Source organism: Rhamphochromis sp. 'chilingali', assembly GCF_963969265.1.
Source record: "Rhamphochromis sp. 'chilingali' genome assembly, chromosome: 18".
Lineage (NCBI taxonomy): Eukaryota > Metazoa > Chordata > Actinopteri > Cichliformes > Cichlidae > Rhamphochromis > Rhamphochromis sp. 'chilingali'.
In genome coordinates this window covers 9,689,824-9,978,181 of record NC_137945.1, presented here as the reverse complement: position 1 = coordinate 9,978,181, position 288,358 = coordinate 9,689,824, and the positions used below count along the sequence as shown (strand labels likewise).

General features: G+C 39.4%; 9 protein-coding genes across 15 annotated transcripts; 4 read left to right on the top strand and 5 right to left on the bottom strand.

The window, feature by feature from the left end:
• Positions 1-8,697: 8,697 nt before the first annotated feature.
• tnk2a (tyrosine kinase, non-receptor, 2a) lies at positions 8,698-32,518 on the bottom strand. Of its 6 annotated transcripts, none has more exons than XM_080864398.1 (22): positions 32,436-32,518; positions 30,762-30,831; positions 23,115-23,277; positions 22,890-22,960; positions 22,403-22,603; positions 21,519-21,668; positions 21,006-21,101; positions 20,608-20,789; positions 20,397-20,523; positions 20,153-20,299; positions 19,915-20,009; positions 19,348-19,542; positions 18,590-18,681; positions 18,434-18,478; positions 18,116-18,351; positions 15,576-15,779; positions 14,861-15,480; positions 12,691-12,829; positions 12,001-12,096; positions 11,003-11,130; positions 10,382-10,438; positions 8,698-9,832 (listed from the first exon to the last, which is right to left on the bottom strand). In XM_080864398.1, exons 3-22 carry the CDS (start codon positions 23,275-23,277, stop codon positions 9,826-9,828), a joined length of 3,051 nt encoding a protein of 1,016 aa, XP_080720524.1. In that variant the 5' UTR covers positions 30,762-30,831; positions 32,436-32,518; the 3' UTR covers positions 8,698-9,825. The 6 variants fall into 6 exon arrangements, 5 of the variants coding, with proteins under 5 accessions (XP_080720524.1, XP_080720523.1, XP_080720521.1 ...); XM_080864397.1 differs by having other exon boundaries at positions 32,330-32,512; XR_013969518.1 differs by lacking the exons at positions 30,762-30,831; positions 32,436-32,518 and adding an exon at positions 25,311-26,007 and having other exon boundaries at positions 10,115-10,438.
• Positions 32,519-32,973: 455 nt separating this feature from the next.
• Positions 32,974-44,970, bottom strand: tfr1b (transferrin receptor 1b). Its single transcript, XM_080864155.1, has 19 exons — positions 44,887-44,970; positions 42,868-42,922; positions 42,432-42,639; positions 42,141-42,312; positions 41,893-42,030; positions 41,454-41,538; positions 41,175-41,297; positions 40,749-40,844; positions 40,500-40,639; positions 40,142-40,311; positions 39,928-40,047; positions 39,751-39,836; positions 39,593-39,656; positions 39,287-39,354; positions 39,139-39,206; positions 37,113-37,203; positions 36,765-36,992; positions 36,543-36,677; positions 32,974-35,679 (listed from the first exon to the last, which is right to left on the bottom strand). Exons 2-19 carry the CDS (start codon positions 42,898-42,900, stop codon positions 35,467-35,469), a joined length of 2,238 nt encoding a protein of 745 aa, XP_080720281.1. The 5' UTR covers positions 42,901-42,922; positions 44,887-44,970; the 3' UTR covers positions 32,974-35,466.
• Positions 44,971-52,183: 7,213 nt separating this feature from the next.
• sh3kbp1 (SH3-domain kinase binding protein 1) lies at positions 52,184-100,369 on the top strand. Of its 2 annotated transcripts, XM_080865346.1 has the most exons (19): positions 52,193-52,620; positions 62,747-62,904; positions 72,535-72,649; positions 74,340-74,446; positions 76,866-77,001; positions 77,179-77,255; positions 78,312-78,407; positions 86,331-86,400; positions 87,882-87,976; positions 88,071-88,166; positions 88,266-88,317; positions 88,434-88,505; positions 90,704-90,839; positions 90,940-91,010; positions 91,126-91,232; positions 93,064-93,201; positions 93,736-93,947; positions 94,026-94,089; positions 96,818-100,367. In XM_080865346.1, the coding sequence occupies exons 1-19, from the start codon at positions 52,617-52,619 to the stop codon at positions 96,854-96,856; spliced, it is 1,845 nt and encodes a 614-aa protein (XP_080721472.1). In that variant the 5' UTR covers positions 52,193-52,616; the 3' UTR covers positions 96,857-100,367. The 2 variants fall into 2 exon arrangements, with proteins under 2 accessions (XP_080721473.1, XP_080721472.1); XM_080865347.1 differs by lacking the exon at positions 88,434-88,505 and having other exon boundaries at positions 52,184-52,620; positions 96,818-100,369.
• Positions 100,370-104,525: 4,156 nt separating this feature from the next.
• Positions 104,526-132,564, top strand: map3k15 (mitogen-activated protein kinase kinase kinase 15). The gene is made up of 29 exons (XM_080864620.1): positions 104,526-105,140; positions 109,020-109,159; positions 109,377-109,400; positions 110,697-110,890; positions 112,574-112,742; positions 112,899-113,005; positions 114,300-114,470; positions 114,559-114,671; positions 114,877-115,036; positions 115,355-115,505; positions 115,590-115,697; positions 116,499-116,548; positions 117,242-117,337; positions 117,499-117,586; positions 117,779-117,912; positions 118,414-118,541; positions 118,844-118,974; positions 120,099-120,204; positions 122,107-122,264; positions 122,397-122,580; positions 123,845-124,022; positions 124,539-124,713; positions 125,742-125,927; positions 126,382-126,487; positions 126,670-126,910; positions 128,095-128,207; positions 130,458-130,564; positions 130,668-130,744; positions 131,566-132,564. The coding sequence occupies exons 1-29, from the start codon at positions 104,831-104,833 to the stop codon at positions 131,657-131,659; spliced, it is 3,999 nt and encodes a 1,332-aa protein (XP_080720746.1). The 5' UTR covers positions 104,526-104,830; the 3' UTR covers positions 131,660-132,564.
• Positions 132,565-153,904: 21,340 nt separating this feature from the next.
• On the top strand, positions 153,905-155,555 carry ccl20b (chemokine (C-C motif) ligand 20b). The gene is made up of 4 exons (XM_080865910.1): positions 153,905-154,095; positions 154,201-154,303; positions 154,989-155,063; positions 155,171-155,555. The coding sequence occupies exons 1-4, from the start codon at positions 154,014-154,016 to the stop codon at positions 155,220-155,222; spliced, it is 312 nt and encodes a 103-aa protein (XP_080722036.1). The 5' UTR covers positions 153,905-154,013; the 3' UTR covers positions 155,223-155,555.
• Positions 155,556-155,649: 94 nt separating this feature from the next.
• Positions 155,650-164,574, bottom strand: LOC308386258 (uncharacterized protein). The gene is made up of 4 exons (XM_080865674.1): positions 164,470-164,574; positions 158,949-161,580; positions 158,442-158,559; positions 155,650-157,297 (listed from the first exon to the last, which is right to left on the bottom strand). Exons 1-4 carry the CDS (start codon positions 164,563-164,565, stop codon positions 157,057-157,059), a joined length of 3,087 nt encoding a protein of 1,028 aa, XP_080721800.1. The 5' UTR covers positions 164,566-164,574; the 3' UTR covers positions 155,650-157,056.
• An 8,685-nt stretch (positions 164,575-173,259) lies between these two features.
• Positions 173,260-184,572, bottom strand: LOC308386052 (uncharacterized protein; the record flags this gene model as incomplete). The annotated part of the gene is made up of 3 exons (XM_080865325.1): positions 173,260-173,774; positions 179,729-179,846; positions 182,046-184,572. The coding sequence occupies 3 exons, from the start codon at positions 184,570-184,572 to the stop codon at positions 173,534-173,536; spliced, it is 2,886 nt and encodes a 961-aa protein (XP_080721451.1). The 3' UTR covers positions 173,260-173,533.
• Positions 184,573-190,016: 5,444 nt separating this feature from the next.
• cnksr2a (connector enhancer of kinase suppressor of Ras 2a) lies at positions 190,017-276,171 on the top strand. The gene is made up of 24 exons (XM_080865960.1): positions 190,017-190,333; positions 219,240-219,403; positions 220,787-220,989; positions 233,393-233,480; positions 233,888-233,929; positions 237,558-237,677; positions 240,035-240,094; positions 240,370-240,438; positions 242,272-242,418; positions 244,630-244,742; positions 244,871-245,025; positions 245,466-245,555; positions 249,410-249,624; positions 253,917-253,977; positions 257,601-257,776; positions 260,447-260,520; positions 260,637-260,708; positions 261,276-261,343; positions 265,483-265,580; positions 266,135-266,356; positions 267,080-267,221; positions 268,773-268,991; positions 270,876-271,063; positions 275,875-276,171. Exons 1-24 carry the CDS (start codon positions 190,270-190,272, stop codon positions 276,070-276,072), a joined length of 3,048 nt encoding a protein of 1,015 aa, XP_080722086.1. The 5' UTR covers positions 190,017-190,269; the 3' UTR covers positions 276,073-276,171.
• Positions 276,172-281,479: 5,308 nt separating this feature from the next.
• Positions 281,480-286,881, bottom strand: klhl34 (kelch-like family member 34). The gene has a single exon (XM_080865440.1). The coding sequence runs from the start codon at positions 286,599-286,601 to the stop codon at positions 284,817-284,819; it is 1,785 nt and encodes a 594-aa protein (XP_080721566.1). The 5' UTR covers positions 286,602-286,881; the 3' UTR covers positions 281,480-284,816.
• Between the last annotated feature and the right edge of the window lie 1,477 nt (positions 286,882-288,358).

Sequence of the window (288,358 nt, the reverse complement as noted above, 5' to 3'; positions counted from 1 at the left end):
AAAGGAAGTTGCAGAAAGTAGCACCTAATGTCCTAGAAAAAATAAATAAAAACAACAGCATCCGTGATGGTGTTTACTCTGAGCCTACCACCAAAACACAGATATTCTTGAATCATAGATTTCAGAGGCTCTTGTCATGAGTTTTAATCCCACAGCATAAATGATCCTAAAAGATAACCACCCATCAGCAAAGGTGGAGATAAGCACTCAGTCACACAGCTTTAGAAACGTGTTGGTGAGCTCCTGGCAACCTCCAGGGTTGCTATAGAAAACTGATCTATATAGCACCTAATGTCAGGGTTCATCCATCATGTTACACAAAGTGAAAACTTTGTGCTCTGTCCATGGTCCTGAAATTATAACTGCTTAATTTGAATGTAATAAAACCTTATTAAGGAAAAGTGTGCTTTCAAAGTTCATTAACATGAAGGTATTGATCAAAACAAAAACAAACAGCAAACTATAAACCAATTCAAATTAAATTGTTATTAAGACTTCACTTTTCCGACGTCGATCCAAATCTGAATATTTTTAGGACATTTTTTGGACATTAATTTCAAATTCAGTATCCTCATCCTCATCCTGTGAAATTTCTACCACACAAACCACATTATTTTGGAAGAAGATTTGAAAGTGTTGGAAGACTTCTTGTTGCATGACACCTGTTTTTAGTTGGAGGTTCCAGGTCATTGCTGAGATTATTGAGCAAATTTAACATTATATAGCTTGGTAATCTATACATTTTTATCACATCTTTGTCTGACATTGCAAAGAAACTGACACAAGCGAAGAAAAGTCTCACTCTTTCAGCACGAGCTCTTAAATCTCTGTAATGCCTTCTCCACACAGCAATAACTAATTTTATGTAAAGTTAACACAAAGTGAAAAACTGAGCTTGGTGTTTTACAAATATGTATTATAATATATTGCACTCTTGTAGGATTCTTCATTCTTGTAGTATTCATACACTCAACATGTACTCATGTATCTCTTTGCCATCATATATATGGAAGCTGTTACAGTAGAAACGGCCTTTAAGTGTGGTTTATCTGGTCTTTGTAGAATTCATCTTGTCTTTGGATGTGTCCAAAGCATTAGAAGAGGTCAACTGGAAACATATAAAGGTATTATTTCATTAGACTTTAGTGTGGTGAGATAACCAGCAGGTTGACAGATATTCTCAGTTGAACTTGACATCCTAAAGGTCTTAGCATGTGTGCTAATGGTGGGTTGTGCAGAATTTCAATTATATTTAAAAATCCTCCTCCAGGCATGTTCAACGATAAAAGAATTAATAATCTTCTTAGAACACACATTTTAAATCTGTTTTTTTCTGTTACATGGACAGAAATTCTGCCCTCTACACCTCCTCTCTCAATGAGAAATGCAGAATGTGTCAGTATGCAAATACTATGTTTCCCATTGGTGAATACAAGACCATGCAGTTGGTTGTGGCTCCCAGGAATGACTGATCACAAATCCTATTCGTACTTAAATGCCTTTGATCCTGTTTTTATCAGTTTGGCATCAGCCAATTGCCCCACAAGGTTTCCTTTTGGCATTGGTTCGCCATGATGTTGTGCCAATGGTTAGATCAGTCGCATGCCCAGCACTTCAGGAAGGTTTGGTGTCACATGTTGATGGACTGGGCAGCCATGAGAATCAGAATCAGAGAGTATACTGATGCTGATTTTAAGCAGGTTTAATGTTAATGTTATTTTTAGAGTGGGAAATACTGCAATCTTTTAGTTAACACTTCACCCGTTGCCTACTGGTGGTGGTCAGAGGGCCTGGTGGCGCCAGTGTCCGGCAGCCTCGCCTCTGTCAGTGCGCCCCAGGGTGGCTGTGGCTACAATGTAGCTTGCCATCACCAGTGTGTGAATGTGTGCGTGAATGGGTGGATGACTGGATATGTAAAGCGCTTTGGGGTCCTTAGGGACTAGTAAAGCGCTATATAAATACAGGCCATTTACCATTTACCATTTAATGATCTTGAGATCCCACAGCCACCCATCCAATCTCCTTAAGGGACTTTGTTGCTGTTTCAAACAGGACTGTTTGCTTTCAGCATTTAAAACTGTTAAGGGGCAGATGCCAAAGGACTGTGTTTTTCCTGATGTCTCCTGAGGTCTCTAATAGTAGATAAGATTTTTCTTGAAACCTTCATGAGACTCTGTAGGTGTGTTTAAATCCATCTCTAATAGTGCTTGTGTCACAGTACGGCTGTGTGCAGGCAAGAGTAGGACCCAAACGCAAACTCACAGAGTCAAAAGTTAAACTCAAAAAACACAGCTTTATTGATGGCGTGGAGTGGGACACGAAAAACAATACAAAATAAACTAAACTGGGAAAAACTAAAGCACAAGGAGCCACAGGGAAAAAAAATCACACAGCTATGATGGAGGACGCAACACTGACAAAGAGAAACATGGGGCTTAAATACACTGAGGGATAACGAGGGGGAATGAGCCACAGGAGGAGAGCACAGCTGAGAGTAATTAAGCAGGACGAGGCAAGGGAAGCAAAACTAGAAACATTAACATAGAACAGACTGTGAAAGTAAAACAGGAAACACACTGACGGAACTCAAGACATGTGGACTTAACAGACTGGGGGAGACGGAACATAGGGATCTGAAACATGGAACAGAAAGGCACAGTAGATCAACATGAACATAACAACGCCACAGGGGAAGAGTAAAACTGAACACGATGAACACAGAAACACCAGACCTCTTCACAATAAAACAGGAAACATAATGAGACATAGACATGACAACCCAAACTTCACAATGTAAGACACAGACATGAAACACATGAAAAGCAGGGGAGATTTACCATAGTTGGAAACACGAGGGGGAAATAATAAGAACTAGAAACACTTAAGCATGATAACAAATGAACTTAGGAACCTGAAGGGCTTACATAAACTAAAACATCAAAATGAACTAAAACTCAAAACACTGGGTCATAAGACCCAGGATCGTGACAGCTTGAACTGGAAGCTGAAGCACTAGGGAGGGTCTTTGTTGTAGTAGAGCTTTGCAAACCTGCCAGCATTGCTGGGCCCATCGTCGACAAGACTGTGGCAGGAGGTTTAGAACCTGGAAGGGCTAGAGTTTGGCAGCTTCACTCTTTTGAGACTGTTTCACCAATTTAGGTTTAGAGTGTCCTCCAAAACAAACTGAACATAAGGCAAGGCAACATCTCTGTCTTGCAAAATGCTCCCTTCTAAAAATCTGTGACCCTCCTCCCCCAAATATTTCAGAAACCTTGCCTTTCCTCTCCCTGCCATCTGCAGATTCCAAGAACAGTACAACTTCTGTACAAGTCAAAAGAGCTACAATGGAAATGCATTGTGAGACAGCCTGAAACGCTTTAAAAGTACACTATTTTAGATAAGCTATATTTATCTATGGCTGACTGACTGTAATTAAGTGGGTGGAAGGCACAACAGAATTACATGTTGACATTAATGAAATACAGCAACAGAAATTGTCCAGTGCAGTCCTTACACTTAGAAATCTCCCCACTATCGGCAGCAATGTATAGTCACAGGCACAAGTGAGCAAAGAGGTTTAAATATGTACATAAAGTTTGCATATGGAGAATCCAACATGATAATTACATTATCATGGTAATTACACCCATGTCAGCACTGAAATTTATCTTTAGTTGATAGGCAGGTTGAAGAAAATAAGGAGGAGCTGGCATGTCAGTGCAGCAGGAGCGAAGATGAGTTGTCATACACAAAAAAGTGATATTTTATCTTTCCCCTCCATTTTTCTCCTCTTCCTCCCACATGCAGTCAAATGGTCTGAGTGAAATGTGTTCTTTTAAAAGGATTGAACCGTGTGATTGAAGCTTAAAGGTAATTTTGACAAATAGCTTTTCAGTGGTTGAGGAAATGAGTACATCTCCACTGACAGACTTAAAGTAACAGCTGAAAGGAAGATAAAGTCCTGCTGTATCACGCAAGGTTAAATATGAAGCAATCATGTACGGGACGAGTGAACAAGGAGAGAAGGAAAATCTATTTGTGAAGTAGCCTCAGCATTACCGAACATGACAAAAAGTCTCATCTCTGACCTCTCCATCTTTGTCAGGAGTGTTTGTGAACAGCTTCCACAGTCTGGGAGGCCTGGATGAGGACAGAGAGAGTTATTGGAAGGTCAATTGTCCAGGTAGTCAATCTATACTATTAACTGATGTATTGATCCATCATGTGTTTGATCACTCTGTCAGGTAGAGCAGAGGCAGGTGAGTTCTGAGCAATCAATCTCCAGCAGTCTCACATACAGCCTCCAGCTGGTTGTCGATTGGCTGCAAGAGTCTGCTGATGAGCCAAATGTCTGAAAGGCCCCAAGGGAAATCAATGCACAGCCCCACACAAAGATTTTACACTTCATGTTCTTTAGTTGATCATATGTCTGAAAGGTAAATCACAGGTTCATGTACAGTGCTGTTATAGAGTGAAAAAAAGACAAATCAAAAAGCTGAAATACAGTTTTTTGATTAGTTTTTTTTAGTTCTTCCGGCTGAGTTAATTAATCATCTTGTTTGGTTAAGTAAATATATAGTTCAGCTAATCAATGCCTTTCCTAGTTACTGTTGCTACAGCTGTCAAGTTTTCAGGTTCAGTAAACAGTTGGGAAAAAAATAACAGCAATTGATGTAACAGTCGAAGTTCTGACTCAATTTGACACGGAAACAATGAGGTCATCTTCGATTTATGACAAGAAAAGAAAAACATTTTGGATGCTTGGCTTACAAAAAACAAGTGAGATGATGACTGTGCTTGAATGAGCCTCTAGCAAAGAAGTGTATAGTGCACAGGTGAGCTCCTAGTTTATGGAAACCTCCACAAAACTGCAGTATGGATATGATCAATTGTTTTTGCAGCAAGACTCTGGAAGCATTGGAATGCTCAATATTTGCACAAGCATTTTATGATGTTGTGGGGAAATAAAATATTTATTTTCACATCCACAGATAATGTCTAAAATTATCCAGTGCCTGCAGCTACTTTAGTTGGCAAGATTGCACTGTTAGTCTGATTATTTGCTGATGTGTCAGACTAATGTAAAACCTGTGCCAAAATTGTGTGGAGATGGTTTTGATTGATAGCTATGGACTGCAGACTTCAAGACCCATATACAGGGAGTCAACTAAAAACAGACTCTAACAGCTGGTGATAAGCTTGCAATAAAGAAAATCCCAAATGGATGATCAATAAAACAGTGCTGCACAGTGTATAAGGAGAGGTTACTATATAATGAGTAAAACAAGGTATTTATACACCGAGGGATGACTGGGGAAACGGGAAGAACAAGTGCCAGGTCAGGGTAATTACACACAGGTGAGAGCAATCAAGGGAAGCCAGAGAAATAAAACTATCACAGGATATGGAAGAAAATAAATTTTCAAATTAAAACAGGAAGTAACCAAAAGATAACTAGTAAACAAACAGAGTTAAAGGAGCAAGAATAATAAATAATAAACCAAGAATTCAAACCAATGACAGAACAGTAAAGAAATCTAAATAGGAATCAGAACTCAAAATAATATGAGCTGTAGTGTTTATGAATTTGGCAGACTCAGGTTGTGAATGTGGTCTGACCTCGATCCCACCCGACTATCACCTGTGCGGGTTTGAGCTAAAAAAAAACTTCCCTCATCCAGTATGCTTTGTATTCTGGGATGCTGCAAGGTACTAAAGATGTGCAAAGGTCCGTACAGGCTAACAACTAGCTGTGCAATGAACGGAAATTTTCCAGTAGTGCAGAACACAGCAACTTCTTCCTGTATTTACTGTTGTTGCTCCTGCCCCAGACACATTTGGCCTATAAGTAGACTGAAAGTTCTCACGTAGTAACACATTTTGGTTCATTTGTAGTTCGCTTGGCTTTTCCTCTGTCTGAAAACTAACCAAACCAGAGGGAAAAGATACAAGTTTACAAACTCATGAACTGATTTAGGCCAGAGTAAATGAACTAGTGTCGAGAAAAACTGGCCACCTTCTGAAACTTTCTGAAATATTTTCATGTGTCACAGTGTTCAGGACAGGAGCCTGAGCACAGAGTCAGCCTTTTTCCTCACACACATCAGTGAGCTTTGGACTCCTTGAACCACGTTTGCTAGAAACACCCCACAAAACCTGACATTTTGGTCCAGCCATCTACAGCCATTACAATACATCCCCTGTCAAAGATCCTCCAAACCCATCAGCTACAAGAAGTGAACGATCACAATCTGCCTGATGTATCCCGCCCCTTAAAGGGTGTCATTTCAACAATAAAGCATTTCATATCAACAATGAATCGATCAAGCATCTATCTAATGCTGTAGCTAAGTTTACATAATCATGATAACACTATAAGCAAATATCAAATTAAGTGATTTTGGGTGATATTAAGCAGGAATTTGATGACACCTCCTGATCACCACAGCCCAGTTTCTACTCGCCTCTTTTGTGTGTGCGTGAGGCACAAAGTATGTGCGTGAGTGCAGTATGTATGTGTGTGTCCCATTCATCATCGGTGAAAGTGACAGAGTGCTTACTGCTGTAGCTGAGAAGTGCAGTGTGAGCGTCCGGGTGCTGTCCAGGGATCACACTGGGCAATCAGACCACAATGCACTGCAGCTGCAGTCAATTCAAGGAGAGAGTGTGCGTGAGAGAGAGGGGAAGACAGAGGAGATGGTCCCAGAGGAAGCAGAGTAGACTTCCATTAGATACAGGAAGCGAGCTTGTGACTAAGATAGAATACTTGGACAGGTTTACTTGAACTCTAAAACTGCGATTGCCATATTTCCTGGTGACTAAAGTCTGAAGATATGCCATAAACATGGATAAAGATGGATACTTATTGTATTATACTCATGTATAATAGAGGTCCCGAAGGTGATTTTCTAATAAAACCATATGTAGATTTCTTATATATTATAGCTGAGAATGCAGTGAGGCAAATGAAAAAATACTTCAATGGTCTCCTGAACTGAACTGAGATGTGTTTGGTAGAGGAAGTACAGGAATATGGGAAGAAGAGGACCAACTCGCCCATCATTAGGGCTGAGGTTACAGAGGCTGTTAATAAACTCTTTGAATAAATTCATTGAATGAAATTTGCCCTGAGTCCTTGGATGTTGTAGGGCTAACCTGGGACAGAGTCTCTGGATTAGCTAACCTTTTAAGATACGTGGTCGAAGGATGTGCCCCAGCTTCACAATCCTTTGAAAGGTGACTAGTCGAACCTTGGATTGAAGAGGAAAAATGGGGTTTATGTCCTGGCAACAACTCTTTATACTCTTGAGGATATCTGAGGATTTGCATGCATGTGTTTTTTGCACTTGGAGAAAGCATTCAATCACTTCTTTTGGGGTGCCCTCCTAGAGTGTGGGGTATTGGGCCTGTGACAGCCAGTGAGAAAAGGCTTCACAATGACCAGATCAATTTACAGCGTGTATATACCCACTGACAAGATATGGGGCTAAGGCTCTTCAAGGTGTGGAAGGGTTTCGGCTCTATTCTTGACACATGAATATGCTTCGTCTGGGTTACCTAAAAAAACAACAACACACGACTGGATCCTAACCAAGAACTGAAAGCAACCCCATCTGGAGCTTTCATTCATCATGGAGAAAATATGCACACAACACAGTGACTTTTGAGTGTTCTTTAGGTTGTCAGCCTTCCTGATTCCTAGCATTGGAGGGAGAATTTGGTGGTCCCTCCATCCAACTCCATGCAGGATTTGGAGAACTGCAAGGGAAGCCTTACTCCTGAGAGTCAACCAAAACAAATGCTTGACAGACTGTTCTGACCTCCTACAGCATGAAAGGATATTCCATCAAAGACCAAGTCCAAAAGATTGTCACCCAGGTTCATTGGATGTTTTGAAGTTGGCAGTGTGATACCTTCTGCAGCCCATTTCAAATCACCTACAAACGGTGTTCATAATTCATTGCATGTCTCAGCTTAAACTAGTTGTCTCAGGCCCATTAAATGCTGGCTCATCCACTCACTACTACTGGTATCAAGCTCCCTAGAGAAACCTCTAGGTCTTTGTGTTTCCCCGAGGAAACAATCTCAGGGATTAATTTTGGCTTTCCTGTGTCGAGGCCACACATCAGATACCTTTAATACCTGCCCACTCACTTTTACCACTCGGAGAACGCAGCCTCAGGATCCATGCTCCCATTCCCTTACATCTTCTCTTAGCCTGATTCCAGTGTCACATCGTGCTTCAGGGTCCACTTGCTCTGGTGTAAACAAAATAGTTTTAGGGGGATTTTTTCAGTTAATTTGACATTATTTAATCAAAGGATTAGTTTATCCCATTAAAATCAGACTTCCATATCCTTAACATCTTTGCCAACCACATATGTAGAGTTCCATCTCCGCTTTGTGTCTTCCAGTCTTCCCGCTGTATCCAACTAATGAAATAACCACATGAAAGCTTTCAGAAATGAGATTACAGTTTATTATAAAACAACGAAGGCCATATTTGCATTTTACATTTGTAAGCAACTCAGATTAAACAGTACATTATAGTCAGTGTCACATTAAACAGATTTCATAGTTGAGCTTAACTGAATGCTTCACACATACTGAGTTATGACTGCTATAAACATATTCACCAAGCTGCTACCACCTGTCTGAAGTTTAACTTTCCAGTTTTGTTGTTTGTTTTTTTGTAAAAAAAAAAAAAAAAGAAACTTTTCCATGTAGCTGTTAAAATTTTTAATATCTGCACACGCATTATGAAATTTGGCATCGACAGCACGTAGCAGTAGCCCACTAAATCAAGTGCGTGACAGGTTCTTCAGCATGATGATTATCATACAGCAGAATCACAGTAAGATATAATAACCATGAGTTTAAAGTAGCAGTAGATATCTAATGTGCAGAGATTTGACTAATACCCTGTATCCACGAGGAAAAGGTAGGAATATTCCTATAATAAAAACTAAAGACATCACTCAGAATTCCTGCTGTTGTAAAGCCAGAAATGTTTTGCTTAAAGGCAACCTGTGGAGTTCTTGAACTCTCAAAGCACTATGAAGCAGTTTTTACGATTCACATTGCAATTTGCCAGCGACGGCAGGAAAGACGACGACATGGGATGTGAAGAATGCAGGTTTCAAGACTTTTGAATGCCTTTTTACATGAAAACTCCACGTGGAACCTTTAAGACACAAAAATACAGTAATAATAATAATATCTGATATGCCTTCAGTCATATCAACATTTTCACTTCACTGATAGATTGTTCTTCTGACCAGCAGTTAGCATCTTTGTTGACATGCTCGGTAAAATGTTTTATACAACATTAATTGTATATTTTTCCTAAAAGTGCAACTATACGCCAGCTCATACCTCCCTGATTCTTTTTGACAGCAAAAAGCCATTTGACATTACAGTAAGCTTATGCACACACACGCACGCAGACACACACACACACAGGCCTCTACAACAACCTCACAACCAGAAAACGTCTGCAGCAGCTACCAGCTGAAACAAACTCTGGATTAATGCAATGATAAAAAAAAAAGAACAACCAAAAAAAAAGATAAATAACAACTGTTCAAGTAAATATTGTGAATCATGTAACAGCTGCTCCTTTAGGTTATAGTGAGCATGCGAGTGACACAGGTAGTAGCAGGTATTCACACATGCTGCTTCAGAGACGCTTTTTAATGGTCATTAAAAAGCGTCTCTGGTCTTTGGAGCAATGAGTCATCCTGCCGACTCTGTGTCAGCGCGCTGATCCAGATGAGCTCGGGAGCTTGTCAGAAGGTGACTGCCGCTCAATTTGTCCTCCTGCTCTCACTTCCTAAGAAGCAGAAAAACAATGTACAATATCAGCTTCTTTGTTTAGGATTCTGTACAACAGCAAACAATCGCTGAACGCTGAGTGTTTAAGCTCTAAGCAGGGCTGAAAAATGAAGCCAAAAACTGCACTTCCTGTAGTGGCCACTGGAGGTTGGCTAGAAAAAAAAAGCAGTGAATCGTGTGTTAAAATTCCTAAACTTACAGAACAAATAAACATGTTGCCTCTACATCTACATTTCCTGTTCACAGTTACTCATATTTCTAACTAAGCTCACCTGCTCACATTTTTATTGGGGATGCGTGAATGACAGATGGATTTTTACGAGGCTGCTGGTTTTCTGTTAGCTGTCACCACAGCAGAATATGACTTGCTGACCTCCTCTTGACCACGTTTGTGCTGTTATTTTTTCCTTTTTTCTTTTTTAATTTTTGCAGTGTAGTCAACTGTACAAACAGAAATCCAGATACTTTATCTTACTGCAAACTTAATAGCAGGAGTCTGTGTCTGTATTTTACAAATCAAGCCTGCAAGTCTTAGTGGATAATTTACCTCTGGCTCCAAAAAGCTCCCACATTCAGCGGTTCCACATACTTTTGACACTGCCCCCTAGTGACAGTAGCAGGTGACAAAAGTTTATTACTTTGATGAGACAATGATCGCCGAGTGTCAGCTGTGTCTGAGCTGACATATAATGACGCTTACTGTGGACAACAAATAAATGAATGACAAAAGCAAAATCCATAAAGTTAGATAAAAGTAAAAATGAGAACTTGAGGTTTTATTTTTTTATTTTTTTACAAACACTCTTTCCAATATGACCAACTGAAAATCTAAAATAAGAAAATTACTTGAGAGATTATTTTAGCTCAAGTTCTTTTTCTCACTGTGTCAACAAGTCAGAAATTTGACAGCCACAGGTTAAGAAGTGTATAAAATTTTCCTTAAAAGCAACCGGAGCAGCAGTCTAACAGGAGGATGGAGGAAGCAGATGGATCGTTAGCACATTTGTGCTTGTGCTGTCATGTCATGCTGACAAACTTAGCGGCACATTAAAAGCAGGTTTCAACCTGGGAGAGACATCAGCCACTACAGACAGTAGTAACTCAGAGCTCAGTACTACAAAAAACAAAGTGGGCATCCGCTCTTTTCTGTCCATTTACTGTTGATTACCTGTTGCGATGTGGTCCGTATGTGTCCAGCATGACCGTGCTGGCATGTTCCAGGTCCCACTGGTGATGCTGCAGCAGCTCCTCGCACTCGGCTCTTGAACGCAGCCCTAGCCGAAACAGCTGCTCCACCTACAGCGCAGATGGTGAAAGAAGCATTTTAGACACGTGATTTACCATCATTGTTTTTACTACATTTAACTCTCTTCTTGCTGTTCTGATGCTCTTTTGCAGCATGAACACTGGCTTTCTTTAGCAACAGAAAAGCTCCCACATCCTAACCTTTATGATGACAATAAACTTTAGCTACCTATGTACTTCTCAAAAGCAGAGCCACTGAATCGCTTAAATGTTAAAATTGAAAGAAAACAATTTAATCCAGTTTCATTAATTATAATAAGACCTTTAAAAGCACAGGACAAAAACAATCAGTAACCTCCCTAACTCAATGTGTGTGTTTACAATCCCTGGTATACAACCCTCTTTCAGTTCTATGGTTGAACGTGTCATTATTAGTCTTGTCTTTATGTGACAAGACTAAGCCAAAATGTAGAATCAGCATGTGGAAAGCTAAGTACACCCCATGATTTAATAGCTTGTAGAAACACCTTTAGCAGCAATAATCTGAAGTAATTGCTTTTTGTAGGACTTTATCAGTATCTGACATCACAAGCTTGAATTTTGGCCCGCTCTTCTTTAATAGTTGCTTCATTGAGGTTTAAGTGCATTCATTTATGCACAGCTCTCATACCTTCCCACTGAGGTCTGGACCTTCGGCTATTGCAACACATTGATTCTTTTCTTTTTCAGCAATTCTGTTTTCAATTTTTTACTATGTTGGATCACACAGTTTACAGAGCAGTTCATGGTCCATCAGTAACTGCAAGAGGTAACACACTTAATAGCTGTTAATATGTCACTTTTTTGCGCTCTGATTCATTTATATATTCTTTGTTAACGGCAACAAATAAACTAGGAAAGTGTATAGACAGACAGTTGCACCTTTAAATGGTTTATGGCCTGAGGGATGCTCCACTCGTGGCTCTGCAGAGCAGCCTGACACTCCTCTATCGTGACACCGTGCACAGCTCCTTGGACCTGACAATCAGACAATAAACTTAACGTCATGTTTGCATTTTAAAGAAGTGCAACTGTCATATGGATACACATGAAAAGAAATCTACTTTTATTTCGGAGAGTAACTCTGCGTGGGCACATTTGTTACCATGCTTGTACAAAGAGAAGAAGTGACAAAACGAGCAGGTTTCCTTCTTTTCAAACTCTCTCAGTCACTTATGCAATGAATCAAACTGTTTTTAAATTAGCCACAAGCCCCTTGAAGTTTTTCCCTAATTCGCAGTCCCAATGAAATTAGTAATAAAGTTAATGATTTTCTTTTTTAATATTATTCTTCCTCAGGTAATGTTAAAACCATATGAATATGATTCAAATCTGCAGCTTTTTGAGCATTACATTCTCACAATTAAAAGCTTTGTTGATAAAAGGATGTGAATTCAATAAAAAGGGACAATTTAGCTTTTCATGTGTCATCTAGAAATCAGTGACTCTAATTTGTCTGCCTGTGGAAAACAACAGCATTCGGTGTTTGTCATTTCTGTGACTCTCAACAAATAAAAGTTATGACTTTTTTGTTTTAATAGAAAAAGTGACATTCCTTATGATCTCCCTCACCTGTGTGATGCTCTGTTCCCGTTGAATGCTGGGAGCTGCAGCTCGGCCGTTATTGTTGTTGTAGGAGGTGTTCGGTTTGGCTCCACTAGGGTGCTGCTGCATCATAGGTTTGACTGCCGCCATGTTGGCTGCTCCGTATCTGTTAAGAAACATGAAATATGGCATATGAATTATTTTGAATGGTAAATGGCCTGTATTTGTATAGCGCTTTACTTTGTCCCTATGGACCCCAAAGCGCTTTACACAACATTCAGTCATTCACACACTGGTGATGGCAAGCTACATTGTAGCCACAGCCACCCTGGGGTGCACTGACAGAGGCGAGGCTGCCAGACACTATTGCCACCGGGCCCTCTGACCACCACCAGCAGGCAATGGGTGAAGTGTCTTGCCCAAGGACACAACAACCGAGACTGTCCGAGCCGGGGCTTAAACCGGCAACCTTCTGATTACAAGACAAACTGCCAGCTCTTGAGCCACCATCGCCCCTTAGCTGATGATGTTTCTCTGTGAATGACATCTGAAATTTTACTGTTGCACTGAAGAAATTCTCGTAATAATAAGTCTCTGACGACATTTTCCAACTATAAAACATTTATTTAGCATAAGCTTTTATTTGCTTTCATAACTGTGTTACTTAAAAAGTTGGGATGCTGTGTAAAATGTCAAATTTCTCATTAGTTTCTAATTACGATTCCTCTGTATCTTGTTCCAGTTGTACGTTACTTTTGGTTAATTTCCCGCCGGTGCGACTGTTTGCCCCACTCTTATTGTCTGCTCTTTTCTGGGATTTTTTTGTTCTCTGGGTGAAATTGCATTGTTGATGTCAGAGGTAAGAGGAGAAAGGCCGGACTGCTTTGAGCTGATCAGAAGACGACTGTAACCAATCACAACCAAGGTATGAAGAAGAGCATCTCTGAAGTCACTGCATGTCAAACCTCCTGTCCACTCCTGTCAGCTAAAAACAGGAAACTGACACTACAGTTTGTACAGGCTCACTAAAACTGAATTACTGAAGATTGGAAGACTGGCGCCTTGTCTGAGGAGTATATTTCCGCAGCAACATTCAGATGGTAGGGTCAGAAATCATGGATCCATCCTGCCGTGTATCAACAGTTCAGGCTGGTGGTGGTTGTGTAATGATGTGGATTATATTTTCTTGGCACCAAATGAGTGTCACTTAAACACCACAGCATACATGAGTATATTTTGCAAAATGAAAATGAGTAAAATGTGGCCTCCACAGTCACCACGTCTCAGTCCATTAGAGCACCTTCAGGATGCAGTGAAACAGGAGATTGGCATCACAAATGTGCAGCACCTGTGTGATGCTTTTATGTCGATATGGACCCAAATATCTGAGGAATGTTTCCAGCTCCTCGTTAATCTATGGTATGAAGACTTAAGGATGCTATGAAGGACAAATGAGGTCCAAACTGGCAAGTGGTTGGTGAGCGCAACCACTTGCCAGCTCCTCTTTGTCTTTGGTATCTGGTTTAAAAGCTTGCTTGTTTTCTGTATTGGGGTCCCCCCTGAACTCAGCACACAGATGTGAGCTTTGTTTCAACAGCTTGACGACAAATTCAAACAAGCTGAAAAAATATTCTATTACAACAAATGCTAATAAAATAGCAATGCCTCATGCCAAGTGATTTGATGACTCACTTTAGCTCCTGATCTTCATGAAAATAAATAATAATAAATAAAAATTATGTCACATTTCAACCTAGGTGTTATTCACATAATAGTGGATATTTTTCACTTGTTATTTACCTTGTGGGAAATTTGGAAATAAATATATCCGTGTAAAGTCAGTAAGCGCTGAAGAAGGAGCACACGTGCCATTTAGTTAGTGTCACGCAATGCTGGGGTTAATTGGATGATCCCTCACATGCACAAACACCCCAGGTACGCGTGTACCATTTCACTTGATTGGTCCCATGTTATCAAGTCCTCAAATCCTCTTTTTTTTTGTAGGGTGCAGTGCTGATGTCAGAGCCATAAAAATCTCTAACACTGAGCTGGCAAAAATATAATGTTACCCCAACATTACATTTGAGGACTATTTTTTGTTTATACATATATGCTCTGGAAGAAATATAAATTATCAAGGGAACAAATTCGTTTTTTGCTCTCCACCCATAAAAATCTGCCTCCATGAAAAACTCACCTCTCCAGAAAAGCTGGTCTCTCCGGCAGTGGGACGGGGGCAGAGCTCTGCGAACTGTCAATCAGTGAGGAAAGGCCACGCCCCTCACGAAAGGCGAGTGGATCCAGTAAGGACGTGGAGGAGTACGATGAGCCAGGAAGTCCTAAGCGTGAGGAATGGGATGAAGCTTGAGGCAAAGAGGAAGACGACGATGGAGAGTTGGAGGACAGGAGTGGACCCAGCAGTCCCGATGCCCGACGGGGCGAGACGGCGAGAGGAGGAGGTGGCAATGCTACAGGTGACGAGGAGCGGGAGCCTGGCTGAGAAAAGGCGTGGTCTCTGGGTGGGATCTGAGGGGGTGTGTCATCTTCGTTGCCCAGTGAAATGGAGCTGGTGCGTGCTTCTGGGTTTATGGCACGGGCGGAGAGGTTGTGTTTGGAGGGACGCAGAGGAGGGACGGGACTGCGAGGAGGCAGCACAGGCCTGTCCTCAAAGCAGGAGGCAAAGGAGGAGGCAGACGAGGGAGATGGAGGGGGAAGATGGATCTGTCGGTGCGGGCCCAAAGGAGCCAGAGGCATGGGGAGTGGGGAGGAGGGGAGGGAGCGGCCTGTTGCCATTGGAACCTGCAGCTTCACCATCACCTACATCAACAGAGAAACAGCAGCTTTATGTTAGCTTGGGTGATAATTTAAAAGTAAAAATCGATCCCGAATGGCATTAATACAGCTTTCACTACCTCCCTCTGTAGCTCCTGGAAGAGGTCAGCTGACTGGGATTCGCTCCTTCCTGTCAAGCCACCACCAGCGGATGAAGAAGCTTCTTCAGTCAACCCTTTGTATATGGACCGCACTTCCTGGTCCTCTGATTGATCCTCAGCCTCTGCAGTAACTTCATCGTATGCTGGCTGGGGGAGAGGCCAGTCCAGAATGGAGGGAGTGTCCTGAGAAGACAAATAGATACAAGGAAAAGTTATCCAACGTTATTAAGATTTTTCCTGCATAACAAAAACAAAGTTTGAGCCAGAGCCAAAAGGAAATCATCACTGCTGCAGTAATATTACTTCTTTGTGTTCACTGGGGTTTGAATTACTCACATATGTCGTTATTAATTCTTCAGAAATAACCAGAAAATGCACCGATTTCCATCAAATCATCATTACATTTATATTTATTTATGCATAGTTACCCACTGTTGGTCAATAAAACCTGACTTTCAGCCAGAAAATCCTGAAAAATTGTTTTGCAAAGGTCTGGATATCCTCTTTCTTTCTTTTTTTTAATGTTCAAGCCAAGATATTAAGTTAACCTTGTTTAGCTAACAGTACAGCTCTGTTTAAAGAACTATTACAGAACCCAGAAGTTGGAAGTGGTCATTTCTGGTTGACCTATTAAGGTCCACCTCCTCCAGGGTTAGAGTTTTGTTTTAGTCACAAGTTTCAATTATTCAATATTGTTATATTGTTTGTTTGGTGGTGGTGGTCACCAAAGGTGATGAGATGGCTTACAGGGAGGAGGTCAGCGCCCTGACACACTGGTGCCAAGACAACCATCTCACCCTCAAACTCACAAAGACAAAAGAGTTGATAGTGGGCTTCCGGAGGTGTAGGGAAGCACACACTCCCATCACCATCAACACCGCTGCTGTGGAGAGAGTGAGCAGCTTCCGTTTCCTAGGCGACATCTGGCGAGGGATCTCACATGGTGAGTACACACAAAACAGTGAAGAAGTCGCAGCAGTGCCTCTTCTTTCTCAGGAGTCTGAAGTGATTCAGCATGAGCCCCCACATCCTCAGGACCTTCTACTGCTGTGCCATTAAGAGCATCACCACGTGGTATGGCAACAGCACCGGTTACAACTGCAAAGCTCTCCAGAGAGTGGTGCTGTGTTCTGAAAGGATAATTGGAGGTGGTGGTGTTGCCTGAGGAAAGTGGGTAGGATCATCAAGGCTCCAGTCACCCCAGCCATAAACTGTTCAAACTACTTCGGTCAGGCAGGAGGTACTGCAGTATCCGTCCCGAACCAGCAGACTGAGGGACAGCTTTTTCCCTCGGGCCACCAGACTGCTGAACACTGCATAGACACCTCACTCTCACCTACCGGAACTTCAACACTATGCACTCCATAATGTACATATATGCCATTTTTGTGCACAATATTCACACTGCTGACCTCTGTATATTTTACATATATGTATGTGTACACACACACACACACACACACACACACACACACACACACACACACACACACACACACACACACACACACACACTTTGGCATAGATATTACTAATGTGCATACATCCTTAAAATTGTACATATTTATTCTTATAATTCTCACATTCCTGCTCTTATATTTGGCTTGTTTCTTATGTTTCTTGTATTTTTTGCACACCACTGTTGCCTGTGAAGCTTGCTCACATGTGCTGTACCAGTGTACCAGTAATGTGACGTGACACTAAAAGTGACTTGATTTGTTTGAAATGCTTTTCTATTCCCATGTGAAGCACTTTGTAATAGCTTCCTGTCTTAAAAAGTGCTATATAAATAAATTTTACTTTTACTTCAAAAACTTCAGTATAAATATCATGAAGCTGCAGCTTGGTCAGGATGATTGAAGGCAGACTGAAGGTATGAGGTGGAATTGCTGTGCAACTCCGCTGAAGACCACTAAAGCGTGAACGTGTACATTATCAATCAATAAGTACTGATCATCCATCACATTGCACGCGCCTTGGGTGAATTCAAGTGGAAGGGGTTATTTATGACATTTCTAGGCCAAAGGTTGGACCACTGTCTCTGGGAAACAAGACAGCTCATCATTTGTGAGTACTGGCAAAGATTTCAAGCTGTGTGTGCACCACCTACACTTGATTGAGGATACTGCCATGCATGTGGCCGTGTAAGGTCCCTCGTGTCTTGAAAACCTTTGAACTACATCACAATCATTGTTTAGTTGTAGAGGGTGAACTGAAAAGATCAGATGGCTAATTCTCCAGATGAGCTGGGAATATAAGACCCCTCTGCTGTGATTACAGGATGGTTCCACTCAGGGAGTGGGTGACATTCAAAGAAAGAAAAGAATCATGCCAACCTCAGCTTGATCAACCCTCAACAGTTCATTAAAAGACAGTTCTAGGCCATAATGAAAGGGGAAATGGGACTCATATTGGTCAATGCAGTCTTGAAGTCACATTAGGTGAAGTTAAAAAAAAAAATCTCTTACTAATGAGGGTAAGAGCATCAACTATTACAGTCTGACTCAGGTCTGAGCTACCTTTAGGGTGTCCTCATCCAGCTGCCGAGACTCAGTGAGCGGAGAAGGTGTGGTAGAGCTGAAACTGTCATCGGTGAAGTCAATAAGCGACACCTCGCTCTTGGCTGAACGCACGCCTGTCCCCTCCCACGGCCGAAGCTTCAGACCTAGGGATGCTCCCAGCTTCTTCAACCCAGACGACGTGCTGGCATCTTCCTCGTCATCGTAATCGTCCATCACAGAGTCGTAGAACGGCTCTGGACACACATGAAACTCTAGATTTAGATAATTGCTTCTACTGACATGCATGTGTTTGAAGGATTAAAGAAAAAATCTCACTCTTGAGCAGAACGGCAGGTTGGGGTGGACGAGGGGGAGGTAGCTCTGATAAAAACAGACAAAGGCGTTTAGGTTCGATTTGACATGCATCGGTGTAACAGAAAAGTTAGATCACTATTCAGCAAAAATACAGTCTCACGGCACAAATGAATTTACTCTTGGCACGGTTGGGAAGTTTGGTCGGTCTCGCAATGCCTGAATCCATTCCCAGGACATCAGGAGGGTCCATGGGGTTCCCCAAGTACAGGCTAAGGAAAGAAAATCATTTTTATGTAATAAAAGTTTAAAATTGAAAATAAGTCCAAGTCCTGTCCTTTAACTCATACTGAAGATGGTTGAAGCTAATAAACATACTTGTTAATAACATGTTAATAATCCCGTTGTAGGAACTGGAACATCAGTAAAATTATTTCACTACTCCTCTATTGTTGCAAACAGTGCAGTGATGTGGACGTGTCTTCTAAAATCCTCTAAAGCTCAACAGCAAAACATCTGTTAAACTATGCATGATACACAGCTGCCCTCTAGTGGGGAGCTGCAGTATAGGCAGTCTTAAAATAGTACATGCATGGTTTCAGTTAAAACGCAATTTTAGTGCTTTGGCTTTATGTGATTTTTCTTCTTTCAAACTGATTTTCTTTTTTAGAACTGTTATCTGTTCTCCTGCCTTATCATTGTGGAATCCTAATGTAAATAACACAAATCTATAAATCCTCCTTCCTAACCTGTTTTAAAGAAGAGTCTATTCTGTAATAGATTCATTTTCCAGTCTTCTATTTCTGCGTTCTGGACTTGTGGTGGGACTCTAACATTAGCCCAGCAGCCTAGAGCCATCCATGGACGCAGAAAGCACAGTCACATCTGACGAAGCACACTGTATGACACTACATTACTGTAGGTACTGTATCATTAACCTGTCTATGCGGTCTGCGTGTCCCCAGCTCCTCTGGGGGTCTGTGTCTCCATGTCCAGTGTGTATAAAAGAGTGTTTAAGTGGCCGGCTGATGTCCTGGGCGGAAAGACCGGCGACTGACGTCACTACATGACGGGGAAACTGACCGACACGCAGTGTGCGCCTGTTCTGACCTCGCCACCAGTAGTGCTCTGCCCTGAAAACACACAAACAGGTATGAAAACAACGTGGTGACTGTCCTACAGTAATGTGCATTCTTGTAGCAGTACACGTTCTTAATTGCCAACTTCTGGGTTTTAATTTAGTAGTTAGGTAGTTACAGACATACAATATATACGATGCACACACGCATATTAATGTGATAAGGAAGTCATAAGATTATAATTGCAGTAATTTTCTACAATGTAAGGAATCCAGTTTCAACGGGAGATCCGTTGTGTAGTAGGCACTTACATAAGCACGACTCTCAAACCCACTAACCTGATTAAGAAACTGCTTGCTCTCTCAAAATCAGGCTAAAAGGATGCCTTACAGGCATGTTCTAGCTAACAAAACATCACACACTGACCTTCCTTCAATGATGGTGATAACATCATTCATTGTAATCTGGAGCTTGTCTTCCTCCTCAAAGTCCTGCAGGGCTCTCATATCTGTGGGCATGGTCTGCAGAGCACACACAGTGTCGTTAGTGTCACCAGCAGAGTCAAAGACAGCCTTTAGACATGGAATACATACTTGCAGCCAACAAAGAATCGTTTCCTAAAGCACATTTAGTGATTACGATCGACAGTGTTTTACTGTGCTACCTCGAGCAGGAAGTCTCTGAGGGCAATGAAAGTTGGTCTGTCTTCAGGTTTGGGGCTCCAGCACTGCAGCATCACATTGTAGATATCCTGAGGACAATCGTCTGGTTTACACAGCCTCTCAGCTTCCACGTCCACCTTGTGAAGGATCTGTAAACCGACACATAAATAATGGCGTGATTAGCTGAAGCTAATGAATAATTCATTTATTTTATTTTTTATGTCAGAGGGTTGTTCAAAGATGCACCTGGCTCCCATTCAGACCCAGCCACGGCTCCTGTCCGTGGGTGAACATCTCCCAAAGGGTGACCCCAAACATCCAGGTGTCAGATGCGTGAGAGAAAGTGCGAGACTTCAGAGACTCTGGAGCACACCTGGAGAGATCGGTGAAAAACAACTGAGACGCTGAGATAATGAAACACAGATAGTATGTAGAGACAGAAAAAAGTCACTCTCACCATGGGAAAGGGATTTTGTGGCCTTCCTCCATGACGTATTGGTCGGTGTGTTTAGGCAGTGCCCTCATTAGGCCAAAGTCTCCAATCTTCACAGTTTCATTGGTGGACAGCAGCACATTACGGGCTGCGAGGTCCCTGTGGAGGAAACGCTTCTGCTCCAGGTAAGCCATCCCACAGGCCACCTGTGGAGAAGGTGTGGAGTGACAGATGGGAGCATTTTTGCATTCTTACACATGGGAAATGTCATAAAATAGAGCTGTATCTCCAACAAATAAATATTTAAATTTAAACAAATGTACAAATATTATGGAAACTGTACTCAAGAAAATCTAATAGAGAGAACAGTGTGATAAAACTGAATTTCATTGTGGGGTTTTTTCCTTTCGGCATTAACTGACCTGCACGCCATAGTTACACAGCGAGGAGATGAGGATGTGACCCTGCCGCTTTCTGAGCCGATCCAACAGGGAGCCCAGAGGAGCCAGCTCAGTCACCTACACTCCAACAAACAAAATGTGCTCAGAGCTCATTGTGTTTATGTTTTGTGCACTTCTTTTAAAATATATAATCCCGTCTGTACTGTTTTTCAGTGCTTTTTTAAAAAATATGTTACATCTGGAAGCGGCAAATCTTTAACTTGTAGACTGTGTGAACTCTTTTGTACTTGAATTTCCTCTGTGTGTGGGAAACACTGATCTTATATTCAGGGCTATTCTAAAGTAGCCAGACCTGAGGCAGCAGAAACTCCTGCAGGCTAAACTGAGCTTAACAGCTCTGAAACATTCAGCGTAAAATCACTGAAAACATCTGATAGCTCAGCAGCTACAATGTATCGACTGTTGGAAATAAATCAAGTTCTCAAAAAGAGGACAAACTCCCTCTTATAAGTGTGTGTGTGTCTCATGGATTACCATCTTCATAGGCTGTGTGAGGACGATGCCATACAGGCGGATGAGGTTTTGGTGGCTCAGTGAATGCATGGCATTCACCTCTCTGATGAAATCATCCAGACCGTCTGAGTCCAGTACATTTGATTTCAGGCATTTTACTGCCACTGACAACTACAAAGAAAAGGAGAGCTGATTTTAGAGAAACCTCTGTAAAAAATAAATAAGTAAATCACTTTGTGGAGTTCAAATGGGATGCTCTAACTTAAGAGGAAGTGACAAATACCCAGCAAATGTGTCCTTTTGGGGCATGTGTGGCCTCGCTGCGGGCAGACCCACACAACCCACAGTGGGCCGCAGAACACGCGTGATATTTCAGAAAATGAAAGATTGGACTGATAACATTCACTTCTTTTTCAGTATATCAATAAGATTCATTTTACTAAAATGGTTTGAATCAGTCACCTTCTCTCAGCCTCATATTTCTGACTGTGTACTAAAACATGTTCTGTGTTTTCATCTTCTCCAGAATAGTCACATTTCCTTGTATAATGTTTCTTTTTTATAAATAATATACCAGCCAACATGCCAGTGTGGGCCCTCAGTGGGTAGCTGTGGGTGAACTGTGGGGCTGCAAACCCACATTTATCCTACGTGGGCCCCTAGTTGGTGTGCACACAGAGCCCATGGCATCTTTGCCCTTTCTACCTCCTACGTAGGTTTTCTCATGCAAGGAGACTACGAGTTGCCCACAGATATATTTCTTACAGGCCCAAAAGGGATAAACTGCTATGGGACCCACATGCTTAGCCTAGATGGGACCCAAGTGGCTTGTTTGTGGGCAAACACACCCTGAGCCTCTATGTCATACATTCTCAGCTGCCTCATACTGTGTTTCTTCATCTCACCACTCTGCCGTTGGGTGCAGTCCACTCTCCTCGCCGCACCACCCCGAATGTCCCGTCTCCAAGCCGCTCAAACAGCTGAAGCTCCGACTCTCTAATCAGGCAGGTGAGCGCGGCCCCTGACTCACTACTGGCCGGGGCCGCGGCAGACGATGCCCCGTGGGGCTGCTGTGTGTCAGCGTCCGGTCGTTTCACTGGAAACACCTGCAGGGCCAGAAACTTCTTATGCATGCGAACACGCTTGATTTGAATCTGAATGAATCTAAATTAACCTATTTTGATAAAAGACACACATAGACCATGTGACATAACATGAAAAAATAAAATAAAATTAGAATCAAAGCCACATCAATACAAACTAAAATTCCTTTTCCTAAATATACCTGAGGGTGAAAGCAGACATTTTTACAAATGCAGCTTATACATGAATATCATATTGTGAGATTGCAGCCTTGCTTGAGCAACTTTCAGGACAGGAGAGGTACTGCACCTTGCTCATCCAGGATTTTCTTTTATAAAGGGCTCGTCTCCTCTTGACTGCCTCCCAGAGCCTCCTCTGACCTGGACCAGCAAAAATACAAACACAAATAAACCTGGATTTTATTGTATGTTTATAGTGTATTTTTCTAAAAGATAACACACAGACACATCTGATATTTGTTTAGATTACCTGTTTATCACGTAGGTTTGGGGTGAAAAACACTTAAAGAGGTACCTGGGCGTCCCATGCCGATCTTCTCCAGGTCTTCATTCTTGACGTAGTCAAAGTGTGAGAGTCGTGTGACGTTGAGATCATCACGGATCCGAAGGAAGTACTGCTGCAGCTGCACATCTGTCAGCAGCTCCAGCAGCCACTCTGTGCCCTCCTCACACTGCATCTACACAGCAAACACACATTTCACCTGCATCAGGATGCATACAGTGCTGTTAACAGCCTCCAGTTTTAACATAGCTCTGCTTATGCGATTGAATTGTTCCATTACTGAGCGTGATGTTAATGGACCCCATTAATGGGCACACTGTAATGTGTGCTCTAAGTGCAGGAGCTACTCTCAGCTATGAAAAGCCAAAATGACTGATGGGATGTGACATCTGCAGCACCAATGTAATGATTAGATATCTGGAAAAGCATCAAGAACAGAAAACAATAAGTGCTCATATTTTAAGAAGCTGGAGTAAGAAAATTTGGGGCATTTTTACTCCTGAAAATGACTTTCAAGATTCAACAAACACATTTTCTGACAATTGTTTAGGACGCTACTGTTTCATCTTTTTTTGCAGATTCCCCAGCAAAATGTACTTTCTGCTGCTCCTTTATTTCCCAAGGGGTAGCCAAAGTGGATAGATCTGCATATTTGATTTGGCACCAATTTTACGCTGGATGCTCTTCCTGACGCAGCCCTCCCACTTATCCAGGCTTTGTGCAGACACGAGGAGTACACTAGCTTGAGACCCCTTAAGGCTGGAATTTGTGTCTCGAAGCAGGAGTCATTTTTGCATGTGCAGCAAATGTGCAGATTCACAGATTCACAAGTTGAAAGACCTTTAAAGTTTTTCACAGACTTTAAATTATTAACTAAAACCAGTTTTGCACCATTTCATGATAAGCAAACTACAATTTCCTCTTAACTAATTGCTTTAATTGTATACCGTATACGGTGACAATATACTACAACATTTACTTTGCCTTAATCTAATGTCACTCTTACATACAAACTTCACTTACTGATGTCAAGCCTAAAACCAACAGTGGTTTAATTTAGCCAAGAAAAGAGGAGCTAGCCAGGCTCTATGTGAAAGAGAAAGATCCAAGTAAATCGCATCTAATTAGCAATATTCTGTGTTTGTTGAGGCAGAATAAGTGAAGTGACAATTTTCTTGGATAATTAATAAAGATACAAAATGTTCATTAGATCTTTAGAGTGTTTGTTAGCGTTACCTTTACAGCATTTGTCTGTAACTGTAGTCTACAGTCTTTGTTAAGCTAAGGTAAACAACCACTAGCTCTAGCTTCTTGCTTTTTGTATAGCTTCATCCTAATATTTCAAAACTATTAAAAGATGTAAACGCATTAATACAGCGCTGTCATAGAGCTCTTTGCAAAACTAAACTTTACCCTTGGGAGCAGCACATTAAGCACAGAAACATGTTTGAGTTGGCTGAAATCCCCACTCCATAGACAAACGCATGTTCAAACAGCCCCAATTGTGGAACCATGACTTAAGCATTGGACTAGCATTAGCAGGTTCGCTCTGGATTCAGGACCCCAACACAAAATAGTTAAAATTTAACGGAAGCAACATTAAGTGTGAAGGCTTTTGTCTGCCATTCACAATTAAAAACCAGAACAAACAAAACAAAACAAAAAAATCCAGGCAGAGGTACGTTAAAATTTCAAAATGTTGACCTACTTAATCAAAAGTAACTTTAAATTTTGAGATGCTCAATCAGTAAGTCAAAATTTTGACATGAAATTTTGAGACAATAACCCAAATTAACTTGATATTACCTCTGCAGACTTGCAGAAACAAGCTTCCATAATTAAGTGGCAGGAATACATTTGTTTGCTTGTTTGTTAATTTATTGCTTTATAGTCAATTGCTGTTGGGTAATTTTAGACCCTAAAACTGAATTCAGAATGAAGTTTTTTGGTTTAACTTATAACTGGTGCAGTTACAGGGTTCACAAAGTAGACACTGTTTTTTAAACCATGAGGATACTAAATAATTTAAACAGACATCAAATGAAATCTGGTGTCTGTTGTAAGATTAGACCCAAGATCAATACACCTGCATCCCCACACCCACACTTATATTCATAGAAAAACACTGAACAAAAAGACACAGACATAGTGTAATTACAGCCAGAGAAGAAGAGATGCTGCACATCCACCCACAACTTCAGACTTTACCATTTGTCCACCGACACTCCTGTCTCCCGCCTCTTCATCCTCCCCCTCCCCCTCTCCTCTGGTGTAGGGGAGTCGCTGGTACATATAGCTCTCCCCCATACTGCAACAGCTCCTCTTGTCCTTTTTGTATTGAGCCCTCCTGTTTCTGCGCTATTCAGAGGAGGCGTTAGCTCTGCTGCCGCGCTCCCCCTACTCCGAGTCTAGTTTGCTAATCTCCTCTCAGCTCCATGACCTTCTCCGCTCAATCGATGCGCGCATGCACAAACACGGACACAAACGCACCGGGAGGCATTTGACGCCACTCTCTCCTGTCGTATCACCTAAAGCTATCTATAAACTCCTTCACTCCTCCCTCCCACTGCTCCTTTCTCTCCCTGCTGACTCACGACTTCCCGCAGTATCGGACACCTCCATGCTTCTCCGTCTCTCCAGCTTTTCCTCCTCTCCTCTTCATCTCCTTCTGGCTCAGCAGCCAAGCCCACTGTCTGATGTTAAATAATTCAGCAGCTCTAATGAGAGGGCGAGTGGAAGAGGGAGATCTTAGAGGAAGGAGGGGAAAGACTGCAGATAAAAAATAGGTGGACAGATGGATGGTCAGGCTGAAGAGAAAGGAGATGGAGACAGTTCCCAGCATGCATTTAATAGATTCTGACATGCAGATGGCATAGGCGCTAAGCTCAACCCAAACAAGCAGAACATTTCTAAAAGATGGTAACGTGATGTGGCCATCAATTTCAGGAAGTGTCAGAAACGTTGCTGAAATCTCTCATCAAGTAAAAACTGTGAAACAGTCACTGATTGCAGTTTGGCAGACGAGAGGATTTCTTGCTTTTCTCTGTTCTATATTAACCGAGCACAGTACTGTTTCAGGCAGATCATGAGGTCAATCTCAGTCACAATCCAGGCAGATCAGCTGATCTCAATCCCAGATCACATCAGCTGACGCCTCAGCTGATAAGCTTCCGCACATCCAATTAGCAAATCTCATATAGGGCGCGCTATTTAAGCTGCTTCAGATTGTGTACAGTTCCTGCATATCTGCAAAATTTACATTACAAACCATCTCCACCCCAGCCTCGGGGGGTGGGGGTCTTGCTCCTGCTCTTAGAGATGTGTCCCAGAATAAAGCTATACCACTGAATTTAAATTAGTGCAGATGGAAGTCACAATCCTCCTTTTACTACAGCAGTCTTAAATTATAGTCCTGCTGTGAGTCAAGACAACCGTAATTTGTCTTGACTCACAACAAGCAATTAAGATAGTTCTGTGAGGCATTTAATCACTATTTAATTAGAGTTTAATTGATCAAAAAAACACTGGCAAAGAATGGAAAGGACAATGGCTAAGGAGCCCAAAGTGTGCCTAGAACACATCATTACACCACCACCAACCTTAACTGCTACACCCTATTCAGTACCTGCCATCCGAATGTCACGGCAGAAATCGAGGCCCATCAGAACAGGCAATGTTTTTCCAGTCTTCTGTTGTCTAATTTTGCTCAGCCTGTGCGAATTGAAGCCTCAGTTTGCTGTTGTTCCTGTTCTTAGCTGACAACAGTGAAACCCAGTGTGGTCTTCTGCTACCGTAGCCTATTTATTCAAGGTTCAATATAATATGCATTCACAGATGGTCTTCTGCTTGCTTTGGGTGAATTCTAAATCATTACCCAAATTATCTGGGATATCACTCATTCCCTCTTTTATATATATTCCTAAAGAGTTCACTTGCAATAAATATACAATTGTGCATATAAGCTACATTGCCTGTCATGTCTAGGTGCAATCCTAACATCAGCAGTAAACACTGCATAGCCTTTATGCATTTACTGTGTACACTCATACTGTTTATAGCAAAATATAATTTATTAGTCAGTTTTAATTCATTTGAGCAGACTTAAAACAGATGTTTTAGCTATTTAACTAGATTAAAAAAAACCAAAAACATTTCACGATTATCAACAACATATGGATGCTGGATCAGATATAATATCTGAAAATCAGAATATCAATTACTCCATGAGATAATTTATTTTCTATGCAGCTCTAATTATTGTGGAAAACATTTGATTGTTTTTTCTCTTCTTTTCTTTTTGAATTTATATTATTAACATAAAAGGATCTCAGTGTGGCTTTTTCTTTGTTTGAACTGGTTGAGAAGTGGGTGGGCTGCCATATACAATTTCTGATCTGATTACGTATATCAAAGTACATCTTGTTTGGCAGTTAAAGCCGTTAACAGTGTTGAAGTGCAGTGCTGGAGATCCTGCTGTAATTCAAAAATGAAAGAAAGGCAAATGTGAGAAACTGGGCTGTTACTATTAGCAACATGTGACAGCAAGATGAGCTAACTGGTGCATGAAGTCACTGGTTGGATCATTCATGCTCATGTATGAGTGTGTGGGCGCATCTGCGGCCTAAATGAGGACAGAAGCAGATCTTTCATCTCTGCACGGCATCATGTGTTTTATTGAGGGTGATGGTCCAAAAATAGGAGAGCTAAATTTAGCTTATGTTCAGTGGCAATAGGAGGGAAGTGGCTGCTTAATTTTTCTCTCATCTTAGCATCAGATATCTGAGGTTCAATCGGGACTGTCAACGTGCACAGATGAGGATTTATTCTGCATATTTCATCCCTGGCCCGTCCTGGTTTAGGCAGAGCATGACATGAATTCAACAGCACCTGGTAGAATTTCCTGCCATATTTGTTTGTGTGTTTCAATATTTCTGATATAAGTCACCTTAAAAGAAAAAAAAACACTGCAGGAAAAGAAAGCTTTGAGATTCATTCAGCCTGTGCTTTGGAAAGAAAACAACAGTTTTCTTCTGCAATTTCATAACTAATTCAAATGTTACACCAAATATTTGGTCACTAGAGTTAATGAGATAAAAAGTTTGAGGTTTTGGTTTCTTTCTGTGAAAGAGGCCACAATGCAGCAACTCCAGCAACACTTGAAGGAAGATGAACAACTTTAATAATTGACCAACGCGTTTCGGCTTGTGGCCTTCATCAGGGTCATGAGGTGTCAACATGATTTTTCTCATGATCTTGTGTAATTTAATCGCTTGTTATATGATTTAAAACTGATCCAAATGTTCCAGTCAAAAAGGGAAATGTAAACATGATTGTGATTTAATGCAGGTGAAATATTGCTGGTCTTACTGCAAACAGATGAAAATTAGTAAACTGAAAAGTAGGGCTGGGCCATATCATACAGTTCATAATACTGGTATAACGTTAGGAATGATAAGAAAATGTCGATATTACGTGCTGCACAATAATGTTTAATATTTAGTAGCTACTGTTATATTCCCATATATCATCGTGATGTTGTTTATTCTATTGCTCTCGTTTTCTTCTGCTTGTTTTCTTTTTTCTTTCTCAACAGGTGATCCAGGTGATCGATATATGTATTTTTTTTTTGTCTGCTTATTTAGTTGGTTTGTTTTTTTGCCCTTTATCCCCGTCCCTCTTCTCCACTGTTTTTTTCCCCTCTTCTTTTCTCCCTTTTCTTTTCCTCATTCAAGTCTGTCCCATATCTAGCAAGTGAAAATAAAAAATAAATAAAATAAACAATAAAAGGTGAATCAAATAGACCACTACAGCAAGGCTGGGATGGTCAATTTGGTAAAGTAAATCCGTTGGGCATCTTTCCTCACCTTTAGACAAGAATTCTGATGACAAAAGAACCAAACGGGACAGGCGCAAAAAAAAAAAAGGAATGATAACAAAATGGAATATGGCGATAGAATATGGGTAAAACGCGCATGTGCAGTGCCTTTGTTTTCATACGCACATGGCAGAAAAAGTAAGGCAGCGACGGAGAATGAGAAGGGCGAAAGCGGATCGTTAAATGAAACGGATGAACCAGAATTGGTTTGTAAAAATGCTGCAACTTCAGTGGTGTGGAACTGGTTTGGCTTTCGTCCGTCAGATACACAACAAAGCACATTTTTTGGTAGAGCATGCAAGCGGCCCGTCGTTATTACCGTGTTTTTCGGAATCTAAGTCGCTCTTAAAATTCTTTGATTTTCTGAAAAATCGACAGTGCCTTATGTATGAATTCTGGTTGTGCTTACTGACCTCGAACCCATTTTATGTGGTACACAGCGCTCGAAAATCTGTCAAAAAATGTTTTAGTACAACTTTGAAGCTACGAAGCCGCACCGCTTGATGGATTGTCCGAGCATTATGGCTACCGTAGTCAGGAGCCTCGCTGAGTGATACGTGCTGTGCTTCAACATAATATTACCGTATTGTGTGTGTATAACCTGTATAACCTTAAGTTTTGTGGATATTATACATGGTTCTGCTCAGGATATGTCGGCCAATTTCCACTGGAAATGCCTTTTGGTTAAACTGTCAGCAAGGAATTTGCATTTGCACTGTTACATTTTTATATAACTTTAATGCACATAAAAAAACAGCTGCTTGTTTAAGTAAAAATACATTGATGGGGGTTTTTTGCACTAATAAAGTTGCAGAGTTGTAAAGTTTTTTGTCTCGCGTCAATTATATCGTCAGTTATATCATTATTGCAAATGTTCAAATATATATCGTGATAAATATTTTTGGCCATATTGCCCTACTGAAAAGAGTAAAATATAACTGTCACAGCAAACTCCTTATAGAAACAAATCTTACCACAGACATTTTGGTCATATTCTCTAGGCGACTAAATAGATGAATGAGAGCCATAAGCTCACTTTCAAGGGTCAGCAGGATATAAATATTGCACGAGTTAGTTTTTTTTAGCTTTAGCTTATACCTTTACCACGCATGCTGAAAGTTACACATTACAGCTTCTTTAACAGCTCAGTCCAAAGTTAGGATATGATCAATGACTCATGGCTCATCCCATAGACACAGGAAGCTGAGAGGAATAAGGACACTCAGCTGATTTTTTACTTCCATAACAAATGGATATATGTCAGTGCAACAATATGATTGGCTGTTGGGAGACAGGTGAGGTTGACGGCCATTATTAGAGTTACAAACTTCTCATATTCAGGATTTGTTGAGTCTCGTGTCTCTCTTTTATAAAGTCTCTAGTTTCAATAATGTTACTGGGGAGGCCAAACCATGACTCATAATGTTTAACTGTATGTTTCCAATCCAGGTATGCAGTGTATTTGGAATAATTTCCATGCTAATAAATGAAGCTGAACAATCAGATTCTTTCTAGATGTTACTGCATAGTGAATCGAAATCTGATGGTTCTATGTGTTGAGAGAGATGAGGCATTAGTAATTAGTAGGAACTGAGAATGTACATTAATATTTATTCCTATAACCAACTTCCAAATACACACAGTGCTAGTCCAAACAGCTCCAAACCATAAAGATCTGCACTTCTAAAGGTAACCTGAGGCAGCAGAGACCACCCTCAGTTACTTTGAGGCATTTAGTGGAATTGGTTGTGAACGGTCATAATGTTTTGGCTTATCTGTCGCACCCTGCAGGGGTCCTCTGGTGGAGTCACTGGAGGTCATCTGGCTGCAGCCATGGATGAAGGGACTCCACATCTACACAAAGTTAAAGAGAGACGGAGAGCAAGTCAGTGTCAAAACTATTAACAAGAAAGGAAAAAAACAAAACACTTCAACAAAAATTTCCATCTGCTGCTGTGAAGAGAGCAGCAGAAAAACTCTCAGAAGCAACAGCCGGTAGAAATTGTGCAGGAGGTGAAAACGAGCACGCAGGAACAGGCTGTGCCCATATTGTCACCACGGGGGAGGCTCAGACAGACCTGCTGCCTCATCGCTGAGAAAGAGTGTAAAAAGTCAATTGTTTGAGAATGAACTCTTTTAAAAAAGATTTTAAAGTGTAAAATGATTATTTTAGGGTTTAAAATTGTTAACTGTTTGAATACTAATTCAAGTGATCATAGACAGTCTTTCACACTATTGCATCTCATTAACATATGGCAGGAGGTGTGTTTGAATTCATAGTGTACAGGATTTTCTGCATTTCACAGCTGTTACTTTACTGGCTGATTGACAAATGCTCTCTAGTCCAAAAATGACTAATGAATGTGTTTGGTAGTTGTGTTTGTAATCTCTCTCTACTTATATGGTAGTTTCTAATGCGTCCTCTTAAACAGGGGTGTCAGAACTAAGGCCCAGGTCCAGAATTGGTACGGCAAAGATCAGGCCCCCTGGAAGGCTTTGGAAAATGTGAAGGATACATAAGTTTTGGACTTTTAATAATAGATAAAGACTTAAATTGGATAAAAGTTAGTTTTTTCACTATCGACTGTTGAAATTTCAAAACAAATAATACATTTTGTAACCACAGAACAGTCTGTGCCCAGAACTTTTTCTGTAATTTTGCCCTTTTGCTTATTTCTTACAAATTAAGCTCAAAGTTTAGTGGTAACGGTTACTTTCATTTACTACAGCATTTTGTTATTGTGTAGAAAAACTGTGCCCTACTGCTGAAACTGCACTTCTTTTTTCTTATATTGAGATATCTCAGATTGAACGTGTAGTTTACACTGACAGAAAGAGGTCTGTTCTGATCCAAGTGGGCTGCATGCGGCCCACAGTGTAAAATAACATCCCTGCCCTGCAGAACCACACCAGACATTGCAAGACTATTTAGTGCAGCTGCACACTGATAAACTGACATGTACATATAGTGGGCTGGCCCTTTATTCGTGACTAAAGATAAGATTGCTTTATGTTTTTGTAAAAGTTCCACATAAAGTTAAATCAGTCAGATAAACAGTTGAGAGTAAGCAGATAACATCTCTCTCATGCTGAGAGCAGAAAAGATTTTAATTCATCTTCTCAGTCAGTCAGCCTAAAGCTGATTAGCCCTAAGTGGACACACACTCGTCCCAATACAATGAAGAGCCAAGGCTAATAATATTACACCCCCTTTTTACACTGTTTTATACTTTTTCCACTATTGTTCGCTTGTAATTTTTTTATTTATGAACTTAACGTGTTTGTTTTGGTACAACATGTACAAAAACCATATCCAAGAAAGAGCAACAGAGATGACCCCCATCGTACCGACCTAAAACGACGGGCTTTCCGGAGGGGACTGTCCCTCTCCTCCGGTCACTCCTCACTCTGCCCGCCGTACTCAGCCGTGCCGTTTATCGGGTATCTGTGAAATTCACCTGAACCGTTATCTCCGTCTCTTTCCTCCGTTAATTCCGGGACGCTTCCCAGTGAGCGTGCAGGGATTTCAGAGCGTCACGACACGTCAGAAGACGGAACTCGCCAAAATAACAGCACATCTTGTTTAGAAATTCAACTTTCAAAATAAAAGCACACGTTACAGAAGTTATTTTATTTCCCGCTAATTTTTACGTCCTCTTTTCACACTTTACCATTACTTCATTAAATTGGAGGAAAGTATTTGATTTATATCGGTTGTCCGATGTAGGGTTACTTGCAAAACTCTTGAGGTACACCAAAAGTTTCTCTAAAAACAAATTTGTCTTTTTAAAATTATTTTACACAAGCTACAGTCATGATTGAAATTTAAAATTATTAATGAGAAAATTAGTTCAGTAAATCTTCAATTTACTGAACATCTGAAGAGGGAGAAAAACTTAAAAAAAAAAAAAAAAAACCCTCAAAGCTGAACCTGCCTTTAGCTTTAACATAAACCGTAAGGATTAAGACAATGAAGGAGCGAGACAGTCTTTATGCTAAGCCAAAGGGTTTATTACAATTTTCTACTGAACATGGATGTCACGATAAAGAATGTCAACAACATCTGAAGTACAGAAATCAGTCTCAGTATTTTTCAGCAATACAGTGAGCCAAAACAAATTTTCTAATGATCACATTTCTAGTTCAGGATGTGGAGAAACTTATTCTTGTAATGGATGCAAGATAATACAGGAGTAGCTGAACTAATGAAATCGCTTAAATAATGAAACAGTTTTTCAGTGACTGATCCTTTTGATACGATTAGTAGCTTTTAATATCCTGTACTGATTTATGACATTTTAACTTGACGGTTATAACTCTACTAATTCAGGGATAACAATTCAAAAGGTTGGAATTATGATCAAACAACCACAAATAAATTTAATTTGGACAAGTGAAACTGTAATATTGTTCCACTCTGAGCTATACTTTAGTAACATGCAGTGAGGAGAAAACCCATGCAAGTGAATTCATTTGTGTTTTCAGTCACTAACAAAGAAAAGAGGTTTTGAGGTCACAAGGCTAACAGACCAGGTTTGTTGCTATAACTTTAATGATTATAGTGCACTCATTTCAACATCCTCCAGTGCTTAGAATTATTGTATAAGCAGTAAAAGCCTCATATGGACTGGATTCACTGGGAAGGCAGTAGGTAATTTAAAAAAAAAAAAAAAAAAAAGATAATGAAAGCAGCAGTTTCCCTGTTATGTCAATTAAATGTCGGAATTTTAAAATAGGCTTGCCTATCCTTCAAGGTTAAGTCACATTAAAGTAATAATGTAGTTATAGACATCACAGCTATTAAAAGAGCGAGACCCTGTAAAAGCTTCAATATGCTACTGCAGGGTAGATTTAGGTGTGTAGCCCTTTTCTCCTTTTCCCAACCACTTCTCCTTGAGGATCAGCAAGTTACAATTTGATTAAATTAAGAAAAACTGATTAAACTCAAAGAGCAAAATTGTGAATCTGATGCAGGTACTGACACTGGTATACTTTTATTGGTGCCACAATTTAAACCTAATTGGCTATGAGCCCCTACTGATTATAATAACCCTATAGACACAGAACTATCAATTCATATTGAAAAGTTAGAAATGTGAGTATTGAGTTTTTCCTAGCTGATTTATAACCAATACAAATGACAAATTGCTTTTCCCACCACCTCATCTAGATGACTTTGTTTATGCGCCGTTTGGAATAATGTCCTCATTTTCTACCTCGACCTGTACTGTCAATCCTGCCCAGATGAGGCTCACTATGATTAGAAATAGTATTAAAGAGGAAATGTATGCACAAACAAAAACAGTAGGAACCAGAAGAGTGTACACACTCTATGAAGGACAATACCTATATGCACACAAAACAAAAGCCCAAAACAAATAAATAAAGTATAAAACTCTGGGAAACACTGTTCCCGATAAGTTGTTCCACTTTTCAAGTGAAATATGAGAGACACTGCTCTCGATAAATACACGTATACAAAAAACACACAATGGTAGGCAAAAACTACCGTCACTGTTTATCATTATGGAAGGCACTGCTCCCGATAATGCGGTTTAATTATGGAAGGCACTGCTCCCGATAAAAATATTACAACTCATTAAATGCTCCAAAGTAGACAGTGCAACATAAAGGTCTCTTTGAGCTCGGAGGATTTAGTATTGTGCCTGCATTGCTTTTGTTTTTTTTAAACCTTATTTGACATTCACTTTGTCACCAATTGCAGAATAAACCTCTTTGCTTGTGATAAATAAACAATTTTCCACAAACTGCAGACAATTTTTTTGTTTCCTTGCCAGCTTTAGTCAGGCATTGGAAAAATCTCATTAAATACATTTTTTTTTTAATCTACCAAGATACAATTTTTATACCCTTAATTTCTCCACAGATGCACTTATGTCAGTCTATTTGTGAAAGCCTGCTTTTACAGCAGCTCAACGCTAAAGGAAGAAAAAGAGGGTAGAAAGATTAAACTTTATCTGGGTCTTTTTTTCCCAGCAACATTTGGAGTCATTTCTGTAGCAGATACTGCCGTAGGTTTCGACAGTATAACCGTCATAATTATGGAAGACACTGCTTCCGATAATGTCGTATAAAAAGACAAACAGCTTTATAGTGGACACTGCCACTGATAAATAATTAAAAAAACAAATACATATAAGGTCTTTTAGTGCTTTGATGGCAAGTGGTCGCAGCAAGGGCTTCGAGTCTACTTGAGAGGAGGTGGATTTGTCAGTAGCATTTCATTTCTTCAAGTAATCCTTGTTCACAGTTTTCAGCCCTACACTTTAACACTGTCCTCTTCGAGACTATTTGTGGAATTGATTTGAATTCCCCTGAAATCTGAGCATGAACCTATAACAACGGTTGGGGTTTCTGATTAACGGCTTGTGCTTTTAAGTGCTGATATTGGAGCGCTATGATTTACTTTCCAAAAAATACACATGCAAACACACAACTCCCACCCTCACATCTCTGCGTCCCACCAATTTAAATTTCTTCATCGAGGTCCCAGATGTTTCCCACCATGGCATTGGCACATCCCTGCAAGTTCCAGGTGGCTAAGGCCAGCTGGGTGTGGAGTTCATCCACGTCAGTAGTCTCAGCAATGGACGCCAGAGTGTGGGAGCCTCGGCCAAACAGTAGGTGACGGAAGGGAACCTTAACAGGTGAGACGTATGGGGAGAGGAGGCTGTGCTCAACCTTTAGTTAAAAAACAAAAATTCACATAATTAGTAACTACAGAATAGCTCTTGCTCATTTTTTCCTTGTGGTTCCAGAAAAGAATGCTAGACTAGGTGTAGAAAAAGAGTCCCAGCTTTTTATTCATTTCCATCAGCTGGGATATAAGACACCAGGACGTCACTACACAGTAACTAACAGATAAGGTGCCATAAAACAACGTCGGCCACTTGTGTAGATTGCATGCATTTCCATGCCATGCATGTTTGCACGTTGCAATAAATCGATGCACCCACTTACCATTTCTTCTATCAAAATATAAAGCAAGGAACCTTAGAATATTGTGCTCAAGATTTTTTGCACAATATTTTAAGTTGGGTCAAACCACATCACTAGTTTTTTTTGTAATTAAAATACAAAATCCAGCATCTTGTAGTTTTTTTGTTTTGTTTGTTTGAACTTAAAACTCTTCTGCTAAGTAACAAAATGGCATGTCTGAGCTTTTGGTTAATGACAATCTTGTGTAAACCAACATTTTCTGATGCGAGCACAGCACTGCAACACAGACGCCAAGCTTGGTCTGTCAGCATCTGTGACATCTATAAACTGACTGAGCTTACAATTCCATGTGGCCTTAGTTTTCCTCTTTTAGTAAAAGAGGAAAACTAAGGCCACAGATGTTTTGCATGCTCGTCAAGCTCACAGTTGAGCTTTAGGTATTACAACTTACAAAAATTAGGAATGAGAGGGGAGAGACAAATTAGATTGAGGTTCATCAAACCTGAACAAATGAGGGGTACGGAGCAGAAAAGTATTTTCAAAATGTATAGTTTTTTTAAATTACAACACACGACCCAGCAGAGGTCTTGTAATACATGCATTACCATCATGATCCTGTTGTTGAGGATTCGACAGGCTTCTTTGTCATCCAAGTTGGTGTTGGCAATGTCATTGTAGAGGTTACTGGCAGCACGCTGGAAGGAGCCTCGTGCACGGTTCAACCAGCTGGGACTCAAATCCTTCACCAGACAAAACAAATATTCTTAATCACATGAAATTCATAACATGGATAAAAATGAAACAAAAAGAGTCAGGAAGACGCCAACCTGCGAGAGCAGCCGGATGTGTTTGTAGACGCCCACCACAGCCTTGGTGAGAGTTTTGCTGTACCGGTTCACATCCAAGCTCAGCAGGTGGTCGTGAACCAGGTGCAGGGCCATCTGACCAGCAAACTGCGCTGCTATCGCCGTGATCTCGTTGGTTTGATTGTTGGTTTCATAGTTAAGTTGGTCCATGGTGTCCAATTGAGTGCCATAATAAGTGTAGACCTCAGACTTAAGTGGAGAAACATACAGACAGTTCAATACACATCACTGTTTGCTTAATGTTTAAAACGACAAGCAGACTTTTTTTTTTGTTTTTTTTTTTAAATATATAAATGAACCACCCCTCACATTTGGTTTGATGAAGTGAAAGGAGACTGAGGGAATTCCAGAGAAAGCCAAGAAGGGATAGGCTGGGTCATCTATTGTCATCGGTCTCATTCTGCATGCAGGGAAAGAAGAAGAAGAAGAAAAAGAAAAAAAAAAAAAGTTATTGTAGATGGGTAAAACAGAAAGAAACAAAGTAATCCCTGATTATCTGCTATGAAATAACTGCTTTAGAGTCATTTTTATAAGTGTTTAGACAGTTATTTTAAAGGGGCCAATTATACTTATTTTTGGCTCTAGTAGAACAGCTTTGTAGGACTCACACTTATTAATATTTTTTAATCTTATACAGAGCCTTTGTGTAGTCACTCAGCTCATCCTGTCTGAAACGAGCCATTTTAGCTCCTCTTCCTTACTTCCAATTGGTTCCCCACTTTCGAACAACAGGTGGATTGGGGTTACAACCGGAATACCTGGGATGACCATATTAAGCAATATTCCACTCGTTATGGCATTCAGAGCCGTGTGAAGCTCAAGCTTTTGTCTCAAGAGGGTGGTTATAAAACTGCACCAACATGTGAAAATATCTGGATTCTGATAACTGGCAGAAATTTGCAAGCTTAAAGAACATCAGATTTCACTGATTATTAGAGTCGTTTTACTGTACAAACTATTTAAGATCACTAGGGCTGCCACAAACGATTATTTTGATAGTCGACTAGTCACCGATTATTTTTGCGATTAGTCGACTAATCAGATCATGCATCCATTGGACGTAAAACGTACAGCTTATTGCACTAGCAGCATCTGCTCTTATATAACTATCATTAGCTTACAGCTTTAAGTGTTTAAGGTATGTGCTAACTAAAAATAAAGACAAGATGATAGTTTGTTTCGGTGGTGTTTAATAAACTCCTTGCTATCTAAAATATAACAGGACACCGGAGTATATTCTCGAGCATCTCACACTTCTGATAATCAGTTGTCTGACTTTTATTCAGCTGTGTAAAAACTATAACTTTAATCTCAGCCAAACAGATTTACTCAGGAACAAATAAAATACTAAAAAAAAAAAAAAAAAAAAAAAAAAAAAAAAAAAAAAAAAAAAAAAGCCAAACAATAACATTTTTAAGTTATCTAAATGACTTGTATATCATGTTTAACCTGATTAGTGAAAGATGGCGGTGGGTTTGAAAACGATTTGCCAGGAGTCCAGTGTTCTCACGGGCTCTAGTGAGCCTTGCCCCCGGCTAGCTATCGAGCTAGTGGGTAACAGACGTCTCCGAAAACGTCAGAGCGCTTTTGAAAATATGTGGTGTCTTGATAAACTGAGCAGATATTTGAGATTTACACAGTTACATTCTCGCCTGAAAATATGTTAAACGTTTATTTTGTGACCCAGAAAGAATAATAAGAGTAATATTAAAACTAACTAGCTGCCGCCATTGTTGGAAACTGAGCTGGGCTGTGCTATGAATTCTGGGACAGAGCTTCTTCTTCGGGATTTAACGGCAGCTGGCATCCTTGTACATGCAGTGCTGCCATCTTCTGTTTCAGTCCGTTATTACACTCTTAAATCCTACTACTTATTCCTGCATCTTTTGTGATCTTACAAAGCTTCAAACGACGCGTCGACTATTAAATCAGTCGTCGACGATTTTGATAGTCGACGTAATCGTGACTAGTCGACTAATCACGATTACGTCGACTAATCGTGGCAGCCCTAAAGATCACCTTTGCCAACTTTGAAAATATACATATTCTCACTCACACACACACACACACACACACACTTTAATTTTGCCTACATAAAAGCTTCGACTTGCAAATGTATATTTAATGTTTTAGGACTAGCTCATCAGCCAGATAGTTTAATAAATGAAGGTGTGCAATCTCAGAGTACAATCAATCATCATCAGTCAAATATTGTCCAGGGGCCTGTTTATAGTAAATCCATTTGTACCCTTCATATGCAAGAGTGTTCCTCTCTATTACTTGACTAAAGTTTTATGCACTGTGGTTCATTTCACTACACTGGTTTCCTACTTACACATTAGCCTCCCACATTGTTTCTCCTGCCATGTTGTACACCGTGCCAGCACCAACAGGACTATTAACCTTTAAGAACAAGGCAGATTACAGTCAGCACAAACTATCCATTTGTACGAAACGTGTATCACTATGAATCAGTGTAATACCTCTTTCATCGTGGTCTCAAGGAGGCTGTAGAGCAGTGGACTTGCTGAGGCCATAAAGCCCCCCTTACCTTGTAAAGGAGAGAAAAGAAAAAAAAAAAAGAAAAAAAAAAAAAAAAAAAAAAAACACACACACACACACACACACACACACACACACACACACACACACACACACACACACACACACACACACACACACACACACACACACACACACACACACACACACACACCAAAAGAGGTCAACTGACAAATGCCACCGTTTAAGTGCTGAGATGTCCTGCATGTGTAAATTTGTCTACATACCCATGACAACCCCATCCAGGCTTATGTAGGTGAACACTTTTTTGTCAATAGAGGCCATATAACCCTTAAAAAGGAAACAAAACAAACAAACAGATGAGACATGTTAAAACACTATCAACACAGCAGGCATTTCCTTTCAAAAGGTATTCAGTTCTCACCTCCAGCCACTCTGTAGCGCCAACACTTCCATATTCTCCTGCACTCCAGCTCGCAAACACCAGGCTTCTCTTGGGCCTGAACCCATCTATAGACGACATGATACTTCTTGCACTGCAGTCCAGTGTACACAGTCCCACCAACTGTTGTTTGTATAGCATTTTGTTTTTATTCCTTACCATTCTCAACCATTTCATGGAAAGCTTTGGCCAGCTGCACCAGTACTGAGGTGCCAACAGTGGCTCTGGCGTAGCCGCTACCCCAGGCATCCCTCTGAGCTCCCAGTACAATGTAGCGATCTGCAGATTCATGAACAAATCCATCTTAATGTCACACGTCTTGGCCTAAGACTAAGCAAAAGCTAAGTCACGCCAAATAAAAGTTTAGTCTTACCAGGATCATCAAATCCTTTGATCACCCCAAACACATTATGGATCTCCTTGTTCACCAGCTTATTGTTGACCTCAACAGTGATGTTCTCAACGCCTCCCAGCCTGTAAGACACTTGCTTGAATCCACCTTTAAAACCACTTGTTTCATCTGGTTCAGGACCACCAATTTTCCTAAAAGAACACAAATGAAAAAAGTTTTAACTGTGGCAGATATATACTGAACTGAGGTGTCTGGCAGCTGTCCTGTTTAACTGATGCTGAGCCATGATCATCATGGTCATCACACAGCGGGTAAACATGAATGTTTCTTAATCTGTAGAACACTGTTCATGTCTGCATTGATCTGTGTGTGGCCTTACTGAAGAAGTTTTACAGCAACACTGCGGGTGATAGTCTGGGCTGGGATTTCGGGGAGGCCAGATGACCGAGTTGGGGGAAACTGGGTGTGGTTAAAGGAGGGGAATCCAGGGGTGTAGGGGTCACCTGAGCCCAGATGGACCTGAAGGGGACATGAAAACACAGATTCAGGTAAAGGGGGGGGGGGGGAAATTCCACTATCATAACAAAACAACACTTTACTGCCTACTTGACTTATTTTACAAACTCACATGTCCATAGAGCACAGTGTCAGCTACATAATTGTAATCAGCTTCATCGGGGTAGATCAGAACAGCAGACGCCCCTCTATCTGCAGCATTGGCCACCTGAAAGAAGGGGAGGAAAAAAAAACAAAAAAAAACAAAAAAAACAAAACTAAATTTTGTTCCTGGAACAAAACCTGCTCGTCAGCTTCCTTAATGTAAATGCATCTCAAAGCCTTCCAAGTGAAGGCTGATCAATGTAAAAGATAAAAGTTTAAGCTGAATTAAATTGAAAGTTTTTCAATTTAAAGAAAACTTTGACAACCAGCTGTGAGTAACTGAACCCATTTCCTCAAAGTTGCAGTTAAATTTGAGTTACTCACAAGTAGAATTCATTTTTCTAACGCTTCACTCTGCTGCCCTACCTACACCATCTTCATCATGCACACATACCTGCTCTGCAAAACTGATCTTTCCAGCACGGACGAGCAGCACGCAGCCTTTTAACTCAACCTTATTTTTATTCACAATATCCAGGTCCTCTTTACGCCCATAGTTGCCGTACACAAGTTTGCCCTGTAAATACCAATTAATAGCAGTTAGTTAAATTAACAAGATACACAAGGTTTCTGAACAACAGTCCTAACTACAAATCTTCTGACATTCGTGGTTTGTGTCACAGGTTTCAGAAAGTGAAACTAAGGTGGTTCTTTGCCAAAGCTTTAGGCTCACCTGAACTCTGTCTGTAGCGCTGTAGGCCAGATACCCAGTAAGGCTGAAATCTTCTGAACCAAACTGAACCTTGTTTGGATTCTGGCTGCAAAGGAGAAGGCAAGAACCTGTTAAAAATTATTTTCCTTGGACACACTTTATTTTACAGGTTTGTGACATTTCAATCCATTTCTCGTCACAAACATGCATGTGTGTTCCAGTGTTTATTTAACAAATATACAACTTATAATGAAGCATTAGAAAATGTCAATGGACAAATCCAGGTGTAATTTGTAGAATTTTTTTTTTTTGATTTTGTAACTCCTCCTTTTACACTAAACAGTTTGGCGTGCAAAACTCAAATCAGGAAATCACAGAGATAGAAAGCCTCCCTCTGAATTAATGCCACAATCATTTAATTAAATAAAAAAACTTTTTTTTTTTTTAAAGTTCCAGGTACCTGTCTGGGATCGGCAGCTGAACATCGTGGATGTCTGTCCAGGGATCCATCTCTAGTTTCTTGAATTCATCAAAGATGCTGTTTGCCAAACTCATGTCTTTATCACTTCCTGCTGAACACCCGGGATTTTCAAAGTCCCTGCAGAAAGGACATCTTATTTACTTTTTCTGTTGGCATCTCAGTTTAGTCTTGAAATGATTGACATTAAATGTGTGTTTGGTTTGAAGGTGTGTGCGTATTCAGTGTACCCTAGAGTCTTTTGAAAGGCCTCCCTGGTCATTTTCCTCGCAAGAAGTTGAGAGATGTTCTTGAAGTCCATCTCAACCTCTGCAGGTTGTGCAACCGGAGCTTGTGTCACTGGGCTGCAGTTCAGCAACTCCACTTTAGGTTTACTGTGACTGATATAACCAACCAGATAGCCTGGAAGACACAGCACACACCAAAACCGATTAAAATGTAGTACATACAAAGTACATAAAGAGTCATTTTCCTTTCTGTAGACTTGGATTAGTATAAGAGGTTTTCAGAGCATAACCTACCAACGATCAATATCAGCAGGGTTCCCAGGAGCAGGAAGGCAATGGAACACCGGCTATAATTTTGAGGTGCCGGCCTGAAGCTTGGTGAGCCCTCGGCCTCCACGTCTGTAAACTCCTCAGTGCCATCTTCAGACAGTTTGACCTCCAGATGCCTTTCTCCATTCTCTGTGGGCTGCAGGGGGAACCTGCTGTAACGCACACTTCTAACCTGGAGAAGATCAGAGTGAAAACTATGAGAGCGACACGCTCCAGATTCAGCAGCTCCATAAGTAGTGACAATGCTACAGTTGTTTTTAATAAAAAAAAAAAAAACCAAACAAACAAAAAAGCTAAACAAAGCTTGTCACTTTGCGATTGCTTCCGTTTTATCAGTTTGCTCATGATACAAACAATGATAAAGACGTGACAATGTGCAAAATGTAGGCTGTGAACGTACCACGCCGTTAAACGCCAATCTCATCTGATCCATCGCTCCTGGTTTTGTTGTTGTTCTAAAAACAGAATATAGAACAAAGAGGCGATGAGGCAGTGGGCAGCAAAGAGAGAGGGGCCAGGAGAGCGCACGAGAGAGAAGGGAGGGGGGGGGAAAAAAAGAAAAAGGAGGACGTGCAGCAAGTCAGGTAACAGAGCAGCTATTCATGGAATTGCTGGGTGGAGTGTTTCCTCTACACTAACTGCCTTAAAAACCTTATTTTATATACAGTAAAACCTTGTTTTATATACACGGTATTCTCTATCTGAGCTGTGGATCACACAGGATTTGGCTTTTCTGGTTGTTTTTGGGAATGCAAAGAATGCAAATATGTGCAGGAAAGACTTGGACGATAATGGAGGAGACACAAATCCCTTAGGGGGTCAGGAAGGACATCTGGTATCAAAAAAAAAAAAAAAAAAAAAAAAAAAAAAAAAGCCAGCGCAGAGCTGCAGGGGCTGTCTCCTGTGGTCCCGCACAGACGACAAGTTAACAGAAAATAAGTAATTGAGCCAGTTCTCAAGTAAAATAAGGATAAAGAATAGTATTCAATTGTCTTTACAGTACCATGCAGTTTACAGCTCTGCTTGGCATACAATACTGTGTCACCTTATGAAGGCTGTGCTGTTTGTTGTTGAAATTTGTTTTATTAACACTATGTGGCTCAAAGTGCATATAGAGTGAGAATCTGTTTAACTATATACTCTGTATAAGGGAAGAATGAGATCTGTGCAGTGCAGAATTACAGCATCTCTTTCTGCTATCCAGCCCTCTCATCTACAAGATGTGGGCCTGTAACAAACAGGAGCAGCCTGCTTCTTAATATATTACATCCATCAGTTAACCAGCGCACCCAATGGTTGGCACGAGTGGTTCATACTAGCAATGTTTAGTTTTCTAATCAACTTACAGGGGAGTAATATTACAGCCAGTACTAAAGATGTAATAGTTTATGTCTCTCTGCTGGACAAACTGTACTGAAATGAAACTATGGAACATTATCATACCAGCAAACATCAGAAAAAAAAAAAACTGTAATTGTTGGTCGACTAATATCAGTGACCAAGTTTATCACATAAAGGCACCACACAACAAAAACGTTTCATCATTTTTTTTTTGGCATTTAAAAACACCAAGAACGTAACCAGGAAATATATACTGAAAAAATAAGCTAAAAATATTTGTGCTATCTAAATGATGTCTGCTTCCTTATGAGTTACCGTATTTACTAATCCTTCTATTGAAACATGCCATGTGTGGTTTACTCAAAGGAGGAAGATTTCCCCATGTGTCACGTCCTTTGAAGACATTTCGTCAGCCTGCAGATAATACAAGTACTTCCTGCTGCAGTGCATCTTACAGCCAGCAAGTAACATAGTTTAATTCAATGATCTTCAAATAAATCCTCCCTCCATTAAGGATAAGGCTTACATACATTTATAAAACATTACCAGAGCAAGCAGGAATGAAGCAAGAATTTTAGCCCTGGTTTTGTGTGTTCATGTTCTGTTCTTTTGTATACTTCATCTGTTTGTATGTTGTATACTCTTTGTTTGTCCAATAAAGTTCATTAAATAAATAAATAAATAAAGTTCTAAAACAAGAAGCCGTTGGGGAGTGGTTCCTGAAGGTTACATCATGTACCAGCTCTAAGTGAACTTACACTTGCAGGCCCAATCTTAATAATAACGCAGAATGCGTTGTTATTATTAAGATTGGGCAAAAATAAAAGCATTACATATATGTTTTACGGCTAACTATAACAGTGAAACATGGTGGCAAGAGAGTGCATTGAAAAGTCAGGTGACATTGCACACTATTAAGATCATTAGCAAAACGTTCGTTTAACACATATTCTGAGTCATTGCTTCACAGGAATCGAATGAAACGCACTGCAGCTAAAGAAAAGGCTTTCTTTTCAAAATTAAAATACATTCGCGAATGATTGATTGATTATTATAAGACCAAAGCGAGGACTCTCACCTTCTCGACGTTCTACAACGTCCGCCTCCTTACTGAAAAGATTCCTTTCTTTATAAAGCTGTGCCACTTCCGGGTCGTCTGTTAACACACATGCGCAGAGCCTGTGATTTGATGTGCGGAGAAATGTGTTATACATCTGTACAAGTATAATTTAATGAACAACTTAAAATTATCTCAGGAAAATTTACTGATTTTTTTTAGTTGTTTGGGTTTTGTTTTTTTTGTTACGTATGTTTAATAAGTTTGGATAAAGAAAACATTAAACAGAGCTTTTCTGCCTCCAAAAATTACACCTTTAAACTGTAACTTTGTGATACTAATAAATGTATATGTATTTTTTTCACATGATTTTTTTTTTTTAAATTGCATGACATAATAGTACATGAGCTACACAAAAATGTAACAATTAAATAATTATCCAGGTTTATCTTTTGCAGTGTCTCCATTAGAAATAATGTTATATGCCACTGCTATTATTTTATTTTACAGCCCATTTATGGAGCAACATCTATACTATTTTAATTTTTACGTCTATTGACATTATATTTGTGTTAACCTTACGACAGACTGGCAACCTGTCCAGGGTCATATAACCCTCCACGGTGTCCAGGGACAACCCTCACTAGGGTTTAAATACCTGGGACTCCCCCACCTGCCAAAACCTGGATCAATGATAACCTACACATATATATGTAGCTTTTAGCATGATTAGTTGATCCAGTATGAACTTTTGGTACCATTTACCATAATTAAAGAATTACAATGTATTTATGTATTTCAACAAGTAACAATTGGACCCTTAGAAGACGTTTGTACTTAATAGCTTTCCCACAGTTTTATTTGTCCGTTACTTTTAAAAGGTTGTGGCTATTTTTCTTCTGATCTTGTGCAGTGTAGCACTTGTAGTACATTACAAAACTCGCCATTGTTAGCAGTGCTGAGAAATATGCTTTATTAAGTGGGTGGAGTTTGAAATAATGAACCTGGATTGTTGAGGCCAGGCTTCACATACCACACGACACCAATGCTTCTGTGAATAATGACTGAATTGTTGGCATGCTCTGTTCCTTCATTTTTATTTATTTTTTTAATCAAATGCCTTTTGTAGTCTACTTCCTTTTACCAAAACAAGCAGGACAGGAGGAACAAAATACTGAACAAGCACACATTTATAATTACGCCTCATTACTAACAACCACCCACTATAATACAAATGAATGGGAAATCATGCTGCTGTACACAGCCATCTGTGGAAGACACTTACAGTAACTTTAGCTCATTCTGTGATGTCAATACTGTGATGTATCCATGTGATGTGGTTAATGCTGGCCTGAGAAGACATTTCAGTCATCCACTCATGTGACAATTGTTTCTTCTCACTGAAACAGATCTAATTAGATCTGTAACATCAAAGACCTCCACGGCACCCTCTCTTTTTAAAAAAATAAAATGTACTTTTATTTGTATTTAACAGTTAAAAAAAGCAAACAAATAACCAAACAATGCAGTTTGGTATTCAAACCATCAACAAGGATTTAAACAAATTTCCTAAAAACTAAAAAGACATTTCTAGTCATGTTGTACCAAGAGAATCTTTAAAACCTGTAGAACTCCAAAACAGTGTAAATGAAAAATCCATATACTTCTGCACCTTCTTATTGCTTGAATGCTTCAATTGCTTGACTGGTATTTTCATGAATGTAAAAAAACAAACAAAAAAACAAGGAGGAAAAACTACTTTTTAACAGGAAGAAATGTCAGACAGAGCTAGGTTCAGGAAGGGGCAGCCATTTGTCATTAACAGTTGAGGGTGACAGATTATTTCATTGCTTTATTGTTCTGAAAGTTTTCCCATCAGAATTTTTACAGAATGTTTACATGTGGTGAGGGCTTAAAGAGACAGGAACTTGGTAAACAGCTTCTTTAGGCTGATATCTCTATTTAACACAATGATAAAGGTTTGTATGCTGAGACGTTTTGGAGGTTTTTTATATTAAGCTTAAAAATAAAAAAAAATGAAATTTTATTTCATATTTTAAGTATTTTTATATGATTTGATGCATATTTTATACATGTCGTTTTAGCATCTATTTAAATTAACTTAATTTAGAACATTCTTGAAGATAACTACCCAAGTAAGTGCCAAGAGATATTTCTTAGTTTCCTGATGAGCAACTTGCTTTTCAGCAAACTTTTCTCTCAGTTGCAACCATCAGACATGCTTTAGTGTTATGAAACCAAGATCAAGCTCTTAGGGCAATTTGTTGAGATGCACAAACAGTCTTGTAGAACTCTTAAGATTTAATGCATTCATGAAAAAAAGCTAAGCAAATGGTAGTAAAACTATAATCTAATGCATAATATAGTGCAAGTATTTTAATACTTAATATCAGTAGCCACAAACAAGATGTTGCTTTTGCCATCCCGGTCCCACCTTTAGTCCCCATCCTTGCAGATAAAAGCGATCAAGATTTTCTCAAACGCAGCTTTTTATTTTTTTTCATATGTGATGTACAAAATCCCCCAAAAGGTGCTAGAAATCCTTCCCACAGTATTAGGAACTCTTGTTATGTTTTTCTACATTTACAGTAGAGGGCAAACTATAACTAAGGCTGAATCCATTATGTAATACCAACCCTCCGCCAGATGGGGTCACCTTAGTGCTTTGTGATAAATTATTTTTCTCTGGAGGATAATAACCACCATCTCTGATGATAAAACAATTCTTCATCCTTAAAGCAGCAGCATCAGTGTGTGTGAGAAAACATCCTGTTGACACTGAGACAGTAGAAACTAACAGTGTTGCATTTTGTTGATGTCTGTTATGGCATTAAATTTGTGACATTTCAACTCCCTGTTAGGGTCCCTGGGTCGTTGACCCAGTGTTTTGTGTTTTTGGTTCTTTGATTTTGTTATTTCATTATATTCTAGCTTTGCTTTATGGGTTTTAGGATCATTCTTAGTTTAGGTTCTCTGGGTGGGGTTGGTTAGAGTTTTAGTGTTCTGGTTTTCTGTCTGTGTTCCATAGTTGCTGTCTTCCCTGTCTGCTGTATCCCCACATCCAGTCAGTGTTTGTGTCTGCCCTGGTCCCACGTCTCTGTTCCCTCTGTAGTGCCTGCATGTGAGTCTGTGTTATGTGTTTCCTGTTTTACTTTGAAGGTCTCTGTCTTATCTCAGTGTGTTCAGTTTACGCTTCTTTGGTCTCGTCAGTTCTGATTTGTCCCAGCTGTGTTTCCCTCCTGTTACTCATTCCCTGATTGCTCCCTCTGTGTATTTAAGCCCTGTGTTTCTCTGTGTCTGTGTCGCGATCTACCGTTTTCTTAGCTGTGTGTTCTGTCATTTCGCCAGTTTAAGTTTGTTTTGAGTTTTTTCAGTTATGTTATATTTTTGAGTACCTAATTAAAGCCTTTTTGAGTTCACGTCCGTCTCCGGAGTCTGCACCTTGGGTCCTATTCCTGCCTGCACACAGCCACACCTAACACTCCCACTGTGACTATGGTTCATTAAATGACACCATTAAAAACAAAAAAACATTAACATTGATTTAAATTACTTAAGTGATGTAATAGAATTAAAATAGAAACGTAGGAGACTGAAGACGTAATCAAGTCGTTTGTGAAAATAAAGGTTCTTCTTTTTGATAACGATATTGAATTAGTTACAAATTCTGTATTGCCATTTAGCATAAAAGTAATGAAAAGGTCAAAAGTCAATATCATAGGCAACTTCATTGTCAATTCTGAAATATGTACAAAACATACACAGGACCGAAACATCATTTCCCCCTAACTAGCATGTGCAAGTCGAAGCTTATCATCGAGTTACGAGAGTATGAAATGTAGATGTGAACATAAATATCTGTAAGTATGAGTTATGTCGTTAAAAAGCTACTTAAATTATCAAAATTAAACTACTTAGTATGCAGAATAATCTCTGCCGATGCTATATTTATATATGTAAATGTTATTTTCTCCTGCTCCCTTTTTCACAAGGGGTTGCCAAAGGGCTTAGCTCTGCATATTTGAATTGGCAGATTTTTTTTAACCAGATGCCCTTGCTGAATGAATCATTATTAATGATGTATAAATATGAATGCATTTCAGTCCTACAATCCCACATACCATAGGGCAACGGCATTAGTCAGCATATCAAATGCATTTGAGAAGAGCTTTTGTATTTGATGCTTTTCTTTCATTTCAACTAAACATGTAATATTTAAGAATCCTTACTTGTTTCAAAATGTGTGATTTATTTATAAAGTTTTGGAATAATTAGAAAAATTAGTGGCTTTGAAATTGTAAATATGAATGACATTTTTTGACTTGAAAGATTTGCAGTAACCCTGACAACAATATTGTCAAGTCAATATGGGAAACAGCTAATAACATGTTGTTTAAGTACTACATTCTTTCCACATTATGATTTAATAACACAAGAAGACACAAAAATAAGCAAATCAATCAAAAAACTTGTTAAGCAGCTTGTTTCAGGTTCACACATAGCTAAAAGAAAAGAGCATAAGCGTCTTTTTTCCCCCTCTCTTTGAAGCTAAGCTAATGTTGGCTGGTGCTTCATGGTTGTCATGGTAATCACAGTAAATTTGTAGCATTCTCATCCAACCCTTGGCCAGAAATACTGAATCTGAAGATTAATTTGGTGTCTTACACAAAACAGGAGTGTTGTATTGTTTTCTTTTATACTTAATAATATATCACATGCCACTCTAGTTTACAGCAGATAGAAGCTTGCAGCACTGTATCCACAAAATCCCTCACACATGCAAGTCAAGGTCAGACAACTATCCCTGGCGTCACGAACACCTGAGATGCGTTGACAAATATAGTCTATCTACATTCATGTGAATGCCATTTCTGCGGCGTACTACAATTTATCATATCAGATCTCCTTTGTTGTCAGTAGAGCAGCTTGTTCTGTCAATGTACGCCAACTAAGTCACAGCTGATTGTGAGAAAAAATCCTGGTCTCTTTCTGTCCGATATCTGCTGCATCATTTCATCGCCCTCTTTCTGCTGCTGCCAGCACATTCTCCCCTACGTGTGGTTTGATCCAGAGAGGGCAACAGCACTGCATCAGCATGGTGTGAGAGAGCGTAATTATGTGTTTGATGGTGTATAAAAGTCTGAATACTGTCTCTCACAATCAGAACACTATATTACAGTCAGCATATTGTGTCTTTCACGTTAATTTTAGAACAGCCTTATTCATCAGCAGAGGCCAAAGGCAAGGTGGAGGTCTGGAAACACTCTTATTTCTTAGCAGGATTAAGCAAAAAATAAATAAAAAATGCCAGCCTGAATTTCATAAAAGTTGCTTGACAAGTTGAATATGGGCACAGGGAAAAACCCGTTATTTGCAGATACCAAATATGTCTTTGGCACTCGCATAGGCACAGGATGTGTTTTCCAAGGTTCTTCGCAGTTACAGTTGGTTGTCTAGAAATTTGAGCTTACACAGGTGTGAGACTTTGAGCTCACACCAACTTCAAAGGCTGTTGGAAATATTGACATATTTACTGAAACCCACATAAACTACCCAGATCCGGAGTGTTCTTACTTTTAGAGAAAAGGCATTTCAGAAAATGCTATTTTCCAAGTGAATCCATTTTTCCAAGTATTGAGGGATGAATGTGCAGATTTGGATGAATTGGTTACAGAAAATATTTATTTTATTTGTAAAATGATTGCAAATATAACTGTTATTTAATGTAATACAATGGTATTCTCTTTATGTTATTACATAAATATTTTTTTTCTGCATCCAGATTTCTTAAGCTCAAAATCCTAAAGATTGAGTAGGTTCAAACCTATCTTTCTTATGCTCTGTAGCACTTTTTAAGCATCAATGCAACGATGCAATGGCCAAACAAACAAGCAGAACAAACCAGTTGATAGTATTTGTCCAAGATGGAGCAGTAAATCAGAGGAAGCAGAAGATTACTGGATGGAATAAGGGGACTGTAAGATGTTGGTGGTCATCAACCCGTTTACAATTCCTCTAGAAATTCCCATCACCTACTTGAGGCGAGACTTGCGGCTCTGATCTAAACACAAATGACCTACTTTGTCAAACCCACAGTCCCTTGTGACAGTACATTTGAGAGGAAGATGTTCTGGTATAACGTAGCAAATTGCATGGAAGTAGTGCAGCAAGGCTTGAAAGAGAAAATCTTCCCAGGGGAATTTGCAAGCAGGGGCTTTGCAGGAACGTCCACAATAAAACCACATAAGGACCTGGGGATGAAAGTATAAGTAAACCATCAAGACAACATCAGAGGTGGCAGAAAGCTGCAGTCAGCAGCTGCAGTAGAAAAGAAATGATCAATGTTGGGCAGGAAAGTGAGCAGACTGTGGAAAACCTGGGGTAGATAGTTGTAGGATCCCAGAACTCACAGAACACCGAGGATGTTGGGACACCCACTGACATCCCAAATAACAGGTTTTCATAGCTCCACAACCCTCCAACAGGTGCTGCCAGCTCTGAATGATAGAGGAAGGGCAAGTTAGCACATCTGTAAACAAATAGGCCTCACCTGCTGTCTTTTATTGTTTCATTTCAGATCTAATGTGGTTGAATAAACAGTCGAAATTCTAAAATTTATGTCAAAGGTTTACATAACCTATCAGTAAAAGTAGTTAGAGTGTTCAGCTATATAATACACATAGAGGCAGTCAGAAATCCACCTGCACGCACTGTGCACACAATGATGTGAAAAAGCATTGACAGCATTTCGAAAGTTTTTTTTTGCGTTTTTGTTTCAGATCCAATGAATCTCAATATTAGACAAAGATGACCTGAGTAAATGTTGATTCAGTTTTGATATAACGGGAAACGGCTGTCCTGACCTACCTGGTCCCATGTGAAAAAGTCATTTTCTCCTAAATCTGGTTGTGCCACTCTTGGCACCAAGAACTGTTTGTTTGTTTGTTTTGTTTATTTTAATTTTTTTTTACCATGAGGCGAATGTCGTAAATTTGAGGTATTTAAACAGGATTTTTATTCAAACTGGCTGTATGAGATGAAACTGCTTTAAAAGGTTTCTAACATAAACTTGATCAAATGTGGGAATCCTTCCATAGACCTCAGTTCTTCTCTTAACTTACCTGACTTCCATTCGTCGTTCTGATATTTACTGAAAAGTAGTCACATGTGATGTCAAAACAAAAAAAACAAAAAACAAGCAAAAAAACAAAAAACAAACCCATGTTACACTTTCCATTGCACTGCACAGCGCGTTTTTTGGGTGTTGGGATTTCCTGTCCCATAACACAGAATTTGTCCCTGCGCCATCTGCTCCGAGTACATCACGCGTGGTGCAACACATTGCGTCACAGCGTGTTCATAACGTACCCTCCTGCTGTGGCTAAATACGAATGGGGAAGTCAGAGTTTACACGGTGCAATTGAAGGCAACGCGGGAGAGAGAGGGAGAGAGAGAGATTCGTTCATCAGCTCCTTTTCCGTCTCTGGTCACTCGCTCTGCCTCCTCTGCCGTGTCACCGGAGATAAAAAGAAAAAAAAAGAAAAAAAAGAGGAAGGAATATGGTTTCGTGTGACGCTCCTCCCGTTTCAGCAGCGCTGCTGTAGCGGATCTGTAGCACGAGCAGGAGGCTGGGGCTCGGTCCGGCGCAAACCCCCTTTATACCTGAAACAACCGCCTTCCCCGTTACCGAGCAGGCTGCAGGAGCACTACCAGCACACCGGGACACATAAATGGGTAAGGTGACGCTTTTTTCCTCTCTCTCTCTTTTTATTAGCTTGTTCTTTGTAGAAATTCCCAGAATAGCCTCCAGTGCCTCTGCGCATCTGGATGGGGACAGGAATCAACCTCCGGTCCAGATGCGCGCAGGGTTCAGCCTCTCTCCTTCCTCCCCACCTCACCTCCCCTGACGTCGCTCCATGCATAGCAGGGCTGTTTCGAAGGCGACCGCAGGCTCGGGGTTGTACTCTCGCACATCAGGCTTTATTCACGATTAGAAAGCCCGCGCGTGGGAGTTGCAGCGCGTCCGCACGGGAGCGATTTTAGGAAAGCAGCGCCGGGTAGCATTGATGAGTTGCAGATGTTGACACGTTTACATTCGCTCTCTGTCTGTCTGCCCATTGTGTCCCACGAAGTCTCCCCAGCTCTGTGGATGAAACAGGCCTTACCGTTCTCATCATCGCCATTATTTCCCACGGCACTGCGTTGTTGCAGCAATTCATGACTATTAATTACCCACAGAGTCCGCGGACGAGTAATCAATTACAAGTACAAATGAGCGGATTGTCTCACAGGCGTCATGCAGACTCGGAGGTTCAACTTTGGTTTCCATGCTACTTTCCCCCCTCTTTTTTAAAATCTCTAAAAGAATTCCTTATATTTATTATTTGAACGGCTGACTCACAGATCAGCAGCACTCTCTACAATTCTGAGCAGTAATTAAGATATTTTGCAGATATTTTCCAGTTACATCCTATAGCTTTTAAATACTTTTTTTTTTTTTTTTAAATTGGAGGTCTCTCTCTGCAGGCACGTAAACAAACAATACAAGGCTGACCTCAGGGGAAGCACGCTTATAAACAACTTTCAATGCTGGAATGCCAACTGGGGAAAGCAGTAAATTACCCCAGAGGCCCACAAATCCCTGTAGTCACTATGTTAAGGTGTTCGGCTTTTAAACAGATCATAAATATGGTGTAGGGGAAATGTTTACAGGTTAAGAATTCACCACTAACACGGTGCACAGTCTCTTAGTTCATTCTTTTTATAGGTTAGAGGATGACTCATTCACACAAACTGCTGCTTAAAAGAGAAAAAGACAGTAAAAGAGCACACGGATATGACCTTTTACAGTGCAAATGAGCTTTTTTTAAACCCAGTAAGCCTTATTGGTTAAATATATAACAAACCAATCTGTTGTTGTTGTTAATCCACTCAAGTTAAATTAAATAATTTTTAATCAGCCAGGACATGTTTGACCTTATAGCTGTCATTAAATCACTTTTAATTGTTCAAACATACATGCCAATTAAGTAGCATTTAAGGTGGGTTGGAGTAGGCTTCTTTTCTCTGGAAGAAGACACTGTGCTGGTAATTTTTATACAGTATTGTAGCCCTTCATCCATGGTTGGTTTTTGATTTAGCCATGTGTTAAGAGAAAAAAGCATATTCTCAGAAACTAGACAGTGTTTTTTTTTTTTCAAAGCTTTAATAAAAAAAGGGTATGAACCTAACCTCGCCCTTAACTGAAGATGGATCGGCATCGATTTGCTGCACGTTTACAGGTTAAGAATTATTATTAAGTTAATTGGTTAATTACTCAACTCCAAGGTATTGTCCTGAACTACACCTGGAGTATTGTGTCCAGGTTTTACATTTACTTTGAACAAACACCAGGGTGGTCAAATATGAGAAACACCTCTGAATGTACAACCTGAGTGCCAACTATGGTTTTTGATGATTAACATATCAATAACAGCCTTTATTGAAGAAGTGCTAGAATGATTCAATTAGACCGAAACCTAACTCTCTGTGACCACCTGAAATGTAGCATTTTGCAAATGTTTTCTGGTTAAAAAGATAGTTAGCTGAGCAACCAAGGATATCAAGTTTATGTATATATAGTGCAGTCAACTGAAAATCCTGAGTTATGATAACTTTAGATAGCTCGCCTCTTGTACATTTTGTAGCTCAGGCCACTGGGTGTAGTTCCTAAGTGACACTGTGTGCCAAGGGACTCTAAACATCGTAAGTATTTTTAACTTAAGCACTTGAATTCGTAATGAACTCATTAGTGATGTTTAATTTGACAAACATCTAATCACCCTTGGATTGAGCAGCTTAAACTCAGAGTATGTCATCTCTTAGTTAGGTAAACATAAAAACCTACAATTTTTATAACGTTTCAGCATCAGTAAACAAGTATTTGTATATTTAACTGCGTTTATTTACATTCGTAGTTTCACTTCATATTTTTCTCTGGGCATCTACACCCCCATTCTGCAGTGGCCTTATAGTTTGAGAAAGCTTGCGTGCTTACTTGTTTGCGTGTTCCTGCACACATCGTACAAAATGAAGGCCCAGACATCAGGCTTACAGTGGATTGCAGCTTTGTGTAATGCTTCAGTTATCAGGGAAAAAATAAAAAGTGTCAGACATTCTTCTCTTTAACCTTCAGAGGCTCAAAAGTTTAGTAATAAAAAGGCTTTCTTTCTTCTTTTTTTTAAAGTCTTTACATTTTGTGCATTCAACCATTAAACACAAAGACACGCAATGTGTTAATATATGCAAGTTTCACTACTGCCATTATGATACTGTTTGGCCAAGAGCTGTTTCACTTTTGTCGTCTGAAACTGAAAAGCTTTCTCTCTCTTCCTGCTTTTGTTGCCAGCATTGCTCACCTACGCTAAAACCCCAAGAGGAATGCACTTGGGGGTTATCACTGGGAGTTCTGGGAAATGAGAGCGCTGAGAAAGGGGCAGCTCGAGCTGGGGGTGAGATTAATAGATTTTTATCACAAGATGCGCTCGACAGCAGAACGATGAGCGGAAAAGCGGCTGGAATTTCTCTTTAATGTGGGGGAATTTGCTGAAGCCTGTGATCTGATCCACAGTTGGAGTGGGTGGCTTTGACTCCCAGTGGGCTCCGGTCCAGAGTGAATGTTTTACAGAGAGCAACACACAGCTGCTCTTGACATCATCAGCCACAGCAGCACTGAAACTCACCCACAACTAAACACAAGTCCGCTATTAACCAGTGAAGTGGCTACACAGCTTTGCAAAGTTCACTGTGTCTGCATGTGTTGCTTCCTCTTATCTAAACTGTCTTCAGCTTTTCGGGGTATGCTGCGGGCCCATCTCGCTTCTTGTGCGAGGGTGTATTTCTTGACCGCTTGAGTGGGAGTTTTATTTTGTCTGCAGGCTTTCAAATATTCACTCTTGTCTTCTCAAGGCTTTTTGACAGTCTCCTTTTGCTCTGTACTGACAACGTATTACCAACTGCATGAGTATAGAACAGACAGACTACCACAGTCGATTAATCATTTCTTCTTTAAAACATCTCAAAATCGTTTGAAACTTCGGTTACTGTCACTCATGCAATGAAAATGTGCAGTTAGGAAGAGGAAGAGAATACTTAAACGTAATTATGATTTTGTCTGATATCTGCAGCTGATGTCTAAAGGCTGCAGGAGCATTAATTGTTAAGCTGTCAAAAATAGACTTCCTGTAACCAGAATTGCCTAAATTAACTGTAATTTTCACTGTTTCTCATCAAGAGTTTTATTGCATTTCATGGCACAGTGAACAATGACAGATACCCAACTAAGCCTCATGGTCTGCACTTGCATGGTGATTTATGACTAAAAGATAGACTGTATATAAAAGATAGCCCTTCAGAAGTCTCGGTTTCTTGCCGCTATTGTCGATATGGTCGCTACTGTCTGTTGAATTATGGTGGTTTCACTAAGATGCAGACAGATAAATAGTCACTTGTTGGGTGTTTGTAAATGATTAACCTCTGATAAAAACTGCACTGCATTATCGCCACAGGCTAAAGTGATGCTCGCTGTGTGTTTTCCCCTTATAGCTGACAGGTTATCTGGATAAGAAACATATGTTCTGTTTATTTGCAGTTTATGCTCAGCGCTGTTTTCAGAGACAGACATTGGAAATTTTTGGAAAAAGCAGTGGTTCTTGTGTGTCATTGTCTGACTGCTTTGTGTGGAGGGCTACATCTTTGGCTAGCTTTTCAGTTGCTGTGTCACATTTTTGTATTCGAGAGTGCAGTTCTAAGGTTTAGGTAATGCTGGCATCTTATTTAGTAAGATGTAACTATATACTCTCTACAGAGGTAGCATGTTAGTATTTCTCTTATTGAAAAAACTGGAATGCAGACCTCATCGCTGAGAAGTCCAGTTCTGCAATTCATATTAGGAGAAGTGACTTGTAGTAGATGCCTAGTTGTCAGGTAGAAAGCTAGCTGTCACGCAGAGCTACCATGCAGCTAATACTTTAATGGGTGAGATAAAAAAAGTAGTTCTTGTAGTGGGAAATAACCAATCCAGTCCAAAAGTATTTCTCTAAATGTGCTTTTTAACACTCTTAATGTGGAAGTCTATGGGTATTTACAAACTGGTCTCAAGTGGCTATTAGAGGAACTGCAGTTGTTGTCACTGATAAACATGTGCCACTTAACGCCATGTAACACATTGCTGCAAAAACAGCAGCAGTGTTATCTTTTATCATCGCTCTCATGGGCCATCAGACGAGCTCCCTTCATTGCCCTCTTGGCTCATTAGTTTTCTTTTCCCAGTCAAGCAAAAAACATGTATTGTTTCTAGAAAAGTGACAAAGGAAATCTAGATAAAGCCCTATTTTTTGAAACAATGATTCAAGTTCATATTCTGACTTCCTGCTTTTGAGACATATCAAATTCATCTTTAGAAAAACATACACGTGCATTATAATTCCCAAATTGTATAGCTGCACCAACACAAGCAAAAAAATCTAACAAAGTTAGGTGTAATCTTTGTGCGTGTGGTATTACCAAGGAATTTTTATCTTAATATGTTATCTTTACAAGTCATTGCCGACATTTGAAACATGTCCTTGCTATCTCAATCCTCCTCACATCTCAGCATGCCATCCAGAGGTCAAACAAGGCGACTCCTAATGGGCTCTTTAACTAAAATACCCCCTGCAGCTGCCTGTATTCTTTTGGTTTTGGTGTTTTGGTGTTTACATATCTAAATACCCAAACCAATGATGTGTTACTCTAATGGGAATAAACAGTAGCTTTGCTGGGTCCTTTTAGTGCCACGGATTTAGCACAGAGGGCGGTGCATAAAGAATGTGTTTGTGGTACTGAAGGACTGTGTGATCCAGAGTAGCAGTGTGGTTTTTTGATGGGTTTCTTAATAGAGTTTGCACAATAATAAGGAATAAACATTATTAGACTGTGAGTGACAACTGGAACAATATATTTAATTTAGTGAATTTCCCTATTACACCTTCTTACCTCATCTCTCTTTCCTTTTTCACTGTTTCCTGTCCGAGTCCGTCAACAGGCCCAGTTCAGGATAACGTCTGCAAGTTCCGACTGGGCTAATTGGTGATCAGGACTTAAGCTAGTTCAGACCCTGAAGTTCCTCAACAAAACAACAAACAATTTCACCATTTTGCTTGCATATGCAAGCAAAATGGTGAAATTGTATGAACAAAACAAAAAGGCATAGCCAAAGATAAAAAAAGATGAAATAAAAGACAGAAAAAGGGAGTAAAAGGATGGTGGGTAAGGCACTTCTCTCTGATTGGTATGTGTGTGTGTGTGTGTGTGTGTGTGTGTGTGTGTGTGTGTGTGTGTGTGTGTGTGTGTGTGTGTAAGTTTGTGTACGTGAGAAAAATATCTTCTTCCCCCTTTCTTTTTTATGTGCTAAAAAAATAAAAGACAAGAGCCGAACATGGGATCACGAGGTAGGCCGTAACAGTGGACCGTAATCAAGACACAACCACACAAAGACCTGTAGTAAAAAAAGAAGGAAAGAAGGCAAACCACACACACAAACACACAGAAGAGGGGGATTATAAATGGATAATGTTTAAGGAGTGAGGAGTGGGATAATTAATGTATCGTTAAGCACTCAGCTTTTGTATAAACAAGACAAAGGGAGCCGAAGACAAAACCCGCCACATCCACAGCCACAGCCTGTTTACCCTGCCGCCATCTGGCAAGTGAAACACAAGTATCCGCTGCCGAAACACCAGACTTCGGAGCGGTTTCTATCCCCGTGCTTTGAGACTGCTGAATTCACCTCCCACACTTCAATACGGAAATAGTCTTTTTTTTTTTAAAACAACTTAATTAATAATTCAGTTATCTTTATTTTCATCTGTGTGTAGCAAATCAAAAGTGTCTTATACAATCTATCTTTGTGTAAAGATCATTAAGGAAATCTTGAACTTGAATCTGCTTCCTTTGCTGCTACATCAAGGCTTTTTTGTACTGCATTACATTCAGATTTTTTTTGTTATTCCAAATGTCCCCTCAGATTGCTCAATTATGGAGTGTTTCCACCCTTCAATAATATGCGTACGTATTTAATTTTATCAAGTTAAAGTTGTTTCCCTTTCAACACGGTGGGGACTCAAATCCCAGCAGATAACTTCCTCTAGCTCTGTGTGTACGCAGGGATGTCAGTGTGCAGGTATACAGCTGCCTGAATTGGACTTAACTGAGTTAAGCCCTGTACGCGGGACTGAGTGATCTCCTTTGCACCTCAGCTGCTGTCGTGCAGTTTTCTGTGTGCCACAGATAATCAATCCAGGCTGTTTGCTTTGTAAGCTCATATCTCCACTGGAGGACTCTGCTCTTTCTGCATAGCTTCACATGTGACGGCTCTTCCTCGGAGCCCATTTGGCGTTAACGTTGTGTCACTTTTAACTTGCACCCATCTTTGCACTCGGTGATGTGCAGAGCCACAAGCTGTCGCCCTCTTCAGCGGGGCTTGGTGGGTGTACTGCAGTGCCTTGCCCTGTTCTGCCACTCAGTTCTACTGTAATGCAGTTTGCAAGACAACTGCCATGAGCTATCAACTCACAGAGCGCACTTCTCCTTACTGAACAACCTGCCACTTCCCCACAAACATTACAGCTGAGATTAGTAAAAGAAAAACACGTCCACGTCGCTGTCTCAGCTGCGACTAATCTGTAGAGCTACCTCAAGCCAGAATCATATCCCCCCATCTGAGCAGCAGACCAACTTGGACTACAGTCGTCTGTTGTGTCTCGTGGATGCCTTCCTCCTTCCTCTCAGTCACACCCTGACCTTCCACTCGGCAAAAGAAGTGTCTTAGTTGGTCTGGTGTAAACCTTTTATGCATTTAATGCTATATATATATATATGTGTGTGTGTGTGTGTGAAAGAGGGTGTTGGGGGGGTGCAGTCCTTCTGAGTCATAGCAACCCCCTTATACTCTTGTTCCCATGGTTACCGAACCCCTGAAACTCCCCTATTGCATCCCCTCAGTTTGCTGCCTACACGGTTTAGGCCTCAGCAGCCGGTGCGTGTGTGGGTAAGTGTGTGTAGAGAGCTGGCCTTAATAAGCAAAATGTGATATGACACATAAGTGCATTTTTTACAAGTATTAACAGCTGCACAGGCAGTCACAAGATGCTTCTGAGTGTGTGAAAGTGTGAGGTAGTGTGTTAGATGCTTTGAGGAAACTAACATAGTGTGTGTGTTATATGTTTTTATGTTACTGTTTCAAAGTTAACGATCTCAGAGAATTGGGTAAAAGATATTTTGCCATATTACAGTCTTCAGTATGCCGTGCATTTCGACTTATTTATATCTTGACATCTGAGTGCTTCCTGTCAGTGCACAGCACAGGCGTGTTTTTTTTTTCAAGATTTCTTTAATGGGGTGGTGAGAACAAAAAGCCTCAAAAACCTCAAACAAAACCCTTCAGTGGATATACATTACAAGGATGTAACAGTATGGCACTGAAGTATACGAGTCATCAAGGTTATGTAGCTTATAAGATTCAGTCATGTTTAAATCTGTTGAGTGGTAGAACTTCCTGTGTTGTATCAACTTTACCTTTGGAAACTGTGTAAGGTGGACAGTGGACCAAACAGCTGTGATACATATTAGTTTCCAGAACTGGGTAATATATAGTTTATATAGTTTTTGTCTAATTAGCACATTAAGTGAGTAAAGTAAAGCTTACTTGTAAAGCACTTTTGATGGACACCAAGAGAAAAAAACAAACAATAAAACCAATAATTTTTTAAAATCAGCTTTTAATAACTTATCTGAATCAATGAAACAAAGAGATGAGAATAATTTGTAGTACAGTTTGGAGCTACGGCCCCAAAGGCCCAATCTCTGTGTTTGTTTTAAAATGAGTACGATGCACCAGCAGTAACCTCTGCTCCGAAGACTAAAGGGATCAGCTGGAAGAGTAGACCAATAAAAGCTCTGAGATATACTGAGGTCCTCACCATTCAAAGCTTTAAAGGTTAAAGCAGTAGGTTTAAAAGGAACTCTAAAGCTGACAGGAAGCTCCGATCTTAAAATCTGAAGGATCTTAGGTTTCGTGTTTATTTTATCTTATATGCCGTTGCTTTACATTGTTTTGATATGTTATATTTTAAATTTTTGTGTTTTATTGTGAAGCACTGTTTGATTTTTTGCTGTGCCATATAGGGAAGTTTTACTTACTTACTTTTAGATTTTGTCCAATTAGCACAAGAGGTTTGGTAGGACACAATTTTGTTAGAGGCTGCAGGAATTTTTTTTCTCCACTTCCCTCTTGCTCAAATTAAAACACCCCCACTGACTCAAAGGGAATAATTACTGTCTTCGAGTTACTTTTGAGTCATCTGCAGGAGGGTTCATCTGAAGTGTTTACAGGACACCGAGCAGAACTGTGCGGGAACTTTTTGACCATTTTTATACCCACAAGGAAGAACTTGCAAGCCAAAGTAAAGGTCTAAAAAAAGCGAAGAACACTAACTTAAAGTGTGTGCGTGTTTTTTTTTCGCCTCACTTTTGGCTATTGTGGCTGGATGGGTCATGCTGACTTTTTACTCTCCACTTCTTTTGGGAAATAAGTAGCCTCAGCTTTCGGTCATTTTTACATGACTCATTTTAAACATTTAGTGAGTATAGACATAAAAACAGATATTAGCTGCCTTGAACAGCCAGTGTCCTGATTGCAATGGGGATATCTATTTTGGGGCACTAGACCTAATCAGGCTACATATTCATCTGTGTGGGGGTTTGTTTGTGAGTGTGAAGCTGTAGATTGCTCTCCTTCTGGTGTATGCGTGCTGAAGGAGTCGCAGGAAACAAGATATCGTGATTTGAAATTATTTTATTTAGGAGATTTAACAAGATCTTGTGAAGCAAAACACCAAACTGTTGTCTTGTAAGATGTTTTTCATGTTTGCATCTTGGTTTCCATTCGTCTTAGCTTCTCATGTGCAGACCAGTGATTTTTGGTTATAGTGGCCACTGATTTTTACTGTTTCAACATTGTTTTAGGCCACAAGCTGTCTCTTATAGTAATTTCTATGTGTAAAATCACTCTTTCTATCCAATTCCTGTCCAAGACCTATCCAAAGAAGGAGAGTGGAAAGCTACGTCCAGATAGGTTAAAATTAGCCAAAAGTGTAATTTAAAATGCTTAAATGTGGCGTATTTGCGAAAAGCTATTTCAGCATATGTAAAAACTGAATATGCAACGTTTTCTGCACTTTCTGTAAAATGTATTTACCGAGAAATACTGCTGCGTTTTCAGTTTGTGGTGTCGCTATGTGGTAAGCCACGTACATGCAATGTGTGAGTGAGAGCGCTTTATATTTTTTATTCCGGCTTTTATGTTCCTGACAGTGAGAAGATAGTGACAGATGTGTTCGACATTTCCTGAATAAATTTTGTTTGTTTGTGAGGTATTTGTGGCGAGGACAGGTGGCCCGCACAAACAGTTTGTGTCGGCAGAAAAGCAGCGACTGGCAAAGGAAAGGATGATAAAGGGGATAAACAATGCAGGTTTTTAAAATGCAAAAGCAGCTCGATTTGCATTCGGTGTTTCAGAAGCACACACACACACACTTTGGTTTGTTAACAACTAAATGCTACAGGACACCTTTAATTGGCGAGTCCCTTTTTTCCCCTCCCAGGGAATGAACAAGTGTTTTGGAGTCAAATTCAAAGATTTGTGTTCTGCTTTCACTTTCAATTAATAAAGAAAACCTTGATAATCATCGAAATGACTGGAGCAGAGACAAATTATAGAACAGTGTGGTGTCTCTGCAGTGTGATTTGATCTTCAACTCTCTCTTTTGCCCTCTGCACACAGTGGAAGCCGTGGTGGAGTTTGATTATGAGGCTCAGCAGGACGATGAGTTGAGCCTGACGGCGGGTGACATCATCGTGAACATACGGCGAGATGAAGGAGGATGGTGGGAGGGCGAGCTGGGTGGACGCAGGGGGCTGTTCCCCGATAACTTTGTCAGGGTGAGTAACTGCAAACAGTCCCCGCCACCTAGATGTCTTCTTCCCTCATCCTGAAAGACTTTGGAAACCCACATGAGACCCTCCACCAATAGCAGCGGAGCAGACATGTAGCTGTGGCGGGTTTTGGGTGTTTGTTTGTGTTGCTATTTTTGGGCAGCTGAACACACACTCGACATTTCTGCAACATTATACTCTTTGTAAAGTGAAGTAATCTAAAATTAGACATAAGGTTAGGTCAAGCTAAGAAATAAGATGGAGCGTGTGGTTAGAATTTGCTTCTACCTTATATTTAGAAAACGATAATATTGGTTTCACATACAAAATACTGAGTGATGACAAATGAACAGGAAAGCCAGCAGAAAATGTCTCAACAAAGGATTTTCGGGATGGCGGTGGAGTGCAGATCTGCTTAGCGTATGAGTCACATCATTTTTCATGCTCACCATCAAACCATTCAGCTAACACTCATTCTCACCACTGAAGCGGAAGCAGTGAAATAAATGTAATTCATCCCCAGACTGAATGTCAAAAAATAGCATGCAGGGAGTGTCTGTTGTTTGGATTAAACCAGTAAACTTTTGCAACTGTTCTGTAATCCCAAAGTGTTACTTCACAGATTGCGTTGTTATCTGCAACAGACAATGCAATCAGAAAAGCAGAGGAAGTAATAAAGTAACATAAATCAAGATCTCTTGCAGCTGACACTTTGAATCTATATCATTTCTTCATTCATCTTCATCTAATATATTCACTTCCATTCAGGTGTTTACAAACACACATTTCAGTCTTGTGATATTTGCCTCTGAGCTCAAGTAGCCTCAATAAGCGTTGGCTTCACTCAGTGTTTGGAGAAATTTGAATGGCCTAAAAGTCATCATCCACTCTGGTTTGTAGGATTTCTCTCAAGATGTTCACGATGATATATGGCCTCCTCTGGCTTCTCCGCTTGGATTGCACAAATCCGGATCTGTTGTTAGGAAATTCTCTCCATTCCTTGCAGATGTGCAGTGGTCATTAGTTGTTACTGCCTCAGATGAACCAGCATGTCCCAGGTGTATTCAGTAGGAGGCATATTAGGATTAAATTCTGGCCAGGGAATGACTGTGCTACTCTGGCAGTGTGTGTGTAGGCAGTGTAGGAATGTTTGGGTCTGGGAATGTGCTCTGATGGGCAATCATGCCAGCATCCAACACACTTTAGTCTTCTTCAGTCAGTCGTAGCATGGTGGCAGTGATAACAATGTTGTGCATGCAGTGTTTTCTGGTAATAGTAAATTTAAAGAGAGTTTCTTTGTGTTTGGTTTACAATTACCAATCTCCCCCCATTGATTAAAACTAATTAACTGGAGTTGGGGATTGAAGTGATGTACTGAGAAATGGATTTAAATGGTAAATGGCCTGTATTTGTATAGAGCTTTACTTGGTCCCTAAGGGCCCCAAAGCGCTTTACACGTTCAGTCATTCACCCATTCACACACTGGTGATGGTAAGCTACATTGTAGCCACAGCCACCCTGGGGCGCACTGACAGAGGCGAGGCTGCCAGACACTGGCACCACCGGGCCCTCTGACCACCACCAGTAGGCAACGGGTGAAGTGTCTTGCCCAAGGACACAATGACCGAGACTGTCCGAGCCGGGGCTTGAACCGGCAACCTTCCGATTACAAGACGAACTGCCACTCTTGAGCCACAATCGCCCATTTAAAACAAAGTAACAGTAAAACTGTTTAGTTGTTTACTGTTATTGGGAGTTAAAATGATTAGTTAACGAATGAATTAGACTTTTATTGTAAAAGTTATTTAAAAATAGTTTAAAAAGTTACTGATGTTATTCTGTTCTCTTATTGTCTGATTGATGACAGGCAGCTGATATGTTAGACACAGCTCAGCCACTAGCAGCAGAGCTTCCAGGTCTACCCAACAACCACAATGGGGTCTGAGAGGGTAGTTGAAAGCAAAATGGCAAGCTATGCGTATGATTCAGTGTAGCGTGGCCACAGAGGTCAGGTTTCACGGTTACAAATATCTTCAGACCTCACCAGGTTGAAAGTGAGAAAGTTTATTGGCGATCACAAAGTTCCCCTGGCGCAACAAATCAAATAAATTCAAGTATCTCAAAAATGTGAATGTCAGGTTTTCATTTATGATGGTAAATCTTTCTGTTTTGCAACCACTGCTCGGATGAAACGAGGCAGCTGAAGATATTGCTTTGGACATTCTCACTGTCTGGAACAACAAATATTTGTCAGAAAACTTTTAAAAGACTAGCGTCATCTGCTTTTTCTGTGGTGGAAAATGTGCCTGCGAGCCAGCTTCTGCTCCGAGGTCTTCTACTTTGAGTTTGTTGGCTCGGTGATCGGAATAGATCAAACACAGTTGTAGGTATATGATTCAGGAATGAGGAAATTCTCACAAAAAGTTTCTGGTGTGTAAAATAGTCAGTGTGTGGTGACAATAAGAAGGAAGTACCTTGCTCACAGTCTCATGAGAGGAAGTAGAAAAGTGCTACAAACCAAGGGTAACAGGACTCAGCAAAGAAGTGCATCTATTGTCAGGCTGTTCTCTGTGCAGTCAGGCTTCATTTGTGCTGACTGAACGTCAGCGCTCGCATTCACTGTCAGAGAGCCGGACAATGGGCCTCCAGAGGCTTCGCGTGGATGTTGTGTGTGTGTGTTTGAGAGAGTGTGACAGAGTGAGGCTGTGAGTAATCCAGTAATACCAAACTGGTCTGTCACAAGACTGCAGTTATGGGAATAAGTGACTCTAAGCTTTGCCATGTGGAGGAATGTGTGTGTATGTGAAGATCTGTGTGTAAGGAAGTGGAGGATGTGGACACACAGGTTTAAGAGCGGTGACAGGAAGTAATTGTATGCACGCGTCATTGCGGCTGACAACAACCGGGAAAGATAACTCACTGTAATCCTGATTTTTGCGTTTTTCAGCTTTGGATGTTTTTGTCTGGCTCGGCTCAGGCTAACACACTCTATATTCTGAAACTTGTTAATGAAGTTGAATTCTTTAGATGATATTAATAATAATGACTCAGTTGCATTTTCTTTTTAGATTTATCTTCTTTTTGCTGCAGCCTTTTCCCTCCAAGAAAACAAGTCGTTGATATCCTCATCATCAACATCCTCACAGACTCTTAGCAGAGGTGGAGGACATCCTGTTTATGGGAAATGCTGTAGCCGTGTGACCTCTGTTCATTGGACAGGCACATATTGAAAATCAGTATCACATGCTCTGATCTGACATGAAAGGCTTTGGGAGTGAAAGTGAATGTTTGTCTTTCCAGCATTTACTTTAGACAGAGAAGACATTAACGCCCAGACTTTTATTAATAAAATGAACGTTGCATGTGTTTAAGCATTGTATGACATGATTACTAATTACTCTACTGCTTAGTTACAAAAAACCATGAAAATACCGTCCTGTGAAACACGTGAAACACTAAGAACATCCTTATTGCTTCGATAGGAATTAAAAGCCATGTGCTGCTGTTCAAATGCATTTGAATAAGTGATCATCAACTAGGTGACCACCTATGGAGAACTCAAGTGTGTGTTAACACAATGCTACCAGGGGTGAACATCGCAGAAGTGTCACCCAAAGGTCAGACCTTGGGGTCAGATTAATGTTCAGTGTGTTTGACCAGCTGTCAAGCACAGTGGTGGATGGGTACAGGATATGCAAACCCTCCAGTCATTGAGTCGACCATCAACTCTTCTTTATCTTCTATATAGTCAAATGTGAGGCCATCTGTCCAACAGCTAAGGTGGCATGCTTCAAGTCAAGTCAAAATTTATTTCTATAGCACATTTAAAAGACTAGCGTACATCAAAGTGCTTCACAATAAAACCGCAATGGGGGCAGAACAAGGAACAAATAGTACAGTTACAATTAAAATTACCTTACATGGTGTAGTGCAGGCCGAATGAAAGTCAAACTTCTTTGCTTCAAAAGCTAAGTTGAACAGGTGTGTTTTTAAGCGTGATTTGAACGATAGATTTGATTCCGATGTACGGATATCAACTGTGTGATTATTCCAGAGTCTAGGAGCGGCAATGGCAAAAGCATAGTCACCTCTGGTTTTTAAACAAGACCTTGGTTGCATTAGGAGCAGCTGGCTGGAGGATTTTAGTGCTCTCTTTGTGTTGTACAGATCAAGGAGATCAGTTAGGTAGCTAGGGGCCAGGTTATTTAGAATTTTAAAAGTGAGCAGAAGGATTTTGAAATCAATGCGATATTTGACGGACAGCCAGTGTAAGTTAGTGAGGATAGGGGTGACGTGCTCATGCCTTCTAGTGCCGGTTAAGAGGCGTGCTGCTGCATTTTTGGACTAATTGTAGGCGCTTGACTTTTATCCTTAGCACAATAAAGTGTTCTTAAGCTTAAGGGGGTTTCAGATATTTCTGAAGTGACTATTTCATTCTGACCCCTGGACAGAGTTGTGAAATAAGGACAGAGTGTATAAAGCAAGGGAAAATATAATTTTGCACCACTCTTCTGCTTCTCATTTCACAATAATTTTACAAGCACTAGCTCTGTTTCCCCATTCCTCCCTCCTCTGTACATCAGACTGTTCTGAACACCCACTAAGCAGCGGGTGCTTCAGTGCATTGTTTTGTATTATCTGTGAAGAGAAAAGGTCAGAGGTCTGGTGACAGGGGACACACACAGCAGTGTTGAGCATTCAAGCACTTCAGGGTAAAACACATAGCTGCCGTAAGGCTTTTAAACATTACCAACTAACACACGCAAACACAGTAGTGTACATTGTGCAGGTGTTTCCTGTTCAGATATGATGAATCACGCTCTCTTCCTCTTTTCAGATGGATTTCCTTTTTCTCTGGGTTACCTCCATATCCCCCAGGACAAAATTGCAGTCGCGCATGAATGGAGTCATAAAAAAAGACAAACAGGAGAGTTAGCTTTTTCCAGGATTTCCATCTCCAAACATAATGATTATCTAAACAATGACCCTGAATTAAAAAAAAAAGACATTTTCTATTTTTGTTTAATCCCTTTATAGCATTTCATGAAGCTGCTAGTAGCTGCTAGAAGCTGCTCTCTCTCCTTTCACATATATACCAAATAGAAGCTGTAGGCTAAAGAATGCCTGCTGTGGGTTTTTGCGTAGGTTGGCTTATGCAGTGTCTCCAGCCTAAGTGTTTTATTTTCACCAGTCAGTCTATGGGCACTCGTGTCTGTGTACGCATGTTTCTGAATGAATATGCGTGAGGGTTTTTTTCCCTGCAGGACACATAATCTTTAAAATCAGAGGAGGAGGCTGCAGCGCCTGCCCGCAGAATCAATATCTTTTTAAGTGGGTCTACATTAACACTGCATTAGCCTACTTAACAAATGGCAATGTGTTGGCTGTGACAAACTTTTTTTTATTCCAGTGTCTTTAATTTGGTAGTGAGCCACCATAACTCTCTTATTTCACTTCAAACGTTGTTGCTAACTAGGTTTGCTAGCTCAGTGGCTGACGTTAGGCTAGGTGCGATCATGACTGAATGATCACAGCTGATGAAGCCAGGAATTCTACTTTTCTGTTTCTATCCAAATACATCTACTTCACATGGAATTAAAGCTCCATTTGCAGGGCTAAGCTGAGTGATTTGACAAATTATGCAATGTTAACAACTGAATCTACGATAGAATATCATTGCATATAAATAACACGGTGCTTTCTCCGTTATGATAAAGTCAAATGATTTTAACTGCTGCCATTTCATTCAGTTTCTATGGCTCTTGTGCAATGAGGAAACTTTTTCTTATTTTTATATTGCATAGATTATCCAAATTAAGCTCTGATAAGAATTTACCCAGGAAACCACAGCGTTATCTCCAAGGTCAAATTTGGTTGGAGTATGACAGCAAAAACTGATGTTGATGAAAAGGTTCAGGCGGACAGACCAAGAAATATTGATCTATCGATGATTGATTAACAAGTAATTTGGTCATTAAATTGTCATTAGAAGACAGCCACACTATGTCTTCTCCATATACACGGACTGGTGTTACATTCATCTTTTACTGTTTACTATAAACCACTACAATAATTCCATCTATCCATTTATATTTTATCTACATGGAACTGCTGTCTCATTTGTTTGCTGTTGAACTTAACAGAAAATTCAATACCCTGAGATGGGCATCAAAAAACAAGGCAAGCGCAGGGCTGAAATAAGTTCAGAACTACATTTTTCCATATTTATTGTATCACAAAAGGGTTAAATGTTTAAAGCACTATATTCAGTTCACTTTTACTTATATAGTACTAAAATCACAACAGCAGCCACCTCAAGGCACTTTATATTATAAGGTAAAGACCCAACAATAATACAGAGAAAACCCCACAATAGTCAAATAACCCCCTTTGCAAGCACTTGGGGAAACTTGGGGAAAAACAAAACACTTCTGCTTGTCACCAGACAATAATGCACTTAGTGGAGACATCTTGTATCACATGTTGGTAGTCACATGATTAAATTACATATACAGTAAAAGATGGATGGAGGTAGTGTGATGTCAGTGATTGGTTTTAGAAGTCCCTTTTTGATTAGTGTTTTCATTTCCCCAAAAAAGTGAGGGATGCTGTGAGACCACATACGAACTTGCTTTTAGCCAAGGAGAATTTTTAATGACAATAATTATTCCACATCCATTTATGGCCAAAAATGAGTGATCGAGACTGTAAATTCAGCAGGAAAGTGTTTACAGAGGTCAAAACAAAAAGGCGTTTTCCCATCGTCACCTGGTGGTTTTCAGAAAGCAGGTTTAAGACACTTGTGTGTTTTAGTGTTTTGTTTTGACTATGATCTATGACAAATGGGAAAAAAAATAACCACTCTAATGCTGTAGCATGTGCATTGGTTGTGTATTGTACCACGAAGAACATTTGCAAGTGCTTAGGAAAAGAGAAAGTACAAAAGATAAGTTAAGTGAAAAAGCAAAATGAAAGAAAGATTTAAGAAACACAGGGAAAGAAAATATTTAAGATGTCTTTGAACATTTCTTCTCTGCCATCGGAGGGCATTATTATAAAGCTGTGCTCGCTCTGTAGTTCAGCTGAATAAGAAACAGACAGCAGAGCAGGAAGTCTGAGGTTTAACAGCTGCTCCTGAGTTGAATGTCTTATTTATAAAAGGATAATATGAAACAAGTCGATGGACGTTCAAGGAATATGTTGAGCTGACAGTGCACTTACCATAGACAGTATAAAAGATGGATCTAGCCACCATGATGCTACCCACTAGTTTTGGACTTGACATTTTGAAGCTTTAAAGTTACGTAGATGAAAGATGGCTGTGCTAACGTATCAGCTGAACTGTACTCAAACTACAGGGGTGCCTCACTGAAGCACAAACTCCTTGGATGGTTTGTACAACACAGAAGGACGTGATATTAGTTGATAATCAAGAATTCAAAATAGCACACAGTGAAGAGGTTCAGTTTAATAACTAAAAGTTATTAAAGTTACAGGCATGAAAAATTTAAATTTTTGTGAATATTTGATATGGAAAAAAACTTTATACACCTTGAGTTCCTATAAATATAAATGCATATATATATTTAACTTTTGCTGTCTGGAGAACAGTTTTTGTTCAGTACTTCACTTTTTAATTAGCCACTTCCTGTTTAAAGAGAAGCACACAAGCCGCACGCCACTTTTTAATTGGCCTCTAAGCAATGGGGATCCAGAGTCTTTTCTCTGCTGAGTGCTAGATAGTGTTTTATAGTTGGAAAACCAAGACAGAAATCTTCACCACCATTTTCAGTCCCCATCCTATTTCATTTCAAAAATGTCTCTTTTTTTGCCTCAGATAAGCTTCAGCTGTTGTCGAGGAAACATCTTCTCATGTTGATATTTTTGGATCTCAGAGGCTCATTAAGGCTTTCACGCCAAACCAGGCAACGCACACCCAGATTGTGTCTGAGAGGTTGGACTGAGTCAGTGTACCCGGGCCCGTCTGCTTCGCTGAGCTGCGTTCGCCACAGGCCAAAGCTTATGAAACAGTGTCATGATGAATGTGGTGGGGAGATGTGAACCATTGCGTCTAGTTTCCCAGGATCGCTGTGGTTACTGCATCTCCCCGTTTGCCGTCTCCTTGTCTCCTTGATTTTTTTGTCAGTCGGCGTATTGGTCTGCTCGCCTCTCTTCGGCTTATCTGATTAGTTTTGCGTGCTGTCTTGTGATTTGTTATGAGAGTGAAAGTCACAGGGAAAGAGGGGGGGTAGTGTTCTGTTTGTGTCTGCGCAAGTGCAGGTACACAGTCAGGGTCACCAGGTCGCACCACATATTCGATCTGGCAAACTTTAAGCCCGTCTGCCCTTCTTGATGCTACCACAGTAAGAAAGATGTCTCCTTCACCTTAGTATGAAACTGGTAATATTTCAATGTGTCAGCCTATGGAGCCATCTACGTGACAGGCAAAAAGTGAAAAAGCGTCATAGTATTATATTTAAATGGCTTTTATTTACTTAGGCAGATTCCAGTTTCTTGTGACACTGCATCTGTCAGTACATTACGTTAACCATTCAATGTTCAAAGCAGAATAGTGAAGAGTTGCAAACCTTGTACCACAAATTGCAGGATATAGCACCCAAAATGCATACACTGAAGGTGGATAGATTTAACAAAAGGCAAGGTGTCCGTAAGCAGTTGCCATAAGTCCATAAGCAAAGAGACAGATATCCAAAAGGCAACTTATTAAATCCCAGAGAGCACTGAGGAAACATGGGGAGACACACAGGGAGGATTCACAGCCACTGTGAGAAAGACTGAAGGGAAGAGAGCACTTTATCCACAAGGGTTTGAGTGCAGGAGAGTAACGGTATGCAGCTGAACCTAATTTGGGCAACAGGACAGAGGAGGAAGTAAAACTAAATGCAAGAGGCGAGTGACAAATAACTACTAAAGTAAACCAGGAAATAGATAACAGCTAAAACCAGGAAATGAAGAGACGTGAATGAACTTAAGAGGGGGGAGGACTGAGGCAGTGAACGCATAGAATACTAGTGAACAAATGAAAGTCAACAATAAACAATAAATACAACTTAGCAACTAGAAACCATGAAACATCTACAAGTTGTGTGTAAAAAAAAAAAGAAAGAGTGTTTTTGTTCAGTATTTTTTGTTTCCAAACTTTAAGACTTGTTCAAAAATCTAATATAATTCAAGCACATTTTTCTGTTGAGCACCACAGCGGTAAATCATGTCTCGTGACGATGTTTCATCCCATAATTTATCCCTAGCAAATGCCCAAGTGACTGTACATGACATCACGGTCTGTTTAAGCTGTTTGTCTTTCCGTTTGAGTGAAGCGACAGTCTGGAATACGTAAAAACACAAAGCTATAATAAATTTGATATTTACACTGAATCACAAGCGTTTTTACTTGAGCCAGACTAGGTTGCATCATATTAAGCAAAATTATTGTTGACAAATGGGATTGCTTTTTCTTTTTTGGCTGTTAAAATCTGTAATTATGTTTTTTTTTAAAGCTGGCATTTAGACAAAGATGCTTTAATACTGTCATTTATTAAATCCTGGCTGGTCTTATTTTTATCGTATATGTCTCTGTAACCTACATTTCTCTAACCTGTGCTCCTCTCTCTATAGGAGATAAAGAAGGAGGGGAAGAGGGATGGAGGACAGGCAAGCACAATCAGACCTGACCTCGCCAACGGCAGTGCTAGCCCCGTGCTGGACTCCACCGTACGACCAGGCAGGAAAGGTACTCGACTCTGTCTCCTACATTCATACACTGTGGTCATTCAGTAGCTTTAAGGCTTCAGGCCTAAATATAGATCCTGCTAATGTGAGGAAAGATTTGGGTCAAGCACTGCTGAGCATGTATACACATACTAGACAGTCACTATATGCTCCAGGGTAGTATGTGTGCATCTATATTGGAGTCACTGGATAGGTAATTAGCCTATTAGTGTCATGGATGGATTACTTTGTTTGGCAATCAATTAAATTTTTAGTGACTTGCAAATTAGACTAAAGGAGCAAATTTATGGCAAAGGAAAATTAAAACATGCATTCAGAAATTGTTATGCTCTGGAGTTCCATTCATAAGATAGAGCCAAAAGATGCAGGATAAAGGGAGGCAGGTAAACGTTTTGACAGAATTACATGAACGAATGAACAAAAGGCGCTGGTGTGCACAAGCAGGATTATCCAAACAGAATTCCAAACAAGGCCAGGTGTCAGGGAAAAAAATCCAAATTCAGGCAATTTGTCCAGGCACAAGAAAACTGACAGAGGACACACAGACAGGCAAGGAAGGTGGTGGATAAACTCAACAAACTAACAAACAACAAGGAGATCAGGAGGGCTGTAAATACAGAAAACTAAGTGAACACAGGTGAAGCTAATGAGAGTGAAGCTGGCAATACTGAGTGTAAGAAAATAACAAAGAGGGGAAGTAAGACAGCAGGGATACACAGGGATACTCTTACTTCCCGTCCTATTTTAAAGAATTATATAATTGTTGAAAATAAGACGGGAAGTAAGAGTAAGCATCACACAAAAACCACAGTGATAATGGTGATAACCAAAAACTAAAGGATGCTATTGTAAGAAATGACCACAAGAAAACAGTATGAGCAAAAAAAGAATCTCAAACTCACGCTGAGTCAAAACAGCTTAAAAATGACAAAGTAGAGACAAAGAGATATAAAAGATCTTAAAAAGTTGCCAAACAACTGCAACAAGACAATGAGGGAAGGAGAAGAAGAAGATGTGAAGCATAAACATAATTGCATACACAGCACGACCATACAATTTCAGTCTGGGTGTTTTCGTCCTATTAAGGAGGAGTGTGATACAAATAGCAGCTTTTAAACATTTTTTTTTTCAGGTTAACAATTGGCGTTACTCCAAGAACCAGTATTAAGTTTAATACATGGTTGTACACATTCGATTAATATGCTCCTCTTGTTTTGCTTGGATTCCACATCTCTTCTTTATAATCACTATCTATTGAACCAGCCTCTGTAAATACTACATATGCTACACATCGAAATATAAGGTGAAGAAGACTGACACCTTGTGGACAAAAGAGAAGGCGCAGGGTCATGTCTTAATGCCCCAGCTGCTGTAGGATGAGTCAAGAGTAATGAGCAGGGTAATGAGTGTAAGACAAACAACTGCAAGGCCAGTATGAAGTGCTTGGTGTCAGTAATGGTTAAGCTGCCCTCTAGCTAAAAGGTCAAAGGTCGCCATCAAAGGCTTCAGCCATGATGGCTTTTAATCAGTCTGTAACACCTGCTTAGTCTCTGTAAAGCACTGATTACAGATAAGCGTGTGAGCTCATTATGTTACATGTAAGTCTTAGATATGTCTACATATAAACTGTGTGTGTATGTTCTCTTTCTGTTTATGTGGTTGTGGTGGCTGTGTGTATGTGTGCTGTGCAGGAGAGCAGATCCGTAAACGAAGATGTAAGGCTGCGTTTAGCTACGTTCCTCAACACGAAGATGAGCTGGAGCTGAAAATAGGAGATGTGATTGAGATCATAGCAGAGGTGAGAACTACATCATGAGCCTACAATGTAAAACCAGAAAAAAGGATGCAAAATAGCATAAAAATAACATTTTAGGTTATAGACGACAATCTCACATTAAGGTCCACATAGCAGTTCTGGAGCTTTCGGGCTTTCTCAGAAGAATGAGCTTCCCAGTTATAATAATGGGTAATGAGTGCGGCAACGGACTGGCAACCTTTTTATGCTGTAGCCAAACATTTGCCATAAGACACCAAGGAAAACTCCAGGCTTCCACCCTGAATTAGACATTTATGAGTACTTGGTAGCCATTTCTTCACGGTTTAAAAACTGAAAGAAAGAAATCGTGTGTGTGTCCCTGTCCCTTTTGAAAAAGAGTAAGAAAATTTAGCAAAATATATCTACTCAAGTAAAGTCAAATTTTTAAATTGCCATGTTAAAAAATGAAATGCGGGAAGAAAATACAAGTAACTGAAGTTTTATTTCATCAAATGTGTAACAAGAAAGAAAAATTTGATAAAATAAAATGTTTAAATAGTATGTATTTTTAAAAAATATTTAAATTTTACTTTTAAACGTGTACATTTATATATTTATGTTCTTTTGAATAATTAAGATGTTGAAATTCTCATGTTTTCTTTATATATTAGTTATTTATTCTTTGGTGATCACCACAACGCTGCCCTATATTTCCGAAAAAGCTTTTTTTAGGCTTTATTGTTTGTAAAGAACATTGTTTTTTTCCACTAATTATATTTAAAGGAGTAAATCTATGTACAGTGGGGCAAAAAAGTATTTAGTCAGCCACCGATTGTGCAAGTTCCCCCACCTAAAATGATGACAGAGGTCAGTAATTTGCACCAGAGGTACACTTCAACTGTGAGAGACAGAATGTGAAAATAAAATCCATGAATCCACATGGTAGGATTTGTAAAGAATTTATCCGTAAATCAGGGTGGAAAATAAGTATTTGGTCAATAACAAAAATACAACTCAATACTTTGTAACATAACCTTTGTTGGCAATAACAGAGGTCAAACGTTTACTATAGGTCTTTACCAGGTTTGCACACACAGTAGCTGGTATTTTGGCCCATTCCTCCATGCAGATCTTCTCGAGAGCAGTGATGTTTTGGGGCTGTCGCCGAGCAACACGGACTTTCAACTCCCGCCACAGATTTTCTATGGGGTTGAGGTCTGGAGACTGGCTAGGCCACTCCAGGACTTTCAAATGCTTCTTACGGAGCCACTCCTTTGTTGCCCGGGCGGTGTGTTTTGGATCATTGTCATGTTGGAAGACCCAGCCTCGTTTCATCTTCAAAGTTCTCACTGATGGAAGGAGGTTTTGGCTCAAAATCTCACGATACATGGCCCCATTCATTCTGTCCTTAACACGGATCAGTCGTCCTGTCCCCTTGGCAGAAAAACAGCCCCATAGCATGATGTTTCCACCCCCATGCTTCACAGTAGGTATGGTGTTCTTGGGATGCAACTCAGTATTCTTCTTCCTCCAAACACGACGAGTTGAGTTTATACCAAAAAGTTCTACTTTGGTTTCATCTGACCACATGACATTCTCCCAATCCTCTGCTGTATCATCCATGTGCTCTCTGGCAAACTTCAGACGGGCCTGGACATGCACTGGCTTCAGCAGCGGAACACGTCTGGCACTGCGGGATTTGATTCCCTGCCGTTGTAGTGTGTTACTGATGGTGACCTTTGTTACTTTGGTCCCAGCTCTCTGCAGGTCATTCACCAGGTCCCCCCGTGTGGTTCTGGGATCTTTGCTCACCGTTCTCATGATCATTTTGACCCCAGGGGATGAGATCTTGCGTGGAGCCCCAGATCGAGGGAGATTATCAGTGGTCTTGTATGTCTTCCATTTTCTGATGATTGCTCCCACAGTTGATTTTTTCACACCAAGCTGCTTGCCTATTGTAGATTCACTCTTCCCAGTCTGGTGCAGGTCTACAATACTTTTCCTGGTGTCCTTCGAGAGCTCTTTGGTCTTGGCCATGGCGGAGTTTGGAGTCTGACTGTTTGAGGCTGTGGACAGGTGTCTTTTATACAGATGATGAGTTCAAACAGGTGCCATTCATACAGGTAACGAGTGGGGGACAGAAAAGCGTCTTACAGAAGACGTTACAGGTCTGTGAGAGCCAGAGATTTTCCATGTTTGAGGTGACCAAATACTTATTTGCCACCCTAATTTACGAATAAATTCTTTACAAATCCTACCATGTGAATTCATGGATTTTTTTTCCACATTCTGTCTCTCACAGTTGAAGTGTACCTCTGGTGCAAATTACTGACCTCTGTCGTCATTTTAAGTGGGGGAACTTGCACAATCAGTGGCTGACTAAATACTTTTTTTCCCCACTGTATATCTGAGTGTATAAACGTGTGCATGTTGTCCATGTTGTGTAACTGTGTATGTTCAGGTAGAGGAGGGCTGGTGGGAGGGAGTTCTTAATGGGAAGACTGGAATGTTTCCCTCCAACTTCACCAAAGAGATCCTCACTGATTCAGAGACGCCCTCTTTGGACTCGCAGGAGGAGAACCGCAGTGGACGCACAAGTGAGTTACAGCTAATCAGAGGGTGGGGACATATCTAAATTTAAAAAATCCATCACTGCTTCTGATTACAAGATTTATTTGTTTATTTTCAAATCTTCTAATTATTTCATGAAATCAGCCCTTTTTGCATTGCTGCAACAAACTAAGATGTGTTGTGCATTATTTGTGTGTATGTAGATAAGGACAGCCCAAGCAGTGAAAGCGACGGTGGGGACAGTCGGTCAGAAACAGGGTCAGAAATCCCTCCCAAGAAGGTAAATACAGTCAAATACAGTGCATTGAGTGCTACCTCATCACACTACAAGCTTCCTTGGGGGGGTGACCTCCCCTATAAAGTCAGCCATGAAATTAAAAGTAGGCAGGACGGTCACATTTTTTTTTTCAAAGCCTGCTGTCTTTGGGGGTCAGGGGAATACAAAGTGCAGATTCTGAATCTTTACAAAGACTGCATGACAAAATCTGTACTTCCCATAATCCTATGCGCATCCTCTGACTGCTCAGAGACTGCTGGTCGGCATGAGAGGCATCTAAATAATATAGGATGGTTATAGTGATTTGGTTGGATAGTGCATAAAGCTAATTATTAGCACTCCACAGCTAGTTTGTCCATAAATTTGTAGGTTGAGTTAAAATTAATAGCGACCATTTTAATTAAACATAAATTATATCTCAAGCTAATTTTTAGTGAATGAATTTATCTTCTTCCCATTTTTTTTATTTCAGCATATTAACTATGGCTCAAGGGAAAGATAAAAGAAGGGTAAAGATGGGAATATGTTACAACTTTCTGGTAATTTAAACACTAAAAAAATGGTATCATGTTCAAAGCAAAGTGGTAAACTACTCAACTCAAGTTACAGTCAGAACAATAACCATAAAAAAAGAAAAGGATCCCATGAAAAGCTGGAAACTCTCCTAGGCATTCCAAATGTTGTTTACTCGCTGTGGTTTATACCACACGGAGACACTGCAATTGAATTAATATGAGCTTCATGTAAGGTCATATTAAGGTATAACATCAGTCAGCAGCACAAACCGATCTAGTGTTCCTAGCACCTGGCCTTATTTTGGCAACAGAAATGTCTGGAACAGAGGAAGCATACAGACAGACATAACAGACGAGGATTATGATGCAGGGGTGGTAACTCTGAGTACATTCTGAGTCATAGATGGAGAAATGAAACTTTACAGGGTCAATGGATGAGCACAAAGGAAGCTGTTGTTGTTTTTCTTTCCTATTTATGATTTTGGTTGGACTGCTCCTTTAAAAGATAATGCTGTTTTTCATTATACCTCTTTAAACCCCCTAGGGTCAGCTCAGAGGATTTGGCTTTGGTAATATCTTTAAAGACCAGCCCATCAAGCTCAGGCCTCGCTCAATGGACGTGGACTCGGAGGTGGACAAGGTGAGTCACACACACCCAGCTGTGTTTGTGTCACTTATGTTCACTTCCTGGAGACACACAGTAACAATAAACCAAGTAATCAGTCTAAAATTAAATGACTAGCACTATGGGGTCTGTTTTGTCCCCATAAGGCAATTTAGTAAACAGGTCCCCACAATGGAAGTAATACAAGTATACACATTCTGCTTTATACACTCTATTTTATAGACTTTTTAAAAAATTATCATCAACAGCAATGAGGAAAGGAAGTCACAGCCTTTGGGCCGCCCCTTACTCAGCTTCAGTTTTACAGCACAGGAAGTGGTTTTATGTTAACACACATGCACACACACACATGCACACACACACATCCTGTAGGGAATTGACAAGCAAAGCAGAAGTGAGAGCGCAGCAGGGCAGACAGAGAGAGCAGGAGAGGGGAAGGGAGTTGATACAGCTTTTCACTGACGTCTACATATTCACGTCTATTCTCCTGCTGCGTGAGCTGATGTAGCAAAGCCTCGTGCGAGTTTAACTGGAGACACAGAAAAAGACGGTAGGGACGGGTTTTGTCCGCGTATTTTTGGAGGGTTATTCATTTTGCATATTCTTCTCTTCTTCATTGGAAATTAAACAGCGTAACAACATAAGGCCAGGTGAGGCAGGAGTTTTAAGCAATGTATGTTTTTGCTTTTCACACTGTTGTCAGCGAGTTTTGTAAATATTTCTCAGGGAAACACAGAAAAAGAGATAACGGCCACCAAGAAGACATTTCTGGGGCTTTAAATGCTACAGAATTGATGCTTGACATGTTGGGATGACAGTGGAAGGGTTATGGATATAGACTTAAAGGGCTAGTTCACCAACAAAGCAGCCTAAAAGATGATGGTTTTATGTGTGTTTTATGCTAAAGAAGTGTTTGGGATACCAAAACGGGGGAAATATAAGCAATAAAAATATGATTTTTTATTTTGGCTCCTGTTTTAAACCACAAATATTTAAAACTGGACATAAAATAGTCCAGTTTGTAGACAGCTTTTTGAACTGAAAGCCAAGGTAACGTCACCCAACTTTTTTTGGCTTAATAGTTTCCATTGAAGGATATGGTCTTGGGTTTGTCTGTCAATTTATTGTAAATTTTAAAACATTTTAAAAGTGAGATGTCTAAACGTCAATCTTGGTGAACAGGGCTGGTAATTAAAGTGAACTTTAATGGCAGTATTAGTAAGAAAATGCTGGCAATCAAGAAATGTAAAAGTCTTTATTAAAGAAAAACAGAAAATGTTAACTTGCACGCCAAGAACAGTCAGCAGCTAAAAATTACAGACGCAAACAGCCTGAAAGTGAAATGCTGCTTAAACATTCATTAGGATGAAGGTAGAAATAAAGAACATTAACTATGTCGATGAAGGTGTGTTTAAAGAGCGTAAAACGGTCATTAAAACCAGCACACTGGTCATCAAAGCCTCCTATTTAGTAGCAGACTGTGTGTGTGTGTGTGTGTGTGTGTGTGTGTGTGTGTGTGTGTGTGTGTGTGTGTGTGTGTAAGTGAAGGATGTTTGTCAGCCTGCCCTGTTAGTGGGAGGCCGTTATGCTGCTTTATGGTGAGACTCGTCTCCTCACTCAGTAATGAGGCTCCAGAGGAAGCGTCAGGAGTATCCATCTGGGTGAGTCACACGAGGCCGTGTAACTTTTCAACTGAACGGTCGGTTGTTTGTACATGTGTGTGTGTGTGTGTGTCTGCGACTGAGTGGTGTGGCTTGCTGCACAGACGCAGAGTGACCACATGCGAGTTTAACGCAGGTGTTTATAATTTGGATTATTGCCATTGCAGCAAATGGAAACGCTTTTCTTAGTGTTTGTTCAGCGGTTCCTCTTTTTTTTTTCATTGCGGTGACTCAAAGTCACTCAGGCTTGACATCAACTGTCACCTGAATAAAAAAGTCATTGGATGTGAAATAGAAACCAGCGGGAACCTTCTGATGCGAAAGAGAGACAGCAGAGACTTGGTGCATTTAAGTATGCAGTATGGTCAAGACGAGCTACTGAAGTTCAAACTGACCGTGAGAATGAGGAAGAAAGGTGATTTAAGTGACTTTGAACGTGACATGGTTAAATAACTGGGAATCCCCTGGGTTTTTTCCAAACTAGCATCTCTAGAGTTTACGGAGAATGGTCTGAGAAAACATGCAGTGAGGGTCAGTTCTCTGGGTGAAAATGCCTTGTTGGTGTCAGAGGAGAATGTCCAAACTACTTCAAACTGATGGAAAGGCAGAAGTGCACATTGAATGTTGAAGCAGATAGGCTACAGGAACAGCAGACCACAACGGGTGCCACTCCTGTCAGCCAAGAACTAGAAATTGAAGCCATTTTTTATTCTCCAAATTGGACAATAGAAAATTGGAAAACTGTTGTCTGATGTGACCAGTCTTGATTTCTGCTGCAACATTTGGTTGTTAGGGTCAGAACTAAGCCTAAACAACACGAAAGGATGGATCCATCCTGCTTTGTATCAACAGTTCAGACTGTTGGTGGTGTAATGGTGCGGGGGGGATATTTCCTTACCATAATTTGATCCTCTTAGTACCAGCTAAGCATCATTTAAAACACCACAGCCCCCTTGAGTACTTTTGCTAATCATATCCTTTCTATGACCACAGTGAACTCATTGTCACTGTGGTCATAGGGCCTCCACAGTCACCAGATCTCAGTCCAATAGAGCACCTTTGGGATGTGCTGCCAACAATCTGGAGCAACTATGTGATTCTCTGAGGAGTGTTTCCAGCCACTTGTTGAATCTATGAGATGAAGTATTAAGGCAGTTCTGAAGGCAAAACGGGGTCCAGCCCAGTACTAGTAATGTGTGTTTGACAATGACCTGACAAAGTGGCCAGTGAGTGTATGTATGTGAGTGTAGGATAACATCTTAACATCAAACTTCATCAACTCACACACTGGTTGGAGTCACTGAGCAGCTGAAATATATTTGAATGGGCCAAAGTATCAGTTGGGGGTTTTGGCCAAAAAGTGAATCAGCTGTAGAACAATGGAGGACACAACATAATTAATTTCCAGTTTGTCAGTAACCCCCCCCCCCCCCAAAAAAAAAAACAAAACAGTTCCTGTGCACAGGTTTTCTTAGTGAGATGGTGAGACAGAAAAATAAAGGAGTTTTTGCTGTCCTGTAGCAACACTCCAAATCAAATGTATTTGGCTGGTTTTTGGGTAGATCAATAGTTTGTGGCTCTGAACTCTGAATCTGATATGGATACGATGATGACATGATGATATTTTAAATCCAAGAGTGCAAACATCAGCTTTGGCCAGGTTAACTGCAACTTGACTGGTTGGCTTACAATTTTTGCAGCTGCACAGCTGTAATTGTAAGTGTTTCTCTGCAAGAAAGCAAATAGAATTGCTCCTTATATTAAATAAAAAGTTAACTTAAGTGGCTAGAAGTTTGTTAAAACCACAACCCCAGCTATAAGGTCCACTTCCTCTCCTTGTTGGTGATGTTGACTTTGTTTTCATTGTTGAGTCACTTCAAAAGCCTGTTTCATGTGACACGAAAGGACTTTTAGAAGTAAGTTGTAAATAGACTGGTGCTTATATAGCGTTCTTCTACTCTACTTGATCACTTAAGGCAATTTATGCAGCGCGTCTCATTCACACTCAGATAAAGGCATTAAGAACATCTCACCTAAGGATACTTTAGGATGCAGGCTAGAGCGGCCAGCGATTGAACCACCAACTTTCTAATTAGTAAATGACCTGTTCTACCTCCTGTACCACAGCCATTAAAAAAAATGACAGCAGCTAGTATTCCCAGTACTAACCAGACCCTGCTTGGTGTCTGAGATCAGATAGGACTGACTGTACCCAGCAGTCATCTTGGCATCTTGCTTCTGTACAGTTTATTCCAAAAAAACATACATAATTTGAAGCCAAATGGCTGAATCAATGAAGAGATGAACACCTTCATTTCAGTGGTCACTGTGACATAAACGTTGCATGTTTAGGATCAGTTTTCAAATCTGAAACATTTACATCAGCAGTAAAGTTCCCCTTTTGTTTAAATTAGTTTTAAAAGTCTTCACATCAGCCTAATTTGAAGGTGAATGCATGTTTGAAATTAAGATCATGGAGCAAATTTCTCTAAAACCTGTTCAGACACAACCTGGTAAGGCTAAAATGTAACCTGGGTTTAAATATAAAAGTTTAGTAGCCATCTATGTAACACCTGGACATTGTTTGAGAATTGCAAATAGTGTCTTTGGTTTAACATCTGATTTGTTCGCGCAGCGGCTCTGAGCAGACAGCCACTCAGCATCCGTCTCGTTGTTTGTAAAATAACCTACTGTTTCCATCAGCTAGGGCAGTGTGGTGGTGAGGCCCTGCAGCCTCAGAAAAAAAAGTGACGGGGTTTAAATTTGCAGAGGTGTTGAGGAGAAAGAGTGCACTTTCACTTTTCAAGCAGAGGTAAAGAAGACGTGACCTTGTTTTCCTATAGGCATCTTTTGAATGATCTGAGAAGACGGCGTTTCACCTGATGGGTTTTTTTTTTTAAACAAACCATTACATTGTTTACACCTCTTGCAAAGATCTCTTCAAAGTCTTTTCACACCATACCAAGCCGGTGAAGATCTGCTTTACAGTGATGAGGTGATAAAATAGCACCCTGCACCGTACATGCAGCTTCAAGGGTTATGTGAGGATGAATCAGCATGTATTCATTGTGTGCACACTCTATGTATGAGGTGGTATGGTTTGATATTTGTTGAAGGTCATGATAATATTCTCATGCTGCTACTTCTACAGGACTGTGTGCTTTTGTGTGTTCACAGTTATGTTTTTGCAGTAGGAAACCATATATGGCATAAAGGATTTCAGTTCTGCTTGTTCGAAGAGTAGTATCGCACAAAACCTCTCTGTCATGTTGTAATGGTCTCTCTTTGCTTGTGGCTCCACATGGGTCTCATTAGGGAGGGTAGAAGACAGAAAAGGGGAGGGTTTGGAGAGGAGAGGAGGTGGCACAGCGGTGTTGGTTTCTCCCGACCGAACAGAAGAAAGCAGTGTGTGTGTTTTCTCCCAGACTGAGTGCTGTTTGTGTGTGGGTATGTGTGTGTATTTTTCCTGAGGAAGAGCAACCACTGGTTCCACAAACATGAATGAGGGATCCACTCCAGCTGGGAAACAACGGCTGCTTTAACGGCACCCGCACACTGTAGCTGTAGCGTGTGCGTGTTCAACATGATCAGCAAGTCAGCCTGTTGTGCTGAATCTGAGCTCATCCTCTCTAATTATCTGCTTAGACTGGAAAAGTACCGGCTATGTTAGTCTTGCTTTTTACCCTTACAGTTGATTTTTTTTCCCCCATCATTATGTTTGGCTAGTGTTCCTATTTTCCTGTTATGTGTGGTTCATTTACTACCAATTTGAGTGAAATTCTGTGAAATGTTTCACCAGTGCTGACTGCCACTGCTGTCACGGTGTACTGTTCTCCATTCTCGAGCCTATTTTTGATTGATTTGTCCTCATCATTGAATTCAGTTCAATGACAAGCAAAGATGCTATACTCAAGTGCAATTAGGAAAATCTGAGTGTGTTACTTGAATACTGTGAGGCCCTGAAGAAGATTCAGAAATGTCAAGTCATGTTAAGTTATTTATAAAGAAACTTCACAATGTTTGATTTATAGATTTATGTTTGCATTTAAATAAAGGCACAAACATACAATACTGTGCAAAAGCCTCAAGACAGCCATCATTTCTTTATGTGTTGCTTCCAAAGAGCCAGAGTTTTCTTCTAAACAAATTTCCCACGTGTGGGACTAATAAAGGTTATCTTATCTTATCTTATCTTATCTTATCTTATCTTATCTTAACTCTTCTAATGTGGGCTTACACTGTGCGATTTGTGGCTCATTTTGAGCCGATTTTTCAGTTTCAGAGTTTCGCCTTCATCCTGTGTCGTGCATCGTGTAGTATATGTGGGATAACGAGAAGCGATTAACACCTCACGTCCAGCTCCCGTTCATCAATCGCTTGGTTGTAAGAAAATCAAACCTGTTTGTGTCAACGCAGGGTGTCAACGCAGCCTCTCACACTGTGCACACGCAAACACATAAATGTCGGTGAAAAAGACGGAGCAGCACGGCAGTTCAGCGTGTGATCTAGACACAAGCAATGGAGGCACAACTTGTAGAACTTTGGAAAGCTCATCCGAGCCTTTTCGATGTGGCCTCACAAAATTATCACGACCACAACAACCGTGAAAATAATTGGATGGACAATCCTGCTCAATCACAGCTGCCTGATCAACGTTTTTCATTAGCAATTTAGCAAAGTTGATGGTGGTGGTGTGAGTCTGTGTGAGTGAAAGACAGGGATGGAGAGCGAGCGACAGATTTTCTGTTATAACCTTCATGTTATGGACGCACAGTGTGAGCATTCAGGTGCATCGTGACCTACGAACTTCTAACCCCTGCGAGTCAATCGTGCAGTTTGAGCAGATGCTCGATAACGTGACTGAAAAACTGTATGCTCAGCTTAAAGTGGTGTTTCTTTGGACATTGGCTGCCTCTTAGCGCATTTTCAGTACTTATACCAGGCCATTTTCAGAGCGATCTTTGTTTTGTTTATTAAGACACTTAACACTGATCTATGAATCATTCATGCATAAGCAATTCATGCCAAAGATAAGAGACTGACTGGTTTTTCACCAAAAAGGTGATTCTCAAAGAAATATTAGCAAGAAATGTGGTATGTCTCACAAGCTGTGTCCTTAAAAGCATGTCCTTAAAAGAAACTTAGGAAAGTGGACAAGTGATGACTAAGACCTATCTGCAGCAGATGAACAGTATTTCAAAAGTCATGTCCTTAAGAAACAGAAAAAAATCTTGTAAAGCCAGAGCTAGCACACAGGACTTAATAATACATCCGGCCCTTCAAATGATTCATCTACTGTTCACTGAAAACCCATCAGAAAATGTCTCAGTTGAAGGGTTTCTATCAAGAAGGCTTTCTCAAGGAAGGAAAATAAGGACAAAAGGCTGAGGTATGCCAGATTACACAAGAATTGGGCTGACAATCAGTGGCAACAGGTCCGATGGAGGGATGAATCCAAATTAAATTGTCATCGGTATGTACAGTGGAGGTCAGGGAAAAGGTAAAACACCCATCTCGGAAAAAAAAGTGGAAGCTCTGGTATGGTTTGGTGCCGAACACAGAGAGAACCAGCAGCCTCTCCAGAGCCAGGACATCAACATTAATGAAGCAGTGTGGGATCGACAGAGAACAGAACAAAAAGCAGCCAACAGCCAAAGAGCTTTGAATGTCCTTAACCTCTTAAGACCCGAACTCTTCCACAGCATGCATTTTTAATTTCTCTTTGATGTTTGGGCATATTGGGGCCCGATGAATGCAAAAACAAAGAATTACCAGATTTATTTATTTTTTTACCTTATTTTTGTTTTTAAGAAAAATAAGAACCACATATGAGGATATTCGTTTAAAATTCTGATAGAACAGTAGCAGTATAATGTCCTCGTAAGTGGGTATCAGGCCTTTGTAGAGCAAAATTGAGTATTTTGGTCTATCCACCATCCATCCAGCCATTAGCTTCCGCTTATCCTTTTTGAAGTTGAAGTGCAAAGGTGGTCATACTAAATATTGTCTTTCAAGTTTATTAGAATTGTACAAAATCTGTTTTTTTTCTTAAATCCTGTATTTTTATTAATATTAGCATGTTGCAATAAATATTGTTACACCTATTAAAGAAATGGGAGCTAGCAGGAGGCTTTTGCACAGTACAAATTGATAAATAAAAGATGAAAACATGATGACTCAAACCAGGAAGTGCCTAACAAAAACTATGTTAAAACATAGATGAGAATGTGAAAGAGTCTGAAACTTAAGATGTTCCAACGTCTCTTCCCCCACTCAGGCCAGCGACGGGAAAGCAGCGAGCGTTGCAGTTGAAAGCATGAAGACTGAGCCTGACAGCAAAAGCAAAGGTGAGAAGTTGCATCTTAACTGTCGTGTAGGCGAATCTAGCAAAAACACTGTGCTAATGACAAATCGACGCACATGTCACTTTCAGCTCATCACATTCTGGTGTTTGGTCAGGAATCCTTATTCGTCATATTTTAACAAAGGGAAACCCCTTTAACAACGATTTCAACCATGAAGAAGAACAGAAGCCTGCTAAAGGAGCAGAGTTGCATGTAACATGTTCCAAAGTAGCACATTACAGTAAATCACATGACTCAGAAATGTAGTGGATTACTGTACATGTGTACTCACCTTCATGTTACAGTTGTTACATGTGTAACTTGTCCCTAAGTTACCAGATAGAAAAAAAATCCCCAAATTTGCCCTTTTTCTGCACTCTCGAAATGCAATCATCTGGCCTTATTTCATGTGGCAGGAAGTGAAAAATTGTGGTTTAGTGGTTTACAGGTTTTGAAGATCTTATTTAAAAGAAGAATATTTGCTTAAACACTAACTGCATGCAGGCTAGAAGCAGCAAGCATCACAAAAGACTAAAACAAAGCATACCAAACAGAAGGTTTCCCAACCAAGCAGCCAAATTTTTAACAGGTAACAAAATGACAAGCAGTCCAAAATGTGCCTTACTTAGGCAACATGACATGTAATTTAATCACAAGACCTAAGACAAGGGTTCGAGGTCTGTCTGCGACCGCCTTTTTATATTTACCTTCATATTTGATCCCTTTTCTCTTGCCGTTTGAGTAAGTTTAGATAAATTAGACGGTCAGGACTCAGTACTAAAACCTGTTGGTTACTTTAAAGAGAAAAATCATAGTGTGGGTTTAAGGAAACCGTTCCACAATGGTAAACTGTCTCTCAGCTTTCTCAGCATTCCCCTGGTTCCTGCACATTAAACAATGATGCTGAGAACGGCTCGTAAAATCTCAAATACATGTGCAAACCAAACAGGATCCCTCCATGTGTTCCATTCGGTCAACTAAAACTGTTTGCTATCATTTCCTACACTTTTTGCAGGTTTCCTTTCATTCTAATAAAGCGTTGTTTCTTATTATCATAGTGTCTAATGTTGTTACACTGTTTTGAAAGTGCTTCCTCGTTTGGGCTTTTGTCCAAGCATGTCCGTTTATACAAGAGAACAAACTATTTTTTTCAGAGTGAATACATCTGTCCATTATTAGATCACTGATAGGGATTATTATTGTTTATTGTAAAACCTATGGATAAAAGACTTTAAAAGATCATTAAAAAAAAAAGACAAAACAAATAAAGGGATTATTTGGAACTTTTTTATATTTCCAATTATAAATTACATATTTTGCTCGATGTAAACTGTGTTGATGACGTTCTTGCATAATGAAAACACATTCTTCTATTTATGTAGGTCAAATCCAGTTTGCCTTCTTTGTCTAAACCCACTTGTTTCTGACTTTTTCGGTGGTTTTGTTCTATTAAACTGACTTGACTCTTTTTGACTGGCTGTCAGGGCGGGAGCAGTGTAAAGTCCTCTTTCCATACGAAGCACAAAATGAAGATGAGCTGACGATCAAAGACGGGGACATCATAAATATCATCACTAAGGTGAGCGAAGCATTGTGCGATTTCGTATTCGCATCTGCATTCACTTCCAGGCATCTGCAAATTCAAATAAATACTTAAAAATGATTTTGTCCAGGATTGTGCCGATGCAGGCTGGTGGATGGGGGAGATCGGGGGAAGGCAAGGTGTCTTCCCAGACAACTTTGTCAAGCTGCTAGAAGTTGAGAAAGAGGTGATTTTGTCATGACTCGCAAAACTTTCCAGGTTATAGTGATGTTTGAAATCTGCAGATGTGGTTTTGTGATGCTTCTGCATCTGTATGCGTTTCCAGAGACCAAAGAAACCGCCTCCTCCAAGTGCACCGTCGGCAAAACACACCACAGGTAACAGCTCTCATCTTCCTGCTTGTTTTTGTGGTCTGAGACTATAAAAAAATAATAAAGGGGGGAAAATAGTAAAAATAAAGAAAGACAAAAAAACCTTTGAACTCTGACTGCAGAGAAAAAGTCAGAGGTCAGGAAGGCTCCTCCTGAGCGGCCTGAACATCTTCCCCAGAGAGACCAGGATCGAGGTAAAATCTGACCTGCTTTGACTAGTGCTCGGCTGCACTATCTCACTTATTTGCTCGGCTAATTACTAACATCCTTCATACTAATAATAATCATATAACACCCTGCTGGGCTTCTTTACATAAAAAAGACAGATTCTTTTCTAGGTCAAGTTTCTGCAGATATCACTTACGGGAATTGCCCCGCTATTTTTTTTGAGCAAAATAGCAGAGCTTTGATTGAAGAGGTGCATCAGTATCAGTCTGTGTGCAACAGGAAACTATGGGTTTTTACGTGGTTTTAAGCATAAGAAAGACTGGCATTGACTGTGCTGCTGGTGTGAGACGGATGTCTCCAGATGTCTGCACAGTGGCCGCGATGTCATTGTATCAGAGCAGCACGAAATGATGTCTTTCTTTTATATATATGCGATATACTGAGATTGCAGTGGGGTTAAAAACATACAATCAGAGATAAAAAGTGTCATCAGCCTTATGTGTTACTTTGTACCACTGTCAAACTGATTTCCATAACTCTGTCATACATTTAAATAAAGTAGCAAAGTTTCTATGATTGGAGTTTGCCTTTGCTAAAAAAAAACCCCAAACAATTAAGTACGTAAGTTCTATGATTTTGTGGCTGACAGTTTTTAAGGTGTTGCTTGTTGTTACATCAGTCAAAAGCAATCGTGCTGGTACACTTTTCCGTGTGGCTTCTTTGCACAGCAGTACATGCTGAGTAGGAGGGTGCTACTGCAGCTAAGTGCTTTTAAGAAGTCTCCAAAAGCATGAAAGGTTTTACCATGCACAGCTAAAAGTCAGTTTTTGAGACAGTTTTTGCTTTGTTGTCGTTATTTAAAAGATTAAATCCTTTTATCGGATTAGTAATAGACACACTATTATTAAGACTGATGCAACTGTTGTTTCTGGGCTTTTTTTTAATAGTTACAGACTCTCAGCTTGCCTCCATACACTTGCATTGAGTGCAATTTACACTTCAAATGCAGCTACAGGTTAAGTTCTTTACTTCCACCTGCAGCAACAAACATGAACTGTCCCGCTGAAGCATTCAACAGTTTCTTCCACAACATTTAGAGTCCAAATCTGGTTTATAGACCAGTAGATGAAGTTTGTATTATGTGGAACATGAAATAGTTAGAACTGGTGACTGTTTATTTAAGTCAGTTTTAAAGAATTGGGAAAAGGATGAAAGTTGTACCTGTTTACTTTTACAATCTTTTACTGCATACGCTCTGGATATTGTATTTAGTCCTTTGTCCTTTGTAGACCTGGCATTAACTGCAGGTCACTCTAAAAAATGAGATTTTTAATCTAGACTCATAATAAGGATAGTAAGTATCCTGATTGGTTGTAGGTGTGGCCACCTTTGTAAGGGGAGTAGGGGGAAATAAATACATTCTTGATAAAAAAAAAAGATCCAGAAGCAGGCTGGAGGATAAAGTGACTCTGCTGTAAGGAAAAATGGATGTAGAAAAGAAATGGCAGCAACTTAATACTTCTCTTAATCATACTACCAACATGAGCACTCAGAGAACACAAATCCCCCCAAAGGGCAAGAGCTAAACTTTGGTGTTTTGTGATGATCTTATTACACTGTGCTCGCGTCAGCTTGTTATTAAATAAATAAAAAGTGTGATGTACAGCTCTTTTCACATCTATTTTTATGCTGTATTACTCAAAAGGATTTCTTGAATTGTTTTTTTTTCATGGTCAGCTATGACCTTGGGTCAAGGTCAGATGCATAGCCAATCCAGGTGTTTCACTGTACACACTGGTCTTGGATGAAATCACGCCAGTTATTTTATGCAACAGTGATGGAGGATTTTCTTGAATTGTAACATAATAAATGGTTCTTGTTTGGCTCATTTTTAGTAGAAGCTTAAATACTTGACAAATACCGCTGCCACCACCTCGATGCCTGATCTTTTTTTAATCCTTTCTGTCCTCTGTTGCCCTGTCTGTGTGTTTCCTTTTATTTCCTGCGGCCCTCATCATCCTTTAACCTTTACAGCTGAATTATTCCTCTTCAAAGGTCAAAATTTGTTCATTTTTGCTGAGGCAGCCATGTTTACCTTCCCCTTGTCTAATGATGCACGTGTTTGAGTCATGCTTGTCCCTCTGCATGCATATCCAGCTCTGATCTGCTTGTGTGCTCTCATTATGTTGTATGATTTTTGTGTGTCTGTTTGTTTTGTGCGTAGGTGAAGAGGTGAAACTCGGAGACCTCTCTAAGCCCACCCTCCCATCTCTCCTTCCCAAAAAACCCCTCCTTCCAAAGTCAAGCGCCTCCTCTTCCTCCCAACCCCCGCGGCGTCCCGAGAGACCGCCCACACTAGCGTCAGTACACACACAAACACACTCAGATACAGAAAACGCCCTGATTTGTACATGCCTGAGCATAATGAGCCTAATATTTACGTATGGTTTACTTGCTCAGGTGTGATAGCCCCAAATCTGAGGGCGGGGCTTCGACACCAGATTCTGCCCCTGACAGGTCACGTGACACCGGTGAGTTAGACTGACAGAAGCATCGAGCAGTGATGCAGTGTCAGAGCGGGCTCAGAATTTTTGCTCTGCCGGAGTCTCTAATATGTTTCTGCATTTCTGGTGTGTGTCTGCACAGATATGGATCTGGACGCAATTGTCTCCTCTACAGAGAAGCTGAGTCATCCAACGGCATCGCGACCACGAGTCACGGACCGCCGACCCCGCTCACAGATCATCACACCAGTGAGTCAGTCTGTAGTCGGCCTTTCAGAAATGACTTTATATGAAGAAAGAAAGACAACATATTTCTACAGACCTCAAACCAAAATACAGTCGCCCCCTGCTGGCTGACTGTAGATTAAGCTTTGAACGCTAACCACTCTTTTCTGTTATTACCAATACTTTAGTGTCAATCAGCCTAAAAAAAAATAAATGAAATAAATAAAAATGACAATTATAAAAACCTTTATGTTTGCAGTATGGTCATGTTTTACCAAAAAGTCGAGGCTTACACTGATGTCTTAGAAATTCTGACATCGCTCTATGTAGCATAAGATGGTGCTACTCTTTATTCAAGTTTTTATTTTATTTCTTTTCTTTCCAACCAAGTGTGGTTTCTTTTTGGAAGGTTTTCAGTCAGAAACATCAGCCATTGTTCTGCATTACAGGGGATTTATACTTGCTGTTAAATCCACACTGTAGGTACCTTGTAACCATAAACCCCCCTGAATAAGTCTAAATCAGCACTTAGTAGCTTAAACATTGCTACAGTGCTACATTGACTCACTGCACCATCTTTTGGTATAAATTTGTATTACACATAAATATGGCCTAGCCCTGTTTTAACTTCTGTTGATACGCCTTCAACATAACACACAAACTCAGGAAGTTTTAGCAGATGTTTCTTCACATTCTTCTGATAGCTTTAGGCACTGAAATTAAATTCTTTTTCTTTTCCCACCCTCACAGCTTTTAGTAATAAATGTAATTCAGGGAACTCAATGAAACATAGCTTTGTTTTCATGCAGTCACAAATGTTTTAATCAAATTATTTGCATTTTTATCACTTCTGTTTGCAGCATTTCATCAAGACTTTGTTACTTCAATTTCACCCAAATCAAGGCTTTTGATAGCCAACACCCCTCACCACAGATTTGTTTGTGACCTTTAAAGATGCTGTCAGGCAAATAAGCTTAACTTCAGAATAGACCTAGATGTGTCACGACTGAGCAGCCGGTGCATTTCAGATGCGAACCCAAATTCAGACACAGGAGAACAGAGCTTTAATTCCAACATTTGGCTAATTGCAGGTGGCAAAACCTGAAACTAAGAAAACAAAGAAGACTGTGAACACTGTAACTGAAAGACTATGAAACTCAGTGAAAGAAAACTATGAAAAACCATGAATACTGAGTAACTATGAAACACAGTGAAAACAAAAACCTATGACACTCTATGACTGAGAGATAACAGACGATGCAACGCTGAGCACAGGAAGACTGAGGACTTAAATACACACGAGGTGATCAGGGGACGCGAGGACACATGAGGATACAGCTGACTAGAATTAAACATAATTACAACACAGGGGAGAGAAAAACTAACCACATGAACACAGAACACGCACGATCTATTTCAGAATAAAACAGGAAACTAGACATGACAACACTAAGCCTACAGACCTAAAAACACATGATAAACTCAAGAATCCAAATATGGAAACCAAGGAAACAATAAATAATGGCTGCCTTTAACCTAAACTAAATAGGAATAACACATGATCACAAAGCTAACACGAGAAGAATACCAAAATAAACTCGGAGCGCTGGGTCAGAGGCCCAGGCTGTGACAAGATGTTTCTCCCCATTTCCATTCTTCTCGCTAAACTAGATTGTCCTTGCAAAATATAAATTTCTTGTGATGCTTTTTAAAAATTATTGTCTCAGTTTGTATACAAGGATTTTTTTTTTCTTTCTTCTTGTTGTGGATATTTTGCTATCAGAATATATCTGTAGTCTGAAAAAAGAAGACCAGTGAATGTATACATTTTTAAGCACATTTCTTTCTTTTGCAGTCTTCTCTGTCCTGCACTGACCTGGACTCACCGATAGTGGAGGTCAGGAAGGACAAGGAGCGAGTGAAGGACAATCATGATTCTGTCTCCACCAGATCTGTAGATGCTTCCCTGAGGAAAGGAGTACCCACCATCTCTGTACGGCCATGGCAGTTCCTTGTGCTTCTCATTTAATCCATCAGGGGGCATTACACTACAGAATTTCATGTTTTTTGACTTGTAAAACTGTGTTTTGGTAATTTTACTCAAGGCTTCTGGCAAATGTTAGTGTTGGCAGATAAAAAAAAGATAATGCTTTATTTAATTACATGAAGTACATTAAGTCACTTTTAAGGTTAAATATCACAAAAAAGGTCAAGTTTGACTCTTTCTTTTTAAGTTGAACATCATCAAGTTAGTGAAACAATCTATCAATAAATTCCAGGCCCATCCAGCTTGCAGCTTTGATCATACAGACACACACATACTTTTATTCTGTAAAGTGCTTAAAATCAAGACAGAAATTTCTTTCTTGAACCTAAAATCCTGCACAGTCTCTTATTTTTTTTCATTTTCTGTATATTTTAATCACGAAGGACGTTGTGTACGAGGTTAGATCTTGTATATGAGAGGAAGAAAATATTATAAATGCTAAATTCTTCAATTCTTCTTGTTGATCTGTGTTTGGGATAGGCTCCTGACAGTAAAGTACCACTGCCCGCCAAGCCCTCTATCCTGAACCCGCCAAACTCCAGCCATCGATCCGCCTCTCCGTCTTCCTCCTCGGGTCTGAGTCCCTCACCCGAGCTCCGGCACTCACCACAAACACCCCTATCTCTGGAGGAACTCAGGAACCAGCTGAGAGACCTGAGGGCCTCCATAGACCTGCTGAAGAGCCAACATAGGTGAGTGTGTGCCTTTTAAGCAGCAGGTTGTTTCTTGTATATGTACAATCATGATTTGTTTGTGACGGTTTGTTTCAGGCAGGAGATGAAGCAGCTGGCCACTGCACTAGATGAGGAGAGGACGATTCGTATTAATTTACAGGTGAGTGAAAGGTGGTGAAGAAATGAGAGGAAATGAGATTGCTAAGAAACAATATTGATTATATTAAAACAGGCCCACAAATTAACAGCAACTAGTAAATATGTTATTAATGTAAAAAAAATATGATGAATTCATCTAAAACTTTATTTTTTATGTGTTTTGGAAAATTAAATGTGTTTCCTTCACATATGCTTTACTTGGGCAGGCTGCCAAGGTACAGTGGGGCAAAAAAGTATTTAGTCAGTGCATGTTCCCCCACTTAAAATGATGACAGAGGTCAGTAATTTGCACCAGAGGTACACTTCAACTGTGAGAGACAGAATGTGAAAAAAAAATCCATGAATCCACATGGTAGGATTTGTAAAGAATTTATTCGTAAATTAGGGTGGAAAATAAGTATTTGGTCACCTCAAACAAGGAAAATCTCTGGCTCTCACAGACCTGTAACGTCTTCTGTAAGAAGCTTTTCTGTCCCCCACTCGTTACCTGTATGAATGGCACCTGTTTGAACTCATCATCTGTATAAAAGACACCTGTCCACAGCCTCAAACAGTCAGACTCCAAACTCCGCCATGGCCAAGACCAAAGAGCTTTTGAAGGACACCAGGAAAAGTATTGTAGACCTGCACCAGACTGGGAAGAGTGAATCTACAATAGGCAAGCAGCTTGGTGTGAAAAAATCAACTGTGGGAGCAATCATCAGAAAATGGAAGACATACAAGACCACTGATAGTCTCCCTCGATCTGGGGCTCCACGCAAGATCTCATCCCGTGGGGTCAAAATGATCATGAGAACGGTGAGCAAAGATCCCAGAACCACACGGGGGGACCTGGTGAATGACCTGCAGAGAGCTGGGACCAAAGTAACAAAGGTCACCATCAGTAACACACTACAACGGCAGGGAATCAAATCCCGCAGTGCCAGACGTGTTCCGCTGCTGAAGCCAGTGCATGTCCAGGCCCGTCTGAAGTTTGCCAGAGAGCACATGGATGATACAGCAGAGGATTGGGAGAATGTCATGTGGTCAGATGAAACCAAAGTAGAACTTTTTGGTATAAACTCAACTCGTCGTGTTTGGAGGAAGAAGAATACTGAGTTGCATCCCAAGAACACCATACCTACTGTGAAGCATGGGGGTGGAAACATCATGCTATGGGGCTGTTTTTCTGCCAAGGGGACAGGACGACTGATCCGTGTTAAGGACAGAATGAATGGGGCCATGTATCGTGAGATTGTGAGCCAAAACCTCCTTCCATCAGTGAGAACTTTGAAGATGAAACGGGGATGGGTCTTCCAACATGACAATGATCCAAAACACACCGCCCGGGCAACAAAGGAGTGGCTCCGTAAGAAGCATTTGAAAGTCCTGGAGTGGCCTAGCCAGTCTCCAGACCTCAACCCCATAGAAAATCTGTGGCGGGAGTTGAAAGTCCGTGTTGCTCGGCGACAGCCCCAAAACATCACTGCTCTCGAGAAGATCTGCATGGAGGAATGGGCCAAAATACCAGCTACTGTGTGTGCAAACCTGGTAAAGACCTATAGTAAACGTTTGACCTCTGTTATTGCCAACAAAGGTTATGTTACAAAGTATTGAGTTGTATTTTTGTTATTGACCAAATACTTATTTTCCACCCTGATTTACGAATAAATTCTTTACAAATCCTACCATGTGGATTCATGGATTTTTTTTTTCACATTCTGTCTCTCACAGTTGAAGTGTACCTCTGATGCAAATTACTGACCTCTGTCATCATTTTAGGTGGGGGAACTTGCACAATCGGTGGCTGACTAAATACTTTTTTGCCCCACTGTATATTAACAGTCACACAAGTATATTTATTACCTATCCCCCCATTTTTGATGCTTATCTGGGTCTGTGTATTGGGGGAGGAGATGCCCAGACTTCCCTTTTCCCAACCACCTCCTCCAGCTCTTCTGGGGAAATGCCAAGACATTTCCAAGAATAAGCTGAGAGATATAATCTCTGCAGCATTTTCCACCCTCCCAGTAAGACATGTCCAAAACACCTCCCTAGAAAGAGCTGGATGCATCAGGATCAGATGCCTGAACCACCTTAACTGGCTCCCTTCAATATGGATTCTACTCAGAGTCCTGCTCGAATGACGAGCTCTAGTAATATTTCTCTATTAGTTTTTCATCCGTTGAAGAGCACAGCCTCTTTGCTCATGCTTTGTATTCTGGGATGGAGCCTAGAACTATAGACATGCTGTGAAATGAACATAAATTTTCCATGTTTTCCAATAGTTCAAAACATAGCCCCTTCTTCCTGTATTTACTTCCTGTATTGATACCTTGGTTTGCTTGGACTTCACAGCTATAAGTTTACAAACTCATCAAATGGCCTGTACTTGTATTTGTGTTGTTTGTATTTACCATCAACAGATGAGTTCATCTAGTGTGTATGATGCATGCCACAAATACAATCTGTATCGATGGGCAACACACTATGTAAACTCAAAATAGGAGTACAGGAAGTGTCAAGAATCTCTAATCAGAGATAGAGTATTGGCAGTACCTGTGTGTATAGTTATGTAGTTAACCATCTGTTTTGACATACCAGCATTAATTTTTACTTAACTATAACATTTACACTTTTCATAACCACATTTCTGATACAAATTTTTATATTCATATCTTTGGTTGTAAATATAACTCTTTTTAATTGCTATGAAACTAGCTGAGCTCACGGTTGTGTTTGCTTCACAGATGGAGGTAGAACACATTAAGAAGAGCCTTTCAAAATGAAGACTAAAGCATCCTTATTGTCGCATTCTTATCACCACATTGGAGGCCATCCTTTGAAGACATTCTCACTGCTGGTCTGAGACTCTTCAGCCAAAAGAAGTTTGTGCCAAATGATCATCACAATCAGCAACTGTTCAGCACCATGGAGTCAGCCACCTTCTCTCCCCGACGCCGCCTTATCCTGTGTTTACTTCTTTATTTTTCTTCTAAAGAGGCTTCTCTGTTCAGTTTACTGCTATTTTGTTGGAGCTTGCTGTACCACCGGTACTGACTGACTGCGCTGCAGTCTGTCGTTGCGTGTTGCCACGGTTACAGAACAATGACACAGAGCCGGGGCTGCCGTGGCAACCTCACTGGTACTTCATGTTTCTGTGTGAAAGAAACTTTGACCTCTGTAGCCCGGTCGGTTCAGACGACCCCTGTGCTGTTCTGCGTCCACTCTGCGGCCTTCGCCTCTTATCTGTGTGTGTGTGTGTATGTTTGTGCACTTGTTTTCCTTCCATGTGAGGACTGTAGGCGTACATACTGAAAATGGGGACACTTTTGCAAATGTAAATTAGCCGCATTTGCCCTGCATTAACTTTCCTGAGATGCACTTACCAGGTTTTCAGTGGGTAAACAAAGAGATTCAGGGAGTCAGTCGGGGTCACAAAAAGAAAAGTGAGCTATTTCTGTGAGAAGTGATGTCACTAGTTCAAGACAGCCCTTGACTGGAAACAGATAAATTATCTAATGACTTGCAAAGTTTTTTTTCATTTATTAAAATTATTACGTGCCAGCGATACAATTTCCCAGGACAACATTCAGGTGTGGCAAACCACCTTGAGCATCAGGTGAAATAGGGCATTTTGCAGCTACCAGTTTTTAAAATGGGCCACACTCATTTTTCTTAATTTCTTCATTCACATCTTTAAAGCATCGCCAGTTGCAGAACAAATCCCAAATCAGGGGTGCCAACAGTGATGTCCCTACAGCTAGTTCTCTACCAAGTTTCAACTGGGCTGGGTAACCATGAGACTTTAGTTCCCTTGAACGTTAGTAGTGTTTTTGGTGGAAATGCAGCTATTGTTGCATTTACAGGATCTTTACTTCTGTAAGGATCATATAAAGAAGATATATATCTACTTGTACATCTTTGCATGATTTACTTAAACTGTTTTTAGTCTTGTTCTAGTCATGGCCTCTTTTCCAGTGAGCCCATTCTGCTATGACTGGTCAGCCTCCAGAAGCTGCTAGGGAGCCTGAGACCGTTTTCCTTTTTCTTTGTTTGTTTGGTTTCTCTAAAACGGTTGGTAGCATTGTAAATGGTGAATAAAACACACCATCATAACAATATCTAAATAACAGTAAACCACACTTGTGCCCTTAAAGGTTATCATTTGAATTAAGAAATAAATTACGACAAAAATTAATGCTCAGGTCATCTATGGTAGACTTCAGGTGGGTAAATCTGATGCCTCTGCCATTCTCAGCAGCATTCTCCTTTAACCACAGATGTGACGTCTGTGTTTTCAATCTGCAGTTGAACCTGGAAGCACCTCAGGATACTGAAAAGCTTAATCAAAGTAGCTGGCACGATAAGTGCTGATACTGTAGGTGCTATTTACCGGAGTTTCTTGATTTTTTGGGGGAAACATATAAGCAGATGTCAGCACCAGGTTAGCTTAACTAAGCATAAACACTAGAATTTAGAGGTTATGGAAGCATAGTAAAATTACAAACACTGAAAACTTCCAGAAATTACATCTGTTTTAGCACATACATAAACAACGTATGCCTAATTAGCTGTTAATATGCCTTATTTGCTATGCACCATTTATTTTATCCACAACTATCTATAATTTCCATGCCATCAAACATCATTTCGAAATCAATGCCATATGTGTTTTCACAAAATCGTGAAATAGTTTTTACACAACTATTATAAATACTGTCATCCTTCCTGTGGACAGCTGTTCACACACTTTTGGTGCCAGACTGAAGAATATTGGAAAAGATGATGGCATAGTGTAGCAAATTTTCTGATGTCCTCTTTACAGTGTGTGAATGTGTGTGTGAATAGGTGGATGACTGGATATGTAAAGCGCTATGGTGTCCTTAGGGACTAGTAAAGCGCTATATAAATACAGGCCATTTACCATTTACATCTCTAGCTTGTTGAAAAACTGAAATGGGCTGACTTTGCTTATGATCAAAAACTAGCAAGTAAGCAACTTTTTCAAACTGTGTTTTTGTTACGAATCAGTCCCACTATATGATAAATTATCATCCTGAAGAGTTGCGGCATTTGTTATCTTTGGAAAGAGGCCAGCTTACCCCTTCATTTCCAGTTTTTATGTTAATAGGCTAACTATCTTCTGCCTCCAGCTTTATTTTTACTGTACAGGCATGACAGCGGAATGAATCTTTCCATCTTGCACTCATTCAAAATGCAACAAAAGCACATTAACCCCAGATGGAAAATTATTCCTGCAGTGTTTGGCTGCAAATTGCATTTTTATCTGAAGAGAAAAAACACACTGATCAACTTATTGTGATTTCTTTTCCAGGATGGTTGAGCATGCATCAAGACACATAGAGACACATCTGTGTGACATTTATCAAGTTAAACTCAATGCCTTCTCTACGTAGACCTTACTATTTAATCTTTTTTTTCTTGTTCAGTTTCACTCACATCTCCAGAAAGCTGACAAAACTGTTGCGCCGTTGGCATCTCACTCCTAAAAACCAAACTGAGAGCCACTTGCTTCTCGTGTTTGTGGTGCTCTTTTGGCAGCAGGTTAAGAGTAACTTTAAAGACAGAGTTTGAGGAATGTAGACAATGAAAGGTCCTCACATGTGTGTGCATGTGTATGTATGTGTGATATAGCATGTACGGCTGTTTGCCTCCTTTCCTTTTATGTGCACAGAATCTATGGCAACCCGTCACTGTGGCCTTCATGTTTTTGATTCCAAATCTTTATTTCTTTTTTCTTTCTTTCTGTCTTTCGTATGACAAAGAGAAAACTGCTACAACTGAGGCTACAAGTTGTTTTCTTGACTTGGTCCTTTCTCTCCAGGATAGTGATAAATATATATACTTTTATATTTCAGTGTAATAAAGATGCTATTATGTACTGTGTGTGCACACTCTGTTTATACGTGACTGTCTGTAAAATGTGCATGCTTGTATAGTGTACATTCTGTTTCAAAGGCACATTTTGCCCATTGCACATTTACTGCTTATTCAAGTAGCTGGTGTTTCTGCACAAATGACTTTGATAGACAGCAGACATGCTCTCAGGTTGCCCAAGTTTAGACTGAACAAAAGGAGAAGTCATGGTGCAGTCTTAACGGTCACTGAAATTGCTGCAGGATTTCTGCAGCTGCATGTCAAAAGATATTTGACTATTGCAGAATGTAATGGTGTTTGGATGTTTAGGTTTTTACATTGAGCATCCTTTTTATTGCACAATTTTAGAAAATATTAAAGTCTCCTCTAATAAATGTGATAAAATGGCAGTAGAGCTCAAATGTAGAGCTAAGCATAAGGAAGTTTTTACCATTATAAAAATGCATCATAAGTGGAAAAAGAGGATGTTGTAATCAGATTTGAAAAAAAAGAGCAAAAATGTGTTCAGTGGAAAATGATATGCTGATTTTAGTCAGTAGTGTGGGAGGAAAAGTAAAAACAGTGGTTCCTCTTTTTTCACGGTTATGTTTAATTTTTAAGTTTAAAGTGATAAATCACAACAACAATCACCTCAGTGCACTTTAAACTGCAAGGTAAAGACATTTTACAGAATTAGGGAGACAACCTCAACAATCAGACAGTTCCCAATGAGCAATCACTAGTGTGTTAGGCAGTGTTAGGAAGGAAAACCCAGCAGGACAAAATCTGACAACCTCAGAGAGGAGCAGTAATCTGCCATAACCAGTGGTGAGGTGAGCATAGAAAGACACACCCAAATCTTACAGCTTGAGCTTAATTCACTGTCTTAAGCTTAAATCAGGATGACCTGCATGCATAGCCTGCCAACCAGCAAAGCACAAAACTGCAGATGGCCCACTGAAGTCCCACTTTTAATCTAATTTAATTTTGTTTACAATATGATGGTGGAAATTTATCCGACAAGAGTACTCTTAAACAAGAATATGAACTGTGACAAGACTTGATGAAGTGGAACTATTTGTCAAAATTCAGTTTCAACATTTCCATATATCCATTTTCTCAACCAATTCTGAATAATAATAAGGGGTAGGGTACACCCTAGACAGGTTGGCAGTCTATTGCAGGTCCTTCAATTCTGGAGCTCTTTCTGTACTCCATCCATCTAACCATTTTCTTCCACTTATCCAGTTGAGGGTCGTGGGGAGCTTGAGCATATCCCATCTGCTACTGGGCAAGAGGTGGGGTACACCCTCGACAGTAATTAATCTATCACAAGTAGTGATAGACGGATGCCTATCCTAGCTCCTGTGGCAGCTTGGATAGGCAAGGGGAATAGGACAAGTGGAAGCAATCACAGGCAGTTTATCCCAGGTGGATGGAAAATACTGGCAAATGGAGCATTCTTTCATCATGGGCATACTGTAAAAAGACCAAAACAGAACTAAATACAAAATATGAATTAATGTCAGAGCTCCATAATTTGCTGACCCCATGTGGTGAATAAATCATCTATAACAGCTTTAAAAAGAGACTTAACAGAGATAGCATGTATGCTTTTAGTCCAACTTAATAGAAATGAATACATTTATTACTACACATCGATCATAAGTATAGTTCTTTCTTTTGTTTCACCATGCATGTATCTATAGTCCAAGCCTGCGCTGCTCTACACAGGAGGACTGCACTAGATTCATTTATTACTTGTTTTAAACTTCAGGTTGCTACAACAGTCAAGGAGATCAAATCTTAATATTTACTGATCTCAAAGAGAAAAACAAAAGAAAAAAAAGGCATTGATTGTAACTCAATACTTACACCAAACAGAAGACCACTGCACCCAAGGAATTAAAAAATTAAGATGTGGTGTTCTCCCTCTGACCTAAACAAACATCACTGCCTAACTAAACCTAGCAGAAATAAAATTGTGAAAATAAAACTACCAGACACATTTGAAACAAGAACAAAGAATCCTATTGACACGAACTACCAAGAGATGTCCTCCAGCTCATTAACTCAACCAGAGAAACTTGAAAGAAAAGAGATCTAATTATAAGTCAAACATCATAGAGGAGGCCAGCAGGGAGAGGACAGGAGACAGAACACCAGGACCGTTACTTCCCTCCTTAACCCTCTGATGCATGAATTATGAAAGCCTTGGTCAAGATTTTTTTCTTAAGTGCTTTTATTCTTCTCAGGACATGAAAAAAAAAGTTCAACTCTTTTTTTCCCAAAAATATGTTTTTTTATAAAGTTATAAACTTGTCCACTCCAGTGGACTACATGCGCCTGAGCACTTAGCATGAAATACTGTGAATTTACTATAAAAATTAATTACCTTGTGTTCTATTGTAAATATACAAACACTTGTTTGCTTGTATCCTTTGAAAAACATCTCAGCAATTTTTTTGGAACTTTCAACTCATAAGGCCCCAATGTTTAGACGTAAATAACAAAACCAATCAACAGTCCTAGCTGTGAATCCTACACCTGAATATGGCAAACTATCTCCAACAAGAGAAACATTTTTGAGTCTACACAGTTCTATAACGATGCAGGACAGTATTACCAAGCCCTTAGTAGCATGCTGGAAGAAAACACAAACTGACATCTTAGTCTCTGCATCTCCAAACACTTCTGTGTTCATCACACCTAGGCTGTCCGTAGTTCCTATGTCTCTGTTCTGCTCTGGCAGCCACTCTCATCATCACTGGACTTATCACTGAACTCATCATCACTGCACTCATCAATGAAATCATCATCACTGGAGCCGGATGGAATTTCCTGGACTATTCTGTACGCTGCCTTATTCTTTGCTGCATTTGAAGTCTACAAAATATGATAAAATAATTATTATAGTAACTCAAACTACAGCTGATCTGCACAGAAATATATATTTTAAATGAGTAGCTTATAAATGTAACAATTATATGCTTACTTATAACCAAAACAGTCCCAAAAAACAGTGAGACAATTTATGACTTATGTTAAAAAAATATAGTGGGTAATGCATGATGTCCACTACAGTGGACACATGGTTAATCGTAGTTTTCTACATATTAGACATAACAATTTCTTATTCCAAACAGATAATATCCTTCCCTAGATGTTACTGCATATCATCATATTTTTTTTACCTGTTGGGCTCTTTTAGCATAGAAGGATTGACAGGATATGCCAGCAGTGGTCGGCAGGGGTGACAGTTTGTCTGCCATCTTTGATTCAGAGGAAATTTACTTGCAGTTGCACTAACTGAACACTGAATTGACCTCAATGGAGCATGGCAGCAGAGAGCACTCTAAAGGCTAATATGCAGTTCCACCATAGAAACCAATGCATTAAAGAGATATGTACGTTTTAGTAGCTGTCCACTCCAGTGACCACTATGCATCAGAGGGTTAAGTAAGTAGGTCTGTTGATATTTAGATTATCAAAATGATTAATCTCTGTCTAAACTTTGTTAAATAACCCAAATGTTTGATCTTTGGGCTGAAGGAAGAACAACATTCGGTGTATAAAAATGCTCAATCAACAATCTCTTTATTCCATACAATTCTCATTATTCCATACAACACTTCTGGGTGTCCGCCAGATCTCGAAGTATCTCACCGTTTCTCACATGCTTATAGCTTCAGCACCCCTCCAAAGTCATAAAACCTAAACATCCACGTTCTTTCTCTCTTGGTTAGCCTAAGTTATGACCTTGGCTTCCTGTGCAGTATGTTCTGTTTTTTCTAATCAGACAAATAAGGCCATGATTCTCTGAAAACACTATTTCTTATAAATCAGCAGTATAATGCATCATAAAACAATGTAATTCATTCACAATAAATCAGCAACCTCCTTCTAAGTCAGGAGTAAAATGCAACCTAAAACTACATAATGATTTCACAATCTTTAATTAGAGGTATACGTGGCATAAGATAATATAATAATCTCACAACTTATAAAACACAGTAACTCTAACATTACACTTAATGTTACGGCAATTGGGATCCTTAAAGAAACATTCATACCCATGCAATAGCCAGTTGTTATCTAATGATGCTAATTTGGGAAGACGTGTATCTGTTGCATCTGTCCTCTCCGTCATGTGATGAATGGCCTCTGACAGCCTCTGCGGTTAAACATTAAGACGGCACTAGTCCCTAATGGAGACTAACCAGGAGGCCGTGCACATATAATTCTCACAAAGTGCACAAAGTCCTCTCTAATTGGCCACTACTTAAATCTTGGGCATATATTTGGAAATCAGACAAACTTCTTCTCTGGAGAGAAACTTAGAAGGAGCCAGAAGGATAACTAAAGCTGAAAAAACAGTCACATCACACGATATTCTATGCTGTTTGAAATCATAACTGAGAATAACATAGCTTATTTACGCGGTGGGCAGAGGAGGTGACCAAAAGGACACGCTGTCATATATTTAGACTAACGGGAACACTCTGATAACGTTTCCTAGACTGACAGGACCAGAGTTTATTCGCCAGTGGAAAACTTCATACCAGAGTACAGCTGAGCCAAAAGGGAATATTCCAACTTCTGAGTGTATTTTTCTCACCACATTTCCTCCTCCTCCTTCTCTTTCTCTCTCGGGGATCCAGTCAAATCCAGTCTGGATGAAGCGGACGTCTTGGTGCGAGATAATCGTCAGATGATATGAGTTAATGAGGCGGAGATGCAAGGAGACAGACTCAGACGTGCTCTCATGCCAGGACAGGTGTGCCACCAGTGAGAGCGAGAGGAGGAGAAAACGAAAGGCGCAAAGAGAATAAAGAGGGTGGTAGATATCAAGCGGAGAAGAAGTCACTTTCCAGGTTCTCGATATGGAAACCGGGCAGAGCGCACCGGCGTCGGACATGGGGGGAGACCACACAGCTGGGGTGTGTGTGGTGGAGCGGGACCGAGAGAGGTTCGACGTGTCCAGCCCCAGTCCACCGACTAAGCAGCGCTCTCTGCGGGTCGTCTACGTCCTGAACGATGGGCTTAAGTCGGTGATGGCGAGCAGCCCGGAGTCCGGAGCGCTGCAGTGTTTGCAGAGAGCCTGTGATTCGGAGAGCGCCCTGCTCACCACCGTCACCTTCGGAAGGTTGGACTTTGGAGAAACATCAGTACTGGACAGTTTCTATGATGCAGGTACTTCACAGGAAAGTTACACAAGAGGGAGGGCAGGTTTGCACAAGTCAGACTTCTAACTGCAAGTGTGCGAAAACTTTTTATTATTAAAACTAACTAAGCAGCTCATATAAAACTGTATCTATCTATCATGCAGACTATTCTTCTTTTCCTTATTGGTGTCGGGAAAGCTTTTTTTTGTTCTTACAGTAATTCTGGTTGTGGTGGTCACATGATGAGACACGTACCTGTATTGGTGTTTGGGTAGCATGTAATCTTGATGGTGGAAGAGGTACCAATACACAATGATAAAAATAAAATGGAATATAAACAAATATTCGAAGTAAGTACACAAGTGGTAAATAAAAATGTTACTACATAAGTGTCGAAATAAAAAGTGAAAAAAGAGGTTAAACTGAACTTCTTCAATTTAACTTAAATTGAAATTACTCAAGATATTTTATCTCCACCACAGTGTGAACACACTGTAGAATAAACTATAGACATAAAGCAAGAGCTGAACCTTAACATACACTGCAGCATACTCCAGAAGGTAGGATAAATAAGACTCATGCTTGCAAGACTATGGTATGATCAGAGTACTTTTAGCTAAGTAATCTATGTTAATTCCTCATACACCATATGCTTTGATTCATTAGCACTAATAATATGTTTTTATTAAATCAGGGGTTAAGTTGCGTAATAGCTTGTGAGTGGTTCCTGACTGTTGTGTTACAACAGTTGTAAGTTTATTGTAAGCTATGCAGTGAGATCACTGTTATAGTGCAGCATGACTGTGCAGCATTACTACCCTGGACTGTGATTTCGCAACACTAGTAGGTTTTTTTCAGTAGTCAGTAATTTACTTGTAAACTTGTAGCCTCGTATTACATCATGACTTATCTTTTGCAAATAGGTTCATACAAATGATAGATGTCTCAAAGTTATACTAAAGTACTAAAATTACAGCAGTTGGGTATATATGCTTATATTTTTTAATCCAATACATACCTGACTCTACTTCTGTACTTCAGTAATATTTTGAATGCAGTAACTTTGTGTTTTGTAGAGGTACTTCTTCCTTTTTGCACCCTTTATCCTATGCACATACTATACACATACTCAAGCTCTAATCTTTCCAGCAGTAGGAATGTACTAATAGAAAAAGTTATCACTAAAAAAGGTCTGTCATGGGCTACCAAGTTTGCAGCACAATAGTGAAAGCTTTTCTGTATGTTCACACATATAATTCTGCACAACTTGTTGAGCTGCTTTCTTATTCAGATGAGATCTAATTGTAGTAATAGTGCTACATGTTTGATTTTGGAGGTTTCTGAAACCTCAGATATCCTGTTACAATCCTAAAGAAATGGTACAGATTCTTGTTGGGCAAATATGTAAACCAATGAAATATGGAGCCACTCAGGCTATTAACAAGCAAATGACTGAAAATATGCACTTGAACGCTCTTATATTACTGGCTTTGGATGCTGATGATTACAACATTTAAACTCATTCGTATGAATCCAAGACAGCAGTTGACAATAGTGATCTTAGTGAGCCTTGTGAGTTGACGTTAATTCTTGTTTATTTATTTGCTAACTCAGCTGACACCTGTTGTTGTTAATGGTTAAATATATTAAAATCTCACCATAAATCGATCAATGTTCCCCAAATAATTTTCAGTCACTTATTTCATAATTCTGTCTCCATTATGAAAAGATGATGCCTTTGAAAGCTCCTATTTTTAGGGGAAACGAAACCTGAGCTCTTCTTTAATTGCGAGCTATTTATACTAGGCAGCACCACAACTCAGCTGAGGAAGAGCCAGGCACATGTATAAGTTTTAGTCCCCTCAGATGCCCTGCAAGCATAGTACAGGGAGTGCAGAATTATTAGGCAAATGAGTATTTTGTCCACATCTGGAAAGCCTACTACCAATTAAGCATATTAGGTGATGTGCATCTCTGTAATGAGAAGGGGTGTGGTCTAATGACATCAACACCCTATATCAGGTGTGCATAATTATTAGGCAACGTCCTTTCCGCTGGCAAAATGGGTCAAAAGAAGGACTTGACAGGCTCAGAAAAGTCAAAAATAGTGAGATATCTTGCAGAGGGATGCAGCAGTCTCAAAATTGCAAAGCTTCTGAAGCGTGATCATCGAACAATCAAGCGTTTCATTCAAAATAGTCAACAGGGTCGCAAGAAGCGTGTGGAAAAACCAAGGCGCAAAATAACTGCCCATGAACTGAGAAAAGTCAAGCGTGCAGCTGCCAAGATGCCACTTGCCACCAGTTTGGCCATATTTCAGAGCTGCAACATCACTGGAGTGCCCAAAAGCACAAGGTGTTCAATACTCAGAGACATGGCCAAGGTAAGAAAGGCTGAAAGACGACCACCACTGAACAAGACACACAAGCTGAAACATCAAGACTGGGCCAAGAAATATCTCAAGACTGATTTTTCTAAGGTTTTATGGACTGATGAAATGAGAGTGAGTCTTGATGGGCCAGATGGATGGGCCCGTGGCTGGATTGGTAAAGGGCAGAGAGCTCCAGTCCGACTCAGACGCCAGCAAGGTGGAGGTGGAGTACTGGTTTGGGCTGGTATCATCAAAGATGAGCTTGTGGGGCCTTTTCGGGTTGAGGATGGAGTCAAGCTCAACTCCCAGTCCTACTGCCAGTTTCTGGAAGACACCTTCTTCAAGCAGTGGTACAGGAAGAAGTCTGCATCCTTCAAGAAAAACATGATTTCCATGCAGGACAATGCTCCATCACACGCGTCCAAGTACTCCACAGCGTGGCTGGCAAGAAAGGGTATAAAAGAAGAAAAACTAATGACATGGCCACCTTGTTCACCTGATCTGAACCCCATTGAGAACCTGTGGTCCATCATCAAATGTGAGATTTACAAGGAGGGAAAACAGTACACCTCTCTGAACAGTGTCTGGGAGGCTGTGGTTGCTGCTGCACGCAATGTTGATGGTGAACAGATCAAAACACCGACAGAATCCATGGATGGCAGGCTTTTGAGTGTCCTTGCAAAGAAAGGTGGCTATATTGGTTGCTGATTTGTTTTTGTTTTGTTTTTGAATGTCAGAAATGTATTTTTGTGAATGTGGAGATGTTATATTGGTTTCACTGGTAAAAATAAATAATTGAAATGGGTATATATTTGTTTTTTGTTAAGTTGCCTAATAATTATGCACAGTAATAGTCACCTGCACACACAGATATCCCCCTAAAATAGCTAAAACTAAAAACAAACTAAAAACTACTTCCAAAAACATTCAGCTTTGATATTAATGAGTTTTTTGGGTTCATTGAGAACATGGTTGTTGTTCAATAATAAAATTATTCCTCAAAAATACAACTTGCCTAATAATTCTGCACTCCCTATAGGTAGGCCCGAGAGGATATAAAACTTGGCGGAAGATTGAGGGCATGTTGTTATTACCTCTGAGCTTCAGTAGAAAAAAATGTGGATTTTCAAGTCAGCATAATTGTCTGTACTTGCCTTTAACTGACTCATATACTGAGATTCTTCTATGCAGGAGGCTCTCATGGGTGAGTGGGTGTTGTTTCCTAGAAATAAAAAAAAAAAGATTTCTAGGAAAGGATAACATTCAATGAATACCAATGCCTTCCATCATGTATGTTCTTGTTCATGTTCATATCTTTCAATGGGAGAGCTCCCAACTGTGTCTCTTCTTGTTTCTTTTCAACTCCACTCAAAACATTTCCCACATTTAACGAGGCCAAAGATCACGGGGCAGATGCAGCACAAAACTCAAAGGCAGATGTATTTCAAACTCAGCTCATTTGTCACCTCTGCAAATTGCATCAATGTTAAAGAGCTATGCTCTTATGTTGTCACCTCCATCACCTCCTCCTTACAGACATTGCAGTCGTGGATATGAGCGATGTGTGTCGGCAGCCCTCCTTGTTTTACCACCTGGGTGTGAGGGAGAGCTTTGACATGGCCAACAATGTCATCCTATACCATGACACCGACCCCGACACTGCCCAGTCACTGAAGGTACACATGCACACTCTCCCATCAGTGTAACTAGTGTTCATGGACACCATTCTTTTACGTCTCCTTGGGACAAAATGATCTGCTGTGTTATTTACAGACTAACATGTCGTACAGTCAGTCCTACCAGCTGTTTAAAATAGCAATTCAGGAATAATACACTATGTCACTGTCCGAAAGTCTGGAAACATATTCTCACATGCTCTTTATCTCCGCACAGGACATGGTGGCACAGAAAAACACAGTAAGTTTCTTATGTGTGCATGTTTTATAAAGATTTCTGTGTGCACACCATCTGTTTCTATTTCTAGAGGAATATTCCTGGCAGATACCGTTCACCCCCATGCAGAAATGCAGACAGGAATGCATATATATATACACACTCTCACACACATTGTGTACAAGTACACACATGTTAAATCATGAATGGCCGGCTCGAGAACGAGAGTCATATTACTTGTTAGTTTTCCTAGAAACTGACCTTCACTGTATGTATGCTGTCTTCTTTGTGTATATGTGTGTTTGTGTGTGGAGTAGGCTGCTCGTCCTCCACCGTTAGGTTTTCCCTGGGTTCAGTTGCCTCCAGAATACAGAGGCTCTGGTCTGAGAAATAAAGTAGGTATCAGGCCTGCATCAAGGCAAGCTGGGATATTCCCTAGTTGACTGATAATACTAACAGACAAGGAAGTGAGGATGGAAAACAATGACCTCTCCCTGGGATGTCGTGTGGCTAACAGATTAAAGCCCCTAACAACACAAAGGAAGCAATGGATAATCAGCTATAGCATGCTTTAAGAGTGCTGGATGCATGTGCGTTTTTGCACTAAATTAAATTTGCATCATCTCAGAAAGAATCATGGAATTGCATTTAATCCCACTGTGGGGAATTTACCTAAAAAGTGTTTGTGAAACAATCCTCACTGAATATAACTGAACAGAGTTTAACAGGAGAAACTTACAAGTGTAAATCAGAAGCAGCTAGTTGCTGTGGCCTAAAGTGCTGTCGTTCGATGCATGAAATCATGATGGTGACTGCTTTAAAATGATGTGTGGTGCTGTGACGACCATACTAAATAACTACAAATCTAGTGATATAGTTGTTAAATAAAAGATGTAGAAATATATGTTTTAAGAATGAACACAACAAAAAGACAGTCAGCAGTGCGTGTAAGATTTGTCAGTCCTGAAATGCTTTGCCAAATGCTTTTGTACCTGCAAAGCTTATCATTTCAATTTCAGATTTAAAGGTAATCACATTTGTTCATATGCAAAGCTGGAAGAAGAGGCAGAGGTTAGAGAGTGTTAGGTGGTTCTTAGTACATGAGGCTTATTACTTCTGGAAACCTTCACTGATGTAGTATGATGCTACCAAACAGTCTCAGTGGTGCACTGATCCTCTCATTAATCACTCTAATCCCTACTCTCACCTCCTTATCTCTACACCTGGACTTCTTTTACACCTGGCATTTGCACAAAGCTGTCAAAGTGCTTTTCTTTCTGTAAACAACTTGTAATTAAACCTTCTCTCCTCTCTTTCTAGGCATCCAGTGGTAACTACTACTTCATCCCCTACATAGTCACCCCTAACCACGAGTATATGTGCTGTGAAAGCGATGCCCAACGGAGGGCAAGCGAGTACATGCAGCCCAACTGGGATAACCTGCTGGGCCCACTGTGCGATCCCCTGACCGACCGCTTCACCAGCCTGCTGAAGGACATCCACGTAACATCCTGGTGAGATACAAGTGAAAACAAGGGGCTGCTGTAATCCCACTATCATGGTTTCCCAGTACAGACGCAGATGTAGACTGTAAAGTGCAACTATGTTTATTTTTGCTGTACTCACACAACCAACGTAACAGCTATGTGTGCTTAAAAATCAAACCCTTCTTGTCTTTAGCTCAAAACACAGCCTCTCTCTTTGTGTGTGTGTGTGTGTGTGTGTGTGTGTGTGTGTGTGTGTGTGTGTGTGTGTGTGTGTGTGTGTGTGTGTTGCATCAAGTTTCCATTTCTAAGGAAATCAGAGGTTGATTAGTCAATACTGTGTCAGTCAACCACCTAACAGTGCTTCATGTCCGCCCCACCTTCCCTTCTGGAGCTTGGCAGAAACAGCACCTCACAGTCATTTACAAGAAAAGCACCCCCCCCCCCCCCCCCCCCACCCAAAAAACAAACAAACAAACTACTAAGTAAGGAGTAATATAGGCTTTCAGCTAAATGTGGTGCCATACTTAGTTATGAAATGTAGTAAAACGGAAGTGTAAAGTAATAACGTAAGACAGAATTTACAAAACACCATCTGAATAACATACTTAAGTATAGTATGTTATTACAGTACAATAAAAGTGCTTTATTTGGTGTGTTCTGGAAAGATAAATGTTAAATATATTGCAAAGTGTTGGAACATCAGCTTAATCTCAAATTAACTTAATATTTACTTTTAAAATGAGTCATTTGCTGTGTCAACACTGGTTAAATGAGTTGTCACTGGTAAATGTATCATCTTCATCTTAAAGCATGAACAAAAATAGCCTGTTCACAAGAAATATTAGGTTATAACAGAAATCGGTGTCAAAATTTCCACCTCCAATGTCGTGTGTAAGGGCACTGGTGTTATCTGCACACTCTGCACTGAAAATCAAGCAGATTTCATCCCTTCTGTATTACTGTGATTCATTCTTTGCTTGTTTAAGCAAAACCTGCTATGACGCCTCACACAATGTCTTCCGAGTACTTACGTCACACCCTTGCTGACTCAGCAGCACTGTCTCCCCATTAACTTCAGAGTCCATTTTAAGATTCTGGTTTTAACTTAAGGTGCTTCAAGCACCAGCTTACATCAGTGAACCTTTACATCCTTTTGTCTCCAGCACGTCCCTGAGGTCATCTGAGCAGGGCCTGCTAGCTGTGCATCATACAAGGCTAAAAGCTGATGAGACAGAGCTTTTCCAACAGTAACCCCCAGACTCTGAAAAGCTCCTTCTGAGCTTGTGATAGGTGGACTCTGTGTTTTCTATTACAAAACAGCTAAAAACGAATCTTTTTAGACTTGTGTTTGGCTACCTTTTGTTTTTATCTTCTGGTATTTTGTCGTGAAGCATTTTGTGATGTTAGGTGCTTTAGAAATAAAATTAAAAAGGAGTTGGAGGTAATTATTCTAGGGATGTTCCATGCATTTGTTTTGCACAATGCAGTATTCCGACTGTAGGAGTCTATAGTGAGGATCATTGTTCATAGCTTTTTGTTAGTACTACCAACTGACCATTAGCACTCAATAGTAATCTCATCAAAACAGTAAGTAATGTCTGTTTGCTGCAAAATAAGGGTTGGTCCACTAGAGGTCAAAAATTGTTCTTTAGATCAACATTAAAATGAAAGCTTCTTTTCTTCCTCTGTTCCTTGTCTGTGTACATATAGTGCTTCCTTTAAGGACACCCTGCTCAACGACATCAGGAAGGCTAGGGAGAAGTACCAGGGAGAGGAGCTGGCTAAGGAGCTTTCACGCATTAAACTCCGAATTGATAACACAGAGGTCCTAACACAGGACATTGTCATGAACCTGCTGTTTTCCTACAGAGATATACAGGTACAAACACATCAAACATGACCTTCATTTCTTTCTATCAGCTGGGAACTTCTTAAAAGTTATTACAGACTGAAGTTCAGAATGACATTTATATTCTAAATGCATTATCATTAGGTTTAAATTTAATGCCCCTTTTGTGGCTTCTCTGACAACCAGGACTATGATGCCATGGTGAAACTGGTGCAGACTCTGGAGATGCTGCCAACATGTGATCTGGCTACCCAGCCCATGATCCAGTTTCATTACTCCTTTGCCCTGAACAGGTACGCAGCAGCTCAATGAAACTGAACATTTTGATGCCCAAACCCTGTGGTAAAGCAGATTTATCTTCTTTAATTCTTTTTAGGGATCCCACATTTTTTGTTTTTTGTGCCTTTATTTCACTGAGGACATTCATTCTAACATATCATATAAAATGCACCATAAATATGCAGTGTGGTGATATCAGGAGCTAAAAATGTAGTAACTGCATGTCAAAAATGCAACAGACCACAAGTCTAGCATTCTGTGAAAAATACATTTTTGTTGTTCAGGGAAAATTAAGTATACTGTATGATTTAACAACTTTAGCAGCAATAACTTGAAGTCTTCATTTTCTGTATGACGTTTTAGCCTTTCACAGCATTGTAGAGGGATTTTGGCTCAGCCTTCTTTTACATTTTCTTTAATGTTGCTTTTGTTCATTGAGGTTTACAGGCACTTGTTTATACACAGCTCTCTTAAGGTTCCCCCACAGTATTTCAGTCAGATTGGAGTCTGGACTTTTGCAACACCTCGATTGTTTTCTTTTTCAGCCATGCTGTTGTAAATTTTCTGCTGTGTTCAGGATTATTGCTCTGTTGCATAATCCTGCTTGAGCCAAGCTTTAGCTGTTGGAAGGTTACCTCACACTTACTCTAGAGTGATTTGGTATATAGAGAAGTTCATGGTCAAGTCAATGACTGCAAGGTGTCCAGGTCTTGAGGCTGCAAAGCAAGCCCACATCATCACCCCTCCACAACCATGCTGACAGTTGATATAAAGTCTTTATGCTGATATGCTGTCATTGGTTTTAACCAAACGTGGTGATGTCAAGTATGATCACATATCTACACTTTGCTTTTGTCTGTCCAAAGGATAATGTTCTGGTGGTCTTGCGGTTTGTTCAGATGGAACTTTCCAAACTTAAGCTGTCCTGCAGAGATACCTTCTCCAGGCAGCTTGTTCAGGCTTTCTCTCATTGTACTGTGATTAACTTTAACATGCTAACTGAGGTGTTTAAAGTCTGTAGCTCTTGATTTTTTGTTTGAAGTTTCTCTAAACATTACAAGATCTGATCGTAGGGTGAATTTGCTAGAACAGCCACTCCTGTGTTAACACACACCCGAATACTCCAGGCCAGTAAACTGCCCAAACTGCTTTTGAGCAGGTAGTTAGGCTGATGATCAGTTATCAAGTGCATTTAATTAGCAACACCTGGCTGGTACTTGCACTTTTAATTCCTATGGAAGTAATAAAGGTGTACTTCTCAGTCTCATGAAAACGTTTTCCTTCATGTGCATGTGAATGTACGTGCAGGAGGAATGCTCCTGGAGACAGGGAGCAGGCTCTCAGAGTGATGCTGCAGGTGTTGCAGTCCTGCGAACATCCTGCACCAGACATGTTCTGCCTCTGTGGACGAATCTACAAGGACATTTTTCTCGACTCTGACTGCAAAGACACTAAAAACAGGGACAACGCCATTCAGTGGTGAGAACACACAGAAATAAATGCATCTTATTCACATCTTATTGTTTCCTTGTGTGTATTCATCTGTATTTCCTCTTCCACCTGTCAGGTACAGAAAGGGCTTTGAGCTGCAGCCCACTCTGTACTCGGGTATTAACCTAGCTGTCCTCCTCATAGTTGCTGGCCAGCAATTCGAGAGCTCCATGGAACTCAGAAAAATAGGTAACCTGATTCCCCCTTTGACTTGTTCTCAGCGGACTCTCAAGTCAATGTGAAACACCTAAGTTGTGTATTTTCAGCATTCAGTTTGCATTCAGTAGCTCCTTTTCTTGATATTTCTGTGGTACAAAAGTCAGCTGAGACCATGCCACTTCAGTTTCAATCAGACTGCAATTACAATGTTCACTTTTTGTCTTCTTATAATCAGGGGTGAGGTTGAACAGCCTGCTGGGGCGCAAGGGTTCCTTGGAAAAGATGAATAACTACTGGGACGTCGGCCAATTCTTCACCGTTAGCATGCTAGCGAGTGACATTCCTAAAGCTACTCAGGCTGCAGAGAAGCTCTTCAAGCTGAAGCCACCTGTTTGGTAAGAGAGAAGATCTTGTAAATATATAAAAGTTGCAATGTCAATGCATGTTTTTCATAATAAAGATTAGTTTTAAATTTTGGTCACATTCTGATCCCCAGGTCTCAATTTTTTAAAGATGTATTCAGCTTTCATAGTTGTAGTGAAGTATCAGGACATTCATCTTACAAAAGTACATTTGTTTTTATAATGCAACTCTTTTATTTAAGTAAGCCCAAACATGCTACAAAAAAACAGTTTACGAAAACAAAATTTCAAGGAATTGTAAGTGTGATGCTTTTTATTTTAATGATTATAATTGGTTGTATTTTCTTCCAGGTATTTGCGTTCAGTAGTGCAGAACTTACAGCTGATCCAAAGGTTTAAAAAGCAAAATTTGGAGCATTCTCCTCAGAGAGAGAAACTCAACTTCTGGATGGACATCATCGTCGAGGCCACGCAGTGCACCACCAACAGACTGCGGTTTCCAGTATGTAAACATATACATGCATTCATGCTGAAAAATGATGACTGAGGGGTTCAAAATCAAATGTTTTGGTGTTTGTGTTTACAGGTGCTGATTCTGGAGCCCACCAAAGTTTACCAGCCATCCTATGTGTCTATCAACAATGAGGCTGAAGAGAAGAACGTCTCCATCTGGCATGTTTCTCCTGCTGAAACGGTCAGAGCATTGCCCATCTAATCATCTTCCTGTTAGGAATATTGTCCTCCGCTCGGAAAAATTCTAAATATTAAATAAAAATTTATTTAAAATGGTGAATGACTTAAACTAAATCAGACAACATGTATGCAAACAGAAGGAACTTTGATGTGAAATCTTCCATCACATATTGTGACTGAATAACACGTAATTACACAAACTCATTGCACCCTCATTTTGTCCAGTATTTTAATTGCACCCGAGTATACCAGGGTGAAGTACCACCAGTATTACCAGTAAACAACAAAAACCACCAAAATGCTATATCAGAATTTAAATTAGCCTACATCTTGCCTTTTGTTTAACATGCAGTGCTGATCAAACACATTATAGTGAAACGAAGTTTGATAACACTTCACATTAATTGTAGTCAAACATCTCAAGACAGGTGAACATAATGCTGCTTCATTGATTTTTAATTTTTTTTGTAAGGAGTACATGGAGGTTTGGGCTCAGATAGTTTTGGGATTCAAGTTTTATTTTGCATCCATGTGGAGTCTGTTTAAAGATTGTTGACTCATCATTGTAGAAAAAAAAAGAAAAAGTGTGTTGCAGACACTTAAAGCTGAGCCAGCATTAACTAAATTTGCTTCACCTATGCTAATTCAGAAATGCTAGAGGGCTGGAGCCGTCCAACTAAGTAGACAGAAACATATACATATATGCATATTTGTTCATTTACCTGCTAGAACCTACTGGAACAAAATGTTAGAGCTGAAACACTTTATTTGTTGATTGATTAACTTCTGTTTTTTGTTACAGAAAGGTATTCATGAGTGGAACTTCACTGCAATGTCCATCAAAGGCATTAGGTATACAAGAGACATGTTTGGGAAACAAATAGAAATAAATAGAAAACGTACATTTTTGTTCAATTCAAATTTCTCTTGTGGTTTTATGGGCCTGGGCTGCAATTGTAGTAACTCAGGGAACTCAGGAGTGGTGCAAACAAGCATATAAATTGTGGCTCCCTGCAGCTATATCCATAATACATGAAGTAAACAGAAGAACTAGCTGCCAGGAACATCATTAGGGATCTCCAGCTGACCTGTTCAGCCTCAATATTCAAAACAGTGACATATTGTGCAAAGCTTCAATTACTCAGTGCAACCGGAGGAGGAAGAAAGAAAAAAATGCAAATATCAGTAAGGATATTCCTCGTGGTTAATGGCCAGTGCTTACTGTGAAAAAACCCCCATCACCCATGCTCTTAAATACAATTTGACGATCCAGGTAAAAGTCTGGCTATAGAATAAAACAACTTTTTTTCGTGTTAGAATACAATCCCTCAACACAATTTGATTGTCTGCTCTCCTGCTTACCAATCTAAATTACTCATTTATATCCATGTATTATTATTATACTGTGAGCAAATGTAAGTTTTTTGCACGCTAATGAGATTTACTTTAATCTGTGAAAAGGACTGTGTTATAAAATACAGCATAAGGAAGAGTTAAATAAAATAAAGAACAGTGCCCAGCCTAATGCGGCCCTTCTGTCTGCAGTATCAGTAAGTTCGATGAGCGTTGCTGCTTCCTCTACGTCCACGATAACTCGGATGACTTCCAGATCTATTTCTCTACTGAGGAGCAGTGCGGTCGGTGAGGACAAACACCTCTAGATGTGTTTGTGTAGGTGTGTGTTTGTCATGTGTCCGTCCGTGTTTGTGTTTGTACACTTCATACTATATGCGCAGATGTGATCTGAAGGCCTAGAACTGTAAATAACTGTAATAATGTCTGTGTCTGGTTATGTGTTTCAGGTTCTGCTCCATGGTGAAAGAGATGATATCTGATGGTACTGGGAATGCTGTGGAGCTGGAGGGGGAGGGTGATGGAGATACGCTAGAGGTCAGTGTGAGCTTGAAAGTGTGCTAACACACACACACACACACACACACACACACACACACACACACACACACACACACACACACACACACACACACACACACACACACACACACACACACGTGTGTGTGAGATATTTAATGGAAAATATGGAAAATATGTCATTTCTATGCCTGTTTTTCTGTGCTACAGTATGAATATGACACCGATGAGACAGGGGAAAGGGTAGTGTTGGGTCGTGGCACCTACGGAGTGGTGTATGCTGGGAGAGATCTCAGCAACCAAGTCCGAATTGCCATCAAAGAGATCCCTGAAAGAGACAGCAGGTAGGTTGACCTACCAACCTACATTCATGGTTCCAAGTCTTTTTGGCATAGCTGACAAAACAAAAGAAATGCATAAACTTTGCTTAATATATATAATAATTAAAATATTTAAATTTTACTGATGGAGAACTGATGGCAAATTCAGTTTTTTTCTTCCACATAAATAAAAGTAAATGCAGTAATTGCATTTAGTATATTTAAGAGTTTATTATGTTGTAGTAACACAAAGAGCAAACAGTCTTTATTTTACAGTTGAACTTAAATCACACAAAAACAAATAGGAGCTTGCAGCAATGTTTTACCAGTATTTAATTTTTAATAATTTACTTTGCAGCAAATGTGTCTGGATTATTGGACAATGAACAGATAATGTTATTTCCAGTGTTAATACCAATGTGAATGTAGTTAATGATAAAACAGAACCTACACAAATAACACACAAAGCAAGGGTACGAAATGCAATTTGTCTTTTCTGATGTCTGTTTTCTTTTCCGTGGACAGGTACTCTCAGCCCCTTCATGAAGAGATCGCTCTTCACAAGTACCTGAAGCACAGGAACATTGTTCAGTATTTGGGTTCCATTTCTGAGAATGGATACATTAAGATCTTCATGGAACAAGTGCCTGGAGGTATGTTTGTACAAACCACAGAAAGAGACACAATTCTGTGTAATAGAAGCTGTCTTGTGTTACCTCCTATTAGGTAGCCTTACTGCAGTATACATCTAGTTCAGCCTCAGTGAAAAGGCAAAAAAAATGTCTTAAGCAGAAAAACAACATATAAGATATTGTGTCTAAATGATGTTTTCTCTAAAGCTCATCTATTTCAGAGAGATATGCTTATGACCACCGAGTTGGTAATTAGTCTAACTAGCTGGGTGTTTTTCCACCTTTAAGATAGGCTTTGGACACGCCTTCTTTCTTTTCTCCAGGAAGTCTGTCTGCATTGTTACGGTCGAAATGGGGTCCTCTGAAGGAGGCAACAATTATCTTCTACACCAGACAGATTCTGGAAGGTCTCCGATACCTGCATGAAAACCAGATCGTCCACCGAGACATCAAGGTAGAAGGAACCCCGCCTGCCATGATACATCTTTGAGGAACACAGCTGTTACTTCTATAAAGTGAAATGTCATTATGACTGAATTTCAAGTTAAAATTATTTTTTAAAGAAACTTACAAGTAGTCTTAGGTTTGAGCTTGTGGATACAAAGTTGTCTTGTCTGGAAGAAAAGACATTAAAGTATTGAGCATTACATAGGATGAATGAGTTTCTTGCTGACTGAGACTATATGGTCGAGTATTGTGGTCCTCAAGTCCAACCTAAAACCATTCATTTGTGCACCATCATGTGGGATCTCAGGCCAAAGTCTGATGCACAAAGGCGACCACATACTGGACACTTATGTTGGTTCTCATCCTCAAAGATGCACACTTTTCCACTTGGCTACTTTGTCTCTTATTCTCATAAGCTTGCAACCTGTTAGCTTCCATGATTTCCTATTGTTTTACATCAATGTCACATTTCTGGAGGGATTTTTTTCAGGGTGTCTTTAGTCAGCTTTGGTCATTCTTAGCTGAGACTGTGTTAGTTGGCATCTGAGCCTGCAAAAGTACATTCATGTTAAGATACATCAGTCAGTTTGACGTGCCTGAGACATAGGTGTTCTGAATTGGTCGAGAGTGAGCAAGCAGATAAATCAGAAGTAGGTTTATGGGTGAATGACTTTAGAAATGAGGCTAAGAGACTGCTGACAGCTGACACACAAGAGGGACCTGAGACACTGAGAGCCATAAATGTGTACAAATGGCAAAACTGCAGAGCTGGTCCTCGTACTGCAGGCGAAAAATTAGTAGACGAGGTGGGCCGACCAAAGATCCAATGAGAATGGGTTAGTGGGCATGCCCCTCAGAAAATCTCAGAACTCCAGGGAAACCTATCAAATCACACACATATGCATATGTATCACATAGGTGGAGAGAAAAAAAAAAAGAATAACTAGAAAGAAACAGCACTGAAGCTCAGTGGGAACAATGACAGGGCCAAGAATAGAGCCTCGTGGAACCCCATTACTGATGGGGAAGTACTTGGTGATAATTGGTGATAATTCTGTAGGCTTCAGTTTAAATAATAATGACCCACATAGTTCAATGCATTTAAATCTCTCCTCATTTGTTTCTTTTTAGGGTGATAATGTCCTAGTTAACACCTATAGTGGTGTCTTGAAGATCTCTGACTTTGGTACCTCAAAACGGTTGGCAGGAGTCAATCCCTGTACAGAAACATTCACAGGTAACCTTTTCGATCATCTTGCAGAATTTGAATTTTACAACAGGTTTTAAAATACATATAAACACCCATCAAAACCCATAAAAACATTAAAAAAAACCCCAACAAAAAACTATATATATATATATATATATATATATATACACACAGTATACATATATATATACAGTATACCTAAAACCTAAACAATGAGATTACAAAGGCATTAAATAAAAGAAACAGCCTTTCAATATTACAATATCTATAAAAAACAATTCATTATTGCTAGAATATAGTTTAACACGGTGGTTTCATCTGATGTACCCCGAGAGCCATGTGCAATGTACACAAACACACAAGTCTTCAAACTGTTCAAAAGTATTAGCTTACTATTAAAATCATTCATGCCCTACTTTTAGCTGCTACTCCATGTAACAGCTATTGGTGACTAATTTCACCTGTTTTTGTGTAGCTAACAGCCCAAAGCTGTTCATGTACCATTTGTTTATGCTGTTAGCTAACCATTTAAACTGTTCATTGTCTATGACTGACAGAAATTTCAAACAATAGCCCAGGGATTAAGTTGAAGTTTGTAATAACAGTAATCTGTTAAATGCTCCCAATTCTTTTGATCGTTGGGCTGAAGGAAGGACAATACTCGGTGTATAAATGCTCAATCAACAAGCTTTTATTCCATACAATTCAACACTTTATGAGCATAAACCATCCGGATGGGAGATGAGTCCGCCTGATCTCGAAGTGTCTGAGCGTTCCTCCAATTCTTATAGCTTCAGCCCCCCTCCACCTAGTCATAAAACCTAAACATCCACATTCTTTCTCTCTCTCAGTGAGCCTAAGTTATGATCTTGCCTTCCTGTGCTGTATGTTCTGTTCTTTTCTATTCAGACAAATAAGGTGATGACTCTCTGAAAACAGTATTTTTTATACCTCAGCCGTATAATGCATCATAAAACAATATCATTCATTCACAATAAATCAGCAGTCTAATGTAATACAAATCAGTTTAATAACTGTAATAGTTATCACCTTCTTCTTAGTCAGGAGAATAATGCAAACTAAAACTACACAATGATTTCACAATCTTTAATTAGGGGTATAACGATAATATAATAATCTCACAAATCCCACGAAGTTCTCAGACGTGAACAACTTAAAAACGTTCTGCTTGGAAGAAAAATGCACAATGAGCAATTTCATTTCTCTTTAACTCCAATGTCACAAAAAGACACACGAGCCCTGACCTGTCATAAACAGACTAATTCAGTCTGAGATGCATAAATGGAGTCTGAGATATGCTCACTCTCAGACTATGAGTGTAAATATCAAATGACCTTCAAAATGTCAAGAGCCACAATCAGCCTCTATGGAAACAGAGAGACACATGAGTGCATGCGAATGTACTGACATACACATTTATTGGCCATCTGGCCTTCTCCAGCAGCCAGCAAGGTGTGTAATTAGATTAGCTAATCAAGCAGAGGCAGAAGGGTGTTTACCTTTCATTAGGAGCTGTCTGTGTGTGTGTGTTTCCTTATCCGTTTCTTCTCTGGAGCATCACTTGCTCTTGTCTCACTCTCCTTTTTTATAGCTCTTGCTGGCTCTCTATTTACATCAGCATTTGGAGCAAATGCCAATCTGCACAGAATTTCTGAGCAGACTGGGAGACAAAATAAAATTCTTCTGAAATCTATCTATCTTTAATCTTCGCCTCAGATTGCACTTTGTGTGCAAGGCCATGCAATAAAATGTCCAGTCAGGGTATACACTGTTATAAAAATATTAGCTAACAGAAGCAGCCTTTTGCTACTTCATAGTCTTGGTTTGCAAGTAAAAATGGATTTGTTGACTCTCTTGCATCTCTTTCTGTGTTGCAAATGCTTACACGATATACTTCTCTACTTGAAGGTACCTTGCAGTACATGGCTCCAGAGATAATTGACAAGGGCCCTCGAGGCTATGGGGCACCAGCTGACATTTGGTCCCTGGGATGTACCATTATAGAAATGGCCACTGGGAAACCTCCCTTTCATGAGCTGGGGGAACCACAGGCAGCCATGTTTAAGGTAGACACTGAGCTTATTTGTGTTAGTTTGCGTATTTACTTATGAACCTTTCCAGCCTTCAGCGGTCCAGTTATTTGCAAAACACATGTTTATTTTCTTCTAACACTAAATCTCTGTGGTCTCTCACTTCAGGTTGGCATGTTTAAAATTCACCCAGAGATTCCAGAGTCTTTGTCACAGGAGGCCAAGTCATTTATTCTACGTTGCTTTGAGCCCGACCCTCACAAGAGGGCCATCGCCTTGGACCTGCTCAGAGACACTTTTGTCAAGCACAACACCAAGGGCAAGAAGAGTAAGATCGCCTTCAAATCACCAGGTAAATACAGACATTACTACAATGCCACAAAAATATCACCACATTTCCAAATGGGTTTTACTGCATGATTTTTGTGATGCTCATGTAAATAGTAGTGCTATTTGATTAAAAAAATACAGGTGAGAAACCAGTAATATCCAAACTGGTTTTTCTTCCCTTTGTGTGAGGTCATAAAACCACATATATTTCTCACTGTCACAGCTGAGCAGCCGGTGCTTTTCAGATGTGAACCCAAATGCAGACCCAGGAGAACAGAACTTGAAATCAAACAAAGAGCGAGCCTTTATTTGGCTGATGGCGGGTGGAAACATGAAAACTAAGGAAACTATGATACATGATGACTCGAATAACAGACTGACTATGATTAACTATGACATGGATAACAGACAACGCAACACTGACAAAGAGAAACACGGGGCTTAAATACACTGAGGGATAACGAGGGGAATGAGACACAGGAGGAGAGCACAGCTGGGAGTAATCTGACATGACAAGACCAAGATGAAGCAAAACTCAATACATTGACATAGGACACAGACTTTCAAAGTAAAACAGGAAACATCACAGACACAGACTTGACTAGGATACAGTTGACCGTAACCATGGGTCACAGAAACAGAGCCCAAAAGACTAGAAAAGATAAACGATGACAAAATCAAAATTCAGTAATGATACAAAACTTAAAACACTGGGTCACTGACCCTGGACTGTGACACTCCCACCCAATCAGTGAAGGTCACACTATGTCACAGAAAATGACATTATTGCATTTAGGCTTCCTTACCCTAACCCTCAACATTTGACCAACCACCACAGTGGATTAAAAAAAAAAAAACAACATCATGTGATTAAAGCTATAATTCAATTTAATTGCAAGGTCAGTCTCTTAATTGCCCCTGTGTTTTTGCCTTTTCAGTCTTCTGAATCTGAATCTGAAAACTAACATTAACTTGTACCAGAATGATGGGAAGATAAATATGTCGAGAAGGAGAGAAACAGCATTATCCAAAGCATATCTGGCAAATATCGTAGAGGCAGTGTTATGGTAGTAGGCATGTAGCGCTGCCAGTGGAGCTGGGTCACTAGGTTTTATTGATGGTGTGATACAAGTAGCAGGATGAAATGCAATGGTGAATGGCCATAAAAAGTCATATAATAAAGTTGAGTATGGGTAAAGGACAAAATGTCCTTATGTGTGAGTGTATTAAGTTTTAATTGTCTTGCCCATGTCTTATTCCTATTCTTCTTTTTATGTATTCTTCAGACTATATCCCTAACATCTCCCTGCCAGTGCAGGTGCAAGGCGAGGCCGCTGGCAGTAGCAGCAGTGAGCATGGCTCTGTGAGTCCCGACTGCGACGCAAAACACGACATATTCTTTGACAAGAGGAAAAGCTCTGGCTCCAAGAATCTGCTCAAACCTCCCAGTTCTAACTACCTGAGGTGTGTCTGAAACCACATACTGAGATTTTGCATCAGACTGGGATCGGATGGCATTAAGAAAACTGTTTCCTTTTAAAATATTGTTTTACAAATTATTAGAGCAATGAAACAATGTGTTTCTGCAAAGAAATCCTGCTGCTGGTGCTGAAGCTCAGATCATGTGAAACGATGTAAATGAACGAGTGCATCTGTGTGTGCAGATAGCAGGTGGCCTTATTGCACTCACACCGTCCTCCGCTGCCTTTTACAATACTAATTTAACGAGTCCTGATAATTTTACAAGCTTCAGCTGGTGGCTCTGCACACATCAGTCGAGCACCAATGTGCACACATGCATGCACGTCACGCAGCGCTGACTCATGCTACTTCTGCACTTTCCTTTGCACACAGAGTAGCCAGGAGAGGCTTGTATCTGTAAATAAATTAAAGAGCACACTGCTGTAAATCATCTGTTCACTTCATGTCTTGTTTTATGTGCTTCTCAGGTAACTTTGTGTGTGTGTATGTGTGTTGCAGTGTGCCTGATGAGGGTTCAGTATCAGAGGACCGCTCTGTTCCCCCATCTCCTGAGGACAGGGACAGTGGTTTGTTCATGCTAAAGAAGGACAGCGAGAGACGGGCCATTCTGTACAAGGTCCTCAATGAAGACCAGGAAAAGGTCATCTCCAACCTCAGGGAAAATCACATGCAGGTGTGTGTGTGTCTACTTGTGTTATATATAGAGTGGAGATATAAGTCTGGTTCCAGAAGCACACTCGGGGGACATATATTGTTGTGGAGAGAAAGGTCTGTTCACCTGAGCAAACATGATGACTCAGCTTTCCTGGAAGACCCAGTTTAACGTTTTAGTTATAAAAGTAGTGGCTTTGTCTCCAGGAAACAAGGGCAGATCATAAGCCACATTTTACAGGTAACTTCTGCTAATCACAACCTGCTTTGGAGCAGTTTATGTTGAGAATTTAATATAGGCTGGAAATGCCACGCTTTCACTGATTCTTTTATTTACAGCACTGTATAAGTGTGGTGTAGATGTTCTGCTGAAGGAATATATTTTATGTATATAACCTACAGAGCCATACATACTAACACAAATTGCAGTTTTTATCTAGAAATTTTTGCTACCTGCTCATCTGTTAATGACTCTCGAGTAGACGGTGTCCCAATGATCCATTTTGTGCAGAAGAGTCAAGTGATACATCAAATCAAGTGCACACAGAGCTCTAAGCATAAAGCTGGGGTTAATGGGAAGAGTTGATAACCACCGTAATGAAATCTGGATCATGATACCCCAGCTGGGGTTTCAGATTTTACCAAACCAAAGAAAGCCTGGCTATGTTAGACTTGCTTCATATTATACCCCTATGATCTATGTCTGAGCAATTTGCAACACAGATTGTCATTACTGTTTCACTACCATGAATCCAGTGCAGTCACAGGGAGCCTAATTGCAATCTAAAATAACTGTTGTTCCTGATTCTTCCATTGGGGGGCGTAATTGGTCTTTCAGAATACTAATATCCTTCCCTAGATAAAGAAATGTACTTTATTGCACAGGGTAAAATCCTAAAAGATAAAGATACAACCCAACCAGGAACAAAAATCTACAAAATCACTTATAATTTTTAAATTTTTTATAATAATCTTAATAATATGGGCTTGTAATGCTACAGTTATTGATCACTAGGCTTAAATTGCACACTCTGCTAAAACTGTGTGTAGGGTAGCGAGGATCTCCAGCTGTCCATCGATCACATCAAGCAGATCATCTGCATCCTTCGAGACTTCATCCATTCCCCGGAGCGGCGCGTCATGGCGGCCACCATCTCCAAGCTCAAGCTGGACCTCGACTTTGACTCCACATCCATCAACCAGATTCAGCTGGTGTTGTTTGGTTTCCAGGACTCGGTCAGCACTAACCCACACCCACACACACACACACACACACACACGCATGGTTTCATTCCAATTGTTTCATTAGAGAGCAATTTGGGGTTCATTTTCTCGCCCAAGGATACTTTGGCATGCAGACTGGAGCAGCCAGGGATCAAATCACCAACCTTTGATTTGTAGATGATGAGTGCTACCTCCTCTGCCCTCCCCAGAAAGAAGACTTCAGTTCAGTTTACTTTCTGTACCTTTCGTCTCTGACAATAATGACAGTTTGTTTTTTAATTGGTGTCCTTAACTGCCAATTAAAAAGGCCCTAAAAAGTATTTCCACGTTTTCCACTAGACATCTTGCCAAAAACAATCGAATAAATGTACAACCAGCTATAGTGAGTGTGGAATCTTGTGAGTGTTGAAAAAAAAACTACAAATAAAAGTGTCTATACTGTAAATGTCTGTGCGGACCTTCTCAGGTGAACAAGGTCCTGAGAAATCACCACATTAAACCCCACTGGATGTTTGCCATGGATAACATCATCCGACGAGCTGTGCAGGCTGCAATAACCATCCTTATACCAGGTGGGCATCTCTGGCAGCTGCAGCCTGTCATAAGCTTTTTACTCCATCTAGTGGACATTAACATCCATGCTATTTTACTTTTCCGATTTATGGTTTAGTAGTTTAAGTAGTAGAGTGCTCGCAGAAAGCCAACAACATAACATCAATTACCTTGACCTATGACTTTTTTACTAACACAATAGAGCTGCAGACCCACTTTGGCCCGGCGTCAGAGTGTGAGGGAGCAGAGAAGGAAGACGAGGTCGATGAGGAGGAAGCAGAGTTTGGACCCATTTTAGTGCAGCAAACTGACGAGACGGGGACAACGTCCGATCACACACACTCTGCGGTCAGCACTGTGAACTCCTCCCACTCCCACGAACATCAACGCTCACATCATCATCTAGGCGCCCAGCTGGGCAGGCTCAAACACGAAACCAACAGGTACCCACTTAATTAAATGTTTTGTTTACCACGGTTAAGGTCAGGTGGAAACCTTCACAGGCTCATGTGGAATTTTTTCTCCAGGCCTGCATGCACAGGTTTCCACTTGTAACTGAAGCAGGAAGCGGAAAACAAGGACAGAACGTGAGGTTACAAGCATACCCACGTACACTGTCACTATCTCTTCAGGGCTGTTTATGATAGGTGGCTGACATACCCACAGGGGCATGAAATGGAGCAAATTTCTGCACAGTCCTAATACACAAAACAGTATGGTGCCAGTAATCACCTTAATCAGATGGTAATTACTGGCACCATGCTTCAATGATACAGAGAGGGGTTTTCCTCAGCTCTTACATTTGCATTTCAAGTTGTTTTGTTTTTCCTTACTGGCTCACAAATGCGGTCATGTGAGTGGCATCTATCAAACGCAATAATGTCTTCATTCATACCATCAAGAGACATGTGATCAGTGATTTCATCATCACCTTTTTTTTTAGCTTTTCCTTTACTGCTTTTAGCTATTAGTAACTTCAACTTAAGACGCTTTAGTTCATTACTTTAGATTTAATCTTTTTCAGCCATTCATTCAGATTTTGGTATTTGTTCTCAGCATTTCTGCTTCATTTTTGCCTCTCAAACACTCTCAAACAACACACCTGCAGCTGACTCTCTGCAGACTTTTGAATTTTTAATTGAGATAGCCTCGTGGAAACTTTATTAATAAGTACCACAGTGGAAATGGGACTGCAAAGAACAGTCTGATACTCATGTTGACTTTGTAAAAACTGCATCTGCACTTTAGCCCTGTGCTTGTACATGTCGATTTAGTCATAATGTAAAAATCTACTTTTAGCTGCTTACTGCATGTTTGATTTGGCATGGTTTTTACACTAGAGATAATCCCAAAGGCATTTATGTCTCCTCCTGAAATAGAACTGGGGATTTTCTCTTGTTTGACAATTGTGTAATGCACTATAATGCGATTCTTGTATTTAGCCGTTGTACTGTGTAGCTATAGCTCCTACCAATAACTGACATTAATGCGTGTGTCCAAATCAGTTCCACTATGGAATTTCAAAGCAGGAAGTTTCAGTATAAAATAGTTTGTCCAAACATCTTTACATTGTGTATACCAGGAGAAACTATAGAAATTAACTTAACAGATATTATTGTTGTTGCAGGCTGCTGGATGAGCTGCTACAAAAGGAGAAGGAGTACCAGCAGGTCTTGAAAGCCACCCTGCAGCAGAGAACACATGATTTAGAGTTGGTCCGAGTCAGACACAGACCCCCAGGTAAACTGAGTCACTCACACACTCCCTGCTAAGAAAAAGTGCCATGTTTAAATATGCTTAACTTTTACAATCTGACTTCTAAACTGGTTCCATAAAAGACTTATTTCTCCAGGGAAGAAGGCTAGGAACATTTTGAAGGTATTTGCATGTTTAAGATGAGACTAGATAATAGAGATTTAAGTAAGATTTAATGTTATTTAATGTTGTTAATTTGTTGCAATTTCTGAAAAAGAAGTATTGTAAGTCAGAGACCACAGTCTATAAAATTAGACCCTGTATCCATATCCATAAGGAGTTAGATCAGGAAAAGAATACTGGATAATAATGTTAGGGTTGAGTTAGGTTGGGATTCAGTTGTGGTAACACTATATAATTTATATATTTATTTTTTGCATAAATGTATGATAATATTCCACAGATAATATTGTAAATAATTCAGCACTGCTGACATGTGCTTGACACTTAGTAGGTTGTGTTTTTACATCTGAAATGTGATTCCCGCCCAAAATAAAAAGGAATGTAAACTCGTAACCAGATATGTAGGTACTACGACTGCTAGCATGAGGCTTCTAATCTCAAACAAATTAATGCCAGATAGCCAAGAGCAATAAACTCTACCAGCATCTGAACAAAGTTTAGTCACGGGAAGATTTCTGGGCTCCATGGAAAAGATAAGGTAGTGAATGACCACACAGTCTGCAGGAAGAGCTGAACAAGACTAGAGCCATTGTGAGAGTGAAGGCTTCAGGCCAGAGCCATAAAATGTAATTTCCATGGGTCAGGATGCAGATGGAGATGGGAGTGATCCTGTGTTGCATTGTCCAAATAGTTGTGGATGGACCTGTATTAAGTCCTAGTTATCATTCAATTCATTCTTAAAAAATGTTTGTTCTAAACCTACAATGTTTGGAAACCTGTTGCTCTCAGTGGTAATGCTTATGGTATTTTTTTGTGGAAATCTGAAAACCAAGAATTCCTCAAATCCTGTTTCAGGCTTTGAATTAAATCTTCTGCAGATGGGATCAGAAATTGTAATTGAGAGTTAGTTACTCTACACTCCACCAGTATAAACAGTGAAAAAATACAAAATGCTATAGCATTTTTAGCAGCTTCTATTGCACATTTCTATTTCTATTAGTAAGTTAATGATATAGGGCTTATGTTCACAACTGCTTGATCGTGATACAAAAACACTTTTTTCTTCTTCTGTTATGAAAAAGAGGAAGTAGGGGGAAATAGATTGTACAGCTTAATCCAACAGGAAGGTTTTAAATCTAAACAAATGCCTTTCCCTTGAATCTTTCTCAAAGACATTATAGCCTCCTTACCTAAGACTCTATTCTTTAGTGTAATTAATCTCTAATCCAGCTGGTTTAAAACCCTCCTGAGCGCCTAATGGAAATTTGAAAGTGCAGTCTCTCACACACTCTAATTTATTTAGAGTGCTGCACCCAATGATAATGATAGGTATCAATTTTATGTCCTCTACTGATGATCCATACATTGTGAGAAAAGACTTCTTCCACTTCCACATATTGCAGTTCAAATATTTGGGGGTCAGACAGTTGGAGCAGCAGAACTTTACGTGGTAATGTGTATATATTTCAGATTATCCTGTGAATTTAAGAGAGAGCTGTGCTTTAATTAGTGGTTTGAGTTTGGCTCTTTGCCGGGGACTTTTTCTCGTTGCGGCTATTTTTAAAAGCCCCCGGCATTATTTTGAAGTCCTTGTCAAGTTTAGTGTACATCTCTTTGAAGTTGCACGTCAGCCTGTAGCTGCTTGTGCAGCTAGTTTGACATGTATAGGTGCCAAAGTGATGATCTAACATTCTTGTGCTGTCGTCATGGAGAAGAGATCATTAACCCTGTCATGCATGAATTATGACAACCTCAATCAGGATTTTTTTCTTAAGTATCTTATTTATCTTTAGGCATGGAGGATGAATTAAGTACTTAAAAGAAAAATCCTGATTGAGGTTGTCATAATTCATGCATGACAGGGTTAAATAACAGTAATTACAATGTAACACGTCATCCAAGTATATTAACATTAAACGACCATTGGGTGGCAGGGTATGGAGTGACACATCAGTGTGCAATGTAGTGTTTTATGTGCAAGTATACCATCAACACTGACACAAATACAAGAAAACAGCCTTTGACTGGCTGCTCAGTGTAGTGACCAGAAAGGGTTAATACTGAAGATCAACATGTACTTTGAGCAAAGTGTTCTTATACCTGTCGTTTCAGACATTTCACCTCCATCCATCCACCACATCCCAGCAGACCATGAGCCAGACAAGCAGCTCATCGACTGGCTGAAAGAGCAGGGCGCAGACCCCGACACCATAGACAAGGTTGAGTATCTTTATATAGGCCATTAGTGTGCAGCTTATCATTCTAGTGCACCGTGGCAGTGAAGTGTCAATATAAAGTAAGAGTGCTTCTGTTTTGTCCTAGTTTGTTCTTGAGGAATATACACTGACGGACATTCTTCGTGACGTTACCAAAGAGGACCTCCGGTGCCTACATCTACGGTATCTGCACATAAGTTATATAAAGCTAGTCCTGCAGTCTGAGAAATAAACACATTTCATAAAAGTCATACATTTCTTTCCAAGTACATGAAGAGTAAATCTTCATCATTGCCTCCTTGACATTTACCTTTTATAGGTCACTGACTTTCCAAACTCCTCTGATGTTCCAGAAAACATTAGAATGGTTAAATCACACCATTTTTCTTCCACAAGGTTAAATGGTATCTCACTGTACGAATAGCCTCTTCTGAAGTGGTCTGATGTCATTTTACCGTTTATAACTGCAAAAGTCTTTTAGAAACTAGGGATGCTGCTGACCTCGGTTATCTCCTGTCACAGAGTAATAGGTCAGAGTTAAATAAAGTCAGACTTTTGCAAGCATACAACAAATGTTTGTTTTGCAGCTATAAAATACTTCAGAACTGTTGACCCATTGCCATTAGCTTCTCCCATGGCCTATAGTACTGCATACCAACTTAATAGATTAGCCCCACAGATTACCACTTATCACAAATATATGATTTAGCATTTTGACTCAGTAAAACAGCAACATTTTAACCAAAAACAATGACAGATTGAATGGTTTTGCTTTGTGACAAACCATTGTTTCATATGCTCTGGCAAGATTTCCCACACAAGACTGCTGTACTGATGTGTTTGATAAGACTTTATCATCCTTTTTTTACCTCAAAGGACATAAGCGATAAGAGAGTTAACCTTACAGCCTTTTTTACTGCCTTTTTCAAGTTATACTTTTAGCTAATAATTAACATGCACATGTAGGTGTGATGTGCTGTAACAACATCTATGCTTCCTTTCAGGGGCGGAATCCTCTGCCGGATCTGGCGAGCCATCCAGCGGCACAGAGAACGAGACAGGCTGGCCAACGACAAGCGCTCAGAAAACAATGCATGATGGAGTAGAATTCTGTTGTGGGGAAAACACGCACATGTTCACACATTACCATGATCTCTCCTTTTTCTCTGACTCTACGGTGCCTTTTTAAAAAAATGTTGTTTTTGTGTTGTATGTACAGGACTCACTGAATCCACGTAGAGTCCGACTTGACCAGACCAAAGTGCTTTAGTGCAGGCACTACTGTGTGTACCTTTGTGCTTGATATTTATGAAACATGCTCCCCTAATGTTTCTTCAGAGCATTGATTCTCAAGCTTTTTTGAAATGTTCACTTTCAGGAGTGCCACAATTTTTGTATTTAAACAAGCACTACAGCCCTGAACTTTTTAGGGACTTTTCAGAAGTCACATGTGACCTCTTTAACTTGACTGCTCCCTGGTACAAGCACGTCATGTGGCATTAACGGGTGTCATGTTTACTGCCTTCACCTTCAGCCAAGCTCCAAATATGCAAATGTTTCTGGAGTTTGTTTCTGAAATTGTGCAAAATTCAAGAATGACAATAGGTTTAATTTCACATTGTGTCTTTGGCCATCCTAATGTCAAGGCTCTGTTTCTCCCAGAAGGACATGGCTTGAGAACCACTGCTTTAGGATGTTAAAATCTGCTGTATATTGGTACAGTCAGCTGTGCTGTCTATGATGAAAAGAGTCCTCAGCATTGAATGAATTTAGGTATCTGCTGTATTGCGTTCTGCATCTTTTAGACTTGCATTCTTCTAAGCAAACTGTCCTGCTTAGCTTAAAATGTTGTGTCTCTAAATATACATTTCAGCCTAAAGCCTTAAATTAAACATAATGTAGCATGCACATATATCACTGCTGCTGATTAGATTTTTATGCATGTTATTTATTAGTCGTAACTACTCTCTTGTATTCTCTATCTGTATTTAATTTATTTTTTATTCCACCTGTCATATTATATGTTCTTTACAATTCCAATAAACCTGGGAAAAGCAACATTTTTGGCTGATTTGCTTCAGCATCACCTCTTGGTTTTCAGGTATTTGTCCGAGGAAGAAATGAGTCCGGTCATTTTCCGTGTTTCCGCCAAATCATTAATGTTCGAATTTTCTGGCTGTTTCATTTTAAATGTTTTAAAACAGTGTTTAGGCCCATCAGGGAAAACTACACCACTATGCAGGCAGTTTACATAAGACTCTTTAGCAGTGTGCATGGTTCTGCTGATTCTGCATGTCTGTCGTCTATTCACCTGCCTGAAACCGGTTTACCAGCCCACAGATGACCTTTTACCTACTTTGTAGGTACTTGTTTGAAACTATTTTTTTGGGATTGTGTCACCTTACTCGCTGCACACTGTAAACCTATCTTTTAATGTACATTCTCTAAGTAAATTGTGATCTGTTTAGTTAAATATAAACCAAGAGTTGCCTGTTATCTATAAGAGTTACCTTCCAGATAGCACGTTATTGTATTTTGATGAATAGATCTGAAGAATTATATTGTACTGACAGGTATGATTTATTTTTTAGGGCAAAAACCCCATAATAGTGAGAAGAAAGAGAAGAGCGCAAAGGGAGGAAGAATGGAGAGAGAGAGAGAGTTAAATGATTATTAATGATTAAATGCAGTAAAATCACACGGGAAGCGAAAAAGGCTGAGAAAAGAAATGCTCAGTGCATTATGAGATCTTTAAGATATAATGGGGCCTGATTATTTGAGACCCTTTACATGAGGGGAATGATTTTCAATTTTATATTTAACAGTCAGCCAATTAAGAGCTAATATAGGAGCAATACGGCTTCTTCTTCATCCTAACATAAAGAAATAACCAGAAGTATTCCAAATGTAGCAAAAACAATGGTCAGTGCAATAGTTGTCTACAAATCCCAAGTACAGTGCTCAGCATAAATGAGTACACCCCACTACATTTGTCAGAAAACCTTTAGTTTCCTTTGAGAGTCAACATTTTCCACGAGATACTATACTACAAAATACTCTCACAAATGCGGGGCATTGATTGCAAACAAGATTTGTGAATGAATTAGATTTTTCTAACAAATTCATTCACGCCCATGTCGCAAAAATGAGTACACCCCAATTATAGTCTATAGAGAAAAGCCACAGTTTAAGACTACAAAATTCAAATTAAAAGGAATTCAACCACAGGGGGTCTAATGATTCATTTAAGAGGTGTCCAGCAGACAGGTGGCTTAACAAAGAAAAGCTCTTCCCATTTCATGCTGTCAGCAATGGCTACACATAGAAGAGAAATGTCACAAAATCCAAGAAAGGAAATCATTTCTTTACACAAAAAAGGTGAGGACTACAAGAAGACCGGCAAAGGTTTACATATCAGCCAAAATACTGTAGCAAAAGTGATCCAGAAATTTAAGAAAGATGGAAGTGCAACCATCTTACAGAGACGTCCAGGCCGTCCACGGATGTTAACCTCTCGACAGGAGTGTCTCCTGATGAGAAGGGTTGAAGAAAATCACCATGGAAGTTCACTGCAGTTAGCTAAAGCGGTAGAAAGCCAAACTGGAGTGACCGTTTCCTGTGACACCATACAGCGCACACTGCAGAGGAATGGCATGCATGGGTAATGTCCACGAAGGAAGCCTCTCCTAAAGCCCATGCACAAAAAATCATGGCTAGAATTTGCTAGGGCCCATGCTGAAAAAGATGAAGTCTACAGGGACTATATACTCTGGAGTGATGAGACAAAGATCACTGTTTTTGGAACTAATGGTTTCAAAACTGTATGGCGTCGTAAAGGTGAGGATTTCAAAGAGAAATGCATGGTGCCTACAGTGAAACATGGTGGTGGCAGTCCTTATGTGGGGCTAAGTGAGTAAGATAAGATAAGATAAGATAACCTTTATTAGTCCCACACGTGGGAAATTTGTTTTGTCACAGCAGGAAGTGGACAGTGCAAAAGTTATGAGGCAAAAATTAGAATACAATAAGAATAAATACAGTACACAACTGTACAGAATAGAATAAAATAAAATACTATATACAGTAGAATAAAATAAAAATAAATATACAATAAGATAAAAATAGAATACAAATACAAATACTATATACAACTGAGTAAAAATACAAGTACTGCTGGTGCTGGGGAGCTGCATTTCATTGATGGTATCATGAGCTCAACAATGTTCTGCTCTATTCTGAAGAAGAAGATGCTGCCATCACTCCGTGCACTTGGTCGTTGTGCACTTTTCCAAAAAAAGGCAATGATCCAAAACACACATCTAAAACTACTGTTGCATTTCTGAAGAAGAACAGGGTGGAGGTAAATGAACAGCCAAGTATGTTTTCTGATCTGAACCCAATCGAACACCTGTGGGGAATTCTGAAGCGACAAGTTGAGCATCACTCTCCATCTAGCATCCAGGCTCTAAAAGAGGTTATTCTGGAAGAATTGAGAAAGATAGATGTTGCAATGTGTCGCCAGCTTCTTCATCCCATGCCTAGAAGACTTGGTGCTGTCCTTGAAAATCACAGTGGTCATACAAAATAGTAGATGTAGCAGTTTTTGTTGCGGGGTGTATTCATTTTTGTGTCAACCAATTTGGTTAAAACTGAAGATTTTGTGATCTAAGTTATAATATTAACCTTAATTTCATGTTATGGAGTTAAACAAATGTTCAATAAAACTCAGCCTTGTGAAAAGTTTGGAAATTGTTCTTTTGTTCATTGAGCAGCTCATTAAATTTGTACTTTTTAAAGCGGGTGTACTCATTTATGCTGAGCACTGTATATATTATATAAAGAAGGATGTGCAAGTTCTCACCATGTGTGAGCTATGCCATGCTATGTCAGGGCTAGCTTAGCTTAATAAAACACCAAAATGTAAGATCTTAATGCGCTGTATCATTAACAAGTTATAAAAATGGGTCAATTGAAGTCAAAAGCCATCAATTTGACCATCAAATATTCAAGTTCAGCCTCTTAGTCATGTTCTGTGACAGGATGCAGTTAGCTAATGATGAGTATTTCCTTGAAACCTTACTCTTTCTATCACTATTCTGGCATTGATTGGTTTGTGCAACCTAAATATGCCAGTATAGAGTCTTAGTGCAATGTCCCAAGATGTATGAAGGAGAACATTTTACAGAAGCCGTCTAGACTGTAATACTGCTGCTGCTGTGTTAGTACATTAAAGGTGTTTTTAAAACCCATTAATACAAGGCTAGCCTCGCGTTGACTTTGTCTACAAACATTAAAAGCCAACTAGAAGGCTAACATCAGGGAAGTCCCAGCCAACTGTTAAGGCACTAGTTTTTAAACAGGGAATGCCCATATTCAAATCAGGCAATGTTTTTTTTTCTTTCATCAACCCACTCCTGGAACTTTTTGCTCAAATATAGTGCAACGGCAAAACTAACATGCAAACAAAGCAATCTATGTTCACCACCTTTAGCTTTACTGTTGTTGTTTTTTTTTTTAGCTTGATAGATTATAAAAAAATTCAATCATTTCCAGTAAACACCAAATTATATTGGCTTACAGATCTAGTATTCATGAAGTGAACCTTTGTTGAACATCATGACATCGTCCTTTATGCATTTATACAGAAAAAAACATGCTGCAAGCGGCACTACATGAGAGACATCTCCATTAGGAGGCAAGATAAAGATCACTATTTTACATGTTTATAGTGAAATAAATGTATATTAAAAAATACTTGTATGTGCATGAATATGTTAAGAAGCATATTTGATTGTTTGTTCCACTTTTTAAAATTTATTTATACAGTAAAACTGTTAATTTTCATTTGTTGCCTCAAGGCAACACTGCGCAGTTAGCCCAGTTTTTCTTCAGGCAATATAATGCATTTGAATATGTTTGTAGAGATGTGTTTGTGTGCATTTATATGATCATAGTCAATGTTTTTACTTTACAATCTACTCATAATTACAGGACATAGATGTAAATACCTTTTATGGAAGGAAACCAAGGGAATGTGCACTCTCTGTCCTCAGAAAGTGAGGACAGTGAGCTTTCAGGGAGTGACAGTGAAATAGAGGAGTGGATCCCTGAATGAGGTTTGAGGGACACTGAGGAGCTCAGGGGTCAGGGGTCAGTTGGTAAAGTAACTGTGTCTCTGTGTGAGTTAGTGCCCACATAGCAAGCAGGTCTGGCCAGGATCTGGTATCAAGTCGGCACTGTTGGCTGACTTCTGACATGATAAGACGTATGCCATCCAGATATGGGCCAGGCCTGGCATAGATGGCACTGTCTATGTGATGGCATGCCACATCTGGCTTGATTGTGGCTTGGCTTATGTGGCCCAGGCCTACAGAAAACAGGTCTGGCCCAGATCTGGCATCAAGCTGGCACTTCTGACTGACTGGTGTTTTGGCAGAGTGTATGTCAACCAGATGTGTGCCAGGTCTGGCAATGAGGCCACCGTTTAGTCAAATTTTATGATTGATATATTATTAGGGACCCTAAAGCTCCCCCAAAATAGGGAGAAATATTTTTTTCCCCAAAAATCAAAAAGTCATGCAGTAGAGAGATAAGATTCATTTTCTGGGGACTCAAGATTTACTAGAAATGAATCTTGATCCATTTAATTGTCACTGAAATATTTCCAAAGTGGTGGACCAACCAGCCAAATGACCAGCATTCATATCCAATCCCCTCTGCTTTGTTTTCCATTAGCCTGTCCTACAGAGTGCATGATTTCTTTGTCAATGACTATTAATTATGCACTGCTACAAATCATTTTGCCAACTAATAAAACAGTGTGATTTTGAAATTCAGACAAACCGACCCTCACATGTGTATGGGCTCATAACATTGTCTTGCCAGTTAAAGAGGTCATATTTAAATAACTGAATTGACATTAAAACAGTCATAAAGGTGGTATAGGAAATAATCTCTTTACACTAGCTAAGCTTTTTGTCCATTACCTTAAAGCTGCAATTAAAATATGTATCATTATTTCTAGTAGGCACTGGAAAATAGATCAGTCTTGTTAGTTATTTGGAGCAAAGCACAACATGCTCATATTTACCAACCCAACAGGTTTCTCATACCAAATACATTCCACACGTACACGGAAAAAGTAGATTTGTTTTGGCACTTGCTTTCAAAACAGAACAACTGACAGGTATTTTATTCAAGGAAGCTGAATGAATGGATCAGTATTTGTTCTTGTTTTCTAACTATTTGGGGTCTCCAAAAAGATCCTGCTTCAAATACCGTATGTACCAAGTCTAAACATATAGCTCCATCAGCTGTGGTTACCCCTTGAGAAATTTGACACTTACACATAAATCTAATAACCAAATTTGAATTTTAGCAGCTTGGAAAGAACCAGGAAACACTGGATTTGTTTTTATTTTCACTGTGGTTAACTATCAGAGGTGTTTTTTTCCATATTGATGCATGGTCTTGGTGCCAACAGGGTGCATGTGACTTAATCATGCACCAACATCTTATTGAGAGGTAAATGTTAGTGCATAAATGTTAATGACAGGATGTTGGCATGTTTATCACTGAGTCCCTTTGACCATTAGTATCTTGAGTGCTTGTTTCTGGAATTCTAGGAATCTGTTTTTGCTCTTGAGCTGTTAAAGTTCACATGACTTTTCACACCAAATCCTCAACTTGTGCTGTCTGAGCTACTTACCTTTGTCTGTCCCTTTTCTTCTTCCACACTTTGCTTGGGGACCTAAATTTTCATGCTATCCCTATCACAATTGCCCCTTTGCTGCAGAATTATTCCCACTGCTAGGCTACTTCAACATCACTAAGCATGCTAAAAACATGAAAAAGATGGAGCAGCATGGCAGTGCAGCGTGTGTGCAGTCGTGTATGAGCACACAGTGTGAGCACTCAGGTCATATCTGATATCGGACCGTATAGTGTGAGAACATGCATCGTGACCTATGAACTTCTAACCCCTGCAATTCAGTCGTACAGTTTGAGCAGGAGCTGAAAAATTGCACAGTGTATGCCCAGCTTAAATCTGAAACACTAGTTTCTCTGAAATCTACAATCTAGGGTCAAACCAGATTCATACTGTAGCTCACTACAGTCTCGGAGTTAACATACAGATTTTCAGTTTGAGATACTGTCCATTATTTTGTGATTTCTGCAGTTTTAAAAATATAAACATCAAATAAGAGGTTAATCCACTCAGTCAGCAACAGGAAAATAATTTAATAAACATACAAACAATGCTTTTTAATGCAGTCTGCCTCAAAAACAGAAATAGTAACATAAATCCACATGCTTGAGTATATGCAGCAAGTAACTGATATGCTTATGTAAACATTACAGACTTCAGTGAAAATAAAATACACACATTTTCATACCTTCCAAAACAAAAAGATTATTGCAGTCTCTTGCTCAGAAGCAGGAACTACTCTTTTTCTGCTTAGGCTTGTGTACTCCTTTCAAAGCTTTATTTATAAATAATTAATGAACTGGTGGATGTTGGTAATTTTTAACAAAATATCTGTTAATCCAATTTTCAGTCTTTTTTGGTGGAATGGACTTCTCATTAATGCCAATCACATTGAATCTGCATTGCTTTTTGCAACTTTTTGCTCTTTTGGTAATTCATTTGCATTAACCTTAACATTAACTTTGTGTTTTCTGCAGCTAAAATGAATACTGTGTCATAATACTCTGGTCCTATGTGTGTGATAAGATCAGCTCACTGAAATCTTACCTTACATTTCTCTTGGCTATTGAGATGGCAGAGATATCCCTCTGTCTTCTCTTTGCCAATAACTCTCTCAGTTTCCACAATATGAAGCCATAAAATGCCTGAAGACATGTAGTTATTGAGTAAGAAATAGTTTTGTGAAGGCTTATCCTTTTTCTGTTGATGTGTGTATCACAGTCCTCTTTGTTCTCACATCTGTATGTCAAAAGTGAAATATGAAGTCAAAGCAATTGCAGTTGGAGATTAAAGTTGGAGATTATGACAACACGACTTGGACACTGGAGCCAGTTCTAAGAATGACATTGTAACACTACCATTGCTGTTGTTCATGTCTGAAAGGCAAATAAGATATATGGTATAAAATTACTCTCTTTGCTTATCGTTTTTGTGATCTTTTGAGTCTCTGAAGGTTAATAGTTTATAAATGACTGAGTATAACAGGAATGAGAGAAAGGGGTGTCACAATGTCATGCTAGCATAACATATTTGTGGACATTTTTTCCCAGTTTTTAGCTATGCAGTTTGTTTGAAACCATCAAAATAACATCACTTCAACACTTCACTTCATCATTTACATGTACAAAGCACCAAACAAAGAGCAACTAATCATCTTGATCTGGCCTCAGCCCTCAGATATTGTTATTATAATATAAATAAAACTTTGTTTAGTTTGTTTAGCTAAAACATGTACAAAACACATTTTGAGAATAAGTGCTATATAGGCATGCTAATTGTAGCAAGGATATATTAATTAATATTTGTGCAGATATTCAGATACTGTTCTTCTTCCTGGGAAGTTAGCCATTCTTTCTCCTGTTGCTGCATAGATAGAAAACAATCACAATTAAATTTTTATCTTTAGGTCCTTGTTCAGCATACAATGTTCTTGTTCAAGAAGCAATTAAAATGTGTTTTGTTTTTGTAGACTTGTGATATTACAATGATCTGTATTTCTGAAAAGCTCTATTTTCAGTGACTGTGAATACATTTGAATGAAAAGTCCCAATACAAAGAAAAATCTCCTCCTTTTGGTTTCTTATTATTATATCTTATATCAGTTGCACGGAAGTAGCTGTAAGTAATTTGGACGCTACAGCTTTAAGCAGCTGGGTGCTCCCGCGGACGGTAATCACGATCACTGTCTAGCACAACACCTGGAGCTAAGGGGGCAAAACAATCGCATGAGTGCTGCTGTTTGACTGAGGAAGATTAAAGTAGTCGTGGTAAGCCAGTCACACGACCACTTAAAGACAAAGCAACAAGGTGAAATATACCAGTTTTTAAATTGGTATATATCACCTCTCTGCTTTTTTTTTTGGTCATAAGCAGAGAGTGCTTGCTAGCGCTGTCCTTAGACAGTATACGCAGCATTTTTTCTTCAATAGTTTCATCACGTTTACTGTCTAAGGACAGCACTATCAAGAGAGAGAGAGAGAGCAGAAAAAGAGAGAGAGAGCGAGTTTTGAGATGTGAGAGATTTGTGACGTTTAGCGTGTTTGGAGTGTGTAGTTAATGTGTTGTCTTGTGTAGTTAGTGTGTAGTGTTGTGGATAGTTTTGTGTTGTGTGTCAGAACAATGAGGCGACTGCTGTCTCCAGGTAGAAACAGGAGTGATACACCTGCTGCTGTCAGGCCTGCAGGTATCAGGCTGTGATGTTCTCCTTCATAGTGGACAGAAATTTTTTTTTTGGAGTGGCACAAATAATTTGTGTGGCATCTTATTGAATGCAGAACAGCTGATTGTTCTGTAAATAGTTTGAAATGGTTATTTAAAAAATCAAGGTAAAAGGTAAATGGATGAAAATAACTTTGTTTTCAAAACTTGTGCATAGGATTTTAAAATTGACAATTTATATTTGCATTTAAAGTTATGAAATATGATTCATTAAAGATATTTGTGGTTGTTACAGTAAAAAATATAACTTTTTCTACTCTGATTTTATGTTTTTTGTCTGATTTTAGATCAATTGTGTTAATACAGTATGTCAAAATGAAAACATAACTGTAAATTCAGACACGTGAGGTTGTGTTGAAAAGAATGATACCAAACAAGGCAAAGTAAATAGTTTTTAAAGGTGAAATGTGGAGGGAAAATCAAAAGTAGTTAAAAATGGCCAATTATACCCTGGACCCCAGAGGGTTAAACATTTTTTTCAAAGTAACACAATAGTTACTTTTCAAGTAATTAATTACTTTTAGAATATTGTAACTCAGTTACTAACTCAGTTAGTTTGAAGAAGTAACTAGTAACTATAATTAATTACTTTTTCAAAGTAACTTGCCCAACACTGGTTACAGGCCACTCAAGAGGTTTGTGCATCTTGTGTGTGTGTGTGTGTGTGTGTGTGTGTGTGTGTGTGTGTGTGTGTGTGTGTGTGTGTGTGTGTGTGTGTGTGTGTGTCCACATTACCACAAGCGTTCAATGAGTTTGTGCATCTTGCGAGGTTTAGGATCCACACATATGTACCGGTGTCTCCACTTAAGCACACTTGAGGAAAAACGGACAGAACATAAAATTGTTAACATTACAACTTCAGTTGTAAGGCTGAAGGATTGGAAATTTGAAACACTTGGGAATAAGGTCATCTTGAAAGAAAACCAAGGGCATGGAGGGGAAATGATATAAGGAACTCTAGTTCAGCATCACAGCCAGAAAAGCACAAAAGAGTTTTATCTTACACGGCTTCAATGTTACACCATTCGGTAATACCCTGCTTCCAGCAAAGCTCCACCTTTTGTCTATGTCTCAGAATAATGTTCACAGCACGGGGTTTGGTGTATGATGTACAGCAGCCCTGTTGCCCTGTACAAACATAAACATGCACACATGGGTTAAAAGGTCAGCTTATATTTGAATCAACATGTGTTGTCACACGTGCTCTGTTTGGACAAAATAGTAGTCTAGGAGGTTCTTTATGACCTTTGCAATCAGCATTAGACTAGCAAAGATAAGAAACAAAATAATTCTGCAATCAGAAAGTCCAAACTGGGTGATAATAAAATACAAATGAAGCATTTTTTTAGAGTCAAAATTGCACAAAAATTGCTTTTGTCAGTAAATGTCTAACTTTAAGATAACATCCATAAAGACTTTGTTATGGACATCTGTGATACTGAATGAACTCAGTGGAGTATTTTGTCTGGTGTTCTGGCAACTGTGAGTATATTTAAATGGTAAATGGCCTGCATTTGTATAGCGCTTTACTTAGTCCCGAAGGACCCCAAAGCACTTTACACTACATTCAGCCATTCAGCCATTCACACACACATTCACACACTGGTGATGGCAAGCTCTTCTTTTAGCTCTGTTTGACTCTCATCAGATAGTAGCTGACAATGTCGGTCTGCTCTTTTTTGTTTGGCATTTTTTGTGCTTGTTTGCACCAAATCTGGTGAATTGCATTCATTTTTTGAGTAATAGTGCAAATTCATGTGCTCCAAATCAATTTCTGACCCTACATCTGATTTGTCATATGTATGTGTCTCTGTATGCTTTTACTAACTTGTGTGTAACACCAACCTGCCAGAGGGTCTGCAGATGGAAATTAGCCCAAGGCTATAATCTGGCATATTTACATTTGTTAACATGTTCATTAATATGTATTGCCCCTCTTTCTAAATAAAATAAATAAATAAATAATAAATAATTATCATGTGATGACCATGGTGATATGTTATTTATGAGCAGTAACCCTGATAACAACAAAGGTACAGTAATTATATACTCCAAACGTGCAACAAGCATTAACAACACATAATAAATATCACATCATATTAAAAGCAACCTAAAGGCATAAGAAACCAAGCAAAAACTACTGCACAATTTTAGCAGTCTGACCAACCAAAGAGGATATGAGCCAAAGGTCTGTGGCGCTGTCACCACAAGCAGCTTTTCTCATTATATATGCTTCTATTGCATCCATATTTTAATTTAGATTTAAACAAATAGTTTCTCAAGGCATTCTGCTGAGTTAAATCAGGATAATAGAATTTGCATAACTCACTAAGCTGGGAAAAAAAACATTAGTCTTATCATTATAATCTAAGAATGTTTCAAAAAAAGCTTACCTGCACCATGACATATATGTTTTCTTGTCATGATGATGGCAAGGGAACAAAATCCCAGCATAAGATTACAAAGTAACGTCATTTTTTAACTGAACGCAGGAAGTTGTGGGTCTTGTTGAAGTCCGGGAACATGTGTGAAGCTGCCACAAGTATTATTTAGGATACTCAGGGGATTTAGAGGGAGGGCTTAGAATCACCTTTTTGTGTGTTATTCAGTGACATTATTACACAAGGACAATATTTAACACGGTATAAATGCGGAACACACTTTTTTTTTTCTGTAAACTCAGTAGGTTAAGTTTCCCTGAAACGTCCCCCAAAGAAGTTTAATCGTGATGCATATACAATTACAGTCATTTGCATTTGCTTTAGAAAAGAACTCTTGGCTTTTGTTAAAGTCCAGGAATAGGTGTGAAGATTGAGCTTTAGTAAGTATTGTTTAGGTAAGAAAACTTTGGGAGATTTGGAGGGAGGACTTAGAATGAGCTTTTTTCTGTGTTATTCAGTAACTTATTACTTAAGGGCAATATTTAACTGTGCATAAATGTTGATCATTCTGTTTTGGATCAACTTCCTCTTAAAATTTTAATTTCCCTTAATATTCTCCTTGGTGCATGTACAAGTATATTTGCTTCCTTCACACAGACTGACGCAACCTTTGTTCTTTGTCGACTCAGCAAATAATTTAAGATTAAGATCAAAGTGTATTTTCCTAACCTTGGCACCTAATGTAATCTCCAAACCCCTGAAACCTTTGAGGTCTAGATTAGAGCTCTAGAGTAGAAATTCTACCATGAAAAACTCTTCGCCCCTTTTCTGATGTGTTATTTTTGTACATATTTCGCACATTTACATGTTTTACAGTGGGGTCCATAAATATTTGGACATAGGCAACTTTTTCCAGTTTTGGTTCTGGACATAACCACAATTAATTTTAAATGAAACAACTCAGATGCAGTCAAGGCACACATTTTTAGTTTTAATTCAGCAGACTGAACAAAAAGGAGAGGAACTAAAACATTTTTAACACAATCCCTGTATTTCGAGGGCACAACAGTAATTGGATAAATTAATTAACTGAAATTAAAGGTTCTTTTCTAATACTTGGTTTAAAACCCTTTGATGGCAATAACAGCCTGAAGTCTTGAATTCATGGTGATCACCATATGCTGGTTTTCCTCCTTTTTAATGCTCTGCCAGGCCTTTACTGCAGCTTATGAGTAGCATGCACCTTACAGTGAACCCTCTGTATTTACTTTCACAAAATCTTCTCTTTGTGGTTGACTTGGATATCAATATGCCTACCTCCTGAAGAGTGTTGTTCACTTGGTTGGCTGTTGTGAAGGGATTTCTCTTCACCATGGAAATGATTTTGCGATCATCCACCACTGATGTCTTCCATGGATGTCCAGGTCTTTTTCCATTGCTGAGTTCACCATTGCTTTCTTTCTTACTCAAGATGTACCAACCTGTAGATTTCGCCACGCCTACTATTATAGTAATTTCTCTGATGTTTTTTTTTCTTCCTGTTTTCGCAACTTAAGGATGGCTTGTTTTACCTACATGTAGACCGCACGTTGTCTGTTCACAGCAAAATCTTCCACATGCAAGCACTACACCTCAAATCTGCTCCAGGCCTTTTACCTTCCTAATTTATAATTTACAAATTTTTATAATTTATAATAATAATAATAAAGTTTATTCATAAAGCATACTAAAAAAACCAAGGCTATACCAAGGTGCTTGACAAAATATGATAGGATAAGGGAGATGGGAGAGGGAAAAGAGAAAGGACCCAGCACGTATTAAATATAAAACCATGACAATCATAATACATAAAAGTAATTAACAAAGCATAATAGATAAAAATGTGTCAACACACACAAAATATTAGCTAGATGGAAAAGCAAGATTAAATAAAGTCTTTAACTGTGATTTAAACAATGGCATAGAGTCAGACAAATAAGAAGGAATTACTCACCTCTTCCCAGGAAATAGCCTGTGAGTCAATTTTCAAATTACTTTCGGTCCCTTTGAAAAGAGGGTGGCCCATGTTAAGGAGCAGAAACTCCTAAACTCTTCATCCAATTTGAATCCGGATACCCTCAAATGAAAGCCGGGAGTCTACACATTATGTTCATGTCTATTATATAACAATAACTGGAACATTTTGGAACACTTTCAGTATACGGATAAAAAGACAAAACTTTTTCAGTGTGCAAATATGTAAGGACCTAACTGTGTATCATCAGACAGAATTTCCATGTCAGTCTTGGACAGATTGAACAGGTATACCAGAGAGAAAGAAGCCAGGAGAATAAACCAGAATTCCTCCACTAAACTAAAGGTGTACTAAAGGTGTACTCTCAGTGGCAGTTGAGGAATATGAGAACAGCTGGAGATAGCAATAATGGAAGAACAGAAAGATGCAACTCATAACAACAATGCTCGATGGCTGGTAGAGCTAAGAGTAGACCAAAGCAACCTCCCTGAACAGGATCCAGTAACCATCACAGATGAAGATATCCAAGACAGAGTCTCAAGCACGAAGAGCAGGACAGCACCAAGCCTTGATATGATTCATGCCTACTGGTTAAAAAAGATAACTCCACTCCATGAGCATCTGGCACCACAAATGAACCAGCAGCTAATGGATGAGATACACCTGGAATGGCTAACTGAAGGCTGGGTAGTCCTCATCCCCAAGGAGACTGTAAGACCAGACTGACCAACCTGTGCACCGCCTGGATTGATTACAATAAAGCCTATTACTCAATGCCTCTCACATGAATCGTGGAATGCCTAGAACTGTACAAGATCAACAGGATCATAAGAGCATTCATCAGGAATTTAATGGGGATGTGGCAACAACACTAGAGCCCAACTTCAAACCAACAGCACAGGATTTACCAAGGAGATGCTGTATCCCCACTGCTTTTCTGCATGTGCCTGAATCCCCTCAGCCAGATCATTATCAAGACTGGCTAAGGATACCCGCTAGGGAATGCTACAATCATTAGCCACCTCCTCTATGTGGATGACATTAAGGTGTATGTCATGAGTGAATAAGACATTGATTCACTGAACCATACCACTAAGATCTACAGCAATGCCACTCAGACTGAAGAAATGCAGTTGGATGGTAACCAGCACACTAAAACTGTATTTTAAGGAGAAAGAGGGAAGTCGAAGACTAGTGAATGTCAGAACCCACTTTTCATGATAAAACAACAAAGATCCATGAGTATCTTGGCTTAGTACCTCGGGAAAACGGCCACAACGTCATGTTGTCCAATACAACAAAACAACCAATACAACCAATACAACCAGAACTAGACAATTGACTGTTGACAGCTGAAAATTAGTCAGTACAATAACTTGGAAACACAACAAGAAATTGTGAGTCTCCTTCCTAAAAAGACCTCAGTGTTCTCAGTCAGTGTTGATTTTACTCTCTGGGATCCCCCCTCATTACATCCTTTTCTTTGGAAAGGATCCTCCTCCTAGTCATTGTTTTCCCTGACATGGACTTTTTGTGTGAAATTGTAAAATGAGAAGCGTTTATCCCATTTCCTTCAACCTTGGACATGTCGTGTGTTCATATATGTAATATATATTCATTAGCTGTAATAGTTATTTGAGTTACTGTTTTCTTTCTATCAGCTTGAAGAAGAATGACCATGGTTGATTTCTCTTTCAGACTATTCTCTGCAATGGTTGTGGTAAAAATGATAAAGTGTGGGAAATGTGCCAAAGTCATTTAAATTTTCTTTGTTGTCAATTCTGATGCTTAGTTTCAAACTTCAGCACGTAATCTTGACCATGTCTACACGACTAAATTCACAGAGTTACTGCCATGTGATCAGCTGAGTAGATATTAGGATTAACAAGCTTAAGTTTTGAACAAGTGTTTCTAAGTATCACACAGCCTGCTGTCATGCCAACCTGCACCATTAATGGCTTAGTTGACACTTTTCAGCAAAACCAAGTTACAAATCTTATTTGAAGTATGTAATTTAAATTATTGACTGCATTAACCATTTCCATTTGTTTAAAGAGAAAATTAACATGCAATCTGCCCACCATATTAACATATTAACAATAAAACAGTTAATGTAGAAGACATGTACAGTACAAAGACATGTTCAGTCTGAACAATCAATTAACCTTTTGGTTTCTGATATATGTTCAGATTTATGGGTGCTGTAGCTGTCTAAGTGTAACATACAAAAATAAAAGAACTCAACATTTCTCTTATTAATACAAGACAAAACAATATGGCACATACACTCTTTGCTGTATTGTTAATTTAAATACTGTACCTTTTATGAGTTCTTTTTTAAATGTTACCATGAATTGCATATTTTTATGTGTGTCGGATCAACAGAAGCCGCCTGTCATATTTACGTGTGCAAAATTATTGCCTGAAAACATTTTTCCAAGGGGCAATATACAACGTCAAAAGATTAGATTGCAACCACTGTTGAATGAATACTTTCACTTAGCTAAGTGTGATCTTTCTAGGAAATTTAAAAATGTATTTTTTTAAAGGGCACCTTTTGAATTTGTCAACACATAAAAACATGTTTAAACTTCCAAATGACCTCAAAGTACATGCAAACTTTGACAGGTTTGTTTTCACCTGCACTTTAATCTCTGTTATGATTTTTCCCCGTGTAGTTGCATCACCAACAAGGAAATAGTAGACTGGCATATTGTTGCATGTGATCAAAATATACTGTCTTCAGCAGTTGCTATTTTTAGCTCCTCCAGGCTGTGCTACAAATAGAACATACATTTTATTTAGGAATAGTTGAACTGTCGGTCACAGTGTTCTCTGGATTCCATGAGATCTAATGGAAAGTATTTAAACTATTTCCATCCATCCATCCATCCATCTTCATCCGCTTTATCCAAGGCCGGGTCGCGGGGGCAGCAGCCTAAGCAAAGAGGCCCAGACCTCCCTCTATAGACTATAACTATAACTATTTACTTATTGTTATTTTCTGAACAAATGAGGCCCAAACCCTGGAATGACTAGCATTTAAGATTAAGATTTGATGTCTGACATAAGGTCTTTGATTAACATGAGTTTCAGACATTTTTACATTTTGCTCTACACATGTTAAGAAGTTGTAAAGACTGATTTGTAAATAAGAGGGGAGGACAGATGAAGGAACATTAGTTACTCAGGAAGTGCGGGGGCTTAGGAAGGAGGATGTGAGGGCAGCTATGAAAAGGGTGAAGACGCAAAAGCGTCTCTTCCTGTTAACATATCTGTGGCTTGAGGCCAGCAGATGTTTGGATCAGACTTTTTAACACATGAGAGAATGCCTGAGGAATGGAGAAGAAGGGCACTGTTACTATTACTGTTCAAGAAAAGGTGTGATTTTAAGAGCTTTCGTAAGTACGTAGGGTTAAAGGAGATGAGTCGTACCATGAAGCTATGGGAAAAAGTTACTGAAACTAGGTTAAGAAGAGAGGTGATGATCAGTGAACAGCAGTATAGCGTCATACTGAAAAAGATCTTTACATATGTGGTGCTTGCTTTGAGTTCATCATAATGTACAGAGAAGGTCAAAAGAAGTTTCACTGTGTCTTTTCTGGTTGTAGAGAAAACAAAGACCTCAGCCAGTCGCAGCAGATGGCTGCCCTCCCTGAACCTGGTTCTGCCAGAGATTTCTTCCCGTTAAAAGGGAGTTTTTCCTTCCCACTGTCACTGTCACTGGGAGTGTTTGCTCATAGGCGCTCACCTGATTTTTGCGGTCTTCTCTATATAACTGTAAGATCTTTACCTTACAATATAAATCACCTATAGGTGACTGTTGTTGTGACATTGCACATTATGAATAAAATTGAATTGAATTTATTTGAATTTGATATGGGTGCCGAGAGAGGAACTATGGTACTGCATGGGGAAATCAGGAACAGGGAGGGTGGTGCAGGACATGTATGAGGATAGTCAGAAAGTGGTGCAGCAGCAGTGACAGTTGGGTTTAGGGTGGGCTAGACTACATCAGGTATTGGCTTTGGGCACCTTCTTGTTTGCAGTGGAAATGCACAGGTTAACAGTACAAGCAGGCATCTCAAGGGACTATGATGTTTGCAGACAATATTGCACTGTAGTGAGGGTAGGGTGAAGGTGGAAGAGAGCTTGAAGAGGTGGAGGTATGCACTGAAGAGAAGAGGAATGAAAGTAAATCCAAGCATGCGTGTAAATGACAACACAGGCGTAACAGGAAAATGTAGAAGATGGTACAAGACCTACACCGCCATATCCAGTTTGAAGATAGCGGTGCAGAAAAAAAAAAGAAACCTGGAGGTGGTAGAGTTGAAGACATTAAGATTTTGACTGGGAGCGACCAAAACTAGTAAGTTTAGAAATGATCAGATTAGAGGGACAGCTCAGTTTGAGTGAGACATGCACAGAGGAGGAATAGTGGACATATTGGACAAAGGATGTTCAGCATGGGGCTGCCAGGCAAATGAAAAAGAGGTAGACTACAGAAGAAAATTGATGGATGCAATGTAGAATGAGATGAAGAGGGTTGCTGTGACAGAATAGGGGTGTTACGGTTAGGAATACCTGAGCCAAGAAGATGTAAATTTTGACATGTGCATGAAAATGTGTCACAGAGGTGTCGCTGCACATCAGCCTTATAATGACTCATAAAAGGAAATGCAACCAGCCAGTGTAACAAACAAAAAAAGACTTTCTCAAGGAAGAAATTATAAAATGTATTTCATAAGGCTATCACAGTCCTCGGGTTATCTAATACATTCTTTTGAAGATATTAAGTCCAAAGTCAAACCAGTTTAACGTCAAAACTTTGCTTTGCCTGTCATTGCTCACTGACTTTAAATATATTATCTCCCACTGCTGGAAATGCAACTTCCGCATGCATGACCTTTGTCAAAGTAACATAACTGTATGCCATTTAAAAGTCTGTTGTGGAGTTGCATCACCGAGTGCTGTAACACTAGCAGTTCAAAATGTCATACCTTTTTGGTATGGCATATAAAACAAAATAGTCAGTGAAAGGGTTTGTATTTGCTTGTTTTTTGTCATCAAGCTGAGTGCCAAAAGCAGTTTAAAGTTACTTAAACTACAAAGAGAAAGTTGTTACAGTTTACTCAAAGGCTTCATAGCCCATAACATCAGCTCACAGTTTGCCTGAATTCATGATTTGTATGCTAAGTATGTTAAATTTGTTTCTGTTACTTTTTAAGCTTGACTATTATGTTTGCTATTGTAGCCGAAAACCTAACATTTGGGGACATATTTATTTATGGTCAATGCATTCAAAGAACTTTTATGATGTTAAAAAGCTACTGTCACTGTCAATTTTGACACTGAAAAGCAAGGAAACAGGTATTTTGCTACTGGCTAATTGTACATATTTTTAGTTTACCTTTCACAGTGCACAATTTTGGGACATGAGTATTTAAGAGAACAAGATCTACCACTGTTTGCAGCCTGCAATTTACTGCCCATTTCCCTGAAATTTAAGAAGAAAAAAAAGGATGCTTGATGTGTTATTGATAGTCTTCACTTTACATATATACAGGACAAAAATAACTGTTTATTGATGATGTGACACAGGACAGAAGCAGCTGAATGAATTCTGAGGTGTTTAGTGTCTGCTCCAATCCAGCTAAATGCAGTCAAATTGATTGGGCGGCATTTCATAATACAGATGGACAAGGACCCAAAACACACAGCCAAAGCAACCTAGGAGTTTATTAAATCAAAGAAGTGGAATATTCTTGAATGGTTAAGTCAGTCATCTGATCTTACCCCATTGAATATACATTCCACCTGTTGAAGACGAAACCTCCGACAGAAACGCCCCCAAACAACAAACAGCAAGTGAAAGCTGCTGCAGGTTGGTACATCTTGAGAAATAAAGAAAGCACGGAAGACAACAGTGGATGATCGCAGAATCATTTCCATGGTGAAGAGAAACCCCTTCACATCAGCAAACCAAGTGAACAACACTCTTCAGGAGGTAGGCATATTGATATCCAAGTTAACCATAAGGTGCATGTCACTCAGCATGAAGTTCAAGACTTCAGACTGTCATCGCAAAGCAAAGGGTTTTTAACCAAGTATTAGAAATGAACATTTTCTTTTCAGTTATTTAATTCGTCCAATTACTTTTGAGCCTCTGATGCTTTAGTTCCTCACATTTTTAGGTATTTTTTTGTTCAACCCACTGAATTAAAGCTAGGTCATTTACTCACAGTTTACCCATTCGGTGTGGTGAAGTACGGGACTTTTTGCAAAAGAGTAACTGTTTAACATTCTAATCTCTGATAAGACAACAAAATCTAAAATAGGTGCCAGTAAGATAAGCTTCCTTGAGCTGAACTATTTCTTCTAGGGACTTTTCAAATATGCTGTGTAAGAAACATGGTGAAGTTGAGCCATGTTGGGGATTTTGACTTTCCTATCCTCTGGTTATTTTGTTACACTTGTACAAGGTAGATGTGCGCGTCACAGAAAAAGGATACACAAACAAAACCTCCCCACATTCCTTTCACATGCCTTCCTTTCACAAGTGAGTGAGAGCAAGTCACTAATTAACTTGTCAGCAAAAATGAGGAAAACAAAGAACTACAGCTCAAAGGGCTTAAGTTGCATTAATTCATACAGTTCATACAATTTGAGTGCAGACTTAAGTCAAAGTTAAGTTTAGCAATTTGTTGTCATAATTAATCGTTTCCACCTCAGTCTTAATAAAAAGACAGACTATAGCCTACTTAAAGTATTTCAGATGTTAAATACAGCTTACAGTGAGCAACAATAGCACCCTTGTTCCTGACCACAAAAGCCTATTTTTTCTCTTTTTTGAGGCTTCATGTTTGGATTTTGGGTGTGGCTATATATATTTTTAGACAAAGGGGTAGATATGGGAAACAATAACCTAATGCCAGTGTGCTAGCTTGTTAACAAGGTTTAATTAACTGTGATTATAGATGTTCTAAATTTGGCTAGCAGCAATCTAACAAAATATGCTAAGTGGAAAAACCCAACAGCTGGCTGATACTTGCTCTTGACACTAACCTCAAGTGGCCACTAGAGGAACTGTAGTTTTGGTCATTTGGCTGAATTTCATTCAACCCCAGCAGTAGCATTCTACTAGTGCCACAAAAAAGCATTTTTGTCTTTAGATAGCAAGATGCTAATATTCACTGATAAACTACTAATCGTTTGCTTGCAGTTAAACGGCATTGCAAGCTGGCCTTATCAGCATTTTGCTCAGAATAGCTGGTAATGAGGTCAAGAGGCTTAAAGGATTCAAAATTGCCTTTTTGCCTAGCTTTAATATTGTTTAATAGCTGGTCGAAAGTAGTTAGACTTCATAAAACATTCAAGCCACATTCTTAGTTTTGAGGGAAGTTTTGATCTTACCGTTAAAAAAATCAACAAAGGCAGTGTAAGGACGTTGGATTTCCACTTCACCTGAGACACGAGGCCTAGTGACCAGTGACCTGTGACTGAGACTACATGACTGCCCGGCAACCACTGATTTCATGGAAAAGTATCCCTGGAACGGTTCCAAGTAGTTACTGGAGATTGGGGATTACCAAAATGGTGTCTGAGAGCAATCATGCAGGTCTATTGACCAGACAGTGACCGCATAGTCCAGTTGACGAGTGGCTGCAATTTTTTTTACGTTTTACAACCACTTGGTGGTAAGTTAGTGAATAATTGCATGACAAGATATCTGTTTTCACTGGGTTCCATGCAAACTACTGCGGCAGTGTATTAGCAACCACGAGCAATCGCAAGGACGTTTTTGGTCTAGCACCCTTTTTACGACCAATTTCACCTAGTGACTATTAACAACCTCCAGCAAGCTTTCACAACCCAATAGGCCTGTCTAACTGAGGCCTAATAAATGACTTGTTATAACAGTAAAAAAAACCCTCCAAATTGTTCAAAATCGAATTGCTTGTAGTAGGTTTCCCAGCAGATTCTCTGTCATTTTGTACAAAACTTACAAGACTGCTATTCTCTTCAGGTCTCCCTTGAATGAAATACGAGTTAAGCTGCTTGACTTATTATAGACCACTCCAGATCCAGCAGTGCTATAGGCTTTAAGCAGGAACAGGTAAGAAACAAAACAACAAAAATGCAAATGTTTATTTGCATTATTAATCATGCCTACCAGGAGGTGACTCATTTGGTTTCAAAAACTAATTCCAATTGTATAGAATATGACATATATTCACATAATACTGCTTTAAAAATGTACTTTACTGATATCTGGTTTCACTTGGAATTCATTCTTCAGGGAATCAGTCTGCACATGAGTCCAGCGCCAGCCAAGCTCATAGTTCAGGCTGCCAATGTTTAACTTTTTTTTTTTTTTTTTTAAACTTTATTTCCTCCCATGTCAGGGCCAGCTGGAATTTTTTCTATTTCCTGCTCTGTTTCCAGTGTTTTAACAATGACACAAAGGATTACACAATCCTGCCCGACGGGAAATTCCGAGAGTCGGCCTACTTAAAGGAGTGATCACCAAGTAGCACTTGTCACACTCTCTCTGATCGCCTTCAGGTGTTACACCTTTTCAGCGTCAGACACAGAAAGGCAGAGTGAACGCTCTCAGTTGGCTCATCAACCATGGCAAGCAGGAAAACGTGTCTCATGGTAGCTCTGTGCTCCCTCGTCATTATCATCAACTTTTTTGACAGCGCACAATCAGGTATTTCATACTAGTTAATATTTTAATGCACTTTCACTAATATTGCCAGTAGTAAGTTAAAAGTGTGATTTATAGTGGATTCTTTGTGCGTGTGTGTGCTTACAGCGAGCTGCTGCCTGAGGTACTCCAATCGTCAGCCTCCTTGCAAACGGATTCTGGGTTACACCATTCAGAACATCAATAACGCCTGTGACATCAACGCCATCATGTAAGTTATAACGGTTTATATGGAAGTGTAGCATGATAAAAGCAGGTAGATTCATGAGGAAATAAGACATCTAACAAACTAAAACGCTAAGAAGTAGTCAAGTTGAAGTTTAAGCAAGTTGTGCATTTTTCTAGTTTTTGAGTAGTGTTTACTCTGTACAAAGATTTTAGATTATGGAAAAGTTTATATATCAAATGTATTATTATTACATAAAAAGAGAAATGCTCACATTTAAGAAGTTTAGGGAATGAATTAAGACTGCTCATAAATATCTGTTCAATCAGTTTATGTGGGCCAACTTAAGTAGTGGTATTCTCAAGGAAAGACTATAGATAGGAAACTTAACCAGTAATGTGATACACATGTACAAAAACCAGCAAGAGCTAATGCCAATCTTTCATCCTGGTGTCTGGTTATGAATTCTGTGTAACATATCTTATCTGCACATTTCACCTTGTGGTGAAAAGATAATGGCTGTGTGTGCTTGGCATTTGCGCTCTCTCGGACGGACTAAACCTTGTGTATCTAAATAGCAAAACAGCATTTAATCCGTGACTAAAAATCAATCACGATAAGTTCAGGACGCTCTGCAGTTAATAATCAAACTAACACACTGGAATGAAACTCCATCGAGAGAAACTGTATCTTGAGGGTAAATGACTGCTTTCATCCTCTTTCCCAACAGTTTTCATGCTCCGGGAAGGTTTGTGTGTGCCGATCCATCAAAGCCGTTGACCCAGAAAGTGATGAAGTGTTATGAGTAAGTATAAATGCCCCTGTGGTGTATTGTTTGTCTGTGCCTTATATTCACTCTCAGCTGCTCAGTGAGTCAAACTGATCTTATTTCATTGATTTTGTTTTTTGCAGTGAAAAGAAGCGGAAGACCAACAAAGAAAATTCTAACAACAATGCATCTTAAACTCTCTTTAAGTGTTCTTATCTGCACTAATATTATCATAATAGTAAATCTACACATAAATATAATTTGTTGTGTGACCTTTCCTTTTATTTATTCTGTTTTATAAACAGGGAAGAGTAGTATTCTTAATACATGTGTGAGCTATAAGCTTTAGTGCTTCAACAACAAAAAAACTTGTGCTTTTTTTTAAAGTAATGTAAAATATTATTATTTTGTTATATGTATTATTGTTTGATTTATTTTCTGAAGAAGATGAAATATAAAACCCTGTATTTTCAGAAAGTGTGAGATAATTATTGTATTTAATATTTGTCAGAGAATTTATTAAAAGAGTTATTTGATAAAAACACATGTCTGTCTGTATGGACTCCACAAACAACCACATGCTGTCAAATTTTTGTCCTTGTTCTACATCGGGTAAAAAAAAAAAAAGAATTAATCACGCTGCAAAAGGATCCTAAATAAAAAGAAATTAGCTGACAGTGATTAGCAAACAGTGATAAATATGTACAATACCATATTTATAAGGTTACATCTCTGTTTAAAAGGTTTAAATCCTAGTGTTAAACATTGGAAAAAGAACATCAATGTTTTTTCCTGTTGTATAACTGGAATACAAATTAAAGATGTTCTTTATTTAATGTAATTATTCATAGAACAAAATATTCAGAATGGAAGGAATATGATCACAAATGAAGGGATATGTTTAAGTCTAGTTCATTCACATAGACTGTGAAGTCTGAAAAATTGAGCCACTGTAGAAGAGTTATAAACCTGCTTTCTTTCTGATGGCCAGCAAGGGGTGATGCCTTTTGTTGCATAGACAATGGGAAAATAGCCTTTTAGTTGCCTCACTCTATGATCTCAGTGAACACTTTTCTTATGACTATATCTTGTCAGTCACTAGTTTGTGTCTTACTATCCATATGATTTTAATTTAACAAACTTTGTTTCTTAGTAACTGTGGGGAGGCACTCATAGATGGACAAAATGTGTTACCTATTAGAGAAATAGTGGTTTAATTGGATAATTCCAATGTATCTGAGCTTGGTACATCTGTTGCAGGATGGTTTTATGGGTTATCTTAACTTTAACTACCTAACTCTTCAATAAACAAACCTGTGGGTGAACCACCTGTCTAATAACGCTGGCATAAGTAGAGGGTGCAAAGTTCACACAAGCCAAAGAACGACAGACATCTTAATGAGGAAGGCTGAAATAAAGTTTGAAAAGAACTGAAATTACTTTTACAGTGCATGAAATGTGATTTTCCATTGTTATGTATCAGCAGTGACTAAACAAGCTTAGTAATTAAACCAAGAGAGATATTATACTTTAGACTTGTTTAAAAGGCTTTGTTTGCATTTATTATACATATGTGTCCTTTATCTACGATAGCTATAGTAAGATATTCTTATATATTCATTATGATTCTCAGTCATTTATTATGTAAGTTATATTCAGTTGACAATCATTGTCTCTTACTTCTTGCAAAACTTCTTTGTTTCAGTAATGCAAAAGGACGATGTATGATTGAATGAATTATGTGCAGCATTTTAATTGACCAAAATGCTGACTCTGTAATACTTTGATTAACAAGAAATTGCAGTGAAGTTATCATAGACATTTGTTTCATCTTTTCTTGCTTCACTGGTTCTGTTTAAAACCAACATTTCTGTAAGTAAGTAAAACTTCAAATATTTGCTGGAGAAACACTCAAAACTTTTAAAATAATGAAACATCAGAACACTGTAAACTATTATCATGGAATAAAAAAATAAAAAAATAAATCTATAACCTTTAAAAAAGAGAAAAAAAAATTGCTTTAATTTCCTCATGGCACAGTTGACACAGTGAGAAGTAACATCTTTCCTTCTGGATCTTCTCTGGTCTCCAGAGCCTGGCAAAGTTTCTCCCAGAACAGCTCGGTGTGCTCTCCAACTCGCGGCCAGCTCAGGTAGGTTTTCCTCTTTATCATCTTTCTCATGCGGTGGTAAGGAGACAACAGATAGCTGGGAATCTCCTCCATGAATACCAGGATTAGAACGTCTTTCTGCTCATCAAACAGACGGAAACTAAAGATAAGAGGGAGAAAAGGGATGCATAAGTACTCTCTTTAAAAGAGTAAAGTAATGAAGATAATACAAAAATAAATGAAATAAACATGTTTTAAGAGAATAAAATAAAACACCTGTGAACATGGCAGATTAAAGAGGAAATTAAAAGCTAGCAAAAAAAAAAAATCAATGAAATTTTAAGCATGCCGGTGTAACATATACAGTGCTGCACAGATCAGAAAATCACATAGTGGAACACAGTAATGTCAAGTCCTCTTCTTTCAGCTGTTCCCTTTAGGGGTCACCACAGGGGATCATCTGCCTCCATCTCAACCTATCCTCTTCCGCCACATATAGTAGATGCAGTTAAGCACGTCCTGCTTCACATCCATGAACCTCCTATGTGACCTCCTAAGCCATCTTAACCTTGCCTCTCAAACTTTGTCTCCAAACAGGTCAACCTGAGCTGTCTCTCTGATATTCTCATTTCTAATTCTGTAACTCCCAATAAAAAGTGGAGTAATTTTGTTAGGCTGGCCACTCATGGGAAGTTTAATTGCTGTTCCAAGTTTTGTGGATAATGGCTCTCACCATGGTTCGCTGAAGTCCCAAAGTCTTTATAACCCCTTCCAGACTGACAGACGTCAATGACTTTCTTATCTTTCTTGAGCTTCTTTGGATCTTTGCATGCTGAATTGCTGTTTGAGATGTTTTACCTTGTCAGGCAGGTTCTGTTTAAGTAAATTATTGATTTAACAGGTCTGGGAGTATCAGGCCTGGGTATGGTTAGTGAATTTGAACTCAACTTTGAACTCAACCACGTAGGTTTGAAAGCTTTTTTCCCCCTTGATAAATTAAATCATCTTTTAAAAAATAATTTTTTTATTTGCTTTGGTTACATTTGTCCAATATTAAATGTTGTTTGATAATCTGAAACATGTAAGCGTAACAAATATGCAAAAAAACAAAACAAAAAAAAAAAGTAGAAGAAAAAAGAAATCAGTAAAGGGGCAGATGCTTTTTCATGGCACTGTATTTGGAGTAACTTTGGTTGTGCCATTGTCACTGTTGACATTAGCATAAAAGCACTGTTAACACCTTTCAATTTCAATTTTATATTTTAATGTTATTGCTACAGTCTTGTGGTGCGCCAACAGGTTACCTGGCTGCCTGGATCTCTCTGGAGCACCATTCACTCTCGAGGTATTTGCGACTGATCACACAAATGGTCTTCCTGCTTCCATAAATAGCATCTGTAATGTTATCTATGATGGGTCTCCCTAATGAGGAGAAGAAAAATAACACAGCCAGTAATAAAACCATGAGGTTTGTATCCTCAGCTTTTTAGTAAAGTAGTATAGTGACACCCTCTGGAGTACATATGAAAGTGCACATTTGACTGCAAAAGCTTCTAACACCATGCCCTCATTGTCTCCAGATAATTGTTAGATAGTCTCTCTTTTGATTTATATAATTGCACTAACTGCCACTTCAAATATAACTGCATAAGTCAAATGATGTTACATTTTTCTGAAAACATTCTAGAAAATGTCCTGAATCTAATAATTTAGTTGGGATTAAACAGAGATACCGACAAACACACAATTTTAAGAGACATCCCACTTGTCAAGCCATTACTATTTAACTTTAATTCAAACTTGCATCTCACCTGGTTCAAAGTCTCGATGGTGTAGGCACAGTCTCCAGCCCTGTTCTCCTTCCAGTTTTGGTAAGAGCTTGTCAATGACCCAAGGCTCATCGTGGGTGTTGTAGGAGATAAAGGCGTCGTACTGATGATGAGTTTTCTTGTTTTTGTGCTTTCTATCAAAGAGCCAAGCTATGAACAGGTAATAGGCATAGACCAGCTGCAACCCCATGAAATGGTAAGTGAAGGACACCACCATCAAGCATAGGATTGCACACGTGGTGAGAACAAAGCAAATAAAGTCAGTGTTATCTGAGCAGGAGCTGGTGTCCAAGTCCAACAGCTTCTTACTTTTGAATTCTTGTGGATAGTTGCACGTAAAGTTATATGCATCATAAACCTGAGTTTTGTTGTTATTTATTGCCCACGAGAGAAACCAGCTGTTAACACAGTTGCAGGTGAATCCATTGCCCTGAAGGTCCAGATAAGTCAGAGCTGGTAGGGATTTTCTTATATCTTCTTCGCGGATAACTGAATATAAATTCTGTCTTGCCTGTAGAAACTCCAGCTTTGTGAGGCTGGCATTTTTAAGGAACTCTAGAGAGTAAAGAGCTGTCCTGGATATATAAAGGCTTTTAAGGTTTGGAATTGGGAAGAACAGATCTGAAGGGAGTTCTTTAAGTTCATTTGAAGAAAGTTCAAGTAATTGCAGCTGTGGCGTGTAAACAAAGGTGTCTTTGTCCAGAGACGCAATACGGATATTCCTGGCTTTGAAACTCAAAAGACTGGTCAAACCTTGCAAAAAGTTCCCAGGCAGATAACTATGCAACCTGTGGTGTTGTGAAAAAACAAGCAGTTCCTCTAGATGGGACAGCTGAGAAAATGGAGGATCCGGCAAATTTCTACTTTTCTTGTAATTGATGTGATTTTCACTCAAATCAAGTCTTCTTAAATTAATCAGAGGACTGAAAACATCTTTGTTTAGTTCATCTTGTGAAATATCATTGTTTTGTAGATTAATTTGGGTCAGATTTGTCAGTCCACTGAAACTCTTACTTTCAAGTACTTTTATTTTGTTTTGGTGTAATGACAGGTTCTGGAGGGAGTGCAAGCCTTTAAATGCATCCCTTTTGATAGCAGTGAGTTTGTTTCCATTCAAATGCAGCTGTGTGAGGTTTGGCAAATGTTCTTTGAAAGCACTGTTCAATTTAGTTATTTGGTTTGTCTGTAATTTTAGAATTTGTAATCCTTTTAAATCCTTGAAAAGACATGGTTTCAGAGCTGTGATTGAATTCTGATAAAGATAAAGCTTTCTGAGCTTTGTCTGATTGGTGAAATCATGGCAGTCCAGTGTGCTGATGTTATTGGTGCTGAGATCCAGCTCTGAAAGAGTTGGTAGATTCCTTGTTGCAGCTGGAACCAGTGGAAGCCTGTTTTTACTCAGCGTTAAAATCCTTAAGTTTTTAAGGGATCTGAAAGCATCATCATGGATGTATTTTATTTTGTTGTCTGTCAAAACTAACTCAGTTACATTAATACACAACTTAAACAAGTATGCATTAACAAAGCTGAGCTTATTGCTTCGAAGCTGCAGAGTCCTCATTGTTGGGATGGTGCAGGAAATGTTGATCAGTGTGGTCAGGTTATGTGTCATTGCATTCATTCTCAGAATAGTTAATGATGAGTTCACTGACTCTAACAACCTTTCCATGTCCCCAAGACCCAAATGAAGCTCACTAATGTCAAGAGTAGTAACACGACTAAGAAATGTCTTGTTTTGCACGTCCCATATCATCTGTTTCTTTTTGGCTGGGCTCCCAATTTTAAACCAGGTGAGATTTGGAAAAACATCGGCAGTGATCCTGAAGACTGCGAGGGGATTTTTCGACAAATCAAGGTACTGAAGTTCTAATGATTTGTTTGTCAGTTCAAATGACTGAAAAGTGGTTAAATCATTGTTGCTTATTACCAGCTCCCGTAGATGTGGCAGATGTTGCAATATCAATTGAACTTTTGTAATGTGGTGCAGTTTGTTATGAGAAATGTCCAGAAGTTTTAAACTTGTCATGGACTTAAAAGATGTGGATGCCATTTGTTTAATGCGATTTTGATTAATTCTTAGCTCAATGAGGCAACTCAAGCCATCAAAAACATTTTCTCCCAGTGTAACAAGTTTGTTATTATTTAGATTTAATGTCTCAAGAGAACTTAGATTGGCAAACGCACCGCTTTCTATCTGTGAAATGTTGTTGATATTAAGGTCTAACTTAGTCAAATTTAGTAGATCTTTGAAGTCTGATGCATGTATTGTTGAAATTCTGTTAGAAGTTAAATCGAGGCCTGTCACAGTTGAGGGAATATCTTCAGGAACAGCTCTGAGTTTACTTCCGACACATATGGCTGTACTGTAGCTGATTCTGCAAGTCTTCAGGGAAAATCCATCAACCGGTGCAATGAAATTGATGATGCACAGCATGTAAAAAATAATCCGCGATTTGCAACATTTTGTTCCTCTTTCTAATTTGGTTTGTTCCTCTTCCAATCCAGGATCCATTATTAATCTTTGTAACAAACAGGAAAGCTCAACACAGACAACCAGAAAACAAACTATAGTCCACTGTCCATAGTCCACTGAATTTAACTGCCACAGACAATCCTGGGAAGCCAAAAACAAAAAACATAAAGAAACAAAAATTAAGGAATCAACAAGAAAACTAATTGCAAAGAGTCAAAAATATCTTATTCATCTTACAACCAATACAAAAATGCATCAAGACCTCTTTATTCCAAATTTATGACATGCGCTGTGTCACATTAGGATGGAACTATCCAGAAATCTTTGTGTTGTACTTGACACTTTCCACCAACTTCTGTTATTTCTTTCCTTTTACTAGTTTAATATTTAAAAAAAAATAGTGAAAGTAGCCAGGAGAAGATTTGGAGAAGTTTAGACATCTTCAAAATATGGTGTGTATGCAGGCTTTAAGTGTTTAATGGAGTAAGATGTATCTTGATTTTATGACAAATACAGTGGCTTGCAAAAGAATTCGGCCCCCTTGAACTTTTCCACATTTTGTCACATTACAGCCACAAACATGAATCAATTTTATTGGAATTCCATGTGAAAGACCAACACAAAGTGGTGTACACGTGAGACGTGGAACGAAAATCATACATTCCAAACATGATTCCAAACATTTTTTTTTTTTTACAAATAAATAACTGAAAAGTGGGGTGTGCATAATTATTCAGCCCCCTGATTCAATACTTTGTAGAACCACCTTTTGCTGCAATTACAGCTGCCAGTCTTTTGGGGTATGTTTCTAGCAGCTTTGCACACCTAGAGACTGAAATCTTTGCCCATTCTTCTTTGTAAAACAGCTCCAGCTCAGTCAGATTAGCTGGACAGCGTTTGTGAACAGCAGTTTTCAGATCTTGCCACAGATTCTCGATTGGATTTAGATCTGGACTTTGACTGGGCCATTCTAACACATGGATATGTTTTGTTTTAAACCAGGGCTGCCCAATCCCAGTCCTCGAGAGCTACTATCCTGCAGCTTTTAGATGCATCCCTACTCCAACACAGCTGAATCAAATGGTTTGATTACCTCTTCAGCATGCCATTGTGTTTGGCAAAGGCCTGACAACAAGCCATTCATTTGATTCGGGTGTGTGGGAACAAGGATGCATCTAAAAGCTGCAGGATAGTAGCTCTCGAGGACCGGGATTAGGCACCCCTGTTTTAAACCATTTCATCATTGCCCTGACCTGTCTGGTGTGTTCTTTGGACTTCATGGTGTTGTTGTTCCCAACATTCTCTTAGACAACTTCTGAGATCATCACAGAGCAGCTGTATTTGTACTGACATTAGATTACACACAGGTGCACTCAATTTAGTCATTAGCACTCATCAGGCAATGTCTATGGGCAACTGACTGCACTCAGACCAAAGGGGGCTGAATAATTACGCACACCCCACTTTTCAGTTATTTATTTGTAAAAAATGTTTGGAATCATGTATGATTTTTGTTCCACTTCTCACGTGTACACCACTTTGTGTTGGTCTTTCACGTGGAATTCCAATAAAATTGATTTATGTTTGTGGCTGTAATGTGACAAAATGTGGGAAAGTTTAAGGGGGCCGAATACTTTTGCAAGCCACTGTATCTTATGATGCAGTGTGCAGTCTTGAGTCACTCCTCAGTTCTTTATATTTAACCAGAAAAATGGAACTAGGTGCACCTAATTATAGAACGTTGATGTTTGGTCACACCACATTTATACTTCAACACAGGCCAAACTCTTTTAGGCAAGCTTTTTTATAACTTATGTAAGTAGCCTTCAGAAACAATTTTGAGGCTCTGGAAAGGCCAGTGCATGACTGTACTGTTCCACTCTGTGTTTTTTTCTATTCTGCTTTACTGCTTTACTCCACTGGCAGTGGATTTTGGATCACTGTCATGCTGAAAAATGAAATGTTGCAAATAAAATGTTTCTGTATGGTACTACAGGACGGATCAAATTCTTGAGGTACCCAAATCATAACAGAACCTTTACTCTGTTTTACAGATGGCTGTAGACACTCATTGTTGTATCTCTCCTGACCTCCTCTGTACATACTGACAATGTGAACCACATTTTTTAAATCTGCAGTCATCATTTCATAAGGCCTGTAGCAACTGATTTTCAGTCCAGTTCTTCAGTTCTTGTTTGTCAGCCAGTCTCACGCTTTCTCTTCCTCAAGAATTGGTTCTTCACATCAACCCTTTTTTCGGTTTCTTACAGACATGACTTTTAGATACTGTTCATAGGCTGTACATAGTTTTACTAACTTTTTAAAGACATGCTGCACAGCTGAGATGTGTCAAGTATTCAGCTAGTAGCTCTTTGGGAGTCTGCTTACTGGTGCAAAAATACCATTTGTGCCACTCAAACTGTTTTCCTTGATTCAACTAAAAAAATGGGAACAAACTGTGTTTTTTGGTAACAGCTAGTAACAGAGAACCAATTTAAAATGAGTCCTTTGCTCAGTTGTCTGTTTTGTGCAGACAGAGCTAGGTGCCTTTTTCTTCCTTGAATGAGTCATAGGTCAGTGTTAAGTGAGTTAACCATAAAACAGAAGCAAAAAAAAAAGAAAGTTGGGTACAAAGACTGGGAGGAAAATTAGTAAAAAAAAAAGCTGTTAATGTCCAAAGAAGAACATTTAAAGACCTTCAGAAAGCACAAAAAACTGCTGCTCAAAACCATTTAAAAATGAAATTACAAGAAGGTCTTTGTCCTTAAAAGCACCATAATAAAGAAACGAGGCGTGGGTAAGACTTTGTTGCCAATTTTTTGCAAACGATTTTGACAAATATTACTCATTCTGAGACTATTACCAGTCCCTCCTATTTTCATTGCACCTTCCAGTTTTATTAAAAGAGAAATACATTTTACGGCACAAGTAAAATGTATGACAACCCTAGTTGTCATACATTTGTAGTTTAATTCAGATTTGGACCCACACAGAGGCATGAAGAACAAATGAAATCTTAAAAAAACTTACTGAAGTTAAATGAAGATTTGTTGAAAAAAAAGACTGTGGTAGATAATCCAATCCAACATTCAATCCAAGAGGCAAAGTGACCAAGGAATGAGACATGAAGCACGAAGTGCTGAAATGTTGTAGGAAAATAGAAAGGCAGGAGAACAGCTTCGTAAAGAGGGTGGGCTGACAAGTGACAGGGCTATAAATACACAAAGAGCTGAACCAATGGGCTATGAAGGCAAAACAGGAAACACCTTTAAATGTAATCGTTTTAAATAAAGAGGAAAACTATCCCCTCTGTGACTAATCCAGCTACTAAAAGGAAATCTGTTAGTTTTACATCAAGAGCCACATTTATCATGTGCGGTTTCATAATAATAAAAAATCCTAAGCTTGATCAATGAGCACATTAAAACCAGTGAAGTCAGTGTATCCATGTCCTTTAATTCAACTCTGTATACAGGAAGTGGAACTGTGGTCAGGCCCTTTCTCTCAGTCTCCGTCTTTTAGGTGCATATTAAACAAAATACCTGTGTGTGGCAAAAAAGCAGCACTGCGTGATCGAAAAACGTTTTCTACTTACTTAGATAAATGTTATGCTGACATGGAAATGGAGCTTAAAGAGACATTTGAGAGTTTGGAATATATTTCCACGACTGCTGACATTTCGACCAGCCATAACAAAAGTTTTCTCGGAATGACGCCACACTGGATTGATCCTTCTACTTTTGTACGAGGACATGCAGCGCTAGCATGTAAAAGAGTTCGAGGGAGACACACATATGATGTCATCGACAATGAAATCGAGCAAGTACATTCGGCTTATGGTCGGACTGAACTCTAAAGTGACAGCCACTGTGACAGACAATGGGTCCAATTTTATCAAAGCTTTTAGAATGTTCCAAAAATCAGACTCTGATGAGGAATCGGAAGAAGATGAAGGGGTGACATTTACTGATGTTGAGTAGACCCTCTCCACAGAATCTGAAGGACAGTTTTCTCTCCCTCCACACTTAAGATGTGCATCACACACACTGAACTTAATTGTTCATGATGTTGAGAAATGGCTTCAAGCAAATGAGGCAAAATTCATCTACCGAAGTGCAACTTCAAAGTGTTCTGCAATGTGGACAAAAGCAAACCGTTCTTCTGTTGCTTCAGAGTTGGTAGATAATTTTTTCAAGAAAAAACTCATAGTACCTGTTTCAACACGATGAAATTCGTTTCACAACACTGTCCAGGATCACTGACATTCCCCTTGCTTAAATAAATACTGTCTTCACTGATCGGGAGTATCTGTTCCTAAAGGAGTATTGTATCGTGTTGAAGCCACTCACTGTTGCACTAGACATATTGCAAGGAGAAGAGAACTGCTATTTTGGAATCCTTCTTCCAACTCTGGAGATTCTAATGTCCAGGACACTGGCACTGCAGGACGAGCTTAAGCTGACAGCATCCCTCCCTGATATCATTGTTAAGGTAATCTATATATAGCCTTACCCTAAAATAAATTTTTGTTTTATTTATCATGCTCTTATGTGAAGTGTCTGATGTATTTTTTTCTCATAGGCGATCAAGGTGCGCTTTTCCTCAATGATGGACAATAAAGAAGCTCTCCTGGCTGCAGTCACTTTGCTTAAATTTAAGTTACGCTGGATCAGAGAAGAAGAGAAAAAAGACATGGTTAGGGCAATGCTTACTACAGAGTGCCGTGGGTTGTCTCTTGAAGACCAACAACCTGCTCAAGATCACAAGAACCCTGCTAACTCCACTGATGACTTTTTTTCATTTGAGGAGGACGACTGTACCTACTCTGCTGAAACAGAGGTGATGGAATATTTGAAATCTGCTGGGTCTGAGCTGGGTGTTCTTAGCCAGGTACAACACAGCCACACCATCAAGCGCACCAGTCGAAAGGCTTTTTAGCCTCGGCAATCTTGTGCTTACACCCAGAAGGAACAGACTGTCAAGTGAACGCTTTGAGAGACTTACATTAATGAGATACAACAACTTTTTCAAAAACAACACAGCTAAGTAGTACAAAAAATGTTTTGGAAAACATGAGTGCATACAGCATGCAGGAAATATGGTGCTCATTGGTTTGAGGAAATTTCAGAGGAATTCTGTTTGTTAACCAAAGTTCAGAGTTAACTTCACTTCGTTGAATCACATGACATGATTACATACATTATGTATGAATATGTTACTCATTGCTTTGAAAATGTAAAATTTTAATGTTTACTGCGTGAAATATGTCATGTATAACATTTCTTAAGTTAAGCTTTTTTGTTATTCAGATATGTTGCAGAAAAATATATTTGTTATTCTGGAATTGTGTTTCTTAGTTAAAGAAAGTTACATTCCTTACTAAAAAATGTAATTATTAAAGAATGTTTTGTTTTTATAGAGTGTAATAAAGATGATTCAGGAAGCAAAAAGGCTAAACTATTTCATGTTGACTTGTATTTTTTTTTTAAATTATTTATTATATAGAGAGTTTAATTTCTATTGTTTGTCCACTCAAGGTTTATGGGGAAGTATTTAGTTAAATTACTTATTGAGTAATTAAGTTACTTTTCAGACACAGTAATTAGATAAGTATTTTAAATACAATATTGATTAAGTAATTAGTAATAGTAATTAATTACTTTTTTAAAGTAACTTACCCAACACTGCATCTTATGCCATCAGCTTGTCCTAGGTCATGGTTTCCTTCCACATATAGCTTTGCAAAAATTGCATAAAAAGCGCTTGCAGCAACAAAAACATAATATTCCAGAAACATACTTTGCCGATCCGATCAGCTGTTCGTAACACTTCCCACATTGAAAAAGATGTCAGCACGAATGATCGCATGTCTGCCATTCCCTGCCCGAAAACGGAAGTGACGTCATTTTCGCGGAAAATGTAGTTTTTTACTTGTAGGCCTTAAAAGCCTATACTGGTGTTTTTATAAGTCATGTTTGACTTTATGCTTTTCTGAATAGTTTCTGGGATGCTTAGAACTCAAATTGCACTGCTGGAAATAGTTTATTTATTTTGATGCACATGCTGTTTTGTTTGCAAATTTGCATCATAGGATTGTTTTTCGTTTTTCCTGCAGTATATAAAAATTGCTCTATCTCAAAATTAAAACTATGAAGACACTCAAAATAAATTTCCTGTTGTTGTAAACTATTTTTTGCAACTTTTTTGTATTTAAAGTTTTAAGGGATGAGCCTCTTAAATTTCTCCAATTAGAAATATATGTAAAAAAAACAAAAACGATTTTCAATTTTTTTGTAGTTTATTGCACTTTTTTTTGCAATTAATGTAGTTACTATGGACTTAATGCAGACATATTAGTATAATATTGGCTATAACAGTTGTATTGATGTATAGCAACTTGAAATGCTCCCAAAAATGGCACTACAACATGTAAAAATATAAAGTAAGCTCTGGCGGACTTGGTTCTATGGTAGGTCTTAAAGGGTTAAAGGATATTTGAAGTTTATTTTAACCTGGTACATTTCTGACTAACATGTCTGTGGAGGGGGTGTGGTCTCTGGCTCCACCGCAGTGGAGGGTGGTATAGCGGGCTCAAGGGGCAGTGCTAGTCTGGCTGGCAGGACAGCTGCTGCCACTCAGTAATCAGGTTCTTCCATCTTTTCAGTGACGCTGGGACATAAGGAGAGAGACAAGTGTGGAGTGCAGAAGCAGCTGGAAAGCTGACTGCCCCGATGTCAAAACGACAAAAGAGAACATTGTTGTGTAAAAAAATCTACTGTCCTTTATGGCTTATGTTAATGCTGCACTTACCACCTCTGATGTAGAAATCCAGGAAAATGGTGCAGTTTTCCAATACACAAATTCTTCATTATGTGGATTCCTTGTCCTTGGATCCTTGTCCTGTTAGCTGTTGGACGCATTTGACTCTGGAATAATTTGGTACATTCCTTTTGCTGTTCCAGTATGTTTGAGTTATACAATATGATAGTATCTTCACTAAAGTGAAGATTAAAAGTGGGATTCTGTCATAGCCTCATATCTGGCAAAAATGGAGACAGCCTGTTCATATGACCTAAAGAACAACAGGCACATTAACCCTTTAAGACCTACCATAGAACCAAGTCCGCCAGAGCTTATATTATATTTTTACATGCTGTGGAGCCATTTTTGGGAGCATTTCAAGTTGCTATACATCAATACAACCATTATAGCCCAGATTTAAATAATATGTATTCATTAAGTGCATAGTAATTACATAAATTGCAAAAAAGTGCAATAAACTACAAAAAAATTGAAAATCGTTTTTGATTTTTTAACATATATTTGTAGTTAGAGAAATTTAAGAGGCTTATCCCTCAAAACTGTAAATACAAAAAAGTTGCACAAAATAGTTTCCCACCACAGGAAATTTATTTTGAGTGTCTTCATAGTTTTATTTTTGAAATACACCAATTTTTATACACTGCAGGAAAAACAAAAATAAATATTATACTGCAAATTTGCAAAAAAGCAGCATATGCATCAAAATAAACTATTTCCAGCAGTGCAATATGAGTCCTAAGCATCCCAGAAACGACACAGAAAGTCATAAAGTCAAAGATAACTTTTAAAAAGAGCAGTATAGGCCCTGAGGCCCTGATCGCAAAAAAGACTACATTTCCGCGAAAATGACGTCACTTCCGGTTTCGGGCAGGTAATGGCGGAAATGCAAAAGTTCGCGCTGACGTCTATTCCAACGTAGGAAGTGTTATGAACAGCTGATCGGATCGGTAAAGCGTGTTTCTGGAATATTATGTTTTTGTTCCTGCAAGTGCTTTTTATGCAGTTTTTGCAAAGCTTTATGTGGAAGGAAACCGTGACCTAGGACAAGCTGATGGCATAAGATGTAAGTACAACTCCTCCGGTTTCATATGCAAAAAATTTTTTTGCGCTAGCTTACGTGGTTGCAGTGCTACTGGGATTTAAAAATAGTTACGCAAAACAGAGCGTTCCCGCTCCGATCGGCTCTAAAGGGTTAATGGAGGAATGCACCAGATTGAAATAAGCTGGAATTACATTTACAGTTTTGGACAATCTTTCATATCCCTTGTTTGTCCATAAAAACACTAACAGCATGCAGACATTTCATGAGCATTCAGGATTATAACTCTCAAGCTACAAAGTTGCCATTATGTCATTATATTTCATGCTTTTTTAATGGCCGTGTTTGGATATACTATGCCTATACTATTTATTTGATCTGTGCTAGGAATTTTATAAATATTCTTATGTAAGTGCTGAGAAAGAAACTGGCCTGTGAAAAAATTATTTTAAACTAAGTCACAAAGTGACAAATATGCTCCAATTTCTCAGAAAGGGGCCAAATTCTGTGAAACTGTGTGTATTTTTATCTCTAAAGGGGGAACTAAACTAGACGCTGCAGTTTTCTGTTGCTATTTATACATTTTGTGTCATGAAATGTCTGTCCATAATACTATGACAACAATGCAAAAAAAAAGAAAATCATGAAGGTGTGATAATGTAATTAATATTGTAAATCGTAAATAATTTCTTATGCAAAACTAGTTAAAACAATTGTTTATATAAAATATTTATTGGACAGCACATGACTTTTACAAAACACTTTCTGAAAATAATTTCAGCAACACCCGTAGGAAAAAAAAAAAAAAGTAAAGTTATATTTGAAAGAAGAAGAAGAGGAAGAAGGTACATCCTTTTTCAGTTCTAATGTTTCTAATATATCAGGACATAACAAAATGTTATGGCCTCAGCTGAACTTATTCCAATGTGTCATTATTTACTTAACAAAACTGAAGCCAAAATGGAGGAGAAGTGTGTTAAAAAGTATACCCCATGATTCAAAAGCTTGTAGAATCAGCTTTAAGAGTAATAGCTTGAGGTAATACGTTTCTGTTTGAGTTTATCAGTCTCTCACAATATTGTAGAGTAACTTTTACCGTCTCTTCTCGACAACCTTACAGCCCAGGTCACTGAGGTTTGAAAACAGCATTCACAAAGTCCTGCATTAAAGTTGGATTGCGGTTTAGATCATTGCAATAATTTGCTATAATCTGTTGTAGAGTTGCTGCTGTGCTTGGGATCCTTGTCCGGTTGCTTTAGCTGTTGGACAGATGGCCTCACATTTGACTCTAGAATACTTAGAGTCAAATCTGAGTCCTTACTTACAGGTAGAGATGGCACGATACCACTTTTTTATGTCCGATACCGATATCATAAATTTGGATATCTGCCGATACCGATATGAATCCGATATAGTGTGTTTTTTAATCAATAAAACAGTTTTTTAAATATCTTGCTGCATTTTGTATAAGTTCATACTCAAGTTTAAAACAACAACTACACTAAAGCTATTCTGTTATACCTGTATGCAAAAAAAAACAAATTTCATAGTTCAGCAATACTGATCAATCTAATAAACTTAAACCTACACCATCCTCCCTATTCTGGTATTTTAAAGAGTACTTAGCATAAATATTAAGCAACCTAACTAATAGGGTTCCAACTCCCAGCAACAACAAAAATAAATAAATAAAAAATAGGGAACCACCCCTCACGCTCCACCTCATGATGCTTAATCGATGTAATCAACCTTAATTTGATGCAGTGTGAAAAAAAATGCACAGAAATCAATTATTTTTCAAGAAATATTAAATAGATTCAAGATCTTTCTTCAACAAAATTGCAGACTGCACAGATGGTACCTTCCCAAAGGAAAAAGTACTATAGCTTACTAGGGTGTATATATATATTAGACTTAATAGTCACTATATACAGTAATTGACTTCTATTCATTTTACATCTAATTAAAACTTTGGGTGTCAGATACTTATTTATTAAAAGCTAGACATTTTAAATGAGAATAAGAAAGAAAAGTATGTCTTTGTGCCCCCTTTTCCCTGTTAATGCCCTATCGGCCCCCCTGGCTAAACTTTGCTAGATCCGCCCCTGCACAGTTACCAGCGTCAGCTACGTAGAAAAAGATCCTCGAGTAGAAAGTAATATTAAATACATTCTAACAACAGCTGATCAAGCTTAAACGTGCTGCTGTTGTTCAGCCGCTGGTTTCCTCTTTCTGGTGCAAAGTGGGCCAAAAGCAAACTAGAGACACGGACTCGCGACAGAAAAGCCGATCAGCTGATCGTTAAGCAGTTTCATGATTGAAGTAGCAGCAAGAAGAGGCAGTCGCTCCATATATCGTTTGTTAAGCTTAACGCAGGAATGCTTTACAAACATTCAGAGATGGACTTACACACTTGCTTTACTTCTCTCGGGGATAACTTTGTCGGAGATGAAATGCCGGGTTGCTAGCGAAGCTCCACATGCTATCCAGACCACCGACAGGTCCCGCATGCCACAGCCGCTCTATCACGTGATGCATACTGCTCCAACGTGCTAACGTTCTGAGGTGAGTTACGGCGTGTTGCAAGTTTTGTGAGGTGCTTTCGTGATATTTAATGGATCGGATTACATTTTTTATTTTTCTTCGATATCCGATCCAGTAATTTAGGTCAGTATCGGACCGATACCGATACGTAATATCGGATCGGTCCATCTCTACTTACAGGTATACATTATTTTTGCTGTTCCTGTATGTTTATATCATACAATATTCTAGTATCTTTTTAAGACTAAAGTGAAGATTAAAAGTGTGATTCTGTAATAGCCCAATCAACCGCAAACTACAATGAATTCATCAAAGACAGAATATCGTTTTATTTGTTGTTTCTTCCATTTTTCTATTTCAAACAAAATGTAAACAGTTTGTGCAGAAACAATAAACACATTAAGATTACAGAAATATCTGAACATGGTAACTCACTATCATGAAATAATTACAAACAAATTTACAATAAAATCATGGCCTGGTAATCCGGTTGTTCAGTGATGACGCGACGAATCCTACTTCCGGGTCTAAAGTAGTCTGCGTTTAATATGGCTTTTGTGTTGTTAACATGTTTAATGTTATGTATTTTCTTCTATTTGATCTCAAAAAGCTCCTAAAACAGTCAGTGATCACTGTTGACCTCCCTCGGCTTTTATTACCGCTAATCATTTATTTAAGCTCAGTTTTTAAAACCTTAGTATGTAACTACAGCCCAGCCCATGCAGCAGTATATGAATGACTAACCTCGTATTGTGGATGGATTATCTCAGTTGTTCTCCTGGCTGAAGTTTGGTCCTTTTACAGCATCCTGCCATGCGATTACATTTGTTTCTGACCACCGAGAACACTCACGTTAACTTTTATCGAGTGGAAAAAAAGTTAGCTTGTTTATATTATGCTAACATAGCTGTGTCGCTAGCGGTCACGTAGCACATCATTATATACCAGCTAGCCCAACTTCAGTAACCCTACAAATGTCACTGCTGTTTAGTTTTCTGTCTTCATTTATGCTGGAAGTGATAGCAGAGCTGTACGTTTTAATTTGTTTCCAAAACCCCGCAGTCAGGACATGCTATATTGTATTTAGATAGAAGCTAGCGAGCTAACTCCCTGCTAACTTCTAACTCTGTTAAATGTCATAAATTCCGTTTTCATGGATGCCTGGATGTTAAACTCAATTGTTACACCTGGTAGAGCAGAACGCTGATCATTTTATTAAAGATGAAAGACTTTAGACAGTTTTTCAACTCTCAGTAATGCCACAGTGATATATGGACCTGCAGCGGAGTTTAGACCCAGACACGGCTAGTGACGTCAGACTGAACAACCGGATAGCACACTGAGGCTGACTTTTGACCTTTTTTTCAAGGCACATTAAATGTGCATCTGTTATTATCAGATGTGAAATGGCAGAGCTCAGACACTCAAAAACTTACGGTAACTAAGTAACTTGGATTGTATTCAAGCTGGTCAACTGATTTTCAAACACTTCAAGTGACATTCAATTTCTGTTAAACAACAGGAAAACTGATTGGAAAGAAAAAAACCCCCAAAATTGAGCGCTGTGAAAATGTTCAACAAGGTGTATACTTCAAATAAACGTATTGCGCCTTTGGTATTGAAGCAAATGAATCTCAAAAACTATGAATTACACTTGTTGCTAAACAATTACTTTATATTTCCTTTTCATCATGGCGTGTTTGACACAGTGAGAAGTAACAGCTCCGCTTCTGGATTTTCACTGGTCTCTAGAGCCTGCCGGAGTTTTTCCCAGAACAACTCTGTGTTCTCTGCAGCTCGTGGCCAGCTCAGGTAGGTTTTCTTCTTCAACATCTTCCTCATGCGGTGGTAGGGAGACAGCAGATAGCTGGGAATGTCCTCCAGAAACACCAGGATAAGTATGTCCTTCTGCTCATCAAACAGACGAAAACTAAAGATGGAGAAAAAGAAACTCAAGTGCTTTATGTCTTGAATTCCTGAAGTCATTGTAAGACAAAGACACAAAACTGATTCGAAAGAATAAAATAAAACAAATAATAACACATTAAGGAGGAGAATAAAAGCTGGAAAAAAATTTTTTAAGAAGTTTTATGCATGCCAGTTTGAAAGGTTCAGGTTAAATGCCACTAAACAGGTTAATTGCAATACTTGCTTTTTCAAATATTATTCAGTTCTGACTAGCAAGGCAAATGTCTTGGGTAATCCTCAGAGTATGGAGGATTAACTGCAGAGGTAACGTGTCAGCTGTAGATATGACAAAAGACATTCTGGCGTGTGCAGCAGTTTGCTGGAGTTTATACTTTTGGTGTAGGATTATTTTCCTTGGAAAAACTGCTGTAGTGGGTAACGTTGAATTGTTGTTAATTTTATCAAGTTCCATATAGTGGTAAAAACTACTATCAATGTTTTTTTTAAATTGAAAGGTAAATAACTAGGTAAAACAATAAGGATTCTAGAAAACCTGCAATCACATAAATGGGGAAGTGAACCGTAATATGTGTCATGTTTAGTGCCGTGGGACAGGCGGGACCCAAACGCAGGACTGACAGAAATAGAGGGATGAACTCAAAGAGGCAACTTTTATTGCGCTGAAGCAGAAAACAAACAAAACCTGGAACTCACGAAAACAAAATCTAAACTGGAAGGCAAAGAACTAAAAGACTAGAAAACAGGGAGCTAGCTATTACCAGGGATGTGAAAAAACACAGAAAAAGTCACAGCACATGGGACAACATGACGACAGGCAGAGCAAAACACAGGGCTTAAATACACAAGCGAATAAGGAGGGAATTAGACACAGGAGGAGAGCACATCTGGGAGTAATCAGACATAACCAGACTGGGAGGAAGCAAAACTGAAAAATCTCACATAGCACACGAGACTATCAAAGTACAGGAAACATTCACAAAGATGTGGATTTGACACTGAGGCAACGAGACATGACTGAAGAGACATGGGGAACATGAATACAAGAGTGACTAGACATGAAACGTTGAACACTGGGAAGGCAAAGTAACAGAAACCTAAAGCCAAGGAACTAATATATATATCGCAATAAAGAGAACCAAAATCGTGAAGAACAACAAATCCAAGAATATAACTTAAACTAGAATTACAGTGACAGTATGCCAATTGTTTATTGCTGGCTAACAGTTCCTTCATATGAATTATTGCCTTTCTGTTAATTCATTAGGTGATGAAAACTAATTGTAAATTTCATTTGAAAAAGTTATCAGAACATTTTCTAAACAAATTAGTGTAATAAAAAAAAAAGAAGTTCAGTTTTGAAAAGAATGAGCTCCAAGAAAAAGCTTTTTTAAATATATTATTATATTATGCCATTTTTATTATTACTTATAACTGAGTTGTCACTCAAACCTCTAGATCTGTCCCTTTCTACCCAGCAAAAATGCATCCATCCATCCATCCATCCATCCATCCATCCATCCATCCATTCAATTTCTTTTGCTTATCTGGGGCTGGGTCACAGAGGCAGCAGCCTAAGTAGAGAAGCCCAGACCTCCCTCTTCCCGGCCACCCCCATCAGCTTGTCCAGGGGAATACCAAAGCGTTCTCAGGCCAGCTGAGAGATGTAATCTCTCCAGTGTGTCCTGGGTCTGCCCGGGCCTCCTCCTGGTAGGACATGCCCAGAACACCTCACCCAGGAGGCATCCTTGTCAGATACCCAAACCATGTCAACTGGCTCCTTTCAATGTGGGGGAACAGCAGCTCTACTCTAAGCTCCTCCCAGATGGCCGAACTGCTCTATCTTTAACGGAGCGGCCAGGCACCCTTCGGAGACAGCTTATTTCCACTGCTTGTATCCAGGGTCTCGTTCTTGTGATCACTACCCAAAGCTTGTGACCATAGGTGAGGGTAGGGATGTAGATCAACCGATAAATTGTGAGCTTCGTTTCTATGCTCAGCTTTCTCTTCACCACGATGAACTAGTACAGTGTCCACATCACTGCAGCTGCAGCACCAATCAGTCTGTTGATCTCCCCTCCCTTCTCCCCTCACTCGTAAACAAGACCCCAAGATACTTAAACTCTTCCCCTTGGGGCAGTAACTCGTCCCTGACCCAGAGTGGGCACGAAACCTTTTTCCGGCTGAGGACCATGGCCTCAGATTGGAGGTGCTGATTCCCATTCGCACTCAGCTGCGAACTGCTCCAGTGTAAGCTGGAGGCTGTCACCTGATGAAGCCAACAGAACCACATCAGCTGCGAAAAGCAGAGATGAGATTCTGAGACCACCCAAGTGGCAAACTCCCATGCACCCTCAAGCATCCTTGAGGGTGCATGGTAAACAGCTGGTCCAGTTTTCTGCAACCGGGACAAAAACCACATTGTTCTTCCTGTATTCAAGGTTCAAATAAAAAAGGGACTCTCCTTTCCAGTACCATGGTATAGACTTTCCCAGGGAGGCTGAGGAATGTCCACCTGTAGTTGGAACACACCCTCCAGTTCCCCTTCTTGAAGATGGTAACCACCATCTCAGTTTGCCAATCCAGATTACAAAACCCTGATCTCCATGAAACATTGTCGAGAGCTTTCAGGAGTTCAGGGCAAACTTCATTCACTCCAGCGGCCCTCACTGCCCCAGTGATCTCAACCTCGGAGATAGATAAGTTGTCCTGTTCATCCCATTCCTCTAAGGAAGACGTGTCAGTGGGATTTAGGAGGTCCTTTAAGTATTCCTTCTACTGCCCATCTACTGTCCTCAGTCAAAGTCAGCTGTACTCGACCACACTATACACAGTGCAGGTTGAGCACCGCTTTCCCCTCCTGAGTCACCTGACAGTTTGCCAGATTCTCTTTGAGGCAGTTCAAAAGTCTTTTTCCATGACCTCTATGATCTCCTCCCACACCTGGGTTTTTACTTCAGCCACTACCAGAGCTGTGTTCCGGTTGGCCTGTTGGTACTTATCAGTGGCCTCCGAAGTCCCACAGCCTAACTAAGCCCAATAGGACTCCCTCTTTAGCCTGATGGTTTCCTTTAACTCTGGTGTCAACCATTTGGTTTAGTTGTGACCACCACAACAGGCATCAATCAGCAGTGGAGGTGCTGAACATACAGGGAGTGCAGAATTATTAGGCAAATTAATATTTTGTCCACATCATCCTCTTCATGCATGTTGTCTTACTCCAAGCTGTATAGGCTCGAAAGCCTACTACCAATTAAGTATATTAGGTGATGTGCATCTCTGTAATGAGAAGGGGTGTGGTCTAATGACATCAACACCCTATATCAGGTGTGCATAATTATTAGGCAACGTCCTTTCCTTTGGCAAAATGGGTCAAAAGAAGGACTTGACGGGCTCAGAAAAGTCAAAATAGTGAGATATCTTGCAGAGGGATGCAGCAGTCTCAAAATTGCAAAGCTTCTGAAGCGTGATCATCGAACAATCAAGCGTTTCATTCAAAATAGTCAATAGGGTCGCAAGAAGCGTGTGGAAAAACCAAGGTGCAAAATAACTGCCCATGAACTGAGAAAAGTCAAGCGTGCAGCTGCCAAGATGCCACTTGCCACCAGTTTGGCCATATTTCAGAGCTGCAACATCACTGGAGTGCCCAAAAGCACAAGGTGTGCAATACTCAGAGACATGGCCAAGGAAAGAAAGGCTGAAAGACGACCACCACTGAACAAGACACACAAGCTGAAACGTCAAGACTGGGCCAAGAAATATCTCAAGACTGATTTTTCTAAGGTTTTATGGACTGATGAAATGAGAGTGAGTCTTGATGGGCCAGATGGATGGGCCCGTGGCTGGATTGGTAAAGGGCAGAGAGCTCCAGTCCGACTCAGACGCCAGCAAGGTGGAGGTGGAGTACTGGTTTGGGCTGGTATCATCAAAGATGAGCTTGTGGGGCCTTTTCGGGTTGAGGATGGAGTCAAGCTCAACTCCCAGTCCTACTGCCAGTTTCTGGAAGACACCTTCTTCAAGCAGTGGTACAGGAAGAAGTCTGCATTCTTCAAGAAAAACATGATTTTCATGCAGGACAATGCTCCATCACACGCGTCCAAGTACTCCACAGCGTGGCTGGCAAGAAAGGGTATAAAAGAAGAAAAACTAATGACATGGCCTCCTTGTTCACCTGATCTGAACCCCATTGAGAACCCGTGGTCCATCATCAAATGTGAGATTTACAAGGAGGGAAAACAGTACACCTCTCTGAACAGTGTCTGGGAGGCTGTGGTTGCTGCTGCACGCAATGTTGATGGTGAACAGATCAAAACACTGACAGAATCCATGGATGGCAGGCTTTTGAGTGTCCTTGCAAAGAAAGGTGGCTATATTGGTCGCTGATTTGTTTTTGTTTTGTTTTTGAATGTCAGAAATGTATATTTGTGAATGTGGAGATGTTATATTGGTTTCACTGGTAAAAATAAATAATTGAAATGGGTATATATTTGTTTTTTGTTAAGTTGCCTAATAATTGTGCACAGTAATAGTCACCTGCACACACAGATATCCCCCTAAAATAGCTAAAACTAAAAACAAACTAAAAACTACTTCCAAAAACATTCAGCTTTGATATTAATGAGTTTTTTGGGTTCATTGAGAACATGGTTGTTGTTCAATAATAAAATTATTCCTCAAAAATACAACTTGCCTAATAATTCTGCACTCCCTGTAGTCCATTCAACGTCCCCAGTCTCCAAGAAGGTTGGGTACTCTGTTGTTCGGTGCATGACCGCAAATGACAGTCAGGACCCATTCCAAGACCCAGTATACAGGCAGCAAGCTGACAGGGATACTAACATACCCACCCCAGCCTGCCGCCTCTCACTTAGGGAAAGTCCAGAGTGAGACAAAGCCCAGTGTCACTTCAGGAGACTGGTTCTGGAGCCCAAGCCAATGCATTGAGGTGACCCCTGGAAATAAAAAGCCAGTACCTCTAAATCTCACGCACTAGTGCAGACTCCTTCCCCACCAGATAGGTGACATTGCATGTCCCAATCACTAATCTCGGTAGGTAGGGATCAGTCTGCCAGGGACTCCCCCCCCCACACACACACACACTTGGAGGGTGTGCCCATGTACCTCTGTTGGGCTGTGGCTAGCCGGGCCCCATGCCCCAGGCCCAGCCTTCAGATGCCCTTGGGCACCCTTCCTGGGTCTTGCTCCAGGGTGGGGCTCCCGTAACCCTATCACGGCAGGGTGAACTATTACCTCGATCTTCTGCTCATAGGGGTTTTTGAATTGTTCTTTGTCTGGTCCCTCACCCAGGACCAATTTGCCATAGGATACCCTACTAGGGGACAAAAGAAGCCCCTGACGACATAGCCCCTGGGATTCCTGGGGCACACGGAGCCCTCCACCATGATAAGTTAATAATTCGCAGAGGGACAAAATGAGTGTTTTCAATCAAATTAGTTCAAATTCTTCTTACTCCCATGTGCTTTAATGCCAAATGTGTTGTGCCTTCAGAGATGCTCTTCTGCATATCTTGTTTGTAACAAGTGGTTAATTGAGTTACTGTTCAATTCATATGAGCTTAAAGTAGTCTGCTCATTCTCCTCTGACCATCAACAAGGCATTTCTACCCAGAAAACTTTCACTCAATAGATATTTTATCTTTTTAGACCTTTCTCTGCAAACCCCAGAGATGGTTGTGTGGGAAAAATACCAGTAGATCAGCAGTTTCTGAAACACTCAAATAAAAAACCATGCCACTTTCACTCACTTTTCCTCCTGATGCTCAGTTTGAACTTCAGCTTGATCATATCTACATGATTAAATGCTTGACTTGTGATTGGATGATTAGATATTTGTCTTAATTAAGTGTAGTGTATCTACACATGAGTCTAGATACACTACAAAGTCACACTACATACCACTGTATGTACGATACATTGCCTGAAGGAGCCAACAGGTTACCTGGCTGTCTGGATCTCTCTGGAGCACCATTCACTCTCAAGGTATTTGTGACTGATAATACAAATGGTCTTCCGGCTTCCGTAAATGGCATCCGTGATGTTATCTATGATGGGCTTCCCTGAGAAGAGAAAATGTTACACTCAGTGGCTGTCCTCAGTAGGTCATGTAAGTACTGTGGTGACACCCTCCGGAGTACATATGAAAGTATCTTGAGGTATTGTTAGGTCTGCACTCGCTGACTCAGAGACTTATCCCCATGAACAAAGCAAGACACTTAGAGCTCAGACCATTCAACTTGCAAGGGAAGCCGGTCGGATCAGGATCTTGGAACTGAAAGCTCCTCCCCTGATCCCAGCCAATTCCTAAAAACCAGCATCCCCTCGCAGCCTTTTATTCAGTGACACACAACCATTGTAAAACCCATATGGTACGTCATAAAAGCTAAGGCACTGTGTGTGTGTGCGTGTGTGCATGTGTGTCTCTGTATATGTGACTTCCTGCTGGTCATAAAAGGGTCATCTTCCCTGTACATGGCTTAACTCCTTTAACAGTCCACCATATACAAGCACAGGTGAGCCCATAAATGGCAGGAAGTAAACATTCCTTACTAAATAAGCGAACCAGTACCTTACATGCAATTGTCTGCAGTTAAACACCATAGCTAATAGCATCCCCCACCATCCTAGATGTAGGGGAGGGAAAGAAAAATATCTGAACATGCAGTTCAAAACAACGTTTGCAATTTCAAGCACAACAATGACAACTTTTATCAAAAGTACTCCAACAGGTATCTGCTGTTAGGTAGTCTCACTACCTATCTATCTATCCATACATTTTTTAGTTCACAGAGGCCTATTAGTTAAAGTGAATTTGAATGTATGTATTTGAAATGTGGGAGACGTTGAAGAATCCACACATGCATAGGAAGAACAGGTAATGTAAAGATCTTTTGCATTTGATGTTTTGTTGAGCTGTATGTCCAGATTTTGCTCTTTTGCACCCTCTGGTGGTGAACTATGGAGGGTAGCGTTGTTTGCAGTTTGGGTCTCCACCCAGCCACTCTTTTGCTAGCACACATGGTGTCTGCATGCTGCAGCTTATGGTTAGCTCCACACATGGAGAAAGTAATGTTCAAAGTTAGAAAAAGAGAAGAAATAAGTGAGAAAAAAGATGCAGAATAAGACAATAAGGCTACAAAGGACTATTTAGTCCCTCCTGGATGTCAGCTAACAAGGTTTGTGTACTTTAAATGTTTTATTTTCTGTTATTAAGGACTTTTGATTGATTGGCACCAAGTACAAGAGTGCATTTTGATGTGATGTTTTTTGTTTTATTGTTTTCGTCCACGACCTGTTCTCATGGGTTGTCAAGACCAGAATAAACCCTTTTTTATAACTCTACATCCTACGTCAATGTTTGAGGGTGCTACAGGAAACCTCCAATGAGACAGGCCCGAGCTAGCGGGTTCAAACCCAGAGCTTTTATACTGTCTGGCATCACTGCTGTAAAGCCACTGACCTTTAATTAATGGTAAATTTTATAATAGCAATTTTTAAAATGTAAATTAAACTGTATGCAACTTAAATAAGGAAGATCTGCTGTCATGCTTCTGCCTGCTGTCCTGGGTGTTGGGTTGCCAGTCTGTTTATTGCATCACTACAACTTTCCCACACTGCCACTCTCAATACTGATATCCTTATTGTGCAACCTGATCTTCTTGCTTGCATTCTTTGAACCAGTCAACCACCGCTCTGTGTGGTTTAAACCTATGCTCAACACCAGTCTTCCTTTCAGACTCTGTTCCGTGCAACCCACCTCCTCCCTATCTCGACCTTGCCCAAATCTCTCAGAGGAAAAACACCAGTACCTAGACTCCAGGGGGCCCTGCCCTGAATCCTGTCACTAATGGGATTCTGTTCTTCCATGACAGGTCACTGATGTTTAATCACCAAATACACTGATTAATTTTACTGTATCAATGAATCATGTTCATTACTTTCAAATGATCTCCCCTAATTGAACTGACACCGATAAACCTTTGATTGAGGCCATGCAAAGCTACTGTAGTAGTGTTAACAAATTAAAATGTAGTTACTAGGGTGTCTGAATGTGAAAAACAGAAAATAAAAGAAAGAAAATGTTAACTTTGTTGGACAAGTAGGTTGAGGATCACCAAAACTAATGTTCTAGATTTAATTGCTCTATATATAGTTTTTTTTAATCTGGAATGAAGTGATGGGCAAAAACAGGCTAACTGAGAGACATTTTCAAGTCAAAAAATCACCATTTAACTTTGAATTCAAGCCTGCAGTCTTACCTGGTTCAAAGTCTCGATGGTGTAGGCACAGTCTCCAGCACTGTTCTCCTTCCAGTTTTGGTAAGAGCTTGTCAATGACCCAAGGCTCATCGTGGGTGTTGTAGGAGATAAAGGCGTCGTACTGATGAGGAGTTTTCTTGTTTTTGTGCTTTTTGTCAAAGAACCAAGCTATGAACAGGTAATAGGCATAGACGAGCTGCAATCTCATAAAATGGTAAGTGAAGGACACCACTATCAAGCATAGGATTGCACATGTGGTGCAGAGAAAACAAATAAAGCCCATGTCAACTGAGCAGAAGCGGGTGTCCAAGTCCAACAGCTTCTTACTTTTGAATTCTTGTGGATAGTTGCACATAAAGTTATATGCATCATAAACTTGAGTTTTGCTGTCATTTATTGCCCACGAGAGAAACCAGCTGTTATCACAGTTGCAGGTGAATCCATTGCCCTGAAGGTCCAGATAAGTCAGAGCTGGTAGGGATTTTATATCTTCTTTGCGGATAACTGGATATAAATTCTGTCTTGCCTGTAGAAACTCCAGCTTTGTGAGGTTGGCATCTTTAAGGAACTCTAGAGAGTAAAGAGCTGTCCTGGATATATAAAGGCTTTTAAGGTTTGGAATTGGGAAAAACAGATCTGAAGGGAGTTCTTTAAGTTCATTTGAAGAAAGTTCAAGTAATTGCAGCTGTGGCGTGTAAACAAAGGTGTCTTTGTCCAGAGACGCAATACGGATATTCCTGGCTTTGAAACTCAAAAGACTGGTCAAACCTTGCAAAAAGTTCCCAGGCAGATAACTATGCAACCTGTGGTGTTGTGAAAAAACAAGCAGTTCCTCTAGATGGGACAGCTGAGAAAATGGAGGATCCGGCAAATTTCTACTTTCATTGTAATTGATGTGATTTTCACTCAAATCAAGTCTTCTTAAATTAATCAGAGGATTGAAAATACCTTTTTGTAGTTTATCTTGTTTAATAGAGTTCCGTTGTAGATAAAGGCAGGTAAGATTTGTCAGTCCTACAAAACTCTTATGATCAACAATTTCTATTTTATTTTCGTGTAATGACAAGTTCAGGAGGGAATGTAAGCCTTTAAATTCATCCTTTTTGATAGCAGTGAGTTTGTTTATATTTAAATACAGGTATCTAAGTTCAGGCAAATGTTCTTTGAAAGCACTGTTCAATTTAGTTATTTGGTTTGTCTGTAATTTTAGAGTTTGTAATCCTTTTAAATCCTTGAAAAGACATGGTTTCAGAGCTGTGATTGAATTCTGATAAAGATAAAGCTTTCTGAGCTTTGTCTGATTGGTGAAATCATGGCAGTCCAGTGTGCTGATGTTATTGGTGCTGAGATCCAGCTCTGAAAGAGTTGGTAGATTCCTTGTTGCAGCTGGAACCAGTGGAAGCCTGTTTTTACTCAGCGTTAAAATCCTTAAGTTTTTAAGGGATCTGAAAGCATCATCATGGATGTATTTTATTTTGTTGTCTGTCAAAACTAACTCAGTTACATTAATACACAACTTAAACAAGTATGCATTAACAAAGCTGAGCTTATTGCTTCGAAGCTGCAGAGTCCTCATTGTTGGGATGGTGCAGGAAATGTTGATCAGTGTGGTCAGGTTATGTGTCATTGCATTCATTCTCAGAATAGTTAATGATGAGTTCACTGACTCTAACAACCTTTCCATGTCCCCAAGACCCAAATGAAGCTCACTAATGTCAAGAGTAGTAACACGACTAAGAAATGTCTTGTTTTGCACGTCCCATATCATCTGTTTCTTTTTGGCTGGGCTCCCAATTTTAAACCAGGTGAGATTTGGAAAAACATCGGCAGTGATCCTGAAGACTGCGAGGGGATTTTTCGACAAATCAAGGTACTGAAGTTCTAATGATTTGTTTGTCAGTTCAAATGACTGAAAAGTGGTTAAATCATTGTTGCTTATTACCAGCTCCCGTAGATGTGGCAGATGTTGCAATATCAATTGAACTTTTGTAATGTGGTGCAGTTTGTTATGAGAAATGTCCAGAAGTTTTAAACTTGTCATGGACTTAAAAGATGTGGATGCCATTTGTTTAATGCGATTTTGATTAATTCTTAGCTCAATGAGGCAACTCAAGCCATCAAAAACATTTTCTCCCAGTGTAACAAGTTTGTTATTATTTAGATTTAATGTCTCAAGAGAACTTAGATTGGCAAACGCACCGCTTTCTATCTGTGAAATGTTGTTGATATTAAGGTCTAACTTAGTCAAATTTAGTAGATCTTTGAAGTCTGATGCATGTATTGTTGAAATTCTGTTAGAAGTTAAATCGAGGCCTGTCACAGTTGAGGGAATATCTTCAGGAACAGCTCTGAGTTTACTTCCGACACATATGGCTGTACTGTAGCTGATTCTGCAAGTCTTCAAAGAAAATCCTTCAACAGGAACAAGGAAACTGATGATGCTCAGCGTCAAGAAAATAATGTCTGGTTTGCAACATTTTGTTCCTCTTTCTAAATTGCTTTGTTCCTCATCCATTCCAAGATCCATTTTAAAATAACAAGCAGGAAAGCTTAATCCAACCAACCAGAAATGTAATGTACAGTCGTACAGTAAGCTTAAATATCACAGATAATCCTGAGAATTAAAAAAAAAAATCATACAAATGAATAGTAAACAACACAACAAAATGGAAATACCTCAAAAATCAGATTTTCATGTCTTAGAGAATGTCACTTCTTATTACTTTATGTATGTATACTCAGCATAATTTAGATCAAACTAAAACTAAAGCAACAGGAATAATCTTCATTGTAAATACTGTATTCTTATACTTACGACATCACATTGGTGTAAACAGTCCTTCTGTTCTAAAGGAAATGCTTTCTGTGTCTCGAGACACTTTTCATCTGCATGTCGTATGTGCCCTCTGTCTCTTTTTTGACCAATTGGAAGGAAGTGAAAGGACCTGTGAGAACTGTGACAATCATTGATTCTCCATTCTGAAGGGTCTGGAGGCGGTATAAGAGTTCCAGTGTAATGAGGTAATATGGCTGGCTGTGTTGGTGTACAGAGAAAAAAAAAATACAAACTGTGTCATGGAAAGACTTTTGGACCAAAAACTTAACTGTAGTGCTGGGATGCTGGGACTTGGGCGTCCATGTCTGGAGACTAACACTTTTACTTTCCCTTGCAGCTTTTAGAAAGACTGAAACAAAAAACAAAAGGCCACATTGAAAGCATATTACCTTTCATTTAAACCTAAATGTAATACAGTCAGAAAGAATAAAAATACAAAGCAGTATTAGTAACTAAATAATGGCATTTCAGATTTTGTGGGAATTTTAGGTGTATTTTTGTATAGATTACTCTAATATGGTAAGGTGAAAAGAAGACATTTAATTAACTTAGTGAGGCTGAAAAAAGACTTGTTTAGCAAAATAAGTTTTGACAGTGAGGCTACAGAAAAGTGGCTACAGCAAAATAATCCAATAAAGTTAATCCAATAAATCCAAAACAAAAGAAAGAACCAAAGTCTCCAGGGTGAGAGGCATGAGGGGAGATGGAAGAATGATGAAAAATAGCAGGAAAGCAAACAGGTTTGAGAAGGCCACGCAGTTACTTAACAAAACAATGTACCACACATTCATTTGGTCATAGTGTGTTATCCGTCTATCCAGAGCTGTCCTGACGAGGAATGGCCAGACTCTTGCTCCTGTCATGATCTTGTAGTGAATTATGCGAGTTTTGATTGTGGAAAAAAATATAAGTTATGAAGGCCACTCTTATTTTCACTGTCATATTGTGCTGCCAATGACATCGCAGTATTTTGAGGAACTTAATCCCCCATCCTCAGTCCAGGGTATGGTGCCTACTTAGCACTGTCAGACAGTGGTGTTTTGTATATTTTCACTCTATGAATTCATTGCAGTTGCTGCTGTTGCAGGTCTTTTACCTCTAATTTAACAGTGATATAAAATTATTTCATTAAAAGAAAATTAATATTCTGCCATAAAACAGGTGTCAGATTCCAAAAATAATTCTTTCCATTGACAGTAGATATATTTCAGTGGTTATTCATAACCACCATCCACCGCTAATGTTTTAATTTGCTTTTAATGTGTTGTTGTGTTCTACGGGGACTACACTGTTACAATTCTATGCTAAAACACTGTACATGTATCAGTTAGCTGCTTGACAAGGCTAACTGATACAGCTTGAAATAAAATATTAAATGCACTTTTGCTCCACCCAGCTTTGGCCCAGAGAAGACAGTGGTGTTTCTGGATCACATATGGCTTATTCTTTCCATGATAGGGCTTTAATCTGGATTTGTGGATGGCATAGTGAGCTGTGTTCACAGACAATAATTTCTGGAAGTGTGCCTGAGCCAATGTAGTTATTTCCATGAAAGAATCAATGCCGGTTTTAATGCTAACTGGGTGTCCAAAGATCGTAGGCATCCTATACTCATTTTAAGTCTTTCCCCTTGCATACGGGATTTCTCCATATGTTTGTATGTTATTATTTGCTATATATTTGTATATGATGATATATTCACAAACTTGCATGTCGAGGAGCATTATTCTGAAAATTTTAGAAGCATTTGCTTGAAAATTGGTGAACTCCTTTACATTACAATGCACTAACTGTAAAACAAGAATGACTACATGGTATGTTTTCACCTGTTCTCCATGTGTATGTGCCTCCAAGAGATAATTAAAAAAATGTGCAGTAGCACTGAAAACTGACTGGTCATGGTGGAGAAGATGATCTTGAATGGGAGTGCTTTGAATCATTGTTGTGATCTGGCACTGTATAAATAAAAATGAAGTGAAGTGAATTGACATACAACAGTTTGGCTGCTTCAAAATGGTTATATAATAGTATAACAATATACTGTGTTTTATTATAGGTCACATGTTACATGTGTATTAATATGAGGGTGTATTGTGTGTATAAAATATGATAAGCCATGAGTTTTTCAAAACTAGACTGAAGGACATTAGTGCTTTAGTGTGTGCATTTTTTTCATGAGCATATATTCCCCTTTTCACTTCCTCATCCTCATTGTGTGAATCTGTAGATCCTTAGCTGAATGATATTCTGCTATCACCTTACAACAGAACAGAAACTCACAGTAAAGCATCAAAAGATAAACTATGAACAATACTGCTTTGAAGATAAAACTCTTTTAATGAACTTCATCCCAGATATTTAGAGGCTGTTTCACAAGACTAAGATACTAAACTTACTCAGGTCAGATCTTCTCAAATTAATAGGAGGCACTGGCACTTACTGGGTCCAAATGATAGAAATATGTCACTACTCAAACTTAAACCTACACGTTGTGACTTGACTCTGTCCTGTGTGTAAGTGTATATGAATGTATAGGTGAATACTACCCAAGCTCAGGTAGTTGTTTTCCCTAGATGGATACTGAAGGGCATCATCAAGTAAGTAAGTAATTAAGTATTTTAATTAATTAAAGTAATTAGAATTTTAATCCGATAATGTTGTTACATGAATTTCAATCTCGTGCTTTCAGTTTTCAGTAGTCTGACTATTTCATTTTTCTAGGTAAACACATGGGAGTGTGAACAATACAAATGAGACAGAACTAAGAGGGGAAACTGAAAAAGGGGAAATTTCCTTGTGGTGACATTAATTTGTCTCATTTTTCCACCAACTTCTGCAGTTTTTCTCTTTCATTTGTCGGGCTTCCAGTAAGTCAGCCAGTAAGTCGCTTTTAATCCACATCAGTTACACTTTTCACCAGCAGATGTCTCTGTTGCGTTACGAAATCTTGACTCTCATCTCACTGGTTGTCTTCAGTGAATGTGCAAACGTCAGCCTACAGTAGGAGGTGAGGCAGCAGTGAATCAGATCATCCAGCACTTCTTTATAGCTGGAATGAGCGTGCACAGCACTTGTAAAGGGTTGGAAAGTTATGTAGGTAGATATCTGGCACTAATACAATGTAATTACTAAATTAATAATTAGATTTAATAATTTCATTTGTGACTCCAGTAACAACACCAAAGAATGAATTCCTCCAGTTTCCAGCAAAATCCGGAGTAGGACATTAAATTTTTACTGCACAAGCTTGTCACAGTCAGCTGATCTGTATTAAGGTTAAAATAAAACTAAACTAAAAGATAAACTAAAGAAAGGATATAAAGCAATCAGCTCACCCTAAAGGTAGAAATAAAAGAATACCTCATGACAGATTTTACCTACTTGTATGTAAACTCTTTCTGGAAAATTCTCCTTTTTCAGTTTTAAGCACTTCTTGCATTTTAGTTCTTCTTCTTTCTCCTGTAGGGGTCGCCAAAGAGGATCATCTATCTCCATCACACCCCATTTCAACCTATACCTAGCATCCTCTTCCATCACACCAACATCTCTTTATGAGCCACATGCTTGACTGAAATTTTATGCCTGATGGCCTTTCTGATGGAATTAAGGGCTGGGACCGGAGTACACTGGCTTCTACATAGATGCCAGTAACAGAACTAACTGTGCTTTTCTACCAGAAAAGTTTTGGTTTTATAGATCTATTCATGTTTTACAGTTTTATATGGTTTTATTTGAAGATGGTTTTCACTTACTTGTTTTTCCAGGTTGTGTGCTTGACTTTCCTCTTTATTTAAGGAAACACACAGAAGAGTTCACATTGAGGTTCTGTGCTCTTGGAAATGCCCTCTGATGAAACCACCAGTTACATTGCAATTCGATGAAGGCATAAATGTGGCTACATGAGAACTTGGACAAATAAAACCAGTCATGGAAACCACTAAGAATAACTGATCCCAACACTATTTGAGGTGGTATCTATGCTTATTCAGGACTGGATTAGCGTGTTAGAGCAGGCTTTCATGTTCGATTTGTCTTAAGCTTGTCTTGCATTGCACATAAACTTTTGCCCATATATTTTGTATGTCAATATATTTATTAATTGTTTTTTAAACTTATGAATAAACTTACTTACTAAGAAATCTAATTCAGTTACACATTAGCAAGGATGTAGGCTGTGTTGCTCCTGGTTCTGCATTGGTGGAGTTGTCCCTAAACAAATCCACTACTGTAATTTGTCTGGAGCAGAAATGTCTCAGAACTTGGAAAAAGATCATGCTTGAAGTGTTTCCAGCCTCACCTGCACTCTCTTTAAGATTATCTGAAATTGTCCAGGAACAAGTTTTAAGAACACTGCAAAGAAACAGCTGCAAGAGTCAAAATAAAGACTATAAATCAATTTGTATAATGTTAATTTAAATGTTCCAGTTTAACCCACATACAACCTATATTTACTTATTTAAAAAAGTGTAGGTCTTGTACTCTTCCAGTCAAGCAAATATGGTGTAAATGTAAAACAAGTGTGTGCTCAACATCTACATGGAGGATTTCAAGGCAGAGAGAAAGATAAATGGTTTGAGGGGGCAGTGAAACGATCTTTGGAGTGGAGGTGGAGCGGTTGGCTGAGGATTCATTAAGTTTCCTCACACAGCAGCTGGAGCAGAAAGTGTGTAGGTACCCCATGCTGACTCTCCCTCTCTCTGTATGTAACACAATGTCTCTCTATCGAAGACACGTTCTTATTAAATATCTTCTGAGAATATCTCCTCCCTCAATCATATCTGCATGACTATCGCTCCGGTGGGAAATACACTGACGTGCGCGCGGAGCCACCCACAGAGCGCGTGCACGGATTAATCATATCTGGAAAAGAGAGAGAGAGAGATGCTGCCGGCTTTAAGTCCGGTGTGACTTATCTATCCTACACTGCTGCTGTCGGTAACGGAGCGGCTGCGCACACACCTACATACACTCCTCTCTCTCGCTCTCTTTACAATACCACACACACACACACACACACACACCGGAGCGCAGGAGCGGACTAGCGCACTGGGAAGAAGGGAGAGAAGAGAAACAGAGAGAGGCGACACAAGTCAGACCGGCTCGAGCAGGGGAATGTGCCGGATTCCGCTGCGCACACACCCGGGCTGTCCCGCACTGAGGGCTCCACTGCGTTAACGGGAGACGACACAGGGCTGATACTGAGGCAGCGGGACCAGGACCAGAGAGGGACAAAGTAAAAAATAAAAAAAAGTAGTCACCTGGCTGCGGAGGAAATTAGAGAGGGAGGGGAGTGGAGGAGGGCGGGAGGTGTAACCGCCTCACAGAGCCTTGTTCTGGGGGTAACGCCACTGCTTGCGCGCAACGGAGAGTAAGCGCAAAGTTTCCTCGATGGCGCTGGTGATGGAGCCAGTGAGCAAATGGAGCACAAGCCAGGTGGTGGACTGGATGAAAGGTGGGCAGCAGAAACACACGCACAGACACGCACACACACACATAAATACAACGATACAGACACGCGCACGTATTATGCACACGATTCATTTTTAAATTACACAGCTGGAACGCGTTCGCACACGGACCCGCACACACAAATACTGTCTCTGATCACGACTGGACATTCAGGCAGGGGAGATAAGAGGCTGACAAGTTGATTTGTTGTGTGGGAGGTGTGTGTGTGTGTGCCGATGCATCAGCCAGGCACCTGATGATCAGTGGGCAATGATGTAATGTGTGAGAGAGTGACAGCAGGAGAAACAAACTTCCTTGCTTAGAGCAGGGGCGGGTGTAGAAACTTTTGAAAGGGGGAAAGGGGGCAGATCGACTGCTTACCTCCTCAGGCTGCTTCAGGCGAAATCGGGAATACATCAGAATTCATCCTGCTTAGTTTCAAATGGCACACCTGTTAGTTCAACTAATCAACATCTTGTGAGAATCTACTAGCCGTGAAGGTCACAGCTGCAGGCATGTGTAAGGTGTGAGGGTAGACAGGGATAGATGCCAAACTGTGAAACATGGCAAGAATATACTGACTGCTCGCTAGGTGTCGCTCTCCTGTGGTTCATTGATCTGAATGATTCGGAGGTTAGTTAGCCCATAATAGAAGGTGGCAGGCAGATGGCTCAACCAATCTGCCTTTTGTAAACACTTCCCAAGAATTAAGTCACAGAGTGTTTTGCAAACAGACTGTATATAGAGGATGGATGTAGCTCTGGTGCCATCACCCTGTGATAAGGGAGGCCCCACTCTGAAGCTTCAAGCTTTGCCATCTGGGTGTTTGAAGAGTGATGGGTGAATCTGTCTGAGAAACACAGGCAAACCGCTCCAATGGTAGCAACTTGTTAACTTGTCCCACCCTACTATATTACTATATCCTCCTTTTTGCATCTAATGGGGTCAACAATTTCCAAAATGAATACCAAACTAGCTTTTGAGATTACGAATTCATCAGAAAGTGTTTTCTGAGGAACTGAGGGGTGTTTCTGCTTTGATTCATGGATAATATAAAATACAGCTTAAGCCACTGTAACATCAACCACTGGAACAAAAGACATCAGTACTGGAAGATTCCCTCTCTTCGCTGTAAAATAAAGAGATACAGGAAATCATTTGCACCTACAACCATCAGGCTTTTCAGTTCTCATGCTAATAACAGATGAGCCAAGGCTCTTTGGCAAATATCTCACTTTTCAGAACTGTTATATTTATCCATCTCTTATATACAGTCTGTGCTTTCTGCATATGGCTCATAGGACTGGTTGAAGTTATCCAGTGGATGTAACTTGTGGCAGTCATCTTGTTCAACCAATCACCTGTATTTAAAAAAAAATGTGATTCCTAAAGACTTTCCGGGGACAATTCCCAAAATGCTCCTATGTAACAAACAATCTATTTCACTAACTCATTTGCAGCTTATTCTGAAGTCACTGCTTGACTCAGTGTCACTATTTACTCAGATGTGATATGGAGTCTTCCTACTAATGGGGACACTTAGAAATAGCGCTATCTCCGTTTGGTTATCTAAGTTACGCAAAGGATTTTGTTGCCACTGTGTTCTGTGGAGGAAAGTTTGCATATCGGCACATATCAGGTAGCAAATATGCATATACAGTAGATCTGTGTTTGACACACTAGATAGTTCTAGCTCTAGCTCTTGTCTCAGAGACATATTTTTAACCAACTTTGCAGCATTTCAGCAGCATCACGTCCCTCTGTGTCATTGTTTTGTGCATCTCTGTGTGTGCTCACATTTTGGCCCAGGCAGGAGGTGCGAGCTCGATATCACGTCACCACCCGCAGGGTTACTGCTGACTCTGGTTGCAGATGATGTACCAAAAATCACAAAGGAACAGTGCGTGCTTTTAGGATATTTTGGCTTCACTTTGTTTGGTGTGAACAAGCAGTAAAATGCTGTCTATCTCACTATTGAACATAGCTATAATGCTAATGCAAACATTTCACAGGCTCTTATTTTGACATTAGCTCCTTAATAAATAAGTTTTGTTTCTTTTTGTTGAATCAAGAAGCGTTGCACCTTGGGTTAAACAAATCTGCATCTTTGGCTGCTAATTATGACCCATGCAGAGCTTTTGCAATGCACCACATGCACACTAATCACATACATCACTGTTTCTTGCAGACTGGTTGTAACTTTAAAGATGTAATTCCTGTCGACTTTAGAGCTATTAAAATGAGATCGGTGAATACAGAGCAACAGAACAGCATCTTTAAGAAAAAAAAGACACAAGTTAAACACAAGCGCAAAACTTTAAGCCTGAGTGTTTATCCAAAAATGTAATTACGTTTTGTTTATAAGAGTGCTGGTGATACCTTGGAGTGATCAGACTAGAGATTATCGTCATGCATAATTCAGTAGCCGGGCTGATTAGGTCTGTACCCAGGGGCCTGTGTGAGCATTGTAAAACTCTCTTGCACACAAAAAGAAATGGCTACTGTGCATTTCCCAGATCCCACACAGTGTGACGGCTTATTTTGGCTGCAGCTCGTTGCAGACATTGTGACGTATTCCAAATTCTGTTTTGATGTATGATCATTTAATCGCTTCTAAACATGAAGGGTAAACAAGTTACAGCTTTGGTGTTTCTAAAGTTACTGTCCCTTTAGGCTCAGGTTGTCTGCACCAATAATAATTTGTTCAACTTTTCATTTAATTCTCATGAAATAACTTGTTTAGGTTCTGAATGCATGAATAATACTGGCCCAGCTTCCCCAAAACCAGGAGGAGACCACGCTAAAGACCAGTCCATTAATCACTTTAATATGTGAATAACTAATTTAATTTGAATTAATGGCCAACTTTGGTGCAATAGGGACAAGTGCTTTGTAGAAACTGATCACTTTGGCTAAAATACAAAAAAATATATGAAGGTCATACAGGACTTTTTAAATTGGTCCATCCAATTTGTTAAGTCATTGATAAATTAAAGTCCGTTATAATTCTTAACTTTAGTGTTAATCAACTCTTCTATCATATGGTAGCTGTCAATGTTTTAACGCTAAACACGGCTCACAGCCGAGCTTTGCGGTGATTTATGGGGCTCTAAAACAGAAGTGAGGGTTTTATCATTAAACTCTCACTCCACCCAAAATCTCTGTTTTAGAGCGAGGCAATAAAGGAGCTTGTAAAACGTCTGCAGTTTGCACCTCTGACATGTTCAGCATGGTTTCACAGCAGTTACAGTGGACTGCAATGGTGATGGTTCACTAACCCCGCACCTTACAGAGCAGAAATGAGGTCTGGAGCAGAACACAAATGACTCGCTGATGGTCGAGAAGAAGAATTGTCTTAACCCTTCTCACCCTCGAGACCCCTGTACCCCAAACCAGCTGTAACTGTAATTAAATTGGAACTATTGTGCTTTTCTTTTTTCTGTCACAATGGTGGATGCTCATATTAAACATGGTCACAATTTCATTTATGTTCAACAGCCCAGACTGTTTGAACCTTCCACTGAGAAGGGGCAGCAAATCAGAAGGAAGTAGCTTTAAATGGATGTGGAAAGACTTGTTTCAGAAAGTGGGGGCTACGCCAAGGCCTAGTGTTAGGTTTATAAGGATTATGAGGATTGTAAGGGTATCATCAATGTGTCTGACTCAGTCTTGGTAGGCTGCTGTTCACACGCTAATTTACATTTCTGATTAGGAAAAATTATAAATGTTAAAACGAAAGTAGTAAAAAAAAAACTATCAGTACTTTTAAAGGAGAAGAAGATTTGTGAACTCTGCTTCAGCTTAGGCAGAGTGCACGAGCAGCAGAGTAACAAGCAGCAGCTCAGGTGAATGATGTTTTTTGCACACGTGCAACATGGCTCTTGTGGTTTATTTCCACACATAGTAAGAAGAAGTAAGAAATACCATCTGTTACTTGTAACTTTCTATATAAGTGATGAGTTTATATGTAAATATAGGCAAAATTTTTAACCTGCAGTTATAGTTGTTTTGTCAGATGACATCATGGTTATGGAATGAAGCTATTTAATATTTAATGCACTTAATTTGATGACAGAAACTTTTGGCAAATATTCCCTGTTGATTGCTACGGAAGCTCTATATAGGGAACGTACTATATTTCCATAAAGATACAATCCTATATAGAAGTATAATAAAAAAAAAATGCTTCCGTTTGAGATGATGAAACAAGTTAGTTTTAGGGACTCACTTCCTTTTCTGTCTTACATATTTTTTGTACATATTGTTCTACATGTTAAGCTGTTCTAGCAGTGAAGGTCTTTTCAAAATTTGAAGTCGTGACCTTAGATTAGCATCAAAAATGCCAACATCAATCTTCCAAACAGGCCATTATAAAAAACTCAAACATGAGAATCCTTAAGTACCTACTGAATGACCTTTAAATTTGACCTATTGACCGTTTCCAGCTTCTTCAAGCCTTTTTTCCCCTGCTTTAATGCCAAGATGCATCATCGCTCCCTGTTTTCTCAAACTCAGATCACAAAACACAGCCCGCCTTTCAAATGCACTTTGAGAAATGACTAATGATAACTAATATTAGTAATAATTGTTATTCATCATATCTGTTTGATGCACAAAAAGCAGGTCAGGGAGACCATTGACTCATGTGGCAATAAAATGCTTATTGAAATGGCAGCAAAAATGTATTTACATGATGCACTGTGTCAGTTCTTGGAGGCACGTTGTTGGATGGGTTATTGGTTGGTCATGTGCATATGGCATGTTTTTATATGTGCGTCTGAGTGTGTGTGTGTGTGTGAGCGTGTGGGAGGATGGTAACTTGTTCGTCTCAGACCGTCTGTGCACAACAGCTGACAGACGAGCACACCCGTTCTGAACAGAAGGCTCCACCCGAGTCCTCGGACATTTGCAGCAACACACACACACATGCCATGCCTTAGTGTGGTATTCAGTTCATGCCGGGTCTCTCGGGTGTGTCTGTGGCGACAGAGGGAAACATGATAGCGTGCTTCTGTGTGTGTGTATGTGTGTGTGTGTACAGTAACATGTACAGATCACATATGCCAAAGGGGCCAAAAGGTCTGGGTATTGTTGACTTGGCAACAGTGCAGCATTGGCACGACAGATACTAAAACAATATGGGAGTGGTGCACTTCAACAGTAACGTGAGCACTTTCGCCACATTGATGGGAATGCTGGGAATCTTTGCCCACGTCGTGTTATGTTATCATCTGGTCACACACTGAGATGGGGAGAATTTCACCTCATTTCCCTTGCATGAATTTGGTCGCTAGACTTGGAAATCAGCAGTGAAATTGGCGTGACAGCATGCGAGCACATCTGATGACACCACTTGGCATGAGAGAAAGCTGCCAGAGTGATAGTCACAGCCTTTAGGATCAGTGGATTTTGGGTCTGTGGGCTTGATATGTCTCGGCTTAAGGTGAGGCTCACGAGTACTGAGCTTACATCAGAAAAAATAAATCCAGAGTGAATATGCGGCTCTCGGGGAAATCATTTCAACTGTTTTGTTCTCTCAGAGGCTGAAAAGTTCAAGCAAGCTTCTGAAATTTGCAACGGCACGAATCAGCTCTGGTTCAGGGCATGTACTGAAGCAGCGGTAATGCTCAGTGACATTCACTGCATCAATTAATGTTTTGCTAAATGATTTCTTAACTCAATCAAGCACAATATTAACATAACAAATTAGAAAAATAAAATCAAAATGTGACATTTAAAAAGCCCCCTTTTTTAAATAGCTACTAATTTATGCAAACACTTTGGTACAATTGCATTACAATAGTTTTAAATCGAATAACTGGCAGATGGAGATAGAGGCTTGTAATAGTGCTCTACATGGACCGTTAACGGAGACTTCACTGCCCTGTGTTATATAGTTTCAGCCTTTCCATTATGGATAAAAATAAATAAATAAAAACAAATAGAATGAAAAAATAGAAACAGGTTTCATATTTAAAAAAACTTTTGCTAGTTGTCTTTTAAAAAGGATTTGCTGGAGACAAAAAAGGCAGCCAGGGAGAACCAGTGGAGTTAATGCTAGCTTTAATAGCTACAGTAGGTAGATACACAGCAGCTGGTGAAAGCAGTGGTTTCCAGCTATAAATGAGTCACTCTCTTCTGTCTACCGCTGCCTAAAATCAAAGATTTACTTTTTCTTTTTATGAAGGAGGAGTCTTCATAAAACTTTGGGCAATGAAGGAATATGCCTTCTAAAGGCCATCACAGACCAATCGTGATACAAAAAAGCAACACAAAATTCAGAAATGTTCACATAGTGATTTGTATTTTAACGTATGTAGACACCGAAAGTGTTACATTTGTGTGGAAAATCCTCAAAAAATGGACTGCGAAATAAAATGGAGTTGACAACAAATGATGATGAGCTGGTCCTGATGTTTCTAAATAAGAAGAAGTGCTAAAACAAAAAAGGGATTTATGACAGTTTTAGCTGTGTGGTGGGAGCTCTGTCTACTTTTTATCATTGTAAAGATGTACTAGTTAGTATATGTAGTGTGAACAGTATGTCTAATGTGAACTAGCATGGCTAGAATGAGCAGAGATAATGTTATTGTGGCCACATGGGAGTGAGCTGTTAATAAAGCCATGATGATTTGAAACTTGCAGAGAGAAAGCTTATTAAAGCACATTTGATGGCAAAATTGACGAACTTGTGAAGTGGCTTCATAAATGTAAAAAAAAATCCTGTTTAATTTTGAAATTGTTCACCTTGTTCTACTTCCTCCATTTTTCTTCCTACCAGTCTTCTGTCAAACTGTGCCCCCCATCCACTAATTACTCACCTAACATACAGCCATGCTTATGTTTGTTACCTTTCCTATTTTCTCAGCCCATCAGTCAGGCCAGAGTTTTGACTGATCCGTGAGTTTCGAACTGTTTTTGGACCTCTTGGCTTCCTCTTTATTATTATGTTTGCTAAATGGACCTCCAACCTGTCTGTGATGCCAGCAGTAAAAGTAAGATACAACTGTCCTTCTTTGTATGCCAAATCCATCCATCCATTCTCTTGCCAAATCTGTTGTTTTGAATTTGCTGTTGATGCATTTGTGCCCAAACTATATTAAAATATTTGAGTTTTCTGGTTGAAACTTTTTTATTAATAAAATGGAAACTGAAAGTCAGAGGCTTCTGGGTGTACTGCCATGCAGCTTGACACAGATTGGTGTTCTGTTTATTGATTATTACATTTCTAAAGATAGACTAATTTCTTTGCCTTTGCATTGCCTAGAGCAAAGTTCCATTCTCCTTGCTTCACGTGGATTCTTCCACTGACTTTTCATGCATGAGTTTTGTTTTGTTTTTCTTCTTTCTTCTTGGATGGGGGAGTTATTTTTATCTTGCCTAATTACTGACTGATGTGATGGGGAGGACTTGGAGTAGATGTAATATTCAAACAGCGTTCAACAAGAAGCAAAACTGTATTTACAGGAAGAATTTCTTTAGTTTATTTCCCCATTGCAAAATCTTCCCAGATGACACTGGGATTCAAATGGGCAACTTTCCGATAATAAACTCACTTTTAACTGCTGTTTCTCTTTTTCTTTTTTTTTCTTCTTAACATCCTGAATTTACAAATCCCGGGAACAGAGCGAGCATTCGTCTGGCTTTTATTGTTACCGAAGCTTTAGAGCCCTTGGAACAGATGACACATAACCCGACTGGGAGGGCCGGCTCTTTTATAGGACTCTTGAACATCCCAGAAGTCAGTGCAAAATCTAGCTTTATTACTCGCGTGTGCGTATGACAGAGAGAAAGAGGGTGTTTGTGGGAGTTTGGCTCGCCTGTTGTTGTGAAAAGTGTGCCTCTGTGGGAGTCAAGTGTGTGAGTCAGCTATGAATCACACGTTTTGTACCAGTTAAACCAAGCACACACATGATCTTGCTCCTTCTCACACATGGACATGTATGCAGTACATACAGGGATGGGAGTGCATGACTGTTCAGAAAGAAACCGTTATACAACAAACCTACACAGAGATTTGCACCTAGCTTGTGACTCAATTTAAAAAAAAAAAAAAGTTGGCCGAGTACATTTCAGGATTTTTACTAAATATACTGTAGATCAGTGATTCACCACACGGGCACTTAATGGTACTTCTGCACTTCCAAGTGGAGCGCCTAATTACTGTGGTGTAATTCAGCTAATTCGAAAAATGCCAAAATTAGACTTTAAATAAAAAATAAATAAATACACATATAGAGCCACCCAACACATCAGCAGAAAATTTGTTAAGTGAATAATAGCAGCAGACCAGCAATAATGAAACCTAAATATAAAGGTTGAGGTGTGGTTAGGAGAAAAAAAGTCTATAACAGCATAGACTGTACTTAAAAGATAGACGCAGCCACCATGATTTCACCTGCTGCTTTGTGAACTCTGTCCTGGGCACCACCACCTTGTTGTAGCAACTTATCAATCGCATGTACTGTGACGTCCAGTGTTGGTCAAGTTACTTGAAAAAAGTATTCAGTAACTAAATACTGATTACTTCCCAAAAAAAGTAATCCCGTTACTTTACTGATGACTTATTTTCAAAAATAATTAGTTACTTAGTTACTTTATTTATCCCCTAAATAGGTAATAAAGCAATAGATCTTTCAGCCCAATTCTACTTTTTCTGCATAATCCATCATACAAAATGTAATCAAATGAAAAAGTCTCTTTTTAAAACTTGTTTTATTAGTTTTGATCTTTTAACTTTATGCATCAAGCAAACATTAAATTATATGCAACATTCTCTTTTTTTTAGGTCACATTTTTGAATTTATTTTAGACTTTATTCAGTCCGCACAGGGCCAGAGTTTACATACAAACTGAAATATATATATCTACATATCTCTACACATCATTGCACAAGCACTTAACAACAACAACAACAATAATGTACTTCAGTAATATACCTCATAACTCATAATTGTTCACTGTCAGTCTGCACACTGCTGATTTGCACCACCTTTTTTAAAAAAATTTTCAATATATTTTGTATTGATTTTATAATTGAACAGTATACAACAATCACCTTCAAGAGAACACAATAGAAGGTGGACAGCAAGTCAACAAGGTGGTAATACAGCATACATAAATGTTAAAACTGAGTACATTTCACTTAAGTTTATTCTTCAAGCTAATGACTGGTTGCCAAATCTTATAAAACACTCTCTCGGTTAGACAAGGTAAACTCAATTTTCTCCAGGTGGAGTACATTTTCAAATTCTCTCAACCACATTTCAAAGGTAGGAGGTTTATCAGACTACCAGCAGAGAAGTATCAGCTTTCTAGCCACAAGTGTAGTCATTGACACAACCTGCGTCTCTGTCTTGTCCCTTACCCATCCTGGTTCAGACACCCCGAGCGATGCTGCAAAGGGGATACATGGGACCTCCCTGCCAATGGCTTTGGTCAGAAAATCAAACCGATGATTCCAAAAAAGCTGTAGTTTTTGGCATTGAAAGAAAAGGTGAGATAAAGTTCTTCGATCACTTGAACACTTAACACAGAGGGCTGAAACGTTCTTATATATTTTTTTCACTTTAGTGGGAGAAAAATGCAACCTATACACAACCTTGAATTGGATCAGATTATGTCTAGCATTTATAGAGCTAGAATATATATTCTTAATGCACTCTTGCCAAACATCATCAGTAACATCCACCCCCAGTTCTTCCTGCCACTGCTCCCTAAAAGTATCAGATGAAGGACTGTATATATCTAGTAAGGCCCTGTAAAAGTACAAAATTCTAATCCAATTGATAAAAGAATCACCAAATCCAAATTTGGATAATACAGTAAACAAATACGGCCACTCGACCTGATCAAAAGCTTGTTCAGCATCCAAAGCTATTACCACAGAATCATCTGAACACCTAGCAGGACTATATATGAGATTAAATAAGCTACGCAAACTAAAATAAATGTAGTGGTTAGGGATAAACCCTATTTGATCTGGATGTATAAGTTTAGCAATATGATCTTTGAGGCGGTTTGATAAAACTTTTGTTAATATCTTGGTCTCAACAGAAAGGAGAGATATAGGCCGATAGGACGAGACAGACACAGGATCGCGATCTTTTTTAAGAATCAATGAGATTACACCACGATGCAATGAACTTGGCAAAGAGACAGACAATTTTGAATAGTTAAACATACGCAAAATTAGAGGGGCTAGCAATGAGGTGTAAGCTTTATAAAACTCTGCTCCGAAACCATCTGGCCCAGGGGCCTTATTATTTGACATCTGTTGAATAGCTGTCTTAATCTCATCTAATGTGAAGTCCGCCTCCAAATCTGCAACTGCCTCATCATCTAATTTTGGGAGATTACACTTTTCCAGAAAGTCCTCAATTAATGACTGACTCACAGAACTTTTATAGCTATAAAGATTACGATAAAAATCTCCAAAACAATCATTTATTTGTTGAGGGTTTCTAGTGGTCCACCCATGTTTGTTATTGATTGATAGTATAGTTTGTGATGCTTGTGTTTTTCTAAGTAATCTTGCAAGTAGCCTATGAGGCTTATCACCCAATTCAAACAATGTTTGCTTACACTTAGTGATTTGAAGGCAAACTTGTTTGCTAAGCAGAGAATTATACTCACACTTCAATTTAGTAATTTTGCCCAGTAATTCTATTGTGGGAGAGGATTGATAAGTTTGTTCTAGTTGCTGTATATTTGACTCCAGATCCTTCAAAGCCATTTCCTGGGATTTACGTTTAGCTGCAGAGAACGAAATAATGTGGCCTTGAATTACCGCCTGTCATGGTCCTGGGTCGTGTGACCCAGTGTGTTATGCTTAACCTATTTTGATGTTTATTGTTTGCTTAGGTTCTTTAAGGTAGTCCAGTCCTTTTTGTAATTATGTTACCCTTGCATTACGTCTCCCTTGCCCTTCGTGTGTTTATGTCTGTGTGTCTTGTACTGTCAAGTTCATGCTGTCAGTTATGTCACCTCCCCCTGTACTACGTCTCCCCGGTTCATGTCTCATGTTTCCTGTTTTACTTTGAAGGCCTGCATTCACTGTCTGTGTATTCAGCTCACTCCTCCTGTCCTGTCGTTAAGTTCATGTGTGTCAGCTGCGTTCCCATGTGTGGCCACTTCCCCTGATCATCCCTCATGTGTATTTAGTCTCTGTGTTTCTTACAGTCTGTGTCGCGTCGTCTGTGTTCCCACCCTCCGTGTTTCCATGCCTGGTCTGTTGTCTTCCAAGCCATAGCCTCACCATAGTTTGTTCCCAGTTTAGGTTTTTGTTTAGCCACGCCATCCCTGCTGTATTTGCACACCTTGTTTTCAGCCATAATCGAATTTCCCAGAGGAACCCACCCAAGGGATTAATAAAGTTCTATCTAATCTAATAATAAAGGCTCGCCTTCTGTTAAAGCTCACTCCCGTCTGTTCACTTGTGTACGCACCTGGGTCCATTACACGCATTCTCCACTCGGTCCGTCACAGCGGACCGTGACACCGCCTTCATACTCTCCCAGAGAATTGCATCATTAACATCACCTTTATCATTATCATTAACATAATCCAAAATGTGCTTCTCCAATTTCTTATGAAAGGTCTCATCTTTAAGCAGAGTTGGATCGAAGCGCCAGTTTCTTCTGTGTAAATTGGCTAAATCTGCTAAGTCCAGTGGGTTTCCTTTCTCCATCCCCTCCGCAACTCCAAGGATCCTGATATTCTGTCATCTTGACTGCAACTCGAGGTCATCCAATTTTTTGTGATGTAAATCGTATCCTTTCTGGAGCGAGTCACAGAGCGCCTCTAAAACGGCAATCTTCTCGTCATGCCCGTTTATAGCTTTCTCAATATCATGTATCCTCCCAGTTACAGTGGAAAGAGTGGTCTCCATAGCGTTCATCATGGTTGAAATAGCAGTTAATTTGCTATCAACCGAAGTCTCCAATCTAGAAATTGCACTCATTATGTTGGCTGACGTCAGGTTAGCTACTTGGGAAGTCACGGGGCTATTTGCACTTGGCTCCTCAGCTAGCGCGCGCTCGTTAGCCACACTCGCTGACTCACCTTGATCTTCTCCGATTTTTCACGGGCTTTTGAAGCTTTAGGTTTCATTGTTATAAAGTATATACAAACGTCAGGACTCAACAGAAAGGTTTCAAAAAACAGATGGATATGAATAAAAAAATATAGGTTGGTTCGGAGCTCTTTCAAAAAACGTCTTACGCCATTGCTTCCTAACCACGCCCCCATATGCAACATTCTCTGACTGGAAGAAATTTGTTTAACATTTAAACCTACTTTCTGCACATTCCAGCACATAAAATAAAATGATTTTCTGTGTTTACACTCACTCTTTCAAATAGATGCAAGTAAAACACAGCAGAAAATAAATAAAATCAAAGACTCAGCAGTCCCGTTGCCCTATTTTCACCTGTATAGCAGGAGTGGGGCAGGTGGAGGTTTGCCCTGGTGCAGGTGTGCCACAGCGGTCAGTGGAAGGATACGGCAGTTTTTCTGTGAATTTCCCATTCCGTCGTAGCGCACTCGGTGCTTGCTCGGACGTTTAGGGGTTTTTTTGCTGTAAAAAGAAGTTTTCTTCCCACGCAGCGATCAGCGGACGCTAATGTTTTTGTCACTTTTTACGGAATCAAACTCAAAGTAAGATCAGCACTTCCACGCTTTAAACACTGCACGGTCATACTCTCTCCGCACTCGATATATTATCCATTTTTGATCTGCACACAGGTGTTGCCACAAACGTCGCACTCGCTTATGTCATTGTCATGAGACACTCTCACAAAAAAAACCCACGGTTTTAGTAACGCAGCAACACAGCGTGCTTATGAGAAAGTAACAGTAATCTAATTACCTTTTTTGAAATAGTAATCCCTTACTTTACTTATTACTCAAAAAAGTAATCGGATTATAGAAACGTGTTACTTGTAACTCATTACTTGTAACTCATTACTTGTAACTCATTACTTGTAACGCGTTACTGCCCATCTCTGGTGACGTCACCCACGGATTATGGACTTCGCATTTTGAAGCTTTGATCTTATTATTTTGGGTTTATGTTATTTTTTTGGAGCCATGCTTGGATAAGACAGTGTGAAGTTATCAGCTAGCTTGGTTACCAAGCTGCATCTATAAACTGTGTGGGTGAAATAAATAAAGACAAACACATCTGTTAATTAGACCCGAAGGAACAAACCAGTAAGATACTAGAAATACCAAAATTTAAGACAACTAGACTGAAGCTTAACCTTTGTAGATGGTCTTTCGAGCTATAATATTAGTCAGATAATCAGTGAAAACTAGTCTGAGGCTGTGGGGATCAACTCCCTTTTGGAGCCAACCCGACCAGGTTGATGGAGGAAGTGCAGTTTGTGGCACTTCTGCTTTGGCTTGATGTTTCAATCAGGAAGTAGCGGCTCCCTAAATTATTCTGTGTTTAATTATCCACTTTACTCTATGTGGTCCTCTGCAGAGCCTTCGAAGTAAAGATTGAGACCATAAACATAAGCAAAGTGCTTACTGAGGTCATAGGTCGAGAGTCATTATCTCATAAACACTTCTTTTTTTTACCCGGAGGCGTAATTAAAAAAACTTGCCTGCTGAATGCACTGGCTCCCCTGTTTTTTAAAAGTGCCAGAAGCATATTGGGCTACACCTACTGTATTAAAATTAAACACATCACATTATCATTGCAAATAAAGCATTAAAAAAAGATATTTGAATTGAGTAATTATACAATTCCCAATGATTAGAAAATCAGCCGGGTTGTGCTCATCCAGTTCTTTATTGATTCCCTCATTGAGTCCTGTCTTTCTTCTTTCTGCTTTGGCTTTCAAATCCTCCCGTCCCACTCCTTTGTGCATGCAGAACTGCAGCGAGTTTGACATAATTTTAGTTGCAAATACTTTTCCATCATTTTATTTGTCAATTGATCTCCTCCACTCTGATTCACCCATACTATTACAGCTCAGCCAAAGACTGTATATAAAAATCTAGATAGCTTCTGGATCTGAAAGTTTTTGTCTCCATCTCTAGTTTAAAAAGTTAGGAAATACAACACCATCTTCATGTTCCACCTTAGTGTCCAGAAGGAGGGTAAAGCATGCTTTATCCACAACGTTGCCTTATGTACATTTATTTCACTTTCACTGGACACGATTGTGAAGGACCGAGCAGTGAAGGAAACTTAGGCACAGGTTAAAGTCCAAAAAAATTATTTTTTATTTAACCCAAAAAACATAATTGGTTAAATCATGCAAAAATAATCAAAATCTTGGGCCCATAAAAGAGGTCAAAATAACAAAACTCTAATCAAATTTGACAACACTACTAATAACTCAAACAAACTGACCTAACTTAATGAGACAAAGGGGAAACTTAAATAGTGGCTGATCAGCTCACAAAAACAGGAGAAGGGGTAAAACACACAAAACCTAACTAAAGCAAACATAATGAACTCCAATTCCCCCCCCATGGTCCCGAGTAATGGCACGAACCAATTTGCAGTCTTTCTTTAAAGCTTGCTCCGCCCCTTTTCCACCTCTTGGCTCCTTAATCAAGGGACTGGAACAGCTGCAACTAAGGTAACTCAGAAAACAAAAGATTAATCATACATAACAGTGTAAACTAAAATGTGCGCACTTATTTTAGAATGCAGTGTTATGTGGATATGTGAATTAACTCTAAACCAAAACCAGTTATTTATTGTCCTGTAAATTAATTCCTATATTTAAAGAAAGACAAATGTGAATGCAATGTTACTTTTAAGCCTCTACACTAACATGGTGGGTATTACCACTGTGTGGCTGTAAGTGCAGCCATCACAACGATGAAAAACATCTTTGTTACCATAAATATAACTGTAGTTCATTTAGTAGCCTACTGCTCATGTACATATTAAGTCTAGCAGACCAAACTAAAGTGTTTACCCTCTTCTTCCCTTCAGCTGACATGTTTGTGGGGGTATATTTGACTGTTGCAGAATGAATTCCATACAGCAGTCATTATGCTGTGTATATTAACTGTGCAGATCTGCTTCACTTTCTCTCGTACTGCGTGGGCGTGTGTGCTCGTTGATGCCACTTACAATTTGACTCATCAGTATTCGGGGCATTCACGCTCTCCCTCACTGCCAGTGATAAGCGATGCTGATTATCAGTGAACTTTTGCCACACAGTGCATCGCTCCCCTTCTGTTTTGCCTCTCGCTGCCTCTCTCAGCAATAGTAACACTTTGCCTGTGAGAGCCAACATTGTTTTAATCAGCTTCACATCTATTAAGAATCAGCTGCTATTAACACTCATTAAAACCTAAGTGGTGGAGGCAGGGCTTAGATGTCTTACTTGAGTAAAAATAGCAAAGCCACAATGTAAAAGTGCACCGCCTGGTAATATAGTGCATGTTTTTAAAAAGGGTTTCCTTTACTGGAGGTAAAGGAACTAACTCAAGCTCCGAATCAGTGCTGCAATGGTTGCTTTCATAGCCAACTTATCATCCTCTGAGAGTAGGCAGGACGCAAACGCAGAATCAGAATGAAGTTTGTTGATTTATTTACAGTCTCTATGAACAGTTTTCAAGTAAACGCTCCGATAGACTCCACTCCGTCCTTAAGGTCAATACCGAAACAGACTTCTTTGTCCTCCCATTTGCGATTCCTCCTCGAGGAAAACAGGGCAGGCTCCTGGACAGAAGAGAGGGAGGTAAGAGGCGCACACACATAACAGATGAACAGACTTACTGAACAGAGGTGAGTATCTACCGTGACTCATTTATGCTCTGAAAGAATGACTGAAGGGAACAGACTAATAATCAGATGAGGACGCAGGTAAGATGATTGTTGCAGGTGCACCAAGCCGAAGGGTGGAGACCAAGACAATCCCGCCTCTGAACAGGTAGAGCGAGGTTACCACCCACACCCACACACAAGACAGATAGAGAGAGGGAGGGAGGGGAGAGAGAGTGAAGTGAAGTGAAAGAAATTTGCCGGAGAGCCCAGAGGAGTGGAGGACTATGACACAACAAGTACTGTATTCTATTTAATTTATTATTCATTTTAATAAAAGACTCACAAATGGAGTTGCTCAAAGGAGCTTGATATTGTAAAGAAAAGACACTCTTTGTGAGCCAGAACTTGGCAACAGTGGGAAGGAAAAACTCTGTTTTGACAGGAATGTAAGTAAGGTTTCAATTTTAATACTGTAGTTACTGATATAGAGTGTATAGTGTAATATACTATACTATTATATATATATATATATATATATATATATATATATATATATATATATATATATATATATATATATATATATATATATATATATAGCGTAGTGGTCCGCGTCAGGTGTTGAGGAACCAGGGCACCCTGACGAAAAGTGGGCTACTGGAACAAGAAGGCATCGGTGGGCAAGAGACGAAAACAGGGCGTTGTTGGAATGCTACTACGCAAGTAACCCCGGCGGAAGGGGCTACATGAATAGGATGAGGGACCTATGGATTCTTCGATACCCAACATCCACAATGACGGAATACCAAGGGCTCAGAGAAGAGCTCGAGAGGATGTGGAGGGTGAAGGTAACGGTGGTCCCCGTGGTAATCGGAGCACTAGGTGCGGTGACTCCCAAGCTAGGCGAGTGGCTCCAGCAGATTCCGGGAACAACATCGGAGATCTCTGTCCAGAAGAGCGCAGTCCTGGGAACAGCTAAGATACTGCGCAGGACCCTCAAGCTCCCATATATATATGTATGTATGTATGTATATATATATATATATATATATATATATATATATATATATATATATATATATATGTATGTATCTATATGTGTATGTATCTATATGTGTATGTATCTATATGTGTATGTATCTATATATATATATATATATATATATATATGTTCCCAGGACTGCGCTCTTCTGGACAGAGATCTCCGATGTTGTTCCCGGGATCTGCTGGAGCCACTCGCCTAGCTTGGGAGTCACCGCACCTAGTGCTCCGATTACCACTGGGACCACCGTTACGTTCACCCTCCACATCCTCTTGAGCTCTTCTCTGAGCCCTTGGTATTTCTCCAGCTTCTCGTGTTCCTTCTTCCTGATATTGCTGTCATTCGGAACCGCTACATCGATCACTACGGCCGTCTTCTTCTGTTTGTCTACCACCACTATGTCCGGTTGGTTAGCCACCACCATTTTGTCCGTCTGTATCTGGAAGTCCCACAGGATCTTAGCTCGGTCATTCTCCACCACCCTTGGGGGCATCTCCCATTTTGACTTCGGGACTTCCAGGTTATACTCGGCACAGATGTTCCTGTACACTATGCCGGCCACTTGGTTATGGCGTTCCATGTATGCCTTGCCTGCTAGCATCTTGCACCCTGCTGTTATGTGCTGGATTGTCTCTGGGGCATCTTTACACAGCCTGCACCTGGAGTCTTGCCTGGTGTGATAGACCCCAGCCTCTATGGATCTTGTACTCAGAGCTTGTTCTTGTGCTGCCATGATTAGTGCCTCTGTGGCGTCTTTCAGTCCAGCTTTGTCCAGCCACTGGTAGGATTTCTGGATATCAGCCACCTCCTCTATCTGCCGGTGGTACATACCGTGCAGGGGCCTGTCCTTCCATGATGGTTCCTCCTCTCCCTCCTCTTCCTTGGGTTTCTGCTGCCTGAGGTATTCACTGAGCACTCGGTCAGTTGGGGCCATCTTCCCAATGTATTCTTGGATGTTCGTTGTCTCATCCTGGACTGTGGTGCTGACACTCACCAGTCCCCGGCCCCCTTCCTTCCGCTTAGCGTACAGCCTCAGGGTGCTGGACTTGGGGTGAAACCCTCCATGCATGGTAAGGAGCTTTCTTATCTTGATGTCAGTGACTTCTATCTCCTCCTTTGGCCAGCCTATTACCCCAGCAGGGTACCTGATCACGGGCAGGGCGTACGTGTTGATGGCCCGGATCTTGTTCTTACCATTCAGCTGACTCCTCAGGACTTGCCTGACCCTCTGCAGGTACTTGGTGGTTGCAGCTTTTCTAGCAGCCTCTTCATTGTTCCCATTCGCCTGCGGGATCCCCAGGTACTTGTAACTGTCCTCTATGTCTGCAATGTTGCCTTCTGGTAGTTCAATCCCCTCAGTTCTGACTACCTTCCCTCTCTTTGTTACCATCCGACTACACTTCTCCAGTCCGAACGACATTCCAATGTCATTGCTGTATAGCCTGGTAGTGTGGATCAGTGAATCGATGTCTCGTTCACTCTTGGCATACAGCTTGATGTCATCCATGTACAGGAGGTGGCTGACAACTGCTCCGTTCCGTAGTCGGTATCCGTAGCCAGTCTTGTTAATGATCTCACTGAGGGGGTTCAGGCCTATGCAGAACAGCAGTGGGGACAGAGCATCTCCTTGGTAGATCCCGCACTTGATGGTGACTTGTGCTATGGGCTTGGAGTTGGCCTCTAGTGTTGTACGCCACATCCCCATTGAGTTCCTGATGAAGGCTCTTAGGGTCCCATTGATCTTGTACAATTCTAGGCATTCCAGTATCCAGCTGTGGGGCATTGAGTCATAGGCCTTCTTGTAATCAATCCAGGCAGTGCACAGGTTGGTCAGTCTGGTCTTGCAGTCTCGGCTGACTATTCTGTCTACCAGTAGCTGGTGTTTTGCGCCTCTGGTATTCTTGCCAATTCCTTTCTGTGTCCCGCTCATGTATTGACCCATGTGCCTGTTCATCTTAGCCGATATGATGCCTGACAGGAGCTTCCATGTAGTACTGAGGCAGGTTATTGGTCGGTAGTTGGAGGGGACCGGTCCCTTCTTGGGGTCCTTGGGGATCAGGACCGTCCGACCTTCAGTTAGCCATTCTGGGTGTCTCTTGTTAACTAGCAGCTGGTTCATTTGTGCTGCCAGATGCTCGTGGAGTGCAGTCAGCTTCTTTAGCCAGTAGGCGTGAACCATGTCGGGCCCTGGTGCTGTCCAACTCTTCATACTGGAGACCCTTTCTTGGATATCTGCCACTGTGATGGTTACTGGACCCTGTTCAGGGAGGTCGCTGTGGTCTGCCCTCAGATCCACTAGCCACTGAGCATTGCCGTTATGGGTTGCGTCCTTCTCCCATATGCTCTTCCAGTATTGCTCCGTCTCCAGCCTTGGTGGTGCTGTTCTCTTATGTATGTATATATATATATATATATATATATATATATATATATATATATATATATATATATATATATATATATGTGAAGGAAGACCATGTATTTAGACGTGCATTATAAACATATTTTGACAGAACGGTGCTGTCACTCTTAAAATGAACACTGTGAATTGTACATTTGATGTTTGATACCTAAGATTACACAGAATAATACATTTGTCTACAGTGAAGGTGAAAATTTAACATGAATAAAGACAAAATGTAATGTTAGAACACGTAAGGTCTGAAAAAAAATCTAACCAAAAATCATCATCATCACTGACATTGACTAAAGACTGTATGTAAAAGATGGACATTACCAGCAGGGCATCATCCACTGGTGATAGTCCTGTTATATAATGCACTCACACTTGTATTGTGGTCATATTAGTCACTCCAAGCATTTTAGACCTCAGTGGCACAAGTCTAGAGACTTGCTGCTCACACCCTAGCAACCTCTGGTCACTAGGGAAGAATTGGTATTCCCTAGCAACATAGCATTGCATGGCTTGGATAGGTGTGTGATTACTGTATGGAGGACAAGACTTAGACTGACTTTGGTTTCACTCACCAATATTTAAACCATAGAAACAGGGAAATGAATAATACAGAAATAAAGAAAACAATTCAATAAGTAATTCATATTGCCAACTTAAAAAAATCCCCCAGAAATTTGAAGCTTACAGATTTTAGGCTGAGCTACATTAGTCAGAATGGTGTCAGTCTGCTAAAAAACACTTATAGTGAGTGAATACCTTTAAATGGAAGTACTTCATATAATTTTCTTTCCACCACTTTGCCAATTAAAAAGGTGTTACCACCTTTACCGAAGGATTTCATATTAAGTCCTACTTACAGTGGCTTGCAAAAGTATTCGGCCCACTTGAACTTTCCCACATTTTGTCACATTACAGCCACAAACATGAATCAATTTTATTGGAATTCCACGTGAAAGACCAACACAAAGTGGTGGACACGTGAGAAGTGGAACGAAAATCATACATGATTCCAAATATTTTTTACAAATAAATAACTGAAAAGTGGGGTGTGCGTAATTATTCAGCCCCCTTTGATCTGAGTGCAGTCAGTTGCCCATAGACATTGCCTGATGAGTGCCAATGACTAAATTGAGTGCACCTGTGTGTAATCTAATGTCAGTACAAATACAGCTGCTCTGTGACGGCCTCAGAGGTTGTCTAAGAGAATATTGGGAGCAACAACACCATGAAGTCCAAAGAACACAGCAGACAGGCCAGGGACAAAGTTATTGAGAAATTTAAAGCAGGCTTAGGCTACAAAAAGATTTCCCAAGCCTTGAACATCCCACGAAGCACTGTTCAAGCGATCATTCAGAAATGGAAGGAGTATGGCACAACTGTAAACCTACCAAGATAAGGCCGTCGAACAAGGAGAGCGCTGATCAGAAATGCAGCCAAGAGGCCCATGGTGACTCTGGATGAGCTGCAGAGATCTACAGCTCAGGTGGGGGAATCTGTCCATAGTCAGTCTATTCGTCGAGCACTGCACAAAGTTGGCCTTTATGGAAGAGTGGTAAGAAGAAAGCGTTGTTAAGAGAAAACCATAAGAAGTCCAGTTTGCAGTTTGCCACAAGCCATGTGGGGGACACAGCAAACATGTGGAAAAAGGGGCTCTGGTCAGATGAGACCAAAATGGAACTCTTTGGACAAAACGCTATGTGTGGCGGAAAACTAACACTGCACATCACTCTGAACACACCATCCCCACTGTCAAATATAGTGGTGGCATCATCACGCTCTGGGGGTGCTTCTCTTCAGCAGGGACAGGGAAGCTGGTCAGAGTTGATGGGAAGATGGATGGAGCCAAATACAGGGCAATCTTGGAAAAAAACCTCTTGGAGTCTGCAAAAGACTTGAGACTGGATCGGAGGTTCACCTTCCAGCAGGACAACGACCCTAAACATAAAGCCAGGGCAACAATGGAGTGGTTTAAAACAAAACGTATCCATGTGTTAGAATGGCCCAGTCAAAGTCCAGATCTAAATCCAATCGAGAATCTGTGGCAAGATCTGAAAACTGCTGTTCACAAATGCTGCCCATCTAATCGGACTGAGCTGGAACTGTTTTACAAAGAAGAATGCTTAAGGATTTCAGTCTCTAGATGTGCAAAGCTGGTAGAGACATACCCTAAAAGACTGGCAGCTATAAAGTATTGACTCAGGGGGCTGAATAATTACGCACACCCCACAGTTATTTATTTGTATGTGGAAAAGTTCAAGGGGGCCGAATACTTTTGCAAGCCACTGTATGTGTACCTCAGGTTACCTGAGCCAAACACGCAACACAAATCACATCTGAGCAGTTTGATGTCTTCTTATCGAGTGCTTTCATGCTTGTCAGTGGAGGCTGTGAGCCGAGATATCGCTCATCGACTTGAAGTGTTTGGAGGTCCAGATAGTGGAATCAATTTGTGGAGTTTCCTCCCAAAATGAGATAGTAGTGAAAAGAATGATTTCTTATCTTCAAAACCAATTGCTCGTTGTTCATTTTAAAGCCACAAAGCCAGGATATATTTACATTTTTAGTGATAAAACTTAGTGACTTTTTCTTTTTTTTCCAATGATGATGGGTTTCAAGCTTTCACTTTTTTCATCTGACCCGATGTATGGCATTCTGGGACTGAAAGCTTCATTTAGATTTAGCGGCTAAGGAGGAGGGTGTAGAGAGCGACAAATGCTGTTTTGCTGGTTGCTGATGAGAGAAGGAATTTGTGTGTGGGAAATAGTTTGCATGCAATTTAGCAGCTGGCTTGTGTGGGTTTTTTTTTTTTTTTTCCTGTTTGCCCTTTTTTCTCCCAATCCTTCTCTTCCTCTGCTCGCTTCCCATCCTGCTTCGTTTCCCCATCTTTGTTAGTGTGGTTATGATAGATGAGTGTATTATAAAGCGGTGACTTGAAGCAAGGGGAAATCAATGCTCATTCCTCAGAGGTGTGTGTATGTGTGTGTGCTTTCCAGCTGGCTGTTTGTTAAGGGGTTAGAAGCTGGATACATTCATTGTTTTGGGAGCCAGGGGCTGCAGCTGAACTGCTCTGTCTTGATCTGCTTTCCTTTGACTCAGCAAACACACTCTGGCCAGACAAACACACACACGCACGCACGCGCACACGCACTCAAAGACAGCACGCACCCACCCACTAAAACGCTCACACACTAGCAGATCTAGAGAGACCTGCCCACACGTACAGCACAGACGTTACACAATCCAGCAGAGAGTAAAGTCTTACCTGGTTTGCTGCCTAATTGCTCGTCCATTACTTCTTCTGTTCTCGACTCTTGTTTGAGTTACAAGGTTTTTTTAAGGTCCTTTAGAGACTCTGAGCTGGACATGAACCCATAAATAGTGGTGACATGAGAAAACTTTGTTTCTGAGACAGTAGTAAAACTTCCTCCTTTTTATTTGCAGTTGTTTTGCAAATAGGTGTGTGCTTTTCGCATGCATGCTTAGAAAACAAAAGTGGGTCCTATCCAGATTATAATATCAACCCTCTAAGATTCTCAGTGCCTCTTCAAATCAGATATCTGGGGAAATGAGCAGCTGCACAAAGCGTTGGGACAACAGATGCAAACTCCTTACGGCTTTTGAAAAAGTGTGATGTTTACGTGAATCATTTCAAGTTATTCATTTGAGAAGATTCATGCAAACTGAAAGTGAACAAAAATTGCTTTAAACAGGTTTCAGATGTGGTTAATGGGACCAACCATTCACAGATCGCTGATTTCTGAAGGCTGAATTTGCAACAGTGTTTTTGTGATCACCTCAGGCAAAATAAATGGTCTACTGAGGTATATTGAGCTTGAAGCCAGAGTCATCAGTGTCACGAAGTAACGCGTTACTGTAATCCGATTACTTTTTGCAAGTAACGAGTAAAGTAAGGGATTACTATTGCAAAAACGGTAATTAGATCACCGTTACTTTCCCGTAGGAACACTGCGTTACTAAAACCGTGATTTTTTTTTTTTTCTTGCGAGAGTGTCTTATGACAATGACGTAAGCGAGTGCGACGTTCGTGACAACAGCTGTGTGCAGATCAAAAATGGATAATATATTGAGTGCAGGAGAGAGTATGACTGTGCAGCGTTTAAAGCGTGGAAGTACTGACCTTACTTTGAGTTTGATACCATAAAAAGTGACAAAAACATTAGCGTCCGTTGTGCGTGCGAAGAAAACTTCTTTTTACAGTGAAAAAACCCCCCTAAACTTCCAAGCAAGCACTGAGTGCGCTACCACGTAATGGGAAATTCACAGAGAAACTCGTGGATTCTTCAACTGACCGCTGCGGCACACCTGCACCAGGGCAAACCTCCACCTACCCCTAAACTTCTTTTTACAGCGAAAATAGAGCAACAGGACCGCTAGTCTTTGATTTTATTTATTTTCTGCTGTGTTTTACTTGCATCTATTTGAAAGAGTTAGTGTAAACACATTTTTTTTATTTTATGTGCTGCAATGTGCAGAAAATAGGTTTAAATGTTAAACAAATTTCTTCCAGTCAGAGAATGTTGCATATAATTAAATTTTTGCTTGATGCATAAAGTTAAAAGATTAAAACTAATAAAACAAGTTTTAAAAAGAGACTTTTCCATTTGATTACATTTTGTATGATGGATTATGTAGAAAAAGTAGAATTGGGCTGAAAGATCTATTTATCACCTATTCATGTTGTAAATCGTGTTTTTTAAAAAGTAACTAAGTTATTAGCTACTTTTGAAAATAAGTAATCAGTAAAGTAACGGGATTACTTTTGGGGGGAAGTAATCAGTAATTAGTTGCTGATTACCTTTTTCAAGCAACTTGACCAACACTGGTTATCAATGCCACTGAAGGAAGCACAGCTGCAGTTACAGCAGAGCAAAGAGCACCACAGTCACAGTAATTTGCATGCACTCTGTGGTTGATGCTGAAAATGCAAAAATATGTTTTTATGCTTGCTTCTAATCTGCTGCTGAGTCTTTTTTTTTTTTTCTACTGAGCACACATTAAAAAACAGTCTATTTGTAAGACAGTGTCAGACCTCATGTATCAAGTTTCAGAGCGCTAATGTGCAGCTGTCATGGCAGCACCAAGCAGTAAAATAATGATTTTCTGCAGCGTCGCCTTCTCACTGCGTTGCCTTTTTCTGTTATTTATATACATACATACATACATACATACATATGTGTGTATATGACATAGACAGAGTTGATAACTACCATTGTGTAATTTGTTATCTGACTGGGTTTTTTGTTTTGTCAAGCCAGCTATTGCAAAGAAAGCCCACCTGTGCTGAACTTGCTTTGTAGTACGCCCCACCGAACAGCAGATGAGTGAGGCTGTTGTGCTCACAGTTAGACTGCGTTCCTGAGATGACCATATTAAGTTGGGGTGGCTGTAGCTCAGGTGGCAGAGCAGGTCAGCCACTAATTAGAAAGTCGGTGGTTCGATCCCAGGCTGCCTCCTGGCTGCATGCCAAATATCCTTGGGTAAGATGCTAACCCCATGTTTGCCTACTGGTGGTGGTCAGAGGGCCCGGTGGCGCCAGTGTCCGGCAGCCTAGCCTCTGTCAGTGCGCCCCAGGGCAGCTGTGGCTACAATGTAGCTTGCCATCGCCAGTGCGTCAATGTGTGTGTGAATGGGTGAATGACTGAATGTAGTGTGAAGCGCTTTGGGGTCCTTAGGGACTAGAAAAAGCGCTATACAAATGCAGGCCATTTACCATATTAAGGATATCAACTCTCACTGACATCAGTCAGAGCCAAGATTAGAAAAAATCTGTGGGAGGATCTTACATCTTTACACGGATTGCTTAGTACATCAGTAATACATCAGTATTTCACACTTTTCTATGTTTAGCATTAGCATCTAGCACTGTAACTGTTTATGACTGAGAATAGAGAAAAGCATAGACGATTATCAAAGTAGATATGCAGCATCTCTAGTCTCAGACATTCACCGGTTTCAATTTCATTTCAGTCTTGGAAGAAAAGTATTGCAGACGTTTAAAACCTGCGAGTTATCAGAGGTATAAAGTCTTAATTAAAGGCTTCGCTGTGCTTTAAATGAAATACTTGTTAGATTACTTTCTGTCATTTGTCATGACTACAAATGCAGTTTGTATGAACAGAGGAAAGGCTGCATGAAAAGGATACACACAGCCAACCTGCTATTTTTACTGCTTAGAACGCTCAAAATATCAAGGTAACATGATTCATCGATTTTTGAGTTTTCCCACCTCGTGACTGTTGTTACTTTTCTTGTTCACTTAATTACAATTTTCCTGTGAAGTTAATAATCGAATTGTTTGACTTTACACCAGACATCCTTCCTCATGCAACGCTCCAATTTGAGACTGCACTAGCAGTGAGAGTACACTAGCTGGTGATCCCCGTTCATGAGGTTGGGGTTGTGTTTTGCTAACATTCACCTCACAAGCGAAAGGTCACTGGTTCACACGCTAGCATGCAACCCCTGTTGGTTATGAGCCTGGATAAATGGGAGGGTTGTGTCTGGTTTAAAAATCTGTGCTAAGCCAAATATGCACACCAATCTTCTGAGAGCAACTCTTTCATTGACCTGCAGCTAACAATCACCTCATTTTTGTAAAACCTGAATATCAAGGGTCACAGCTGCCAAAGTGAAACTCAGAGAAAGAAAGCTGTTAGGGCAAAAAAACCACAGTTACCCAGGCAGTACTGATGTTCTAGTATATAGCCAGGGTTTCATTTTCCACAGAATTATATTGCAGCTCTAACTTGTAGATGATGTATGTAAAAAATATCTTTGACAAACTCTACTATAATCTAGCTTTAATGTTCACAGCAGATACATTTAAGACTGTATAGAAAATAATGCCAAACACTGAATGTCTGGAACTGCATTGCAGTTAAAAATTAAGCCTTTACATCCAACAATTTATCATTTTTTTGTAACATCTTATCCAACTTAGGATCACAGGGGGATGCTGGACTCTATCCCAGGTACACAGGGTGAAAGGTGGGATATTCCTTAGACAAGTCTCCAGTTCTCACATCTAGAACCATTGCCAAGTTAGAACCATCAATTAACCTAACAAGCATGCATTCAGACTGGGAAGAAACCCAGAGGAGACCGACATAGGCTGTAGCTCCACACCAAAAGGACCCAACTAAGCAGGAGCTTCAAACTCAGAAACTAAAAACTGCACCGCCGTGCTGCCCCACTGCATTTGAAATGATTCAGGAAGATGTAAAACAGGCCTTTCACTTGTGGAAAAGAACTCACTGAATCTAAGAGATTTCAGAGTAGAAAATCACCTCCATATATCCTGTTAGCATTGAGGTGGAGAGGCAAATAGACAGTTTCATTCTTTCTTTCATTTCCCTCTCCATTCCCTTTCATTTCTTAGTAAAACAGCTTTGAAACTAACACATACACAAACCGAGTCCCAAAATGCCTTTTGTGGCTCTCCCGTCTCTCTTAAACCAAGCTCTGTCTCCTACTTTACCTTTTGCTGCACTTGTTTTAAAACAGGCAAAATGTACAAAACTGCGAACAAGCTAAAACGTCTCAAAAACATGACACAGCAGCTGTTGTGTTATATCAAACAAAATGGAACAAGCAGCAGTAGAAAAACTGGCATTGCATTTTTCTGTGCAGACTAAAAGAAATCTGTGCTCCCTACTGACAGACTTTAAAGAAGGAAACCACCGTTGATAGTGTGGCAAAGAAAGCTGTTTAGGGCTTCTGGAGTGCAGCCCAAAACCTATAATTTTAAGTGGGAACGTGTGCGGTTATTGATTGGGGAATAAATGTGTTGAAGAGTGTCTGAGCTGTCAGCAGGCCATGAAGAGTGATGGTAGCGTTGGGATGAGAGTTTCCTGAGAGTCTACAGCCAATAATTTCAAACTACCTTCTGTGTACTCCCATAATTCCCATAAATATAGCCTTTAATCATATCACTATATATATCTATAGGCTCTTTATAGTTATGGTTACTGACAGTATCCAGCAGTAGAAATGAGTGAGCAGAAAAGTCACAGTATGACAATAGAGAGGAAGAAATAATAATAAATAAAGACAGGATGTGACTTCATTTTCTGTAACGATAATGCCAAATAATTCTGCACATTACAGCATTTTATTTTTTATTTAAAAATAAAATAAATATTTAAAAAGTATAAAGTGACATTTGCTCTGACACATTTAGGTGTTTGGTGCAAAACCTACAATTACTTTGTAAGGTGATGAGCTAAATACTAACAACACAATGCTACCCCTGCCTGGTAATTACAGAATGCTGACGCATGTGCGACCACCCTTTGTCCCTTCCTTTCATAATAAAAGCCCTTATCATATACCGCGTATGGGTATATGATACCCATACGCGGTATATGATAAGGGCACTATTGTTTGGTCACTAGGCAACAAGATAACATCATGAGATATCATGCATAATTGAAGTTTTGTTGATACAAATGAAATGTCATTCATACTATAAAACTGCATAAATTATAATATATATATTTTATCATTTTATTGTGCATAAAACCTACTAATGGGTCAATTTAAGTGATGGTACGTGGTTGCTAGGCGTCATATGGTATCACAATATGGGATGTCAAGTTTGTTTTTTCAGCTCCTGCTTGTGTACGATGAGTTCATGGCCACACACACAGAGATTAAATGAAATATAGTAAGATACATGTTTAAAATGCTATTGTAAAGAATGGAAACTAAATGAAGCTACTAAAATAGATTAAAGATTATGAAATATAGTATGAAGTAAAAAGCGGAATACATTTTTATGTTGAACAAATAAATTTTATCATTTAAAAACATACAGAACTGACTTAAAGGGACAGTTCACACCCACAATTAAACAGATATTTAAACTGTTGGTGCAGGTAGCCCTCCTCTAAGTATATCAGGAGCATGCAGCTAGCTAGCATTACAGCTGAGAGGGGGAAGCCATCCTGCCATCTGACAAGCACAGGGAGAGGCACGCTTTCTTCTGATGCGTGTGATTTGGCAGAAGGATAAAAGTTCCTGTGAATCTTGTCACATCAAAGTGAATGTTTTTTTTAAATTATTTATTAATTTCTTTAGAATAAAAGTGACATTTTTCAAATATCATCTTTTAATTGATTTATTTTTTCTTGGCACTTTGACAAAGTGCTTTTTTGACTCCATTATTTTTAAGAGAAGGCAGACATCTCTGTATCCATTATCTCTGAAATTGTGATTCAAGCCAAAACTCTCTAGATGGGGGTTAAAAACATGCACATTTAATTTTACATGTAATATTAATTCAGTTATGAAGAATAGGTGTATATAAATGTGTTTGCATTATTTTTATCCCATCACTCTAAAATGTATTACAGCTAAATTCATGCCAATAATTAGGAAGCTATTCGAACCCATAAAAGTAGGTCTTAAGTTGTCTGAAGCGCTTGTGTTGAAGGCACCTGTACTTCTTTTTAGATTCTTCAAGAAGACCTCTTATCTGAAAGGTGCTCTTATCTTCAGTTCTAAAAGCTCCTGGAGAGTCCCAGGTGTTTAAAAACTTTAGCACTTCTTCTTGTTTGGGTCCCTTTTTGACCATTTAAACTGATTGGAATCCAGAGGCTGAAGGTGAAGGTTGTGATCCCAGTAGTAGGTTTTGGAACAAATGTGAATGTGTCTCTTGCGAGCAACCTTGATAATGTGCTTGTCTATTGCAGGTCTGGACGACTGCTTGCAACAGTATGTGTGTGTCTTTGAGCGCGGAGGTGTTTGTGGGGAGCGGCTGCTGAGGATTAGCCACGCCGAACTTGAGGAGCTGGGAGTCTCTCGCATCGGACACCAGGAGCTCATTCTGGAGGCTGTCGACTTGCTCTGTGCCCTGGTGAGTTTGTGTGTTCTGCTTTGTGCTTCACTGTAGTGCTGAGCTCTCATTAGCAGTCTCTACAGCTGCAGCTTTAATGTATGCCACTGCCAGTAATGTGTTAGTGTCCTCCGTTAAACCCTGGCATTTCCTAATTGTCCCTATCTCAAAGTAAAAACAAATAGCCTCGTTTTGAACATTCGGAGTTCGAAATTAATGCAATGAATACTTTTTTGGCTTGAGAAACATGAATTTATGTTTATTAGAAAAAATTGATTCAGGGTTAGCAACCTCCTTTTTTAAGGAATATCTGGCAGAACATCAACATCAGCTGTACAAAGCAAGCAACACTGAAACTAAGGCGGCAATATATGAATCATAAAAAATGAGTTACAAATAAGTCATTCAAATGAGGACAGCAAAAATAAAGTCAACTTAAGATGATTAGCATTGTTTTTAGATATAAGATTATAAGGAAGATGAAACCTGAAACACAATGAAACCAGTTTAGCAAAAGTACATCTTAAAAAGAAGAAAAATAATTTCCTCAAATACCAAAATAGTAAATTGGGCAAACTGTTAGTTTAGCCAGACCATTAAGTTATCCATGTCATCTCAGCGCCAGCCCACTGATACCCTTCTACACACCCAATTGATGGGTGTGGCTATTTTAGCTGCTTTAGTTTTCAGCCCGCCCTCCACTCCAGCTCCTCCTTTTCTCACTGTATCTGACTGAATCTGTGCTGAATGTGTTGTCATTAATCTCTGCTCTGTGCTATGTGAGGTTCTTCCTGCTGCGCTCCCTGCTTCTGACTTCCCATGTATGCACATTAAAGGGTAGATCCATACTGTGAAACCGAATTTAACGCAGCGCAAAACAACAGTCTTTTTGTAGCACTCTCGACTGAACTGAACTTGTCACCCTTCTCTGTGCAGTGCTTTTGTCTTCTCTGCGTTGTGTGCTGTTTGCTCCACATCTCTGACATCTCCAGTCAATAAATCTGAATTAAAGTTCCTACAAGCAGATTTTAACATGAGGGCAGAGCAGATGATGAAAATGGCTTCCAGCAGCCTGGTCACATATTCATTCAGACAATTATTCCAAAAAAGAAAAGAAATCTCAGGAAAACTAGATAAATGTCACGATAATCATCATCATCACCCACTCAGACTGCGTTCTCTGAATAATTCCAACAACCATTTTAGTCATTGTGAGTCATTCATATCCATCATTTTAGTCGCCTCCATCGTGGAAGACAATAAAAGACAAAATGGAGCTTATTTTTTTACAATAAAATTGACCAATATGCAGCAAAATCTTAATAAAAGCTGGCAAACCTGCTGACAAATAATTTGTATTCATGAAGGTTCGCTGTTCATGTTTATATCTTTGTTTACATCTAGAACTCAGGGCTGGAGACAGAGAGCGTCAGGACTCTGGCTCACAAGCTCGGCGCCTCAGCCAAGAACCTGCAGAACTTCATTTCCGGACGGCGTCGGAGCAGCCAATCAGAGAGCAGGAGCTCGCGGCGCCTCCCCAATGATCTGCTGACCTCTGTGGTCGACCTCATCACCGCTGCCAAGAGCCTGCTGGCCTGGCTGGACAGGTGAATATACTCTCTAAATTTGTCTTTGCGCACAGACGCGGTGTGTTTATCCAAAGGAGAGATGATGCAGGTTGGTGCTTTAGTTGTACAAACAGATTTTATGATTTACCCTTTGTGGTGTGCCATAGGGTATATGCTCGAAATCTGAGGATTTCCATGCTTGCAGACTGTTTGTGTTATTCAATGATTCACTTGTATGACAGCAGATCTAGTCATGCGAGAGATAAAAATGTGAACTACGTCAAACTTCAGATTTTAGCCAAGCCATGCAGCTCTTTGAAACCTAAATCAAATCAATATTTGTCTTTGCAACAAGACCAATTCTCCTCGGTACACTTGGCAGGTGATGTTTTTCCGAGACTCTTCTGTGAGTTTAGGCTGTCTCAGTGTCTTCTGTCTGATCCTCACCATCATGGAGCCTGATCCCAGACTCTGTGATGTTGAGATCCGGGCCAGACCACCTGTTGCAAGACTGAAGTTATCAGACACCACCCCGATGCTACTGTCTCGGTTTGGATTTGTTTATTAGCACAAAAATAGATAGAAAACTTGTTCTGAGTACGATCTTCTGTCATAATAAAGGCTGTTCAAATTAGGATTGTTCAATATGTCCATGATGAAAAAATTAACAGTGTTTATGTAGGGCGATTAACACCACATGCTGCAGGCACTTATACTGTGCAATGCTTTTAATTAGGGCCCTCCATGAACATAACTCAATAAATTTGTCTATTACATTTATTAAAACGGGACCCAGAGAGCTCAGAAGGCTTTGCAGTGATATTTTGATGAGATGACATACTGTATTGACTTAAGTTAAGAAAGTCAATAAGCCTTCAGTGGTCAGTCACTAGATATTTTGGGTTTGCTCAGCTTTTGTTCTACATTATTTGATCAAATTACTTTGAAACAAATGTCAAAATAACAACATTAAATATGGAATTTTTTTTTACAGTGTAGGCAGAATTGGGTGCTCTGACTGGGGTCTCAGAAGATTTCTGCAGATGCATTTGTATTAAAACATAATAAAACACTGATTAAAATACAAGAGAACGCAATGATTCAAAATAGCTGGGAACAAAGTGATTTACAGAGTGATGAAAACTTGGAAAAATACATGAAATGTAATATAATTAAATCACATATGATTAAAAAAGTACCTCTGGGGTCTGTAGGTAGGGTTAATATAAATAAATGAACAAAACAATAATAGCAATTTATGAGTGTTCATAAATTATTTAAACATTTTTTATGTCAGTTTCACATTACAGTGGACCAGTTATGCATATAACCCTCAGTCTAGAAAGGTATACTGGGAATGACTTTCCCACCATTACTTCTGTGTCTCAAAAGACCGAATATCACGTGAGTTAATTTAAATTTTATTTTGTAATTTAACTCACAAATTTAAACTTAAATATTAACTCATCCATGACATGCAATGTGAAATATTTGCACTGTTTGTACGATGCTGTATGAAAGGAATCTCGTATCTCAGACTATTCAAATATTTCTCATCATGTTTGAGTGAATATAAATACTGTGTATCTAGGTCTGGGCAATAAAACAATAAAGATCATTATTGTGAAACAGCTTTTACTTGACAGAAATATAAGATGGGTTAAATGTAAAGTCGAAAGAACTTGTCCATCCATGTTTTGACCGATGAAAAGTAAGGTCATTGATAATGAGAGTAGCACCAAACCAGTCATGTGGTGGAAACAGAGTTATAACCATGTCAGATTATGTTGACATAGAGCGTAGGAGGAGCAGCCTGCAGCAGCACATGTGCTAATGTTTGCTCTATTGAAGCCGTACACACAAGTACGTTAGGAATGAATGACTGACAAAATTGTCAAGGTCTGCAGGAAGAGCAGACTGAGTCCGATGTGGAGGACCCAAATGCAGATGTCTGGAGACAGAATAATCTTAACAAAAGGCGAGTGGTTCTTTGGCTGATAATCCACAAACAAAAGACTAAGCATTAAATACAAAAATGAAGTGAAAACTTTAAATTACATTAACTAAACTTGGAAAAATACAACGAGATACAAGGAAGTGGGAAACACTGGGAACGTGCTGACAAAGGACAAAGGGAGACTGACACAACAGGAGGGTGATTGAGACAGCTGGGAAACACAGCTGGACCAAATTAGACATAATGAGACAGGGGAAGCAAAAGTGAACATAAAGCATGTGGGATAAGGGACTATCAAAATAAAACAGGAAGCACAAACATATTGAGACTAAGACACACAAGATTGACACGGAAAAAAGGTAAACAAACATGGGGACATGGCAGACTTAACATGGAGCATACTAACATAAAAAAATACAGAGATGTGACTAAGGACAGTAGGGCAACACTAAGGGAACTATTAAACCTATCTAAACTAAACTAGGTATTCATAATACATTGGAAAAACAATATGGGAATGAGAATAACTAATGAGCAAATATATAAATAGAATCTAGGAACATAAAAAAAATTCTCAAAGCCTAAAACAATGAAGATGTAACAAAATTCCAAACTAAACACAAAAACACCAGGTCCAAGACCCAGAACCACGACAACAAAAAATGTTCATGAAAACCTGCTGTCAAACAAGAAATACCAAGTGACACAGCCCAAGGCTCAAAAGATGAGGACATTGTTTGAAAAGAAGGATCAGAGCCTCTTTAAAGGCCTTCAAAGAAGCAAAGTAGCACACACTGCAAATGGTGTTGCAAACATGTTACCACAAAGACGGGTAGCAGCGTGGCTCATTTTTACCATCTTAAGCAGTGCCATATGCACAGTGCAACACTTTACAGTCCAAGGCAGTTTGTCCAGCACCATCCCTTGTGACAAAAAGTGAAGAGACACTGATAACACAAATGCAACGGTACTTTGTTGTAAAAGACACGATGCCAGTAAGCACAATCGAACATGTCGAATTTTAGCAGCTGATTAAAGTAATTGACCCCAGTTGCAAAACTCCATGACCATAAAAGGTCATTGCCGAAAAGGCTGGCTGTTCACAGAGTGCCTATCAAAGCATGGTAATGGAAAGTTGACCGGAAGAGAAAAGCGTGGTAAGAAACAAATGTGTAATCAATAGGGATAGCTACACCCTCAAGAGGACTGTCGAGAAAAGTGGATTCAAGAACTTTAGTCAGAGCATCAAGAGTTACCACGAGCACACGTCTTCAGGAAAAAAAAGCTACAGCTTTCACATTCTTAATTTCAAGCCAGTCTTGAACCAGAGAAAATAGTAGAAGCATCGTGGCATATGGAGAAAAAGAACTGGAGTGCTGCTTAGTGGTCCAAAGTCCTTTTTTAAAAATGAAAATAAGCTTTGCTTCTCATTGGGAAATCAATGTCCTAGGGTTGGATGGAAGAGTCAAGAAACTCAGAATCCGAATTTTTTTAAGCAAAGTGTGATCTTTCAGATGTCTCCGATCTGGTGTCCCATGTCATGTGCTGGTCTTGGTGGTGGTTGGTCCAAAGTCAATGCAGCCATTTGCTTTCAACCTTAATGAAGATGCTGATTTTATTTTCTAGCATGACTTAGCACCCTACCACATTGCCAAATCTACTACAGAATGGTTTTCTGACCATGTTATCACTGTGCATGATTTGCTAGCCAAGTCATCTGTCTTGGACCTCACACAGAATCCATGGGTACTGTCAGGAGGAAGATGTGAAAGACTCCACTCAAATTAGCTTAAAGGCCACTTTCGAAGCAACATGGACTTTGAGCACACCTGTCAAAAGCTGACCCACTACATGCCAAACTAAACTGATACAGAAATTCATGAAAACCTAACCAAGTGCTGAGTGTGTAAATGATCATGCTTTTCATTTCAGTATTAAAAATCCTTTTTTATCCCTCAGTCATAAGGTTGATTGAGGTATTGTTGTCATCCTGCTGGGTAGGCAGGCAAGCAATATGGAAACCCAAGTTTGTGAATGAGATAACTGAAGAAGAACGTCACCTAGGAGTTTTTAATTGATACCATAGGTCTATCTACTAAACATCTCGGGCCAGTTTGAATCTCAGTAACCTTGACCTCAAGGTTAGAGGTCAGAGGTCAAGTTTTCAGAAAATCTTCTGCATGCAATAACAAGAACAAGGCAATGTGGGAATTTGAAATTCATACCTATGGTATACCTATGGTATGGTATGAAGGATGAGGGGATACCATTGGCTGCCAGCAGTATTTTTAATAATATTTTTTTAATAATTTCGCATACTGGAGTTCAGATTTTCATGTGCTGTGAACCATGAGCATCCAAATTAAAAGTGATTATATTATAATATACTGAGATCTACTTGTGTAATCATAATCTGAAAGACAAAGAAGTGCATTTCAGTTTCTGTAATATGTGATGTAACCTTAACTGAAAACTTAACTTGGTGTCCATTTGTCCTTATTTTGGGACCTTATGTACAAATCCAAAAAATCAGTTAATCTAAAAGAAATGTTTAGGAAAAAACTAAAATAGTGACTGTAGTAACAAATCCTCTCTCACTTCTCTGTTTTGTACAAGGAAAGCACCAATCTGCAAAACACAAGCTCCCTCCTGCAGATGTTGGTTGTTGACATCGTTTTTGTGAAATATGTTTTTTTTTTTTTTTTTTGTAAAGGGATAATCTCAGACGTTTTTCGCTCTCACCATGCTTCTCTCCTCACTCTCTTCTGTTGTCTGTCACTTCATTTATTCATGACTCGACACGATCTTCTGCGCACAGCACACACATAAGCTACACAACTAAAGGTCTTTGACATCGGTTCTTGAAATGCCAGGCACCCACACCTGTCCTCAAGCCAGCTAGGCCACAAAACAAACATTAATGCATAGAGCCTCAGACTCATAGAAACGCCCACGGCCTCGTAAAAACACACACTCGCAGACAAACACCCACCTCGGCACGCACTGACACGCACTTATGCAAGTGCACACGCGGTCGCCCACGCAAAGTGATGCAATTGAAAATGGCAAAGCGACATTGAGATAGGGGTAGACTCAGCAGAGCTTTCTGTTCTTCAGTTGTGAGATACTGTGCAACAACTCATTTTTTAAAGATGTTTTTATCATGCAGATTATACAACAAAAGACAAAAGAACATTTTCCAGGTTTGTGAGGAAACACAAGTGATTTGAAATTGATGACACCAATATGATCCCACTAAAGCTTTATTTTGATGAAATAACATCTTATAAAATTGATCTTTACAGTCAGGAGAGAAGAAATGTGTGAGCAGAACAAGATTATTTTGTTACTGAAGTCAGACCTTTTTGGTTACTGAAAGTAATGAATTCATTAGGGGATCCTAACAATGTGGAAAAGGTGAGCACATCAGGCTAAAAGCTGCCCTGAATTTGTAACGGCAGGATGGTTTCATCTTATAAGGTACGCAACAGAAGCAAATTGGTTTAAAATGTGTTAAAAATGAACTTTCATCTCCTTCTGATTGCTGCTTATTAGACCTCTCGGGGACGGAGGAAAAGTGCAGCAGCGGTTCAGCGCTCAGATTGCAAATGTGCAGCAGCTTCTCCCAAAATGACTTAAAAAGACATTTTGCAACCTTTTCATGTATAAAATAACAGCGTGGGTAGAGTACACACAATCTTTTTGCTGCCCCTGAAGACTCCATATATGTTTACTTTCCCCTTCCAGGCATAATTTTTACCTGACTTGATCGATTTTGGTTTCTTTTAAATGAACATTTGAAAGCTCCTCCCTATGAATTAATAACGTGGCCCGGGAAACTGCATTTTAAATGCGAAATATTTTCCGATAGATTTGAAAAAAACAAGCAAAAACAAAAAAACCCGCATCAGTTCGAGTGTTTCAAATGTATTTATTTATTTTTTTTTTTTTTTACCAGTTTCGTGAATAAGGAGACTTAGAGGTATGGGGTGTGTTGCTGGGTTGGAGCTGTTAAATACATGCCAAATAATCTATATGCAGGTCATGTTTATAGTGCAATCAAAAAATCCTATACATTTATTATGATATAGGAGAGAATTTCAAATCACACGGATTGTCAGGCAAGGTCTGTCTTGTTACAAGGAGCACATTTATTTCTGTGATTTCTTAGCAGATTTATGGCTCTTGAGTTCTGGAGGACAAACATGATGATGACGTTGCATGATGTAGCATGCAGCAAAAAAAAATACAGTCATTAGCTTTGTAGATGGACAAGCAGAGGCATTTTAAGACAAATCACACTGCTCACCTCTGTGGTACGCAGTCATTGTGTCACACACAACAATAGCAGTATGGCAGAGAGGGATCCTCAGTTTAGGATTTAATATAGACTATATATCTGAAAGGCCAGAAATTGCCTTTTATTTGAGTTATTAGTGTCACCTATAGGAGCGCCTTGCTACTGATGGGGTCTGTGACCTTACAACAAGCTCACAGTCAATTAATCACAAAGGGTAGAAGTGATTAACTTAAAAAATACTCACTTGCAAAAATCCCAGAAGCACTACATCCCATTACATAGGCTAATGCCTCTGTCACACAGGCCTAGAAATGGTCAGTGACCTCTGCAAATCCACACGTCACTAAGGAAACAATATGTAATATCCAACCGGTTGGTGATCCTTGGCTGAACTGTGTCTCAAAGAGGATGCTGCACCAAAAACCTCCTCATCTGCATTGTGCTTCTCACACTTTCACTGCGTCACAGTTTTTGGTACAGCACCAGAAACCTCTTTGCATTATCTCTTTGCAGTCATTTTCACATTTCAACATATTTGACACAGCAACCAATTAGGGAATACACATTCGGCGAAACTAGTGGTTAACGTACACTACAGTGAAATATGGATGGCAACCTCACTGTGACTAGGCAAATCTGGTGGTTGCATTGAATTTCTCTGCAATAGTTGCAGTGATCAGCTGGTTGCCCAGTTCTTTCAGTCAGATTGACAGGGCTTCAATAGTTATTTCCATATGATTTCTAGACTAATTGCAAACACACTGCAAACAATCTCAGTCAGCTGAGTCGGTGAGCGCATCTCATCTGTGATGCGTCTCTGTGGAATAGGGGACTTGTTTCAGCTGGTTGGTTGCCATCTGACTGTATTTTGGTTATAGTTCTATGTAAAAACAGATCCATAAACAGTGTCATTGTAGAGGAATTTTTGAATATTTGTTAAAACCTATGACGTTCTGGCTAGACTCTGGAACCTAAGTAATAAATGTGAATTTCTGTGGATGTAGATGGAAACAGACTGCATGTAACTGCCAATTCGAACACATTTAGTTTCAGTTTACACTCAGTTTCCTCCCTTCACCCTCAACCAGCTTTGGCAGATCTACGCACCTCTCTGAGCCTGTGTATGTTGGAGGTTTCTTCCTGTTAAAAGGGAGTTTTTCCTTCCCACTGTTGCCAAGCGATTGCTCATAGGGGTTTTCTGATTTTTGGGGTTCTCTGTATTATTGTAGGGTCTTTATGTTGCAATATAAATCGTCTTAAGGTGACTATTGTTGTTATTTGGTGCTATTAATAAAATTGAAGTGAATTGAAAATTGAATTAAACTAATTCCATCTAATTGCTGTCTTATCATGAACACCAAATTCACTTTAAGGGGGCCAACTATTATGAATGGCTGGCTTCTGTCTTCTAAATCATAATTTCAAAGGCAACAAGATGGCAGTTTCAATCTGTTGGTTAATTCTGGTTGTGTCACAGTCTCCTACCAGAGTATTCCCTAGTGTGGTTTAGCATAAGGAAACAAAACCACTCAAAGATGGCCTGCATACTAAATAAAATCATCCTTCAAAAAAACAGACAGGTGCAATCAAACATTGAAGGTTAAGTGACAAATTCAAATTCATAGAGGAAAATAAGGGAAACGTCTTTCTGAAATGAAATGAAGACAGAAAAGAAAGTTACTCTTGTAGAAATATAAATGATAAGAGTATAAAATGCTTTGGGTGATATAAACAGGAGGAATGCTAGATTCAGTCTGTCAAGCTATGAGCTATAGAGATGTCCATTTTAGTTTACCCTATATTTACTTCACTTTTGAAAGTTTGCCAAATTAGCTTCTAGCAGTTCTAGTTTGCAGTGAATCCAGATCCAGAAAACTATAACTGGATTATTTTCAAAACTGATGATTCTCAGGCGCATCCTGGAGTCAAAAGCATCATCCTTTTTTGTGTGTTTTTTTGATTACTTACATTTATTTGCAGCTAGCTCTGAGGTCAGCATCCTTAGAAAGATCTATTTAAACTGAGTTTAAAAATGTCTATCTTTTGAGATATGACGGAGTTAGACTTTAAGAATAGTAAGTTTGGAAGGTTGGACTACAAATAAAGGCTGCACATTTTTATCTTTATCTGTACTACACCTTAGTACCAAGTGTTTACAATGTAGCTATTAATGTATAGACAGTTGTAACTGGATTTTCAAACATGAAAGAAAACTTAAAAACATTGGAATTCCTCAGAAGGACGAGGGATGTCTTCATGCAAAGATTTATGGATGTAATGCAAACATATTTGGGCCATGTGGCTTTGCCTCATTTATCTTTTTTTGTTTGCTTTTTGGACCTTTGGGGTTTTAATAAACTCAAGGTACCCTACACTGTAGTATCATCATAGACTCTAGTTGGGGTAAAAACTGTTGTTTGAGGACTGGGGCCTGGTGGTTAGCAAACAGTCTGCATAGCCTTAGGTCCTGCATATATATATAGCACTCAGCCTCAATACTGATGACCCAAATCACACACACCACAGATAAATCATACACTAGAGGCTGTGGCCGAATTTTAATCTGGGTCTTTAGAACAATGAAGGAAGTGTGCATCTTTCCATTCACTTCATTACGTTGTATGTGCAACCCATATGTCATCAATGTGCACTAACATTTATAGTACTGTACGCTCCTTGGATTCGTCTCTCTCTGTGTGTGTGTGTATGTGTATGTATGTGTGTGTATGTGTGTGTGTGTGCCGTCATTAGCACCCCATTAGCCGCAGCATGTACCTTATCATTAACACCTTCTCCATACCTGAATAGTCCATTATGCTTCAGTGTGACAAGAGGTCCATTTATAAACATTGTGTTGGCACAAAAAGGGGCTTTAGAAGCTCGTCTCTCACAGGAAAAAAAATAGTTTTTTATAAAAACAAACTTGATAGCAGAGTGTGCACACTTTAGTGGAAACTATGACCGAGCATACAGACATGTGGGAGACATTGGGAATTGACAATGCCAGTGGCAAAGTAGCTTAATGAATCCAAAGTGGCCTAATAGCTCCTCTCGCACAATTTATTTCTTTCAGACCGAAACCAGATTAAAAAAAGAAAGAACATCCATGTCTAAATTGTGCTTTTTTTGTTTGTTTATTTCTAAAACCTGAGCTGAAATGAGAAATAGTCAGTATAAGGTGTGTAAATTGGTGCACTCAGAACAAGATGGCCTATTTACCTGGTTCACTAACGCACTTTCTGTCTTTTGTCCACTGCTGCTGTGTCCTCTTTCTTTAGAGAAAGTGCATTACTGTTCAATCCCCTGAAACCTACCTGCAGTGGTTTGGATTGCATACTCGCAGCAGAGACATATTCATATTCAAATAACAAACTCTTTGTTTTTTTACTGTTCTTAAACTTTTCTTTTATTATTGGGTATGTTTCGGTTAATGGCTGTAGTTAAGTATGAGGTTTGAGCATAGATTGCATCCAAATGACAGAGCTTCTGCAAAGTGAAACCAATGCAGGAGTGCCTTCATTCTGCATTGTTCTTTAACAGAGGGTGACTCCTCTGGTTGCAACTCATTTATTCTGTAAATTAGGGTTTCATGTAGAGTGAAATAGATGAGAAAGTAGGGCATGTTTTACTATGAAACTGCAACATCCCTCAGTTTTGGTCAGATATGCCACTTGATCGTCATGTCTAGTTTCAAACACCAAGATGGCAACTAATTTGTTATGTCCATCTAAAAAGCCAAGAGTATGTGCAGGCCAGTGGACAGTGGAGGAGTCTTCAGCTCTGCTTCAACAATCCACCCCCACATGTTCTGCCATGTCACCTATCCAGCGTTCAGTCCAGACATCCATTTATGGTTTTCCAAACCAGTGTTTGTAAGTCCTCTAAGGAAGCTAACCACAAATTAACTCTTTATGGCTCCAGTTTTCAACTTCTTAAAACCTCTGCACCACCAAAATTGATCTTTATAAATATAAATTAAACAAGTCTAGACTCCCAAAGCTCCTCTATATCATCATCGTTATAACAGCTTAACAGTGCATAACCCTTTCCTTCTGACAGTAGTAGTGAATTACATACAAGATAACAAGATAGTAGTTGCATAAACAATTTGGCTTTTTAAATATAGATTTGATGATTTTTATTTTTTTTAATGCTATAAAGTGATGGAGCATTGATATTTGTCGTGCTGCAGAAAGTCAGTAATTGCCAATTGCCAATTGGTAATGGGTTAATTGAGCCAAAAAAACAGACATTCTGTTTTGAGCTTCATAAATATGATACTTTGCCACTTTTCTCTGCTGCTTGTCCTGGCAAAACGATTTGGTTTTAGATCTGGTGGATTTAATTACCAGCAAGCCTTCAAGCTGTACCACTATCTAACAAGCCAGGACACATACAAGCCTACTGGCTGCCAACAAGAAGAAAGGACTGGTGCTGATTTTGATTTGTTCAGTAACGAAGAGATGGAGACTGAGGCAGGGAAATGAGGACTGGCTTATTAAGATTTGAAAACCACTCCGAGACAGATGGCAACATGTGGTCAGTGTATCTTACCATTTCTGATATTCAACAAACAAAACAATCAATTCACCTTTGAAGAATAATCAATAAAGTGGAAAAGTTGTGAGTACAGTTGTGAGCCTGTACCAAAGATGAAGCCACCACATCACAACAAAACTCTTCTTTTTGTTCTTCTTTTTCCTTATTTGCTCCAAACAAACACAACAAAAAGGAAAAACAACATACTCTCCTTACAAATTTGTAAGGTAATAACTACTTTCATTGTCGTAAAGTTAACAGGTATGTACAGAGTGGGGGCACGGGGTGGCACCAGCCCCAGGGTACTTTTTCTCCCACTACATTTTAGATGTAAACATTGTACTTTGTATTCCAATTTACTTTGAAGCTTTTTTTTTTTTTTTTTAAAAAACATTTTTAATTAGATCTTGTGTATATAAATAAATACAAGATTAACATGAGGTTGACTGCATAAAAATTAGCACATTTTTGTGGGTCTCCTGCAATACTTGTGTTCCACTCTACTATATTGATTCCATTATAGTCCACTGTTAGGTGATGTCCTAATTTATCAAGATATTCAAGTTTTAAGGCAAGGCATTATAATTATATGTAGTTTTCATGAAATGAAAATGATAAACATATAAATTAGTAAAAGTACATAAAATAGGTCATTTTAGCCCATTGGTAGGTGGTTGCTATGAGATAAAGATAAAGAACCTTCAGGGACATAAAATCTACCTGTGTGCCAGTTTTGGTTGTTCAGCTTCTGATTGTATGGCAAATGTATTGATACCAAGTAATCAATTGTGTTTAAAAAAATATAATGTATGCGATTCTACCATTCTTAAAAAGGGTCATTTGATTACTTTTAATTTTACATATTAAACATAACACTACATATATTTTGATCTTAAAAACTGTTGTTAGTTTCCCACTTTGCAAAATATTTTTTCCAATGTAAAACAATTTCCTGTCTCTTGTCTTGCCAGTTTCATGTAACAGCATGTGCATTAGAGCATAGGGTTGCACATGAGCCTGAATAGTGCCCAGTGTTTTTTTGTTTTGTTTGTTTGTTTGTTTTGCTTTTACACCTTTTTTTTATCCATTGCATTTATTCATAGTAATAAATCATAATAATACTGCAGTCGGCCAAAATCCAAAATAATTATTGTCCCCCCCCCCCCATTATAGATGACATTGTTAATTAATTAGTCAATTTAAAGACAAAAAGGCCAAATTATGAGGACTTTCGAGTCAATAAACTATATGACAACATCATTGTAGGCTCTTGTAATTATAGATTTTATTATTTACTGATGGTTAACAGACCAAACAACTTCCAGTTACATTTAAAAAAAATAATAATAATTGAGTGATTAGTCAATAATGAAAATAACTGCGATTAGCGGCAGCTCGAGCCTCACAGATTTTTGGTTGTGCTTTATGTTCACCGAGTGCACAGATTCATTTACCATTGTGTTTTAAAGCAACTCCATCTCTCTCACTAATTAAAGGGATTCTTACATGCGTGTCTGTGTTTGAGTCTAGTTTGTGGCGTGTCTCCCTCCCCTCCCCGTAACAATGCTCCTGTCCATCTCCTCTGCACATCATCTAATGCTGCAGGAACATTATAAGACATACTGCTGTGTTATCTTTCCCCCCAGGTCTCCCTTTGCTGCAGTGGCAGACTACTCAGTAACCCGGAATAATGTCATTCAGCTCTGCCTGGAGCTCACCACCATTGTACAGCAGGTGTGTGGAATTGTTTGTGTGTGTGTTTTGAAGGCTTATAGCTCTTATTCCCCGCCACTTGAAGTGTGCGGCAGAGGGTAGCTGCTGTGCCATATCCCCAAAGAGCGGTGTGTCTGTGTGGGTGTGATGCAGCAGCCTCAGCCTCTGCATCCTTGAGCGAGAGTCAATTCTTTGCTATTTATGTCCTTTACAGTCTGTCTTATGTATGACTGGTGTGTGTATATAAATAAAAGATAAGTGTGTCTGTTTGTGTGGGCGTGTTTTTATCTGTCAAGGGTAGGGGTACAGTAATGTGAGCCCTAGACTGTATACGTAGGTAGTGTAGCAGCATGTGCAGCATGAGATGGTGAGTGTTTGCAAGACAGGATGTACTGCTTGCGCTACATTAAATTTCTCTCGTCCCGTAGGACTGTACGGTGTTTGAGACGGAGAACAAAATCCTTCATGTGGTGAGTCCTGCTTCCTCAGCCAGCTGTCGCTTATTTGCTTTGTGTTGATGGGCAGCATCCTGTTTTTCTTTTTTTTTCTTTCCACATCCCCCTCATAACTGCTGATAAAACACACACACAAACACAGAAGCTTAAACTCCCTGCCAGAGACAATCAGCAACATCACTTTTTTTTCTTTTATGGAGCTATAGCCTGGACTCTCAGCTTAGCCAAGTGTAAAGACTTGAAACAGTAGGAAACTGCTAGTGAATCTCTGTAAAATGTTGAAACAGTAACCTCCTGTGTGACTGTCGGCCACAGGATACCTACATAACAAAGTTCCTTTTTCCATATTTAAGGCACTACTCTTAAAGTAGTGATTAAGGAGCTTTTAAAGTTAAAGCTCCTTTAGTCTTATGACAATGGTCATGTTTAACCTAAAAAACACTCCATTGCCGTAGAAAGCTTTATCTAGGTTTTGATTGCTAAAATTTCATTTAAACCTACTGTTTAAAAGAAAGTGCCCATTTGTAAACCTCTTTTTATACATCTACTGCTCAATAAAACCAAGAGCACACTTGAACAGCTTACATTTTTGGTGCGAGTTTGAATCTAGCCCTCAACTGGCTAATGTGGCTTCCAGAGACTGTTATATAGTTTTTTCATTGCATGTCATTTTCATTGCATGTCATTTTTTCCCATCAGGTTCACGTGTGTTGACTCCAGGAAACGCTCCTACACAAATACATTTTAAATGACTACTGCTATACTCTAAGAATTTAGGTAATGAAGCATAACTTGTGAACTAATCCAGGCAGACAACCGGCAAAACATAATTAAAAACACCTAAATATTTGCATTTTGGTTTGTATGTCCCTCCTCTCATTTCAAAAACTGTCTTTCCAATCTACTTCCTACTTTTTGGGTATATTTTACGGACATGAATTGGTGCACTGCTAAATCTGAGGATGGTTAGATTAGTGGTTCCCATTACTTTAGCTGAACACAGTTATATTACCAGAATTTCTCCTGCAGCGGCGGATGTAGAGGGAGGGGCACACATACACATATTTTGGTGAAGATATTTATTGACATTAATTCATATTCAGTCATTTTATCCAAAGTTTGACCATCACAGCTACGTGCATAACTTTTGTACCGACTCTCATTTAAAATTCTAAATTTGAGAGTAAAACCAAGCCTCAAACAGGTCCTGTATTTTTGCACAATGCTATGTTAAATAATCTTAACTAATAGTTCTTACAAGAATCTTAATATATTGTTTTCCCCAACATGTAAAATATGTAAAATGAAAAACTGAAGACTTGAAGTGACTAAAATAGTAACAAAAAAAATGTAATGGAAGAAAAAAATATCTCCTGTTTAATTTAAAGCAATTTAATGTTTTGTTATTTAAAGTTGATTCGTATGTTTCAGAAGTACAGCTTGTTGTATTTTTATGGGAAGAACAAGGCTTAGTTGAGCTTTAGTTCAGTCAAGCTGCCAGCTGCCTCCTGGCTTCAGCTTCATCCTTAATACTGCATTTACACGACACTGGCAGAATGAAAATAACACTGTTCTGACTCAAGTCCAACTGTAAATATACTGTGAGCTTTGGAGTCACATAATTAGAGAAATTTAAATGATCTACTCTTTCTGAATCTAATACTCTGAATGAGCTCAATTGATTGTTCTGATGTTGATACTGAATTTAACTACAGTATTAGAGATTTGCAGTCAGTTCTCATCATGATATGACTGAAATTCAGAAATTCCTTATCTTTTGAATTTAGATGTTAAGAATCTTCTTTTCAAACTCTAAACACATACACATATTAGGTACATTTATAACTGCTTATTCATGTAGTTATTATACAGCTATTATACACACACCACACCTACATGGATTGGGGCCAAATCATGGTTCAGTATCCTGCCCATGTAGTGGAGAAGTTCAGGATCAATCCACTGACCTTTTGATTGGCAAACAACCCATTCTACCACCTCAGCCAAAGCCAGCTGTATGCTCACTGAGTACAAATGAGAGTATGGGCAACAGATGTTGCCTGACCTGATGAGTCTTGATTATGCTGCAGCATTCGAATGTTAGGGTCATAATTTGGCATGAACATAATCAAAGTATGGATTAATTCTGTCTTGTATCAGTGGTTCAGACCGGTGATGGTAGTGTATCTTTGTGAGGACATTCAAGTCTCTGCAGATGTTTCCAGCACCTTGAAGAATCAGTGCCTGTGGGAATCATGTAATTCACCTACTGTTAAAGTTTTACTGCTTCATTACCAAATTACTTTCTTCTTTCTTTGCAGTTGCTGTTGGGTATACTTGTCCCACCTTGGGCTTTGGTTCTAAAATTTTGTTTGCCTTGCTCAGATGTTTAAAAAATACATTAATTACATTTGAAAATGTTAGCAGCATTTAGTATCTGCAAAGCAGCCCAATTACTGTAGATCAGCATGTCCCAAGATTGGATGGCAGCTAAAGTTTAATTGACCCTTTTCACAGCACACTTCTGATTTGTCAAACTCTGCTTCACTAATTGCTGGAACAGAGCCATTGTTAATGCTATTAGTTTCACCCGGGCTTTCCCTGTTATGACAAATTGACATTTCGGCTGTGAGGAAGACCGATGAGTCTGATTCATTTAGACATAGTCAAGAGTACTCTGCTGCCAGCATGGCTGCCCTCAGTTAGATTAATGCAGCAAAATGAAACACAAAGTATAAGATGGACACTCGTTTTTTTACAGATCAGATTCTTGGGGAGTGAAAATCCATAATATGATGCCTACCAAGAGTTCACCGTCTGTGGTTTCTTTTATAAATGTTCGTGAAAATGTTTGGCAGTCTCTGCCAGATATTATCCAAAACATCCGCTCAGCGCTTTTTCTTCCAGCTACTTTCTTTTTTTAGGGAAATCATGTCTGAAACTATTGACAACATTTTGAATGGAGTCTCATTGTGTCTGCCAGGAAAAAAATGTTGCTCTTAAAGTTTGTTAAGATGCAATTTTTCAGTGTCGTGGGCAGCAAAATAATCCCCATTATATTTGGTTGGAGACAATTATTTCACAGATATCTAGAAAGTAAAGCCAAAGCTATCTTTGTGATTAATGTGAACCAACCTTGTAGTGGCTCTTTGCCCAAAATCAAACCTTAATCAGACTCAAAATCAGAAGGCCACTGGAGCACTGCAGGGACGTATTGCACGGGGGTAAAATAAATAAGCCTCTTTTTTTAGGCTTACTTATCTTCTGCAAGCAGGCAAGCGCATGAACAGAGAAATCATGGCTCTTGGTCTTTTTGTGCCTGCATTGCTCAAAGTTTTGTCCAATTTTCACAAAACAGAAAGAAAATAAGCTATATAATGTAAATAAGTAAATAGGAAAAGAAAATGCATATGCAACAAATCATTCTCACTTGGTTTAGAGCAAATCTGCAAAAATATCCACCTGTTTCTTTTCCTGGGTAAAGTTACAATAGAAAAAGCAACAGCAGGAGAAGCTGCTGAGGCACAAGGCTAAGAGGTTTCTTAGAAATATAGTCTAATTTTGACAGCTAGAAGACATGGCTTGTTCTTTGTTGTCTAAATAAAAGCCCTGTTTGTCCCTGTTCTATCCTCCTTTTCTGTAGTGTAAGACTCTGTCGGAGGTGTGCGAGCACATTGTGTGTGTGTCATCGGACCCGCTGGTTTCGCAGTCAGCCCACCTTGAGCTGGTTCACCTCACCAACATCAAGCCCTCTGAAGGCCTGGTAATCACTGTTTGTCTGGGTTTAACAGCCCAAGACCCACCCTTCTGTTTATTCATGCAATGTGTGAATCTTATTGTGTTAAGTCATACTGTGTCCGGCCTTTGTATGCTCAGACAAAGAAGAAATACAAGCATTGTTTTCTTTTCTTTTCTTTCTTTTTCTTTTTTTGTAGAAATAATATACACAGTAAAACAGAATTTTGTTTAATTTTTGAAAAAAAAAAGCGCAATTACTATGAACTACTCAAAATATTAATTGATTTGATATAACACATATGCTTGCATGCATGACAGACCTTCTATCATACTTGAGAGTAAAGAGCCACAAATGAGTCATTTCTAGTTCAATAATTAAACAAGCTATTTTATGCTTTTGGATTCAGTTGAAACTAACACCTGCTTGGTATACAACACTGAGTTTTTCATTTTTGCTACAATATTTTTACATGTTTCTGTGATATAGTGAACAATCCTAAGCATTTCATCAGTTTCCAAACTATGTTTTCATTCACCATACTGAAAACATTCTTAAAGATCATCTTCTCCAGGGGCAATTTGGGAATGATCTGTCCATTTTCCATCAAAGTGGCTTAGAGATCATGAAATTGAATTTTTTTTTTTTATCTTAATTCAATCAAAAATCTACAGTTTGCCTTTAAAAAGTGAGCGTACAAGCTGAAGTCCAGAAAGTCCAACTTGGAGGACTGATCAGGCTGGAATAGCTCATCATCAGTCAGGATTTGGTCCAGAAGCTAATATCCAGTATGCTGCAGAGAACAGCAGATACAGTTATGAAGAAGAGTCAACTCTGTAAATACTGGCTCTTTGTGTGTGTTTGGTTTATTTGCATATAAAAGTCTTTAACAAACGTTGAACTGAATGTATATGATATGCACTACATCATAGAAAAATATAGAACAAATAATCTCCATAAATACTGATGTGACAAAAAACATTTTTTGTAATTGCCAAAACTGTTGGCCATGACTGTGATGGTCACTGAAAAACTACAAACCTGCAGTTAGCTTAGCTAGCATGACAAAACTTGTTAGCTTATCTTATGCTAGTTGTAGATAATGTGGAGGTTAGGTCTCCATGTTACCATATTTTCTAGTCATATCAGTAATTTTTTGGCAGATCAATGAGTGTTAATGATTGATCAGTCAAAGTGCTGTTCCACCTTCCTGTTATTTTCAGGTTTAACAATTTAACCGTTCACTTTGGAGAAAATGATTTCTCTCAGCTGCGAGTGGTCACAGTGTGTTGGCTACTAAGTGGAGTGTAGGCTAGCAAAGGGGTAACTTTGGCTTTTGGCTTTGGTTTATTTTATTTAAATTTTTAACATTTTCCTCTAGAGTAGAACATAACAGAAATCACCAAACTATAAATCAGATTTAATTTAGATTATTGATAATATCTTAACCAGCCTAATGAGTTATTTACCTGGAATAGTTTTCACTTCACAAGTAGACCTCGTCAGAAGTTAACAGGTGAAACCTTTTGTTTCTTTATGAGATCATAATTTACTGCCTGAAGACGTACTGTTGGTATGCATTAAATTTGTGATATTCAACTTCAAAGTGGGTAAAAATCTTTACTCTAAGACATAAAGATCAGTCAGACCAGAAAGTTTTGAAATTTTGAAAGTTTAAAGTGCAAGTTTCAAGTCACAAAAATTGTTAAACAATATGATCCAACTGGCACCACTCCAGGAAAAAAAGGGGAAGTTCTTCAGAGTTACCAGCCTCAGAAATCACTAGTTAATGGCACCTTATTACTGCCCACATCAATACTTCCTCGGGTTCAAACATCTCAGTCTTAGAACGAAACCATAACTGAGGGGAACCATAAGTGTAGTTACTAGTATAGATCTTCGTATCATATTCCCAGCAAGAAAGCAGAGACACATACTGTGGGTGTGCATTATGTGTTCCTGCTCGGTCTGGAAACACAAAGAATGGACATAATATGAGTGGAAATCTGGAGTATAGTCTCATATTTTTGAGGCACATAAAGGGAGAATATCTGCATATGGTTTTCCACTGTGATGCATGGAGTTGTAGCAGTGAAGGCGTGTGGGGAGCTTTGCTGGCAACGCTGTTGGAGATTAATTCAGAATTCAAGGACACGCTCTTATCCACCACGGCTACTACGGCATCCTGCTGCGACACACCTTCCCATCTGGTTTGGGCTCAGATGCTTGATTTTTTTTTTTTTTAGCAGGACAAAACTAGAATAAACTTTCTGTTTCTGTGAGAGCTGTTTTTAATTTTACAACTCATAAATCAGTGTGTATTTCCAAATATTTACTAGTATCATAGAGCACTTACATTTTTTCTCCATTCCTTTGTCAATTAGGGAATGTACATAAAGTCAACCTACGATGGACTCCATGTTATCACAGGAACTACAGAAGGGGTGAGAGGTTTATTAATATCCCACTTTTCACAAATTGACCTAGTGAACTGCAGACTTCCCCTAAAACACCAGTTATTGTTCAGATTATCTGCAAATCTGAAATTTGTATTTATAACATCAGAATATCAGTGACTCTGGAAGACTTTCCCTTGTTGCTTTATTGCAGCTTATTTAAGTAGGGTTTGCTGAGAAACCTCAGCAGTGCCCATGGATCGATAGATCAATTCATAGTTGTCTGTTTGCCTTCTCTTTCTCTGGCTCCTGTGCCTCTGTAGTCTCCGGCTGACCGCTGTAAGAAGATCCATGCAGGAGATGAAGTCATTCAAGTCAATCATCAGACCGTGGTGAGTTTTTGTTGGTGTGTTTGTGGGTGTGTGTTCTCTTACTGAGTACCCAGTTTTTTGTGTTTACGCAGTAAACCATTAAATCTTATTTGATTCTTTGTATATACAAAAACTCATTCAAACAATAATAGAATTGGATTTTTTGTGATGTCATGCTAACTTTTGGTTCTTGTGATATTATTACATTTGGGTGCTGTTTTGATTTTACTGAAATTCTAGTCTCCCCACTGTTTCTCTGTTTTCACCCCCCTCTCTTGTCTGTGTGCTGTGGCTTTTTTAGGCTTTTCATTGACACTCTTGCGAATGACGTCGTATGACAAAATTGACATTACATCTGCTGCTAATATGACCCTAAAAAAGATTTAGCGCAAGTAGTTCTCTACATAATATAATTTTAAGATGGTTCCAAAAAACAAAACAAAAACTAAACACTAAAAATTTCAAGAAAAGAGACCGCTTTCATGATTTGAAATAAATTTTAAGAAAAGTAAGAAAAGCGGGATCGCCTTCAAACTTCCCAACAATATACTAGGCCATAGCTTGAGTGAGTACATAGCTTGGCTCAACATAGGTCAGGTTATAGGTCAAAGGTCAGACAGCACGTTGCTCATGAAAGCCTGTTGGAATAATTGCACTTTCTGAATGCTCTTATTAGATTTTAATAAGTTTTCTTTTTGGTTTTTGGACTTTGCTAAGTCCTCACTTCTTACACTGGACCCTGACAATAAATAAGCCTTTGAAGCTGCTGAGATAGTATTTATGTAATACAATTGGATGAAATAACACAAAAGAGATAATGTGATGCTCATGTGTCATGAGAAATAAACAGCTGATGGTCAGATGATCAGCTCTGGATGAGATATATAGAATTCTTGCATTTCTCACCTCAGTGTTTTTTGTTCTTACAAAAATCTGCTGTTTTGGTAAGGACCAAGAAAAAAAGCTCAAATAGATATACCCTATTGCTTGGCAACAAACCTCAGACAGATTAAGTTAGCTGCTAGCTGCTGAATATGAACTAAGCATCTCAGGAGTTTGAAAGACGGACAGGTTGTTGAGTGTTAAAACGAGGGTTTCAATTATTTGATTATTAGAAGAAAAAAATAATCGCCATGTTGCTTCATCCCTGCTTGCTACTGATAGGATTTTCAGTGTCGTCAGAAAAGAGTCACATGAAGATTAATTTTCTGTCTAATGATTGATAAAATGACCAGTATAAGCAGGAATTTATTTTATTAGCTACTTAAACCAAGTTCCTGCTTGGTGTTTGGTGATTTAGTGGCACTCCTTACATTTGTACTGTGGACCGTGTACAGGTGCAAATGCAAGCAGCTTGCTTTCCAATTAGTGTAATCAGATCCTCTAACCTTTACGACTCCTCCTGCATTATGATCAGATCAGTTCAATAGCTGCAGTGAGGGGAAGCTAGCCCAACTTTCCTGTTGCCGTGTTTACTTTTGTTTACCCTTGTGTGTTTCTGTTCACAAAAGTGCGCTGATGTGGGTTTGTAAATATAGTGGGTAAATACAAATAAAAATAACCAAAAAACAAAACGATTTGTGATCACATGTATTTGTTTTCAAATTGAGGGCAGGTTACATCACATGAAAGCTCTATAGATAGACTTTCCACCTCCACACCCACTTGCCTTGCACAGAACGCTCAACAAGAGAGATCCAATCACGACGTGGACAGAATTCAAACTTCAGGCTGCACATAAAGGCTACTTACTGTATAAATAAGGGTGTGATTGTTTTGATCTGTATATAGAGGATTTCTAGTTTTTCTGCAGATCACTTTACTCTCTAATTTTCCGTCCTCTCTCGTTCACAGGTGGGCTGGCAGTTACGTAACCTGGTCGGCTCGCTGCGGGCCGATAAAGGCATCGTGTCCCTGACCCTGAAGAAGCGTCCACAGAGCACGCTCAGCTCTGCCCCTGCGCTGCTGAAGAACATGCGCTGGAAACCCCTGGCTTTGCAGGTGGGACTAGCTCTACCTTTTATAGACTTTATTAAAGCACTGCACTGGCCCACATAATTCCCCACAGCATTCCCTCTCCTGAACGACTGGAGCTAAAGCGTGTAATTAGGTCAGGGAGCAGTGGCTCAGCATGGTTTTGTTTGCCAGCTGAAACACACTGGACTGAAAGGGAAACGAAAACTGATGATGCCCTCAAGCCACGTTCCCAAATCTCTTATGATTTTAGATTATGGCACTATAATTATCACTGATTATCTAGACAAAGGGGGAAAACACAAAGGAGAAGAACACAACTTTGTTCTTATTTTTGTTGTTTGGCTATAGTTGCAATTGGATATTATAACACAGTACGCTCTAAGCCCTGGGGACACAATGATCATTTTTTATGGAGGTAAAAAAAGATAATAACTACACTGAGCTGCCACTGTTCTCGCTTTGCACTTATAGGAAGGGATATTGATTTTGTTTTATTTTGTCCTATATGGTAAGTAGTCCCTCCTTGCAATATCTCTTTCAGTCTTAATGGAAGCTTATGGACTTCACAATAGTTGAAGAAATATGCAGGTCGATTCCTGTCCCCGATTACCCCCCAATGAAGTTCTGCACAGGCCAATTCCAGTACCAAATCCAACAAACGTCAGTGACGTGCAGGTTCACATGAGCTAGTTCAAAGTTTAGTTCACGCAGAATAAAATGAAGTAGCTCATAGTTCACAATTGATCAAAAAGCTCACATTTCCAAACCTGAACTAGATCTGCATCCATCTATCCTATTTCACTAAACATGCCTCCAATAACTGCCAATGATGATATTTTCCTAAAGAATAAGAGATAACTTATTTTTAAATGCAAAGACTAACAGATCAAGTTTGTGTTTTATTCATAGACTGTACAGAAAAGATGGATGCTGCTTCCAAACTCAAGCACCAAGGCTGCATTCTTTCGATGTCGATGGAAAAACAAATTAGCAGACTTGATTTTTACGCTTTTCTCTGTATCATAGTAGGATCTTTACTTTATTACATGAAGCACCTTGATGTGACCGCCGTTGTGATTTGGCACTTTACAAATAAATTAATTAAAATGATTCATAATCTCGACAAACACCTTCCTGATAAGTTTATAGTGTTAATCTCCAGTTTTTATTTATATTAAATACCAGAATGTTCATTTTTTAAATTATGAGTCCCGTTAGTGTCAAGAAGATGGATAAAGCAAGTCTTGCTTTAGAGCAGGCGCACCACTGGGTGGTGTCACAGTTGGTATGCTGTTTGCGGTCAATGTTTTAACAATTTTAGAGAGTCAGACAGATTTAAAAAAAATGAAACATAGACAATACACTGACTTAAATCAGAGTTCAGTACCTTTACTAGTATTTTCACTCGTGATGACAAAACATCTCAATCCACCTGTAGCTTAGTGACATTTCACCATGTTCAACCTCTCTTATCCTCTGATCGTGGCGGACTTTCTGCTCATTTGGCCAAACAATATTAGTTACACAAATAGTACTTTTAATAAGTAAATGCTTTTAAATTGTAAAATTCCCAGGGTAATCATTGCTTGAGGCCAGGAATCAAAAGGATAATGTAGGGATGATTCTTTACATAGCAATGCTAGCCATGAAAATACATACGAAATGGTGTTTGGCAGTGGCTTGTTGTAATAAACAAGCCCTTTTCTGGCAAAGAAAGAAAGAAAAGGACTGATGGCTCTATGCATTTCCCTAAAGCCTGCCTATGTTGTTCAGCATTAATGGGGCCTTCACAGCAAGGCAGTGTGCGCTAATGAGCTATGAATTCACCAGTGTTAATGAGCTCATGCAGTGATTTTCACTTCAGAGTCTGTTTGTAATCCAGTTCCTCTTGAGGGCCTGGAGATCAGGCCCATTCAATTCTGTTTTTCAGCCACATCTCTTCCATTTAGAGATTTGTCCAAATTTTCTCATTTTATTTAAAGCTGTACTAGTTTTCAGCTATAACTTAAGCTTAAAATGGATCATTTAAAGACAATTACAATCACTTCATTATTGTATTATGTCATGGGTGTGCTGTGTTTCTTGGGTTCTTGAAGTTGTCAAGCCATTCAACATTAGAGTTATATTTAGGATATATTTAGGACATATTTTTATGTCAGAAGTTGAACTTGAAGCAAAAGGTTTTTAGATTCCAGAAAAAAAAGACAAATCAAACCCTACTTCCACTTTTTGCAGCCGACCAGAAGCCCAGGCAGCAGTTCAGCCACGCCTTCAGGCACACCCACCAAGAACTCCGCCCTCCAGGACCTTTACATCCCCCCTCCACCTGCTGAGCCATATACACCCAGGTAGTTAACCTGGGTCTTTTAAACAGCTGAAAATAAAAGCGGGATAAAACAGTGGAACAGGTGACAGCAAAGATGAGCTCTGACACTGACGTCCATTTGTTAAAAATCTGCCTCTGCTGTTGCTATAGAGATGAGACAGGAGCCTTGTCTGGTGATGAAGCATCTCGTAACCATGGTGGCGTCAGCGCTGCTAAGCGCTCTGAGTCACCGAACTCCTTCCTGGATCAAGAGTCTCGCCGGCGAGAAGAGGAGGAGCCCGTGTACTGCACCACACCCACATACGGTTCGCTCTTATCATGATTGAGTGTTTGTGTGAGAGGGAGAAACAAAGCGCGAGGGAACCGAGTTCAATCTCATGCTGCAGAATTGAGCCACTTTAGAAAAAATAAAAATCATTATTTGAGTATGAATCCACCTGCAGGCCCAGCATAGAGCGACTGAGCTTGTTACAAAGCTGGCGAAATACAAGAATCCTGCAATTACTACGGCTGCTTTAATGTTGTTAAAACCCCTTATTCATCGTTAAATATCAGTTCAGTACAACTCTTCATCTTGTCCTTTAATTATTATTTTTTAAGTGTACCAACATTTAGCCTAATGTTTATTGGAAAGTGTGAAAATTTGCACAACAGTTTCAAATTTTTGGTTGAGGACCATAAGTTTTTATTGATCAACCCATCTGCTTTGCTACTATTAAACTTGTGATTGTGTGTGCACTTGTAGGCAGGCTGAGGCCCATCTCCATGCCTGTGGAGTGTAACTGGGTGGGTGATTATGAAGACCCAGCCAAGCTTAACAGAGAAAGCCGCAGAGGTGAGTGCCGGCGTGTGGAGTGCATATGTGTCTCCTGAAGAGCCTGTTAGATATTTGTTAAGCGCTCCTGTCTCTATGAATTATAAAGAGATCAACGTGTGTGTGCAGATCAATGCACCTCTATCCCTTTTTGCTAATTCTCCCTGTGATTAGCATCACAGAGGAATGAGGGGGGGATGATGAGGAAAGAAGTAGGAGGGGGGAGAAAAAAGGCAAACAGTCTGCACAAAGGGAGAGAAAATGAAAGGAAGCCATGAAAGGAGGAAGAAGAGAAAGAGAGGAAAAGAGGAACTGAGGGGTGGAGGTAGAAACTGAAAAAAGCTTATTCTCCCTGACCTCCACCTGAATCACTCACACAGTTGCCATGGTGACGCTGACAGCAGCTCTTCTCGGTGTCTCACTTTCCTCTGGCCGCTGCCTAGCAACCAAGGGAGGACAGGAGAGTGGGATCCGCAGAAAAGGGAAGAGAGAGGTAGAGGAAACCCGAGTTTGCTCCAGAGTTCAGGTGGAGAAATGGAGAGAAGTTACACAAAAAAGATGTAAAAAAATTCAGAGCAAAGCAGGAATAAACTCAGCTGCACAGATGAACTCATAAACAGTATTTTGGAGCCGAGGAATTTTACTTCATCAGTCACACAAGCAAAACTTTACAATGCTGAATTGGTAGCGTGTTGGTTATATAAATTCCATTAAAAAAACTTTTTGTTTAGCAGTTTCCAGTGATTTGTAGATGCTACCTATCTTATTGTGTGCCATCATCAGCACACATAACAACATGAAAGAAATGTGTTATATAAAAAAAAAATACTAGTATTATTGCAGATGTTTTGTTATGGCTAAATCCCCACACTCCTCCTTTTGTGTTCAAAGAGCTGAACACTAATGCATGATCAGTCTCTCTAATAATTTTTCTCCGTAATTCTCTTAGAAGCAAAATAAACCTCAGACTACAAAACTAGCCAAGACTAAACGTTAGCATCCTCACCATGCAGGAGCTGAATCCCTCGATCCAAATTGACCTGTGATATTTTCTTGTAACTTCAACATACTTCTTACCATGTTTTCTTATTACATCTGGACATGTATTAGCAAAAATGCAAAATGTTCAATCTTGAAACGATAAAAGAGGAATCATTCCAAACAAAAGAAAAAAGTCCTCGACCTGTTACCGCCGGTGGCCAGTGCACGGAGTAGACCCAAATGCAGACAAACCAAAAGGAGAATGGATTTAACAGAATAAGAGCCTTTTATTTAGACTGAAGGAAAAAAAATTACGATATGCAGAAGGGAAGTAAGATGAAGCTAAACAATAAACTAAACTGAGAAGATAAGATTAAAATAAATGGAACACGGAACCTGGATATGGGAAAAATCTGCAACATGATGAACAACGGACAGACGACCTGACGAGGAGCAAAAGGAAACTCATACAATAGAAACACACGAGGGTGATTAGGGAGAAAGGAAACACATGGGGAACACAGCTGGGATGAATAGGAGACAGGGGAAGAGAAACTGAACACACTGAACACAGGATGAGAAAATGTCAAAATAAAATTGGAAGCACACGAAAACACAGACTAGGACTCACAGGTTTGACACTGGGACCGGGGGGAGGACAGACATGGGAACCAGACAGACTGAGGAGATGCAGAGGACGAATGAGTGAGGGACACAGAGCCATGACGGACTGTGGAGAACACATGGATGCACATGACTGACAAGGGAGACAAGGAATAAAAAACAAGGCGGGGAAACTGGGGACCGAAAAGGGAGACAAGACACGGAGGGAGATATGGACATGACTGAGGAACATACACAGAGGACATGATGGACTCTCAGAGGAAACACGGGGGATGACACTGAGACAAGAAAACATGAACCAGAAGAACAACTAAACTTAGAAACATAAAAAGGACTAAACTCCATACTAACTCTAAAAACTTGGACTGAAACATCCCCCAAAAATGTTTCATGTTGATTGGTTCTGTGGGAGCAGGGGCAGGATTTTCTATTTTTGCTCATATATTTCTACTCTGGATTCTTTGAGTGCCATGTCTCCATAGCAAATCTCAAAATATATTAATAAATGCATTGCTTATATGGTCATTTTCACTTCCTAGAAACAGTGTTACCAGGGTTATTGTGATTAACATATTTGTCTGATAATTAGGGATTTTTTTTTTAAACCTACCCTGTGCTAACGGTTAACACATAATAATAATAATAATAATAATAATAATAATAATAATAATAATAATAATAATGGTTGTGGAGCAGATGTTGCAAAACCATGCTATTATAACCAGTAACCATAACTGGCTACACCTCACCTTGGAGCAGAGCTGAAATGGTGTGTATTCACAATAGAGATTAGCTCCGCATCCTTAAAAATTTATTTTTTTGAGGTGCAGAATCATCAAGTGAGTACTTTCGCTGTACTTGAAGCGTCACTCATGGACAAGTACTCTCCCTTTAATCCAATGTATCCACTGTTCCTACACCAGTGCTACATGAAATGACTTGCAGTTCAGCTAGGGAATCAAACCAGTGATTGAGTGCTTATCATTGCCCAGGGACTTGTGCCCACTTGGGTCATAACCTGTTGCACAAATATCAGAAAGCTGAAGTTTCACAAGCAAACTGAAAAATCCTGGGAGCAGAGAGGATGGATATCACACAGGAAATGAGTCCAGGCAACAGAACCTCTGAGTGCAGAGGTGCAGTTTGGAGCAAGAACAGAGGAAATCCAAATGCGTGCACAGACCTTATGAATTATGTGGGAGAGCAGTGCAATATTTGACAAAGGAAATAAAAAATCATGCTCCCAAACTGAAGGAAACTGGAAACTGCAGCTTGTATTGTGAAAAATGGCACAAATATAAGTGAAGTCTGTGTTATTTGTGCAGATTTTTGAATGCACAATCATTTGACTTGAAAAGTAACAACCGTGGAGTCTTTGTGTGATAAATTGGTGTGCCCCTTTCAATGCTGGCTAACACTTCTCTTCCTCACTTCCTTTGTGGGCACACCGCTTAGTGGCAGCGTGTGAAAATGGCTGCAGGATGTGTGTCTCTGAATCCTCACATGAAAACACAAAAACTCCTCATCACACCTTCACCAAAGTAAATTTGTGCAGGTTTATTATTTATACGTCTTTATCAACTGACGCTGCCTGAAGGGATTTTCTGACAGTTTGTCCTTCCCATATGTGCTGACTTTGGTCTTCTTGTTGGCTTTTTACATAACTGCATTGCAGCTAATAAGATGGTTTTATTCAACAGTGACCGTGATCTTTTCTTGACCTTAATCTGTTAGTCCTGGTTATAAATTACCAAATCCCCAGAGCTGATTTGCTGCATGGTTTTCTTTATTTCACAAATTAAGTAGTCTGTTTATCAGGTGATAAAACACAATGCAGAATTTTTTACTGCAGTCTGGGTTAAACAAAACTAATTAACCTCGAGGGATGCCGAGACTACGGGGCACAAAAAAAAAAAAAATTACGTCTGGAATTTTTGCACTCCTTAGATATTTTCAAAATAGCTGATGAAGTAAGTATGGATTCTGTAAATAGAAGTCAAAAGCTTTAAAAAGTTTTCCTTTTTTAAAATCTTTCTATTGACTGCTCTTGAAGTCTACTGCCCTAATTTTGATGCATTTGAATAACAGGACATTTTTTTCTGCAGCCTTTTATTTATATATTTTTAAATTTAGTCTCTAATTAACCCAGAAACCTTCATGACAACATAGGAAGTATTGATGAAGACAGACTAGAAAAAGTATGAGCAGGAGATCAAAATCAGTCAAATGTGGGCGGAGCTTTGATTGGCTGGTGTAACTGTGTCTCACAGAAGCCTCGCTTATGCGTTACGTGGGACTGTCCGGTGGGGACGAACGGACCAGCGGTGAAGACTACTCCTCCCACACAGCTCGTCCGGGCAAACGGTCCAATGATACGGCCAAACGTGCCAAGAGGCGGAGCCACCACAGTCAAAGCCCCTCCCATTATGTCCTTCAGACAAATCAGAGAGAGTCACCTCCCAGGGACCCAGCCTCCATTTATCATGTAAGGGATGGACTTTGTAAAAATGTATTTGCTTCTTCCTTTCTCTTTTTGTTCGTTTATTTATTTTACATGTTTTTGTCTTTGTTTTTTTGTTGCTCTTTCATTGTCTTTATCACTGCGGACTCTTAAATACAGAACTTTTATTTTTGGGTTGTTTCAATCCACAATGACAACTTTAAAGAAGACATGGAAACATGATAGCAACAACTGACATTGATGTAACTCTGTTTGTGAAGCTGTATTTAAGAAATAAGTGCTTAAAGTTCAAGTTTGAAAAAACAGTTTAGCATCATCTTCTGTCAGTACGGAATGTGATGTCATTTGGTTGGTCGGTTGGTTGTGGCTAATAGACTTACATTAGTTTATGTTAGCTAACTAGTGACAGAATTGACAGCTCGGAGGAAAATAAGACCAGTAAAACTGAAAAGCAGTTTGAGACGGCTTTAACAATTATGTTTATGCCAAGAAACCAAGGATATACTGTCTACTTTCACTGTCTCGTGTTTTATGTCCTCTATAAATCACTCTGGAAATTCAAAGAAGTGTTTTTTGTGTGCCAGATGGGGAAATCAATGCCACTCTTATATTGAAGACCACGAATGGCTAGACTAGCTTGGTCTGAAAGCAAAAACATCTACGCACAACTTTTATACCTAACTTTTATAACTATACATTTTCTTACTTTTGAATTTGTATACACATTGAACATAAAACATACTGTATCCCATGCATGCATCATGATAAATTGTGAACTCACCATGATAAATATATTTAAAAAAAAAACTAGTTTTATTTCCTTTATGATCTTAAGTGTGATCATTACTCACTGACAAACTACTTTTATGGTTGTTAGGCTAATTATTAAACATATACTTCAGGTTCATCATGTCATGCTCACATTCCTCAAGAGTTGTCCCCCACATTAGATGTGATACAACCTTGAAAAATATTCATTCCCTGACTGGTTGGCAAATAGTTGCTGGAAGCTGCTTGCGCCGCTTGGTGTAATCAGTCACAGAGATTTTATTGCATCAGAAACTTGCTTTGTACAACATATTACATATTGTTCCCTAGCAACCAGTGGTTGCCAGGGGGTCTCTTGACGGGTCTGTAAGCCTGTGTGACTGGGGCTTTTGGAGTCGATTGCTAGTGATTACCATCAAACTACAGCAATGGCTCACCAGCCTGTCAGGTAATACACATTTTTCGCTCGCAACTGGTGGTGGACAGATGATCAAAACAAAGTTATTGTCACATGGTTAGTGGTCATATGACTGCAAAAACTCAATATCTAAGGTGCCGCCTAGCCACATTAATCTTACCTGTTGGCTTGGACTTGTTTGAATGCTTCATTGTGGTTTCTTGAGGTGGATCTGACTGAGAAACAAGTCATGTTAGCGACACACCAAATCATGCCCTGCTTTTGCATATAATTTACTCTAATAGGATCACAGTGTACCATTGTACTATGTTATATTAATTAAGACTTCAAGCTAGTGTTTGAGGCAATATACCTAGACCTATACTCATTAGGAAGGTGATTACTGAGGTCATAAATCAAGAGAGCTACAGGGACCTCTAGACAATGAGACCCAATGAGGTGAACTCTCCGTTGGCCATGAGAACACAATTCAGGCAGTTGTTGAAGCTATGTCCATCTTTGATATACAGTTATACTCTTGCCACGCTATCAAGTCATGGTATTTATTTATTTAATTTTTTTCAGAAGCCTTACTACCACTCACAATCATGGTGGTAGTTAGTTATAATAACTTATTAACTATACAGATATAAAAGTGGCATTGATCTACTCATTCAACTTTTGACAAAATAGGCAAACATCCAAAGTAACCATGTAAGATAAAGTCTTTAAAATAAAGGATAACAAAGGGAATATGTCGTTGACAGGGATGATGTCCAGGAAGTGTAGAGGGAAAAAGTGCCCCAACAAGCTTTTGAAGTGAAACATCTCACTGAAATTGACATAAAAAGAGTACTGTTGTGTTTAAATAAGCTGTTGATTTAAACTCCAGGTGCAAAATATAGCTTCATATTGTGGATCTGAACTACTCTGGACAATCAGGAAATTCCTCTGACTTTCTCGGATCTGTTGTGATACGAATCTAACAGTCAGGACTCAGAGATTTGAGAGAAAGCAAATAGCTTTTAGCCATGATGAAAAAGTGCCACAGTGAAGTGTGATGTGAGCGAATGCTGACTCGTTATTACCCCCTGTCACTTCCATGACATCCGCCTGCCCTGCCTGTCCGTCTCAGCCTGCCGGTCCAGGCAGTCATTTTGGCCGGCGGTGACCTTATACATCTTGTCAGCATCTCTTTGAAAATTAAAAGTGTTTGCATGCCCGTGCTCGAGTATGTGTTTACAGTGTGCATGGGCGCTGCGATGGCAGATGGCGTGTCAGTGGGAGTGGGCGGGCCCATGTAATCTGTCCTGCTGAGTATTGGGCTGTGAGTGGCTGAGGTCCAGGCTCTGACATGTGTAATATCGTGACATCAGAGCTGGTCTGTTGCCCCATCTGACCGGTAGAGAGAGGTCACATGAGAAATGTGCTGGTCAGAGTTTGTTGTTTTGGATCAAGGATGCTGCGTGAGGCATCAAATACACTCAGTTCTCCGCAGTGTCATTACTCAGTCAGATCTGAACACAAGATGTTATATTTAGTTTGGCTTACTCTTTCAGGTCATTTCAAGGCCCACATTACTCTTATCAAATTATTCGTCAGCTAGGCACTGACCCTAGACATTATAAATGATGGACATATCTATTATGACATCATCCACTGGTGTAGTTCTGTTATGAGGTGTCGAGATGAGCGTTTTTGCTGAAGCCTTTGTGGTTTTCTGCAGTGAGAAAGGTGTGAATTTAACTGTTAATCCAACTGCATGCTCATTGGCTAATGAGCTGTCAATAACAAGCTGTTAGCCCCAGATTATTCTCCTTTCTGACATTTAAGATGGGATTATACTTTACGCATTCATAGATCTTTTTCCCGTGTGACTTTCATTTTGTGATCAGACACTGAGCGTGGGGTTCCATGTGGACTGCAAGAACTTTTCCACAGAGACTTTACATTACAATGCACTAGCCACGCATGCAACCCAGGTGGGGGACTTCAAAGAAGTATAACAGGAAAGACTGCTCGGCCGTCAGGGTTCCAGATGTGCACGTCTGTGTCCGCAATGTATAATGCAAACCTTAGAATGGCCAAAATTTTAAAAATGGACCTAATGTTTTATTCAGTATTTCCTGAAATGAGTCACGTGGAACTTGAGGTCCAGTCGGTGGTACATTTTCCCATAGACTCCTGTGAGACTGGAAGTCTTTTTACAATCACATCTAGTTCCCCCAGCTTTCATTAAAAACAAAGCAGGCTGAAGGCATTTCCCCATCGGCTTCACTTTTTATGTTTCGCTTTTCAGTCACAGAAGCTACGTCGGCCTTTGGCACTGTCTATGATGCTGACTAAACATTAGCATAGACTCCACATATATCATTGCCACTGTTTTATAAAACAAAATCAATCTTAACTTTTTCTATTCCTTCTGCTTTAGACAAACATGGAATCATGAACAGTTATTCTTTAAGATGTAACTGTTATCCACTAAGAAAATTGCACAACTTGAATGATCACTTCTTCATATATCACAGTAATCCCCTGATAGATTTACCTCTGTCCTCTTTTAAAAGCACAAACTAGATAATTCACTCTAAATTTTAAACACACCAAGTAAGTGGGCATGTCAGGGTTCACTGTCAGACTTCACATACCCTTGTTTTGGATGCTTGTCCTTCATGTTTTGCTTACTGAAGTCTCTGCTTAATCTCACAGCTCCCCTGAGCTTCTTCACACACACACACACACACACACACACACACACACACACACACACACACACACACACACACACACACACACACACACACACACACACACACACAAACGTCCTCCCTCACCTGGACGTCCTATTGTGTCACCTGAACCTCCCTCCTGTCCTTCTGTTCTATGTTTAGAGGTGTGAAAGTCACTAATGTCCTCCGTGAGGTTCACTTTTCCATCCCCTCATATGTGTGTCTGTGTGTGAGGAAGAGATAATGAGAGAACGGGGAGAACGATTCAGCTCCCCTTTCCTCGTCTCATCGCTCCTGCTCTCCCTAAGATCTGTCATCTTTTATATCCCAGAATTCATTGCAGCAAACAAAGGGCACTGATTCATCCTGACAGCCTGCCTCTCCCTCCCTCTCTTCTTCCTCTTCTTTCCAACCTCTCTCAGACATACCAACAGTCCTCCTCCTCCTCCTCTCTGCAGTCAAAGAACAGGAAGAAGAATAAAGGTAAGCAGGAAAGCCACCTGTTAGGTGTGAACAGATGCTGCCAGTTGTGATTTTTCACTCATCCACTAATGGAAGCAGGAAGAATGTGAGAGCAGCTGCTGCTTCACAAAGCCAGCAGTCATAGTAACACTTTATTTGATACTGATCTGAACTGAAATGATACTTTGCACTCACAAAACTAACTCGGGAAAACTCAGTTAAAGAAAGGTTGTGATGACAAATTTGACCAAACTAAAAAAATCTAAAAAGCGAAGGGCATTTTTTATATAAACTAAGCTTTGGAACAGATGTTTACTGAGACTACATTAATGTGAGTCAACTATCATCAGAAAAGGTGTGCTTGTATTGTAACAGCTGTTCTGAACCCCTGAAAAGTTTTTATGTCTAATTCAATCTAATTAAACACTTTAATCCTAACACTGAAATGAGAAAAACCCCACTCTGGAAAACAAAAATTCCAAATAAAATTCAAAAATATGAAATTATAACTCTCATGTAACTGAAATAAAAATGTCATAATGAAAATGAAGGCAGTCACATAGCTGAGGAGGAGTGGGGCAAAATTACTGGTGCATTTGCTCCCAATAAGAGGATTTGTGGTAGATTCTTAATTTTCTGGTGTTAGATGTCAGCATATGGATGAATTTTTAAGTTAATTTCATATTTATGTGTGTAAACACCATCCATAATTACCAGCTCATGCACATCTGCTGCCCTTGCCCATATATTTCAGCTTAGAGATTGGCAAATTCCTCCATGATCATGCTCAGGACTGGAGGTCTGACTGAAGGGTTTACTGGCTAGCAGGAGAACATCTAACATTTCCAGTTTTTCATGCTTCCCAAAGCAATTTTTGAAGGCAAGTAAATCCCATGTGGAAGACAATTATATAGAAAAGACAGGACATTTAGTTTTAGTCATTGTTTGTTTGTAACAAACTCTTCTTGCATATTAAGTGGATCCAATGTATCTGGAGACAAATGTGGAAAAGTTTGTCATATCAGAAGACCTAAAGCTGTGTAGTACAGTATCACTTACACAACTAGAAACTGGAAACACAAGCGGAACTGCATGTTTTCTAATCTCTGACCAACTAGAAAATTTTTTTTTTTTGAATGATGAGTTTAAGTGGGTAATTTGGGGTGATTTCCTCTCTTTGTTTTAATTGTTCTGTGACCTTGGGAACTTTTGGAAAACTTTCATTTACAGCTCTCCAATTTGTGAATGATCTGCTTGAAAGCTCAATGTGAAACACATTGATTTAAATCAAGGGGGAACACAGATAACCAGCTGGCCATTAGAGGTTCATTTAACTTTTTGCTGGCATCTTTTATCTAGAGTGTACAATATGAATCAACAAGCTCTAGTTTTACTTTCAAACAACAGCTAAAAAAAACTGCTGTCAGTAGTAAGGGTTAGTATCCCAAGTAGTTTAGGTACATATATAACATTATTATAGAAACAATGTCAATGGATCAAACCAACCCCTTTGTCTAGGCTGTTTTTCTTCTTATGAAAGTGAATGAAATTTAACCCACTGAAGTCCTAGTGCTGTGTTGTCCTTAAATGGCTCACAGACAGTTTGTATGTTCATCTGATCAGGAAAACATCTTTTACCTTTCATCAACAACTAAATGGAAAGAACTTTTGCCCCTTCTTCATCTTTTCACCTCTCAAAGAAGCTACAAGAAAGTAGATCTTATAACCAAATGAAGAGTTCCCCTTCATTTTCCATCACTGTGGTAAATACACAGACATGGTGAATATGTAATGAATGTTTATATTTGTGGTAACTTAGTCTGAAATATATCGTCAGTTTTAAAAACTGCTCATTGTTTCGTTCTGTTTTGTGTTACTCAGGCTAAAATAAACAAGTGGCCACAATTAAGAAGTTGGGAACTGTAGCTGTTTTCTGAGCTTTCCTATAATCAATGATTTTAAAGAATGGTGGGCTTTAAAAATTCATTATTATATAAACTGATAAATTGCTCCAGTAATACTCAAGATTAAAGTCGATTTCTCCACATTTTTGTGATCATTTATTAACGGTAATGCATAATTGAAAAACCTCATTGCTTTTCATGCATTTCACAGTTTGGGCTGAGCCAAAGAAAACATGATTTATGGTTTTAGCAGTTGAAATAAACAGTCAAAAAAAATCGATGTAAAAAAATTTTAATAATTTGCTTATGAGGTAGTTTTCTCACCTTGTAATCGTTTCATACTCATGCAGTCTGTGCAGACAGCTCTGTGTTTGCATTTTAACACGTTGTTCCCATTTTGCATGTTTTGATGAGCGTGCTGCAGACCGGACTGCAGGCGAATTTGCTTTCAGTCAGTGTGCACACATTCACGAATCCAGCATTTCTCTATATCATCGTTAACATTTATCGTTGCAGGATGATTACTGTAACATCAGTTCTTACCTTTTTAGTTTTATTTACATAAATGACTCAGTTGATTCTTTATTAGGATTTTTTCTTCTTTTTTTTTGGATAATTTTACTCACAGCCATCAGTATTTTTTTCCCTATCTGACCAAACCTTTTTTTCTCTTCTACCACACGAACGAGGATTAACATGTTGAAAGGGATTGTTTTTTGTTTTTTTCCAGAGGCCTTTTGCTTGTTTCACCATCTGCCATTGTGCGAAAGCTTTAGCTCCATCTGCACGTATGGTCAACGGCTTTGTTTGTTTACCGCAATTAAAGCAAAGTTTCAAAATGAGTGTGATAATAATGATTTATTCACAGTTCCACTGCTCCAAGTGGTACTCTTATCAAATGTGTAATGAAATATTAGTAACTCTTTTCGTTGAGGATCAGAGAAAAAAAAATCTTCGTTTTCTATAACGAGTAGTTCTCTTTTAAAGCTAAATTGGTGATGGTATCAGTTTATAGCCTGGAGCTGCTGCACAGAAAATGAAGAATAATCATTATTCGAGAGCACTTTTGTGCATTTTGAGGATGTAAGGTGTGTGTGTGTCTGTCTGTGTGTGTGTGTGTGTGTGTGTGTGTGTGTGTGTGTGTGTGTGTGTGTGTGTGTGTGTGTGTGTGTGTCGAGTGGGGTGGGGGTGTTCTAAAGCTTATTAATTATCTCCAGACTCAAAATCTTTTCACAATGCGTAGTTGAAGTGTAGTTTTTCATGTCATGCACTGTGTAAGAATCCTGTTTCCTTTAGACCTGCACTGCCACAGATGTAAATGGAGTATTGTAACCATGTTAAAAGACTTTTCATCCAGTACTATGCAAGTTTCTCCGTGGCCTCGACTGAGAGCCAAGTTTCCCCGGTAATCTTTAATGAGGAGCCTGCTGAGAAAAATGTTACAGGGCTTTTATGCCAGAAGGAAAAGGCAGTTTTTATTAAACACCTCTTACCTTACTGCAGTGCAGCAGCATTCTGTCAAGTCCAGAGACTGAGGCATTGCCAAGAATCATTGCTACATTAGGATGTGACATTTTGTGAAAGATTTTATTCACACTGAAGTGAGAACTTACAAGCAGCATTAGTGCTACCCTTTGAATGACACATTTTCCTTCTTTGAGTTTGTGCTTTCTTCTAGTTTTGAGATCATTTTCTGTCCGTGAATTCCGCTGCCTTCACATTTCCTCCATGTTGTTCCAGGACGAAGTTTGGCCTCGCTGAGTCGGAGGCGTGTTTCCTGCAAGGCGCTGGGCAGAGGAGACTGCGAGGGTTGGCTGTGGAGAAAGAGAGATGCAAAGGGTTACTTTTCTCAAAAATGGAAGAAGTACTGGTTTGTTCTGAAAGACAACTGCCTGTACTGGTACATCAATGAAGAGGTATGTCTCAAAACTCATGTTGAGGTTTTTACTGACACAAAAGTGATGCTTTAGCAAAGGAGGCATTACCACAGTCGGGACCTAGAACTACAACACCATACAAGTGGATGTGCTTTGTTTGAAGCTGCCCTCCTGCTAGTGTGTGATAAAGACAGTGGGAGACGTTTGCATATAGTTTTGTGAAAAAAAACAACAACTATACTTTCTTTTAATTTAAAGATGTATGTATCAAGACATAATATACTTGGTCCCTAACATGTTAATTTGCATGAATAACACAAATTGTTCATGCAAATTAACTCCAAGGTACATGCAAAGCTCAGAGAATTTATTAAAAAATAACATTTAAACAAAGCATTTCAAACTCTCCTTGCCTCAGTTAGCATCTTAACTGTTAAAGTTCATGACAGTACAATTAGAAAAGAACTGAATGAGTATGATTTGTGTGGAAGGTTTTCCAGGACAATGCTTCTTCTCTCTGCAAAGAACATGGTAGCACAGCTTAGATTTCCAAAATTATATATGAAATAATAACTTCTGGGACAATGTTTTTTGGACAGATGAGACCAAAGTAGAGATATTTGCACATAATGCACAGCATTATGTTTGATAAAAATCAAACACAACATATCAAACCTGTTATGCCCCTTTGCAACACCTGCTCCATTTGCAGTGGCAGTGCACGAGTCTTCAGGTCTTACCTGGGTTGAAATGCTAATTGACTACACCTGGTGAGGTCCAAAACCTGGCACAGCTGCCAGGCTTTCGAGGGGCGCACCAGTTTTGTCTCTGTGGTACCACCTGTTTTAGCGAACTTATTATGTCATTTAAAATAAAATCTATTATTTTTTATACTGTGGTGTCAGACTCCATATTTATGTTGCTCCTTTTGAGAAAGGTTGTAACATAAATGGGGGCTTGTCCGGGATATTTTGGACACTTTAGATATGTTTGTGGAGACAAAACATCAGAGGTTTTGAGTGATGATTAAGGTGTTAGCTGTGATTGAGAAAACTCTCCTTAGCAAATGTGTTTCAGCTGGGTGGCTGTGCTGCCTGTCCACTGTAGTACCTGTTTGGTGGTTTAGTTTATTAAGTTTGGTGGTTATCCTGGGTGGGGATTCAGACTTCAGAGTTTTCTTGTAGACTGCATCTCTGATCTGCTGCCTGCTCTTGAGTTTGCATTCAAAGTTGCCTCAAACATCTACATCTAGTAAATAAGTGTTTATGGATGCCAGATGATGAGGTGAGTGCTTTGTGCTGTGACCTTTAGTGTTGTGGAAAAGCTGGCTACTTTTGTTGGATCACTTGTGAGTGTTGTTGGCCAGGTGACGGCCAAAAACATTTCTTTAAATTGCGTAGATATTGCACTTCATTTGGGGTTGGTCACTAGTATGCTTGCTTTACTGAATTTTCTAGATCAAAGTAACTTGTTGTGGCATAGGGCCGCTTGGTGTGTGACTGTTTGTGTGATGGCAAGAACAGATCACATGGTTGGGATTGTTGGTTGATGCTTTTGGTTTGTGTTGTAGTAATTGTCTGAGTAATTACTTACTGAGTAATCCTTTTGATTTGTGGCTGTTGTGCTCATCTATGTGCTGGTCACATGTTACTTTTGTTTGCTCTGTGCAGCAACTTGGGATCCTCATATCCATGTTTGAAGATGTCAACTAAAGTTACGTGTGAGGTGTTAGGCCCTTCTGCAACCTCTTTTCTCTTTGCAATTTAAAATTATATAATGATAAAAATAAAGTACATTTTTAAAACTCTGGTGACAGTCTCCATATTTCTGTTTTGGCTTTTGAGCTTGGTCTTAACAAGCACAAACACCTTATGACAGCTGTCAAGATGGAGGTGGTGGAGGGTTGAGAGAGAGCTGTGTATAAACAAATACAATGCATTCTTCAACTAAACTGAAACTGAAGCAATGTTGTAAAGAAGAGTGGGTCAGAGAAACAATGGGAGAGACAGAAAAAGTCATACATAAAATCATTATTTCAAGTTGTTGCTGTCAAAAGTGGTTTTATGAGCTACTGTATCACGGGGTGTACTTTGTTTTTCTACACACTACTTCTGTGTTGTGACTTAAATAAATAATGAAATAGTGGTATATGTAGTAAAATGTGGTATACGCCTGAGGTTGGATTTAAATAACTTTAAGAGTAATTTCTCTTTTTTTTGCCCGATATGTAAAACCATGGAATTGACAGAACTCTTACATTTTTTGCACATGACTGTAAAGTCAAACTTATTTATATAATTTGATTAATTTGTATCAACATTAGCGTAACGTCTTTATTTATTTTTAACATTCTTTTTTATCCCACCATCACTTTTTCCCCCTTCTAGTTCTCTGGTTTATGGCTAAATAAACCAGAAAAAAAAAAGCTGGCAAGAATTCGCTTCTTAACACTGTCAGTGCAAACCCCGTCAGTGGCTGACCAGAGAGCTGTTAGGTTTTAAAGTCTTATCTTTATTTAATCTGACATTCATCAACCTCTTCCTGTTCAGTCAGACTTAGAAAAAATAATGTGCATTTGGAAAAACAGAGAGTGAACACATGAAATCAACAGTTTTTTTAGCCATCCTCTTTTTCTTTTTTTTTCTTTTTTTTTTGGCTTGCTGTCTGTCTTTTTTTTTAAACATTTCTTTCTCCTCGCTCTTTGTTCAGGATGAAAAAGCCGAAGGTTTTGTCAGTCTTCCAGAATTTAAGATCGATCGAGCCAGTGAATGCCGCAAGAAGTAGTAAGTGCTTAACAAACGCAGGTCTCTTGCATATATATGTGTATGTTACGTGCAGATCACATGCTCTTGAATGTATGAATGTGTGCCTGCAAAAATAACACCCTCTATCCCTCTAGTGCTTTCAAAGCTTGCCACCCCAAGGTCAAGAGTTTCTACTTTGCAGCAGATGGAGTGGATGACATGAACAGGTAAAGGAGTGTGTGCAGGGTGAAGGTTATAGAGTAGGGCAGACTTCCAGCTGGGTGGCTAAACACCACAAAAGACCCTTCAAGTAAAAAGGGGGAAAAAAGTGTTTTATTTAATGTTTAAAAAGGGAATTTGTTTTTAGTATCAAAAATTTTAAGACATTTTCACAGAGGCCATTTTTTTATAGGTGGCCAATTTTTTTACGAGTCACAACATACTAAGGATAATATATTATACCTATGTACCTGTTTTTGTCTGTTACTGACTTTTTTTAAACAAAATATGTATATATTTGTTCATCCATGTCTTACATAACATTTAAACCATGTTTGATATACCTATTTACTTATATGATGTAGTTATCATGCTGTAGATCAGAGCAGCTCAATATCGTTTCAAACTTTTAAAAAAACAAAAAATTAAAATAAAAAGAAGTAATCATTTTTTCCCAAGTGATTATTTATGTACACTGTGAGACTTTGGGACCCCAAGCGAAATTGTTATTTTAATGTTTAATTATTTGTTTGCGTACATTATGAGATAATCTAATTAGTTCCCCCTTCTGTTAGGTGGCTGAGTCGCCTCAACATGGCCGCTGTAGGCTATGCAGAGCGAGAGAGGATACGCCAGGAGCAGGGTGAGGGGCTCATTCAGCGACATGGTGAAGGGTTCTTCAAACGATGGCTGCTGTAGGATGTCATCTTAAGCCAACAACACAATAATACTTCTATACCTATTGAACTTATTGTTATATTCCCAGAATAGCCAGATAAATCTCCTAGGGGCTTACTGGGAGAAAAATTTGTTAATGGGCAACTAATGACCCCGTACCACACATGACTGTTTCATTACACCCCCAGGCACTCAGAAACCAAACAGTTATTTTTCATCCGCTTGGTAATGTGATGCAATTAGCTATTTCTGGAAATATATTCTCCTTCAGTTCTCAAAAACTAACAAGCGCAGAGGAACCATTCACTTAAAAGCGGTCCACATTCTTCACTCCACTGACGAAATGTGAAGTAATGTACATGTTTTCCAGGTTTTTTTTAAGGTCCTGGGAAGAAAATAATAATTTACAAGGTTAGTTTGAATTTAGCTAAATGTTAATAGTGAGCAAACCAGGTAAATGACATTATAATCTGGGTAAAAGTATTTGAACTATAACTTTGGACATAAGCAAAGATAATCAACTCAATACCCCCAAGGTTTTGGATGGTAATGAGGTGAAGCTAGTTGGGTCTAAAAATGTTGAAAACAAAGCCACAAAAGCCAGGGGAATAAAATGCCATCATTCATACCATTTATACGAAAAGAAAAAAGTGGGTTTTTTTTAATGATTAAAAAGGATGTTTGTTTTTATTACCAAATATTTTAAGACATATTAGTTGTTAATAATTTGGTTTTAACTGTTTAGTCTGAACAGTTTTTGATCCTTTACTATGTTCCACATAAAATCTGAAGCATTAAAAAAATTCTAAAAAAAAAGAAATGTCTGGAACATGGTTAGCCAGAGGCTGCAGAATACTCTGAGACTTTTGAAAAGCTTAGATTAAAGATTTTTTTGTGTGTTCAGTTCTAATATTTTTTTAAAAAAAAGAAAACTGTTCATGGGTAGAATAACCAATGAGCTTTTTGGCCCTCGTGTCTGTTTAAAAAACTTAGCTATGAATAAACATCACAGTTTTTTCTTCTTTTTTTCCCCCCCTCTCTCTGTTTTTTTTTTTTTTCAAGATTTACATGTCAGTTGGTTGCTGACTCGTAGCAAATGAATTATTGTTGCTATATCAAAGGTTTTTTGTGTATTAAATACTCAAAGCAAAACATCCATTCTACTTGTGGAGTGAGGACCAAAATGCAAGATCCTCATTCAGAGTTTCAATAAAAAGCCAAAATTTTAATAGTTGTAATCCAGATTTAAAACTTAGTCCCAGGAGATCAGGAACAGTAAACAGAACAAAAGAACAAAGGAGAGACAGGGCTATTTATACACACAAAAGGTAATCAGGGAATAGGAATGGGAATAGGGAATATATAGAGCTGAAACTAATCTAGACAATAACAGTCAAATTAAAAGTGTGACACAAGAGACAAGTAGACAAGTAAAACTAGAAGTGAACTGCAACCATAACTAAAGCACATGAAACAAGAGTAAACTTGACACAAGAGAAAGCATACAAGGTCAAGATAGAGGGAAACATTAGTCTATAAAGTCAAACAGTAGCAACATGTAACCAAAAGTGAATGACTGAAAATACTAGGCAATATTTGAAAATGAAAAGTGAGTAAAAACATAAAATAAACCCAGAACAGGAAACAAAACTAAAATCACCCCACATAGCAGACAGGTCTGTCCCGGATCTGGTGTCAAGCTGGCACTTCTGACTGACTGGTGTCATGGCAGGGTGTATGTCAACCAGATGTGGGCCAGGTCTGGCAATGATGGCACTATTTATGTTCCCATTTTCCTATTTTAGTTAGAGGACCCAAATGCCATGTTGCAATACTATACCGCTATGGTAGCCAATGTTTCAAATGCAGGTTTGACAGGTTTGTGAGAGTACACTTCATCCAAAACCTAATGAGGGTTTAGTCATGTTTACTGCCGGGTGGTTGTAGCTCCAGGGGTAGAGCAGGTCACCTTCTGATCAGAGGGTTAGTAGTTTGATTCCTGGCTCCTCCAGTCTGTATGTCAAGCCTGTGAATATGTATGAATGTAGTTAGGAAGCACTCAGTTTAGAGAGATTGGGTGAATGTGGCATGTTGTATAAAGCACTTTGAGTAATCCAGGAGAGTAGAAAAGTGCTACGTAAGAATCAGTCCATTCACTGTCTGAATGGAATTTTGTCATGTTATTTTTGCACTATTATGTTCCGGCACATGTTGTGGTTTGATTAACGTACACATTAGGCTGACATCTGTTGCCAGAGCTGAAACTGTTCTGGGCCAGCACAGGACCACCAGTGTGTCTGCAGCTGGCCTTGTGCTGGCCTATGTGTGGGCCACCTCTGGCAAACCAGATCTGGGCCACCGTCATTCTTTGCGGTATGTGGGTTATGTGTAAGCACATTGTGTTGGCCAGATCCGAGCCATACCAATTTTGCTATGTGGGACAAACAAGAATTCAACCTCCAACTCCATCTGGGAACTGTGGCACAAAATGCCTGATAAGATGTTAACCTGATAGATGTACTTGGGGCATGTTTTCTATCTCTCATGGTATTCCGATGGCTGAATGGAAGGTAAATCAATAGACAGGTGGATAAATGGAAAGAAAATGGTGGAATACTTAGTACAAATAAATAATAAATAATAAATACTATATTTATCCATTTACTTTATTTTATGCAGCTCTTCAGATTATCTTAGCTCTTCTACCATGAGGCTGCCCTCCCTTTTGATTTGATTCAAAAGAATTTGATTCATATAGCACCAGTTCCCATCAATAGTCATCTTAACCACATTACTTTGCAAAGTAAAAACCCAACAGAATCACTAAGAGGCTTCCACTAGCAAACAGAAGGTTTGAACAGCAGGTTGATTGCGCTAATTTGCTCAGAGCCAGAGCAATGTACCTGATGTGGCCATGTTAGAAATAACTATAGTGTCATCATATAGAGCCAAGAGAAGGACAAAAACCAACAACAAAATCTCAAACAGGGCTGAACTTTTTCTAATATCTACATACATTGTAAAAAAAAAAAAAAAAAAAGTAATATAAAAGTATTTTACTGTGTATTTTACAGTTTTGTACTGTTCTTCTAGAATATCATTAAATTTACATAAATAGACTGTGATTTTACATTCCAAATGTAAATTAACGTAAAATCACTGTAAATGTAATAAAACATAATTTTGTTTTTTTAAATATATTTGTCTGTACATATGCATATTTAGATTGTTAAAATACTTTCACAAATGGACCATAATTTCACAAATATTTGTCCATTATTTAAAAGATTGAACTGTTAAATTCAAATGTAATGCTATGGAAAAATATATAAAATGATTCTTATAAACTTTTTTTACATCAATAATAATAATTATTATTGTCATTTAGGGCGATTGTGGCTCAATAGTTGGCAGTTCACCTTGTAATCAGAAGGTTGCTGGTTCGAGCCCCGGCTCGGACACTCTCGGTCGTTGTGTCCTTGGGCAAGACACTTCACCTACCACCTACTGGTGATGGCCAGAGGGGGGATTATAAAGTGGAATTGTAACGCGCTTTGAGGGTCTCAAAATAAATGCAATCCATTATTATTTAAACCAACTGTTAACTGTATATTTCTGTACATTTAAGTATTATTATTCATATTGCCGCATTCATTGACCTTGTTTATAGGTAATTTCATTGTTTAATCACATTAAAGTGTTCCTAATTTAATGTTTAAAAGCACTTGAAAAAGGCAAAATCCCATGTAAAATTAGGGCAACAAACTGTATTGTCATTACTGAAAATAACCTTATTTTCATGAGAAAGTTATTTTCTGTTATTTTCTGGTATTATTTTTGCCCCCAGCTGCTGGAATATTACTGTTTTTTTAGGATTTTCTTTTTTTTTACGGTGTACACTGACTACTGATTATTCATCACTTCAATCATGTTTAATATGAGCATCCATCAGTTTAATAAATGACAGAAAATAAGGAAAAGTGTAATTGGTTCCCATTAAGAAACAACACTCTAAGCTAATATGTAAAATGTGCATGATACTACAAATACACTAGATGTATGTGTACGGATGGATCTGACAGTATGTGGGTGGGTTTCCTGTAGATTACTGGAGTGAAAGTGAACATGAGGATGACGCTGCCTCCAGCCCCAAACAGGACAGTCCCCCACCTCCATATGACACCTACCCACGGCCTCCATCAGTGAGTCACTCTCTCTCAAACACGCACACACACACACACACACACACACACACACACACACACACTGTAAACTGTATTGCATCTCTCACAAGGTAGATATTGTACTCGGAGGCTAAATTGAGGCCTTGTGCTTCCTAGTCCACTGTAACAGTTGGAATTATTGCCAATAAAGCAATAAGTACAGATAGTGCTGAGGCTATATTAAACATAAATGTTGCTATATTTGAAGTTGAAATGGGTTGCTGTACATCATGCATCTCTGTCCTGGGCTATGTTTTTTTTAATCATAGGGTAAAAGAAAGGAAACACCAACAGCACCTTGTCCATGTAATTGAAGTTACAAAACACAGGCTGCTAAGTTTTAAGATAATAATAGAGTCACTCAAACACCCCTCTGCTTTGTCTTCTTGTCTCTCACCTACCATATCACACACTTACTCAATCAGGCAGGCATGCTGATGAAATCCTTTCTTTGAAGTGTGTCATATGGTTGAATGAAACAAGGCGATCATTTGATGTCTGCCACATTGTCTCCCTTCCTTTTTCTCTATCAGATGAGCGCCTACTTGGAAGGAGGTCGGACCACTCGGCTGTCTTCCACAGAGACGTCTCGCTCTCGCTCATCCCAAGAGGACTTCCTTTGTGGCGAGCCCCCTGCTGCAGCTGCAGAGCCGCAGTACCACCCTGGTCCTCTTGGGGGAGGCACCACACACAGTGGCAGAAAAGCAGGGGGCAGCAACAGCAGCGACGTACAGTACAGATGTGATCCTGTAGAGGTGTGTGATGATGTTTAATATTACCTGAGTTTAATGGTCTCATTTCAACAGTTCGGAAATTGTTCTTTCGACTTCGGAGCATGAATGTGCTTTTTAGTCTGAATTTACACTCACCAGCCACTTTACTACATTCATCTATTCAACTGCTATTTAACGCTGATGCATAGTTAGCTAATCACATGACATTAACTCAGTTCGTTTAAGCATGCGGACATGGGAAAGAAGGCCTTCTGAAGTTTAAAAAGAGCATCAGAATGGGTAAGAAGTGACTTTGAATGTGGGATAGTTATTGACAGGCTGGTCTCAATATTTCAGAAAGTACTGATCCACTGAGATTTTTCCACACAACCATTACATAGTTCTGCTGTGACATTCTGATGTTAAAAGAACAAGTAAAGCGTGGATCCACCCAGCTTTGCATGTATATCAATGGTTCAGCCAACTGATGGTGGTATACTATTACTAACTATAGTGTGGGACTCTTGATTTCAATTACCGTATAAATTATATCAAATAGATTTTGTTCCTAAGTTCAGACTCTAGAAGATGATGAATATAGTGCAACAGACTGTTTCCTAATTAGCATATTATGTTTAGAGAAATACATTTTACCAACAATAAACTACAATTTGTAATATAGGAGCTGCCTTCATATGGGACCACATGCTTTGATTGCATCTGGTAAGTCTACTGAATAATTTGTTTATCTGTTGTTTTCTGTAGTACCGCTCCAGTCCTGCTGGGGGCAGTAGTGAGACAGGGTCCCCGGGCCGCTCTTCATCATCGCAGAGGCGCTCTTGGCAGGACCTGATTGAGACGCCATTGACCGAGGCTGGACTGCACTACCTTCAAACTGGACCACTTGGTAGTGCCCAAATTCCAATTCAGTTGCTTGAACACATCAGTGTTAGTGACTTCTGTTTAAGCTGTGATTATGTTCTACAGAAAGAATGAAAACCCAATGTGTTTCTGCACACCAACATGTTTCCCAGATCTTCCCCTCATAGTGGTTTGTTGCAATATAGGTGAAAAAACATATTCTTTCCAAGATGGCAAAAAAAAATCTAAAAATGGATTAGTGTCATTTAATTATAAAGTGTAAAGTTTGTTTTTCATTAGTTATTAAATCTAAATCAAAGTGTCTCATATTTAGCTAGCTCGCTTGATAACAACCAGTTCTTTATTGTTCTTATTTAGTATACAGTAAACATCTATGGCAGTCCAGCTCTTTCAAGAGGGGAATGTCTGAGGTACATGTAGGTTAAATGGTGTGACTGTGTTTCGGCCAAAAGAAAGTACAGCTTCAATTTTTATGTCTCCACCCTCTGTTTTCTGTCATGCAAACTCTTATTCCATGCACTGACATTATGAAACATAGACGTAGCATTTGCTTGGAAAAATTAAACCAGTGTGAAAGTGCCTTAAGCCTGCATTTTATCTCAAGGCCAAAAGATGGCCATAGTTGTGGATAGAGTCAATGAGCAATCAATTTCACAGTAAGGCACGCCCCTTCCTATCACATTTGTTTTAAAAACAAGATGACAACAGTGGAAATGCTCATCTTGAGGCTTCAAAACAAGCCTGTAGAAACCAGTGGATGACATCATGATAACATGATGACATCATATTAGTTATGTCCATCTTCAATACTGTATCTACCTGTACCAGGAATGCCATTTTTTTTCCCTGAGCTATAAAATAAATGAGTGAATTAATTAATTAATAATTAATTCTGTACAATATGGTCCTGTATAGCAGTGTCTTATATAGAAATATAGACTTATTATATATACTTATATATACTGTATATTATACCTTTGTACTTTTACCCCATCAAATTTAACAAAATGGTTGCTTCACTAAAAGTAACAGAACTGCAAAAAAAGTGTTTTTTTTTTTAAAATTTGCTATATCTTAGATTGTTATTTTATTAATACCAAGAACAAGAAAGCTTTTCCAGAAAGTGTGCCATTAAAATTTTGAAAGGTCCATACACAGAGCAGAATTTCTAGTGTTTTGACAGGAACTACTCTCTGCTCAAGAAAGCGCCCCCATGAAAACTGTCTGCTATCATCTGTGATCATCAGCTTCAGCTCTCCCTCATTAAAATCAACTTTGACCCCTGCCTGCAATGATATTTGTCAAATATTTTGTGCAGCTGCTGATGCAGCTTGAAGCTTGTGTGTTTTATATATGATCTTGTGTTTAATAGTAATGTATGTGTTAAGTGTTCTTTCTGATGCTCCAATGTGGACAGTGGCTTTAAAGCTGGAATAGCAATGTGTCTCTGATTCAGTCAGAATATATTTAAAATAAATGTTACTGTATTGAACAGAGTGTTCTTTTAAAGAAATGAGTCATGTTGCATTCATGACTCAAATAACAGCAAATCAATTTTCTTTTCTTTTCATTGCAGAGGACGCCGTCTTTGCTGAGCCAGGTGGTGGCTCAATGATGGCCGGAGCCGTTTACACTCTTCCTGCTCCGAGGAATGTCCCGTTGCCCATGGCAATGCAGAGGCTGATTCCTATGGCAACCCAGGGAGGGAAACCCCGCAGCTTCACACTGCCACGAGACAGCAACCTCCACACGCTCCTCGCACCGCCTGCAAAAGAAGAACAGCAAACACACAACGGTGAGTTCATGCTGGATCAGGCTTTTGGTGTGAAATGCTTACAAGGGCACAGAGAGCTTAAAGCTAATCCGGAAGCATTATTTTTATTCACTATGTTTTAACACCAAATCAACACTACAGTAAAGACAAAAGCAGCATTCATTATACAGTACACAGAGATTTTAGGCAATAAAAATAAAGCGAAAATACTTTAAATCAGACTATGAACCAGCCACAACATCTGAACATTGATGCAATTTAACAGTTAAAACTAGCTACCAAACAAGCAGTGTTGCATTAGAAAAAAATAAATTCAAATAACAGAGAAACATATGAAATGTTATATAGGGGAGAATAATGAGCTCTCCTAAAGGATTGCACAAATGGTTTAAACCAGCCGTTCCCAAGCTACATGGTCTTCTTTAAGGGCCATTAGTGAGGTTGCTGCTTTGTCTGAAAGCAAGAAAAAAGCCTCACAATTCAAACTTTGAAAACTTCTTTTAACAACAGAATTTCATTATGTTGCTATGAGACTGCAAGCAGCCACGTCTGTGGATGAAAACTAAAGCCAATGCAAAATTCCCCACTGCAGAACTGCAGTTCCTCTCTTGACCACTTGAGGCTGGCCCAAAGCTGTGTTTTAACCTTTTAGAGCCATTTAATTGAATTAAATGCCAAAAATGATATGGCCTGCTGCGAGTTACAGTTCATTCTAAGTGAAATTCTAGTATTTTATCAGTCTGTTACTAAGCACCAATTATCGGTTTCTAAGCACCAGTATCCGTGTCTATGCTTTGTACCTGTGTGGTTTTTGGATGCAGATTGCTACACATGCTCACTACCCTTAGCTTATAACTTAGGGCTTTCAAATTCAGTAACTTGTGGGAGCAAAAACACCAAGATTGAGGTTTTCTGTAGTCCAAAACCAATGGGTGATGCCACGATGACTATGTCTAGCTTTTATATACAGTCTGGTTTTCATGACATTTGTTGAATTGCTATGTGCTGCACGCTATTTTCACTGCAAGAGCTCAATGAGGGAAAATACTTCCAAGTACTTAATATTGCTCCATAATAACGGGGGCTCGGGTGTTTCATACAATGACAGCTAATTCTGAGCTAGTTCTAGCCACTGACACAACGAGCTGGAATGATCAAATCTGGAAAAAAATAATTACATGTTTGACCTTCTCGATTTCACTGAAGGACAAAATATTTTATGTTGGGGATTAACTCAGTAGAAGAAGCTGGTGCTGCTCTCAGTGATGCATTTTTTGGGTAACAGCAGAGCGCAAAAATGTGTCTCGCTGTGAATGACAGCCACTAGAGACTGAGGGGGAGGGGGAAAAAGGAAATTTCTTTTTAAGGTGAAGATGTCAGCACATGTGCCATATATAAAAACTGCTCTCAGGCACAGACATATCCATTTAAATCATCATCAGCTTGAAGCAGAGCACACTGCAGTCATACATTGATCTAATGAGGCTAATGACACCACGGTGCTCCTGTTGCCAAGGTGAGGCAAGCAGCATATGAAAAGAAAGGACTGCAAGAGTAAATAAGACTGATTTATGTAATAGCATGATATATGTTGCATTTGTTAGGGAATGGATTGAACAATCAATTATAATGTGAGCAAGGAAATAAAACTGCCAAAGTGATGAGGGTGTCCCTGAGGCTGACAGGATTTTCTCCTCGTTAATAATCCTGCTGTGACTAATACAAATCATTACACAATGTCGTAGATGTGTCGAGGTGTGCTGCTGTCCTCCAGTGGTTGATCTGAGATATAACTTAAGGCGCTCCCCGGCCTTTTAGCTTCTAATCCTGTAACAGATGTGAAGCAAAGAGTTCAACTCAACATTAAATGTGCGGGTCTCTGTTTCCCCTCTGACTGCTCTGAAGGTGGCAGTGAAGGTGCCTCGCTGGGCGACCTGTTTCGTGCGTGCGAGCAGGGTGGGGTCTGTCCTCTGGGTCGGGGGTCGGAGTCCAAAGGTCAGTCAGAGTTCAGGCAGTCATTTCTCCGAAGGGCCGCTGACCCTCATCTCAACGAGCGCCTGCACCGCCTCCGCATACTGACCTCCACGTTGAAGGTTGGTCCTCACTCTCATTCATATAGACACATGCGCAAGACGAGCACGGGGGCACGCCAAACACATGCACACTTACAGAGGCACAGGAGGATTTTAATTTCTGACGAGACGACTGACCTTTCCCTAACCTCTCACCCAAACTCTTGTCGATGTTTGTACAGATGTAGACACCGGGTTTGTGTGATGCATTTCTGGCCATTTGAAATACTATAAAAAACAAACCAGCGTACAAACATTTTATAAGCAAGACGTTTACCACATTTGAAGAAATAAAAAAAACTAACATTTCAGTTAAAGTTGTTTTTGATGTTTGTGGTGCATTTATTTTCACTTGTACAAAATTAATTGCTATTGCAGTGTACTGCTGATACTGACAGTATGTGTGTGGGATACTGGTCTCGAACTCCAGTCCTCGAGGTCCGGTGTCCTTTCCATGTGTCCCAGTTGCAACACACCTGAACACAATTAGTAGGACATTAGCAAGACTCTATCCGGTTGTTCAGTCTGACGTCACTAGCCGTGTCTGGGCCTAAACTCCGCTACAGGTCCATATATCAAACGATCACTATGGCATTACTGAGAGTTGAAAAACTGTCTAAAGTCTTTCATCTATAATAAAATGATCAGCGTTCTGCTCTACCAGGTGTAACGATTGAGTTTAACATCCAGGCATCCATGAAAACGGAATTTATGACATTTAACGGAGTTAGAAGTTAGCAGGAAGTTAGCTCGCTAGCTTCTATCTAAATACAATATAGCATGTCCTGACTGGGGGTTTTGGAAACAAATTAAAACGTACAGCTCTGTTATCACTTCCAACATAAATGTAGACAGAGAACTAAACAGCAGTGACGTTTGTAGGCTTACTGAAGTTTGGCTAGCTGGTATATAATGATGTGCTACGTGACCGCTAGCGACACAGCTATGTTAGCATAATATAAACAAGCTAACTTTTTTTTTTCCACTCGATAAAAGTTACCGTGAGTGTTCTCGGTGGTCAGGAACAAATGTAATCGCATGGCAGGATGCTGTAAAAGGACCAAACTTCAGCCAGGAGAACAACTGAGATAATCCATCCACAATACGAGGTTAGTCATTCATATACTGCTGCATGGGCTGGGCTGGGCTGTAGTTACATCCTAAGGTTTTAAAAACTGAGTTTAAATAAATGATTAGCGGTAATAAAAGCTGAGGGAGGTCAACAGTGATCACTGACTGTTTTAGGAGCTTTTTGAGATTAAATAGAAGAAAATACATAACATTAAACATGTTAACAACACAAAAGCCATATTAAACGCAGACTACTTTAGGCCCGGAAGTAGGATTCGCCACGTCATCACTTAACAACTGGATAGAACTTAGGTGGCAATTCAGCCATTTGATTCATGTTACAGCAGCTCGTGAGTGAATGAACATGGTGCAATAAAAGTACTTTTAGGAGTAAATTTTTCCAAACACTTAACATTGACTTAAATTTACTTGAGTAGGATTAGTGTTTGCCACTTCAACATGCAGTCAAGTTCTATACTCTTGCTAGTGACCTACTAATTTTATTCAGGTGTGTTGGAAAAGAGAAACATGGAAAGGTTTCAGGATACCAGCCCTCGAGGACTGGAGTTCGAGACCCCTTCTCTAGATAAAATATTTGCTGGAGAAAAGTAATGCAATAAAAAAAAAAGTATTTTACGACAGAAGTTAAAAGCAAAATTGTATAGAAATCCTGTCATCTGTGTTTGCTGGCTCGGTATGCAACTGTTAGCCAATGAGATGTTAATTTTGGTGAACAGCCTCAAACCAAACTATATCTGCCAAAACAGGTGTACAGACGACTCCTTACAGTGTCTTTCAGTAGAGACTCATAACCTTAAACTCAAAGCGGCCACACCCTTAATGATCCATAAGTTTAACCTTTAACCGAGTTTAAAGAAGGATACAGTTTGCATGCTAAAAACACAAAATCCATTTTTCCAAACATCTTTATTTGTGCTGTAAATTTGGATATTTTGAGAATCTATGGAGATTGAATCAGTATTGGAGGCGGCCTCAAAGGGCCTTTTGAGAAGCTGCAGCTTTGAGGCATTTCTGCATTGGCTTTATTTTCAGCTCTTCTGTGAAATCTGTAAAACGTTTGACTAGGACACAACACGATGGTTAACAGAATTGCTCTCGGGAACAGACGTTTGCTTACTAAAAACAACGAAATGGACCTCAGTAAGAGAAGTTGCTGCCAGTAGGTACTCACACAAACAATAAAGGCATATAGGAACAGACACTTTTGAGTCTGGAGCTTAGCAAAAGGTCAGTTTTGTTGAACTTTATTTTCCTTCCATAGAATTCAATTTTTGTGAAATGCAACACTGTATTTCACCTCATATTATTAATCTTACAGGTCATACTCCTCTAAAATCTTATCAGAAACTGCCTCCTCCCCATTCCTTCTTCACAAACCTTTTGAACTGTAAGATTTCTTGAAATAATGGTTTACTTCAGAAATTGTGCAAAGGCTATTGACCTCAAGGCAAAACGTGCTGCTTGTAAAATAGAAACACTTTTTCTCATCTGTTCAAAAATAAAACATTTGTTAAAGCTATGATAAGACAGAAGAATGGCTCTCTCCATGAGGATTTATTTCATAATTGTATATTTATGATAATTTCTGACTGTGATGCACACATAAACACCGCTCATGTGCTGGAAGATGTCTGTCTTGTTAGTTTTAGTGGCGTTATCTGTCACAGTGTGTCTCCTCAGAGTCCTCAGATGTCAAGCAGCCGTCTGTTGCTTCATGCTGTCTGAGCAGCAGTGATGCTCCCAGGCTGGGTGGCTCTTTTGCTGTTTTTTTTATGTCTCTAGAGTTTGTTTCTTTGTTGCTTCCTCCGTGTATGGGGGCGGGATGGCAAGTGAGGGCATGGAGGCTTTATTGCTTGCAGGTACATCAGGTTTTTTTTGTCTGGTTGGGTGGGGAAGCTTATGTGTTTGTTTGCTTGTCTCGCGTCTTTTAAAGGTATATACCAAGCTTTGGGGGGAGCATGGATGAAAAGTTTCACAAATAATCTTCAGAAGACACCACAGTGACCCTAGTAGAGGCTACATTTTAATTGCTATTTACAAGGGATCAGGTTGGATTTGTGCGTTCAGGCAGCATCAACATATCTGCAGTGGTTGCTGTGGAAACAACAAAGGATTTCATATTTTCTTTGTGTGTTTCTGCACATTAAAATTGGACCAAAACAACATGATACATTTGAATGAGAATGTGATGGCAGAAGGAATAACAAGAGAAGAGATTCGTGTGTTGTGTTTAATAACAGCTTCAGCACAAAGTCGAAGATCATGAAGTGCTAAATTAGAAATAATCTACTACTGACTGAACATTAACTGAAGCAATGTATATTTCACCATCACGATACCGCTGTCATATAGCAACATATCATCGTTGCCTTTCAATTATACACAATTTATTAACAATGATTTCCCATGTAATTTAGAAAAGAAAGTTGACAGTGCTGTCACAAAAATGTTTGTAACTGCTGATGCATTTCAAATTCATTAACTGTCACTTGAACAAAGAGGCTTAGATAAGTTATAAAGAAAGAAAGATCCAGTGAATGTGTTTAACTTTGATCAAACAAAGAGGAACTCGTTTTTAAAGGGGCTAATACAAATATTAGACATCTACAATTAGAATCGCACAATTAGATCATTGCTTTAAAAAAAAGTTAAAAAACATTATTTCATTTATTAGCATCTGAAGAATGTAACTTGTCAAACAGAAACATTTTTAGTTTTCTGATGTATTATGATAGGAAAAAGGTGACTTTTCAAAAAACAAACCCAGTTTTAAATATGAATTTAATAGGTTTTTAATATAAATAAAATAAATAATACATTTTTATAAATGCTTACAATCTTTTTTTTTTTTTCAATAAGACCTTTTTACTTCTTAAAATAGTAGCAAAAGTGGGTCTGTTACAACACTTGGAAACTACATTTAGCCAAGTATTATATTTTGACTCTTACTACTACTGTTACTGCTAATAATAGTAATAATCATCTTAAAAATTATCATTTTAATCATAGTAATTCATGATATAGTCATATCAGTTATCAAGCAGTATCTAATGATAATATCAAACACTAGGCTATTCTAGCTGAAGTTGAACAGTATAGTATTTTTTTATTCACAATTCGTACTTTTACTATTGGTAGCTGTGTTTATTTTGATGCTTCTTTTAGTCCTAACTCAGAGAAACGTCAACACTTTGACATGCTTACATCGTTCTTCTATAAAAGTTTTTGTGGTAATCATCATGCAAAAGTTATTACTATTGTGGAATTAAAATGCATTACTGCATCAGTATATATTAACAATAGTGTATTTAGTGCCTTAATATACTGCATACTGCCCAAGAATATTAAATATTAATTTAAATAGGTTTTAATAAATGTCCTACGAGTGGATTAGTTAATAGTAGATAATGTGCTGAATGATGAACTAAGTAGTAATTTAAAGGTGTTTCAAAATGCGATACTGAAATTTACCAAATTATATACACTGAATTACTTCAAAAGTAGCCCATGCATTCATTGTGAATACACATGGAAGGTAGTGAATATATTCAGTAGAACAATGACGGATGAAAACAGTTGTTTTTTAAGTGTTCTATGCAAGGTGATCACATGTCAAATCTCCCCAAATCTTAGTGTATCCCCATTAAGTGTGTGTCTTGCTTTCCGTGTGTCTGCGTCTTAAAGAAGAGCGATATTTTGAAAAGTGACCCGCCCCTCCTCTGTTTCTGCATCCCCCATAGGACAGGGAGGGGGAACTAGCGCTGATTGACAGGCTGCTGGCCAAACCCCAGCTGTCGTCGGCAGAGTTCCAGGAGTGGAAGAGAGCCTATCAGGAGCTGTTCACTCAGGAGCCGAACTCGGCCGCCGACTCAGATCCTGGCCCGCCCCTCACCCCGTCGCTCTCTCACACGCACTCCTACATTGAGACGCACGTCTGACGCGAAAAGCAAAAGCAACACACACGCTTAAATTGCTCTCATCAGCTGATTTTGGATTGATGCTTTGAGGCATCAGAGCTGCGATCGGAGAAATCTTAGTGACGAACTGAGTCGAGAGGCGAGAGTAGAGATGCGCTTTGAGCAGCCGCCGTGTGACAAGTGCAACATGACGTGTTTTTGCGAAGACCCTCGTGTCACATCAGTCTTCGAGCTGATTGGTCATGCCACTCCAGATGGCTCAAGGGTGGACACTGACACTGATTCTTGAGTATTATATGTTAGCTTTTGTGCTGCGTACCTAAAATACTCTCCATGGAAAACCATATAAAGAAGGATCTTCATCATCTTCATACAGACTTCTCATCCAGTGGGATTACAGAGTTGTATCTTTCTCCATCTTGCTTATTGTGCCATTTTCATACTGTGACTGCACAGTGTCTCATAGACGCTCTAATAGCCACATACGTTGTATTCTTTCAAGCCTTATACTTGATGTCTATGATGATATTTACTGTACAGTGAGTGCTACAGTAGACAACAATAAGCAAAGGTCTTTTTTTTTAAAAAACAAAACAAAACACTAGTCTCAGTTTCTATCTAGTTTTAGAGACTTTTGTTTGTGCTGGTTTGGTAGATTCGTGTACTGTGCTGGGCTGGACCTGAAGCATGCACACTCCTCCTGGAATAGGACCCATTTGAAGGAAAAATCCACCCTCAAATGCTTTTCTAGCAATGCATCAGGCATCACATGGTGTAGTTAGGAGCCCATTATCTGCTGTTGCTTTATTATTGAACTTCAGTTCACACTCCAAAAACACAGTATGCCTTTCAGAAACTGCCATTTACTGCTTTATAACTTCGCATATGCACATTAAAGCAGTGTGGTTTTTACATTTGGAAAAATAGAACACTACATGCAGTTAAATCTGTTGTACAGACATATACAGGCATAAATAGAGAACAACAGTTATTCTTGTTGCTTCGAGAATAAAAGCTTGCAATGATCAAAGGAGTTTTCAAGTTTCTTTTAAAATTTTTACACAATAGTAAATAAAATAGGATCTTTTAATGATACTTTTATTAATTGCAAAACAAAAACAGCTACTAGAAATGTCTAATGTTTCGTTTACTTTGTATACATATTGAAAGCTGCATTTTAATGACATGTAAACAAATACTAGGTGCCATCCACAGAAAGAGGAAAATATAATGTTACATGGCTTTACTTAACATTTCTTGCAATGATGATAAAAGGTTTTGTCTTGCATTATAATTATTATTGCACTGAAAATTAGAAACTTGGTCTAACTATAGATGGAGCTTCCTAAATCTGAGAGAGCTTCTCACTGATGAATATTCTTTTTAGCTTTTGCAGATATGAATGTTTATATATAGTATAGTAAAAGAAGTACAGTTCTGTTCCACCTATGTGCAGTTGCCAGCTCCCAATCTAGAACTGGTTTCCTACCCAAAAATGGCACCAGTCAACACAAAATTACTGGACCCATAGTTTGAACCATTGACATCAGTGATTATGGGAAGAACTGATGCAAGAAATTCACCAATGATTGGCAGATTCAGCCCACAGGTTCTGTTTGCTATGATTTTCTTTTCATGTAAATAAATCCAACTTTTCATATCTTCCACAATTTGGGCAAGTCAAATTAGGATTACTCCCTCCATTACCCAGTCAAGTTGCTTCCATGTCTGTCTTAACATTAATTTAACATTTTGGATATATGAAATTTTGTCAGGTTATTGACAAAAGTGTGTTTCAACCCTTGAGCACTAAAATCCAATCAGTTTATCCTTGAGTTCAGGTGCCAAAATTGAAGAAATCGCCTCAAAATTTTTAAGAGCTATCAATATTGAAACAATGCAGTGAACTGATGGATGAAAGCCATAGAAACATGCTGTCTCCAGCACTAGAGTTTTGGTTTTTCTTATGCAGTGTATTTGTACATAATACCAGATAAAAGCTTTTACTTCAGATGTACCTCTTTGATATTACCCTTAAGTGAAACTTTCATCAACACAAGGGGACATTTTTCCATTGGACATGTGGAAATATTTTGCCTTTTGTAGGCCACCTTTGTATTGGCTCAGTCACACTAGAGTAAAGATAGATTAACAACCTCTATGCAGCTAGGAAAATTAGGTGGGTGCCTGGTAAGGTTTTTTTTCTGTCAGAGGCTGATTGTAAGTAGTTACGAAACTTGAGCGTGCAATACCCTCGACCATATTATCACAGGTCTAATATATTTGCCAACTTCTCACCATTCAACGGACTGACTCCATCTTATTATTATTTTGTTTCCGTCTTTACTCACTAAGGTTGCTTTGAGTACAGAAACCTAATGCAAATGGTTGCAGATTAGTTCCCCATCCCTGAAGCAACCATTTCAAAGACAATAAAATGCCAATGAACTTCATTTCACAAGTTTGTGTCACACAGTCTTAATAATTTTGGTGTTGTTACAATGTCCAGCTATTGATTTACCTACTGAGACTGCAGCATAAATAAGAGTCTTTATAACTTGCCTCGTTAAATGAAGGTCACATTGACTCACTGCATCATCTTGTGGTACAAAGTGGTATTACACAAGTATAGCCTAGCCTTGTGTCAAATTTTGTTGATATTTTTTCAGCACAAAACTTTTTTTTTTTTTTACATTTTTTAATACATGACGCATTATATACATGAAATTTACAAAAAAGTACACTACAATTCTCTAAGCCGAAATATCATTGATATATGAAATTTTATAGATCTACCCAAATCTTATTGTAGATTTTTGAATTTGCACAAATGTAACTTTAAATAAAAGCGCATTTCTATCTAGTTTTTAGGCAACTGCTACTTCCAGACATGGACGTTATTTTCATTTGGTTTTCAGTGCCTTATATGGCATCCACACTCCTAGTAATACAGGTGTATGAACTCTGGAAAGTTACTCTGTTTCGCCCCAAAAGCCTCCAAAAATATTTAAACCAAAACAAAAAAAAGCAAAGAGACATTTTTAGCACAGAAAGATTTTCTGAATATCGCAGATTTATAGTACTTAAAAGAATGCAAAAGTTTCTAAGGGTGGATTTTTCCTTGGAGACCATTTGGCTCTCTGTATCCTGCATGTCGCATAGAGAATATGAGGCCATATTTGCATAGGAACTGAAATATGAATCTAATAAAAATATATTAGTTTGTTATTTGTAGGCTATGCTGTTGCCAAAAGACTTAATACTCAAAGTCAATGCACAAAACGATGAAAGCAATCATAAATACATATAAACACACACACAACTACACACAATAATAAGCACATAGACTGAATGCTCTTTCTCTGCTGCTGCCCGTGGTTGGTTGTAGTAGCATGTCTTTGTTATAGATGAAAACAGTATTCTTTTTCCTGTTTTTGTGTTTGAAATCTTTACATACAGTAGATCTCTATTTATAGAGCGCAAACTAAGTGTCTTGGAAGATAGTCTCTAATTCTAGTTCAGTTTTTTTTTTCTTTTTGGACAGACTGTCGTCGAGTAAAGATTGTTTAATGTTCGATCTATAAATTATGGTTAATTAAAAAAAAACAGTATTTATTTATGTAATCATTCTATATGCTCTCTTGAAAGATGAGGATGGATCAATAAAATGTTGGTCATTTCGCTGAAAGTGTTTTTTGTGGTCTGTTCTGTGAAAATTAGTCCGTATTGATATCATAAATTCAGCTTTTTAAAATGCTATATACGTAAAAGTACCACAAATAAAAAAGTACCAATGAATGTAAAAGTAACAAGGACTTTCTGCAATAAATTTCCCCTGTGACAAATTTAATTTATTCTACATATTACACTGCACAAATACATACATAAATAAAACAGCTTATTATTACAGTATAATAAGTTAGTTAAACTCCAGGGATATCAAGCTGTCTGGCTTTCCTTTGGTAGCCAGAAGTATTCTCAAATCCTCACTTGTTATCTGATAGTTTAGTCAGAAACATGCACACGAGCAGCCTGTTGGAGGTCACTTTGTAGGGCTCTGGCAGTGCTCCTGTTTTTCCTCACACACTCGAGCAGATATTGATGCTGCTGCTGGCTCGATGGCCCTGTCCAGCTCTCCTCATGTAACACCCCATCTCCTGATATCCTCTAAACTGTTAGACTCAGGGTTTTGTGTTCTGTGGTTTGGTCGGCCATTTCAGTTTTGCACAGTAGCATGTGCACAGTTCCCTCATGTTTTGGTTCATATCTAGTTCTGTTTCAGTTTGGTTCATATTTCTTTCCTTGAGTTCCTGTGTATTCTTGCCTCCCTTGTTTAGTCGTGTCTCCGTGTTTTTTTTATCTGTGTCAGTTTTGCCTCAGTGTTAGGTGTTTCCTGTTTTATTTTGATGGTCTCCAGTCTCTCGTGCTGTATATTTGGTTCTGCTTCCCTTGTCTTGTCTTCTGTGATTACTTCAAGTTGTGCTCCCACCTATTTCCTCTTCCCTCATTACCTGGTGTATATTTATTGTCTGAGTCTTCCCTTGTTCCCTGCCTCTAGGCTGTGTGCACCCTTGTTCTGTGGTTTCCCCTAGACTCCTATTGTTTTTGTTCCTGGTTCCAGCCCTGCCTTGTTTTTGTATTTGTGCATTTTTGAAAAATCTTCAGCATTAAAGCTGTGTTCATGCACTGTCTCCAGTGTCCTGTAGTCTGGGTCCACATCCTACCTGCAATACAATGTTATATGACACTGTCCATGGACATAAAGCAAACATTTTTGTGATGGCTTGACGAGCTGGACTATCTGTGTAACCTGAAGACTGCAGTTACCGCTCCAGCGATTAGGACGCTGGCAAAAAGCAAAACTAGAGGAAAATCAGTGAGGCAGGATAAGGAGAGAGCTGGTCTGTGGCCACCACCTGCAAAACCTTTCCCTTTTTTGGCGTTGCCTTGTTGTTGCCTCTCTGTCACTTTCATTTGCTCCAAAAATGTATGTTTCCTAAATGGACAGATTGAGTTCCCTGAAGAGTACCTGACTCACTTTGTGTTATACTGTGATAATCGTGTGGTACCTTAACTTCTTTGAGCAGCATATGTGACTGATCAATTTGCAAACAGCATATGTTAGCTTGTTTTATTTTAATTTAAGAAGCTAAGTTTACTGGTCCTCATCCGAATAAATCTGAGAATCTGAAATGACTGACAGGAAAAGAAAGAAGGAGCTTTTTGGACATTTTCCTGTGAAAAACTGTCAGAGATCTAAAGATTGCTTTTTACAATGTCAGGACAAGATTTACATTTCAGAATTGTTGGAATCAACTTTTTTGTTCTTTCCAAAGGTTTTTTTTATTGGATGAAAAAAATCACACAACATCTATTTTCTTAGACTCTTATCCGATTCAAGGTCATATGAAGGCTGGAGTCCCCACAGCCCATCCTCTTTATTCACAATGGGTTGCCACAGTGGATAGATCTACATGTTTTGATTTGGCACACGTTTATGCTGAATGCCTTCCTGATGCAAGAGACTTATGTCTAAATCTCAACAAAAAAATCTTTCTATAAATTAAATGGTAGCTACTACAAATAGAAGCTGTGGACCTAGTGGAAAAAATACATTTCCCTCTGACATGTTGGGAAAATAAAAATACTTCAGTAAAGTACAAATTGGTACTTGGTTTCTTTATGTCATTTAGGAATTTAAATCTCTGTAGCTATCTACATAGATTTATCTAATCTATGTATCTAATTTATCTAATCGATTTATCTAAAGTACCTACCAAATAAATGTGGCTAAAATTGCTTATATTTAGCTTAGCTACACAGTATGTGGTGCACTGTTAGGCTGCATTAACTTGATTACTCTTAAGAAGATAAATAACAACCAGGTGCTGCTGATCAGATCTAATTAATTAATCGTCAGCAACTGTAAAAAGTTCAATAAAAGCTGATGTTCTGGCAGCTTGCTGGTCTGGAGCCACCAGGAGTGGCTGTCCAACTAAATTTACCCTTTTTTGGTGACAAAAAAGCATTAAAGGAAAAAAAAAGCTGAGTCTCAGCTGTGACAGTGAGAACTTTCCTGATGTAATATTGTCATAATCACACATTAGAGCATGGTAGCTTGAAATTAACATTTCATATTTCCACTTTTATTCTTTTTTTCAGACATTCATTTAACTCAGATGGTGTTCTAAATAAGTAATATTTTTGTAGATAGCACAGTGTGCATTCAGACTTAAATGGAAACAGATACAAGCGCAAAAGTGCATCAGTAATGATCTCCAGCAGTTACCAAGCTATTACCCAGAAACGCAGATGCTTCTCTCTAATGCTTTTCTACTCTGCAGCTTCATCCTTCTTTGTCCATTTGACTGTCAGTGCAGATGAAGTGGAACAAGAAAACAAAAAAAGAGTCTCACACAACATCCTTGTTTTGCTGCTCTTTCTATATCTATCAAATAGAAAACTTCAATTATTCATAGGTAAGCTGCAATGCTGCACACTTTACAATTTCTATCTGCAAATTCTGCAAGATATTCTCCTTAGTTTTGCTGTTGTTGTTATTTCAGCACTGTCACCCTCACCTTCATCACCTTATCGGCTGGTTTTTTTTTTCTTTTTTACTTCTCTATTTCATCCCGCAGCTTGGCCTCATCCTGAAAACTCATCTGTTTGAGTGTTACCTTCTTCACACTGAATCTGTTTACCTCCTCTGCTTATTCCCAAAAATCCCATTTATCACACAGCTTAGCCCTTGTTTTTCTTAACACACGGCAAAAAGAGCTCTGGTTTGAGAAGTTTAACATAGCCAAGTTCAACAGAGCCAAGGTTTCTTAGTGTTAGCTCACATAAAAGGGCCATTTGATATTTGACTGCACAAAATTGACCAGCTATTCCAATCAGAGACAATATGATAAGGATCTATAAAGAACATAGATTATATACAGTAAAACACAACATTGCTCCTGCTGTAAATAAGATTAGTGAGTCTAACGCTACAGAAATTGTTAATTATATGATTTGATCCCTACAAGTGGCCAGTAATATATTGGTGTTACTGCTCAGTTTGCCCTTGGTGTTGCTGTTTGTTTCTAAACTGACAGACACATATTAGAGCTCTGAAACTTTACACTTCATACACTTAAACATTAGAGGTTACTCAGTGTGCTCCCCACCAACTCTGTCCCTTGATACTGCTGGTCATAAATAGCTTACACATGTAACTGATCAGTTTTCTAATCTATGGTGCAATGTTTAATGTTAAATAAATACGTGACAGCAGGATTAGAACCGAACCTAATAAATAAATAAATTAAATTAAAATAAATTTGTAAATAAAATAAAAAAACAGTCACTTTGGTTAATAAAAAACCCCCTCTAAATATCAGATTTGTTTTTAAAGGTTATGTTAAAGTTTCTGTTAAACTAATATAAGCTTAGTTTTACTGGCACTAGCTTCATATTTAACACAAACACAAATGCATGCAGGTGTGGGCGCGGGCGCACACGCACACAGATATTTATTGGTCTTCTCATATATCTTTCTGGAAAATCTACAAGTGTTGAACTAAGCAGCAGTAAACAATAATTTATCATAAAAGCTGGGATAGGGACATCAGCTAGCATTGCTATGGCTAACCAGCATTAGCCTTTTGTTTGTCATAAAAAAATAGGGGTTTATGAAGATTATACGCTCACTTGCGACTTTTTCAAGTGTTCAAATGTTATGTTATTGCAATACCTAATCAGTCAATTATAGCATCATGGACCTGAACCCAACAGATATGCAGCAACTGTATGACGCTATCATGTCAATATAGACCAAAATCTCTGAGGAATGTTTCCAACACCTTGTTGAATCTATGCATGAAGAATAACGTTATGAAGGCAAAAGGAATCCAAACCCAGTATTAGAAAGGTGTTTCTAAAAAAGTCTTTGGTGAGTGTATCCGTTCAGACATTACAAATAATTCTTACAAAATAGTAGTTGCTAGGTTTCTTAAAGAATGAAACCAGAGAAAAGCCTTTATCCACCTATTACACAAAATATTTAAAACCTTTAGGGTTTCTATTAAGGAAAAAGATATGAGCTTTGTTTGGGATTTTTATATAACTCTAGATCAGAAATATTTGGATTATCTTGAAGAAGGTTAGCCTAGCCTAGCCTAACATAAATACTGGAAACAGAAAAAACAGCTAGCTTAAAATGAATTAAATGAAACCTTAGGCTACATCTTTAATCAATGTAGACATAAAAGTGTTAAAAATTATATACTGTGTTTGGCTGTGTGCCTTATGCTAAGCTAACCAAACTGCTTTGTTGCTGTACACCTTCATGTGTCAAATGCAAATAAGTGTAGACAACACGCCTTAGGCTAGCTGTTAGTAGGAGAAAACTAGTTGTTTGATATTTTTCCCTAGACCAGAAAGACCAGAAATAATATTAAAAAATAAAAGTATTACAACTGAGGAAGTTGTTAAGGGCTGCGTGGTAGTAAACATTTCATGTCCCCCAACCTAGTTTCCCGCACAGGCCCCAAAGACTATTGCTCAACTATGAGCAATATCCTTATTTCTGTGTTTTAGTACCCAAAACCTAGAGTTTGAACAGCCTGGGGAAAATGGGGGTAAAATGTACTACATTGTGGTTGATTTTAAAGCATCTGCTCAGCATTTTGATACCATATTACACCCACTCAAAGTGAAATTCTCACTTTAGGAACTGGCTCTCAGCACTTGTAAAATACATTTCTCACTTTTTGTGCTCTTTAGTCTGGCAGAGGCAGCTGCGTACACTCAGTCCCAGTGAGAGGTCTGGGAAGCTGGCAGATCTCTCTCCAGCAATCTTTCTTTGTATCATACTCCAGCACACTCTTCACAACCACCTCCTGCCCGTTACTCCACCTTCTCCCTCCGAAAACCAGAAGATTCCCAGATGACATGGATACCATGCCGTAGTTGAAGGAGCCAGTGAGAAGCGGCTTGAGTCGCATCCAGTGATCTGACTGTGGATGGTATCGTTCAATATCACAGAAGGGTTCGTACATCCCCAGCAGTGCATAGATGTAGCCATGAGCAGTTGCCAAGCGATGACTGAACCTGGCGATGGACATGGATGCCCTCTTTTCCCAGACTCTGCCTTTAAGATCCCAGAAGAAGACCTCTCTGCTGCTCTCCCTGCTTTCATCCTGAGTGTAACTATAGTTACCCGGAACACCACCTGACACATAGATGCTGTTGTCAAGCACAGCAGAGGCGTGGCCGTAAAGTGTCTGAGGCATTGGTGGCCCTTTCCTCCATGCTCCTGTGGCTATATCATAAAACTCCACAGAAGCTACAGAGGCATGTGTGTTGGTGTCTGGTCGTGTGTGTCGTCCGCCCAAAGCATAAATAACATCCTCTACCACGCAGCAAGTGAACTGTGCCCTCCTGTCCAGCATGGACTCCACCTGCTCCCAGCAACTAAAGCGAGGATCGTACCGCCACACCTGATTGGATGTTGCTACAGTAACAAGCCTTTTCTCATCTTCATCTCCCTCTTTCACTTCATCTCCTCCAATCACAAAGAGGAAACCTCCCACTGAGCACACGCAGGGATTTCTCAGTCTCAGCGGAAGAACACAAGTCAAAGATGAAAACCTCTTCCTCTTTGGATCGAACGCCATCACCTGCTTTTCTGGCCAATCAGTGCTGGACCCGCCACCCACAAGAAGCACGCAATTGGGTGATGCTCTAAGCGTTGTCTGCCGGCTCTGCCTGATGGGCTGAGTTGAACCGAGCCTGTGGTACTCGGATGCTCGTGTCAGCTGGCTCCTTATTAAAGGTGTGGCCATGGCTCTGTGGGCATGGCTGATATTTGTGAGGTCAGACGGGGGGACCAATCCAAAGCGCAAACGACTCAACAAAAGATTTGATTTCAGGAGTGGGAGGGGCCCGTTATCATCCAGCCAATCCAGAACCAGCTTTATGAGCTCCACCTCCTTAACACTAGGTATCTCATCAGCATCCAGAACCGCCAACAGTGATTCGATATTCAACGTCAGGAGCTCGTCCCTGCTTTCTTGTATCAAGCTTCCCATCTCCATGGCAATGGTTTGATTGGCAGCCTCAAGTGCATTTGAGAGGGCGTGGCGCTCAGCCAGGTTAGCATAGTCACAGCAGTTCTTGGCATTTAAACCATCAGTCATGTAACGCTCGCATATCGCCACAGCTGTTTCCACCTGCAAGTACCTGCCTGTTTCCAGGACAACAGGAAGTGTGGAGGGTGAGATGCTGAGCCAACCTGAATACAGGAAGTCCAGAATGGCATCTAAGCCCTCTGGTGTTAGCGCAGGGAGGCTAATGGAGCCTGCTAATCTCTCTGCAGTAGTCTCTCCAAACAGGGCCCAAAAATAGTCACTGGAGCTGGCTAGAAGGGCGCGATGACAGGGAAAAGATATGCCGCCAGCCTGTAAGACAACATCACACATCTTCCTCTGTGAGCGAAGGCGCTGGAAGCCAGAGAGAAGTCCGGTTCTGTGGGAAGAACTGTAGAGGACAGAGTAGCTATCCATCCAAAAGACGGCAGACAAGAGAGTGGAAATGATGGAAGGAAGATAAGGAAACTTTTGAAAAAAGTGAAAGCAAGTTAAAGGAAAAAGATTTGTCAGGAAGGAGCCAGGAAGCAACGGTGAAGAAACATTAAACACAGCAAGCACAGGAAAAGCTGAAGAGTGAAGTCAAAAAAAGAGGTTGCTGACAAGCCGGCACCAAAAAAGTGTAAAAAGAATTGGATATTAGTCGGAGAGCAAGAAGCAGGAAATGAGAGGCGCAGGAAAGAGTGTGTCTCCTTTGGCAAGCTTTCTCCATCTGTGTGTTTGTCCTTCTCTGCCTTCAGCAGCGAGCATGTGACACCATGATGCGGAGGTTAATAATGGCCCCCTGCAAACACAGACAATGCTACAGCCCGCCCCCTTTTTGGCACTTTAACATGAACCATCCCAAAGCCCTCATGTCTCTTGCCCTGATACCCCGGCTCTGTTGGTTTTGAGTTTGTCTGCTGCCCTTTTCTCCGTTTCCAAGAGGGAGTATCACCCATGAATCATACACACCAACCAACCAGCGAGCATGGAGATGCATGGATAAACACCCTGACCCCACACCCAAAGAGACCGAGAGGGAGCCTGGCAGGGCTTTAGTGTCTAACCCAGTGGATGAACTCATTGGTAAATACAGCTGCTACAGTCTGGGACCAAGATTCCAGGGCATGCCACCAATCTGCACTCTCATGGTGACAGGAATAGTAGCACAGACACAACTCGGCAGATGCGGCGCGAGGTAGATATCAAACCTGCGGAAGTTTTGCCAGGCTGTCAAAGATTTGTCAAGTGTCAGAAGTACTTCATGGCTTTTGGTATTAGAGTTATCCGTGCCCTTTTGGGAGGCATTTAACCTTTTTATGACCTGCAGTCTGTCAGTATCACACAGATGGATGTCATGATATTATTTTTATGCAGAGATAGGAGGCGATGGTGAGCGTAAAGAATAGAGAGATAATGAAGCATCAGGCTACAAGTTAACTAATGTGTTTACTGTCATCTCATTAATGCTGAGCTATACTCCGCGGTGCCACTCTTTGTCTAATACACAAACAAATGCACATCAGTATGCAAACAGCACGTTATTGAACACTTTACAAGATCTTGCAGGGTACGTTTTGCTCTGAGTTATGATTGCTGTCTCTGAATAGATGCTGGCTCACGCTCTGAGGTGAGTGTGTATTTGTCCGCGTTGGTGTGTTTGTTTTATGGAAGGGTTACACCAGTTTAAAATTCAGCACACGGGCTACTCACAAAGAGAAAAAAAACCAGACTCACACCTTTTTTTCCTTTTTTTTTTTTGAAGCTACAAAGTATTTTTAATCTTTCCCACATAGTGTCAGATTCTCCCATATGGTGGTTAAATCTACACCACTGTTTCTGAATATTCCACCGTGACCCGATGGAAGCTAAACTTAGCTACAGCTGCTGTGTGTGTGTATTTATCTGTCTTCAATAGGGCACAGTGATGTCAGGATGGATATGTGGTGAAATGCAGTGGTATGTGGCCCATTCAAACTGTAGGATTTGAAGGTTTAGGTCATGATTAAAGTGAGTCTGCATTGTCGTGCTCCTGAGTTCTACCTAAACCCCCTAAAAATTCCTATTACATATGCACATAATTCAAAAATAATTACAGCTGGAGATACCAGAGTTCATTCCCCCCCTTCAGGCACTGCAAGTAATGTGAAAACAACACTCCAGGCTACATTTTCCATCACAGTAAATGGGAA

Bases quoted from the DNA above. Each gene is read 5' to 3' on its own strand.
- ccl20b (XM_080865910.1), top strand. From the start codon at position 154,014: ATGGCAAGCAGGAAAACGTGTCTCATGGTAGCTCTGTGCTCCCTCGTC. The intron at 154,304-154,988 runs GTAAGTTATAAC...CTTTCCCAACAG, and splicing joins TGTGACATCAACGCCATCAT to TTTTCATGCTCCGGGAAGGT. The intron at 155,064-155,170 runs GTAAGTATAAAT...TGTTTTTTGCAG, and splicing joins AAAGTGATGAAGTGTTATGA to TGAAAAGAAGCGGAAGACCA.
- sh3kbp1 (XM_080865346.1), top strand. The intron at 74,447-76,865 runs GTGAGAACTACA...GTGTATGTTCAG, and splicing joins TGATTGAGATCATAGCAGAG to GTAGAGGAGGGCTGGTGGGA. The intron at 91,233-93,063 runs GTGAGTCAGTCT...TTTCTTTTGCAG, and splicing joins GCTCACAGATCATCACACCA to TCTTCTCTGTCCTGCACTGA.
- LOC308386258 (XM_080865674.1), bottom strand. From the start codon at position 164,565: ATGTCTCATTCCTTGGTCACTTTGCCTCTTGGATTGAATGTTGGATTG. The intron at 161,581-164,469 runs GTAAGTTTTTTT...TTGGCTTCCCAG, and splicing joins CAAATCTTCATTTAACTTCA to GATTGTCTGTGGCAGTTAAA. The intron at 158,560-158,948 runs GTGAGATGCAAG...TCTCCTCATTAG, and splicing joins CCATCGAGACTTTGAACCAG to GGAGACCCATCATAGATAAC.
- map3k15 (XM_080864620.1), top strand. From the start codon at position 104,831: ATGGAAACCGGGCAGAGCGCACCGGCGTCGGACATGGGGGGAGACCAC. The intron at 128,208-130,457 runs GTAAACTGAGTC...CTGTCGTTTCAG, and splicing joins AGTCAGACACAGACCCCCAG to ACATTTCACCTCCATCCATC. The intron at 130,565-130,667 runs GTTGAGTATCTT...GTTTTGTCCTAG, and splicing joins ACCCCGACACCATAGACAAG to TTTGTTCTTGAGGAATATAC.
- tnk2a (XM_080864394.1), bottom strand. From the start codon at position 25,409: ATGGGGGAGAGCTATATGTACCAGCGACTCCCCTACACCAGAGGAGAG. The intron at 20,790-21,005 runs GTCAGTTAATGC...CCTTCTCCACAG, and splicing joins TGTGTAACTATGGCGTGCAG to GTGGCCTGTGGGATGGCTTA. The intron at 18,682-19,347 runs GTTAATGATACA...TTCTTTCCTTAG, and splicing joins CACGCAGACCGCATAGACAG to CCTGTACTTGGGGAACCCCA.
- klhl34 (XM_080865440.1), bottom strand. From the start codon at position 286,601: ATGGATAGCTACTCTGTCCTCTACAGTTCTTCCCACAGAACCGGACTT.
- tfr1b (XM_080864155.1), bottom strand. From the start codon at position 42,900: ATGGATCAGATGAGATTGGCGTTTAACGGCGTG. The intron at 42,640-42,867 runs GTACGTTCACAG...GATCTTCTCCAG, and splicing joins GATTGGCGTTTAACGGCGTG to GTTAGAAGTGTGCGTTACAG. The intron at 42,313-42,431 runs GTAGGTTATGCT...TGTGTCTTCCAG, and splicing joins CCTGCTGATATTGATCGTTG to GCTATCTGGTTGGTTATATC.
- cnksr2a (XM_080865960.1), top strand. From the start codon at position 190,270: ATGGCGCTGGTGATGGAGCCAGTGAGCAAATGGAGCACAAGCCAGGTG. The intron at 242,419-244,629 runs GTGGGACTAGCT...CACTTTTTGCAG, and splicing joins GGAAACCCCTGGCTTTGCAG to CCGACCAGAAGCCCAGGCAG. The intron at 268,992-270,875 runs GTGAGTTCATGC...ACTGCTCTGAAG, and splicing joins AGAACAGCAAACACACAACG to GTGGCAGTGAAGGTGCCTCG.